This window comes from Chlamydotis macqueenii, chromosome 26 (assembly GCF_036417535.1).
Source record: "Chlamydotis macqueenii isolate bChlMac1 chromosome 26, bChlMac1.mat, whole genome shotgun sequence".
In the NCBI taxonomy this organism is placed as follows: Eukaryota; Metazoa; Chordata; class Aves; order Otidiformes; family Otididae; genus Chlamydotis; species Chlamydotis macqueenii.
The window spans coordinates 489,351-753,083 of NC_141581.1; the positions used below are offsets into that span (position 1 = coordinate 489,351).

The following is a 263,733-nucleotide window of genomic DNA, read 5'->3' on the forward strand; positions in this document are numbered from 1 at the left end:
GTTTATAGCCTGCCATCCCTGGCACGTGAAGAAACTGGAGAACTGCTTGTTTTTCTTTTTTTTATTTTTATTTTTTTATTTTTATTTTTCTCTCCAAACAGGTACTGTAGTACTTGATACAATCATTCCATAAGAGCCTGGGTTTTGGCATGCTTGCCAGCTGCCGTCGAACAAACGCATTTTGGGCTGCAAACTTTGGAGGAGACTTGAAGAGGCTCCACCTCAGAGGGAGCGCGTTCGGAAAGTTCTGAAATTGCTATTCCATGTTCTCGGCTGATCCTTTGAGTTAACAGAGAGCAAAACCAGTGGCTTTAAAAAAAAAAAAAAAAGACCATCACCACGCATGCGGAGCTTCCCACTGCGCTGTCGGCGGCAGGCTGGTTGCTCTGGAGCCTTCCTGAGGACGGGCACGGGAGAGGTGTCTGAGAAACAAAGCTCACGTGGATCTGGTGTCTGGGGGCGAGCGCGGCCTCTTTGGCTGGAAACGCCGCGTCTCGGCGAGGGGTGGGGGTTCTTCTCTAAAGCAAGGAAGAAGTGTTGCTTTTTTATCTCCAAGTCAAAGCCAGGGACCTGCTGGTGGAATTTTTTTGTTTGGTTTTTGGTTGGTTTTTTTGTTTTTTTAAGTTGTATGGGAAGAGAGTGCCTGCTTGTGTGTTTGGGGCCTGCGTGCTGTGCTGTGGGACGTGACGTGCAGCGCCGGTGTGTTTGCGTGGCTTTTAATTTAAAGAGGAGCTGTTACGCTTGCAGCAGCCTGTTCCTGTCTTACTCTGTACACGTGCCAACGCTCTCCCTGCCGCGCACCCAGCTCCTGCCTGCCTCGCGCCCTCTCCAGCGCGCTGGGACGCGGTGCCGATTCCTGTTCCTGTTTGGATTTTCCTGGTTGTGTATATAGACCTTGACCTCTTCTCTGTAGAGTGCATAGGAAATCCTTTCCTCTCTCTTTTTTTTTTTTTTCCCCCTTTCCCTGAAGCCAGACTGCAGGGTTGGTGGTAGGAGTGCGATTGTGTCTTCCCCAGTGCCACTGGTATCCTTTGGGGGGAGCGTTGAGGTGTGGGAAGGCTGGCACGGAGAAGGGCGGCGCGGTGCCGTTGTGTTCCCCGCAGCCTTGACCGCCGGTGCCGTTACAGCAGCACCTGGGCCAGGCTGCGGGCGCTCCTCTGCACGTTGCAGGCGCTGGGAGGCCCTCGGGAGAAGCGCGTGTGCTGGGAGCTCGCCTGTCCTTGTGCTGGCAGCATCGCGCCTCCAAAGCGCACGTCGGCGGCCACGCCGTCGCCTCGCAGCGTCACGTGCCTCCGAAGTGTGGTTTGGATGTAATTCCTGAAATGCAGTTTCGGCACAGCCACTTCGTCGCAGCTCTTGCTGCGGGAGTGCCAGGCTCCGTTCAAAAACCGCATGATGGCCTTGCAGCCCCTCTCGTTACGCTCGCTGGCGCTGCTGAGCTTGTTGTGGGGAAGGATCACTGCAGAGCACGGCGGGGCTGCTGAAACGCGGATCTCTAAGCTGGCGAGCAGGGACGTGAAGGCCACCTGCAGCAGGCCGGGGTCTGTCACAGGTCCTGTCCCGGGTCACGCTGCCTGCGGGGCGGCTGCACTGGGTGGAGGGGCTGGGCGTTTTCTTGCCTGTTGTGGGGTTGTCTCCTGCCTAAATCCTGACGGGCAGACCCCCAGGAGAAGAAATGGGTGGCGGGGGTGGGGGCAGACGCGTGGCCTTGGCCCGCGGGTGGTTTCACGCCGGTTTGTGCCCGTTCTGGAGCAGAGCAGGGGGCTGGAGCGCGGGGCGAGCGGGGTGCTGCCGGGACTCCCCGCAGGGGTGCCTGTGGAGGGGTGGGTTTGCCCCCTGTCCTGGGACCAGAGGGGTCCCAGGAGGAGCTGGGCGGCGGGCACAGGTGCCGCCTCTGCTGCTGGGCGCTGCGCCCCAGGGCGCTGCGGAGGGGGCACAGCCCCTCGTGGCTCCGTGCCCACGTCGCGCTCCTCTCGCCAGGGGCTCTCACAAACCGCATCTCACTCTTCTCGCTCTGCGGCGGCCTTGGAGCAGGTTGGCTCGTGACCGCTCGTCGTGCTCGGCAGGGCGGGCTGGTGATTTCCTGGGACACAGCCCTCGCTGCCGCGGCAGGCGTGGAATTCCCACGAGCGTGGAGCACGCGTGTCAGTGGGTGCGCCTGTGTCCGGCTGGCGCGGGCCAGCGCTGCGCCGCTGGCCGGGGTGTGCTGCGGGGCACGCCGAATGCGGGGAGGGGGGGAAGCAAAGCCAATGTAAGCGTGTGTTTTTGGTGTGTGACCCCTGAGCGCTGAACAGGGGGCAGGCTGAGCAAAGGGTCCTCTGGGGTTTGTGTGATTGAGTCTGCGACCTCGTGGCATTGTATAGAAGGCGTCGTGTGCTGGGGAAAAAAAATAGAGAGAGCATTGTGACTTCCGTGTAAAGCAACCTAACTGGCATTAAACAAGTTGTGAATTTACGTCTCTTGGGCTGGGTGGCCCTGTTTTGCTTTTCCACAGCGAGGTGAGGGGCACAGTGAGACCCTGGGCGCTCCGGAGCTCCCCTGACGGGTGCCAAGGCCCCGGGGTCCCTTGCAGCAGCCACCCCGGCACGGGAGGTGCCAGCTTCCTCGGCGCAGGCCCTGCCTGCTCCTGTTCGCCTTTGCTGCTGGAAGGGCAGGGGGGTGCAGCCCCTTCCCCTCTGCGGGGCAGGAAGGCACCGAAAGTGGCCCTGCCCTGTGCAGCTCATGTTGAGCTCGTCCACCAGCCCCCCCCAAGTCCCTCTCCTCAGGGCTGCTCTCGATCCATTCCCCCTCAGCCTGGATTTGTGCCTGGGATTGCCCCGACCCACGTGCAGGTGCTTGCCCTTGGCCTGGTTGAACTCCATGATGTTGGCACGGGCCCACCTCTCCAGCCTGTCAAGGTCCCTCTGGATGGATCCCTTCCCTCCAGCACATCGACGGCACCACACAGCTCGGTGTCATTGGCGAACTCAGGGAGGAGACCAGGATGGGGCTGAGCTCAAGGGCTTTGGGCTGGGAGGACTGTGCTGTGGCCCTCCTGACCCCCCCAGCTGTGCTCCCCACACCCAGCGCCTGCGGGAAGTCACCTCGGGGAACCCCGCTGCCAACCTGGGCCCCTGCGCCCCCTTCCTCTAGCGGGAGGGACCCCTGGGGGAGGAGTAGGTAAGAGCTGGGGGGCCCTAGCTGTACCCCTTCCCACCCCGAGGCCCCAGTGCATCCCCCCCGCTCTCCTCCTGCTGCCACCCGGGACATCGGCACCTCTCCAGCACCAGTAATGCCACTGGTCCTGCTGCTGTCCCGGCCCCTTCCTGGGGAGGAGGGAGGGGGTGCAGAGTTGGGGGAAGGGTCGGTGCTCATCCTGGGGCACCCCAGCCCCCCACACCCTGCCCGCGGTCAGGGAGCACTCAGCCTCTCTCCGCTCGTCCTGAGGAATGAGGCAGCTGTGCCTCCTGCGCCCCCAGCACCGCTGGGGTGGGGGGGTCACAGCTTTATTCAGAAAATAGCTCCGTCCCTTCGTCCCGTCCTTGCCTGGAAGCAGGCTTCCCTCTGCCTGCCACCGCCGTGGTGGGGGGCTGGGGGTGGGTGCCTGACCCCAGGTCCCCTGTGTGCTTCCTTGTGCCCCCTGGGAACTGCCCGGCTTCCTCCGGTGCTGGGAAGACGTGGGGGGAGCGGGACAGAGCCCCACGGCCCGCACGGGCTCCCCAGGCTGGGCGCAGCCCCTGGGCCTGGTGCCCCATCCACAGCTGGGTCCTTGCTGGCCTCAAGGCGCCTTGTACCTGGGGGGAGAGGCAGGGTGAGGGGGGGTCCCCCTGGGACAGAGGGGCCCTAGCCCCTGCCACTCACTGGTGCGACAGGTTGAGGTCCAGCCAAGCCCCCGCCGCTGCCAGCTGCTGCTCCAGCTCCAGGATGCGCAGACCGATGTACCCTGAGGACAGCAGCAGGGCCACCGCCCTGGGGGACAGGCCAGCGTCAGGCGCGGGGTCACAGCCGGGGGGGGGGACAGGGCAGGCACGGTGCTGCGGCCGGGCCCGAGGGGGGACGGGGGGTGTCCCGGGGACTCACAGCAGCAGGTAGATGAGGATGACAGCGTTGAGGGGGCTCAGCTGTGCCACGGCCTGGGGTCCCCCTGCCAGGATGAGACAGGGTCAGCGCCGGGGCTGCTGAGAGCCCCAGCCTGGCCCCCGTAGTCGGCTCTGCCCGGCGCTGAGGGCCAGCCCCAGCAGCAGCCCCCTCCCCACGGCCCCCTGACCCACCCCAGCACCTGTGTGGCTTTGCCAAGGGCACCCGCTCACCGCTGCTCGGAGCCAGCACCGCCGTATCTTCATCCTCCTCCTCCTCCTCCTCCTCCTCCTCCTCCGCTTGCCTCGGCGTTGGGCTCGGCCCAGCTGTGTGTGTGAGAGGGACGGTGGATGAGCGCCCCAGGACCAGGGAGGGGACCCACACGGCCACGAGGTGCTGACCCTGCGCTCCCCGGCAGTGGGGCAGAAATGCGGGCAAGGACGCGTGCGCGAGCACAAGCAGGGCCGCGAGCACGCAAGGGGGGCGCGGGCTGCGGGCGGCTGCTCACCCGGCAGCTCCCGGGGGCTGTCGGGCTCCAGGGTGCTCTGCTCCAGGTCCGACTGGCTCGAGGTCTGGAAGAGGACAGGCCCCGGTCGCGGCGCGTGTCCCCACGGCACGGGGACACAAGTGGGACTCAAGGGGGCTCGCGCCAGCCCTGAGGGTCCTGGGGTCTGCGCCGCCCCGGGCTGGGGCTTTTCAACTCCACGTTTCCCCCCCAAAGGCCTTCCTGTGAGGCAGGCACCCACGCAGCATGGGGGGCTGCCACCGCATCTGTCCCAGCCCAAGGGGCCAGGGCTGCCCCGCGATGTTCGGAAATCCTCCTGCCAACTGCTTCCCAGCCTTACCAGAGGCTTCCGAAGGATTTCTGCGGCGCTCGGAGAGGACAGAGGGCTCCAGCTGTTGTCCTGGACAAGGAGAGACAAAGCGGGGTGCCGGGGGGGGGGGCTGCCATCCCCTTGGCCCTGCAGTGCTGGGGGACAGACCCCTGGTGCCCGGCCCCCCGCTCCGGCGCAGCGCGTACCTGCAGGTGCTTGCAGAGCGACTTGAGAAGCTGGTACGTGGCCTCTCGCCGGCGCAGCGACACGAAGAGGAACTGCCGGGCAGCAGGAAGAGCGTTTGTGCCAGAGCTGCTCCCTCGGCCGCGACCCAGAGCTGGCCGGCTGTGGGGCCCAGGACACCCCAAAGGGCCAGGGGCCCCCCAGCACCGTCCCTGTCCCCGCCGTCACCTTCTCTCCTGTGACCGTGCGGATGCTGAGCGCGTTGGGCACCAGGAGCACCGTGTTGGTCTTCTTGAGGGCCGAGATGGAGGCAATGGGGACCACCACCTGTGCCGGGGGGCCAGGCAGCGTCACCGCCTCGCCGGCTGCTGCCCGTGCCCCTCCGGAGCCGCCGGCCATGCGCCCCCCGTGCCCAGCCCACCTTGATGTCCTTCAGCAGGAGGCTGGAGTGGAAGCAGAGGTGGCGGGAGGAGATGTAGAGGCGGCCGTGGTAGGGCACCTCTCTCTGCCAGGCGCAGGAGAAGCAGGCCAGCAGCGCGTCCCGCTCGGCGAGCTCCCCGAAGGCTTTGCGGTAGCCGGCCGTGCGCTTGCTCAGCTGCGGGGGAGGCTGGGGCGTGGGGGCTGGCGTGGCACCACGGGCACCCTGCAGCCCCGTCCCCGCTCCGCTGCCGCCTCTGCCGCAAAACCAGGATGGGCCCGCTCTCGGCACCCGCCGGGACCCCGGGGCTGGGGTCCCCCAGACTCACCGACGGGGACCGGTGTCCCTGCCCGCCCGCCGCAGCCTCCTCGGCCTCGTAGAAAGAGGGGTCGCAGGTTTTGGATCTGGCGGGAAGCGGCGGGCAGGCGTGAGCTGCAGGGTGGCCCCCAGACCCGGCTGCGCTCACCCCCGGGGGGGCACGGCCACGCAGGACGGGCGGAGGCGGGGGCGAGGTGCAGCACACACCTGGCGAGCATGGGGTGCCCCAGCTGGGCACCCGCGCTGCCCCGCTCCTCCAGGCTCTGCCAGCGCTTCTCCAGCACCCCCCTCCCGCTCCTCCTCAGCTTCCCCGGCATGAAGGACGGGTCCCGGGCACAGCTGGGGGAGAGGGGCAGGTGAGGGGGGACAACGCTCCCCATCCCCGCAGACGGGCAGTGTCACCAGCCCGTCCCTTCCCGGGGCGGCGGGCGCGAGGGCGGGGTTCAGTCCCTGCTGGGACCACGAGAGCAAAGCCCACCCGGTCGCAGGGGCACTTCTCCCACCCCACGCGCTCCCCTGCGGCACGCGGCTCCCCTCGTCCGGCTGCTCAGCAGCCCCCCCGGTGCCCCCCGCCAGCTCTCGGGGCTCACGTGGGGCGCAGAGCCCCCCACCTCTGCAGGGCGAGGCAGCGAGCCGGGGGCACCACCAGGCCCTCCCTGCCCCCGTGACTCAGTTTCCCCAGCAGCACAGCCCTGCCCAGCCGCGGGAGAGCCTGCCAGCCGGCGGCGGGGCCGTGGTTTGTCTGCGGCGCGATTACCGTCACGCCAACCAGCTCCGGAAAACGCCGCACCCCTGTCGCCACGGCCTCCCCGGCGCACGGGCCCCACACCCGCACCCTGTCCCCGCACCCTGCCCTCCTCAGAGGGCCGGCGCATGCCGGGGCGGACGCCTGCTTCCCCACTGGGGCCAGGCCCGCTCCGCTGCCCGCTCGCGGGGGCGGCTGGTGGGTGACGGCCCTGGGTCCCTCGCAGCGCTCAGAGTGAGGGCGTGCGGCTCTGCTGCCGGATCCACGTGCGGGCAGCAGAGCCCCCCGGCCGGGGCAGCCCCTGCCCGCCCCACGCGGTACCTGATGGTGGGCACGGTCCAGCCCTCCCGTCCCACCTGCGCCGCAGCCCCACTCGTGTCCCGCTCCCACTCGCGCTCCTTCCAGAGCCGCGCCAGGCCCGCAGCTGCCTCCTCCTCCTCCGGCTGGCGAGGAAGGGCGAGCAGGCGGGGCCGGGACCGGCCACAGCAGGTTTGCAGGGAGGCGTCGGGGCAAATACCAGCCCGGGGTTGGCCGGGTGGCAGCCCTGCACTGCCGAGCCCAGGGCACCTGGGGGGCTGCAAAGGGGCGAGCGGGTGTCACCGATGCAGCCGTGGCGAGGGCCGCGCCCCCCGGCTCCCGGTGGGATGCGGAAAGCTGCCCGGCCACCGTGCCCACCTCATGGAGCCCACGGGCTGAGGGGCTTCTGCGCGGGGAGTCCTGGGGTGTGCCAAGGGCCAGCGGGGTGACGCTGCCACCGGCCCACGTGTCCCCCGGCAGTGGGGTGACAGTGCCACCGGCCCACGTGTCCCCCGGCAGCGGGGTGATGCTGCCACCGGCCCACGTGTCCCCCGGCAGCGGGGTGACAGTGCCACCGGCCCACGTGTCCCCCGGCAGCGGGGCAACGCTGCCACCGGCCCACGTGTCCCCCGGCAGCAGGGTGACAGTGCCACCGGCCCACGTGTCCCCCGGCAGCGGGGCAACGCTGCCACCGGCCCACGTGTCCCCCGGCAGCAGGGTGACAGTGCCACCGGCCCACGTGTCCCCCGGCAGCGGGGCAACGCTGCCACCGGCCCACGTGTCCCCCGGCAGCGGGGTGACAGTGCCACCGGCCCACGTGTCCCCCGGCAGCAGGGTGACAGTGCCACCGGCCCACGTGTCCCCTGGCAGCGGGGTGATGCTGCCACCGGCCCATGTGTCCCCCGGCAGCAGGGTGACAGTGCCACCGGCCCACGTGTCCCCTGGCAGCGGGGTGATGCTGCCACCGGCCCATGTGTCCCCCGGCAGCAGGGTGACAGTGCCACCGGCCCACGTGTCCCCTGGCAGCGGGAGCCCCGTGGGGCAGCCCGAGGGGCGGAAAGGGGCACGGGGAAGCACGCTGACCCCGCAGCCGCAGACCTGTGCACCCGGGGGCTGCATCCCCCGGCGCAGCGCGGTGCGGGGCCCAGGCCGGGGAGGGGCTCGAACCCCCTGGTGCGGCCAGCGAAGGGCGGGCGGCAGGCGGGCGCAGGGAGGGACAGAGGCGAGGCCGCGCGGGGCGCCGGGGCGGGTGACAGCCGGCTGCCGCGGGGGCTCCCGGTTCCACTGCGGCGCGGCCGGGGGGTCCCGGTACCGGACGCCCCGTCTGGGCCCAGAGGGCGGGAGCGCCCCCGCTGAGGCAAGGAGAGCCGCCATTGGTCGCCCTCGCCCCGGGAGGCGGGATACCCGCACAGGAACCAATCACCAGGCTCCAGCGTCGTTGCGCGGCAGCCATTTTGTTTGCGGGCGCGGCCGCCATGGTTGTTGAGGGCGGCCATGTCGCGGGCCTGTCCCCCTCCCCGCCGCCCCCGGCCCCCCCCGCTGCCCCGGGCCGTTCCTCTTCCTCTCCGTGGGGGATGAAGCGGGGAGGGGGCGCGCCGCTATGCCAAAACCCGCGGGAGCGCTCCTTGTGCACACCGTGCTGCCCCCCCGCCCCAGGAGCAGAGACCCCCCCCCAAACCGCCCCCAGAAAGCAGGGCCGGTTATCACGGTTAGAGGTGCTTCGTTGTGTTTTGTTGTGTTTTTTCTCCTTTTTCTTCTCCTTTAAAAAGAACCGTTTGTACATACTGACCTTACAAATGCAGGTTAAAACGCAGGGCCAGGTGCCGTCCCGCTCTGGGACAGGCCCCGCAGCCCGGCCCGGGGCCGTCTAGTGTTACAGGTGTGCAGGGCGATGCCCGCCGCGCTCCCCGCGGGGCGCAGGGGGACACAGTCCAGTGCAAGGAGACGGGAAGAGGGGGCCGGGCCCCCCCGAACCCTGCGCCCCGTCGCAGGGCCGCCCCCACTGCGGGGGTCCCTCCGGGTGGAGCTGGGCGGCGTGGGCACCGCGGCGGCCGGGACAGGGTCCCGCTCAGTTGACGGTGCTGCTCCGGGCCCTCTCCGCCGCGCTCTCCGTCGCGCCGTAGGGCGTCCCCGTGCCGTGCAGGCCCTGCACGCAGACGGCGTCTGCGGGATGGAGGGAAGGGACGGGTTAGGAGCCGCTGCAGCTGCGGGAGTGACCCGCCGTGTGCTGGCCTCTCTCGCCACCGGCGCGGGGGACCCTGCCCAGGGCGGCGCAGGAGGGGGGCATCCTCTCCCCCCACCCCAGAGCAAGACGCAGGCACGCAGCCGGGCAGAGGCAGCTGCAGAGCTGGCACGGAGCACGGGTGCCTGGGTCCCCACGCGGCAAGGGGCACCCCATCCCCAGCCCCTGCCCCTACGTTCGGCTACCAGCACGCAGAGCAGCCCCTGCCCCCCCTCAGTGGGCCAGCATGGCCATCGTGGGGCCGGGACGGGGTGGCTCCCGCCCTCCAGGAAGGCACAGCAAGCAGGTGCAACCCCCCGGCTCCGGGGCCAGGAGCGAGACGGTGGCCCTGCCCCATGTGCCTACCATGAGGGTCCCCCCGCGGGCAGGGCCGCAAGCGTCCCGGCAGTCTGCCCTGCCACGGCACCTCCCGCTGGGACGGGGCTCCCACCGCCTCCCCGCAAGCTGCGGGGTGTGTCTGGAAAGACACTTTGGCTTTAGCCCAGGGTGGCGTGGGTCACGGGGCTCCCTGTGCCCCCAGCCCCACGCCCTGGTGCCCCCAGCCCCACTCACTGTAGCGGATGCGGATGGGCCAGACCATGATGCAGCACAGAGCGGCGATGGCGGCGATGGCGATGCCTCCGGTGACCAGCACCATCACCCAGTGGTAGAAGCTGATGCAGGCAGGGCAGCAGAGCTCTGTCCTGCGGGGAGAGGGCAGGGACATGGCTGCGTGGCCGGGACTGGGACCGGACCCCCACGTGCCCTGGGGCTGCCGACAGCCGTGCCAGGTCCTCGGTGTCGGGACTGGTTCAACTGGGACGCGAGGGAAAGGTTCAGGGCAAGGAGAGAGGGCAGCCCCCTGGACACCGAGACCCCCAGCCCCCTCGTGTGTCCCAGCGATGCAGTCCTTGTCTAGGGCCGGAAGAGAAGTCGAGGATTTAAGACAAATCGGAGCTGGTTCCAGCCATGCCTCTCGCTCCGAACCAGGGACGTTTGCTGCCCGGCCCCAGGCGCTGTGGCTGTGCCGCGGGGAGGGTGCCCACCCCGCAGGGACGCTTACGGGCACGGGTGCAGGTTCTGGATCGCCATCACAGCCAGGCCGTTGGCCATCTTGTCCGTGAAGCTCATGGCGCCGTAGACGAACGCGCCGCTGTGCTGTGAGGGAAGAGGAAACCTCATCGGCCGCTGCACCAAGGCCAGCCCGCCGGCTGCGAGAGCCTTGTGCCCTCTCATGGGCAGAGCCCACATTACAGCAGAGCCCCCTCACGGGTGTCTCCGTTCCCCTCCCCGACCCCGCGGCAACGCCCCGCTGCGACGCCCCGCGCCCATCTCCGCCGTACCGTGTTGGTGCCGATGAGGTCTGCCGTCATGGAGAGCGAGGTGACCAGGATGGTGGCGGAGCCGGCCCCCAGCAGCACGGCCACCCCGTAGATCTCCGCTCCCATCTGCCTGGCCAGCGTCACCCAGGAGGCGAAGGCCAGGATCACCAGGATGCCCACGAAGTACGTCAGCTGCTCCGGGCCAGGCCGGGCGAGAGGGCAGAGCTCAGAGCCCGGCTCGGCTGGCACCCAGCAAGGCAGGGGCGAGCGCGGAGGGCGCAGGGGCCAGCTGCTGCCCGGGACCGCACGGGACCCCCGTCTCTCTCCCAGCCGATTTTCTGGAGCCCCAGACTGCAAGGGCGTTGCAGCGGTCCAGGCTGGTTTACGGTGCTGGCCGTGGCGGAAGAGCCGAGCGCCCATTTCGGGTGTAGGCAGGGGGTCTGTGTGGGGCGTGGGGACAGCAGTGGGGTACTGGGGAAGGGTGCTTGCTGCAGGGCAGAGGGGACCACTGGAGGGGCAGCCCCCTCCCGCCGGCTGTGCAGACCCCCGTGCCCGCCCGCGCCGGCTCAGCCAGGCCCTCTGCGTCTCACGGGGCTCCCCCAGGACAGGCTGACCCCGGAGCAGCACGGCTTTCCCCAACCTCAGAGGTGTGCAGGACAGCCCCACGCCCCTTGCCCTGCCCACCCCTCGCACTGTCCCGGGGGGTCCCAGCTCTCCAGCCAGGCTCAGACATGCCGAGCGCCCTGCTCATCGTGCCGTCAGGATCCGGCCCCTGGGCCTCGCCCCAGCTCTACCTCAAACCCCACCAGGCCCCTGGGACTCACGTTTCGACCGATCCACTTGTTCACAGGCTTCATGAGGAAGGAGGAGAGGAAGCCACTGATGTACATCACCAGGGGGATGGTGGCGATGTACTTCTGCGAGAGACCAGGACAGGGAGGAGCTGAGCTCCGGGCCGTCGGCACAGGACCCCTGCCCACGCGACCACCAGACGCGGGCAGGACCTGCCCGGCGCCCACCTTGGGCAGCAGCAGCGAGTTGGTCAGGTACATGGTGATGTAGGTCTGGGAGAGGTTGACGATGAGCCGGGTGGACATGTAGAGCACCGCCACCTGTAAGGGGACAGAGGCAGGGCAGCACGGCTCAGCCCGCACAGACGGGAGCTGGGGAACGCCGACACCCTCCATGCCCAGCCCTGCCACGGCACAGACCCCCGCGCAGACGGGGACACCCCCCGCGCCCTGGCAGGTGGGTGCCCGGTACAGCCCACCCCTCCATCCCCACCCGCAGCAGGGGCACGGCCCACGGCTGGAGGGCGCCCACAGCCCCCGGGGCGGGCAGCAGCCCGGGGCGGGCGCCGGCGGCCCTGCCCGCGGCCGTACCTGGTAGAAGGCAGGCTCCAGCAGCCAGTCTTTCCAGATCAGCAGCGGGCGCGGGGGGCTCGTGGGCTCCTTCTGCAGCAGGGGCGCGCTCTCCTCCAGCTGCGGCAGCGAGCCCGGCGGGTACGGCTTCTCTTTGGTGCCCAGGTGGAAGACGAGGGAGAACATGGCCCCCAGCCCCACCACAATGAGGGACAGGTTCTGGGAGAGGAGAGGGGGTGAGCATAGCGGGGGTGCCCTTTGCCTGCCGACCATCCGCCCCCCAGCAGTCTGGCGAATAAAGAGGGGTCCCCAAAAACCCAGGGAGGGCTGGGTGCACACCTCCCGTGTGGCAGGTGAGACGTCAGGACGCTGCTGCTTTGCTCCCTCCAGCACCTCCCCAGCTGAGCCAGGTCCCACCCAGGGAACAGAAGACCCCAGGGCCCCCCCTGCCGCTTACCCGAAATATGGGGACATCCTGGATGCCCAGGTGCTCTGTGCGGTCAGGCTGGTCCACCTGGAAGTTCAGCAGGAGCCAGGCCAGGCCGTACACGGTGATATTGGCCATGACGGTGAAGGCATACCTGAGGGGAGACGGCACCTCAGGGTGACGCAGACGGGTGAGCTCCGGGCACGGCGGGCACACCTCGCCCCACGGCCGCCCTCCCAGCCAGGCGTGCTACAGCCAGCTTTGCACCCAGCGTCACTGCCAAGGCGACGCCAGCGAGACCGCGCAGCATCTGCCCAGGCATTCGCCTTTCTGGTGCACCTCCCGGCGTGCCCAATCCAAACCTCGGGGCATGACAGGGAGGAAAGCAAGGTCCCTCCAGGCCCACCCTCCGGCCACAGCTCACCTCTGCCCCAAGGACGTGCAGAGCTGCCCGACCCAGCGCCCCCAGAGCCGGAGCCCTCGGCCCCGGGGTTACCCCAGCACCGCCCCACATCCTCCCCAAGCTGCGCTGCGGTCCCCGCTCGCCGGCTGGCAGGTGAACTTCCTCCCTCTGGGCAGATAACGGAGCCCTGCTCCATCTGATAAACCCTCCTTCCCACTGCCCGATGCGGCCAGATAAGCGGCGCTGAGCTGGGCTCCGCGCACGGAGCTGCACGCGCTGCCCAGCCTCGGGTGTGCCACGGACGAGGGGACTCCAGCCCCGCGGCACCCGGGGGACCTCTTGTCACGCAAGCAATGGGGCTGGTGCAGGCAGGGCCGCTCCCCCGCGTTCGGGGACACCCGGGTCCAGCCGCGTTCACCTGAACGCCGTGAGCTCCACCTTCTCATGGTCACTGGTCACCAGCTCGGGGATGAGGGACAAGTGGGACACCTGTGTGGCCGCCCAGCCGAACTGGAAGATGACGATGAAGGGGAGGTAGTAGACGAAGGCTGCCCACTGCGGCGTGTTCTCCTTGCAGCCCAGGCAGGGGTTGAAGATGAAGGGGAAGGACACGAGGACGCAGGTGGTGCCTGGGGAGCGAGCACAGCGGTGAGGGGCTGCGAGTTGCCCTGGGACCCCAACAGCGCCGGCGGCTCACAGACGGACGGACCCAGCCTGCACCCTGCTAGGACAGGTCCTGCCCTGCAGGGCTGGGGAGGCGGGTGGGCCCCTGCCCCCCACCCGGTGACACACACGGAGCCCCAGGACCCCCTCACCCTCTCCTGCACAGGGTGACGTCCTTCCCTCTCGCACCCAGCGGCGGCACAGACAGACAGACGGACGCTTGTCAGCAGGCTTTTCCCAAGTTCCCCCCACAAAACGCCGTCTCGCACCCGCTCTGTCGCCCTCAAAACACCAGCAGACAGGCCCTCACGCCATCAGGACACGCAGCCACCGAGGGCTGCTCTCCGCGTCTCCAGCGCACAGATAACCAGCCCCAAGGGCACGCGCCGCCGTGCCGCCTGCCCGAGGGCGATAAGGGCCCCGGGGCTGGGGGGGCTCCGCGCTGTCCCGCGGGCGCAGCGCCAGCCTGTCCGTCCCCTTGTCCCTTCTCCCGTGGGGCAGAGGAGCACGCTCCCGCCACGCTCGCCGAAGTCACCGGCGGCGCGATGGCCAGGGACACACCAGTGCAACGAGGCGGGACGGGAGTGGATCTGCCCCCACGCCAAGCTCTGAGCCGCGGGAAGGTCCCGGCTGAGTCAGGGACAGCAGAGCCAGGCTCCTCCCCGGGCCGCAGCGTGACGGCGTGGGGACGCTTGCGTGGAGCTGGCAGGGACGGGCCGGCTTCTCCCTTTCACAAGGTCACGGAACAAATCTGCCGGGATGCTCCGCTGCCCCCGAGGCCTCGGCAGCGACACGGAGACGGCCGCGTGCCCTGTCCTGCGCGTCCCCAGCTTCACTGGGCGCTGCCAAAGAGCTGCAGGAACCTGTTCCCTTGGCTGAGAGGAACCTCGCCAGGTCCCCTCGGTCCCCTCTCTGGAGGACCTTGCAGGATCCTCCTCCTCAGGAGCCATTTCTCCTCTCCTCATCCATGAACAGCAACTCCTCCTCCTCACCGCTTCCACGTGGCACCCCAGGGGTGCCAAGCGGTTCTCCCTGTGCGGGCAGCGACAATCCCGGCTGGGCTTGGATCCGTCCCGAGCAGGGACCCCGGCGGGGTGCTGGGGGCTGCCGGCTCGCAGCCTGCTCTGCTGCTCCAGGAGCTCCCTGTGGGCCAGGGGATTTGGGCACAGTGCTGTGCTTCCACCCCAGACAAGCCACGGGACGGGAAGGGTCCGAGAAGGCTCGAACCAGACCAGACCTCCTTTGCTCCCCGTTACAGGGATGCTGTTTTTAACGTCTGGGGGCTGGGGGAGGCTCTGCCCCCTCCCCAGTGCTCTCGGCCCCCAGGGACAGGCAGTGCCCCCCACCGTGCCACCCCCACGGAGCCATGCTGCCCCGGCACCCCGATACCTGCAGGTCCCCGGCTCTGCTCAAGCGAACGTGGCTTCACTGTGAGCCAGAGGGGCCCTGGGGACCCCCGCTCTCCCAGACCACCCTGCCCCTCTCTGCAGCACCCACGGGGCAGGGGGCAGAGATCCAGGCTCTCATCTCCTGAGGGGGTCGGATCATGGGAATGCCAGGCCGCACGGCACAGGCGCCCCAGGCAGGGAATTTGGGACGGCGCTGCCGAACTGGCTCAGACAGGCAGCAAGGAGCTGCTCGTCCTCCCCAGCCCGCTGCGGCAGGGAGCTGCCCCCCAAAAACGCCAGCGAGCAGGCAGGCCAGCGTGTGGGGCGAGCTGCCCCAGACCACGGGCACTGGCGCGGCGGGGAAATGCCAGCGATAGCAACTCGTGGTATCCCCCCGGCGCTGCCTGGGGCTGCGGTTTCACAACGTTTCCTCTGATCTGAGCACGGGTTGCCACCAGATGAGCCGCCCCGCGTCGCGTGGGCGAAGCATGTCGCTGCAGCGTGACCCAGGGAGCCCAGAGCGGTACCGGCACAGCCGGTTCCAACGGGTTTGCCGGCTCCGCTCGGTCGCACCGCGGTCAGCCGAGGTGGGCAGCCCCCACCTTCTAGGAACAACCCACGCTGCAGCCGGGGAGACGCGGCCTCCGCCGTGCCCGCAGCCCCCGCTTGCGCTGCCGAAGGGGGCTCGGGGCTCTGCTCCCCGCAGTGGGGCCGGCCGGGGCGACTGAGCCCCCGCACAAGGCCCAGTTCAGGATTTCCCCTCGGGTGCACGCGAGGCAGCACCCAGCTGGAGTGGGCCTGCCCAGGGAGGGGGGGAAGCACAGCTCTGGCCACTTCCCTAAATCTAGGGCGCAGCTCTAGCTGATGCCGCGGCGGGGGGTGAAGCTGCACCCCCCCGACATCCTCCCTGACTCGCCAAGCAAAACTCTGGGGAGATCAGCCGCCATATCAGGCTGTCCTTTGGTTGCACGAAGCGGTTGGCCGAGATAAATTTGGGACAAAGATAAGAGCACCCACGCTACAACTGTCCCGTCCCCGCGCGGCTCACTCCGGGCAAGCGGCGCTCGGGCGTTACCGTTCCGTTACCCGGAGGAAGCACCAAGGGGTCTTTATCTCTGGCTGTCGAGGACATTTCTTCACGCTAACTGCCCCGCCACCCACCGCCAGCGCAGCCGGGACAGGGAAGGCTCCTGCCCGGTCACGGCACCGAGGACCCTTCTCCGGATCGCGCTGTCCCCTCAGCGAGGGACCCCGACACAGGAGTCCCCTCCCGCCCCTGCACTCGCTGCACTTTTTGACCCCAGGGCACGACGCAAGACGCGCACCTGTTAATAATTCACGCTGCCTCCTCCGCATCCTCACGGGGCCCTTACTCACCCGGCGCCCGCTGCCTTCCGTCAAGGGCCCCGCGCCCCAGGGCCACCCGCGGGGACGGCCGAGAGCTGTCTGGCCACAGGCAAGTTCCCGGGAAAGCCCGGGGCTCCCGGGAAAGCCCAGATTTTACTGTTGGTCTAGTTTTTGCTGTAGCACCGACCGGCTCAGCACACAGCGCTCACCCTGATTCGACGCAGGGGGACGTGGGGACACCCCGCAGTCCCCCGCCGCCACGCAGGTACAGCCCGAGGGACAGCGGGGAGCCCTGGGCTGCGAGCGCCCAAAGCAGCACCCGCTGCAGCGTCATGGGCCACTGGGACGGGGGCAGTGGCCAGGCAGGATGGGGACGCTGCAGTGCCCCTTCCCCACCCAGGTTCAGCCAGCCACGCCTGGGGGACCCTGGAGCACCCCGCTGTCCCCACCGCACTGCCACGGGGGCTGTTCCCCCCTCCAGGAAAGCTTCCCTGGGGCTGAGCCCCCACTCCAGAAAGGCACCCTAGGGCCGCCCATCTCCACCCGGGACACCCCAGAGAGGCACCCTCGCTCCCCCCAGACAGGACACCGCAGAGAGGCACCCCTGGGGCTGACCCCTCTCACCCAGAGCACCCCAGAAACATACCCAGGCCATCCCTCTCCACCCAGGGTACCCTGAAAAGGCACCCTCGGTTCTCCCTGCCTAGGGCATCCCAGAACAACACCCTGGGGCCACCCATTTTCACCCAGGACATCCCAGAAAGGCTCCCTTGGGGCCATCACTCGCCACCCAGGACATCTCAGAGAGGCACCCCTGGGGCTGATCCTGCACCCCAGAAAGGCACTCTGGGGCCACCCATCTCCACCCAGGACACCCAGGAGAGGGACCCTTGGTCCCCCTGCCCAGGACATCCCAGAGAGGCACCCCTGGTCCCCCTGCCCCAGCAAGGCTCCCCTGGGGGCTTATTCTGCACCCCAAAGAGGCACCCTGGGGCCACCCATCTCCACCCAGAACACCCAGGAGAGGGATCGATCCTTGGTCCCCCCACTCCAGACACCCCAGAGAGGCACCCCAAGTCCCCCTGCCCAGGACATCCCAGAGAGGCACCCCGAGTCCCCCTGCCCCAGAGAGGCACCCTGAGTCCCCCTGCCCAGGGCATCCCATAGCAGCACCCTGGGTCACCCACCTCCACCCCAGACACCCCAGAGACCCTCTCCGAGGGCTGATCCTTCACCCTAGAGAGGCACCCCTGTCCCCCCGCCCCAGAGAGGCACCCCGAGTCCCCCTGCCCCAGAGAGGCACCCTGAGGCCCCCTGCCCAGGACATCCCAGAGAGGCACCCCGAGTCCCCCTGCCCCAGAGAGGCGCCCCGATTCCCCCTGCCCAGGACATCCCAGAGAGGCACCCCGAGTCCCCCTGCCCCAGAGAGGCACCCCGAGTCCCCCTGCCCCAGAGAGGCGCCCCGATTCCCCCTGCCCAGGACATCCCAGAGAGGCACCCAGAGTCCCCCCGCCCCAGAGAGGCACCCCAAGTCCCCCTGCCCCAGAGACGCACCCCAGGTCCCCCTGCCCAGGACATCCCGTAGCGGCACCCTGGGTCACCCACCTCCACCCCGGACACCCCAGAGCGGCACCCCCGGCGGGGCTGATCCCCCTCACTCGCAGCACCCCAGAGAGGCTCCCCCGCCCCCCCCGCCCCGCACCCACCGGCCAGGTGCCAGGACTTCCTCCGCCCGTAGCGGCCGCAGCCGGCGGAGCGGTCGGCCTCGTAGCCCAGCAGCGGCGTGCAGAGCCCGTCGGCCGCCTGTCCCGCCAGCAGCAGGGCGCCGGCCAGGCGGTGGCCGTAGCGCAGCACGGCCTGCAGGTACAGCAGCAGGTAGGTGAACCACAGCGATGCGCACAGGTCGTTCAGGAAGTGCCCGGCCGCGAAGCTCAGCCGCGCCCGCAGCCCCAGCCCCGCGCCGCCGGGCTCCGCCATGCCGCCCCGCACCGCCCCGCACCGCGCACCGCCACCGGACCCGGCGGGACAGGGGCGGGGCTGCGGCGCTGCTCGGCCCCGGCCCGGTGCTGGCCCCCCCCGCACCCGCCCCGTCGGGGGTGGGGGGTTGGGGGGGGATGCTCGAAGCGGTACCCGCGGACGGGGGGGGGGGGGGGGCGGGACCGAGGGGCGGGGCGGGGGGACCGCCCGGGTTCCTGGGGCTGGGCGCTGGAGCCAGTGCGGGGGGCGTACTGGGGTGACGGGGACAGTGGAGTGACCACTCGCGTCCTAAGGACCCCGCTTCTGGGGGGTACTGGGGTGACTGGGATGATGCGGTGACCACCTGGGTCCTAGGGACCCCCCCCCCCTTCTGGGGGGTACTGGGGTCACTGGGAACAGTGCGGGGGACGTACTGGGGTGACGGGGACAATGGAGTGACCACTCGGGTGATGGGGACCCCGCCTCTAGGGGGTACTGGGGTCACTGGGAGCAGTGCGGAGGGCGTACTGGGGTGATGGGGATGATGCGGTGACCACGTGGGTCCTAGGGACCCCCCCCTTCTGGGGGGTACTGGGGTCACTGGGAGCAGCGCGGGGGGCGTACTGGGGTGACGGGGACAATGGAGTGACCACTCGGGTGATGGGGACCCCGCCTCTGGGGGGTACTGGGGTCACTGGGAGCAGTGTGGAGGGCGTACTGGGGTGACGGGGATGATGCGGTGACCACGTGGGTCCTAGGGACCCCCCCCTTCTGGGGGGTACTGGGGTCACTGGGAGCAGCGCGGGGGGCGTACTGGGGTGACGGGGACAATGGAGTGACCACTCTCGTGATGGGGACCTCGCTTCTGGGGGGTACTGGGGTCACTGGGAGCAGAGCGGGGGTACTGGGGCGGCTGGGAACAGTGTGGGGGGCGTACTGGGGTGACTGGGACGATGCGGTGACCACGGGGGTCCTAGGGACCCCCCCCTTCTGGGGGGTACTGGGGTGACTGGGACGATGCGGTGACCACGGGGGTTCTAGGGACCCCCCCTTCTGCTGGGTACTGGGGTCACTGGGAACAGTGAAGGGGTACTGGGGCGACTGTGAGCAGAGTAGCGGGAGTACTGGTGTGACCGGGATGGTGGGGTCACCACTGGGGTAATGGGGACTCCCATTCTGGGGGGTACTGGGGTAACTGGGAACAGTGTGAGGGTACGGGGGTGACTGGAACCGTTATGGGCAGTACTGGAGTCACTGGGACTCTGGGCTGACCTCCCCTTAGGTGGGCACCGGGGTCACTGGGAGCAGTGGGGGGGTTCATGGCCATTGGGACCCCAAGGGTGGGCGCTGGCATTACTGAGAGCGACGGGAGGATACTGGGATCACTGGGAGTGGGGGCGCCGGGGCCCTGTGCCGGAGTGGGAGCGAGGGGCCGCCCGCGGTGGGCCCCCTTCCCCCCTCCCCCCTCCCTTACATGTTGTTGCCCCTTTAAGGCGCTGCCGTCCCCACAACACTTCCCCGTCCCCATGCCGATTGCTGATTGGCGGGCAGCCTGCCGCGCGCGCCGGACGCGCACGCGCACGCGCCGGCCTGCCCCGCCCCTTGGCCTCGCCCCGCCCAGTCTCCTCCTCTGACCTCTGACGTAAGCCAATCCGCGCTGGCCTGCGCCGTCCGCCGCCCGGCGCCAGGGGCCAATCGGAAGCGCCGAGGCGGGCTTCTGCGTTGCAGAGGGGCGTGGCCAGGGAGCGGAAGTGCGGCGGAGCGGCCCCGGCGGCGCCAGGGGAGTCGGGGCGGGGGGCGGCGGTGTCCGGGCGGGGGGGGGGCTCGGCCGTGTCCCCGGGGGAGCCCCGCCCCGCGGCGCGGTGCCAGCGCTGTCTGTGTCCCCGCAGGGCCCCGAGCCGCGCGGAGCGACCCCCCGCCCCGCCGCCCCCCCCGCCCCGCCATGGCGCACGGCGCCCGGCAGCTGCCCGCCGCCATGCTGTGAGTACCGGCCCCGCGCCTTTGTCCCCCGGCGTCTCCCGCCGGGTTTCGGGGAGCCCCGGCCGCTGCGGCGGGGCTGGGCGCTGCGCCGCTTCCCCCCCCACCCCCCCAGGCGCTGGGAGGCCGGGCTCCCCCCGCGCGGCGGGGTGGGCGAACGGGGGATCCCGGGGGTGACCCCGCTTCTCAGAGCGCCCCGGGGCGGGGGGGGCGGGCACCCGGCGTCACCGGGGGGTGTTTGTGACGGAGAGAGCCCGGCCGTGCCCGCGGGGAGCCGCAGGGATTTATTCCTTGCAGGGGCACAGGGGCTCCAGGGCTGGTAGTGGGTTTGGGGGCTGTTTGGGTGGGCGAGAGCCGGGGGGTCCGGCGAGCGCGAGGCCGTGCTGCCGGGGGCTGCGTCACCGCCCCAGCGGTTTCCCGGCCCTTTCTGACGTGCGCTCTCTGGCTGCAGACATGCCACGAGCAAAGCTCAGCACGGAAACTTCCTGGTGGCCGTCAAGCAGGAGAAGGGAGAGTCGACACGGACGAGCAGCGAGAAGCCGCACGGCGAGGAGGAGGTGAGCTCCAGTGCCCGCGTCCCTCCCCGCGTGGTCCCCGGGAGCAGGGTCTGTGTCGCCCAGCCTGGGGCTGTCCCTCCGCTCGCCCTTCAGCCACCCAGGCGCAGCTGGGCGAGGCTGCGGCCGTGGCCTGAGGAAAGGACCGGACCTTCCCTTGAGGGACGGGAGGTCCAGGCGGGCTCTGCCAGCGCGGTGGCATTGTGCGCTCTGATCCGTGCCGGGTTGTCTCTTTCCCTTCGTTTGGTGCCAGCCGGTGAAGAAGAGGGGCTGGCCCAAGGGCAAGAAGAGGAAGAAGATCCTTCCCAACGGCCCCAAAGCCCCAGTGACGGGCTACGTGCGTTTCCTGAACGAGCGGCGCGAGCAGATCCGCACGCAGCATCCTGACCTGCCCTTCCCGGAGATCACCAAGATGCTGGGGGCTGAGTGGAGCAAGCTGCAGCTTTCGGAGAAGCAGGTACTGGCCCCCAGGGGAGACTCCCCCACCCAGGGCTGGGCAGCACGCTGCCCCCAAACCCTGGCTGCGGCTCCGCACAGGGAGCTTGTCCCAGTACTGGCGGGCTGGTGAGCAGGAGCTCGGCCTCGAGTAGTGGGGAGGGGGCAGCGGCCCCCCGGGAGCCCTGGGCTGAGGGCCCTCTGTGACCGCAGCGGTACCTGGATGAAGCGGAGCGGGAGAAGCAGCAGTACATGAAGGAGCTACGGGAATACCAGCAGTCAGAGGCCTACAAGATGTGCTCGGAGAAGATCCAGGAGAAGAAGATCAAAAAAGGTGAGCTGTGGGCGCAGCGGCCGGGGTCGCTGCCAGAGCCTCGCGGGGGCGCTGGGCCGGCTCTGGGAGTAACCTGCTCCCCCCTTTCCAGAGGACGCAGGCTCTGCGGCCGTGAACACCCTGCTGAATGGGCACCTGCACAAGGTAAGGCCCCGGGACGTGGCGCCGCTGGGTTTGGCCCACGGGAACTGGGCTGGCTGCAGGTTTGGGCAGAGGGAGACTCACGGGTTGCGCTTCAAGGCGCCAACTCCCTGCTGACGCAGAGCCTGGAGCAGCAAGAGGCTGAGCTGTCCTCTGCCCAGGCAGGGCCCGCCCCGCCCTGTCCCTGCACCTCCTGTCTGCGCAGCCCCGAGGAGACGGGGTCCCCCGCAGAAGGCTCAGCCCTGCCTGATCCGTCCCCTCCCGTCCCCCAGGCCGGCGAGTGCAGCGACACCTTCTCCACCTTCGACGTCCCCATCTTCACGGAGGAGTTCTTGGACCAAAACAAAGGTGAGGGGTGGGCTGCGGGGTGGACGCGGCGGTGTCTTGCGTGGGGGGCGGCTGCAGCGAGCAATGCCCTGCCGGAGCCGCCTGCGTCCCACGGGGCAGGACTGCGGCCGGCGCTGGCTGCGAGGTCCGGGCTGCATGAGGTCCCTGGTGAGGTTGGGAGGAGGGACCGGATCCCGGCTGGAGCCACGGGGTTGGTGAGGCTGAGCGTCCTGAAGTCACGGCTGGGGAAGGGATTGGGTTTGGGATCGGGGAGAGCGTCGGAGGGGCCGCCCCTGCTGACGTCGCGCGGTCCCGGCAGCCCGGGAGGCCGAGCTGCGGCGCCTGCGGAAGATGAACACAGAGTTTGAGGAGCAGAACGCCATCCTGCAGAAGCACACGGAGAGCATGAACTGTGCCAAGGAGAAGCTGGAGCAGGAGCTGGCCCAGGAGGAGAGGCAGACCCTGGCCCTGCAGCAGCAGCTCCAGTCCGTGCGGCAGGCCCTCACCGCCAGCTTCGCCTCCCTCCCCATCCCCGGTGAGTTCAGGGCGGCCGTGGGGACCAGCCTGTGCCAGAGGGGCGCCGCTGGGGCTCCGTGCGTGGTACGAGCGCGGGCAGTGGGATGGAGATGAATGCCCGTTCGCTGGTGGGGCAGCGTCCTGGAGCAGTTCGAGGGGCTCTCTGAGGGGCGCGACGGCCCTGCGACGGGGCCGCAGCTGCGCCTGCGAGGCAGGTTGTCCTGGATGCTTTTGTCCCTGGGTTTGTGCCGGTGCAGGCGCTCTCCTGCTGCGGGGAGACGGCACCTGGCGTTCAGGGTCCCTTCCCCCGTCACCAGCGCGATGCAGGGGCTGGCCGGGGGCTTGCGGCCCTGCTGACGGCGCTGGCCGCCTCGCAGGCACCGGGGAGACCCCCACGCTGAGCACTCTGGACTTCTACATGGCCAAGCTGCACAGCACCATCGAGAGCAACCCGCTGCAGCACGAGAAGCTGGTGGTGCGCATCAAGGAGATCCTGTCCCGCATTGCCAGGTGAGCTGGCAGGGCCGCCGGAGCTGCGCCGGCCCTCGTGGCCCTGCGAGCGCTGCGTCAGCCCGCGGCGGGACCTGGGCGAGGAAGGTGCGGGCAGAGAGGGGCTGCGAGCTGCTGCGGGCCGCTGGGGGAGAGGAGCCAGCCCCTGTAATTTGGCCTTGCTTTCCTCCCTCTTAGCGAGCACTTGTGAAGAGGACCAGTCCCTCCCGCAGCCCGGGGCCGGCCGGACCACGGCCCTGTCCCTTGGAGCTCGTGCAAGGGATGGTCTCTGCTGGTGGTCCGGCTGCTTCCCCCCCTCCACCCTGCGCACCTTGCTGGAAAAGTGGCCCGGGACAAGCCCCCAGCCCCGCTGTGGCTGGGACTCGTGGCTGCACCATCTCTGAGGACTTCGCGCTTCTGGGGACCAAACGGTGACAGGGCTGAGAGGCCCCAGTCTGCCCGGGGCCAGGCGAGGTGGTGGGCGTGAGCGTCCCCCCGCTCTCCTGTTGGGTGCCCAGCTCCTGCAGCTCTGCCTCGCTGGACCGGAGACTCCCAAAAGGCCATCCGGTGGGACGGGGTGCCTGCGGGTTGCTGACCTGGAGTGGATCTGCCTCTCCCGGGGGGCCCAGGGGCTGCCCCTCACCAGCCCGTGACGGGAGGGAGGCGGCCGGGAGCCCCTGGGCCTCGGCGCTGCCCCCCGCCCTGCCATCGGCCCGGGGAGCCTGGTGGTTCCCTGTCCCGCAGCAAGCGAGGTGGCAGGCTTCCTTCCCCCCACCTCTCGCTTTATTTAATCTCCCCCTCTCTCCCCGCTGAGTGCCTTCGAATCCCGCCCCTCACCCTGCCCTCGCCTCCTTCCCCTGCGCCTCTGGGACCAGGCAGGGCAGCGCCTGCCCTCTGCAGCCGTGAAGGCAAAAAAAAAAAAAAAATCCTCAAATCCTTGCCGGAGAGGGAGCCGGGACCACCCCTGTCCTCCCCGTGCGGGGAGCCCCTGGGACGGGCACGGGCTTTGGGCTCCTGCCTCCCTGCCCGAGCCTGTCCTGCAGCGTGGGACCACCGTGGCGGCAGCCGTGCGGCGCTGGGGCCAGCTGGCCGCGGGGCTGCCTGTCGCTAATCGCAGACTGTAATTAGAGAGTCTCTTATTTTCTTACTGGCACGGTGCTGTGCTGGCCCGGGGTTTAACCTGGGGCCGGCGCGCGACCACCCGTCTCTTGCCCGTGAGGTCCATGCTCTGGAGATGATCTCCTGGTTGCCATCTCCTGGTGGCTGCTTGGCTCGGGATGGAGATGGGAGCGAATAAATGTGAGGAATAACCACGCAGGCTCCGCGTCTTCCTGCTCGGAGGGGGCTCGGAGCCGCTCCCGGCCCCCATCCCAGGTCTCTGGGCGTGTGGCGGGGGCCACGGCCCCGAGCTCGCGGCTGCAGCCCCCAGCCCCAGCAGGACGGTGCGATGGCCAGGGGTCTGTGCCGTCTCTCCCGTCTCGTCCGGGCCCCCCCTGCGCAGCAGAGCTCACCCGATCCCGGGGGGTGACCTGCGCCGCTGGATCGGGTTCCCCGCCGCGGCGATCACCTTACGGCAGATCCGGCGCCCATCTATAATTCAGCGGGATGCAGCAGGCGGGCAGGCGCGGCAGGCGGGCCCAGGAGGGTAGCCCCATGGAGAACGGCGTGGAGCAGGAGCCAGGGACCCCCGAGCTGTCCGCCACCGAGGCCGTCCCGGCCCCCCGCACCCCCCGCGCCCGACCCCGGCTGGTGTTCCACACGCAGCTGGCCCACGGCAGCCCCACGGGGCGCATCGAGGGCTTCACCAACGTCAAGGAGCTCTACGCCAAAATCGCCGAGGTCTTTGGCATCTCGCCCACTGAGGTGAGGGGGCTGGCAGCTGCTGCGGCGTGGGGAGGGGGCTTCGCGCCTGAAGCGGGGAAGGCCGGCCCCACGGCACCGTCTGCGGCCACCCTCCCGTGGGTCCCCAGCTGTTCCGGGAGCGCAGCCCCCTAGAATGACCCAGAAATGAGCGTTGTTAACCTCGGGGTGGTCTCATCCTCTCTGGGGAGCGGCGGGGTGGCTCCGTGCCTCAGTTTCCCACCTCGGCAGGCGGGCAGGGAGCGGGGGCTGCCCGTTCCCCGCGGTTCCCCGGCTGATGCCAGCTGCTGCCCTGGAGCCAGGGAAGGGAGCAGGGGGATGGTGCAACGCTGGGTCCCCGGGCAGGTGGGGGGTCCCCAGACCCCTCTGGCTGGCAGCCCCAGACCTGGCCGCGTTCACCCGTCGGCCGGCTCCTGCCCTGGCACGGCCAATGCCCCCCACAGTGCCGCAGGGGCGTCCCCAGCCCCCGGTGACGGGGTGCCCTGGGGCAGATCCTCTTTTGCACGCTCAACACGCACAAAGTGGACATGCAGAAGCTGCTGGGGGGCCAGATCGGCCTGGAGGACTTCATCTTCGCCCACGTGCGGGGCGAGACGAAGGAGGTGGAGGTGACCAAGACGGAGGATGCGCTCGGCCTCACCATCACGGACAACGGGGCCGGCTATGCCTTCATCAAGGTGAACCCCCGCCCCACGGGGCAGCCCTGGGCGCTGTGGCAACATCTGCTGCCGGCACCGCGTCCCTGAAGAAGAGCTCCCTCCCTGACCGCCCCCAACCCCATCAGTGCCCCTTCTGGATCCCCCCGGCCCTGGGGGCCCCCCTACCATGGTGCCAAAGGCCACGGGACCGCGGAGGTGTTTTTTGGGCGGGACGGGGTGGCTGTGTCTGTCCTTCCCGAGGTGCCACCTTCTCGTCGTGTGTCCCACACCCCGTCCCCCTTCGCGGTCCCCAGAGAATCAAGGAGGGGAGCATCATCAACCGCCTGCAGACGGTGTGCGTGGGCGACAGCATCGAGGCCATCAACGACCACACCATCGTGGGCTGCCGGCACTACGAGGTGGCGCGGATGCTGCGGGAGCTGCCGCGGGCTCAGCCCTTCACCCTCCGCCTGGTGCAGCCCAAAAAGGCCTTCGGTGAGCTGGGGGTCCCGCTGCCCTCGCCGGGGCACCCGCCCACACCCCGCACCCGTGTGCGTCCCCACCCCGCACCCACGGGTGTCCCTTGTGCCCACGCTGCCCGTGAGCACCCCCTCCCCGTGCATGGCTCGGTGCCCCCATGTGCTGGGACGTGGGTGGGTGGCGAGGGGCTGGAGGTGCCAGGCCCTGCCCGCGCCCTCATCCCCCTCGCCCCCCCACCCTGGGGTGCAGACATGATTGGACAGAGGACGCGGAGCGGCAAGGCCCCGGGCGAGGGCAGCATGGCCAGCGGGAAGGAAACGCTGCGGCTGCGGGCACAGGGCCCCGCCACGCTGGAGGAGGGGGTAAGACCCCCGCCCTGAGCCCACGGACACTCACCCCACGCCCGGGGCAGGGGATGAGCGTCCCCACGTCCCTGCATGAACCCTGCGTGCGGCGCCCACGGGCACAGCTCCGAGGGCATGGGGTGTGGGAGGGGGGGTCCATGGGCTGTGCCCCCAACCCCAGCGGCACCCCCTTGGCCCTCTTGCCCCCCAGCCCAGCCCCTCGGAGGAGGAAGCCGCGTGCCGGGTGGACGATCTCCTGGAGAGCTACATGGGCATCCGCGACGGCGAGCTGGGTGAGCAGGCGGGGGGCGGTGGGGGCCCACCGCAGCCCCCCGTCCGCCGCTCACCCTGCCTCTCCTTCTCTCCAGCCTCCACCATGGTGGCGGCGGCGAAGGCGAGCCCCGGCGCGGCCCAGCTTGCCCGCGGCCTGGACTCAGTGCTGGGCGAGTTCGCATTCCCCCAGGAGTTCGTGGCCGAGGTGTGGGCGGCCGTCTGCCACCCCGGGGGGGGGCAGGAGTAGCTGGAGGGGGGGCGGCGCTGCCCCTCGCCCGCCTCCCTGCCCCACCTGGGGTTGGCGGTGTTGGTGGGGGTCCCCATCCTCCCCCTCCCCACCCTCCTGAGCTGCCCCTGGGTGTGTCCCCTGGATTGGGGGGGGCAGGAGGGCACTCAGACCCCCCCCCCCACAAGGGTCCCCCCTTCCACACCCCCAGACCCTGGCTCATTAAAGCAGAGACTGGAGAAGGGCTGTGGCTGTGGCCGGTAACGGGGCCGGGGACCCCCAGGGACCCCCGAGCGCTCACCCCAGCAGGCGCGGCGAGCTGCACAAGCTGTGTTTTATTGGGGGGGGGGGGAGGGTCGCTCGGATGGGGAGGGGCAAGCAGCTCTGTGCCCCTTGCCCACCCCCCGTGGGTACCAGGCTCAGGGCGGGGGTGAGGAGACCCCCACGGATGCAGGCGGTGGGGACGACGATTTAACCGGGGCGGGGGGGATGGGGTGGAGGGGGGCCTGTCCCCCCCAGCTCGGCGCCTGTCCCTGCGGCTGATACCGCAGGACGGAGTCGGCGGTGAACTTGCGGCGCAGGGAGGGGTTGAGGGTGGGGTAGGGGGAGAGGACGGAGGCGCGGGGGCGCAGGCCGGGGTGGATGCGCTGCAGCACGGCGCGGCGGAACAGGATGTAGACCCAGGGGTCCAGGATCTGGTTCCAGGTGACCATGCGGATGTAGATGAGCAGCATCTTCTGCGTCTGCGTGGGCAGCAGCTGCATCTGGCCGCGGGCTGGCAGCTGCTGCAGCGCCGTCTGCACGATGAAGATCTGCGCGGGGGGAAGGGGCGAGGCGTCAGCGGGGTGGGCAGGGGGCCGCGCAGAGGCCACGAGAGGCAGGAGATGACGAGGGGCCAGGCCGGGCGCCGAGGCGTCCCAGGCGGGTTTGGAGCCCCTGCTCTGCCCGCGAGCGCCGCTGAGCCCCAGAGCCCATCGCTCGGGTGCCAACCCAGGGTGCGGAGCGGTGGCGGGGGGACCCCGAGGCCTCACCACGAGGGACGTGAGAGGGGGGACGTAGCGAGACCTCATGGGGAGGGATGTGAAGGGGGGACGCACCGAGACCTCACCGCGAGGGACGTGGAGGGGACACCAAGACCCGGGGCCTCACCAGGAGGGGCATCCAGCAGATGGTGGCGATGATCATGATGCCCACGAGCTGCACCATCATCTCCACCTCGCTGTCCCGACGCCGCTGCACCGACTCCCGGTCGTGGTAGACACGGCAAAGCGTCACCACGCTGACTGTGTTCAAGACGAAGGAGAGCAGCACCGAGAAGATGCCCAGCAAGGCGAAGAGCAGGCAGAAGACGATGTCGCCGGTGTCGGGCAGGAGGGTGAGGAAGCACCAGGAGCCGGGGTACTGCAGCGTGTACCGCCCCAGCCCCAGCACCGGCAGCAGCCCCAGCAGGCAGGAGAAGCCCCACACCAGCCCCACGATGGACCAGGCGCGGCGCTTGGAGATGCTGGTGGAGCGGGAGAAGGGGCGGTTGATGCCGAAGAACCTCTCACCGGCCATGGTGGCCCCCAGCAGCAGCGGGCACTGCCCGAAGAAGACCATGGAGAAGCCGAGGAAGTTGCAGAGGTGGCAGCTGGGGTCCACCTCGGCCCAGGTGAACTTGATGAAGTGGTAGGGGATGATGACCGAGGCCGTCACCAGCAGCCCTGTGAAGTCCGTGACCACCAGCCCGCAGAGGAAGACGAGGAAGGACGAGCGGGACCGGCTGGAGAGCTTGCGAGAGGAGCTGAGCAGGACACAGAGGGCGAAGAGGTTGGAGCAGAGGCCGATGAGGCCGAAGGCAGTGGAGAACCAGGGCGAGGTGATGCTGGTCTGCGTGGTGTTGTGGCCCTTGCTGGCGTTGAACACGCCGAAGCACGTGTCCGACCGGCTGGCCACGCTGCTGTTGAGAGGCTCCATGTCCCCCCACCCCATCCTGCTCCTTCCGGCGGCTTCAGGCACCCTCCTGGCTCGGATCCATGGCGCGTGCCCCCCGCGTCGCTGCCCGCACCAATCCTGCCTTGGCCTGCGGGGGCGAGGAGGGGGTTTTAGCGCCAGTTCTCCCGTGGCCGAGCCCACCCCTTACCCCCGCTAAGCAGGGGCACCCCAGGCCACGCGTAGGGGGACGCCATGCCAGGACGGCCGCGCGCGGAGCTGGCACGGCTCTCGGCAGCGGGTGTGGGGGGCCCCAGCCCCACAGCTGGCTGGGATTAACTGTCCCCAGGCGCCAGCCGCATGGGGCCGTGGCCGCGAGGCTGCAATCCGGCTGCAATCCGGCGCGGTGGGTGTTCGGAGACGCGCGGCACTGGCAGCTCGGCTCTGACGGCACCGGCTCGCTCCTGCCCCAGGGGAGGGGGATGTGATCAGGCACCCGCGGGATGTCTGCCCTGGGCTGCGGTGGGTGCACCCCCCCCCACCCCACCCCACCCCACCCCCCAAGGCTGGGGTGTGCGTGCAGACACAGGGAGCCGCACCACGGGCTGATCCTGACACCCTCCACCCATTGCACCTTCTCTGCTCTCGCAGCTCAAGGGGGAGAGGCCCCGTTCCCACAGCGCCGTGGGGAAACTGAGGCATGGGATGGGCTGTCCGTGCCTGGAGCTGTGTGCCGCCCCCCCGCCCCCTCGTGCTGGCACCAGAGCCGACCCACAGCCGTGGGACGCAGCCGGCTTCCACGCGTGACAGCCCTGTTCTTCCTCGCTCCGGCCCCACCGCAGCTGCAGCCAAGGGTTTGCCGGAGGACGTTGGCCCAGTGGCTGTGGCAGGGACAGCCCGGTCGATGCCACACGGGCTTGCTGGGCGGTGACCTGGGGGCCGGGAAAACATCCGGCATCTGGGAAGCCCAGGGCTGCTGTCTCTGCCGCTAATTAGTCCAGGCTGCATCAGGGTGGTGTGGGATGGGACCCTGGGAGCAGCCCCCTCCCGGCACCCATTTCTCCAGGCTGTGGGTGTCTGTGCCACCCTGGCCGCCCTGGCCCCTGGCTGACACTGTCCCTGTCCCGGTGGCTCCCAGGGGCTCCCAGACGTATCCCGACCTCTACAAAGACCCCGCTGCGGTGACCCCGGCCACGGGGGTCCCGGCACCCCTGCCTCCCCCTCGCGCAGAGTGGCACTGCCACCTGTCTTCTGTCCCCATGTCAAACCTCAAGCCAGCCCCGATCGGCACCAAACCCGGTGGCTGGTCCTGCATCCGGCCCCGCTCTACGTCCCCAGGCGAGCCTTGCGCTGCGTCCCGCAGCCTGGCACCCCCCCCATTTGACACCCCCTTTCTGGGCCCCGGCGCAGGGGTGGCCGCAGGCTGGGAGCCACCACGCACACCCGAGGCACGCGCCGATCCCACAGCCCGGCCCTGGGATGGGGCCAGGCGTTGCAACATCCTCCTCCGAGGCCGCATGCAGGCGGGCTCAGGGCTGAGGGTGCTGGCACCCATCCGGCACAGCAGCATCCCCGTCCTCACCGCTGTCGCCGGCTGCACCGTCGGCCCTGCAGCTTCTGGAGAGTGGGGAAGGGGGTGGTGGGGCCATGTCCCCATCCCGTCCCCAACCCTGTCCTGGCGCAGGCGGCTGGCAAACCGTGGTGGTGATTCACTGCTGCAGTGCAAGGATGGCCCTGGCTTTTTCCATGAGACAAGAGCAAAAACTTGCTGCTGTTTGTTTTCTCCAGTCCCCGAGGGACGGCAGTGGCAGCCCCAAAGGCGTCGGGGCCCTTGAGACATGTGGTCAGGCCTTGGCTTGCCGGTTCGGGGTCCCCAAGGAGCCACCAGCACTTCCCACGTCCCCTGGCAGGTGGCAAATTCCTCCCCTGGCCCACAGTGATGCCATGTGCGTGCCACGGCTTGGGGGGGTCCCACTCTCCCTTGCCATGTGCCTGCCCACACTCTCGGGGTGCATGTGCCCCCACCGCCCGCCCCAGGGTGTTCCCTGCACAGGGGATCAGGCGCCCATGGGGCAATGCCGCCCCCATCGCCCGGGGACTCCCAGCTGTGGGGTGCACTTGGCTGCTGACCAGCTCGGCGTGGCAGGACCTGACCCCTCTTCCCAGTATCCGGAGCGGGGGGATCTCCCCACGGTGGCACCGTGGCCGGGCAAGGATGCATCAGCACCAGCAGCTCCACGCCGCATACCCCAAAGGCTGCCGTCCCCCATGTCCCCTCCCTGTCCTCCCCAGTGCAACCACGACCTGGACCCTCACCTGCCAGGGACACGGGGAGGCTCTGCCCCAGGACCAGCAGCAGCACTTAGAGGGAATCAAATATTAAAGAGGAGCCATCCAGCACCGGCACAGCTGGGAGCGAGCTGAACCCCGCAAACCAGAGCCACTTACGGGAAGGGGTTCACGTGGGGGCCGGGGGGGGTTGGGGGTCCTCACTCTCCGTCACTCCCCATCACCAGCAGCCGTCGCGGGCAGATGCGCTTGGGGACAACAGGTCCTGCAGAGGAGAGACCCTGAGTCTGGTGCCTGCGCCGCACTCGGGCTGGGGGTTACCGGGGCCAGCAAAACTGTCCCGGGAGATCCCACGGGAGGGAGGGTGTGGCCGTGGGTAAAGGCAAAGGGTGCTGGGGTGACACCCCAGCGGAGAGGAGCGAGGGGCGCTGGTGGCAGCAGCGGAGGCCGCGCTGGCTGCCCTGTCCCCGCTTCCTGCCCCGGCCACATCCGAGGTCGGCGAGGGAAAGGCGGGGGGCGCGGGGGGCTGCTCCTTATCAGCGCAGCCCCGGCTCCAGCCCCGGGCTTCCCCGGGCAGGGCTGGCACGGTGCTGGCGGGACCGGGCCGGGGGGGGGGCGGGGAAGGGAGCTTTGCTGGGCAGCGGGGCACCGCACACCCGCAACGGGACCCCAAACCGGGCAGCAGTGACTCCCCCCCCCCCCCCGCGCGCCCCCTCGGCCCGGGCTCTGCCCCCCCCGGGACGTGGTGCGGGGCGGCCGCGCGGAAGGTGCTGCGGGACGTTCGCGTTTGTCCCTCGTGTGCCCAGCCCCTCCCCTCCGGGGACGGCCCCGTCCCACCTTGTCCTGCCGGGACAGGGACTTTCTCGGCTCTGTCCCCTCTGCCGCTGCAGCCTGACGCGGTCCCACGGGGACGGACGCGGTCCCGCTGCCAACCGCCCCCAGGCTGGGGGTCTCTGGGCAGCTGGGACCGGCAGGGCCCCCGTGCCGCGTCCCTCCCCGGACCCACAGCCATCAGAAACCCGCACTGAGGGGGGCTGGCCCCGCCTGGAGCAGGACACCCAGGGACACCTGGGACAGGGGACGAGCGTGGGAAGCAGGGACACCCCGGCCGGACGGTCCCCGCCCGTCCCTGTCGCGGCCCGTGGCCCGCTCAGTCCCCGGGCTCAGCCCCTGCCCGTCCCGTCCCAGCCGCAGGGCAGGCGGCGGCGGACGGGGGGTCGCCGGACCTGGGTGGGGGCGGCGGGACCCCCCCGGCCTCGGCACCGCGGCGTCCCCGGGGCTTCGCGGATGCCGCTGGGCCGCCGTTCCCGGCCGTTCCCGGCCCCCTCCCGGCCCCCTCCCGGCCTTTCCCAGAGCCGGCGCACGGGCGGGGCAGGATCCGCCCCGGCGGGAGCCCCGAAAGCAAAATCCCGGTGCCGGGGACGCGCCAGCCCCGGGCGGAGCCAGCCCCAGCCCCCAGCCCCGGCCCCGGCCCCCAGCCCCAGCCCGGCCGCCCCCCGCCCCGCTCCGCCCGCCCGTCCCAGCCCTGGGGGCTCTTTGTGCTTCTCGGCCCCTCCGGCCGCTGCCCCCGCCCCGGCCGCGCAGCCCCCGCCCCCTCCATCAGTTCCCCCCTCACCCCCGGGGACCCCAGCCCTACCTCGCTGCCGGTGGGACCCCGCCCGGCCCGGCCCGGCCCGGGTCGGCTCAGCCCGGCTCTGTTCCACCCGGCTCAGCTCAGCTCAGCTCGGCTGAGCCCGGCCCCGCGGGAGGGCCGGGGGGAAGGGCCGAGCTGGCAGCGCCCCCGGCCCCGCCCCGCGCCCCTCGGATCAGGGTCCGGATCGGGCCCCCCCTGCCCCGCTGCCCGGGTTGGGGGTTGCGCTCCCCGACCCTCACTCATCGCCCCCCTCCTCAGCCCGGGTTGCGCCCCCAAACCCCGCAGCATCCCCAGCGCCGAGCCCCCCGTGCCGGCACCCGGAGCCTCGCGCGGCCGAGGGGGCCTGGGGGGCGCAGCACCCAGGGGTGGGACGGAGGCCGCGTCCCCCGGCCTCACCTGTCCGTGCTGGGCTGTGGGAGCGCGCTGGGCTCGGACACCCCGACCCCGCGCCGTCCCGGCTATATTTAGCGGGGCCGGCTCTTATCCGGGTTACTCATTTGTTTACCCGCGCCTGATTCCTGCGTCCGCAGGGGGGGTCAGGCCTGCCACACCGCCACCGCCCCAGCGGGACCCACATCGCACGGCTCCGTCAGGCGGGCACCGCAGCGGGGCCTCGTCCTCCAGCCCGGGAGGGAGACATCCCCAGTGTCACCCACAGCCGCCCCGAGACCCGGAAACGGGGACACAGAGGCTCCCGGAAGGAGGGGGGACGAGGACGCGGGCGCCAGGCGGACAGGAGCCCCCTGCAGCCCCAGCCCCCCGTACCCCGGGGGATGCGGCTGAATGCAGCCCCGGGGGCTCCCACACCGGGGGTTTTCTCAGCCCTGAGCTCGCCCAGCGCCGCGGCCAGCCAGGGTGCCACAGCCCCCGGCACTGGCCCTGCTGACCCGTGGGAGCCGCAGGAGGGGACGCCACGGCCTCTGCTGCCGCTCTTCGTGCTCCACCGAGGAGCACAGAGCCTGGCACTGGCACCTCCGTCCAGCTCCGAAGCACCGGGCGCGCCTGAGCCCACGGGCGATGTGGGAACCATCCCATCGGGGTGATGGTGATGGAACCGGGTGATGCCTGGAGGCCGGAGCAGGAGGTTCTCCCGCCACTGCCTCGGCACTGTGGGGCTGGAGACCCCATCCCTCCACCCCTGGGTGCGGGGCAGCCTGGCACAGCGAAATCCCAGGAGGAGGACGACGGTTGGAGCCGGAGGGACAGCCCGCGGAGCTGGGAGCAGGAGGGGCCCCGCCACAAGCAGAACCCGGCTCAGCAGCCCGTTGCCCCATCCGGATGCCGCCCGGGTGTGCCGGGCCTCCCGCCATCCTGGGCCGGGGTGCAGCTGCGCTCTCAGAGGATGTGGGCATGGGGGTGCCGAAGGCCCGGCCCAGCCGCTGCTGCTCCCTGGGAGCGTAAAAGAGCGGCGCCTCTCGAACCCAGCCCGGCCATGCCGCGGCAAACCACGAGGCAGAGGAACAAAACCGCATCTCCCCAAAAAACACCGGGGAGAAGGGCACTGAGAGCAGCCAGGGCTGGAAAAACCACCCGGCCTTCAGCCGGATCCGGCCCCCGAGCCGGCCGCGGTGGCGCCCGCCTGCTCCCGTGCCCAGCAGCGGCTCCATCCCGGGCTCACAGTCAGGGCCACGGGGAAAAGGCAGCGCCTGGCAGGGGACGAGCCGTGCCCAGGCTGGGGATGCAGTGGGATGTTTTTGGGGGAGTCTCCCCCTGTGTGTGTGTGCCCAGGAGGGAGAGGGGCTGTGGGCAGGGGGGCTCTGCCAGGCAGTTGAGCGTGGGGGGCACCCAGCCCCCGGCTTTGGCGTTTGGGCTTTTTTCCCCCGTTTTCCCCAAAGCCACCCCCGGCCGGGCCTTCGCCAGCTTCCTGCCTCGAACCCCCCCCAAGCCACGCAGCCGCTCCACGGCTTTAAATAACCCACAGGAAGGAGAGGCCGGGGGGCGCGCCCCAGCGGGGCCGCCAGCCCAGGGACGCGCAGCAGGACGCGCAGGGGGCACCCGTGCGCGAGGCGAGGGGCTGGGGTCTCCCCCGTCTCCGGGCGGTGCGGGAGCCTCCGGAGCAGCGGGGCCGGATCCTGCCAGCGGCGCTGAGAGCAGCGGGACGGGGCGACCCTCCCAAGCCATGGGGGAAAATGACGGCTGTGGGGCAGCCCCACGGCCAGGGAGACCCCCACAGCAGGGTCCCAAGTCTCCGCCCCAGCGCTTGGGGACCTGGGCAGCCCCCAAGCCCCTCTGCTGTGGGGCTGCACCGGGGGGGCAGGATGCAGAGGGCCGTAGGGAGGAAACGACCTTGCTGCAGCGGCTGACGGCCAAGATGGAGGTTTCCCAGAGGCCGCGCTGCCGGGGATGACTCAGGCACCGCCATCCCCTCCTGCCCGCTGCGGCGCAGAGCGGAGACAGGGAGCTGGCGGGGCCGGGGCCACGCGGGGTGATGCCAGAGGCGCGGGGCTGTGCCCCCCGGCCAGCACCCAGGGGGACGGACGGCAGGACATCCCAGCTCAGCCCCCAAGTGCTCCCGAGGGCGCCCCAAACCCGCCGAGCGCCGCTCCAGGCCCCGGGGACCCTCTCAGCTCAGCCACAGGGGTGTGCGGAGCGTGGCCGCCCCAAGCCGCTGAGGCGCGGCGTGGGAGGGAGCGCAGGCCACGGAAACCGGATTTTTCCCTGTAAGGAGATGTCCCGTCCAGCACCCCGCTCCTCCCCGCCCCAGGCAGGCGCCTCGCAGCCACGGAAGGCCTCTCACCCCCCAGCCCGGGTCGAGGGAGGCGGCGGCGCTCCCAGGCCGGGGAGGCTGAACCCCGGGGGGGAACGCGCCAGAAAAGCGGCTGGGAGGGCGTTTGGCCCAGCCAGGGCTGCGGCAGCGAGAGCACGGGGGCAGGGCTGCGCGGCAGAGCAAAGGGCGCCAGCTGGGGAGGGGCGGCGCTGGACAGGCCTGGCAGCGGCCACGGGAGCCCGTGGGGCTGGGCGGGGGCCGGTGCGGGCAGCGGGAGTGCGCAGGGCCGGCGGGGACAGGGTGACGAAGCGCAGAGGCACGGGGGCGAGGACACCGCAGGCCCCAAAGGCGCAGGGAGCACCCAGGCGCCGGTGACGACGCGCAGGAGAGCCGCACAGCGCCGAGCAGCGCAGGGTGCCGACACACGCAACCCCACGGCTTAAACAACCTCTATTTATTTGTACCGAAGTCTCGGGGTCCCTCAGGACCTTATCTCAGGATAAAAGCAAGGACAAGGAAAACCTCGGGAACGAGCCCTGTGCCAGGCCAGGCCCTGGGGAAGTCCGCGGGACGGCGTCTGTGGCGCTGGGTGAGAGGGCCCCTGCCCGCTCCCCGTAGCGGGGGTCCAGCGCAGAGTAGAGCCGCCCCTCACCTGCGGTAACGGTAACGCTTGAAGTGGAACCAGAGCTGGAAGATCCCATTGGCAAACTGGCAGCGGAAGCCGTGGCGGTGGGAATACTCCCACTCCCGGTTGACGATCTTGAAGGCGATGTCCTCATAGGGCGGCCCGGCGTGGAAGCGCAGGATGGCGAAGTCCTTGTTGTCCTGGCAGGCCTCCAGGAAGTACTCGGGCGTCGAGCGCTTGTCGATGAGGTCGGGGTAGAAGATGTTGAACTTGTAGCCCTGCACAATCTTGGGCGGGGGGTTGTCGAAGTCGTAGTGGGTCTGGTTGTACTTGTTCCACTCGAAACCCGTGTGCACGCGGTTGAAGAAGCGGGGCTTGCGGGGCCGGTACTTGTCAGCCCACAGGTAGGCCTTGCCCGTGAGGGGCATCTCCACGCTGAACTGGGCCTCGTCCGCGCCCATGCCCTCCTTGGCCTTACGGAAGAAGATGTCATCGGCGCTCTCGGTGGCATCACCTGCGGGGAGGAGAGGGGGTCCGGTCCCGCGGTGCCAGCCAGGCCCAGGCTGCGGGGACGCCGCTCCCGGGCACGCAGCGGGAGGAGCGGCAGACGCCGGGCAGGGGACGCAGAGCTGGATGCGGAGATGCGCACGCTGCCCGGCGGACTCCGGGTGGGCACCAGGCTGAGCTGCGCCGGGAAACTCGTCCGAAACATTCTTCCCAACTGTCCGCAGCCCAGGCAGCCCGGCGGCGCGGCTGGGAGCAGGGAAGGGCGCGATGCGGGCGCCACAGGGAACGTTGGCGTGAGCCCCGTCTCCCCGCTCCTGTCCTGGCCGCAGCGCCCTTCGCTGCCTGGGGGCACCGCTCTGCCCGGCCAGCTCTGGACGCGCGCTCCAGCCCCAGCTCCCGTTCGCCCTGCTCCAGCCCCGCGCCCCAGAGCGCACTCGCCCTCCGCGCCAGGCAGCGAGGCCGGCGGGTGCAGGCTCTGCCCATAGAGCTCCTACCTGTGACCTGGAGCTGCTGCCGCAGAAGCAGCAACCGGTGCGCGTCCTCCTCAGCCTCCAGCACGTGGGCATCGAAGGGCAGCTCGTTGGCGCCCAGCAGCCGGGGGCTGTACTTCCCTGCGTCGTAGTCATCCAGGCTCTGCTGGATCAGGTCCTCCTCCATCAGCACAGCTTCCCCCTCCGCCTCTCCTTTGGCCTCCGCGTCCGGCTCGGCCTCTGGCTCCGAGGACGGCCCCGGCTGTACCACAACGCTCTCCTCCGGATCCAGCCTGCAGGGAAGAGAGAAGAGGGAACTGGGACGGGGATGGTACCCTTGTTCTCTGCCCACCTGAGCTCTCTCTGTGGGAGGACGGCAGCACGAGGCTGCACTTTCCGTCCTGGACGGCTGCGTTCCTCAAGGAAAGGGCTGCGTACCTGTCACTGGGGGAGGCCGGCTCCCGCTTGATGATGGGGAAGAGAGGTTCGCTCTCCACACCCTGCTCCTGCTTCAGCTTGTACAGCTTCTGGCGCAGCACATCCTGGTGCCGCTCCCGCAGCCTGCGAGGGGATGAGCCGTAAGGTCCCACCCAGGAGAACCACCTCACGCCCGCGCTGCCCAGAGCTGTGACACCCACCGCTTCGGGCAGAAATCTGCCGGGTTTTACACAGCTTTGGGTCGAATAACCCTCCAGTTTGGTTCCCTCCTGGAGACCTCACTGTAAACACCACTGCTGGAGAAGGAACCGAGCGTACCGCCCTTCTCCCCACCTTGGAAAAGGTACAAAACCTCTCCACCAACAATTCTGGGTTTGTGCCTCCCTAACTCCGCTTGCGGCGGGGCCTGCGCTGCCCCTTTCCAGGGCCCTGGCAGGGGGACAGTCCTTGCTCTCACCTGGCGCGAGCCATGTAAGCCTTCAGCTGCTGCAGGAGGCTCTCCCAGTACCCAACGTCGAGGTTGGGTCCTCCTGCCCGGATCTTGCTCTCGATGCCCTGGTACAGCACTTGCAGCTGGTTGTACGTCTTCCCCTTGAACACGGACTGCACGTCGGAGCTGACGGAGGCGTTGACGCCATCCCGGCGCTCCCCTGCGCAGACAAGGGCAGCCGGTCGCGTCCCCGAGCACCCGGCCCGCCTTCACTCAGGCCCTCCTGTGCTGCGCCCGACAGCGGAAGGGTGGAGCCCAGCAGGGGACGGCCGCCAGACGCACAGCCTCCATCCAGCAGATCCCAGAGAACCCCCAGCAGACCGAGCGCACGCAGCAGACCCTGCACCACCACCGCTCACGTTCCCCTTGACACAAGGCTCTGCCCCCCCGCTCACCTGGTCCTCCTTTCCCAGAGGCCTCCAGCTTGCGGAGCTTGGCTATCTCGTCCTCTGTGATGATAGTCATGTCTCTCCAGAAATCCACGTTCTTCCCTTGCTCCAGCTCCATGTAAACCTGCGGGCAGGAGACAAGCAGGACATCAGGCGCCTCCTCCGCGCCGCGGGCAAGGAAGCGCAGCCGAGGGGGGGAGGCCTTGCGCTGCGGCCCCTCAGCCAGCTGCGGCACAGGGGCGGCAGAGCCGGCACCTGTATGTCCTCCACCAGATCCTCCATGTCAGAGACGGTCAGGCCGTTCAGGAAGGTGTAGGGCTCGTGCATCTCCACGGCCAGGTCGTCGTCCTCTGCGCTGATGTACTTGGCCAGAAGGTCGATGGGTTTCGCCCTCCCATCCCGAATCCGGATCTTAGACCTGGGCAAGAGGAGAGGGGCAGCGAGCGGCGCATGCCGTCCTCTGCTCCCCGGCGAGCTCATCCCCGCGCCGCCGCACACCTACCGCAGCTTGGCCTGCTGCAGGTGGAAGTTGTCCTCCTGCTCCTCCCAGGTTTTGAAGTGCTCTGCCTCTTTCTCCCGCTGCAGCATCTCCAGCTCCTGCTCGCGCATCGCCTTCTCCCGCTCCCGCTCCAGGCGCAGCTGCTTCACCTGCCCAGAGCAGAGCGAGACGTCAGGCCACCCCCCCACAGGACATCCACTTGAGGACGCAGCCGTAACGCTGCTCGCTGAGCCGCCGAGCTCCCGCGATCGGCCAGAGGCTCCCGGGGAGCCCGGAGCCACACGGAAGGAGGCCAGTGCGGGGCAGGGGGCTGAGCTGCTCGCTGCCAGCCCTTTGGGGGACACGGGCACAACCGAGTGCCTCAGTGCCATCACCTGGCACTTGTCCTCCTCAGCACCCCCCGAGCCAGACTCAGCCCCAGCAGAAGAGCCGTCTCCCCCTGGACTAGCACCAGTCGGAATAGCGCGGCCACCTCCCGTCCCGCAGCCTCTGGACCCCCAGTGAAAACAAGGGGATTTCCAGGTGAGTGACTGGGAGAACTGGGCTGTCCACAAGGTGGGAGGGAGGGGACATCTGATCCCACCTTCTGCAGCTCCAGGCGATTGTCCTCCTGGATTCGCTTGTTCCTCTCCTTCAAGTCCTTCTCATCCAGGTGGCTGATCCCTTTCTTTTCCAGTGCCTGAAACAGAGGGGCCAAGAGGAGCCATGAAATCCAGCAGCCTCTGCAGCCCCTCACTGGCCAGCAAATGCCACCACATCCACCCGCTTCTGCTGCTCCAGCGAGCTCTGATCCTGTGGAAGGTCCCCAAATCCCCGAAACCCTACTCCTGAAGTGCCTCAGTGAAACACGGGCTCCGCCCAGGGAGGCCACCTGCCCTGGCGAGCACTGACACACCAGTAAACACCCAGCGCTCGGCTCCCAGCCGGTCTGGTTTCCTCTCCTGCACCCAGGCCCACCTCCTCATCCCACATCCCCGGCTAGAGGCCTTCAGGAGAAAGGGGGGGGAAACCCCACTGAGCTTCTCAGAAACACCCAGCTGCTGCCCTAGACGAGCACTTTGCTCTCACGAGGCTACTTTTAGCACTACAGAGGCTCCCACCCCGAGCCAAGGTCCCCCCCGATGCCCCACTGCTCCTCCGCCCTGTTCCATGGCGGCCGCAGGGGTGCGATCCCCTTCCAGCAGCCCCCCACCACACCCAGGCGCAGAGGAGCACTCACCTTGCTCCAGATGAAGGTGCCCAGCAGGTTGTTGTCCCCAAAGGGGTTGTCGGTGTTGGTGTAACCCATGTACTCCTCTCCCCACCCCATCTTCTCCCGCTTCTTCCTCTCTTTGGCCTCCTTCTTGGCCAGCCGGCGAGCTCGTTTCTCCTCGGGCGTCTCCAGGGCTTTCATGAGCGCGGCTTGTTTCTTCTTCTCCTCCTTCAGCCTCAGCCGCTCCTGGAGGCTCAGCTGCTGCCCCGTCTCCTCCCTGCCCCGGGAGCGCGGCGGGGAGGGAGAGCTGATGGAGGACACGGAAGATTTGGAGCCATCTCTCCTCCTCCGCCGCTCTCTGCTCCGGGCTCTCCTCTTGTCCCGCTCGCGCTCCGAGCTCGAGCCGGAGGAGCGACCCTGGGACCGCGAGCGGCGTTTCTTCTGGCTTTTATGGTGCTGGTCCCTGCTTTTGCTTTTCTTCTTCCGTTTCTGCCTCTCATCGCCAGAGTCGGAGCTGAGTAGGAGGGGGGGAAGTCGTGTTTGAGCTGGGAGACGGTTACAGGCTCGGTGCTCCGGGGCGGGGGGCGCGTTTAGCTGCTGCGGACGCGGTGAGGCCCAGGCCCGGAGCGAGCAAGCCCCGCGGTGTTTTCCTGGCGGGGCCCGCGCCCCCCGCACATCCCCGCACGGGCGGGCTGCGTGTCGCGGTCACCACCCCACCCCCGGCCCGGCCGCGTTCCAGGCCCCCCGGGCTCCCCCGGCGCCTCCACCCCCAGCCGGGCACCGAGCCCCCCGCCCCGCCGCGGCCCGCTCCCCGCCTCGGACGAGGCCCAGCCGCTCCAGGCCCGGTCCCCGCTCACCCCGAGCTGGGCTCCCGGCGCCGCTCCCCGCTCCGGCTCCGCCGCCGCCGCCTCTCCCGGCTGCCGGAGCGCTCCCGGCCCCGCTCCCGCCGCGGCGAGCGGCTCCCCCTCCCCGCCCCCCGCCGCCGGGCCGGGCTGCGCGACCCCGCGCCCATGGAGCTGCGGCCCGGCCCCGCCCCGGGGGCCTCCGGCAGCGCCCGCCGCCGCCCCGCGCCCGCCGGCGCCCCGGCCCGCTCCGCGCAGCAGGCGGCGAGCGGGGCAGCCCCGCGCGAGGACCCCGGCGGCCCCGCCCCCTTTTTCCCCGTTTTTTCACCCCAAAAACGAGAGGCGGGCGCGCGCACGAGAGAGCAGGCGGAGGCGGCAGTGAGCACAGCACAGAGTACAGAACGCTTTATCACAGGGCCGGGGGCACACAGCGTCCGCGGACAGTTCTCCGGGAAAAGGCCTCCCCGGGCTGGGGGAACCCAAACCTCAAAGCAGCCGCGAGAGAGGGAAAGCGCTCGACTTGACCCCAAAAAATGAGAGAAACATGGCAACGCCCGCGGGCCGGCATCCGCGCCCCGCTTACAGACACGCGTTACGCGGCGCGCGGACCGCGGGAACACGAACGTCCCACGGAACACAGGGGTGTAACGCAGACAGAAACACAAATCCCACGGGCCGCCGTACGCCCGAGCCGAGGCTTTCCCCTCGGCCTTTTCGGAAAGAGCCGGAGCGCGATGGAGGCCGAGAATGAGATGGGGAACGCCGGGCTGTGGGAGCCCTGCGAGGAACCGGGGCCACGGAGCCCACACAGACGCCGCTCTGCCTGGAAAACTTCCCAAAGCGTGATTTCGGCACGCGCGGCCGGGCCGCTCACCGCAGCGGCCCACAGCTGGATCCCCCGCGTGAGCATTCCGGGCTCCCTACACCCGCTCCTCGGTTTGCCCTGTGCCTGCGAAGGGCAGAGCCGTCCCAGCGGCGGGATGGCGAGCACGGAGCGGGACGCGCCACGTTCCTCTCACCAAATCCCTACCTGGTGGGCAGCAGCCGCCTGCAGTTTGGCAAAAGCCCCGAGCCAAAAGCTCGCCAGCAGCCTGCGCGCCAGGCGACGTCCCGCAGAGCGGAGGGCCCGGCGGGGACGATGGGGGGTGAAGGAGAGCGGTGGCAAACAGCAACGCGTCCCACAGGGCTGCTCTGACCTCGGAGTGAAAGAAACATGGTGCTGCCTTCGGCGATGGAGAGCGGGGCTTACGGCAGGGACAGCACGTGCCTGCGGGCGGGGAAAGCCCTGACGGAGAACGTGCAGGCAGCTTCTGTCCCGGAGGAGCGGGAGGGACATCCAGACCAAGGGCGGGTGCTGGTTCTCTTCCCCAAAAAAGGGCCGACGCTCTTCCCCGTGGGTGAGACCTAGCCCTGCGCCCCTCTGACTGCGCATCCTGCCCAGGCAGCACTGACAGCACCCGGGAAAGGCTCCGGCTCTCCTGCTGCAGCGCAGCGGCGCGGTACGAGCGAGCTTTGAACTCCAGGTCCGCGCAGCCTCCATGGGAAGAGGCGGCCGAGCAGTTCTGCAGCACAAGCGAACAGCACGCAGCGCGGAGCACCTGCCAGCCTGGAAGGGGGAGGTTCTGCCCCAGGCCAGCATCTCCCTGAAGGAAGGTCGCTCCTGTCCCCTCACGCTGATCAAGTTGCTCTCAGCCCTCTGCGCGGCCTCTCTCGGGACCGCCCCTCCGCAACCAGCCCTGTTCACGGCAGAAGGTTCGCCGTTACAGCACCGCACAAGGATTGGCTCAAAAAGCCCACAAAGGCTTGAGGAAAGATGCTGGGAATGAACGTGCTGCAGAAGGTCTGGGTTTTCCCCACATCTCCTGGGACCAAGCGCAGCTCCAGCTTGCAAAGTTCATTCACCGAGACACTCCAGGACAGTGGGGCTCAGACGCTCCCTGCGCAGAGGCTAAGCAGCTCTAGAGCTCCCCAAAATGAGGGGAAAAAAATAAAGCCTCCATCAGTGATGCTTAAACCGTCTTAAACAAGATGTTTGATTTGTCGGTGCAAAGGCCCGGCAAGGCTAAGCCCCCGAGCAGCGGGTACCAGGGCAACCAGGCCTCGGGGGGGACAGCGCGAGCCGGGCCTCGGGGGGGGGACAGTGCGAGCCCGGCCTCGGGCTCCTCCGCAGAGCTGCCTCCCTCCAGCGCAGCCCCCGAGAGCAAGCGCTGAAGAGGCAGAAGGGATGCAGCTCCCTCTGGCCTCTCTATGCATGGTATGATGCTTCTGCAGGGGGGGAAAAAAAAAAAAAAAAAAAAAGGCTGAATTTTTAGCGTTTTGAAGCCTCTTGCTTTCAGCCTGGCTGTAGGTATTGCACTCTTCCCGTCCTCCCTCCACCAAACTACCGAGCCCCTCGCAGTGCTGCCTGCGGAGCCGGGCGGGACTGGCCCGAGCAGATGGGGTGGGTTAGGAGAGCTTCTTGAAAGACTTTTGAGAGATTATTTGGTAAATACATGAACACGTCTAATGGCAGCAGCCTGCAAGATCCCCAGCCTGTGCTCTTGAGAGCGGCACACCTCACAGCCGTCAGCATCTGCAGGGAAGAGGGAGAAGTCCGGGTCCTGTACTTCCAGGCAAGACGACGTCATCTCCTGAAGATCCTCACCACGTTCAGCACAGTGCAGAGGGAAGAGCTTCCCACCCTGAGCGCTGCTGTGCAGACTGGGGGGACCGGGCCCCGAGAGGAGGGCCCCACTTCCCCACTCCTGTCCCAGGAAGCCCAAGGACGGTCTGAAGATTGTAACGAGAGTGAAGAGGTGCTGACCCTCCTTCCAAAGGGAGGCTCGTGAAGGATATTACCAAGACCTGGTTTCTTCTGCTCTAAATGATTTCCTTTCTTCTCCAGGAGATGAGGAGGGGATTGCTGGAGTTCAAGACGATGCTATGGTGTCCTGCTGACAGATGGAGGAGCCTGGTCTGGACCCTACCCCGTGACACCAAATCCTCTCGCCTTAAGCCTGCAGCCCTCAAAAAGCAAGCCATCTCAGACATCCGAAGCAGCGATTTCCAGCAGCAGACGTTACCACGGGCAACATCCCAGCCACCCAGATTTTGTCCAACAGAGTCGGTGAACACAACACTGCCTGGCCCAACCAGGTGACAGAGTCGGTGCGTGCAGCCGTGCACGTGCCTCCCTGGCTGCCCCGCGGTGCGGACGATACGTGTGAACCTAACGGTGGTGACCCCCGAGAACTGGGCGGTGGGATACACCCGTGAGCATGCAAAGTGCTAAGCGGCTCCAGCAGGATACGGTGTCCGGATGAGCCACGCCTGGGGCCGGGCACAGCGGGGAACTTGCACTCCAGCGCAGCCGGTCCCCGGAGGTGCGCAGTTCTCACCCGTCAGTGCCCGCGTGTCCGGAGTGGGTGGTGCAGCAGCCGGTAAGACAAAGCGTGGGCTCCAAAGCACGGAGGGACGGGGTGAGGCAGCAGTGCAGTGCATGGTGAAGGCAGGACTCGTCGCGACGTCTGGAGGAGAGCCGAGGTGATCACGTCGCTGTCGCCGGGAATCGATTGTTTCCCCCGCACAGTGTTACAGATCAAGAGAAGTCACTAGCGATTTTTGAATCCAAGAAAATTGGCATGGCTATGTCGGACTGCTGTAACGTGGGAGCAACTCTACTCGATGGCCTTTAATACACTGCATTTACATAGCACCTGTCATCCCGGGGTTTAAGTGCTCTAACGGAAGTGGGTACTGCACACCCATTAGCATGGGGGAAACCGAGGCACAGAGTGGTTCAGGGACTTGCCGTGGGTCACTCGGCAAAACCGTGGCAGAGCCTGGACAGCCTGGAACCTCCCGACTCCATCAGCTGGTTAGACCACGCTGCTGCCTGCCGGGAAGCCACTCCGGCCCCTGCCCTCCCCAGCAGTGTGCTCCTACCAATTCTCCAGTGAGGTCTCACACTCCTTTCTGATGCACAAATATATGACAACAAAAAAAAAAAAAAAAAAGTGCAGTAAACTAAATGTTTAAAAAAGCACATTTGTGCTGTCTCTGTGCAAAGATAAAAGAAATAAATACATGGTTAAAAAATTAAAAAGGTTCACAGTATCACACATGGATAGGTAGCTACGGTAGTGCACGTCTGGAAAACACTGTGTTACTACCCAGGATTCTCTACACCCAGCTGGACGTCTTTGTCGGGAGCTGCGGGTGAGCGGGTGGTTTCTCTGCTGCCCACATCTGGGATAAGTAGAAATACACGGTTAAAGTTTTGCTCCGTTCTGAAACGCAGTGCCCGGGATCCTGCAGCGCAGCAGTACTGGTGTCAGCAAGCTCTTCCCCATCCCACTGGAACGGCTGCATCAACGAAAAGGGAACACATCGACCTGCAGAGGGAATCGCCGCTCTCTGGGGCTTCTGTGTCTGCATAGAGATTACTGCAAGAGGCGGAGAAAAGAGAGTCAGCACCCAAGTGTCCGCCCCGCACCCGGTTAGGTCTCAGCCTAGCCAGTTCCCCAGAATCAAAACAAGCGTGACTGGAGACCTTCGGCTCCCCCAAGCCTTCGCTGCACCAAACGATCCGGAACAGCCACAACCCTTGCTGAGCAGCCCAGGTCTCTGCCAAGGCAGGAGATCTCGCCTGCTGCCACAGAACCGATCTGAGACGCGGCAGGGCTCTGGCCGCAGCCATGCAAGAGCCCCGTGCTGCGCGGCGGCTCCCTCTGCAAGCTGACCTTGCCCACGGAGCGGCAGCTCCAACCTCAACCCACGTTCCTTGTACACTTACTGTATCGCTCTCCTCATCGGAGACAGAGTGGAGCTGAGCGCTATAGTGGAGCGGGGAGTAAACCCAACTCCTCTCGTCTGTCGGCTGCAAGTGGCCAGAGACGGCGGGGAGAATGCAAGGAGAGCAGCAGCAGAGCAGGGAGCAAAGGAGAGAAGAGGAAAAAATAAAAAGGAGAAAATAAAAAGAGCAGGAAACAATACAGTAAGAACAGCTGTTCACCTGGAGGGAGAGAACCAAGCTCAGTGCCAGCTCTCAGAGGAGCCTTCCTCATCCTCGGGACACACCTGCTCCCTGCCCGTGGGGACAGCCCACCAGCAGCTGACCCTGGAGCCTGCTCCAGCTGCAGTGGGGATGGCAGCACCTCTCCTCTCGCAGGGACAGATTTTTAGAGCTTTTGAGATGCCAGGGAAACCTCAGCTCCTTGCCGTAGGATCACCCAGCTCCAGAGAAAGCGGGAGACACAGGAAGTGACAGAGCGCTGTTCCTGCTACCCCCTCCCAGCTCCCAGCCTCCCATTCCCTGAGCCCTGGGCACGCTAAAGCTGGCATCTCTGGCGTCCAGGAGGGCTCTCACAGTGAAACTTGGTCTGGTTTACTGTGCCTTCCCCCTTCCCTGCAGGCCAGGCCAGGCCAGGCAGCAGATGATGGGTTAAACCATGGTGGATGGTGGCCACAGAAAGGAAACTGTTATCGCCGAGAGTCTTGGAGACAGTGGAGTGATGGGAAGAAGTACAACACAGGAGGCAAACCACAACGGGATCTTGGAAAGAATGAGGGGGCAGAGGACGTGCGCCAAGGGAGCCGTTTATCGCAGCACTGGTGTGACAAAACACGTTTCTGCCGCTGACACGGCACAGAGAAGCCCAGGCAGATTCGAGGGCTGTGTCTGCTTCCAGTGTTCCCAGGGGGACCAAGGTCTGCTGCAGCCGGGCTCCTTTGGCTCCAGAGCTGCTCCCAGAGAGAGGGAACTGCCCCTTCGACTCAGCCTGGGCTTTGCGAAGGAACAGAAATGGAAGTGGGTACCTGGAAGGAGCCTGGGGCGTTCCCAGCCCAGAACCAAGTGTAACTGTACCACACGCAGGAAACTACAAGAAGCCAGAGGAGCTTTGAAGCACTGGGCTCTGCATGCTGAACCCTTCAATAATTGTGGCCACATCAGCAGAGACCGCTGGGCGGAGGGAGGGAAGAGAAACCCTTGCCTGAAGCTTCTCACGGGGCTCTGCTAGAGGTGCGAGAAAGCTCAACGCTGCCTGCCCCACATCTTGTTTTTCATCCATCCGGACTGAACCGCGTGCTCCGGGCCTCTCAGGAGCTCGAATGCATGCAGGGAGCTGCAGGTGCAGCAGGAGATAACGCAGCATCCAGTGCCGTGGCAGCTGAACCCAGCCGAGGGGGCAGGAGGGGCTGCCGGGAGGGGCTGCCTGTTTCCTCACGCGGGTGCAGCACTTTCCTCGTGCCATCAGCCAAGGCCGGGAGCATGTTCCTGCCCCTGCTTCCCCACACAGCCCGCCTGATGCCCTCTCCGCTGTTCTCTTGCCAGGTACCCAAAAGACAGGTGCAGGGAGGACCGTGCTTGTGCCGAGGCTCTGACAGCACTGCCATTACCCTCCAAGGACATCAGCTCTCCTAAAGCCTGAGAAGGAAAACGCTAAAACCCAAAGCAGTCTGAGCTCTGGATTCAGCCTCTAAATGCTCAACTGCCTCCCTGCATCTTTTGGAAAGGAAAGGAAAATCCTCACCGTTCACAGAAAACCTGCAGTGAGGACGGAGCACGCTGGTGACGTTGAGAAGGGCTGGCGAGCAGAAACCAGCCCTAACCCAGCAACAACTCCCAACTCCCTCGGCTTTACAAGCTGCTCATCATCCCAGCCACAAGCCTAAAGGGTTTTATTTGCAACTGGATTCTTAGCAGCTTCAAAGCATCTTAATGGTCTCTTTGGAACCCTATCTGGCTTCCTGGGCCAAGGGAGCTGAGCCTAACGTCACCCACAAAGGCTCAGCTGCCTCTCTGGCCACGTCTGGTGGAGACGTTTGCGTTTTGATATGCTTCCCCAGCTTCTGCCAGGCTGGTTCCCAACGGCCACACCCTACGGAGCTCCAGCGTCCAGGGGGATGGAGTGCTGGCGCCAGTGTTTCAAAGCTGCAGCTCTGCTCCCCTACAGGCTAGCACGTTCACTTACAATCCCAGAGGAAAGCGAGGTGGTTCGGAGTCTGCGCTGGCGGGGAGAGTAAATCCAGTACCTCCCATCCGTGAACTGGATGGCCCCAGGGCAAGTGAAGTGAGAAAGGAAATAGAGGAAAAAAAGGATGATGTGAAAGAGAGGATGAGAAAGAAAGCACAAAACAAGGGGTTGGGCAACTCCAGGCCTGAACGGATTAGCGGGCAGGAAAGCTGTGCGTGGGAAGAGCGGCATGCGTGCCCTGCCACAGCCTCTGCACTTTGATTCCCCTGTCAGCGAACAGGAGGATAAAATGCTCTGTCAGGAGCAGACCTACAGAACTCAGATCATGGTCCCCTGGGGCTTGACAGATCATCCCCCGCACACAGCATCCTTTCACCCGTCGCCCCTGGAGCACTCCTCCAGGAGAGCAGCTGTGGTCCAAGCCCCGCTGCTCCAGCTCAAGTGGTTTTCCAAGGAAAGCACCCGTGGCAACCCGAATCAGCTTTTCCCTTCATCCCAGCGGTGACAAACACTCCACAGCACACGACACACGTTTAATGCAAACCTTGAGGACTCAGATGATGAAATGCTGATGAGCAGTCAGTCACGCTCTGTGAGCGCACACTGCACACAGATGGTTTCCTCCAGATAGAGGTGTGCCCCTCAAGTTGGGGGAAGTCCATGTGCCCAGGGACAGGGAGGAAGAGGAGCTGACCCTTGCCAGAAGGCACTTGCCAGTGGAGCAGGCAGTATCTGCAGGCGGCTTGCACACAGCTGCCATCCACAGGCAAATAAAGAGCAGCCGGTGTTAGAGGGAGCTGTTTGCGTTTTGAACAGCATGCAGAAAAACCCAAACAGACAAGCGTTTAACATGGAGCCGATTCCTTCCGCAGCTCCCGCGAGCCTCAGACTGACTCGGCAATGAGCGAGCAGCTCTGCAGCAGTCACGCAAGCACAGGGAAAGGCAAACGTTGCCATTTTTAGGTTAGCCCAAAGGAGCTCATCACCAGGGCTCAGCTCATCTCCACGAGCAATGAGTCGCAGCAGAGAGGAGCTGGGCACTTCTGTTATGAGAAGGTTCCAGTGCCCGGGCACGGGGGAGAGCTCATGGGTCACAGCCTCTGGGAATCCACGGGGCAGGTACATGCTGCTAAAAACTCCTCTCTGGTCTGCAGAAGCTGCTCAGGCATTGCGAGAGCTGGCTGAGGAACACAGCGCCAGGCTCCACGGCACTCTGCTGCCAACCAGCAACCACCTCACTTACTCCCTGTCTCAGCACTAGATTTCCACCGCACCACCTAACGCATCTGCCTGCAGGGAAAGGAAAAGCCAGAGTTCACCAGAGCCCCAGGTCAGCCCCACCGCAGCCCCCTCCCTTCCGGCTCTCAGCCACTACGCACGCTTGTTTTTAGGAAAGCAGCCGGGCTGGCTGGCTGAGGAAAGAAGAACCTCTCAGTTGCACCTACATGCACCTTGGCTTGCCCAGGAGTGAACAGGCTGCCCCAGATAAGCCTTTCAGCACTTAAGAGCTTGAGGTGCTCAACACGAAGACGGCATGGGGCAGACGCGGCCCGGCACCCGACTGCCTGAAATTGAGACTGCTAGAGCCTCATTCAACCCTGTCCCACCACACCCCTAACAGGCCGCGCGGAGGTGTCTTACAAAGTATATGTCTGTGACTGGCACGTCATCTTCATCTGAGGCCTGGCTGGCTGGTTCGGAGGCCTGGCTGGCCGTCTCCACCTCTATTGTAGCCGTGGATGTCACAATGGCACAGGCTGAAGAAGCCGCCTCTCTGGAGGGGGAAGAAACGACAGAGTCTAGTCACTGCGACCAGAAAAGGAGCAAGCAAGAGTGTATGATTTATTACGGAGGAGCTGAAGGTGCTCCGCTGTCACATCCTGACAGATCAGGTCAGAAGGACCGGTGCTCAGCTTCGCTGAACTGGCTGGGGGAGCACTCATCTCTCCAGGAAAGCTGCTGCCCTCCAAAGCCAGCCTCCAGCACGAGCTGCCACAGATCACACAACAGCGGGCAGGGCTCTGCAAAGCTGCCCAACGCTCCGGAAGACTCACTCTTTGTCATCTTCTTCGGGAGCGACGATCTCAACGTCACACTTGGGCTCCAGCTCGACACTGATCTGCTGAAGCTCCTCCTCAACCCGCACCTCCTCGTGCGACCTGGAAACCGGAGAGAGACAGGCCCAAAGGCGCAGTTGGGCACTAGCTACGCACAGTCCTCAATTTTAGGTCAGCCCGAGCCAGTCCTGAGTCAGCCCAGCCTCTTGCATCGCAGCCTCCCACAGGAGCGAGCTGTGCTGGTCTGCCCCGGCACGAGGCTGCCTGCTGCCGGCCACTCACGGCACCAACTTCTCAGCACAGACCGAGAGCGATTTCGGCTCAGAGAGAGCCATCAGACCTTCCAGGACTGAGGATTTGGAAAACCAGAACTCCCAGGTAAGAGTCAGCCTCGTCAGATTGCAGTGCTCACAACTGATGATGTGGGAAAAGAGGACAAGAGGAAAGGGATTAATCAGCCAGCGCTGCAGAAGGCAGGCAGGGTCAAATGCAGTATGGGAGGGAAGAGGAAAATTGGCCTCCGGGGAAAACCTGTGCCCAGAGTTAGCCTGGCATTATCTATCAAGCGCACAAGGGCCAAAGCCTCCAACCTCTCTAAGACTCCCAGCGCACCAAAGCTGCTCCGGTGCGCTCCAGGGTTAACATCAGATTTATCTGCACACTCAGCAGCTGTTTGTGACGGTCTTCAAACCTCACGCTATTAAAGCGATTGCTCATGCTAGCAGCGCTGGCTCCACAGCCCTCACGGGAAGGAGGAACGGGTGCTTGCCAAGCCGAGGACAGTTTTGGGGAAGGGACGAGCTCCGGGTTCACCGGCAGCATTGTCCTGCTCTGCGCTGTTCCTGGCTGGGAGCTGGAGCCTGTCCAGCTCGGTGTGGGGAACTCGCTCCGCTTCTCCTCGCAGGGGTGGGTCTCAGAAACCCGTAGGGAATAATCAGAGGTGTGACACGTTCTTGAACAAATTGGATAAGGTCTTTTTCAGTTCAGCTCAGGAATGTAAATTCATGCTTTAATAGCTTTGTTCTTGCACGGGCTTTCACAGGAGGATCCCAGAGTGCTCTACAAACACACAGATCCCTGCTCCCTGGAAGGGCACACTGAGGCACCAGCACCAGAAACGGGGAACTAGACAAAAACAGCAGAGGAGGGCACACTTGTGTTGTAACTCTGGCAAACCTGTGACAGACAGATCTACTTCTGACCCAGCCCCTAAGCTCCTTGTGTGCTCCAGGAACAGTCTGATTCACCTGACCTATTTTGGATGAGCAGTCACCTCCCACAGCAGCTCCCTCCGTAAGGTACAAGAAAGTCCAGAGTGACCCGGGTGAAGTCCCTGCACTTTGCCAGATGGGTCCCACCACTTAAGCCTCCGATTTTCAGCAGTTTCAGCCAACGGATTCTGCAGGAGGCAAGGAGCCTCGCAGGTCCCTAACATTTCAGCAGGTGCAGCAAGTAGGTCCTCATCTTCCAGGGACAGGAATTTACCAACGTTTCAGTAAGAAATACCACAGAAAGGGATTTTTTCACCGTGTGTGTGGTCTGAAGCTCAACAAATCCCTAAAAGCTAGGAACCTCGGTGCAAACCCTCATCTTCCAAAGTCCTCGCCTTCCTCTGAAGCACCAAACACTGACTGCAGGGAGAGAGGACGCCAGCCTCTCCAGCAGCTCCTCTGGCTATGGCGAATCCCAAGACTGAGTCTCTGACATGCATTTCAAAGTCTGCACCTACAACACTTACAAGATGTCCTGGAAAGCTAGGGCAGAGTCAGCAGCAAATACAAGGTCCTCACGCAGATCCCGCTGACACAGGCAACAGGGTCATTTCTACTGGTGCAAAAATACGCAAGATAATTATATGATATGACCTCTAAATGCAGACATCCCTATGCAGTAGGGGATTTTTGTCCTACCTTGCCCTTGGCTCTGAGCCACCTATCACCACAGGAGGGGAAAAAAAAACCAAAACCCTCCAAGTACCAAGTTTCTGAAAACTCTGGAAGCTACTTCTCTGGGGACTAAGGGTGCTCAGTGCCTCACAAAGTCAAAGCCCTCTCCCACATTCACACCCACCGCACCCAGCCAGGGACATAAACGACATTCCTTCATGCTGGTGCTGGTTGGGTGGGTAAATGTGGACACCTCAGTGTCCCCTTTCCTGTCAAATAACAGGGGTAATATTTAAGATTCCCTGTAAAGCACAGAGATTTGCTTGTAAGGAAAATTCTGTGTAAGAAATGGGGATCATTTGATTACTGAAAGAAGCTCATAATTCCAGAGGACCACGCTAAAATCTTGGGGCTGCCAAGATTCACATTCAGCCCTCCAAGAGACCTTTGCACAGGCACAGACGTGAGGCCTCTGCGCAGCACTGAAAGAGAAGACACTTGTCCTCACCTGCCATCCTGCCCTGAGGAGTGTGTACGCCTCCTGCGGAAAGAAACCAGAATAGTAGAGTTTGAGGAGCGATGAGAGACAGAAATCCTACACTGCCCCCAAATCTAACTCCCCACCCCATGAGGGAGATGTTCTACTTAACAGCTGACACTTCTCCCAGCAATAATTAATCCCATCAAAGCTGTGTCTGCTTGCTCCCAGGAGAGATTTAATTAAAATCGGTCATTAGCATTCCAGAGCATAGGGCAGCCTGCCGAGATCTGCAGCACGAAGCGGAACGGCAGCCACTCGATGCTAGCAGAAGCTGGGGACAAGTGCTGTCCTCACCTGTACCTGGGCTGCTCAGAGGTCTCGGAAGGGGATCGCTCGGGAACAGAGAGAGATGTCGAAGAGAGTGTCGTGGCTATGGAGGCCGTGGTAGCTTCTTCAAAGGAAGGAGGCGTGCAGGGTAGCAGGTCTGGCCTGCCTGCTGGCCCAGAGAGCAGGGGGAGAGGTGCAGGAAGAAAAACATGAGCAGGTCAAACACCAGCACCTTAGCTACACCAGCCCTGGGTGAGGCTGTCCCACCATGAACCTGCACACCCTCACTGGGACTGGTCACTTAAACCCAGAAACAGGCCGGAAGCTTAGCTGGATTCACGAATGCAACGGCTTCTCCCAAGGCATCCTCTAGAGAGAGCCAGTAAGCACCGTTTCCAGCACGACAGACACAGGAAACGACGCCAATGAAGACATCTCACTGGTAACCAAAGCTGGATTAAAGGCTTGGATCACCAACGATAAATATCCAAGTGAATTAAGAGATGAATTGAGTGCTCACTGCCTTGCACGGGCAGAAATCTAACACCTACGCACTCGAGGGGCCTATTCTTCACCACTCGGGTAAATCCAGCCCAGACGGAAGCAATGAAAAGGCAGCACAGAACCAGGCTGTCTTTTTTCCAATGGCAAGGTCTTGTCCAGTATAACTGTCCAAACACTGTCATTAGAATTCCGCAGTCCCCAGTCTCCCTGTGCTATCCACCTCCCCGCTTTGTTTTTTTTTTTAAAGAGCGGAGAATTCAACTTTCTGATCGCTTCTGGGCTACGATTGCTGGCGCCAGTTGGCAGTGGCTGCCTTGCAGCAGTGACGCAAGCACCCATTTTTACTGCAGAACCATACAGTGCTGCAAAGAAGGGATTCGGTCTTCTTCAGCGCAGAGGTGTTGCTTCCCCAGTCAGCTAACTGCTGGTGCTGCGACAAAACAATGTATGCTTACCTTCTCCCCTGTCCTGGTTAAGTTTAGCACCCGCAAAGCACAGCAAGGCATGAAGAGCTATCCACCAAGGAAGATGTGGTCGGTGCACAGTGGGGGACTTGAGGAGAACAGGGGAGGACCCTAAGGAACTGCTAGGAAAGAGGGCAATCACACGGCCACAGCCACCAAACGAGACCACTACCTTCATCGTCAAGCGTGGGGTAGCTCCTGGCTGCACGAAGATCGTACTGTGTTTCGTCCTTTTCAGAGGGAAGCTGGCTGGCTGAGAACGCCGCAGTTGGACCAGCTGTTTTGACAGCTAGCAAGGCACTACGCCCTTTCTTTGAGGGAGACGACTTCAGAGCTGGACGAGAAGAGGGAAAGGAAAGGAAAGATGGAATTACCAGCAACTACTGTCACACCAAAGGCACTTCTCCCTTTGCAGGGGGGGCCTCTGCCCTCCCCCACACACAGACGTGCTCTGCAAGCACCATCTCCAAAGGACTGACTTGGAGCCAGGCTGCAGGGTGGGAGGCTGAGCAGACCAACGCAAGCCGAGGGCTCTGTGGTTGCCCAGCTTCGCTCTGTGTGACAGTGGAAAAGCCTGCTCAGGCTCCGGCCCAGAAGCAGCAAGACTGAGATACGGCTTGCCTCGCATCACAAGGGCGACAGCTCTTGGACAAGGTACTTACAGGAATTCTTTCGAAACACTGTGTTGGTCATGAATTTGAAGAATCTCTCTGCATAAAAGCTGGGTCTGTGTACTGACACCGTGTCCTACAAAGGCAAGAAGCAATTGCTTAGTTTTAAAATTATCCCTCCAGGCAGGATTTCTATAACAACCGATGCAGTCTTCTTTATTCCAACATTTAGCGCTGACAGAGCCTTAAAATGGAAAGGCTTAACTGAAATGATCTGATTAATGCTATAAATAAACCTGAAGCATTGCCTTTGATTTGATTGCATTTGATTATATTCTTGCTGTAATTTTATAATGGATTTTGGTGGCTTTATTCCTTTGTAGACTTCCTGGACTTTTCAAGTATTGGCCTGATTACATATACATGGAATTTCTTTTGGCTTTGCCAGCTGACATTCAAAGTACAGCTGGGTACCTTTGCATGTGACACAGACACCAAAATTCAGCCAGGGGTCTCCACACATTTCAGATGTTTCGCACTTTTGTTTAAAATAGCAAAACTGAAGCTGATTCTGCTTCTGATGTTCGACTGTGCTACTATGCCTTGCCATCTACACATTTCCTCTGCCTTATTATTTAAGGGAAGCCAGGATATGCAATGCTGAAAAATAGTTTCTAAATATGAGGTCGCGCTTTCGTAAATGTGCAACCTGGCTGCTGCAGGAGACAAGAGAGCAGGGAGAGACTGGAAGGGATTTATTAACAGATAGCTTACTGAAGTGGAAAGAGTCAATCACCAAAGAGGGCAGACGCAGGGCTCCGATGCACACACCAATGCACGCGCCTTGTCTGTGCAGCCCCTGGTACCACGGGGAGGTGGAAAGTGACAGATGGGAGCAGGGGAGGAAAGCTGGTAGCACGACAGCTAAACATCTAGGAGGTGGAGTGAGCAAGAAAACCTGATTGGGAATAAGTGGCACTACACTGCTGTGGAGGTATAAGAGGCAAGAACTGTTCCTTTCATCAGCTCCAGCTGTGCCAGTTCAAGCACTAGAAATAGCACGGTAATCGGCACCAGGTAGCACAAACGAAGCCAAGGCAGGTAACCCTGCTGCGGCCTGGACAACTCCAGCCTCGGTACAGGCACTCACCCCGTCATGGACAAGGGCCTTCCAGGTATGTTCCAGCTTCTTGATGAACCTAATTCCAGAGAAGTGGAGAGAAAGAGACAAATTCAGGCACGTACTCTATATTTAAGCCACCTTTCATACTGCACACAGGAGAAATCACTGAGCTGCTAACGACTCCTCCTTCATCCAGCGTGCAGCTCTCCTCCTGCCAAGAGAGGCTGGCTGAGCACACCGGCATCTCTGCCGTCAGTCAGCACTGCCTGGGAAGCCTACGGGTAAGGAGGAGCCGGTCTGGAACAGCGGCAGAAAATCACCCTCATCCCTGGAGATACGCTACCCATCCTAGGCACAGCGCAGGAAATGTCTTTATGAGCAACTCTATCTGAGAGAAATGGCTGTGCCACCAGCTGTCGTGAGGACAGGATGACAATCCACAGCGACAGACTGCTTTAGGCAGCCTGCCTACTCGTTATCAGGCTCTTCAGGAGAGGAAAATCTTCCTGCTTTCATTCAGTATTAAAACAGACATTAACACACTTAAAGGACAGACAAGCGCAAAGTTACCTACCTGTATGACTGCAGGATATCAATTATTCCGACATGGAGCAGGAGACGCTCTCCTTTGCCATTCACTGCTGGGATTCCTCCCATCCTGCAGGTGAAACAAACCCTCAGCGAGCGCAGCCGCAGAGAGCGCGGCTGTAACACCCCCGGCGCCTGCAGAAAGGGGGACGGCGGCGCCGAACAGAGGGCTCTGATGCGGTGGTCAGACACAGCGCAAAACCTGCCGTCACTTCGTGCACAGCCACGGAAGTCACCTACCGACCCCGGCCACCCCACTCACGGTGTCCCTGGGGTACTGGCTGTCTGGATCACCAGACACCAACCATCAGGACAGGACCGTGTCGTGTGGCAACAGCTCTGCCTGGGCCAAAAAATACCACACCATTTTTTCTTAGCTACAGGACATTTTCTTCTGGGGATCAGGTTATTTATCAGGTCAGCGTGAGCTGCCTGCCTATTAGGGCAAACTTTTAATGAGGAGGGTATTTCCAGTCCTACCCACACCAATACCAGTCCTGCCAAAGGTGCAGCAATCACTAGCACCAGCACACAACAAAAGCATGCAGGTATCAGGCAAGCCACTGCAATTGATGATGCTAATTGAAAGAATGGGAATACCAAAGTATTATCGTGGCTCCACCATGACTGATCCTCCATCCAAACTGGAGCAACTGGTTTCAGACAACAACAAACAGCAAACTCCACCATTTGTTAGCAAGCTTGGTCCACAGAGCCAGGGAGACAGCCACAAGAGCCACCTGCAGCCCACGAACCACAGATGGGCGCAGCACAGGACAGGTTTTGGGCAACCATCGCAACCCTCAGCTCCACCAGTTACTCCAGCACCCGGCCACACTGCTGTTTGCTAACCGCACTGGGATGGCCTCAAGGGCCATCAGGGATTCTAAAGACAGAGCAATGGAGAACAAACTCCAGGCTCCTAGGGAGAGGCTGATCCCTACTGCCACTCTGGTACTTGGATGCTGGGCTAGGACGGAGCTAGTTTCTCCTCCCCAGAGCACGGGTGGGTGTTTAGAGGCTGTTATGGGAGCTGACAACCTACAGACTGGCCCAAGAAGAGAGGCTGCCGTGAGGCTGGAGTCTTACAGAAACACTCCTCCCCAGGAGAGGCTCACTCTGACGGGTCCCTGGGCCTCCCTAGGGATCTGCTGGTCCAGCCTCCACCTCCGCCCCTCCCAGCAGCACGAGTGAAGCAGGCTTTCACCTACGTGTCGTCTGTGTCTATGGGCTCCCCCCGGGCAGCCCCACCCTGGATGGACTCCATGGCCGTGGAGTAAAGCGCCTTCTGCCCCACGGGACGCTTCTCATCCGACGTGCTGTGGGCTCCCTCAGACTGCCGCTCCCGTTCTTGCTGGTCTATGTTATGAACCCCGAGCAGGAGGCTGTAGTCCATGATTTTAAAACTTTCCAACACCTACAGGTTAGTATTGAGTTCAAGAACAAAGACAAAATATCAGGCCAGCAGCTCAAATCCAGCACAGATCCCAAAGCACGGAACAGCCTGTCCACGTTCCCACTAACAAATCCTTTGCCAGAGCTTGAACGTTTCTAAACTAATAGGCATCTCTGGTCTGGATGCATAGCATTGGCCATGCCACAACCAACCCAAAGGGCTGAAGGCTTGCAAACAACACTTGTACCACGTCCCCGCGGCACACTGTACAGGAAAAGCGTATTTGGTCCCAACCGCCCAGCTATAAGGGGAGCGGGCTGCCACGGTTTGGTGCAGCAGGCAGAGGAATACAGCCTTAGTCCTCAGAGGCTGTCAGGAGACCCAGCTCCTCTGCTTTGCCTTCAGGGGAAAGGGCAGAAGGGATTTATCCTGCTTTGGGGTCAGCAGATTAGCAAGGTTCAATCGTTTGCTCTTTGTTATGCTCAGGAGCCACAGAACTTCCTTACCACGCTCCCGAGGCCGCCCAATCCTTACCAGGCAGTCTCGTTGCAACGTTTTCACCAACGCGCTGAAGGTGTCTGCATCCAACATCAGGCCCTCGGGCATGTCTTGTATGAAGTCTAGATCCTTGTACGTAGGGCTGGACTTTTCTTTTTCCTTCTTGGATGCCCGGCGTTTATAGGTCGAGCCTTTCAGGTCAAATTTCAGGTGCATTTTCACCACACGAGGCAGGATGTTGTTCATCACCACCACCCGGATGTTTTTGCCCCCTGACTGCACACAGTACAGTCCATAAAACTTCGGCAGCAGCGTCCGTGGGTTCTGGTTCAGATTCTGCAGCAGAGTTGGAAAAATAATGGGGAAAGGTCATTTTGGCAGAAGGCTCCTGCTGTGTCCCACACCAGGCATGTTAACAGCTATTGGAGCAGTCATACAAGGAGTTCTTCACCCAGAGATTTCCTGAACTTTACATGAGCGCTCACCGCACACATCTGACAAACTCACGCATTTCAGTGGCTTTAGGACCTGAAAACACCACTGGGCTTTGAATACAGGGAATGAGATGTTCAGCACTCTCTGGGCAAATAACCAAGTCCGGAAATTCCCCACTTCCCGCACCAACAGCGGCTAAAAAAGGGAAACCAAACTGGAAGAGAAATAAACACAGTAAGTGGGAACTTCAAATTTAAAAATAACAATCTTCATCTCCTCACAAGTGTCAGAAATCAAGAGCTGTTCTCTGACCCAGAATAAACCAGGGACAGGCTTTTTTTAAACAAAACAACACACACTCTCTCCTCCTTCTGCAGAGTTACTTTATAAAACACAGTTGGCCAGGGAGCACGGACATCCTGCTCTGCTCTCGTGTTTTTTTAAGCAGCGGTATTATTAGGAATGACATGACAGGCATGATTTGCTTGCTCAGCTTTGGGAAAGTTTGAAAAGGAAACAGAACATCTCTGCATGCTACGAAAGAAATGACAGACCTGACAGATTCTCTGGCAGACAGCAGAAGCGTGACCGTATTAAAATTTCATGGCCCTCCTCATCTCACCTAACCGGGCAGGCGAGCGAGCCCTCTTTGTGAGCGTGCTGTTCAACGTAACGCAAGCAAAAAGCAATGGAGGCAGGCGAGGCTGAATGCAAACAGCACTCGCCCAGCTTTAAAGTAACTTGGGACGAAACCGCTCTTCTTCCTCTCCACCAACTCCTTCTACACTGGACGAGTTTCCCAAGAGCAGCAGGGAGATCGGGTGTTAGACCACAGCATCCCACAAACGCTGCGATGCTACGAGCAGCACACGACTGCACCAGACGGGCGAGTTCAGTTCAACCAGTTACACCGACTGCCAGCCAGGACAACTGCAGAATTCCGGACAACAGCGCAACTCCATTCCCATTCAAAATCCTCCACTCGATCTACCACATACGTTACGCAACAGACAAAGCTCATCCTGCCCAGGAACTTGCTGTCACTTGCAAAAGCCAGCGCGCGGCTGTCAGTTGTACACAGACACCCAGACCCTGTCCCACTTGTAAACATCAAGTGAGGCAAGTATTTCATAAAAACAGCGTAGGATCACATAAATCAAATCCACTGCAACCTGCACGCAGATGGGGCAGCGTTAACATCGCCTGCCATCACCTCCTCGGCATCGCCACAGCAAGCGAATCCCTGGGTGGTTTTAACTGAGCTTGGGTGCCCTCATCCATAGAGCCGGACCCTTCACCACAGTTACGCAGGCAGACGGCTCTCGGTTCATGCGCCAAAGCACTCGGTTTGGTTCCGCTTCACCACTTGTCACCACCTGCAAGTCCTCTGGGTCCCAACACATTGCCTTGCTAGCCCTAGATTTAGCAACAATGACCCGCAGCAGACTGGCTGCGCAAAGCCGGCTGGTTCCACAGGAACCTTTGGCGTGGTACTGCAGCCCGTGGGAGCCAGGACAACCAGCAACGACTAGACATGGAAGATAACCAGGGAGAGCAGCGGTTTCCACACAAAATCAAGGCAGCTGTGTCATTGCACAGTCATCCTCAGAGCCAGGCTGTGGCAGATGCGTGGGGCCAAGTGAAGAAGAATTGAACTAGTGCTGGGAAAGGGACACCCAGAAACACGCATCTGGGAAGCCATTTTCAGGACAGAACATGCCTACAAGCTATGGCACAATTATCTGCCTCAAGTTTACCCATGGAGTTTGCAAATAATCGGCAGAATTTGTGCTTCTGGGACTGGTTTTGTGACACACTGTTAACATCGTCCCCGGCACAGGGCAGGCAGGCTACAAGAAACCCAGGTGGAGGACACGCCCTGCGCGATGCTTCGGGCACAAAAGCTGCCACGACAAACCCAAGTCCAAGGTGCTGGGTGATACGCACCATGTAGTAGCCAGGAAGGAGCTTCTGCAGGAATTCAGCTTCCTTGTGCATCACAGTTTTTATGATGAATTCATCGTCGCTGGTGACATAGAAGAGGGAGCCGCTGGCGCCAGGGTTTGACAGCTCTATCAGAGGCTCATTACATAATGAATACTAGGGAGGAAAAGAGAAAAAGATGATGTTTTCAGCCCCCACTCATCGCACATTGAGTTCTACGCCCTCGAGGGCTTTCCCCAGCATGCTGTCTCCCTGTGAGATCGAGGGGTAGCAAAGCTCAAGTGAGAAATATTTTCATTATAGGTTAGGTCTAAGCAGCAAAGCCGACGGACAATTTACAATTAGAGACCAAGATTACAGTTCAGAGCATCCCAACTGCTCCAAATCAAGCTAATCATCTGCTTTCAGTAACATCCAGGCTTTGTAATGACATCTTATCTTCTCCCACGTGTGTGTATGCACATGTCACGCTCAGGCTCCTTTCAGCACAGCACCACAAGCGCAGATGGAAGGACAGGATTTTAAGAGACACGACAGTCTGCTCAGGGTACCACGGATCACCGTGCTGGAGGGAACACAGCGCGCCGGCTGTTCTCAGCAGCCTCCTCTGGCCTTGCGCTCCCATTACAGAGGATTTTTACAGCCACATCTCACCCCCTCAATCCTGCTAGAAACACAGGAAAAGTATTACACCGGGCATCCAGACAAGAAGAGGGGTCAGCGCTGTGTACGCGCAGCAAGGGGCACTGCGTCGGGAACTGAGCGGGGAGGACATCTCTGGAAATCAGGCTGCAAACAGCAGGTCCTCAAATGAGGACATGCCTAGCAGCAGGAAAAAAGAAAAAAAAGAAAGTGCAAGCACACACACACACTTTGCAAGGAGGTACCAACCCCCGGTAACTGCGCGGGTCGAGCCGGGTCAGGGCAGCATCACGGCAGAGCTGCCACAGCGAGAGGCAAGATGGGGAGAGGGAGGCAAGCAAGGTATGTCAGGGACAATCAGAGCAAAATCAAATGCTCATCATTATGTACTAAAAACAGCTCTCAGTCCTGCATGGATTGATGGTCCAAGACTTTATCAAGTTAATTATCTCATGCATAATTAAAAGCATTTGCTGCTGTGGCAGGCAAGAGAGAATCAGGGGAAGCAAAAGCAACAAATCAGAGCCGCGACCTTTGCGGCTGACGCAGGCTCTTTGCCTCACCCAAGTTCTGAGCCACTCATCAAATCAGCCAGCATTATCTTGGATGGCACAGATGGGGACCGCTGTTACTGTCAGACCACGCAGTGGCATGAATTTGTTTCTACAGGGAGGTGTTCAGCTACAATTACCCCTGTCTACAGCGGGAGCCAGAAAAAAAAGGGCTGTTAAAAAAGGGGGGAGGGCACACGCTCATTTGGATGTGTTCCTTTCCCTGGCCAAAAAAAAGGCCTTTTCTAAAGAGCAGGCCACACGTGCAAGGGACCAAATTCAACCCCAGGGTACTCCAAGCCCCAACAGGCTTAAAAACAGCCTTTCCAGCTCTGAGGAGCTTTCTGAGCACAAGAACAAGCTGTGTTTTATTCTCTTCTTGTAAGATGATTAAAATAACCACACTCGCGTAGCTCTCGAGTGAGTACACAAAGAAAAATTCCCACCTTTGTCCTCAGAGCCCCAGGGGACATTACAGAGTTGCACCCAGCAGAACACAGCTCCTTTTGCTTGTAAACACAGTCGGTCATTGTCACCACAAGCAACAGAGCGGGAACTCCATCGCACAGCTTACGCAGCGCACACCGTACGCAGATCGCTTCCTTCCCCTCCAGCGTCAGCTAGCAGCCGCCTCTTAGCAAACAAAGCCTTGGGCTGAGCGGTGGTGCTCTTGCTGCGACCATCACGGGATCTCCTCCGAAATAGCTCCTCAATCCACAGCCTGTTCCCACTCCTTGCTGGGATCAGAACAGCTCCTCAACTCTCTTCTGTCGCTTTTAGGCAAGAACTGCTGACAGCCTACAGACTTCTCGTATTACTCTAGGCCATCTCAAGTACAGGAGGAAAGACAGAAAAATCCAAAAAACATCCATACCAAATAATCATCCGGACGAATCCCAAAGAGCTCTCGGAAGTACCGAAACGCCACTGGTGCGTAGGTCTTGAACCTGAAGTCAGCATAGTGGTGAGCCGGGGTGAGATTACTTCCTTCGCTGCGTGGAACAGACATTACGTGAGCAGGGCTCCGTATCACCGTTCACCAGACACATACAGTCACATCAAGGCTGCTGTACACCCGAGACGAATTGGGGCTTGCAAAAAAGACATCTTAGGAACAATAACAATAAAAAGTTCTCTCTCTTCTGTGGCAAGACAATGGGAAAATAGATTTTGGCAGGTAATTTAAAATCTGTTTCCAAAGAGTGCTAGGAACAGCCACTTGCCAAGCAGAATATATTTACACAGAGAATACAGCTTTTACAAGATTTGTTTATTCAGAGTTAAAGAGTTCCCAGAATGAGTTTCTCCCATCTCAAACACAGTATGATTTCGTGGAAGAAATTCTAGACAGACAGGTAGAAAGAAAAGCACTTGGGAAGGCGGACAAACTCACGTACATAGTACTGCATCTTACATCGCGCTTCCTTGCAAGTCAGCATACTGCAGAATCTAACACTTCCCGCCCTTACGTTTGCATGCAGCGGGGGCATGTTTAAAACATCCAGAGCATCCAACTCTGGTCTAAAGACAGATGGAAGCTCTTTTGAAAAATTAGTGAGAGGAAAAGAAATAACTCATTTGTTCATTTTGCTTCCCCGTCTCCTTTACCTTGGGAAAAAAATGCTCTCCACCACGTAGAAGTCCTGCATCAGGACATCTCGCTCCGGCTTGGAGCTCAGGTTGCCCACAGTATACCCGATCCCCAGCTGGATGGCCCCCTTCAGAGTGGATGAGGTGGTCTGGCAGAACGAAAAGAGCAGCCAGTGAGCATTTCACAGCAGATTATCACAATAACATCCTCTGTGTTACAACACAGTCACATCTATGACTTCTGTGGGGTCACCTGGGCACTACACACTGCTGAACAAGTTCAAGCAGCTGCTGAAGAGATGCATTACGGCTTCCAGGTTTGCCGTTTGCAAGATTACGCAGTACAAGGGTGCGGCACAGAAATCTAAGTCGGATTGGCCGCTATTGGGCCCAAGCTTCTCTTCATGTACACCAAGCTGCCACTCCCCGCTTCACAAAACCAAACCTTTTTGTAGGTGGTTTCACCAGAAGCATCAACGCCTCGATGACCTATCTTCTTTCCTTGGCCAGGCTGTCCCGGTAGCGATGGTCCCTGCAACGAAAGAGCGCGGCTGTAAGCCTGGAACAGACGCCGACCCGGCGACCAGAACAAGCCAAGCAGCCCAGGCACAACCACGCTGCCAGGGCTGGAAATGACAGAGGGATCGCTCCCTACCGCTGGAGAAAAATCTGCGGAGGACAAACAGGTGCAACTGGCACCGGCAAGCTTTAAACAAGGCAGGCTGGATTATACACCCATTCCTCAAGAGAAGAGGAGTTAGAATACCCACCCACTCCAACCAACGCTCCCAGTACTAACTGGGCAGAGCCCTCGGCAAAGACGCTGAGCTCGGGAAAGATCCGCTTGCTTCCCAGCTGCCAGGATTCCCCTCCTGCCCGCCTGCAGTTTCTCACCGATTTAAAATAGTGATGTATTAAATCAAACAGGGACTGCAGTTTATTCTTAAAAATCCCGTGCCCCTGGGTGTCATACTAATACCTCGCGCAGCACTGGAGAGATGGGAGACAGGCAACGGGGACAACACAGCCCCACTCCTGTGTTCCCGGGGAGGTGTCGGCGAGATCTCGTTTGTGGACAGCTCAGGGTGAACTGCAAGAGCAGCTCTGCCTGGAGTTTTGCAGAGAGTTCACAGAAACACTATCGGACTGCCAACTTCTGAGTGAGAACCAACCTACTCCTACCCCATTTTTGTCCTCTTCCCCCTCTGAGCCTGCCTGCGCCTGTTTTACTGGCCCAGGAGGAGCGGATTGCGGCTGCACCCATTAACAAGCCGGTGCAACCCCGTTTGTGAAGCTCGATACAGCCCCCTTTGCAACCCCAGGCGCAGGGTCTCTACTCTGCCACGGGGCGACACGTCACCCGCTCCCCAGCTCCCCTGCCACCCCAGCGGACTGCGGAGCCCCGCAGACTGCCGGAGGGCCACCACTGACGCTGCGGGGTTTGGCACGTTAAAGAACGGCCAGGCTTTGGGTGTTCCTTTAAGCAGCGTGCAGAGAGACCCAAGGTCATTTCCCCAGTGACAACGTTATATCGCTGTCTCTCCCGAGTGCCGCACAGACCCGTCTCTCAGAACCCATGTCCACAGCAGATAATGTACAATTTTGTTCAGACTACAGAAGTTCTTTGTGTTTCAGCTTTTAATCAAGAGCTTGCAGCTATTTCTGACCAAACTGCTTGTACTTCTGGTACTAAGGGGCAGTCTGATTTCTCCTTCAAAAATCCTATTTCCTACTCAGTTTTAAACACCCAGCACAGCCACGCTTGCTTCCCAGCACTCCTTCTCCAAGCAGCTGCGATTAGCAGTACAGCTTATCCACTCCTTGCGGCTTCCAACCACTGACTGCGATCCCACCGCACGCACACTTGAGCTGTATTGTCCTGCCTCGCCACGTGGCTCGGCATCATCCTGTAAAAGCGATTAACAGAGACAGGTCTTGGCTAAGATTGCCACCACAGGAAACGCAGTAACTAAAGTTCTCCCACAGCCTCTTGCTCTACCCGTGGCTGTGTCGTAGTTCAGCCCTGATCAGGACCAGACTACGCAGTGTGTTTCCAGGGCCAGAAAAAGTGGGGCTGTTTGTGCACTGAACAAAGCAATCAGCTTTCACAGAAGTTGAGCTTCCTACCACGCACATTTCTGAGCAGACAAAAAAGAATCCAGTGTCACAGTCCTGGCAGTTTTATGGGAAGGTTTTGCTGTTCATGTATACAAATGCTCAGCATCCCAGGTGAGTAACGGAAAGGGGTATGTCAGAAAATTAGATAAAAAAAAAAACCTCATTTGAACACAATGCCCTAAACCAGGAGCGTGGGCATCAGGGAGCAGCTCTCAGACACAGATCTTCCTGCTGGATTCCCTGCCACCAGCTGTGAAGAGCTCTGCTCCAGGAGGTAACAGCGATTCAGCAACCTGCGACCTGGATTATGTGCGAGAGATCATCAGCCCCTTGAGATGTTCCCCTGTTTTACGGCTTCACAAATTACAGCCTCCTTGACTCACCCCCGGGAGCGGGTGAGACCCAGCACAGAGCCCTGGAGACGCCCCGTGCACAGATTCTGCACTCACCACCTTCAGGCTCTGGTGCGGAAGAGGTGCCCTCAGCCCCTTACGGCCATCACGGATCACGCAGCTCAACTGGCCACGGTGGGCACAGCCCCTTCACGTCCCCTCTGTGGACGCGGGGATGCCAACACAGGGACTCCAGAGACCTGCCGCTCATTTTCTTTCTCCCAAATAACAGATATCAAATTTTCAGAGATCTTAAACGTATTTTGAAACCCAGCTTTGCTCAAAAAAGGGCAGAAGTGTTTTCTAGAGCTCTGTGTTCTCATTTCTCAACACAGGATTTTCAAGGCCAGCTTTACACATCTCACCTCGGTGACGGCTGCCTTCTTTGGTGCCAGACCTGCGGAGAGAAGGGAAGAGCATCAGTAAAAGTAGGGACATAAAAAAAAAAACAAAAAAAACAAAACCAAAACGCACCTCAAGAAAACAGCCTAACTCTTTGCTCTTTCAAGCAAGCTGGAAAGCCTTTAAAGCGGCTGGTTTTGCTCTGTTTTCAGTTTCACTGGTGCAGGAGTCTGAAGCGACAGGGGTCACCCGAACAATTTCATACTCAGGAGCACAAAGACGCACAACTTTTCCGAGCAGTAATTTTTCCTAGAGGCTTCAGGAGAGAGAGCTCCTGTAAACCCCCGTTGTACCGCGACGCCGAAGAGCCTGTTACACACAGGAGCCCAGAGACGCCTGGGAAGCTGCCTTCCAGCCACTCAGAAGGCACTTGCCAAACCACATTGATAATTGACTCTATTTATAGATGCCGATGTCCAAATATATCCCAGAAATGACTGCATCACTTATCTCTACCGCTGCCTTTGGGAGAAGCCGCCATCACTCCCTTACAGTGAACGGTGAGAAATGAGGATTTTGCCCGAAGCGCTCAGACACATAATCAGAGCTGGAAACACAGCCCCACGCCCTCCTCTAACGCGAGGCCACCTTTCCATTTCCTGGCACACCACGTTTGCAAGGAGCGACAGTGAGAACGGGCTCAGCTGCCACTGGCCCCACGAGGTGCGCGCTGACCGGCCGAGAGCCTGGCTTTTAACTGGGGTGACCGCTCCACCTCCTCAAATACAGCAGTGATGTTTCAGGGCTCGTTGCAAAAGGAACAAGAAGTTGGGCACAAGGGCAGCACGATGCTCTGCAGACGATAAAGCACTAGGAGAGCATCCAAAATATCTCAGGAAATACTCTAGACACCGGGAAGTAAAAAATTACAAACCCAACAAAACACCCTTGGAGGTCACAGGGGAGGTGGAACTGCTCTCGATCAGGAGCACTGAGGTTCTCTCACTGTCCGGTCACGGCAAACTGGGGATCCCCCAGTACACAACAGGTCTCCTCAGCGTGGTATTTTGAACTGAAAATGTGTCGTAAAGACAACACAACTTTATGATAGTTCAACAAAAAGCACTGCAACCAGGGGAGCAGGAGATATGGCACTGAGTGAGCACTTGGCTAACGAGCTTCCAGGGCAGGAGCTGGAGCAGCAGCTCAGGACCACAGAGGAACCCAAAGGGGCAACTGCTGCTCCAGGGTGAATGCTGGGAATCAGCGGGAACACAAGGCGGCCAAGAGGAACCCGGGCCACGGAGGCCACGCTCTCCCTGCCGCAGCCGCGACGGCTCTCCCGCTGCACTAATCTCGTTCCTGCACTTTGTCACAATTCCAGAGCAGGAGATTATCTTTAATTTTGTGATAATTACCACAAGCTGCTTTCATTCCCCGCTTCTAAGTGTCTGCTGCTGTACACGTACCAAATGTGGAATCAACACCAGCCACTTGCGCAAGGGAAAAGCACCGGAGGCGAGGAACTGGATCTCCAGGAGAAGTGGTGCTTTAGGTGGAGAAGGGCATCACCAGCAAACTCCCCACCTCCTCCCAAATCTGCTTTATAAAATCAACGTGTCTAGGCAGAAAATGAAAAAATCTTCCACTGGCTACTCGGTGCGCGGCTCTTGGCTGTGCTCATCTCAAACAAGCTGACAGATGGCCTTGCAAAAACTGATTTAACTCCAGCTTCGGGGGCTACCCAGCCACGAGACAGCGCTTGGTTTGCGGGGAACACGAGCTCTGCTGCGGGAGTTTCCAACACTTCACAAGCTAACTGGAATGATTCTTACCCGATGTGGTGCAGCTTAGGGAGGCTGCACTCAGAAATGTGACGGGCAGCTCTGGAAGGGGAGCTGGGATGAATTCCCAGCTTCCTGCCCTGCCTCCAGCTCGTGCCTGGGCTTTGCCGTGTGTTCCACGCACGCTTGACCTGCTGCCTTCAGTTCCTCTTCTCATCTGCGCGTGGCTTTGAGTCAACCCTACCCCGACGCTCCAGCTCCTCTGGAGCACACGGAGAGGCAGATTTTTTTCATAAGCCTCTACTCACAGCCACAGCCAGCCCCGTCCATCCCCGTTGCGATGCCGACGGCCCGCAGGACAGGGATGAGTTTACCCCTGGAAGCCCTCTGCACACGCAGTGTCCGACACAGAAAGGACTCGAGGTTTGGCTCCGCCGTGCCAGAGCAGCATAAGCCTGCACAAGATGAGATAACCGGTTCCTCCTCTTACACGATACACCGCGCCGGCAAACGGCTCTTCAGACCCTTTCAGGCCCTGCGCTCCCCGTTCACACACGCGCGATTGCTGCTCCCAGACAGCACAGCCCAACATGAGAATAAATTTTAAACACAAATAAAGGGGAAAAAAAAAACCTCACTCTGATCTCTTAAAGCCAGCTAAGGCAAGACGACAAGCAAACTCTCTTCGTTATAAACCCAGAGAGCCACGAGAGGCCTCTATCCACTGGAAAGGAATTTCTGAAAGTTTGCAAACATCCAGCAGAAATCTCATTTAAGATCTAATAAAGAAGTCTTCTTTATAAGGCATGTGTACACGCACACATATATATTTACAAATTATAGGTATTGGATGCTTTATGATGCTCTAGAGAAGTCAAAGCAAACGTGAGTAGCTGGTAGATTTGTCTGGACTCCTTTCTCTGAGCAGAGATGGTGCTGCACCCTCAACAGAAGCTGCACTTCACCGAAGTTGTTACAAGGAGCCAGGCAACGTGGCTGCGGCTAAAAACACGCGAGAGCACAACCACCACATCAGCTCCTCAGCCGGAGGCCGTGCCAGCACAACCCCTCCAAAAACACAACACGAGAGGCTTGCAGTTCGCCACTCGCTCTCGATCGGGGCGGCAGCAAGCGCAGTCAAACCCGGCTGGTTTTCAAAGGACAGCTCTCCAGAATCGCTGGAGCGGCAGGTCACATTTGTTGTTGTTGGGTGTTTTTATTTGCTCTTTGTTTTTAAGCTACCAAGCTGACAGCACAGCTGACATTGAGTACTAACCCAGCGTGACCTGCTCGCGAGCTGTGAAATCCTGACAGCTCACACGCCCGCCCGAAGGAGGCCTGGACCTAATTTTACACTTATTTGATTGAGAACAAGACAACGTGACACACCTGAGCAACCCACTTAGATGGTAAGAGGAGGTGAAGACTGCAGCCAGGATGCTATTATTTCTTGTCCGATCGGACCGCTCCAAACGCGGCCTCGCCTGGTCGGGTCGCTGCGCGGTGTGCAAACGCACGAAGAACCAGAGCACTGGGACACGAGCTTCGAAAGCCAAAGGCTAGACACGTGTAGCAGACGTGTCGCAGGTGAAACAGAGACAGGCTGGGAATGAAACGCATCCATCAGAAGAGCTGTTACGTCCTGTAAGGGACTGCTGATAAAATAAATTAAAATTACGGGGTAAGTGGGGAAGGCAGTTCAGAGAAGATGCCAGAAAACACATCTTGGCCAAGAAGCAGCAGCTGAACCAGCGCAGGCAGCCAGCCGGGGCTTCCCACAGAGCCAGTGCCAGGCCCTATCCGAAGGGAAAAGCAGAGAGCAACCTCTGAATTTCTTCTCGCACTTGGAACGTGCGGCTTCAGCTCCCAGCAGGCAGCACGCGGGATCAGGCGGCCCAGGGCAGCCAGAGGGGAGACAACGGAGCAGGAGCCGGACGCTCCGCAGCCTCCTGGAGAAGGCAGTTGTTTGCAAACGGCCCTTCCCAGGCATCCAGCATGACCTGCTTCTGATCAGCAAACACACCTTCTTCCCACAAAACACCACCATTTGTTTAGGATGAGGAACACCAAGTAAGCCGCAACACTAAATAAAAAGTTTGAGGTTTTTCCCCCTGTTAAATGCAGCACGTCTCTGCTGACCGCTCTGCGCCCTCCCTCTGCCACCGGAGAGCCTGTAGGAATAACAAGGACATTCTTGTAATATAATAATAAGAAAAGCAATCTGAGATAGATTCTGCTTGTTATATAGACTCTACGTACAGCTTTCACACCAAAAAATGCCTCAATCCTCCCTTGGAGCACTTGCTGGCGGAAAGAACGATTTCTGGGATCATCTATGCAAAGCTTGTGCCGGTTGAACGCAGCCGAAACTCTCCCTCCGTCGGCCCGTCCTGTCCAGCCCAGCACTCGGGCGAAGGCTCGCCCCATCCCGACAGGCGAGCACGGCAAAGGGGGGGACAGCCCCTGCAGCGCAGGCGGCTCCGTGCTCCTCGGGACAGTTCAGTCACCACCCAAAGGCCAGCAGTGAACTGCAGACAGACAGAAATGCTGGCAGCGCCGGTCAGAATTCAAACCGGACTGCCAGGGCAGCCAGAGGGAAGTAATCCCACTTAATCCCACCTTGGCCGCCCCGTCCCCTGCCCGCGCTGGCTGCCCACACCAGCTCCGCGGCCCATCCCGCCGCTTCAAGCACGCGGGAACCACCTCCGCTCCTGGAGGGAGGACGACATTTACAAACCACGATGCCCCACGCCAACTCTACGTGCCGTGCTCTTCCCCACGCCCTTTGGCTCGTTGATTTGAGCATAAACTCGTTAAAGAGAGGAACAGCTTGTACAGATTAAGGGAACAACCTTACTGTACCGGGGGCCTCGGGGCACCGCCGTGACACCGACTCCGCAGCAGTGGCACAGCTCGCTCCCTCCTTTCCGCTCGGGGCAGCTTCTGCCTACGAGCTCTTCAATTAACGGGGGACAGGCGGGTGGCAGGAAGCCTCCCAGCTCGCCCTGAGCCCCACAGCCCGTCCTGCCCCAGCCACCTCCTCCAGGTTTCTGCTGGAGGGTTTTGAACCCCAAACCCCAGAAGCACTGTCGCCGCTCCCTGCCAGCGCCCGGCAAGGACCAAGCGGTTTCAGCCCTGGGCTGCCCAAAGCACAGCACCCAGCTGCTGGGGCACCACCACTGCGAGGGACTCCCTCGACAGGACGAGGGGTGATGGCTTTAATCGAGAAGGAGGCAGATTCACACCTGATGTAAGGAAGACAATTTTACACTGAGGGTGGTAGCCCACTGGCCCAGGTTGCCCAGAGAGGTGGTGAAGGTCCCTTCCCACTCAAACCCCCCTGAGATTCTGTGAAAAGGATGATTTGCCAGTAAAGGCATCTAGCAGCCTATTTTATTTTTGTGTTTATGCAGAAGCTCTTTCTGCCTCAGCAACAAATCTCTTTATCCCAGCTCAGGAGCCGAAGATGCAGGCAGGGAGTTAACGCGTTCCTCCCTCCGCTGCAGGCATGGGACCGCATCCCGGGTGCGGCGCTCCTCGGGGAGCCACGCTGCTGAGCCAGGACACACCACGCTAACACGTCTCCCTGACAACTCACTAGAAAAGCGCTTACGGCACGGAAGCCCGACTACAGCGAGGAAGCAGCAGGACAAGACCAGGGAAATTAAATTTAAAAAGAGCTGATTTGTTTTCTTGTCTTGGATCAGCTGCATATAAAAAAAGACAATTTCAGAGTGCCTACCCCGAACTGTGTGACACAGCTGACAAAAAAGCAAAACAAAAATCTCATCAAGAGGAGCGCACAATAGCTGACACCCAGCAGCGGAAAAGGCTGCAGCCACTCGGCTCCGCATCCAGCTCTGTAATTATGCAATCCGGTGGGATGCGCAGGCGAACATCTGCTAGACGGGAAAGGTGCAGCCTTATCCGAACACAGCGTTCCCGCTCCCTTCCACGCCGCTGGTCACAGGAGGGCTGTGGAGCGGAACAACACGCCCTCCCCGGCACGTCCAGAGCAGGCGAGCGCGCTGCCTGCATGGGCGGTGGAGGCGGAATGGTGAGACGCTCCCAAGGCCAGGCACCCCGGCTACGGCGTTAGGGATGCCGGCCTCTTCCCAGCCTCTGGCTTCTCTCTTTATTACAATCTTCGAGTCCAAATCTGTCTATCAGAGTTCACAGCAAAGCTTGATTAGGATTAATTAGAGACAGCAAACGCTACAGCAGGACGTGCAACCTCTGCGGGACAGAGCCAGCTCTCTGCGCCTGCGATGACGTCCAGCCATAGTGGCACCACACTAAAACCACGACGCCGAACCAGAGCGAAGCCACACAGGGCTGAAGGACCTTGAAGTCACGTTCCTCACAATCATCCAGAAGACCCAGGGCAACATCCCGCTTCCCCCTTGGGTTGGCTCAGGGGTACAATAAGCTTTGCATCCCCTACCAGCAGGTCCCAGCCCACCCACCCCGCTCGCTGGCGCGTCTCCTGGCTGCTGGGAGAGCTGTAGCTCAGCAGCGAGCAGACGGAGAACCTCCTCTTGCCTTTCTAGTCGCCCTGCAGAAACACCAGGGACCCGAACGCAGTGCGTGACCCCAGGCAGCCCCTGGGACCCTCTGTGTGCGCTCAGATGGAATTTTCAGCTGCCACAAGGTCCCACAGAGCCATTTCCAAGCCCCAGGTCAGAGAAGCACAGACAGCTTTGCAAAAGCTTGCTCCAGAATTCACTTCCCTCCTTTGTTTTCCAAGCGTCACTGTCTCCTCGCCCGCAGGCTCCTCTCCAGAAGGATTCAGCACTCGGAACATGCGCGGTGTCCGTGCCGCCGTGCAGGGAAAGGATGCTTGTCCCCCGCTATGCTGCTCTCCAGGTGCCACTGAGAAAGGGGCAGAAGCGCGAGCTGGCTAATCCCAGGTCACGCACCGCTTGCCAGAGCCAGGGCAGCTGTCCTGCCCCAATTACACCGCGTTTGCAGCGCGGCGTGGCTCGGTGCTTTAGCTGCACGAGGCTTCATGTCAGACCGCAGCACCTCCCGGCCAGGCAGGGGCGAGCGCTGCTGAAGGTTCTCGCCCACCACCCGCCCTTCGCAGGCTCCCTTCGCAACACGCCGTCCCTGCCAGTGTACGCGCAATGCCGGTACTGGGCACGGGACAGGAACTGGTGGCAGGAAATAGGATAATTTCACTGTAGCCAATCCCTAAACTTCTTAAGCTGATAAACAGCACAGGCTATCACTACTGAGAGGGTAAAGTCCCCTCACCTGGAGAGCAGGAGGCCTTTGCACAACATCAGCCTGCTCACTTTACAGGGCCCTTTCTCCGGGCACCACTCCGAAGGACCTCGGCCTGTCTTGGGAGAGCCCTCGCAAGTCGAAAAATCACTCAAGCTGCTCACAGGAGCAGCGCAGCGGACTGTAAGCGACACGAGACAGCAACAAACTCTCCCCCCATCTTCGCTCTCACAGAGGGTTCCGCAGCCAACAGCCGGCACCTCCGATCCAGGATGGGTCAGGTTGTTTATCGCGTCCTCCGTTTACAAGTGTCTTCCTACAGACCTTACTTGACAGAGGGCTCACTCCCCTGCTCATTCACCACCAAGAATTATTCTCAGACTAAGTTACACTAAAATAGAAGAACACAACTCAAGACAGACATCTGCCTCCCCAAATTTTCCATTTTCTGACCTTCTAAGAGATGTTTTGAAGTCCAGTTACTACAGCCACAGCAGGTGAAGAAATCTACCTGAAGTTTCACAGCACTGCCTACCACAGCGCAAGGATACGGTTACCGCACCAAGCGCGGCTTAAAAACGGGGGGAGCTCCGCATCCCAACCAAGAGCAAACCAAAGCAGTTGTTTTGTCAGCAGGCCACCCTTCGCAGCTCATCCTGAAGATGCACCTGGACTGTTAGTGAGCGAGGTATTTCCTGCTTTACTCCGCAGCCAAAGCAGCTCGGCTAAATCCTCCAAGATTTAATTCCGCTCTTGCTAATGTCGCTTGACAGAGATTTTCCGGGGGTGCTCAAACACTGAAAGGGGATTTCAGAACGGGGTCGTGTACAGCATGCGTCACCGGATATAAAGTCCTTTTGCCAGGCTGCTCGCATCAGGCTGAGCAAGCTCTCCTTCACAGAACACTCCCAGGTTGCCAGGAGCGCTGCTGACAACGCTGCAGCAGGTCGGCATCGCGACGCTGAGGACGAGGTCTGGGTGGGAGAGGAGGTGGGGGACATCTGACTGCAAGCTGTGTCAAAACCAGACGTCAAGGTAAAAGCACCAGGCTGGATTTCTGGACCTGGTTTTCGAGCACGGGTTGTGACACGGCCCCTCAAAGAGCACGCCATCTACACAGTTCAGATGTAGTTTTCAAGTTGACCGGGTCCCACTAAAAGCACGCAGTCAAGAAGTCACGACAGGAAAAGCGGGCTAGTGACACATCTTTGTTTACGATGATCTACGAAATAAACCTGAGCTTCTGCTGCTGTACCAACTAGGAATTCAAGCTCCCAGCTGCACGCATGTCTCATCCGAGCTTGTACGGCTCCAAGCTATCAGATTTCTTGGCCTCATTCAAATTGATGACCCTGACTCACACGTGGCAGAAGGCCAGCTCTGGCTGGGGTTTTCCTGTGTCCCATCAGCGTGTCCTCTGCCCTCGTCCCTGCCACCCGCGCTGCCTGCGCCCTCTTCCTGCACCAGCACCACAGATCTCACGCAACCCATCCAAACCCTACGGCAAGCCACAGCGAAGGCTCGCCAGCTCTTCAGGAGCAGGCTCTGCTTAATCCACCCCAGCTTCTGCAAACCCTTTCCTCCAGATGGATCCTACCCCTCCCTGGACAGGCCAACACCTCCTCTCTCCCCCAGACCGAGAGGGCTGGTACCCAGGAGGGGTACCAAGCCTCCAGTGCTCCTCGCCTCCATCTTGCTCTGTGAGCAAATATCCCACGGAGACAGACCACAGACCTGCGCCGAGAGAGCGAAGGAAGACTTCTAGGGCAAAAGCTACCACTGCAAGGCACGGGGGGGCTGCAGGTTAAGAATAAATTTAAATTATCTCTCACCACTATGTTCTTTTCCCACCAGCCTTGCTAAGGCCGCGGCTGCTCTGTGTGGCTAGAACATTTCGGTTGAGTGCTCCTGCTCTGCTCTGACAAAGGCACCTGAACAGATGGAACAAAACAAGCCACAGCAGAACAAGCTCGAAAGATGAAGCGTGCTGCCAAAAACCGTAACTCAAAGTTTCAGCAAGTAGTGTCTCCTCTCCCTGGGATCCTGGCTGTAGCACGGCAGCTAGTGACTCAGCCATCAGCTGAAGATAACTTACCTAAAAAATAATGACATTTTAAAAACACTTCTAGAGCTCTTAGTAGGAAATACAAACAGGTGTGACACGAAGAGACAACTTGGTGTCTGTGCTGGGCTACAAGGGTGTTTCAGTTGCGTTGCAGCGAGGCCCACGGACAGCCTGCTCCAAACCAGGCTGAAGGACCGGCTCCTCCCGGCACTGACCTGCAGCCTGCCCAAAAGCTGGGCCAGTAAAGCAGCTTCCCCAGCCCGGCCCGGAGGATTCGCACTTGGAGGACGAGCCAGGCGTTTATTACTTCTGTTTAACCCAGGGCAGCTATGTCCATTTATTTACTTACTGGGGAATAAGCTCTGCTCCAGCCTCTCTCCAGGTTCGCGTCCCAGCTAAAGACGCAAAAGAACAGAGAGTAAAACCCAAAAGAGCACTTAGGTTCCCAGGGCGCTGCGCAGGCAGAACTGAGCCACGGGCTGTCCCCAGACACTCCAGATTTCCAGCACCATGTTCCTCGCGCACGTTCGCACCCCATTCAGCTACAAGCCCCTCTGCAGGCAGCAGCACTGGCTGGGCTTCAGAAGAACGCAGACCACGGTCATCGCTGAGCTGTGCGCCAGCAAGGGCTGCCCTCACCCTTTGCATCCTGCGCTTTTACCACTGGCACGGGATACAGGAGCGATCGAGTCTTTCTGCAGTGATTTGTGGTTTCTAGGACATGTTTGACAGCAGGCTGTTACTAGGGGAAAGAAACCAAGCTACTGTGGAGCTGAGGCACAGCCAGATGGGTCAGCTCCTTACACAGCTTTCGGAGCCCCCAGCTCTTGAGCTGGGGGTTTCAGAGCAGCCCCGCTCCAATGAGAGGCATTCATTAAGCATCTCTGGGAGGACGGCCGAGCCTCTCGCTCAAGTTTCTCCTCCCAACTCAGCTGGTAGCTCCGTTTCATGATGGTGGTACACTTTGTGGGGTGGGAGGAGCAGAGACAGAAGCGTGCGGTAACGCACGCCCAGCAGCTCTGTAACAGCCCTCGACGGGGAATGTAAGATACGCAGGGCTGACACGGGAAGTCCCATGGCGTAAACTCGACGTGTCCTGGCTCCCAACCCAATAATCTTCTCCCAGACCAGATGGCTCGAGCCTACAGATCCGTGCCCACCAAGCAGCAGGGCTCCTCCAGCCTCACCAGTGGGAGATGTTAACGGGTGAGTTATTTTTGCAAATCACAGCAAAACGGTAACTTCCAGGCTTAGAGCAGTCAGGTTCTGACGGCGTTCCATGGGAAGAGAGGAGCAGAACCACCTCGTAGACACTGCGTGCCATTTACGGACGGACCTGCCCACGCTCTGAAGCTGTGGATCTGGCAACGCTTCTGGGCTTCCTCTTCACCAAGACGGGTGCGTTGGTTCTACCAGAACTCAAAGGCCACCCCTAAGGCAAAGGACGTTTGCAGACCATTATCTTGGCAAGTCAAACAACCAAAGCAGGAGGTCCCATGGAAAACATGAAGAACAGGTGGCACTTGCCATTCTCCCTGCCATATTTTCCTTTTGCCTTTAGGTGAGCAGCTGCCATTCAGGCACATCTCATCCCTCCCTCCCGCAGCCCTTGGATTAAGTCATTTCTCACCTCACCCTTACAGATTAAGTTGTTTTTCACCCCCCTCACAGGAAAACTTGCATTTAAATTTCGTTTTTTTTTCAGATACTGTAAGCACCCACCTCGTTCCTATAGCTTACGGTTTGCTTGTCACTTCCAGCCTTCTTGCTCTCCTAGTTTTCAATTTAGAAAAAAAGGTTCAAAATAAACCCAATCTTTGTGTTTTAAAACCTGGGAACTGGGGACGCCACAGCATCTCTCCAAGATCAGTTACCAGCCTTCAATCTCAGCACCTCGTGGAAGTTCCTTGCCACCCTGCCAATACGAACCCAGAGCTCACACGCGTTAAATGAAGTTCCTCCCAAATGACCACGTTCGCTGCAGTGAGGGAGCCCTGACAAGCACTGCACGACCAGCTCTCTGTCTCAGGAGGGTCTTCAACTTCATACCAGCCTACATCGGCCAGCTCTGCCAACACAGACGGGCAATCCAGGTTATTACACCGAAGTGAAACCGGTAATCGCTGTCTGTAACTGAAATATAACCATCTCGTCTGACAGAGCGCCCACACCTTTTGCTCTAAGGACAGACCCACGTTTACCAGGACTTTGAGGCTCTCTGCAAGGGAGCTGCAGTGGAGATTGCAATTATAGAGAGGAGACGCATGGGGCCGGCCCGTGATGGAGCTGCAGGAGCAATTAGCAGTTTCAGGATGTTTGCTCCTTCAGCTTCTCATTTTCTTTAATAAGCATTTTCTGGCATTACCAGCCTAGAAGCCTCCTTCTCAAAAGAGCGTCCTAGATAGTTAATCCACCAGTGACTCCTGCTTAATACCAAAATGAAGACAAACATCCAGCCCTCTGAGACAAAGGTGGAAAAAGATTACGTCATCATTTCTTTTCCACCCAAATTAATTTAAGCTCGAAGAGATGTTGGGTTGAGAGGAAGCATCCTGGAATTAAAAAAACCCAGCCAACCAAAACAGTACGCATCCCAAAAGCTACAAAATGCAGCACAATACGCAGCCCCTAGGAAAACACAATTATCCTGTAACGTAAGTTAGCATTAGAGGAAAAAAAAGTAGTAAATTAAGCAAAGGCAATTGTTAGCTTTCCAGATTTCAGCTCTGATCACTGAACAAACAGTCCTTACCAACACAAAAATTACCCTAACATGTGCTATTGAAACCCATAAATCATCACCACCTGTTAGGCCAAACTGGAAAACTCTGCCCGATTTCGAGATGCCACCTAGGCACAGGTTTGCTCTGTAACCGAAGAGCACGCCATTTAGTGTTGACAAGCACAGCTTCAAGCTGCTGTAATTTTCTGCTGTCTTTCTTCCAGCTTTGAAGTCGGGGACTGTTTTACATCTCTATCATTCACATTTCTGCCAGGAAATTCTGTGCCGTTTTGTACGCTGCCCCCATCAACACGCATCCAGACAGATGGCGAGAGCGGCGCCGAATACATAGAGAGGAAAACTGTCAGTGTAAAGACAACACCCGTTTACAAGTGACATTTAAAGAGAAGACGAGCAGTGTCAGGTATTACATCTGCCCTCTCGGCGGCGCGTAGGCCTTCTGATCACGTCACCCCTTCCTCTTGGTGCGGGGCTGCGCACGCTGCAGAACCGGCTGCGCGGGCAGAAACTGCGAAATCAAGAAATCTGAGAGAACCAAGTCCCACATCAGCATCTAAATGGAGCGGCTGCCTGCGTGAAGTGCCGTCAGGCACGCGTTCAGGGAAGGAGCACTCAGCCGGATGATGATTTTAGCCAGCTGCCTCCCTTTGAAAAATGCAGCGATGGACAATTTTGCCTTGAAAAATCCACAAAATTTAGCCCATCAGATGTGCAGAGAGGCTATAGATGTGCAGCAGCTTTGTCATCAGCTTCCGCACCCTGCCCATACGAGAGGCTCCGGTGATATTTCGCTTGTGCCGAGGTCACAGAGAGCACTAAGGCACAGGCAGGTTTCCCTCCCTCTTTAGAGCAGTTAGCAGAGCACCATCGCTTCTGCCCCACGTTAGTCCTCCCTCCCCACACATTAACTAGCACGCTAAACACCAGCGTTGCAAAGCCAGAATGAAGTTTGGTTCCCAACCCCATGCGTAGAAGGGAGGCGGGCATCACGCAGGAAGGAACCAGGCCACCCGGCCGGCGGCAGTGGGACACTCCACCTAATGGCCTTCGTTTTGCTCTGTAAAACTGAAACTTGTGTTTCTAGGCCTTACGCCACGCCTGAAGGTTTGTCTTCAGTCCCTCAGATCTTCAAGCCTTTAGGTAAAACCAACGGATATCAGACGACGCTTAGGCCAAGCTGGGCTGCAGGTTCTGGGTGGCCAGAAGCGGACCCACTCTGGACAGAGTCGTAACAAAGCCAGGCAGGCTCCAAGAGCAGAAAACAGGCATGTCTCACCCCAGCTGCCGTAACCCGCCCTCGTCCACACAGAAGCAAGCGGCACGTGCTGCTCTCGGTGTTTCCATCACCAACGTGCACGGTGACAAGATCAGCTGGTCTAAAGTACAGCAGCCCGCCACGAGCCTTGCCACGTGTCTTGAGCTTCGGAAAGATTTCACAAAAGTCTCCCAGAACTTGCCAATTACACAAAAATCTTGTTCAAGTGCTCGGAACCCTTTGTGAGCTGTACCGATGTGCCAACCAAAATGGCTCTCAGTGCTCAGGTTGCTCAAATCGGTGTAAAGTGCCCTTAATTACCTGGGCTGTACAGCCCTGAACGAGAAATGAAAATCCATACGCAGCCCTTCTAAACTCAGCTCTAATCACTGGAGGGCTGAAGGGACTGGCATCAGAAAGGTGTTCACACAGGTATTTACAAAATCACCGGAGGAAAACCAAGCAAACAGCCAAGAGCTCAGGAGGGTGCTGTTAACTTGCCCTTTAAATGAATGCCCTTTAAATGAAATCAGAAATTCCACCCTAAAAAATAACTGGCAACACCCTGAAGCCTTTCATTTCACACACAGAAAAACACTATTCTGCTCTACGGTTGGACAGATTTTTTTTTTTTTTAGTAAGTAATAAACGAGCAGAAAAGCCCACAAAGACCACAAACGCTCTGAAGGCAGAAAGCACGGCAAAGGCTGTCCCACCTCACTGACGCCCTGCCGCGCACGCGCCTGGGACCCTCCCACCCCGCAGAAACGGGAGGAGAGCAGCGGAAGATGACCTGCATCACTCTTGTTTTAAATATCAGGCAGCATCACTTTCATTCCACCTCCCTCAATCTCCCCCGCCGTTCCTGCCCCACGCAGGAGGAGTGGATCCAGCCTTAACCGGGGGGGCAGGAAGGGACACAGGCTTCACGCACAGACTCGCACGGGACTGCCTTTGCAAACGATGCTCTTGGACTGGAGATTACGTGCAGTTTTCGTGTCAACTCCATCAGGTTGTGCAGCGGCTGAGAACAGCAAACTCCAAGGGGAAGAGAAGTATAACCGGCAATTTAAACATCATCCTGCCAGGCTGCAAATGAAAAGGCAAAATAATCTCAACTAATTCTGCTTTTGCAGAGTGACAACCTGGTCACTCGTGCGGTCTGACACGTTCAAGACCATTTTGATGGGCAGCATCCCATCATGTCCCGAGTCTGAATGACATTAAGGACAGCCTTCCACCAGCAGCCCTGCCAAACGACCACGTGAACTCAGCCACCCCATCTCAAAAGCAGCAGATCTCTTTGCCTCCTACAGAAAAACACGTGAAACAGCTGGGGAACTACTCTGAGTTACTAAATTCAGTGAAAGAGTAGGGACCCAACTGGCTCCCAGCCCAGCACGCCCCTTCCTCTGCTGATGAGCTGCCTTTCCTCCGGCAGCTCAGAGCTGGCTGAGGTCGAAGCACTCCCAGATCTTCTGGAGAAGAAATTAGGAGGCATCTACCACGGTAGAGGAACCTAGAGAACTTGAATTTAAAGAGTCAGTAGTTTGACAGAGCTTCATCAGAGAAGGGACCACCAAGTTCAAACAGAGTTTTTAACTACCCTGGCTACACGGACCCTCAAAGCACAGAGAGCTCATTTCGGAGGAGCCGCCAAGCCCCGTGCGAGAGCACCACTCAGCAAGCGCCCAGCCACCGCAGGCACCAGCGGGACCGCTGCAAACCCAGAAGCGGTAAAGTCTTAACAGCAGCAGCAGGAGCACAAGGCAGAAGCTGAATTAAACACCATTCCCCTGGGCTGGGACAGATTTAACGTTGTGCAGCAAAACGAAATGCAGTGTTTGAGCTACTTGGAGTTTGACCGGTACCAGGCTCCCCACCAGCGCCGTCCCAACAGCACGCTGCTGTGTTTTCATGACTGCAACCAAGGCAAAGCTGCCCTCCTCTTATGATCCACTAATTCCTGGGAGTTCAGGAGACTGAGCTGCTTCACACAGAACACAGACACGAGCCGGTTGCATGTGGCATTCCCACGCTCAGCTAATCTCCAGCCCCGTTCAGCAGCAGCAGCGGATCTGCCCAGGGCAGCCTCGTGACAAACCCCGAGCCGCGACCCCACTCCCTCTGCCGGACCAGCGAGCGCCGCGTGCAGCAGGAGCAGCTACGGGTGTGCTACCACAACGTGGGCCCCGCTTTCCAAACGCTACTCCCGCAACGGGCAGCTCTGCCACGCTGCAAGCGCCAGAGAAGCAAACAGGCCTTTTCCAGCTTCTCTTTTTTTTTCCCAGGACGCCTTTCCCAGCCTCTCCAACAGCAATTTCTACCGGAACGTGCGGATTCTGCTAATTACAGAGGAGATGAGGACTGTGCCCCCTCAGTGAGGCTGCGAAGTGTTTTACACTCCTCACACCAAAGACAAACTGTACAGGCAGCGAGGGGACACCGCAAAGTTCGTTTTCTGCAACTCCAGATCCAGCGGCACGGAGCCGCGCGGTATCCAGAGGGACAGCTCTTCTGACGCTCCTGTGCCAGAGGTGCAGCTCTACGGAACACGCAGCCTCGACGCTCCAAAATAACGCTGCTGTTCTCCACACGTTGTAGTAAACACTGACTCTCTAGTCGTACGCATTTGTATTTTTTTTAAAACAGAATTAGGGAAGAGCAGTGGTTTTGGTGTGCTCAAAGACAGCTGGAACAGGAGCAAGGACGCTAACTCACACGGTGAAACACTTGCAGCCTCTCCCCAGAGCCACCAAATGATGAAACAAGTCACGGCCAACAGCGACCAGTGGCACCGGAGGGGCCACGAGCATCAGGGCAACCGAGCACAGTGAAGCCTCCAGATTTCCTGGCCGCTGCAGTGCTACCCTGACTCAGCCTGGGTTATTCACCGCAAGCCAGCGCAAAACCCACACGTAAGCTGGGGAAGCCACAAGAACACATGATGGAAGAAGACAACGCTTAATTAGGGGTTGACAGCATCTTCTGCTTAAATATGTGGGTGAGAAGAGACGAAGCGACAGAAAACCTGCTTCCATCACTTTTAGCTTTTTAATTACAGAAAACGTTTCCCAGAAAGTCCTGAGGTTAACTCAGCTACTGGCACCACTGAAAGACTCCAGCAAACAAGGCCAGGCTGCCTAGGAACAGATCATTTCTAGGGCCCAGCTAAAGAAGGAAAAGCCCCAGCATTACCTTGTTGTCCTTGGCTCCTGTAGGGCTGTCGGGAGAGGCCAGGCTCCCTCCCAGGGACGCAGCCTGCGTTATCCGGAGAGGAGGGGGAGAGCCTGGGAAAGCCAGCAATGCTTTTCCTTTCGGCAGCTCCCCGGGCGGTAGGTGAGCGACGCCAGGCTGCTCTGCTGAGAAGGATCTAGCCAAAGCTCACTTCACGCAGGCCACCAGCTTGTTTTTTTTTCACACGACCTTCCTCCTTCTTGCACTTTTGTTGTTTCATTTCAGCATTGAGCGGCCTTTCCTTTCCAGTCCCTCGCGGGGCCTCGATTTACCTTCCTGCTGCGCTGCTGCTGGTTCAGCGCCACGGAAGGGACGGGAAGCGCGGGGCTGCGCATGGCGCGCGTTCCCATCGCAGTGAAACGCAAGGAGCCGCACTCGCTTACTGGATGAACACAGAGGTAGCAAACACGGAGAGGGTGCTTGTGCCAGGAACTCTGCTTCGCCAAAGACTTACAGGAAAGTGAGAATATTTCGCTCCTTTCAGTTTCACCAGCCACAGACGGGTTTAGAAATGGCCAAACACCACGCAGGCATCGCCTCACTAGCAGCTAGGGCTTGGCACCTGCACAACGCTGTAAAAACAGCTTCTGCCCGGCCCCTCGGACACGGTCACAGACATCCGGCCTGGCGCGACCAAGGAATTTTGTTCTTGGGCACATTCACAAGGCGACCCAGCTCGCAGGCCTAGAAGGCGACACCTCGGGAGGTAGCTGGAGGGAAGCGACGCTGTCAGCTGCGTCACTGAACAAACTGAATTTAAAAAGGACTACCAGAAATTTTGGTTACAGACCAGGAAAGGCTTAATGAGAAAAAACAAACATACCTAGGCCTCCTACAGCTCTGCTGCTGCTTCTGAGCTTAAGCGTACCGTCACCCCTCTCCCCACACACACATCTGGAGACCAAGGCCCCCGCTTTACACTTCCCGAGGCCTAGAGAGCACGCCTCAAAACCGGCAGCCCGCTCCAACAGCTGCTGCTCCCGCCAGCTCTCCCGGCACCACAGGCTCCGTGCAGCACCAGGGTGGGCGCACCCATGGGATCAGACCACCTGGGCGGGGCAGGACCTGCCTTGGCTCCCGCTTTCCTGCGGCCCAGCTGCACCAGGGAGCACCTCCCACGAGCGACACAACCAGCAGCTCTGTCCCCGCGCTGCTGGCAGGAGCAGAGCGTGCGAACCGGCCCGCTGAGGGTCGCTCCCACCTGAACGCCGCCAAACCCTTCCTGCGCTGGGAGCCAGCAAACATTTCACCTGCCGGGCGTCTGTAGAGTAATCCTGGCCTACAGGAATACGCTTTGTAGCCCAAAAGGGTGAGCGAGAATAATCAAACGTGACAGGGTGTAAGCCGCACGCGATGAGGAGCGCTCTCCAAACCCGTGTCAGGGTATCGCACGGCCGTGGCAGACCTATTTCTGGATTTGAGCGGCTGCGATTGAACGACATGCTCATGAAGAAAAGCGAGCGCTGGAATTCCTGCTGCTGCTTTCCAGGCTGCAGCCACCTTGTATGGGAAAACCATATTTAATAAGATTATGCATCTGGCAAGAGCCCACAAAGGTCATGTCAGTGAACCACTTCAGCAACTGCTCCCAAGCGATGCGCTGCTCACACCAAACCCGCTCAGGTCGCTCCCCGAGGAGCCCTCCCGGAGACGCCCCGTGAGCTGCCCAGGCGGATCCAGCAGCGCTGTCGCGGGCTGTTGTATGCAGGTCGCTGCCAAATGCGAGTTAATGAAAATGAGATTAATCATCCTCCATCCCCGGTTCCCAGGGGTGCGCTCTCCAGCCCTGACACCCACACAGACCGGCTCAGCACCCGTCCGGGCAGCGCCCAGCTCCCCCTGCCCTGCACAGCAAACAGGCCCCAGCCTTCCAGCTTCTCCCTTTTTTCCCCAGCCGATTCACATCTTAAAGGACAATTAATTTGCCAGAGCAGCCCAAGTTCTATTTTCATTGCCTTCCTCCTTCCCTGCAGCGGAGCTGTGACTTATTGACTGTGAAGTAACTGCGGGGTCTTTAGAAGTTCAGGGCGCTGGGTGTTTTTCTGCCTGTTCTTGCCGAGCTGACTCCCTCCGTCATCATCTTCGCTAGCAGCGTTTCACAGGAGAGAGGCATGTGACACCCAACTAAGCTGTGAACTATAATCATGCCGGGGATGATGTTTACATTTGATTTTTCCTCAAGCTGATAAGCTCTCTCCAATTTCCCTCTCCGTCACATTGGTATGGATTGAACTGCTTGCGCCCCGCGGGGCGGAATTCTTCTCTTATCTCTAATCTGCTCGCTGGAAAAATTGCTTCCAGCAACCCTTCGAAAGTCACTTCAAAGTTATCACAGCAAGGAGGGAAGAGCCGCCATACCACTCTTCGTCCGTCGCAATCGCCTCTCTCCCAGCGCGCCTGGCAGACGGCCTTACAGGTGCCGCCAGCACCCGGCACGCCCAGCGCCGCGGGCCGGGGCCAGGGTCTCTGCTTGGTGAACCCCAGCTCCGGAGGCGGCGAGACAACTGGAGAACAAGAGCATAAACGCTCGTTAAACCCTTTCAGCTCCCTAAAGCAGAGAAACTAAACCCTGACAAACGTGTTGGAAGCTGCTGCCTGGGCTCGCAGCCGTAAATGGTGGGCAGACCGACCCACGTAAAAGGAGACGTGAGAAGTGGAAGTAAGCGGGCTGAGAATTCCCACCGTCGCAAGGAGATGGCAGAGCCCAGCTTTGCCATCGGTTCCGTACCAACGGCTCCCCTGGCCAAAACCATGTCCCCAGACCTTCCGTCTCCAGGCTGTGCCCAGGCAGAGGGATGCTGATGCGCCTGCTCCTCAGCCGGCTGTTTCTGGGGTCGGGGCAGCACAGCCGGAATGACGACGGTGTCACCCGTCACTCTGCACGCACACTGCCTTCGCGCCTGCCGCCAGCTCCGCTACCCGCACCAAAACCGGCACACAGCCCCTCGCGCTCCCCGCAGCCCCCATCCAGGGCAGGAGGGCGCGGATTCGGGGGAGAGGCACAGCAGCCATATACACGCAGCAGATTATGAAATTCCCTTTCCAACCATAGCGGTTACAAAACTTTTAAAAAACCTCAACGCTGGGTTCTCGGAAAGGGCCAAATTTGTGCTCGTGCACAAGCCCAGCTGCCGGCACTAGGCAAGGTTTTCCCCCTCAAAGCATTTCACGAGACGGCCAAAAGCTCCCTTCGGAAGACTCTCCGTGCCTTAGGTCAGCCTGCTGTCAAGGCTTCCCTAACTGTCAGCCCCTCTCCTCCACCCTGTTTTACTCCTGCGCCAGACCGACGGGTTCCCCTCTCCATATTTACCGAGCGCTTGGGGAAGGTCTTTGCTGACCCAGCCCTCGGTCTGGATTAACCCCGCCACACTCGCTCAGCGCGAGCGCAGCACGCAGCCGGCCTCGCTCTCCGACAAAGAGCCGAGGAGCAGATTGTGACTGCGCAGGGAATCCTTCACCACCGGCACAAGCGCCGAGGTGAACGGCACAAAGCGCCTGGACGGGCGCGTCACGAGCAGCTCACCCTCTCCGCTGCCGCTCCAGAGAGCGGCAAAGGCATCAGTGCTGCAGGCGCTGCACTGGATTTGTCACCGTCAGCTTTGAGACGGTCAACAAAACAGGACAGCGTTCCACACAAACCCCTTCTGCTCCCGGGCACATCGCTCTGGCGTATGGCATTCCATCTGCCGCAACGAGGGCCACAGAACGCGTCGGCCGGCAGCCCCGACTCCGGACCCGCAGCACAGCCCGCCCCGCGTGCCAGTACAGCCGTGCCTTCGCGCACGGCCCACCGAGGGCCACCTCCGCCCCCCAGGTTTTGTTCTCTCCCAGAAAATACTTGTTAGCCATCACACGCCTTGTCCCCAGCCCTCCCGCGAGCTCCAGCTGCAAGCACGGCTCAGGCCGAGTGACACAATTTGGACGCCACCCAAGTAAGGAGTAAGCAACCTGACTGGAAAAATCAAAGCATCGGTGAGATTACTGGCTCCGTTTCATCTCTTTTCCTAGCAGTGTAAGATGAGACAGCCTACAGCTTTGTAAATTCAGATTCACTTGAAAGGGGAAGAAAACCACACATTCCCCGCTTAAACCCCTCCTGAGCAACAGTTTCACAGCCACTTTGTCTAGTCCCGAGCCACAACCCTTTACCCCCCCCAAAAACCAGGAGGGTGACAGAGAAATCAGAAGGATAAACAATATTTTAATTGTTCACCGGCAAGAAGCTCTCCCTTTCGCTCCCTCAGCATCACGAGCCGGAAGCCCACCAGCCGCACCACGCCGCGCGGGGAGCACGCTCCTGAAAAAAGTGGTCGGAGCAGCGGGCGGGGAGCGGGCAAGTCACGCTGCATGCGACCGGCCCCTCCATTTTCCCTGCAGCACCGAGGAAGCGAAGCAGAACGGCCGGGCACGGCTCGCCACTTACCGACCTCTCAGCACCTTCCCAAAAATCCACACGGTACATCCAGCCCGCCCGGCGACGCCTCTGAAGCGGCCACAGCTCCCGCTGCGGTCCGTTGGTTTTCAGAAGATCCAACGGTCCCGGTTTACCGGCCCGGAGCCGCGGAGATCGCCGTCACACGCCGGCCACAACCCGCGCGCCTTGGAGCGGGCTCCGATCGGACTCCGGGCTCCGGCGGGCGCTGGGGAGCCCGCGAAGGAACGCGTGAACCCCCACAGCCCAGCGGGGCCCCCCGTCAGGCGCAGAGCTCGGGCGAGCGGTTTCCAGGCTGTTAATGAGCTATTAATTATCAGGCGGCAAAAGCGGCGGTGGGCGCAGCCCCACAAACCCGCCCCTGCCAGCCGAGGAGCCCCGCGCCCCCGGTTCAGGCTGCCCGCGGCGCTCTCGGGCCTGGGCCTGGGCCCGCTCCCGGGCAAACCCCCCACCCCGGCCGGCCTAGGCCCCGCACCCTGCCCCGGTGCGTCCCGGGCCCGGGGGGCGGAACCACTGCGGGCCGCCGCGGGGGGGGGCCTGGACTGAACCACTTCGACCCCCCTCCCCCCGGACCCCCCCGGGGGATACAAGGCACACAGGGGAGGCCCGGCCGGGCGGTACCACTCAGACTCGCCCCGGGGAGGTGCAGCCGGGCTAAACCACTCTGGGCCCGAGGGGGAACGGGGCACGGGGACACGCACTCCGGGGGGAGCTCGGCCGGGAGCGGCCCCGCGGGGACACGGCGACCCGCGGGGGAACACGCCGGGGAGCCCGGCCGAGGGTGCGCGCAGCCCGTTACCTCCTGCCGCGTCCGGTCCCCCCACACCGGCCTCCGGGGTGATGGCACCGGCACCCGCCACGGCCGAGCCTTCCGCCTCCTCGGGCACCTCCAGCTCCATGGCCGCCGCGGAGCGGGGCAGGGCAGCCCCGGGGCAGGGCAGGCCCGCGCCCGCCGCCGCCGCGCTCCTCCCGGCTCCGGCCGCCGCCGCCGCTGAGGAGACTGGGAACGGCGGGGACCATAGAGCGCGGGAGGCGCCGCGGCTAGACACGCCCCAGCGGAAGGGGCGGTGGCCAGCGCCGGAAGTGGAGCCGTCCCGTTCCGCCGGAGTTAATCGCGACGCGGGGGCTGGCTGTCGCGATAGTCCGCGGGCTGCGGGACCGGGACCGGGACCGGCTGGAAGGCGCAGGGAGAGGGGCGGGGAGAGGGGCGGTGCCCAGCCCACCACAGAGGGGCGGTGCTCCCGCCGCGGGGGGGGCGGGGTCTACCGGTCGCCATGGCAGCGGGGGCGGGGCTCCGGCGGGGCGGGGCGGGCAGGTGTGCGGGCGCGGCTCGGCCCCTAGCCCCGGATCCCCGAGACCGCGGCACCCCGAGACCCCGACCCCCACCGCCCCCGGCGCCCCTCTCTCTGGCTCCGGCGGGACCGGAACGCGCCCGGTGCCGAGCGCCGCGACAGCCGCCAGCCCCGGCCCCGACTGTCCCCGGGGCCGCCCCGACCCCGTTCAGCGCCGCCGCCGCTCCCTCGGCACCGTCTCGTAGCACCGCGCCGCCCGGCCCGGGGATGGGGCGGCCCCGGGGCGCGGGTCAGCCCGGGCCGGCCCCGCCGGTTCTCCCGGGCCGGTCCCTTCAGGCCAGCGTGCCCCGGCCCCGGGGGACAAACGCGTCGGGAAACCGGCTCGGCCTGAGCACCCGGCCCGCGGCGCGGCCGGGGAAGGCGCCGGCGGCCCAAATGCGGCTGCTCGACGGCGTCCCCGTCCCCGTTCCCCCGCCCGAGGGGCTCCCGGCCGCGTCCCCGCGGATGGGGAAGGCGGCGGCCGGGGCGGGAGCTGCTCCGTCCGGTCCTGGGGGCTTCGGCCGGGAGGAGCCAGGCGGTGCCGATCTGACGGGAGAGCGGCGGCTCCATGGCTCCGGCCCCGGGCTGGCGGCTGGCGGCCGGGGGGTTCCGGAGGAGCTGGGCCCCCCGCGACGCCCCGCCGCGGGGCTGCGACCTCCTGCGGTGTCACTACCGGCCCCGGCGGGGAGCGGCGGCCTGCACCGGGAGCCGAGGCGCGGAGCCGCTTTCGGTCACTGCGGGAAAGCGACCCGGCGGAAAGAGGAATGACGGGGGGCTGGTCCCCAGGTGGGGGCACAGGGAAGGGAACGGGGAGGAACGGGGACTGCGGCCATCAGCGGGGTCACCCCTACCCCCCCCCCCCCCCGGCCTGGGAGCCGCAGGCTGGACACCGTCCCTGTCCCCTCTTGGGGCGCCGGGTGAAGCCGGTTGGTCTCCCCGGGGACCCCAGGGCTGCTGGGTTTGGGGGCCCGGGGCAGAACCCCACGCCTCCCTGGAGAGGGCCAGGCTGGGGGGGGGAAAAGGACCCCCATCCCCAGGCACCGCCACCCCCAGCGTCCCGTCAGCCTCTTCCAGCCCGGGGCTGGCGACGGGCGAGTTGAGGCGGCTGAGCCACCAGCCCCGCGCAGGACAGGGGGGAGAGCCCCCCCGTGACCCGTGCTGGGCGCGGGATGCTCCCCGGGGACCCCCATCCGCCCCCTTCCCTCCTGCAGGCAGCGTCTGGCCCACAAAGGGTTACGCCAGGCACCCTACAGTGACACCACTGCCACCAGCCCGGGAGCTCCGCTCCTTCCTGGTCGGACCCGAGCCCCGGTGAGTGCCTCACCCTGTCCCCCGGGATCTGCCGGCCTCGCTGCCCGGCTGGGCACCGGGACCCCGCCGCGCTTTGTCTGTCTCTGGGTGGCTCCGGGACCGCTGACCCCCCCGGAGTGCTGGCCCCGCTGGCAGGGAGACACCCGGGGACCCCGCCGTCACAGCTCCGCGCCCCGGGAGCGGGAGGGGTTGCCTCCATCCTGCTGATTTGCACCTCACGAAGGTGTGACTCTCCCAGAGACCCCTTACCCCAGCGCGGGGTGTCAGGATCAGGTCATCGCAGTCTGGGTGGGCTGGGGTTCGAGGAGCTTCCGGGGGGGTCGGGGACCCCGGGCCCGCGTGGGCTGGGAGCAGGCGAGGGATGGGTGGGTTTGCAGCGCTGGCCGAGACCGGGGTCCTCGCTCATCCCGGGGAGGCTTCGGGGTCCCGGCCCGAGGACCCCCGTTGGGGGGGGGGGTGGCAAACAGGTTCTGGGTGGTGGGGGTGGCCGTAGCGCAGGGTTGGGGTGGGCGGGGTGCGTCGCCCTCCGCGAAATGACCCCCCCCCACCCGGCGCTGTCCCACGGGGGGCATTGCTGGCGGTGCCACCCGGGGCCGGGCGCAGCCCCGAATCGGGGGGCTCCGCGGTGGGTCGAGCGGCCTCGGCGCAGCCCAGGCTTCGCTTGGCGTTAAAAACCGCGGGGGCTGCCGGCCGCGGGGCTCCCCGTGCTGCCGGTGTCCGGTGCGGGACCGCGGGCAGCTCTGCTCGGATACCGCCGCTCCCGGCGGGGACGGGGCCATTTCGGGCGCGGCCTGGTTTCTGTCGGAAACCGGCTAAGCCGGCTCCTCCGGCTGCCAGGTCCCCGGCTCGGGGCCGGCCCTGCGCCAGCTCCCCGCGGGGAGCCCGGGACCGGGACCGGGGCTGGGCGGCTCCGCACGGCGGGTGAGACGGGGGCTGTCCCCCGCGCCCCGGGAGCCACGGGCGGCAGCGGGACGGAGGCCACAAATCGGCCGTCCCCACCGCCGTGCTGGGTCTGCTGTTCGTTACCGGTCTCACAAGCACCGGGACAGGACGGCGGGTGCCACCACACCGGGGTCCCGCCCAGCCCCGGACACCCCCGGGGTGTCCCCGCGTGTCGAGCACCGGGTGGGGGCCCGGGCTGGTTTCGTGACGCGGAGCGGAAACCCGGACTCTGCCCTCCGGGCTCGCCGCGGCCCGGGTGAATGATTACCCCGTCCCTCCCCGGGGCTGGGTCTCATTTTGGGGGCCCAACCGGCTGCTTTGGTGCGGCTCCGGCTGGGGGCTGGCCACGGAAAGCCCCCGTGCTGGGGCTGAGCCGCCGCGCTTGTCCCGGGAAGGGCAAGAGGGCCCCCGAGCACCGTCCCCAGCAGCGCCCCGGGGTCTGCCGGCTCCCGGGACCACGAGGGCGGTGTGGGCAGGTGGTCCCAGGTGGTCCCGGCATGGAGACGGGTCCTGACCTGCGTCTGCTTTCCGTGGCAGCCCGGAGCGGGATCGAGGAAGGGGCCAGCGGCCCGCAGCCGATCTGCGCCCCCGGCCGCTGGGCAGGGGCAGGCGAGCCGGCCGGCCGCTGCGGGGACCCTCCCTCGAGTGTTTTGGAGGGTGGCCGCCATGGAGGAGATGGTGATCTGGGAGCAGCACACGGTGACGCTGAGCAAGGTGAGCGTGGCCCGAGGTGGCCCTGGGATGGGGCAGGGTGTGTGAGGCTGGCTCTGCCTGACCCCACACCCCGTCCCTGCTAGGACCCCCACCGCGGCTTTGGCTTCGCTGTCTCCGGGGGCCGGGACCGTCCCAACAGGACGACGGGGGACACAGCGGTAGTCGTTTCGGATGTGGTGGCGGGGGGACCGGCGGTGGGCCGGCTCCAGTGAGTGTGCGGGGACGTGGGGACACGAGAGGTGCTCGCTGGGGGACAGGAAGGGCAGCGAATCGCTCCTGCTGGGACAGGGCCAGCACCCCTGCCTGGCTGGGACAGGGTCTCCTTGGGGCGATGGGTGCAGCTCCGCCGGCTGGGGGCTGCGCCGGGGGCAGAGCCACGGCTGTGTTTTCCCTCGCAGGAGGAAGGATCACATTGTGATGGTGAACGGCCTTTCCATGGAGAACGTCTTGTCCTCCTTTGCCATCCAGACACTTAAAAACTGCAGCAAGGTCGCCAACATCGTGAGTGTGCCGTGTGACAGGACGGGGGCTGGCATTGTGCATGGGACTGCTCCGTGCGTGTCCCCGTCCCGGCTCCCCGGTCCCACACACCCCAGGGTTCCCATTCCGGACACGGAAGTTGCTGTAGAAACATCTGGCAGAGATGGCTGCACCCTCTATCCTCTCCTCGTTTTCCACCTGCAGACGCTGAAAAGACAGAGGAAAATCCACCTCCCCGTGAGCAAGAGCAGCCCGGCTTCCCCCGCCACGGCCCGGCGCTATGACTCGGACGAGGACTTCGGGTCGCACAGCGCAGATCCAGCCCTGCACCGCTCCCGGGATGACCTGGACCACAGCCGGGGCTACGACGGGGACTCGTCTAGCGAGAGGAGCTCTGGCCACCACGGGGATGACCGCCGCCACCACAAGCCGGTGTCCCGGAGCCGGAGGCGAAGCCAGGACAGCAGCCACTGGCGGCAGAGCCCTGGCAGCGGCTCGGATCGGGGGGGCTACAGCCAGCGGCGTTCCGCCAATGGCTTTGCCCGTGAGCGGGACACCAACGGGCTGGCCCTGGTTTCGGGCTTCAAGCGGCTGCCGCGCCGGGACGTGCCGACGAAGCCCATCACATCGGTCCTGGTGAAGCAGAAGCAGGACGAAGGTGAGGCCCTCCTGCTCCCTCGGTCCCTGGATCTCCTCACCTGATGTGCGGCCCCGCGTCCCCCTGGGGAGGCGGTGGTGGCAGGGTTGGCACCAGGCTCTGGCGTGCGATGAGGGGGGTGCATGCAGTGCTGGGCGCACCAAACCCGCCTGGCCTCAGCCCAGGGTCGTGGAGCACAGCTCTGGGGCTTGCTGGTGCTCTGAGGGAGCTGGGGTGGGCTTGTGGGGATGTGGCGACGGGGGACCTGGAGGGGTCCTGCACCTGCCTGGCTCCAGCGCTGTGCTGGGCTCTCTCTGGCGCAGAGTACGGGCTGAAGCTGGGCAGTCAGCTCTTCATCAAGCACATAGTGGAGAGCGGGCTGGCGGCGAAGGGCAGCTCCTTGCAGAAGGGAGACCTCATCCTGAAGGTACGGGGCTGGGGGGGCACGCAGCACTTGGGGATTTCATCTCCCCCTCTCCGGGGGGCTCCTCCCTGGCTAGTGTCACCACAGGGGCAGGGCAAGAGCGTGGCTCTTCCGGGTGCCCGCAAAGGACGGCAGCTTGGCTGGAGCAGCTCCGTCTGGTGCCCGCACCCTGCCCCGGCTGCCCAGCCGTCACCAGGGACCCCGCCTGGGCTCTCGGGAACCACCTCCCCGCAACGTCGAGCCTGGCTGCTTGAGGCAGCCCCGTGGCGTTCAACCAGGGATGGTGGCTTGTCCTGCTGCCACAGCGGGATGGTGTCCACCCCGCCGTCCCCACAGCGCTGGGTCTTGTGCCGCATGCATGTGTCCCTGCCAGGGAGTGGTTGGCATGAGAAGATGGAGTGTTTGGGCTACATCAGGTGAAACGATGCTTAAAGTATTTGGGGAGGAGACTGAGGGAGGGAGATGCTTCATTGGCGCACGTGGGCCAGGCAGACCCGTGGCTGCTGGGAACTGGGGCCAATGCAACTCTGGGGCAAATGGGAGGGATTTCATCCCAGCAATCCGGTGGAAAAAGCTGCTGCACCCCAGGGAGACCGCAGCCCCATGGTCTGCTTGGGGCCTGACCCCCCGGCACCAGCCCGGGGCGTGGAAGGACGGCGCTGGGCCAAGGTCAGAGTAAACGGAGCTTCAGGCAGCGCTGGAGCGGGGTCTCTGCGGGTCCTGCCTCTGCAGGGCCCCACAACCGTTAATTAGCCTCACTAATTTGTGTCCTCTGTGCAGGACGAGGCCCCACTGGGAGGCAGCAGAAATGGGGACGCGGGCCAGGATGGGCGCAGCTGTGGGAGCTGGGACCGGGCTGGAGGGGCTGGGAAGGCACCGGGAAAGCAGCAGAGCATCCCCTCGGAGAGGGGCTTTCCTGGGGGCGGCTTTCCGGGAGCGAGCGCCCTCAGGCCTCCTGCTCTGCCCCCTCCAGATCAACGGGGTGGCCAGCCAGGACCTGTCCCTGGCTGACACCCAGCAGCTCATCGAGCAGACGGAGGGGACCCTGACCCTGCTCGTCCTTCGGGACCACCGGCAGTTCCTGGTCAACATCCCCGACGCAGAGGACAGCCAGAGCGACAGCTCCCGCATGGACGGTGAGGGGACGTGGTGACAGAGCCGGGGGCCAGATACACGGCACAGGGACTGGCTGGTCACTGCTGCGTCTTCTCTCCTGCTGCTGCAGACATCTCCGACATCGACTCTGAGCTGTCCCGTCCCCCGTCCCCCGAGTCCTCCCCGCCGCCTCCGGCTGCTGCCAGGACGAGTTCCCCGCCGTAAGCCCCGCGCTGTCCCCGCGAGCCCCCTCTCCCCCGTCAGATCCCCTGTGTTCTCTGCCTGTCCGGAGGGGCTGGTTCTCTCCATCCCGGAGCCAGTTCGCCCCAAAGGGGGGACTGCGGTTTAGTCCCCAGCTTGCTCCACTGTCCCTGCTGCCCACCTGGCGCTGCCTGCCCCTGCCCATCCAGAACCTCCCTCCGTGCCTAAACCCTGCCCCAACTTTCTTCCAGGGAGAGGAGACGGTCGAACAGGGACCCTGCAGCCGACACGGTCGTGGATGACGCTCGGGGCCCTGGTGAGCGAGCTCGGCTCAGTTTGGGGGAGCGAAGGGCTCTGAGCGGGCTGCGGGCGCCTGGTTTCTCTGCTGTCCGAGCCCCCGGCAGAGCCGCGCTGGGTCTCCCCTGCCTCTGCTGCCCCAGCAGCGGCGCAGCCACCGCCGCCTCCTGCAACAGCCCTCCTTCCCTGCAGACCTGCTGGAAGCTGTGGAGGGGGACGGCTCCCACGGCCCCCACGCCAGCACCGCTGCCCGGGCTGCCCACAGGGACGGGTACGTCTGCGAGGGGTGGTGGGGAAGGGCTGGGAGAGACGGGGAGCTGCTCTGGTGCAGGGTGGGGTGACAGGGCCGGTGGCCCTATGCTGTCCCTGGCACGTCACCGCCGGGCTGGCTGCGGCTTCCCCACGGCAGGTACAGTGCCGACGCCAGGGTCGTCCGCTTCGTGAAGGCCAAAAGCGTTGGGCTGCGGCTGGCCGGTGGGAACGACGTGGGCATCTTCGTGGCAGGCGTGCAGGAGGGGAGCCCAGCCGACAGCCAGGGCATCCGGGAAGGGGACCAGATCCTGCAGGTACCCAGGGCTGGGAGCGGCTCTGAACGCGTCTGCACCTGGGCTGCCCCATCCTCCTGGGTGCGAAACCCCCTGGGCTCTGGGTTGCTCCCACTGGGCTTCGCTTTGTGTGGGTGCCGGTGCCCACGGCCTGGAGCCCTTGGGCTGGGGGGGGTGTCCTGTCCTGTCTCCAGCACCGTGCCAACGCCCAGCAGGGTCCAGGCCCCCACCTCAGCCGGGCCAGAGGCCCCCCCAGCATTACTGGGGGCTGCGGCAGCACCTGGGCACCAGTCACCTCTCCCACTGCCCTGGGCACTGCCGTCCCTGGGACCCCCGCTGGTACCCGCGCTCTCTGTCTCATGCGGGGCCGCGTCCGAGTGCTTTTCCGTGGCAGGTGAATGACACCAGTTTCCAGAACCTGACCCGCGAGGAGGCGGTGGAGCATCTCATGAGCCTGCCGCCGGGCGAGGATGTCACGCTGTGGACGCAGAGCAAGCAGGACAGTGAGTGATTGGACGCGTCCTGGGCTCGTGCCTCTCTGTCCTCTGTGCCTTCTGAGCGAGCGTCAGAGCTGCTGGACTTGCCACGGCCCCTCCTGCCCCTGCAGGGTGGTCCTTCCTCCCCACACCCTCTTCCTCCTCCTCCAGAGAGGTGATGGGGAGGGAACCAAACCGGCCCAGCCCCGTTTGTGCCTCGGCATCCTGGAGCTCAGGGGCTTTCTGGCGCCGTGGCTCATCCCGGAGAGGCCAGGGTGTGCTGGGTGTCAGGGCAGTTCCCAGCGCGCCTGGGGGCGCCGTGGGCAGAAAAGGTGTCGCCAGCACCCTCCGTAGCAGCACGGGCTCCTGTGGAGGCTGCCGGCCAGCCCGGCTCCTTCCCAAATCCCTCCAGCATCTTTCTCTCCAGCATCTTCCTCTCCAGCCACCTCTTCCCCTGATGGTCCCTCTCACCCTGGGCTCCAGTTTACAGGAGGATCATCTCATCCAACGTGGGCGACTCGTTCTACATCCGGACGCACTTTGACTTCGAGAAGGACACGCCGTCGGGGCTCAGCTTTGTCCGCGGGGACGTCTTCCACGTGCTGGACACCATGTACCGCGGCAGGCTGGGGAGCTGGCTGGCTGTGCGCATGGGCAGGGACCTGCAGGAGCAGGACAAAGGCATCATCCCCAACCAGAGCAGGTAGGGACGGAGCCCGGAACGGCCCCGAGACAGGCAGAGCTGGGGGGTGGCTCCCCAGTGAGGTGAGGATATGGATGGTGGGCCCAGTAAGAGGCAGGGCAGGGGCTGGGGGAGCAGCAGCGGGAAGCGTGAGCCAGTGAAATCCCTTCTCAGGGTGATGGGGCGGTTGATGCTCTGGTTCTCCAAGGTCCTGGAGGGAAGAGGCTACCATGGCCTCAACTGGCCATGCCACCGAGCAGGGATACCGGCTTCTCCTGCCCCACTCCTTGGAGCCGGCGGAGACAGAGCGAGGTGTAAATCCGTAAATCCTGAGGCTCCAGGTCCTGAGCCCGTTCCCCTCCCAGGGCCGAGCAGATTGCCAGCCTGGAGTCTGTGCTGAAAGCCACGTCCAGTGCCAACCCCTCCGGGGCGCGGGCCGAGTTTTGGAAGCTGCGAGGCCTGCGGGGAGCCAAGAAGATGCTGCGGAAGAGCCGGGAGGACCTGTCTGCCCTCACGAAGCAGGGCCACTACCCGCCCTATGAGAGGGTGGTCCTGAAGGAAGGTGAGCACCAGGGCTGTGTCGCCATGGCCCAGACCCGCCCAGGAGACGCCGGCCCCGGGGCTGCCCCGCTGTGGGTGCTGGTGGGCTCTGCTCTCCCGGGAAGAGCAGGGAGGGTCCCTGGCCCACGAGGAGCAGGGCTGGATGCCGGGGTGCCATGAGCCCTGCCCTCGCCCCCGGCCTCCCCGAGCCACTCTGTCTTCTCCGACCAGCCAGCTTCAAGCGGCCGGTGGTGATCCTGGGCCCCATCGCAGACATCGCCATGCAGAAGCTGAGCACGGAGCTGCCCGAGCTGTTCGAGATCGCCCGTAAGTGAGATGGTGTCCAGCAGCGTCCCGGGCCTGTGGGAGCTCATTACCTGCGCCTCTGTCCTGATCCTGCCTCGCTGCTCCCTCCCCGTGACACCCCAACACCCTTCTGGACTCGTTCACCCTCTCCCCGTGCATTGCGATACCGGGCAGGCCCCAGACGCGTCCCCCCTGCCCCTGAGGGACACATCCCTGGGGCCGGGCACGGCCAGACCTGGCCTGGGGCCGTGGGAGGTGCCACGTCTCCCCCAACCCCTCTCCCACCACGTCTCCCCGTCCTGCAGCGAGCGTGCCCCGAGACGGGGCATCGTCCAAGGTCATCAAGTTGGACTCGGTGCGGCAGATCGCAGAAAAGGTGAGACCTTGCCTGTGTCCTTGGAGCCAGGTGGGCCAGGGCCTGTGGGCAGCCCGCAGCGTCCACCCCGTCCCCGGCGCGGCTGATGGCCGGGCCCTGCCCCAGGACAAGCATGCCCTGTTGGACATCACGCCCTCAGCCGTGGAGCGCCTCAACTACGTGCAGTACTACCCTGTGGTGGTGTTCTGCGAGCCCGAGAGCCGGCAGGGCATCAAGGCCATGCGCCAGTGGCTGGCGCCCGACTCCAGGAAGAGCTCCCGGCGCCTCTACGCCCAGGCCAGCAAGATGAAGAAGCACTGCGGCCACCTCTTCACGGCCACCGTCAGCCTCAGCGGCAGCGGCAACGCCTGGTACGAGGCGCTCAAGGCCATCATCAGGACGCAGCAGAGCCAGCCCATTTGGACAGCGCTGGAGCAGGTGCGGGGCAGCAGGTCCCTGTGGCAAGGCTCAGCCGGCTGGGACCGCAGCCAGGCAGGGGACGGGGCTGCGCGCCGGTCGCCCCCACGCTGGGGTCCCAGGTCCCTGTCACCCACCGCCCTGCAGGCAGACGTGGCGCTGGAGGGCAGCCTGGACCTGCTGAACCCGCCCAGCGCGGCCGCCTCCGGCTACCTGACCTGCGACAGCCACGCCAACAGCGACTACGAGGACACGGACGGCGAGGCAGGCGCCTACACTGACGGCGAGGGGGACGATGCCTACGACCAGCCCGGGCTGGCCCGCTCCTCTGAGCCAGCGCAGACGGCCCCGGGCCACGGCCCCAGCGAGGTGGGGTTCCCCGTACGGGCACGAGGGGCTGGCGGGGCGGAGGGGAGGTGGCACGGGGCCCGTTCCTACTCCTGCAGCATGCGCGGGCTGTCACCTCTCGCTGCCGCGGGGTGCAGCTGCGCAGCCATGCCCAGCTCCGGTTCCCACGGGGGACGCAGCCCAGCCCCTGCCCCTGCCCCCACCCCATCTCTCTGGTCCTTCACAGGCAACAGAGCAGCAGTGGCAGGGCCAGCGGCAGGGCCAGCGGCACGACAGCATCAGGTACACTGTGTGGCGGGGGCACCGGGGGTCACAGCAGCCCCCGCGCTGGGGACGGGGCTGCCGCGCTCGGGGCACTGCGCCCATCCTCTCTGCCGCCCGCCCTGAGCGGGGGCAGAGCCACCACCGCGGCTTCTCCTCCCGCTCCCGCAGGGAATATGAGTACAACGCCGTGAGGAAGAGGTTCACGCGGGCCAGGGATGACTCGGACGAGGACGAAGGCTACGAGTGGGGCCCAGCTACAGACGTGTAGTCGCACCCTTGGCCCCGTCCCCCCACGGGCCAGCCCTGCCGCAGCCCCGAGCCCCAACATCAGCAGGCAGTGCCACGCAGCACCCGCGGGCCGGCGGGGTTGGGCCTCACCCTCCTGTAACCCCCACCACCCGGTGCCTCCTTCCCCGCGGCCTCCGCTGCTGGAATAAAAGGGATGTTTTGCGCAGGACGGGCCGTTTCTGTGCCGCAGGGTGGCCCTGCTGGGACCCGGCCTGTCTGCGGCCACGCGCCCCGCGAGGCAGTGGCGCAGGAACGGGGCTTGGGCCGTGCCGGTGCCTGGCACTGCAGCGGGCTCAGGGTGGCACCGCAGAGCTGAGCACCTGCCACGCAGCCTCCCACGTTCTCCCAAACTTTTATTTTTACATCCTCAAGCACACACAGGCAGAGCCAGGCCAGCGCTACCTCGGCTGGGGGGGGCCCAGCGACCCCTCAGGAAAAGGGGCAGCACCAGGGGCTGACGGCCCCAGGCTCTCGCGCGGGGGGAGCGGGGCAGTGCCGAGGGACAGCCCCAAGGGCTGCAACACAGCAGGCTGCACGCGCAGGGCAGCTGAAGGCAGCACCAGAGAAAAGCGGAGGTAGCGTCCCAGCTTGGCGCAACACAGTTCGTTTGCACCCTCGGCGGGCTCCCACCCTGGAGCAGGAGCTGGGGGTGCTGCAGCGCTGAGGGCTGGGAGCTGCCGGCTCGCCCTCGGGGTGCCGGCGCACACCCCCACCTTGTGCAGGGCACCCCCACCCTGTGCAGGGTCTGCGCAGGGCAGCCCTGGCGCTGTGGTTTCTGCACCATCCCCAGCGGGGAAAGGCACTGTCGGTGAGTGTAAAAGCACTGTCTATGGTGAGTGGGTGGGGGGACCTTTCACGCGGGGTCCCCTCTCCTCCTGCCAGTGCCAGGCCGCGGCGGGGGACCCCGTGAAGCAGTGGGACAGGCACCACGCAGGCACTGTGAGGCAGGGAGGGGTGAGGGGAAGGGAGAGAAGTGCCCAAACCGCAGCACTGCAGGCCCTGACACGGCTCAGGCTGGGCATCGGGCCCCCAGAGTCTCCCCTCGCATCCTGAGTGAAACCGAAGAGGTGCAGGATCAGGCCCTGCTGGGGCCCAGGGCGCTCCACTGCGGGGGCAGGAGGCAGAGCCTGTCCCACCCTCACGGGCCCGGCCTGGCTCCTGCCCAGCCCCAGGCTCGTGAGGCGACGGCTGGGCACGGCCAGCGGCTCAGAGGAAGAGGGGCTGCTCCTGCCCGGTCAGCAAGCGGTAGGTGGAGGCCGGCATGGTCTTGATGTGGACCTGGGCAGAGACGCGCAGCTCAGCCAGAGGGTCCCAAACCCCGGTGGGGGGGTGCCAAACCCCGGCGGGGGGGCGCTGGTGCAGAGCCCCGAGCCGAGCCCGCTCCATCTGTGGGGCCCAGGCCGCAGCCAGCCCAGCCCCGCTCACCTCGCTGACCGCCTGCGTGAGCAGCTGGATGATCTTCTCGTGCGGCGTTGCCACCACGCTCTGCCCATTGATCTCGATGATGCGGTGCCCCACGCGGATGCCGCCCCTCTCGGCAATGCCCCCACGCATCAGGCTGCAGATCTGAGGCGCAGGGAGGAAAGGTCAGAGCTGCGCCCGCGGCCCAGGCCATGCGCAACCCCCGCCCCAACCCTCTCGTCCCTGCGGGCTCCCAGCGAGAGCTCCGGCCTTGGGTGCTGTCCCCTCCGGCCCGCGGGCGTGCAGCGAGGGCAGGGATGTCCCTCTGCGCCGCTGCCACCGCGGCGAGGCGCTGGGCCGGCTGGCGGAGAGCTCAGCTCGCCCCGTTCACCCAAACCCTCGCACTCCCACCACGCCCGGGCTGCAGAGCCAGAGCTTCTCCCTAGGGCGGCAGCTCCCGTGGGGTAAGCGCGTCTCGGACACCAGTGGGAGCAGGGGGCGGCGCGCAGCCCCGCCGTGGCACCCCCTCCGCGCTCGCTCCTCCTGGGCACGCTCCTCTCTGCCCTTCAGACGCGGAGCCAGAGCGGGGAGCGGCCAGGGCACTGGGGACAGCAGCAAGTGTCGCTAAGGTCACGACCAGAAACCGCCACCCCGAAAGCAAACAGCTGCGGCGCGCCAGGGAGGCACAGCCAAGCGCCGGCGCTGCAGGAGAGCTGCAAGAAGCCTTTGGCCGCGGCACGGCAGAGCCCTGCGAGACCTCGGCCCCCGGCCGGCACGAGAAGTGCTGGAGCCACGCGCTCGCCTGCGCAGAGCCTGGCCCCGCTCCTGTCCCCGCGGGCACTCACCACACCGTTCTCGACGCAGAAGCCCAGCTGGTACTTGGAGTCGGGGCGCCGGATGACAGCTGTAGTGACAGGGGGACAGCGCACGATGTTCAGCGTCACCTCTGTCTGCTGCTTCAGCTCCTGCAGGGTGGGACGGGGCTCTGTCAGGCTCTGCAGAGCTGTTTGCCACGGCTGAGCGGGGCCACATGGCTCACAGGAGGGCTGAAGATGAGCAACCTGTTTTCAGGGGGGAAACCGAGGCGCACAGAGGGCTACTGCCACGCTCGCATCCAGGGAGAACTCATAAATCCAGCCCGAGCTGTCCCACTCTGCCCCGAGGCTACGCTACCCTGGCTTCCAGCTCCTTCCTGCCCAGGAGGCAGGAGACGCAGCAGGTTCCCTCCAGGACAGGCGCTGCCTCCTCTCCTACCTTCCTCCTCGGGCACCCCGCGGCAGCCAGTTCAGTCCCCGGCTCTGTCCCCGCCCTGTCGCGCCTCCTCCAGCCACGCACTCAGAGCGGGGACCGCGGCAGCGCACAGGACAGGTACGGCCCCCCACGCTCCCGCCCCGCCCGCTCCCCGAGCCGGGAGGGTCCCCGCGCAGCCCCCGCTCACCCGGATGATGCCCTGGCAGGTGGCGAGGGGCAGCCCCACCAGGCTGGTGCCGTTGATGGACACGAGGCGGTCCCCGATGCTCAGCGCGCCCGACCGCTCCGCGGGGCCCCCGTGCATCAGGTTGGCGATGACCACGGTGGGCAGGATGGAGCCCCAGCCCGACTCCACGACGGCGATGCCCAGGATCTCCCCCTTCTGCTTGCGGATGCAGACCTGTGCAGGGGACAAGGATGGGTTACAGCCACCGCAGTCACGGGGCACGTGTCCCGGCCCCGGCCCGGCATCCGGAGCTCCCAGCCAGCTGGGATGGGGCCTGGCTCTGTAGGGGCACCCCGGTGGCTCAGGGACCACGGGGGTGACGCCGCAGAGGCGCCAGCAGGTACCCCACGCTGCCCCCACCCCTCCAGAGCAGCCCTTACGTCCTTGCAGTTCTCCCGCCGGGAGAAGTGGCTCAGCTCCGCGTTGTGCTGCTCCTGCTCCTCGAGGGCACGGCCGTACTGGCGGGGGCTCAGCTCGCTGGGGTCGATGCTGTTGGCCTCCAGGAAACGCTGGTAAGCCACGCCGAATGCCTGCCCGATGGCCTGAGCGATGACCTGCGCCTGGGGACAGAGGGGCTGCTTGCGCCCGCCGCTCAGGGCTGACGGTCTCACGGCTACACTGCAGCCAGCGCCGGCCAGCACCCTGCAACGCCCAGGGCATCCTGGCTCCTTCCCCCCCGACCGGGCCCCTTTACGGTGCCAGTCCTCCCCCCTTTTCGCACCGGGCCCCTCTGTGTCACAGAGCTGCTCGGGCTGGGCTCCTTCCCCCTCCGCGTGCTCGTTGAGAGCCCCCAGCGCCCCACAGCACCCGCTCCCTGCAGCAGGATTGGGCCGGGACCCCAACGCCGCCCTGCCTGCGTGTCGCCTCACGTCGGCCGAGTGGAAGACGTGGCAGATCATCTTGTACAGCCGCTTCTCCTCCGCCTCCTCCGACCGCCGCGGCAGCTTCCGGCGCGCCATGAGCACCACGAGGGAGCCGATGTCGGCGATGTAGGAGATGGTCTGGAGGGAGTGATCCATCATGGCCTCCTGGCAAGGGGGACACGCGCATAGATGTTCAGCCCTCCCCAGGCCCGCGGCCAGCCCGCGAGCCAGCCCGGCACCGCCGCGAGCGGGAAGGGTTTGGATTCCGACACCGTCGTGCCAGGACGCGGCTCAGATCCCGGCACACGCTGCGCAGAAACCGCGTCGACGCTAAAAGGACCCATCTGTGTGCTGCCTGGGGACAAGCCAACTCTTCCCTCTCACTACAAAGCAGAGACCAGTCCTGAGGCAGAGCTCCAGGGCTGAAGCCTGGGTTCCCTGGAGCTCGCTCCGGGACCCCAGCAGCTCCTGCGAGGTGCGGCCAGCATGAGAAGCCTCGGCAGAGCGCCGAGCGGCACGACCCGCCCGCGTGTCCGGCTGCGGGGCGACACGCCTCCTCCCACACGTGCGTCCTCGCCCATGGGCCGTCCCTGGGCACGACCGCACCGGCGCGGGCGCAAAGCAGAGACCCCAAGGCCGAAGCGGAAGGTTTCGGCAGCTCCCGCTCTCCGCTCACCTGCGTGTCAGCCGTGAGCACCTTGATCCTCTGCGTGGAGACGAACAGGTCCACCTCGGTCATGGGCTGTGACTCCCCCTCCGGCGCCTGCAGAACGGAGCGTCCCGCAGAGGTCACCGCCGCTGCCCGGGCTCCCCTGGGACCCTGCCCCACAGCCGGGAGGTCCCCGCGTGCCCCAGCAGCGCTGCCCCAGGCCCGCGAGGGGCCGGGCCGCCAGCGGTCACGGCCCCCTACCCTCCTGCACCTTGATCCTGTCCACCGCCTCCTGCGCCTGCGCCATGCGGACGCTGGTTGGGGGGTTCCTCTCCGAAACCAGCTGCGTGGAGCCCAGGTACTTTGCCCCAAAAATCACACCGTCCAGCAGATCCTCGGGGTCGCAGGGGCCTGGGACTGAGGCAGCGGGAAGGACTGAGCAGAGGCTGGTCCCCCTGCCTCTGAAAACCGGGGGTGCCAATTCCTACTGCCCGTTAGCCGTGTTCCCACATGTCACAGAGCAGCCCAGCGCTTGGGACACGTTCCTGGCATCAGTGGGGGACCAGCTCTGCCCCCAGCGCTGCCTCCCCTGCCCCCCGGGCACGCCCCAGCATCCCTCCTTCTCCCCTCCCGAGCCTGAGCATCCCCCTTCTCGATCCCCCCATTCACCCAGCGAAGGGCGAGCTGGGATCGACTGGGCTGCTCCCAGTCCGCAGCCACGTTCCCACGCAGCACGGGCACAAAGCCAGTTCCCTCCCCAGCCGGGACTCCCACCCGCCCCACGTTGGGGGTTAGCGCAGGAGGCAGCGGCGCAGGACTCCTGGGCGCTTTGGCTGCTCGAGCACCGGCACGACTCACCCTCTTTGAAGGCCGGGCAGGAGGCCGGGGGGTCCCTGCTCTGCAAAGCAATGAGAGAGCAGGTGAGGCACCGGGTGGGATCCCAGGGATTCAGCCTGCCCGCCCCGCGGCCAGGCCCAGGGCGTCCTGGGGCTGGGGGGCTGTTCAGACCCACCAGCCTCCTCCCCGGGGCACGCACGGATGGGCGAGCCATGCCAGCATCCCCCCGCGTGCAGGGCAGCAGGAGCCAGAGCCAGCACCAAGGGTCTCGTCTGGGCGCCCCAGCGGCAGGAGGCCCTGTAAGACCCAAGGAAAAGACAGCCCCGGCTCCCCTCTGCCCCCACCCAAAACCCCGCAGGGGAGCAGGGCCAAGGCGCTCCCGGCCCACCGCTGCAGCCCGCGCGCGATGCACTCACGGTCACGGCGCCTCGGGGGGGCTGTTCTGCCTCGGGGGTGGGGGGCAGGGCCACCCAGGCGGGCTCCGGGGAACTGTCCCGATCGCCCTCGCAGGGGGAGTCGTCCTGGCAGAGCCCCTCTCCGTAACACCAGCCGCCGGCAGGTCCTTCCTCCGAGCTGTCCAGCCTCCCCAGCCCCTCGGGCTTCTCCGCAGAGCCCAGCTCCTCCCGAGCCTGCAGCATCTCCAGGCTGGTCCCAGCCAGGACTTCGGAGCGGGCCAAGGGCGTCTCGGCGCTGGCCTCGGGCAGCCCCCCCTCGTAGCACAGGAGGCTCAGCAAGTCCTCGCGGTCGGCCTCGGCGAAGAGCAGCCCGTGGCAGGGCCGGGAGCAGGCGGAGCGCCGAGCGCAGCAGGGCCGGGTGTCCAGGCCGCGGCCCGTGGCCACGTGCAGCGGGCACGGCCGGCACTCGCCCCGGCACTCCCGGGAACGCCGCTGGGCCCGCTCGCCCGCCGCGGGGGCTACGCCAGCCGTCGAGGGGGGCAGCGGGCCCCGCCCCGAGGCGGGGGAGCGGTCGCAGAGGTTGGGGTCCAGGGTCTCGAGCTGGGCTAGCAGGCCCTGGATCTCCGAGGGTTCGTCCTCCGCACGCTCAGACCTGCCCGGGCGGGCGGGGGCCTCGTCCAGCTCCATGCTCGTCGGGTCGCCGCTGCTGGGGGCTCGGGGGTGCCCCGCGTCCCGAGGGGGGCTCCCGGCGCCGGGTTTCCAGTCGGCTGAGCCCCGCGGCCCCGCGCTCACAGTCTCCTCTTCCATGTCTCTCCCCGAGCCCCGGCAAAGCTCAGCGTGCCCGCCCCCGCCTGCTCCCAGGCCCGGGGCAGAGGCAGCCCCCGCGCCGGGCCCCAGGCCCCTCCGCCGGCCCTCGGGGACGGGCAGACCCGGCCCGGAGAGGGGGGTGGCGAAGGGGGGCCGCTCCGGCTGCCCGCCACCCCCGCGAGGCTCCGGGGCGCCAGGCCGCTGCGCGGGCCCTTCCTCCGTGTCCATGGCCGGCGGCTCCGTGGCCTCGCCGCTGCCGTTACCGGGGGCGGCGGCCGCAGCCGCCTGGAAATCCATGCGGCTCTCCATGGCGCCGGGCCGACCGCGGAGGGGGGGGTACCGGGAGGGTACCGGGGGGGCCCGGGCCGGCCGCTCCGGCGCGGTTCCCCCTCCGGCTGCGAACGGGACCGGGCCGGGCCGGACGGTGCCGGTGCCGGTGCCGGTGCCGCTACCGCCGCTTCCGGGCGCCGCCGCCTCCGCCGCGCATGCGTGGCCCCGCCCCGCGCCCTCCCGGCGTGCCGCGCGCTGCGCCGCCATGGCCGCGCGGGTGCTGCTGCGGGCGGCGTGCGCGGCACTGCCCGGCCCGGCCCGGCCCTGCCCGGCCCGCGGCTACGCCAAGAAACCGGGTGAGTCCCGGTCCTGCCCCCGGGCCCGGCCCCTCCCCCGGCCCCTCCCCCGGCCCCGCGCCCCCGGGCCGCCCCGCCCCGCTGTGGGCCGCGCCCGCTCGCCCCTCGCCCCCTCCTCACGCCCTGCGCCGCCCCCGGGCCCGGCGCGGCCGCGTTCCCCTCCCGGTGCTGTCCGCTGCCCCCCCCGCCCTGACCGTGCCCTTGTCCCCGCAGCTGCCAAGTCCAAGGGCAAGAACGTGCCGAGGGAGGCGGTGATCGGCCCGGAGGTGTGCACGGACCCCGTCGTGCTCGCCACCCACGCCGTGGGCGTCAATTACTTCAAGGAGGGCCCGGAGGTGGCCCTGAAGCCCGAGTCCGAGTACCCCGACTGGTAGGTGGAGCCAGGCCCCCGCGGGGGTGCCCGGCCCTGCAGAGCTGCCGCCCCGGGGGCACGGACGGGGCGTAGGAGAGACGCAGAACTGTTCTGGGAGGGGAAAAGCTGCCGCTCCGCAGCCCAGAGCGCTTCCCCGAGGGCCGCGGGCTGCGCGGCGGGTGCGGTGGTGAGGGATCCACGCGCCTCTTCCAGCGCCCCGTCCCGCGCTGGCCCCGTCGCCCCCCCGGCCGCAGCCTCGCACCCTCTGCCTTCCCCCTCCAGGCTCTTCAAGATCCACCTCGGGCCCCCCAAGAAGCTGGAGGAGCTGGACCCCGACTCGATTGAGTACTGGAGGCGCCTGCGGAAGTACAACACGTGGCAGCGCAACAGGCTGAAGAAGGGCAAGAGGCTGTAGGCGCTGCAGAGCTTGGGGCGCGGGGGCCGCCCTGCGTCCCGGCGCTGCAGCCGGCTCCCGCTCTGCGTCTCCTTGCTGTCAATGTGTAATAAATGTGGTCCCCCCTCACGCTGTGGGCCGGCGAGGGGCCGAGGCTGCACACGACACAAAGTCTCGGTGTATTTCCTAAAGCAGAAGCACATTTTTTCGCTCGTAGCGGGAGCCTGCGCCGCCAAATGGGTCCTGCTCCCTGCTCTGTCCCGGTTGCCGCTGCAACGGCCGGGCCTGAGGGCCCCGCAGGGCAGTTTGGGGTGGGGATGGCCCCGCTGGCGTCGCCGTGTTCCCTGGGGGGGCTCTGGGGGCCAAGCAGCCTGCGCTGCAGGGCAGGAGGACGGGGCCAGGTGCTGGTGGTGCTGCAGGGGCTGTGGGCGAGGTGAGGGGGGGACACGGCGACCCCGTGCCCTTGCGCCGTGCCACCCCTGTGCCCCTGCGCCACCCCCATGCCCCTGTGCCATACCACCCCTGCGCCCCTGCGCCGTGCCACCCCCGCGCTGTGCTCTCGCTTCCTCCTGCAGCCGCAGGGCGACGGCAGTGCTGGGGTCCCGGCTTGGCTGGGCTGTGCAGTGGGGGCAGAGCCCTCCCCGCAGCGCGGGGGTCTCGCTGCCCCCCGTCCCCGCGTGTTCCGAGCGGCTGCAGCCTGGCAGAGCCCAGCGGCGTCCCCTGCCCCTCGGTGCTGCCCCACGCCCTGCGGCTGGGGGGGGACCGTGCCCGCTCCCGGGGGGCTGCGGGGGTCAGGCTGGCAGCTGCGGCGCCGCAGCGCAGGAAGCGACGGAGGAAAGCAGAAGTGCCGTGCCGTGGCGCGGGGGGGGGGCTGGGGCAGATTTTGGGCTGAACCCTCATTTCCTCTGTGCGAGGCTCGGCGCGCTGTTGCAGCGGCGGGCGCAGGCCGGGCCGTCCCAGCGGTGAGTGCACGTCCCTGCCGCGCCCACCCTGCAGCTTGCTCTCCCCTCGCCACCCCAAATATGTCCAGGCCCCCAAATCCAGCAGCAGGGGGGGGCAGAGGTGGCACCCGAGACCCTGCTCCCCGCCTTGGAGCCCCCCTGCTCGGGCGGGTGTCACCCAGCCGCTGCGGGTGGCTGGTGCTGGAGACAAGCACCCGCCTGGGGTGGGTTGGGGGGCCGGGACCCCGGGAGGAGGAAGGAGCCCGTCCCTGGGCGCTGCCCCGTCCCGGGTGGTTTGTGCCACGCTCTGCTCGCGGCGAAGCCTTGACCCCAGGATCCCAGGACCCCCGTGTCCCCTCCCCTGACTCCCCCGCGGGCTCCTGCTGGCTTCCGAGCCGTGGGGCGGGGGCCCGGTGACGGTGAGGGGCCTGCTGCCGACCCACCGGGGTCTCTGCCAGGAGAAGGGTCTCCGGGCTCGGCTCTCCGTGATGGGCCCCATTCTCCGCGTCCCCCCAGAGGGATGGGGAAGGGGACAGGGGACACCCGCTCTTTCCGGTTTGTCGGTCCCTGTCCTGGGGCCAGCCCGCACGGAGCGGGGTGAGTGGGGTCCCCTGTGCCGCTGTCACGGCTCTCGTCCCCTGGGCGCGGTGGGGAACTTGTGGCGCTCCTGGCTGGCTGCCCGCGACCGGATCCAGCAGCGCTGCCCGGCCAGCTCCCGGCACCTCCTGGGGAGGCCGAACCGCCCCGGGGTCCCGTGGGAACTGACCCAACGCCAGCGAACTCCCGCTGGTGCTGTTCCCCCCGTGGCACCCGGTACCCGGCAGGAGCAGCGCCCGGCGGTGTCCCGTGGGGTGCAGGCACCTGTCACCCCGTCGCCCAGTGCCGACGCGTCCCCTCCGCATCCCCAGGCAGGCGTGGGACGGGATGGGGGACTGGAGCATGCCCATCAGCTCGCTGGCTGAGGAGGTGGTGGCCCGGCTCTGCGAGCTCCTGGATAACACCGGCCGCGGCTGGCGCAGGCTGGCCGAGGTGGCCGGCGTGGAGAAACGCTTCAAGTGCAGGTAGGGACGGGGGAGCATCGGTGGGGGCCCGTGCCCCACCGGATGACAAAAAGCCCGTGGGCACAGCCCTGCCGTGGGCTGAGTGAGGGGCGCGTGGGTCCCCGTCCTCCCCGGGTGGGAGTTGGGCTGTGGTGCTGAGCGCCGCGGGCGCCTTGCAGCGCGGAGGAGCTGGAGATGTGCTCGCTGAAGGTGCTGGAGCCCCGCGGCAGCCCCACGCAGTGCCTCCTGCAGCTCCTGGCTGAGCGCGACTGCACCCTCAAGTACCTGCTGGGCTGCCTGGAGAGGATGGGGCACGCGCAGGCCTGCCAGGTCCTCGTCGGCGCCGGTAGGGACGGGCAGCGAGGTCCCAGAGAGGGGCACTGGGGGACAGCCTCAGCAGAATGAAAGCGGGGGGAGACGAGGAGCAGCTCTTCCTGGTGGTCTTGCTGTGGGATGGGATGGGATGGGATGGGACGGGATGGGACGGGACGGGACGGGACGGGATGTGATGGGATGGGACGGGACGGACGCAGTAGGGTGAGATAGGATGGGTTGTGGTGTGATGGCATGGTGGGGGTAGGCAATGGGATGTGGTGGGACAGGCTGTGATGGGACCAGGTGGGATGGGGTGGGGCAGGATTGGATGGGTTTTAGTGGGAAAAGAAGAGATGGAACAGGGTGGGGTGGGTCAGGTGGGATGGGGGTGAGGTAAGTGGGACAGCACTGAATGGGACAAGGTAGGATGAGACAGTTGGGACAGGACGGGGTGGGATGGGAGATGACAGGCTGCTGTGTGCAGACGTGGACAGGGTACGATGGTGGGACGGGATGGACTGGGTGTGGTGGACAGGGGCCTCAGCCAGCCCAGGCTGGTTTCTCCACTCCCGCAGTCCAGGACATGATCTACATCACCGTGCAGCCGGAATCGCAGGTGGTGCCAGAGGGGACGCGGGTGACCCTGTCCTGCTGGGCGGCCGGCCCGCCGGGGCTGGTGTACCAGTGGTTCTGCGGGAGGCAGGAGGTGAGGGCCCGCATGCTGCCCCGAGATGGACCCTGGGCTCCGTCTCCGTCGCGGCGAGGGAGCCCCCGACGCCTTGGCCCTCTCCTGCCTCGCAGGTGCCCGGCGCCACGGCCCCGGAGCTGGAGGTCGACACGGCCGCCCCACCGGGCCAGGCCCAGTGGTACATCTGCCGGGTGAACTGCGGGGCCACCTTCGCCTTCTCCAGGTGGGCCCACGTCCGCGTGGAGAGGGCCAGCAGCCCCAGCTCAGGTGGGCCCCGAGATCGGCGTCCCGGGCTGTGGGGGGCTCACCCCGTCGGGGCTGGGGCGGCTCCTGCGAGGGCGTCGCCCGCCGGGTCGCGCCCTGGCTCAGCTGCCAGCGTCCCTGGGCTCGCTGGGGCGACGGCACGCGTGGAGGAGCCGAGCGCCCCGTGCGCCCACTGGCTTGTGGCGCCGAGGGTGAGGGACTGCGGAGCCCTGCCGCGGCCGGGTGCCGGATCTGTCGCCCTGTCCCCTCCCCAGCCGGCGGTTACTGCCCGGCCATGGCAGGGCTGCAGATCCTGCGGCAGCCACAGCCGTGCCGCCTGGCCGAGGGGGACACGCTGGCGCTGGAGTGCAGGGCCGTCGGCAATCCCCCACCCCAGTACCAGTGGTTCAGGAACCGGCGCCCCGTGGAGGGTGCGCAAGCGCCACAGCTCCAGGTATGGCGGGACCCTTGGTGCGGCACAGTGTGGCACAGCACTGCCCGGCACAGCGTGGCACGGCGCGGCCTGGCACGGCCCAGCATGGCGCCCCAGCCGCCTGCTCCGTCCTGCCGGCAGGTGAAACTTGCGACGACGGCCGAGCGGGGCAGCTACTCCTGCCGTGTGTTCAACCTGTTCCATGAGCTGTGGAGCCGGGAGGTGGACGTGGAGATCGGTGAGGGCCCCTCACCCTATGTGGGGCTCTGCCCTGTCCCCCATAAAGCCGTCCCATGGCTGCCGCACGGTTTCGGGGGGCTCCAGCCCGTGCTGGGGGTGCTGCCGCGCACAGGGCTCCCTGACTCCCCCTTTGCCGCAGGCCCCCGGCTCTTTGCCTCCGGAGGCTCCTGGCCGGAGGGGGATGGCGGTAGGTGTGGGCAGCGTGAGCAGGTCCCCCGGCTCTGCCCGGCATGCTCCACAGGCACCGCGGTGCGCTGGCACGGCGTTTCTCCCTTTGCAGGCTCCCCGGAGCACGGCGGCCCTGGCCAGCTGTACGGTAAGAGCCTGCCCGGGAGGGGCTGGTGGCCCCGTGGGGCTGTGGCTCTCTCCAGTGTCACCAGTGTCACCCCGCAAGGCCCCGCTGGGGGTGCAGCACGCTGGGGAGAGCGGAGCGGCGAGGCGGGGACGCCGCTGGGCACCCCAGCACCCCGGGAACGGTGACAGCGGCCACAACAGTGTGTCACCTCCGCGGGCTGAAGGCAGCGGGGACAGCGGGAGCGTCCCGCGTCCCGCTCCGTCCCCAGCGCCTGTCCCTCCCATCCCGGCAGCTACCGACAAAGTGGCCCTGCTGATCGGCAACATGCACTACCTGCACCACAAGCAGCTGAAGGCGCCCATGGTGGACGTGCATGCCCTCGCCGCGCTCCTCCGCCAGCTCGACTTCAAGGTGGTGTCGCTGCTGGACCTGCGCAGGGACGAGATGCAGATGGCAGTCAATGAGTTCCTCCTCCTCCTCGACAAGGGCGTCTACGGTGCGGCGGGGGGGGAGCCGTGTGGTTTTGTGCCGGCGGGGTCCTGGGGAGAGGCCGGGCAAGAAGCGGGCCCCAGCAGGCCAAGGGACGTCACCCGCTCTGCCTGTCTCTGACAGGTTTGCTCTACTATGCCGGGCACGGCTACGAAAATTTTGGCAACAGCTTCATGGTGCCCATTGATGCTCCCAGCTCCTACACCTCGGCGCACTGCCTGTGCGTGCAGCGCGTGCTGCGGAGCATGCAGCAGCGCCACACCGGCCTCAACATCTTCCTGCTCGACATGTGCCGCAAGAGGTGACCTGGCCCCGGCCACCAGCCTGGGGACAGGCTGCCACGCCGGGACGTCCCGGCGCAGGGATGCCGGGGGTGCCGGTTTCCAGGGGAGCGCAGCGCGGCGTCCTGGGGGTCCCATGCAAACCCTTTGGCTTTGTCTGGGTGCCCCAGAGCATGACCGCCCCGACTGAGCTGGCGAGCGCCACGATGGGTGGGCAGAGGGGCCCGGGGCAGGCCCTGGGGTGCCTTGGGGTGGGTTTGGGGGGGGGCAGCAGGTCCCGCTCTGCCCAGCGACTCTTCTCTCGCAGGAACCTCAACGACGACGTCATCCCGCAGGTGGGCACGCTGCAGGTCACGGCCAACATCGTCTTCGGCTACGCCACGTGGGTCCCCTCCCCACCACCCAGCAGCGGGGCCGAGCGTCCCTCCCTGGCATGGGGCGGGACAGGGGCTTGGCCCCGTTTGCACCGCGTGTTCCCCCCCCCGGTATCGGCAGCGTCGCTCCCTCCGGTCGATGCTGGAGGCGGCGGGCGAGCAGCGGCACCCAGGGCAGGGAGACGCCCACGGCGCTGCTGGGCTTCGGGCGCCTGAGGGGATGAACCCCCAGGCTCTCCCGGGGGACAGGGATTTGGGATGGCAATGTTTTATGCATCCAGGGCCCGGCACAGTGGCTGGGAGCAGGCAGAGCCGTGGGTGCCCGGCTCTGGCTTCCCCAGGGCTGTCACCCCAGCGGGGCCGATTCCCAGGGGAGTGACGCAGCCCACCACGCAGCCCACCACGCAGCCCACTGCTGCCCCGTCCCCGCAGGTGCGCGGATGCCGAAGCCTACGAGCTGAGCCAGGGTGAGCTCTCCAACGGCGTCTTCGTCACCTTCCTCAAGCGCTGGCTGCTGGAGGACGAGAAGATCACGGTGCTGCTAGACAAGGTGGCCGAGGGTGAGTGGGGAGCAGCGGGGGGCGGCGACCCCCCCCACCGGCCCCCGCCGACCCCCTCCGCGCCCCACAGACATGGGCACGCTGGAGATCACGCGGGGCCGGCAGGCGCTGGAGCTGCACAGCAACCTGTCGGAGAGACGCGCCCTGACGGACCCCATCCGCCCCCCGGGCCACGACGAGTCCTCCGCCAGGAACCTGCAGTGGGCCAAGGCTCACGGTGAGGGTCCCGGCCGCACGGTCTGGAGCCGCCCCCGGCGGAGGGGTCGGCCCTGAGCCACGGGGAGAGGTAGTGGGCAGCACCTGCCAGGTTTCTCCCACCGTGGAGGAGAGAAATGGCCGGCACAGAGCTGCTGGCCATGGCAGGAATGTTGTGTCGGTGACCCCAGCGGTCACCCCACCCACGGGTGCAGCCCCGGCCCCAAGCGCCCGTAGGTCCCAGCCCCGCGCCCGCTGTCCCCCCGCTCAGTCCTGCCGGAGAGCCGGCACCTCCGCTTCGACTGCGGCGTCACCGTCCAGCTGGGCTTCGCCGCCGAGTTCTCCAACATCATGATCATCTACACCCGCGTGGTGGCCGCCCCCGCGGATGTCGCCAGCTGTGAGGCCAAGCTCACCGACATACCCGAGGTGGGGGCGCGTTGGCGACACCCGCGCCGGGGCGATGCCGGGGAACGGGCTGGGGGGAGCCGCGGCAGCTCTCACGGCTGGGCGCCGTGCGTGGCAGGAGCTGGACGTGGACCTCAAGTGCACCAACAAGCAGAGCCCGGAGGAGGTGGGCAGCCCGCTGGCGCCCGCCTGGAGCCCTGGCTGCCCCTCCTGCTGCCTCTACAGCCGGCTCTGCGGCTTGCAGAAACTGCGGGTAAGAGCGGCGGCGGGCGGGGGGCCGGGCGGGCGGCCGCGGCCCGGGACGCATGCCCACGCTGCCGGTGCCCTCGCAGCAGGAGCTGGCGTTCACCGTCTGCCTGCAGTACCGCTACCGCGGCATGGACGACTTCGTGGAGGAGCGGCGTGCCGTCAGCGTGGGGAAGCCGCTCATCGCCAAGCTCAACCTGCGGCTGGCGGCCTCCCCCTCGCCGCCCAGCAGCCCCCTCTCCGCGTCCCCCCCCGGCAGCTGGGGGGCGACGGGAAGCTCCTGGGTCAACAGCCCCGAGGAGAACCTGAGCCCTGAGCTCCCTGGCTCCCATGCCCTGTAGAGGGGTAGTGCGGCCACCCCCGTGTCACCGCGGACCCCGGCGCCACGTCTGTCCTGCTGGGGGGCTGGGGGATGGCGTGGGTGGGAGCGGGCAGGGCGTGAGCCCCGTTCTGGCCCGTGGCAGGGGGTGCGGGACGCGCTGCGCGGCACGGCTGGGACCCCTGGCACGGGGGCCTGCAGCTCAGCGCTGCCCCACGTCCCCTGGCACGGCAGCAGCAGCCCCATGTCCCGGGACAGTGCCAGCCCCAGGCGCTGGGACACGGCTGGAGCGCGGGGGGCCGGGTGCCCAGAGCCCCCGGCTCAGCTGGCGCGAGGCGTCGCGCCGGGGCAGCGCTGGGCTTGTTCAGGCCTGGGAGAAATAGAAATAAGCAGATTAGGGGGCAAATCCCGCGGGAGGGGATTAGAGGGAGTGGGAGCGGGAGGGCTCCTGCTCTGCCGTGAGGGGCTGGGAGAGCCTCCCAGTGCTCCCAGTAGCACCCAGTTCTGTGCTGGCCCTGTCCAGGCAGCGATTGGGATCCAGGTGGGGGGCAATGCTTTGTTGCTGGGGTTGTTCCCAACCGTGGCTCCGCGTGCCGGTGCCCGCAGTGCCATGGGGCGCGCTCCGCTGGCTCTCGCGCGCGGAAGCAGCAATAAAGCGGGAAGGGCAGGCGGCTCGAGGCTCCTGCGGTGCTCCCGCGTTTGCGCGGCGTGGGTTTGGGCCGGAACACTGCCCGTCCCCGCGCTACGTGACCGACCCCTCCTCAAGGGTGCCCTGACACCCCCGTCGCGGTGCCCTGGGGCGCTCCGGTATCCAAATTAGCTCATTTGGATAATTTGCATAACGCCCCAACCGCAGGGAGACGCAGCCTCATCCCGGCGCCTCCCCGTGCCCTCGCTTTTGGGTGGCGGTTGCAAGATTGGGGGGGGGGGGTGGGGGAGCATCCTCGCCCCAATTAGGCTCCGATCAAACGGGCCGGGGGGGGTGCCGCGCCCCCCGCTCTCCGCGCCAGCCGGCTTTTGTTGGCACTTGGGAGGCCGAGGGGTGCCCCGCGCTGGCGCCAGCCTTGGCCATTATGTCATGCGAACGGCGCAGCCCCCATTGAGCGCGTCCCAGCCCCCGGATCAAACCCCATTACTTCCGCGGCCGTTGCTTCATTATCTCCCCGGCCGAGCAGGCCTCTGCCGGGGCCTCTGCGCCGCGGCCTCGCCCCATTAGCCGGGCTGGGGAGCCGGGGGAGCATCGATTATGCGTTTAATGGTTTGTTAGAGGTTTAATTGTCACTAACGAAGCAGATGAGCAGCAGCAGCCGGGAGACCGGGGACAAGGAGAAGGGTCTCGCCGGGGTCAGCGCCTCGCCTGGCCCAGTGGCATCTCGGCCGATCCCGCCTGACCCCGGGGCCGGGGGGACCTCCGAGTCTGGCCCTGGGCTGTTGGATTGGGGTGAGACTCCCCCAGGGTGGGGGGGCTGCAGCCGGGCTGGCACTGAGGGGGTCCGGCCCGTGCGGGGACACGGGGACACGGTGGGGACGGGTTGTGGCTGTCGTCGGGTCGGAAGCAGGAAAATTTTCTGGGGAAACATCTCATTTTGGTGGGGGGAAGGTCAGTGCCTGCCTCGCTTCCCCAGGGACCAGCAGCACCCCAGGACACCCCAGGACACCCCCGGGGCACCCGCTGGCCGAGGACTGAGCCCTCGTCCCGCGCTGTCGGGGCTGTGCTCCAGCACCCCAAACCCACCGCGGGCTCAGCCGTCTCTGCCGGGGCCGCGCAGGCCTCGCCGCCATCATAAGGGTGCCAGAGACGCTGGCCATGCCCCGAGCCCCGCGGGTGGGCAGGCTGGGTCCCCCCTGGGCCGCAGAGCTGTGCCAGTGACGGCAGGGACACGGCACCCTGCTCCCGCCTGGCAGGGACCGCAGATGGGGTCAACCAGCCCTGCGGCACCCCGCTGTCCCCCGCTGCGGGGATCCCCCTCCTCCTGCCAGCGCCGGCCGGGGGCCGCGGGGGTCTCGCTGCCGCCCGCCCTCCCGCCGGCGCGGTGACGGCAGCTTTGGGCCACCAACATGTGGCCGGGCGGGCACCGCTGGGGAGCAATTAGGGCAGGTGGGCAGCAGGCGCAGCCCCCGAGCGACGCCGAGCAGATGCCCCCTGACAGGCCACCAAGGACGAGGACGAGGCTGTGGCGCGGCACAAAGCCGGTCCTAGGCTGCAGCCGGGGCGGATTCGGTCACCCGTGCCCGGATCCGGCCCCAGCCCTGCCTGACGGAGCAGGGCAGGAGGGATCCCTGGGACCGATGCTCCTGCAGTCCCCGGGAAGCCCCTTCCCGGCGGAGGGTTCACGGGCGGCACCGCTAACGAGGAGCACGAGGGGCAGGGCCCCCGTGGCGCCCGACTTCACACGCGGCAGCCGTTCGGCTCATCTCTTTACTCACGATACAACCATCTGCTCAGCGCCGATGCACCCACCGGCACAACCGGCATCGCGCCCCGCCGCGGCTAAAAGCATCCCCCCAAGTACTCCCTGCGAAACTAGAGCTTTCCTGTCCGGTTTTGTTAAGTCTGCAGCATTAAAAAAAAAAATTAATAATAATGGGAAGGGGAAGGGGCACAGGGAGAGGAGGTGTCCCCAGGGCCGGTGGGTGCCCCGCTGGCGTGGTCCGATGCCTGGGCCTCGGGCACCCGGGCCGGCGCCTCGGCAAGGCAGAGGGGCCGCGGGCGGCTGCCGGGGTGCTCTCCCACAGCGGGGTCTCGCTGGCGCCCCGGCTCGCACCCCTGCCACCGACGGTGCCGGCTCAGCGAGGGGCAGGGTTCGGTCCCGCTGAGCATCCCACCGTCGCCCCCTCGCCCGCCCCGGGGCCCAGCCGACACCGAGGTGGGGCAGGAGCCCGGGCCGGCGCAGCCATAGGGGAGCGTTCATCAAATGGGCTGCCAGGTCTTGTCGATGGTCTGGATGTGCTCCTTGGCTTTCATGCGGAGCGAGGCGATGCTGGAGCTCCGCTGGTCCACCTCCTCCAGCGGGAACTTGTCCACAAAGGTGGTGCCGCACTGGTAGGGCGCGGGGGCCATGGGCTGCATGCCCTGCGCCATGGGTGGGGGAGCGTTGAGGAAGGAGTGCCCGCCGTAGGGGGGCTGCAGGGCCTGGGGGGCTCCCATGAAGCCGGGGATGCTGTGGACCGTGGTGGCGCTGGAAATGGGGGACGTCAGCCACGGGTCGAGCGGGAGGGAGTTGCTCATGGGCCCCACACTGGGGGTCATGGGGGGCCGGTTGAAGGAGAGCACGGGGGTGTCGTGGAGCTTCATAGAGCTGGCCTCCATCTTCTCCTGCCGCCGCCACTTGGCCCGTCGGTTCTGGAACCAGACCTGCGAGGTGAGAGCCGGGGTGAGCCCCGCCGCACCCGGCCGGTCTCTCGCAGCGTGCCCCGTGCAGGGTGCCCCCCACGAGGTGGATGTCCCGTTTGGGGTACCCCATCCCGCGCAGGGTGCCCCACGGGGCTCCAGCAATCCCCAGCACCCCACGCACGCCTCTCCCGCAAACCCCAGAGACCGAGGGCATCTCCAAGGTGCGGAAGGTGAGAGGTCACCGCGCAGCCCCGGCCCTCGCTGCTCCACGGGAACGCGCACCCCAGCACCGCAAACCCCCCTATGGCCCCCGGCATCATCTTGTTTGGCCTTCAAAAGCCCCTCTGCAGAAGCTTTTGGAAGCAAAACTGCCATGGTCGCAACCAAAACCCAGCAGGAGAGAGAGGGACCAGCGAGCCCAGGCCAGCGGCAACGTCTTGCCCCACACGAGCCACCCGTTGGAGCGCGGGTCCCTGTGTCCCCAGAGGCCACCGCAGCACGGGGCACAGGCCATCTGTGCGCGATGCGAGGGGGAGCAAAGGGGGACTGCTGGGCTGGGATGGGAACCACTCCCGGGGCTGCTGTGGGACATGGGGCCGTGCTGGTGCAAACTTCACAGCCGGAGAAGGGCAGCGGAGCTGGGGAGGGGTCTGCTGCACCAGTCCCGTGAGGAGCGGCTGAGGGAACTGGGGCTGTTCAGTCTGGAGAAGAGGAGGCTGAGGGGAGCCCTCATCGCTCTCCACAGCTGCCTGAGAGGAGGCTGGAGGGAGGTGGGGGTCGGTCTCTCTTCCCAAGTGACGAGTGAGGGGATGAGAGGAAATGGCCTCAAGCTGTGTCAGGGGAGGTTTAGGTTGGATATCAGGAAAAATTTCTTCACTGAAAGGGTTGTAAAGCGCTGGAACAGGCTGCCCAGGGGAGCGGTGGGGTCCCCATCCCCGGAGGTGTTCAAAAGAGCTGTGGGTGTGGAGCTCAGGGCATGGATTAGTGGTGGACCTGGCAGCGTTAGGTTAACGGTTGGGCTTGGTCTTAAAGGTCTCTCCCAACCGAAGCGATTCATGAGCCCACGGCTCTGGCCGTTGCTCAGAGCTCGGCAGTGTCCCCACAGGCTGGGCCGCTGCAGGAAAAGGCTGCGTTGTCTTGGACAGGGGCTGAACTGGGACCTCCCGGGGTAACTAAATCTCCTCTCTAGTTTTGGCAGAAGCAGCCGGCTCTGCGGAGGTGCCCCCCCTGCCTCGAGCAGAGGGGAAACTGAGGTACGGGGTGAGGCGGCGGAGCTGGGAGCAGAGCAAAGCTCTCCAGCGCCGGGGGGGGGGGTCCCTTTGCCACTGCCCGGGGGACGGGTCCGGGGTGCTGGGGCGCCCTCCCTACCTGCACGCGGACCTCCGGCAGGTTGACCTTCATGGCCAGCTCCTCGCGGCTGTAGACGTCGGGGTAGTGCGACTTCTCAAAGGCGCGCTCCAGCTCGTGCAGCTGGTAGGTGGTGAAGGTGGTGCGGTTCCGCCGGTGCTTCTTCTTGGGCTGCTCCTCCTCGGCGGCGGCCGGCGGGGTGCCCTCGCCGTCCCCCGGCTTCCGCAGCTCGCCCAGCTCCCCCTCGCACTTATTCAGGAACATGGCGGCTCCTGCGGGGGGGGAGAGTGGGTCAGCCGGGGTGTGGGGACGCCGGGCCCCCCACGCGACCGCGGGCCGGGGGCGGACGGATGAGTGGATGGATGGACAGAGTGATCCTGGGAATGGGGTACCCTCCCTCCCGCCGCAGTGTTATCCTGGCGTGGGGGGCGTCGCCGCAGGCGCCCCGCGCTCGGCTCCACTCCGGGATGGGACCAGGCCAAGGCGCCCGCCCAGAGCTCAAAGCCAAATTTCACCTGCGCCGCTGCTGAGACCCGATCCGACCCCCACTCCGCCCTGGCACAGAGGGGCCTGAGGGGCTCCCCTCTCTTCCCCACGGGCCGAGGGTCCGGCCCTGAGCCGCTGCAGGACCCCATGCCAGCCTCCACGTGCAGCCGGAGCGACTCCATGCCGTCCCCAGCTAATAACTTTTTTCCCCCCACTCTTCTAAGCATTTTCAACCCTTGCAACGTTTCATCTTTAAGCTTTTCATCCCGTGTCTGAAATCTTCCCGCAGAATTTTCCGGGGATTAAGGGTCCCTTTCTGCCGCGGGGATGCGGGCAAACGTGGCAGCGGGGCAGCGAGCCGCCATCCGGGGGCACAACTGCCAGAGAGAATGCGCTGCGTCGCCCGGGCCACCGGCGAAAATTCCCCAAAATTGGGAGCGGGAAGCAGGGGGGCAGAGGGAAGCTGATTTGGGGAGTGTGGGTGCACTGCACGGTGCCCCGGGCGCAGCGTCCGTGTGCCGCGTGTGCCACGCACGCAACGCCATGCTTGCGTCTGCAGCGTGCAGGGCGCGGCACCTGTGTGCAGTACGTGCGGTGCGTGTGCGGTACGTGCAGTGCGTGTGCAGTGCGCGCAGCTCAGCACGCATGCAAGGAGTGCGGGGCGTGCAGCGTGTGCGGGGCGTGCACAACGTGGAGGCACAGCGTGAATCCGTGCACGGTATCCGGGGACGCGGGGCGTGCAGCACGTGTGCAGTGTCTGCGCGGTGCGTACGGTGCCTTTGCGTGCCATGCACGCCGCGTGTGCAGGTGTGCAGTGTCTCTGTAGAGCATATGCAGTGTGCCCAACACGTGTGGGGTGTGCCCAACATGCGTGAGGTGTGCCCAACACGTGTAGGGTGTGCCCAACACGCGTGAGGTGTGCCCAACACGTGTGGGGTGTGCCCAACATGCGTGAGGTGTGCCCAACACGCGTGGGCTGTGCCTGGTATCTGTCGGTGCCGGCCCCGGCGCCCCTGCACCGCTCTCAGAGCACGCGCTCCGGGTGTGCGGTGCACGCAGCGCACGGGCCGCAGCACGTGTAATGTGGGCTGTGTGTGCGGCGTGTGCAGCGTGTGGTGCTTGCTGTGTGCGTGGCAGGCGCTGCGTGCGCGGTGCGTGCCCAGGCCCCGCGTGCCCTACGTGTGCAGCGCTGTGCGTGCGGCGCGTGCAGCGCGCGAGGCTTTGGGAGCTGCCGGCCCCCCCCAGGACGCCCCACGGCCCCTCACGGGGTGACTCGTAGCCCCCGGGGGCTCCGGCCAGCCCCACTGCTGCAGGGGGGCCGCAGTCTCGAGGGGCAGGGGTGCTGGGTGCTGCGCCCCGGGGCGCCCCGGGGCGGCAGTGAGCGGGTGCTGGGGGCAGCGGGGGCCCCGCTGTCACCATGCGAGCGTCGTGGCGTGTCCTGGGGCTGGGGACGCGGCGAGGAGACGGGGTCCCCCCCACCATCGGCTCTCACTCACCCGCTTCTCATTTGCGCAGCTCCGCACCTGCGAGGAGAGGGGAGAGGGGGTGAGCGCCCAGAGCCCCCGCAGCGCCCGCCTGGCACGCGGACCCCTCGGGGACCCCGCACCACACCAGGGCCCGGCCACGTCCCGCGGCCCCGCAGGGCGAAGGGGCGGGAGCTGGGGCAATGGGGCGGAATTAGGGGGCGCCGGGGCAATGGGGGGGTGAGCTGGGCACTGGAAGGGGGGTGGGATGAGACAGGGCACTGGGGAGGGCTGGAGACAAGATGGGGCAAGCGGGAGCGGAGACGAGGCAGGGGACAGGGAGACAGCGCGGTGACGGAGGTCACGGCCAGGGCAGCCCCCATCGCCCCCACGCTGACGGCAAAGGCACCCAAACCCCCCGGGAAGCGGAGCAGACCCTGGCGTGGGAGCGGAAACTAGGGGAAGAATGGCGAAATAACCAAGGGGAGCGACCCGGCAGCAGGGCGGCAGCACCGGACCCCGTGGGGCGGGGTGGGGTGGGGTGGGGGGTGCGAGGGCTGGGCCGTCCCACGCCCCCCACCCCGCTGCGCCTCAGCCCGGCCGGGTCCGTGGGCGGCCCTGGGCGCGGAAGAGGGGACCCCGGCTGGGCTGGGCTGGGCTGGGGGACATCGGCACCGGCCACCCCGTGGTCCTCGCCCCCCAGGGCCTGGCCCCGCAGCCCCGAGCCCTCGCCGCCGGCGTTTTGGGAATCCTGCCTGAAAGCAGGCAGCGCTGAGCGGGTGCGGCGGGGAGACATTTTCCTGCTGCTGCCGTCATCCCGGCTGCAGTTTTGGGGTTTAAGCCCTTAAGTTTCAAAACCGTGCTGGGAACCCCAGGGGACCCGAAGCCTCGGGAGGGGTTTTTCCCCCAGTTTTCCCCGCGGTTTTCCTGTGGGGGCTGCCGGCTGGGGGCAGGGGGTGCCTGCTGTCAAAGACACCGCAACGGCAGCAGGAACGGCGTTGAGCCGTGGTAGGAGCGGGTAACAAACCGCTTCCCTGGTGCCAGAAAGCAGCAGAGCATCAGCGAGGACCAGCGGCCTCCCGGCAGCAGGGACACAGATGGGATGGCCCTGCTTTCCATGGGGGCCAGTTTTTTGCCTTCGAGAACCCGGCCTGGTGCCAGGATGTGGGTGCCCGGGCTCGGGCCGCTCAGGGTGGGCTGCGTGCAGCCACCGGCATGGATGGGGCGCGGGGCTGCCTCCTGCCCTCAGCCCCGGGCGTAAGTCGGCGCCAGCGACGCTGTGGGCACCCGCTCCCGAGCCCCCAGGGAAGGATGCCAGCCCCCGCCCCGGCCCCCGGCCGCAGCCTGGGACACCCGCTCCCCTCACCAGCGCCTTCCGCCCGCGCTCCCTCCCAACCCGGACCGGGACGGCGTTACCTGCTGGGCCCGCTCGGCTCTTCCAGGAGTATTTAACTTGGCCGTCCCGCCTGGGAACCAAACAAGCGGCTCAACCGCGCCAATCTCGCAGCTTTGGCCGCCAAAGTTGCCTCTAGTCTTCTTATTTGTCACAGAACCGCCGCGCTAAGGCCCGGGAGAATCTTTATTTAGTGTTGCAGATGTCACCGAGGCCCCGCAGATTGGAAATGAGTCCAAAGGATTAGGACGAGGTTATTAATTGGAGGCCTTCCCCTTTAAGAATGATTGACAGTTACTTTCTGGACAAGTAATTGCTCTAAATGTCCCCCCAGCGCGGGCCGGGGGGGCGGACAAAGCCCCGCTGCCTTCCCCACTCGGATTGTCTCCCCACAAAGGCGTCCTGCTGGAGTTTGCCGTGTAATCCCCTCATTACGGGCCAGCACGGAGAATTAGGAGCGGGGCGCGGTGCAGAGGGGCCGGGGCGATGGGGGGGGGGTTGCCTTGGCGGGGGCTCTGGGATGGGGATGGGGTCTGGGCGGGTGCCCCGGCCTCGGCGGGGTGGGGGGGCATCGCCCCAATCGAGTCCTGGGGGTGGCTGTGGTGACGGCGCGCGTGCGGCCCCCACGGGCTCCCGGCCTGGGACAGGTGTGACCGCCGGCCACGGGACGGCCTGGGGGGACTGGGACCGGGCACGGGGCCCTGCGTGAGGGCTGAGTGTGGGGACCTGCTGCGGGCTCCGGGGCTGGGGTCCAGGCGCGGGGACCGGGCGTAGGGAGCGGGCTACGCACCCCGAGCCTGGGGGTCCAGCCGTGGGGACCATCCCCGGGGGCTGCCCACAGCCGTGGGGGAGTGGGGCAGACGCATCTGGGCCGGGGGGCAGAAGCCCTCTCCTCCCCGCTCCAGCTGCCCCCCTGGAGACCCTGGCCCAGAGGACAACGGACCGTCACACCGGGGGTCCTGGGCGCTGCGGGTGGGGGTGCTCGGTGCAGCGCGGACACCCCCGTCCCGCCGGGTGGGTCTCGCCCTGTTCTCTCTCCGCTCACTTTTACTTTCTCCCAAAAGCCTCTTCCTGCCACCTGCGAACGCTGCCGCCCCCGGCCGCGTCTCGGCTTCCTCCCACTCCCTTCCTCTCCGCGCTGCGGTTCCCCTTTCGGATGGCAAATGTCAGCGCGGAGTTTTGGACCCCCACCCCCAACCCCGTGCCGGGTGGCTGCTGGACCCGTGCACGTCCGTGTCCTCCCCACCGGAGCCGCCGCCGGCGGGACCCCACAGGTGGCCCCGCTTTGGGCACCAATGCCGTCGCCGTGTCCCTCCCGGCTGGGCCGCGCGGCTTCGCCTGCCCCGTCTGACACCGCTCTGGGGACGGTGTGACGCTGTTTGGGGGACAGCGTGCCACCGCCCCGGGGACAGGCTGCCCCCACACCGGGGATGGTGTGACATGTCCCGGGGGGGGACACACACCACACAGCGCTGCCGGGGGGGGTTTTTTGGGGACACCCCTGGGCGCAGGGATGCAAACGGGCGCCTGGGCCTGCCACCTCCACACGCCCAGCGCCTGTGCCCATGCCAGCCACCGCGGCGGGGGGCAGCAGCCGTGTCCCCCACTCCGGGCGCAGGAAGGTGCTGCCACGCTGGGACCCCCGGTCCCAGGGGCGCTGGGGTGGATTTAGGAGCGGGGGTGCCCGGCTGCCTGAGTTCGGCATCGCCCGCGCGGCGCTGGCCCTGCCACCCGCCTCAAGGTGTTGGCTCGCAGGGGGGAGGCCGGCGGCTTATTTGCCAAATGATTATAATTGCCTTTTAGGAGCAGATAGCAAATTGATTTGCTTCCTTGTCCAAGGCTCGTAATCGCTTCATCACTTTAAAATATTAATGCTATACTTCTTTGCTAGTTTCCCAATTACCCTAATTGAAGGCAAATTGGTTAAGAAGGTGCAATGCAGAGTATCAGGGGGTTTAGTTCACTCAAATGACAGTTTTAAACCCCCCTAATCCTATTAGCGGGCAAAGCCGCTAACGCTTAGAGACGCTGCGTCAGCTTACCGGGGCGGTGGGGCCGGAGGCGGGGGTCGGGGCGGGGGGCGGCCGGGGGCCACCGGCCTCACGTGACCAGCTCGGCCGGGGATTTATCACTTTTTTAGTCCATTAAGAGGCCTTGGGCAGGCGGGGAGGCAGCAGGGGTGACCCAAAAGGGTGCTGAGCGGGAGGCAGGTGGCAGCGTGGGGAGAGCGGGGGGGGGGGGCAGGACGATTAGCCAAGGAGACCTGGCGGAGGGTCCTGACCCGAATCCTGGCCGGCGCTGGGAGCCTCCGCGCAGCCCCACTGGGAGCACTGGGAGCACTGGGAGCCTGGCTGCTTGTTGAGGGGGGCCCCAGTGTGGAGCAGGGACAGAGGAGCCTGCTGTGACGGGGCGCGCTGGGGACCTCGGTGCCACCGTCCCAGCAGCCGGCACCCAGCATCGAGCCCCAGCCCTGGGTCAGCGGGGACGCGGGACGGGATGGCTCGCTGGGTGCCACGGCTGCTGCCGCTCCATCGGGGACCCGGCCGGGGACGGGAATGGCCCCATCCCGTGCACCGCGGGTGGATTTTTGTGCCTGAACGGGCGATTTTGCCAGTTCTGCAGAAAGGCTGGAGAGCGGGGAGGGGAGCGGTGACGAGGATGGGAGGGACGGTGGGATGGCAGGGCCGGCAGGGCGGCAGGGCCAGTGGGGCTGCCAAACACAAGAAGGCTCCCGAGCGTCACACCCCGCCGTGTCTGCCTGTCGTGGGGAGCTCCTGCAGCCACCAGCGCCTTGCCCGGGACCTGAGGGGTGGGTGCCGGGGTGGGGGACAGCACCTCGTGCACCCGGGGGGCTCCTCAGTGGAGCTCCCGCAGCTCTGCCTGCGCCAGCCGGGGGGGGCTGAGACCTGCAGCTCTTGTGACAGCGATGAGCTCCGTGGCCCAGCTCCCACCCCACCTGCGCTGGAGTCGGCCGCCCCTTCCCAGCCCCGCGGCCGCGGGCAGCCCGGGGCAGGGCCGTCCCCACAGGCCTTTCCGGAGCAGATGGCCCCAGCGTGGGGAGGACGGAGGGGGCTCAGCGCGTCCTTTCTTTCATGCAGACACAGCGTGACTCCCCCAGCGGCTCCTGCTCCGGCGGGGCGCTGCGGCGGGGGCCGGTGCGTTTTGCAAGGGTTCAGCTAGCTTAGTCCCCGGGGACAGGCGACTCAGGCAGATTAGGCCTCGCTAAAATAGGCAGGTATTAGCCATCTCGGCGGCCCCCAGCCTTCCGGTGCGGCTGCATTTAAGCCAGCGCCGCTGCGAGCGCCCGGGAGCGGGGAGCGAGTCTCCGAAGGGGCAAGGAGCAGCTGGGCACCCTGGTCCCGGCCGAAGGGTCCCCCTCGCTGCCCGCGCTGTCAGGGGAAGGCTGGAGGTGGGGGTCCCAAGGGATGTCCCGGGGGGGACACCGGGTCCCGCTGTGGTCGGCCGTGCCGAGGGGCTGCGCAGGAGCGGGGACGGATCCGGCGGCCGAGCGTAAGGGGCTGGGTGGTGGCCCGGGGGCACCCCCCGCCCAGGACAGGGTTCACACGGATAAGGGGTACAGCCGGCAGAACAGGCTGGCGCCAGCAAACACTGCATTTATTGAGCCAAACGGTGTGCAAGGGCCCAGCGCTGGTTCCCGGGAGCGATGGAGCATTGGGGACCACCCCCCGCCCCGGCCGGGGGCTCACACCAGCGGCACTGCCGGGGGGGCTGGGCCAGCATGGCTGGAGGGGACCCAGGTGTCCTGTATTCCAGCACCCACCCACGGCACCCCAGAAAAGCAACAGGGAATGGTTTTGGGGAGGAAAACCCACCCACAGCGGGTGTACTGGGACCTCCACCCAGGTCACAGCACCGGGAGCACCCGCATCCCATTGCTCCCGGGGGGCAGCGGGGGGAGGGCAGGGGCCGAGCCCCAACGTGGCCAGTGTCCCGCACCGGCAGCAACGCTACATCAGGGCGCACTTTCCCTTCACCTCGTCTGCGGCACCCAGCGCGCGCTCCCGCAGCGCCGGCAGGTCCACGTCCCGCAGCTTGGTCAGGAAGGCGAAGGCCCCGGCGCCGCCATCCTTCTCCTCCTCCTCGTCCTCGTCGCGCACCATGGCTGCCAGCTCCTGCGGCAGCTCCACCGCGCCGCCCGCCACGTGCACCTGAGCGTCGTCCCGCTCGTCCTGCGAGGGTGGGAGTGGGCGTGGGGTGGTGGGAAGGGGCGTCGGGGCGGTGGGAGCGGGCGTGGGGCGGTGGGGGAGGGCGTGGGGCGGTGGGAGCGGGCGTGGGGCCGTGGGAAGGGGCGTGGGGCGGTGGGAGCGGGCGTGGGGCCGTGGGAAGGGGCGTGGGGCGGTGGGAGCGGGCGTGGGGCGGTGGGGGAGGGCGTGGGGCGGTGGGAGCGGGCGTGGGGCGGTGGGCAGCGCCGGGCGCCCGGCAGCCGCGGGGCGGGCTGAGCGGTGGCCGGGGGCGGTGCGGGGCGCTGGCGATGCGGGGAGCGCCCGGCCCGTGCGGTGCCGGGTCCGGGCGGACGCGCGGGGCGGAAGGCAGCCGTTTGCTGCCCTCTTCAGGAATCGCCTCCCGCCCGGGGGAGGGCCGGCGGCCGCGGCCTGGGGCTGGCCCGGGGCTGGGGGCTCCGGGAAAGACCCCCGAGGTCCCACCGCGGCCGGGCCTTACCTGGGCCAGGCGGTACTTGTCCCGCAGGTGCATCCGCACGGTGGCCCGTCCCGCCTTCCGCTGCGCAAAGGCCTTGTCCCGCTCGATCCTGCGGCAGCAGGCGCCGCGCTGTCACCCCCGCCTCGCCAAGCCCCCTGCCAGAACCCCACCCCCGCATCGCCCTGGTCCCCCCCAGCATCGCCTTGGTCCCCCCACATTGCCTTGGTCCCCCCCCAGCATCGCCCTCATCCTCCCACAGCACCCTGGTCCCCCCCAGCATCACCTTGGTCCCCCCACATCGCCCTGGTCCTCCCAGCACCGCCCTGGTCCCCCCCAGCATCACCTTGGTCCCCCCACATTGCCCTGGTCCCCCCCAGCAGCGCCCTGGTCCCCCCACATCGCCCTGGTCCCCCCCAGCATCACCCTCGTCCTCCCAGCATTGCCCTGGTCCCCCCCAGCATCACCTTGGTCCCCCCACATTGCCCTGGTCCCCCCCAGCACCGCCCTGGTCCCCCCCAGCATCACCTTGGTCCCCCCACATTGCCCTGGTCCCCCCCAGCACCGCCCTGGTCCCCCCCAGCAGCAGCGTGGCTGGAGGAGAAGAGGACACGGAGGTCTGCAGGAGGGTTGCAGCGGGGATGCGGGGCCAGGGGCCACATCCTGCCCCTCCAGGCCAGCACCCAGCAGAGAGGTGCTCACTGGAGGGACTGGCTCCTCCTGCGGCCCCTCAGCTTCCGGATGCTGGGCCACTGGGTCCCCGCAGCGCCCGGGCCTGCGGAGGGGGGGCCTTAGCGCAATCCCACGCTGGCCCCTGGAGCTCCACGGGTGCTCGGCTGGCACCAGACCCCCACTGCCCCAGGGCACTGACACCCTTGTCCCTTGTCACACGCGGTGCGCTGAGCTGCTGTCCCAGCCCCGCACCAGCACCCACGGGGACCTCCCGTGCTGCCGCAGGGCACCCGCTCTGCCTCTGTGCCTCGCCCCGGCTGCAGCCCGCAGCCCACGGGGGACCCCGGTGACCCCCAGCCGCAGCGAAGCCTTACTTCTCCTCCAGCAGCTGCTGCTGGTACTCCTCGAACTCCTCGCGGGCCATGCCGTTGGGCAGCGTGGCCGCCTTGCCATCCTTGGGGGGCCCTTTGGGCGGCTCCTCCTCGCCCCCCCGGAAGCTCTTCAGGGCGGCGGTGAAGAAGGCAGCCATGGGTGGGCAGCTGCGGCAGCGCGTGCCCCACGGTGTCCGGAGCCACCGGATCCTCGCCGGGGGCCAGCGCCTGCAAGGTCAGCAGGACCGGCTGCCCCAGGGGCGCGGGGGATCAGGGGCGGATTAAGGCATTAGGAGGGGAAGCCACCGCCACCGAGGTGCAAAGACCTTCCAGCGCCGCTCGCTGCACCCAAGGGTGCTTGGGAGGGGGACGGCGGTGCACGGAGACAGCGGGGTGCTGCCCCCCGGGGCGCTGGGGAGGCGGAAGGAGCCGTTGAGCCCCAGCACACCCTGGATGAGGCGGAAAGACCCCCCCATTGCGCCCGCGGGGCCGCATCCTGGCGGGGGGAGCCCTGCACCGTGGGCACCCAGCGCCACCTGCACCGGCACGAGGGGGCGGAGGTGCAAGAGGCTGGTGCCGAGGAGACGCAGGGGGATCAGCTGAAAAAACCCAACGGAGGGTCCAAGGACTGGATGGACGGCAAGGCGGCGGGCGGACGCATGCGCACAAACACGCACACGTGCGCGCGGCCCTGTGCCCCCGTTAATCTGGGCTCTGCCGAGACGTCGAGATTGCTTGGGAGCCGGGGGCTTCCCGCTGCCCAAGGCCGCACCCCGCTCCCGTAATCTACACCGAGCAATTCCCATACAGCCTCTGATTAAAGAGTAATCCCCAGCTGCACCGAGCGCGAGGGGAGCGGGGCAGGGCTGGCGCGGGGGGCTCCGGGCCTCCCCCACGCCTTTCCCCGAGCTTCGCCAGGCTGCAGGCGAGGGATAGGCCTAATTTGAGCCCCGAGGCTTACAGACGCCGCTGAACTCATCTCTTTGGTTTAATCAAAACGTCCAAATCCGTGCGGTTCAGCTGGCGGCGCCCAGCGTCCCCAGGCAGGGCCGGGGGGCTGCAGCGGGGCCGTGGCGGGCGGGGGTTTCATCCTCCGGCGAGCGGAGATGTCCCGTCCTGTCCCCTGTCACCGGGGCAGCTCGAAGGGACCCCACACGCAGCACCCACCATGGGACGCGCGGGGCACGGCCCCCCTCGGGCCTGCTCTCCCGTGGGAGCCGTCTCTGGGCCGAGCGGTGGGATGGAGGGAAGCCGTTGCCTCCTTTTCGGGCGCGCTGGGGAAAGGGAGACCCCCCCCAGCTGCTGCCCCGTCTCACGGGGGCCACCCCGCTGCCCGGCCGCCCCTCGCCACACCGCTCCCAACCGTGGTGGGTCCGAGCGGGGCTGGCCGTGGGTCCTGGGTGCGGGACGGGGGTTAAACGTCCCCCAGGTGCTTCAGCTCCTTCTGCAGCTTCTCGGTGAGTTTCTTGAAGGACGGGCGCTTGCCTGGCTCCAGCTCCCAGCAGCTCCTCATCAGGGTGTAGACGGCAGGCGGGCAGCTCTCGGGGGGCTCCATGCGGTACCCCTGCTCCAGCAGCTCCGTCACCTCCTTCAGGCTCTGCCAGGATGGAGAAGCCATTTGGGATCCCCGTGGGGCCGGGGGCTCGCCCTGGCCAGGGGACAGCGGGATGTCCCCATCCAGCGGGCTGTGACCGTGGCATCCCCCGGCACAGCGCTCACCAGCTTGGGGTAGGGCGCTCGTCCGAAGGAGAAGACTTCCCACAGGAGGATCCCGTAGCTCCACACATCCGACTTGGAGGAGAATTTCTGTAACAGGGGGAGGAGCGGAGGCTGAAGCCGGGTGGGGGTCGCGCTGGGCCCCTGTCCCCCCCACCCCCAGCTCCCCAGCGCCCCCTTCCCTCCCACCACCCTCGTGGCCCTGGGTCCCTCCTGCCGCATCCCGCCGGAGCTGCCCCAATTCCCACCACACGCCACGGCCAGGGCCGCTCAGGACAGAGCCCGAATTTCAAGAGATGCAGGGCTGGATGTGCCAGAAGCCTCGCGGGGCAGGGACGGGTTGGCGAGAGGGGGGACGAGCAGGGGGGACCCAAGGGAGTGAGTTGGTTCGGGAGGCCCCCATTACGCCCCCCAGTCCGCCATGGCTCACGTTGTGTTTCAGGGCCTCGGGGGCCGTCCACTTCACCGGCAGCAGAGTGCCGTCCTTGCCCTTGGGGTTGACACGGGCCAAGCCGAAGTCACTCACTTTGGCCACGTTCTCCTCGGAGATGAGGATGTTGCGGGCAGCCAGGTCCCTGTGCACCAGCTTCTTGGACTCCAGGTAGTCCATGCCCTGGGCCACGTCCCTGCCGCCGCCGAGCGAGGCAGAGTGCAGAGTCACCGCGCGTCCCATGTGGGATGCAGAGCACCGGTCCCCAGCCCGGAGGGAGGGAGGTGAACTTACAGAGCAAACAGGAGGAGCTGCTGGGTCGAGACAAGCGCTCGGCCCCGCGTGCGCAAGAAGTTCACCAGGTTGCCCTGACCGAGAAGGAGGAAGGCATGAGGACCAACAGGATCCCCTCCCACGGGGGCTGCAGCGCCCGGCACCCATCCAACTCGGCCCCCAGCCAGGGATTTTGTTCCTGCATCTGAGCGGCGATGGGTCCGGTGGCCAAGGAGCGGCCAGGCGCTCTCACCTTGCTCATGAACTCCATGACGATGTAGAGGCCATTGTGCAGGATCACGCCCAGCAGACAGACCAGGTTTTTGTGCCGCACCTTCCTGAAATGGAGGGCACCGGGGTCAGGGGTGCCTGCTCGTCCCCGGGCCACGGGGCAGGGGTGGGCTGCACGCCCCGACAGGGCACTCACGTCATGGCAGCCGTTTCTGCCAGGAAGGCCTGGGCAGTCACGTCGCACTTGATGTTCTTCACGGCTACCTTCTGCCCCATGTACTCACCCTGCAGAACGTCTGGGAGGGGACACGGGGGTCAGGCTCAGCCCCACACCCAGCCCCCCACACCACAGGCTGAGCCCCCCCACACCACGGGATGGGGAGCAGACGTCAGGGGGTGCCTTTTGGGGAGGCCAGGGAACCTCCAGCTCGGTCTCCTCACCTACCTCCGAACTCGCCCTGCCCGATGCGGTCTCCCAGCGCGAGGTGCTGCAGGTTCAGCAGCCAGCCGGCTGGGCACGGGCACAAGGCAGGTTAGCAGGGGCCTTCTTCCCGAAACCCGGACCACAACCCTCTCCCCCCACCCCCGTACCTTTGGCCAACTCCTCCTCAGCCGACTTCATCCCGCTTTTCGGTTTGGGCTTCACCAGCTTGGTGCAGATGGCTCCCTGCTCCTTCATGTAGTGCTGCCGAGGGACGGACAGACGGAGCCGATGCGGCAGTGCCGCCTCCCACCCCGGGCTCGGGGCGTGGAGCTGGGAATGGCTGCGGGATGCTGCATGGGACCCCACCACCATCGCCACCCTGGTGACGCCCAGAGCTCCTTTGGCTTGGGCAGCACGAAACGTTGCATTTCCCCCCGCGCTGCCACCCACAGCCCGGGTGGGGCCTTGCTACCCTCCGGCCACAGCCGGGGAACCCCGCGACAGACCACGGGCGATACGGGATGCTCTCGGTGGGCTGGACGGCAGCTGGTGGGGTTCACGGCCCTGGCGAGCGCTGCCGCAGCTGTGGGCGTTTTGCAGAGGGGACACCGAGGGGACAGGGAGCGGAAGTGCCAGGGCAGCTGTCGGGGTTACAGAGCGGGGCCCGGGCAGCCGAAAGGGGAAAGGGCCCGTCCAAAAGCAGAAGTTGTGTCTAAATGAGGAAAATATATCGGAGCGCACCCCCCAGCAGCGGCAGGCGGGGCGAAGGGCTGTGAGGAAGAGCTCGCTGGAAGAGCGAGAGCAAATGGAGCGGCCTGGGAGCCCCAGGGTCAGCGGGACAGAGGGGGCTCGGAGGGGAGCGAAACGCAGCAGAACGCCCCAAAGCTTCAGCAGCCCTCGGGCTTCCTCCAGGGTCTGGGGGGGCAGAGGCTGCCGGGATCTTTGTTTTCCAAAATGCCCCAAACCCCACTGCTGCGTGAAGCATCAGAGGAGCAGGGACTGGGGAAACGTGGGCAGGGCCGCGGGGCCGCTGCCGGCACGGCCGGTTCACGGCAGAGGACGTCCCTGGGGCGTCCCGCACCCGCCGCGCCCCAAACTGAGCCTTTGGGAGGGATGGAGAACTGCAGCGGGTAATGAAATCCAGGGAAAACCACGGGAGAAGGGGACAGGGGCCTGCCACTGCCCTGTGACCCCGCAGGGCCCTCGCCCCCCACCCAGCGCTGTGGGGCGCGTGGCCCGGGGAGGGGGCGGCTCACCTCGATCATGTCGATGAGGTTGGAGAAGTACTGCTGGCTGTCGATGCTGAGTGTGTGCTCCTCGTGCAGCACACGGTAGTGGATCACCTCCCTGCCGAAGCTCACGCACAGCACGTAGTCGCCGGGGTGCCGCACGGACTCGCGCACCAGGAACAGCCCGTCCTCGGGGGGCTGCAGCTCCTGCACCGCCTCCACCCCCGAGATCTTCCCGTGGAACCAGCTGCAAGAGGGACGTGCCAGCGGGCTCCCTCCCCGCCAGCAGCAGGATGGGCAGCGCAGAGCCCCCGCCGAAGCCTTGTAGACCCCATCGCATAAAACCCCTCCCCCAGAGGTCCACCCAAGCCGCGTGGGCACAACTGGGGGTCTTGAAAGCCAGGTGCTGGCCCCAGCAAAGCCTCCACCGTCAGGGTACAGCCGCTCTGCCCCCAGCTGCCCACCCAAATGGGGGGAAACATGCCAGACCCATCTGCTGCCGCAGCTCCTGGGGGCTCAGCCGTGCCGCTGGTCCCCCCGCGTCCCCCGCAGCTGTACTCACGGCATGAGGCTGAGCTTGGGGTCGATGCGGATGGCGCCGCGCTCCTGCAGCGCGCTGGCCGCCAGCAGCCCCTCCTGCCCTGTCTCGTTGTGCCTGGCGCGGTACCAGCCCTTGCCCTAGGGACGAGGTGGTCTGAGAGCACGGGGAGAAGGGGGGGAGTGGGGGGCCTGCCTCCGCTGATGGCACTGGGGTCCCGTCCCCCAGCACCCCCGGGCTCACCTCCACGGCCTCGATGACGGTGACCATGTCGCCCTTGCGGAAAGCCAGCTCCTGAGCCTTGGGCTTGGTGTGGTCGTGCTTGGTGACGCACTGTGTCCCAGGGAGCCAGCGTTTCTGCGGGGGACAGTGAGAGCTGCCCCCTCTGCCTCCCACAGCCACCGGGGCCAGCCCCACGGACCCTCTGAAGCCCACATTGGGGACAAGGGGCACTGGGCACGGCTCTCCCTGCACCCCACCGTGGCCCTGGAGGGACGCGTCACCCCGATGCTGGCAGCGCCGGCATCCCCGCTCACCCCGGACATGGTTGGCCGTCAGCGCATCAGGGACTCCCTGTCCTCTGCCGCCTGCGAGAAGAAACCAGAGGGGTCAGTGGAGGGATGGGGCTGAGCCGGCCCGTCCCAGGCCGCCGCTGCCGTCCTCACAGGCTCCTCTGGCCAGCGCAGCTCCATCACCTGGGGCAGCCCTGCACCACGGGACGGAGAAAAAGGCTCAGAGCAGGTGACAAACCCTGCCCGTGCCGCTGCACCCCAGGGACACTCCTGTCCCAAACCCAGGCGGGAGCAGGACCCACTGTCCTGGCCCCCGCCCCGTCTCCCTGCTTCCCAGAGGGTTCCATCACTCGTTCCTTCAGCGGCCGAAGTGGTGACTCCGCGGGCAAATCCTGCCCAATGGGCACCGGGGCTGGAGAGCAGTGGGCACCAGGTCTGCGTCCCCGTACCACGGCATCACCCCCAAACCCACCGCACTCTCAAAACTCAAGTCACGGCTTCCAGAAGTTCTGTTTGGATTTCAGCACCCTGCCTCCAGATCCGTGCTGCAGCTGAAACGTCTCTGCCCCGGCACGGCAGGCGTTTTTCCCTGTTCCAAGGGAAGGTGGGATTTCTCAGAGCCGTTCAGCTTTGCCGAAGACGCCGCCCAAAGAGGCCCACGTCCCACGTCGGCAAAGCTGCTTCCTCCCAGAGAACCAGGTGGTGTGACGCTATCCAACAGCTCGGTGCTCCTCTCTGCTTCCGAGACCTCGAAACAGCCAGGGAAGCTCCAGCTTCAGAAGACCAGAAATGTCTGAGGAGCGGCAAGGCGGTTTCATTCCTGCACTGGTTTTCTCAGTGCTCAGTGAACGGGAGAGCCGGGCCCAGGCAACGCGGGGCTCCCAGGAAACCCCGCTGACGGCCTCCGGAAACTTCCAGCCAGAGCAAGACGACATCTCGGTGACTGTGCCGGGCGGGGGGGTGTGGGGGCTCAGCAGTGCCGTGAGCAGAGATGACAGCCTTTGCTCTATTCCTCTTTCGGAGGTGAGTCACGGTCACTCCTCTGCGTCGCCGGCGGTGAACCCAGCCCGTCCCCACGACAGCGAGCGCCATCCGCCAGCCCCCACCCAGAGCAACAACCGGAGCAGGGCCGACTGCAGCTGTTCGGGGTTCACCTCAGCAGGCAGCGGCGCTGTCTGTCCCAGGAGCCGTCTCTAGCCTCGTCCCGCGGCCCGGCTGTGCCACCCCGTTGTCCTGCTGGACTTTCAGGTGCAAGCCGGCCGCTCCGTGCCCGTTCCCCAGCGGGCACAGCCAAAGTGTGACACGACCGGGTGCGTCTCGGCTCACTTCCAGCACAGCCGAGGGCCTCACGGCGCAGGGCTGAAGGACAGGCTCTGCTCCGCGCCCCTTGCCGCGGGACAAGGAGGGACTTGCTGACGGAGTCGGAAAGGACGACAGTGGCTCCAGCAGTTGGTCCTTCATCTTCTGCTGCTCCAGGACAGCAATTTCCGGTGAAAAGCAGCCACTGTGTGGTCAGTCCTGCCCCGGTGCTCGGAAGGGATGGATCCTCCATTCCGAGTGCCCACGGGCCTGGCTTCTCTCCTGCCCTGTGGGACCAGGAGTGCCGGACATGCATCCCCACGTGGACGCCTGCTGCTGGCAGAGCTGGAGACTGGCCAGTGCCTCCACCCAGCCGCCAGCGAACCACCCTCCGCCTGGTGACACTCACGCCTTGTCCTAAAGCAGCAGTTGGTTCTGGGAGAGGCTTGGTCCACACGGTTCCCATCACCAGAGGGAACGCTCCCACGAGAAGGACGTGCGGGCAGAAAGCCTGGGAGGAGATATTCGCCCCCTCTTTGTTTTGGAGCTGTTCTACACTTTTAAAAAATCAGTTTGCAGTGAGGGTGAGAAGCACAGAGACACGGTGGGGTTTGCTGGAGCAGTCCCAGCCCTGAACTGGAGGGCTCAGGCGCATTTCCAGTGTGCGGCCACCACAGCCGAGGAGCTGCCAGGACCCAGCGGCGCAGCAGCAGAAGACGGGATGCGCACGGCAGCAGATTGCACCTCGGCACTACAATCGGAGCCGGATGCGTTGCACACGCACCTTTCAAACACAACTTGGAGAATTTTATTTTTTTTTTTTTTACAAGCAGCCAGTTGCACCAAGGGTCACTTGGACAGATGGCAAGCGCAGCTCTTGCTGGAAACCAGGTGGCACCTGGCCGTCTTCCTCACACAACGCGCTCAATGCCTCGTCCATCCCTCCCCAGTCACGGAACGGGCACCACAACGCGTCCCCTGCGCCCAGCAGCTCTGCCAGTCCCTGGCACTCACCTCTCAGCAGCGCCCACGCGGGGCCTGGGGACAGCGACGTCCAGCTGGCTCACACCTGAGCCTGGGCTCAGATTCCTGAGTTCCTGGAGAGCAAATTCTCTTTTACGCGGAGCAGTGAAGCTTCATTTTCAAAGGCATGCTCCCAGAAAGAGCTACTGCGCTATTTCCTGATTTCGCTGCCGGTGAGGGTGGCAGACGCGGCGTCCCGGAGGTCCTAGCGCCAGCCGCCCGCACGGTCACACATTAATCAGAGCTGACTCATTATTTGACAACACTTAAACCAGCTCCTACCCTCCGAGGGCACAAGTACACGCCCTGCCTAGAAATGGAGGCCATCAGACCCCGTGTCCTGCAGCGCTGTGCGGCACTCACAGAAAATTAAAGGATCCATGGTGCAAAGAGGGGGATTTGTTGTTACTGCCTCGATGGCCGTGACCGGAGCGGCGACGCGCGGAGCGGGTGCCCGCAGCGGCAGCAGCTCTGCAGGGAGATGGGGCTCAGGAGAGGACGCAGTGGGACCAGCAATCCCCAAATCTGATCCCATCTCAGCACCGACTTCTGTGAGACCTAGGGGAGGGCAATCCAAGCGCACGGCCGCGCCTCGCTGTTCTGCAGAGGATGGAGACACAGACACATCGCGGGCTGGAACAGACAACTGCAGAGAGACCTTTACGCGAGCACCCCTGTCAAACGGCAGCGGCTTATCTGCACCCTCCAGCATCCGCAGCACTGGGAGGGAATAACCGCTGCCGCGGCCCATCAGCCCAGCCAGAAAACGGGGGGCCAGTTTTGCACTGATGTTCAACACTTCCAATATTCTGGGTAAAGTGGTGAAAAAGAAGAAAACGCAGTTTCAGGCAAACAGCTCGGGATGGGCTGTGTCGGTCACTGGGACATAGGGTGGTGAGAAATTGCGCGCTGTTCATTTGGTGTATTTTAGTATCCTTATATTCTGTTATTGTTGTCATTTCCCTTTGCTATTTTAGTAAACTGTCTTCATCTCAACCCACGAGTTTTCAGTTCTTCCCAATTCTCTCCCCTATCCTGTTGGGGAGGGGAAGGGTGAGTGAGCAACTGCGTGGTGATCAGGGCTAAACCCCGACAGGCGTGCTCAGGGGCCGAGCGGACAATACACTGCCACGGCTGGCCACCTCGGTTCGTCACACCCAGGCTCCGCTTACCTGGACGCATTGGGCCTTCACTGCAGCGCCCGTGCTCGTGTGTCACGAGTGTTTTGGGGAGTGACACACAGCGCTTGGAGGCATGTTCCACATCTGGGTTCTCGCTCTGCACAGGCCTCTGCGTCACTCTCCCCGGACGGTGACTGCTATGCCAGTTACCCGCTTCGGGACTTGGTGTCGTAACTCGGCTTTCATTGCTGGCAGCACTTCGGCAGTGTCCGACGGTTTTACTTCCTAATTTCTAACGAGGGAAGCTTTCTGGAGTGGATGCACCACTTCATCCTCTTTTGATCTGACAGAGGCTAGGAATTGCTCACAGTATTTCAACGCTTCTCAATTTTTTGGATTTAAGAGAAGCAGAGGATAACTGTACGGCAGAAGGAAGGTCGGAGTCAAGGCTTCAGGGTGAGGCCGTGGTAACACTAACCGGTTAAACACAACAACGCAGCTATTAAAAAAAAAAATCTCTAGAAGTGCTGAAATGCACCCCTCTTCAAATAGATATTTTTGTACTGATTATACCTCTTAACCCAGAATATTTAAACAGAACCTGCTCTGTACCCTCCAAAAATGTACTTAAAGAAGAAACAGCTTTATCTGACAATAAACAATACAGAAATAACGTTTTTCAGTAAGTTCTAAAAAGCTGCTGTTCAAAATACTCCAAGAAGTCCTAAGGAACATGAGGAGTGACTTGAAACCGAAGTTTAAACGAAGAACTTATGGATGAAGCCAAAGCTGTTGACCATCTGCTTGCTAACTGAACATCACACAGAACAGCATCCAGCTCTGTTTTTTCCTCCACCGTACTTTTTTTCCAGGTGCCGTTATGACAACACTAAACCCACACCACAGCCTGTCCTTCACACATTTTCTGGGCCAGCTTTTGCCAAAGCCCCCAGCGAGGCGCTAGGTGAGCAGCGATGCATCTCTGTACGACCTCGCACATCCCTACAGCGACCCCCACAGCGCAGGATCCCTGCCCAGAACAGCTGGGCAAAAACCCCAAACCCACGTAACGAAACCCGGCCGGGGCAGCCACTTCAGGCCCGGCTAGAAACGGCCTCCAGTTTGAGGGCAGAAATCCAAGGTAACAAAGAGACCGTATACAGAACACGCACAACACCAGAGGTAGGTATTTTGGTTTGGTGTGGGTTTTTTTTTTCCGCCCTTTGCTAGTATCTGACTGCCTACCTGTTCTGCTGCGGGAAGAGTTTCTGCTAGAGTGAGGAAGTGGGAGGGGAAGGTGACATAACAGAAGGAAAGGAACTGTTGCCACAGGCAACTTCGCTCTTACACAACGGTGCAGTTTCTGTAGAACCATTTAAAACTACCCACAGTTCTATTTCAAGGAAAAGCTGTTAAGAATGTAAGATATCAGACTAAGCCTCTTCACATACAAAAACTGGAATCATATGAACATTATTTTGCACACAAAGTACCATCATTAGGCAGCATCTTCCCTTCTGCCCTTTTCCCCACCTCCTTCACCCTCTGCTTTTCCAGCCATCTCTCTTCTCATTGCAAACACTCACCTAAAGCTACGGGAGCCAGCTACTCTGAAAATGAGAAATTAAGAATTTGGTGTCCAAGCTGAAGTCTTCTTAATCAAACTCCTGTGCTGAGCTGCAGAGGTTTCGGGCAAGACTGGCTACAGCAATTTTCATTTCATCTCATATCTGATTCCCTTTCATCATATTTAACATGAGGAAATGTAGGATTTCAATGTTTACTTACTCAAGTCAAGAAAGTCAATGCCTTCACTGCAAAGAAACAGCACAGTCAGGCACATCCTAAGTGTCAACGAAAAAGAAGTAATTACACGTAAATGACCTTTCCTACCGCACACCAAACTGAGAACAACTAATCAAACAGAACGGAAGGTGGCTCGAGTCACGCCCAGTAGGATTTTATGTGCTGCAATGGGCGCTGTGGCTTTCCACATAGGCAATAAAAGTGTGAGAGAGGAGTCAAGGGCAGATAGAAAAATGTAAAACAAGCAGACAACTGGACTCACTTGAAGTATTAACTCACTTTGATGATCTCTTTATTGAAAAGTGAGCTCATCAACACAATTTCTGGTGTTACTAGTGATAGAAACACAATAATAGACAAAATGCAGACCACATCTCTCAGCAGTTCAAGAGCGTTAACTGCAGGGAGGGGCTCGCGTAGACCCCTGCAGGACCATTTACCAGAGTGCCCCGCAGCTGTTGCTAACTGCTCTCCTCTACCCCTGCACGGGCTACGGCACCTTCTCGCTCCTGACAGCTCGCGGCCTCCAAAGCATCCAACTCACCCTTCTAACAGGGATCCTGCAGCCCAGGTTCATCTGACAACGCATACGAGAAAGAAAACACAGCACAAAAATAAATACATGGCAGTCAGCTTTCTAACAGCAAAACTCAACAGGGAAAGAACTAAAAGCAAAGTTTGAAAACTGTTTAAATAGTTCTGGAATTTTGCTTTACCTCAAGTGAGAAAACGTGACAGACTGATCAAGCTTATGTTCTCTGGAATGAGCACGCGGTTCTAACATTCGAGATTGCCCTTCAAAGCTTTTCTATAAATAATGGCTGCAAGCGTTCAGAAAAGCAACACGAGCTTTGCAAAAGCCAAGCGTGAGTGCCTGGGGGCTTGAAATGCACCTCTGACAAATTCAGATATTAGTCCTTCCTTATGAGCCAGAAGACAGACAGGTCTCTCCTGCCTGGAGAGATTATTTTAGCAGAGCAACTGAGCAGCGCAGAGGAGTCAAAACACCACGCTTGGCACACTTGCAGAAGAGAACAGCTAAGAGGTGGCAGAATGGAGGAACAGCACTCACGGCACAAGCAGCTGTGCCAGAGGTTCCGGCGAGGTTCCCAGGCACCACGGTGGTACCCGCCTGCCAACGGTAAACTGCTGTCGAGAACACGTTGCCCGCCTCTGCTGGCGTTTAACGGCCTTGGTGCCCTGCTTAACGCCTTTTCTGCAGAAGGTCCCATTGGCTATGGAGAGGATAAAAGCGACATGCTAGAAACAAAAAGCAAACAAACATGCTTTCCCTTTAACCAAACCTCGCTGCTTCTCTAGATGTGCTTATCCTCGGGACTCTGCCTTGGTTTTTTAGCACTTTGAAATTAGTTTCTGGATTGCCTTGTCACAGGCTGGAAAATATCACCAGGAACGTATCAAATTCTGTGGTAATTTTTATCACATAAATAGCCAAATAGCAAGAAATTACTCCCTCCCCAAACAACCGCACACAAAACAATCTGTTGACCCGCGCTTGACAATAAACACAGCTTCCTAGGGACGCGTGTCAAGCGAATGAAGAGCTCGGTTCAGAATTTCTTTCTAAAAACGTTAAAGGTCTGGGACAGCTGAGTGCGTGCAGGATATTGCAGCTGCCTGATAATCTTCTGAACTGCAGTAAGCATACAATAAATTCTCCCTCAAAAGCACCCAGGACAGCACAACACATCACATTTAGACCAAGGCTTTGGGGCTCTCCGTGGACATTTCTGTTATTTACTGGCATTTTCCCATCACTCACCTACTGCAGTTTTATGGGCCCATGCAGCAGTAGAACTTTTTTCCCCACCTCCCTTCAGGTTGTTTTTTTTTTTGGTGGTACGATTCTAGCGCTGCTCTCTGAATGCTCAATACAAAACCATTGAAACCGCACTCCGAGCTTACAATGAAGTCGGATGATTTTCCTTCATCGTTTCCACTCTGTGGCACGAAGCATGCTCAGGATAACTACCTGTGACAGTAACATCTGGCTTGCACGTCAGCATTTCTCACCAGAACACACTTTTCACAAGACGCACGCACTCATTCCTTACGGCAGCTTTGCCAGCCCACTGAGTAACGCACAACAGCTACTTTAAAAGCTCACAGCGATGTGACACGGCTATTTAAGACCGGAAGGAAACGCAAGATCCATGTAAGCGGCAAAGGGCTGTAGAAGACGCAGCTGAAACCCGCAGACGGATTTAACCAGAACGCGATCCGTCCGCGCACAGTGACAAGACAGTGTTCGCCATCACGATGGCTATGGCTTCATTTTAAAGCTCATACGAAATAGCAGTCGTCTTCTAGCAAGGAATTTCTGAGAGCAGTTTTTTTGAGACCATAGTGCACCCAGGTATGTTCCCTCAAAGATCTTCCCTGCTTCCTGCACCACTCATCTACCCACCGGTATTCAGTCGGCCACCTGCCTGGGGCACCGTGGGCTTTTTCTAGGCATGAACAATTCTTACACTTGAGCTTCTTTTTTTTTTTCTTTTTATCTGCTTTTGCTTATAGTGAGAATGGGAAGAACAAAAACTGATCTCACTGGAAATGCTATACCTGGAGATTTAATTTAGATCTCAAATCTTAATGTACAATTTCATAACTAAAAGCAAAGTAACATTTTCAGGAATTCATGAAATAATAACAATGGAAACAATCTAAAAACCTGGCACAGCATCAAAACCAGTATTTATCCACAGAAAAAAAGCCCAACTAATACAAAGCCTTGCGTGTGAGCCCCTAAATGTGTATTTGAAAAATCAGAGTAAGGTAATTATGCATGAAATAAAACAGCATGGGATAAGTTCAACAGTTAGGTCAAATATTGCTGAAAAAAAAAAACTTTGCAAATATGCTACAAATCATTATTAGTTATGTCTGAAATCAAAAGCCTCAGGTAGCAATTTATCTTGTGAGGAAAGATGCTAACCTCTTCCGCATGGTGACATAAAACAGGTTGTACAGCCAGCAGCCTGCAGGTGTATTTCCAGAGGCAGCTGTAGCTCTGCTCCTGGCTTCATCAGTTGCTTGTTCCCTGTATTTTTATTAGTCCGTGAATGAAGAAAACTGGATTAGTAGGTCAATTATTTACTATTTAGGAAGACATCCTTAACAGCACTCAAGTTAAAAATCCTTCATTCTATTGTCAGTTTTTTGTCACCATAAAAGCTTCCCCAATTTGTTCCAGTCATTATAGCAATTATTACAGCAGCTGACAGCAGTGATTGAATTTATTTCTGAGATTTGCACCTCTACTGCAAGACAGAACCAATGCCTACGCCAAAAGTTTTGCTTTGGTAAGTGGAAGCTTTCGCCTGAGTCACCGTCTCGCATTCAGACTGCCGCAGTGTCCAAGGGGTAACATTACACAGTCGCTCTGCAAAGACAGGATCTCTGCGGAGATACGGACGCTCTTCCAACGGTAAGCAGTCCTTCAAAAGAAAAGGCAATCTGAGGCTCTCCTAGAACCTTTGTGCTCTGCAAACACAAGTTTAACTCTAAACAAAACTGTAGTCAGGCCTGAAAAGTTTTAAGCTTTTTATCACAACTGACATGAACATCTGTATGACGCTACATACCAGACAGCGGTGCCTTCAGTATTCCAGAACGCTTCTGAACAGGCTGTGGCTCACACCACCTCCTCCTCTTCATCCTCAGCATCCCTTCTCTGTGAGTAGCTCTCTGAAGTCAGCTGCCTCTAAACTTCTACTCACACAGCAGTTCCTAGATAAATAAACTGCGAAGAGCAGTGCAGACCATCTTCAGATGCACAGCTGATCTCACAGACAAACCGACTTGTCTCAGGTTCTGTAAGAGTGAGGAGTAAATACCTAAATTTACCTGTAAATACCAGTAACTTTACCCTGCTGTAAATACTCCGGTATAAAAGTGGACATTAGAAAAGAGCCCCAGTGAAGAAAACTCTGAATGGCCACACAAGAATCTCTTAGAGGTACACCATCTTCTTCTCAGGCCAAACAAAAAACATGACAAGTCTTGTGCTCAGATATTTCCAAAGCCATAACCTGGACAAGACTTAAAGGACTATGTCCAAAGATGACTGAACACTTGGAACAAAAGGGTTTTAGTGGTATTGGCTTGAACAGTCGAAAGCAAGCTCAATTGTGGCCTAATTTTCAGGAATATTTCAAGAAATACACTTGAGATTTGATCCTGCCATGCTCAGGCTGTCAGGTTTTTGGAGCGATGAAGTTATTTCCCTAACTGTAACATCACTTCAACACGAGTTTAGAGAACAATGTCAGAGCAAACATTGTTTAAAATGGTTGGGTTTCTCAGCACAGATTACAATTTTAGGGGAGGGACATTTGGCAAAGCTGAGCACAACACACGCTCAGATCACACCTGATTATCCCAAGAGTTTGCTCACTGCAGAGAACTTGTTGAAGACTAACTCTGAAACTTCGCTAACGTTAATTGAGTCAAGATGTTCTTTGTGTATGATAAGCTGACAAGTAGAGGACAATTAATCATCTCTAATTAAAAGAACAAACATTCGGTATCCTTTAACCAAGGACATCTGAGCAATTAGACCTTGAGGAAGACATTTAATCACGATGGTTCGAGGTCACTTTGTGTACGTTGCTAGGGGAAAGGTAATTCTGGCGGGGGTCACCAGGACCACCGACACACAGACCCTCTGCCCAAACCGCACCACGGGCGTAACAGGACTGAGAACACGCGCTAATTCACATGCTAGGCAAGGAGACTCTGACCCATCATTCAACAGAATAACAATGCCTGCATATTAGAAAGTTGATCATGTTACTATTTTATGTATAAACACATTGTAGAGCGTCCTGCTTGGTTTGCGGGAAACCACCGAGCACCCAGGCTTGCGCAAACCTGAAATAAAGGAGCAACGTCTCTCCTGACTGGGTGATTATTGACTCATCGCATGCCGGGCGACAAATCATTCTTTTTCGGACAACAAACTGACTTACAGCATATATTTCTATCACAATTATTCTTTCAGAAACGTTTCTGACAGTTCACTTGCCGTACACACACCCAGGACACAGGCAAGCTAGGTCATGTTCATAACTCCACAAACCTCTCCCACCTCCGATGTCTCTCCGGATCTGTGCGGCATACGCACCTGCTCCTGCAAGAGACATCACAGAGCCCACATTGAAGCTGGTTTTGAATCCTGCGGGGGCTTCTGTTTCCTTGGTTTCCTGTCTTCTGAACAACGTCTTTCTTTCTGTGCTTTTGCCGTTCTAAGTGCTCCCGGTAAGTCTGCAGTCAAACAGGGCGACATATTCATTTCCCTTTCAATGACCACACTGTTTTTCTCCTAGAACACTAAATGTCCTCTGAAAATGAATGGAAAATTTCCTGAAACACTCAGATTAAAAACAGAAAAAACACTCCCTTTGGAGTCACATTCAACGTATAAAAAGCTTGCAAGCACTAACAGTTTTACGAATTTCCCTTTACCGCAGGCACTCACACACAACCCGTTCGTTTCAGGTGTCTCAATACAGCCAGTCCAGCCTTAGCTGCAGGACCTGCACGTGGCCAAACGTACCCACGCGGTGGGCCCTGTGCTGGCGGTGCAGCACTCCTACCGTAGCTGGTTTACACACAGGTGACGATACTGTGGGCATATGCAGTCGGCTAGATGCACGTCATCTCACAGAACAGGAAGAACCAAGGACCCTTTTGCCCCGGCCTGGTTGCTGTTTTCAGTTTTCAGCAAGGCACTGACCAAGAATCGCAGCTAACGCAGACAGGAGTTCAAAGAGGCCAGGCAGCCACAGGCACGTCACACGCTCGCTTCTGAAAAACACGTGTAGGAGTTTTAGACGTGGTACCTTCTTGGCTGTTAAGCATACTCCGGTAAGACATTACAGCTCTCTGGAAACATCACTTTAAGTAACTGATCACTTTTCTCTTCCACCACAAAAAGTGAGCTGTCGTTATTCAGGTAGCAAACTGAAAAGTAATCCAGGCAAAGGGGAAAACCCCCTCTCGAGTTCTGTTTCTCACAGTGGAATCCACAGCTGGGTTGGCCCCACACACTCCTCCACGGGGCAGCCGGCCGCGATGCCAGGCATTAACGGACACACGAATAACCCGCTGCAGGACAGAAGGCATCCCACAAGATGTAGGAAAGATGTTCAGCACATCAATTTAAATTTCTTCTTAGAACAGAACGAGGTTATCTAACAAAAATCATAAGAATGCAGGGGAAGAAATACAAAGCTAAAAGTCTGAAACAGCACATATTCATTCCAGTAGGCAGAGAAAATTGCATTTATCATAAAAATATGTACATTTTATTTGGAGAAGAAAGTTTTTTTCTCATAACCAAAATAAGCATCAGAAGAAAATAATACAGGTTAACAAAATGTGAGTCAGTTTTTAGCACTTCTTGCTTCCTCAGCAAGACAAGCTTATCCAAAAATCTTAGTTACAAATATACTACTCACTGTCCTATGTTTTTCAACATATACACATGTCCAGGAGGTTGAGGAGCGTATTTTTTAGAGTCTCTCGAACAGTGTACCTACTTGAGCCTTCTCCCCCCGCCTCAGTCAATGGTGGAGTAAGCTACTCTACATCACCCACTAAAAGACTGAAATGCTAATTCTGTAACACTTTCATTTCAGATTTCTCAAATTCAGTGCTACAGAAATATCACTTTTTCTAGCATAGTTTCTAGGAATTAAGAATATTTATAACCCACAGTTCACATCATCATATTCTCTCAACAAATAGCTACGGAAAAATATTGCTCATGGATTCAAGTCACTTCACATCCTGCGCGGAGACATGATTCTGAAGTATAGTGTTACATCTTCTAGTTGAAAAGACACAAAAGAAAGAAGTGAAAAATCATTTACCCCATCTCTTATTTCCAGTCTCAAAACATGCCTTCAATACAACCTACTGATCAGAACTGAACGACTGACAGGAGACAGGTACGTGAGCAAGAAGGTACAATTCACAGCAGTCATTTCATACTGAGAAAACTCTTCTTCCTCTTAGTAGAGAGAGAAGCTTCTCCTGCAAGACTCTGAGCATGAAGCTCATCTCGTTCCATGACTACAGGAAGCAGTGGCCTTAGTTTTTTTGAAGTGTCTTATTTGAAACCCAACCACCTGCGCTGCAAGAGCTTTAGAAGAAAACATCTACGTACAGAGGACAGAGCCGCTGGATGCCAGCAGCCCTCACGTGGCGGGCAGTACGAATCCCAGCAGCGTGCTGCAGCGGAGGCTGGTGGTACGGCTCGCTCTCAGAGCGCCTGCAGATGGTTGTTGGTCATAACCGGAACTATCCTGTACACAGAATTCCAACAGAAACACAAAACAATTAATAAGACAGACTGCGGTAAAAAATGGTTGGTTTTAATTGACCGATGCGGCAGACGGCAGACAATTCACAGATTTAATTTCCTGATGTCTGCCTCAGACAGCAGATAACGAGATTGTTTATAGAACAAATACCCAATGACATCTTCGAGGGAGTGGCAGGGAACGGCCTGGCAGCAGGAAGCAGGCTGAAACGGAGCTCAGCTGGAGGCGCAGTGGAATCAGCAGGAATCATTGACAGTTCCTCTGGACAAGAAGGCAGTTTTAATTCCTTCCCATGAAAGGTCTCATTCCAGTTCCAAATGGTGCTCAGCTTGACTCACCCCCAAATTAGGGTATATTGCAAATTTCTACAGCAAGATGCAATACCTCATTAAAACATACAAGATCCAATGTTCTCACTAGCGTGACAGATACTGATTCAAAATAGAATCACAGACTAGATAAGATTGGAAGGGACCTGTAAAGCCCACCCAGCCCAACCCCCCTGCCAGGAGCAGGGACATCTCCAACCAGATCAGGTTGCTCACAGCCCCGGCCAACCCGGCCTTGAACGTTTCCAGGGATGGGGCATCCACCGCCTCTCTGGGCAACCTGGGACAGTGCTCCACCACCCGCAGTGTAAAAGATTTCTTCCTAATGTCAAATCTAAATCTGCCTCCCTTTATTTTAAAAGCATTACCCATAGGTATTCTTGCAGCGCAGGAAAAGAAAAAAAAAAAAGGTTAAGATTTGTTTGTTTTGACTCTCTAGAAATACCTAGATCTGGAACACTGTTAAACACAAAACACATCTTACCCTTCAAAAGAAGCAGGTAACACGCTGAAATTCACTAGAAAGTCCAAGCTGATTCATTAGCAGCAACACCCAGAGACAGTTCCAAAGACTGAAACACACTGTATCAGGGGAAAAGCACATCCCTCAGGAGACGAGGGTCTCGGGTCAGTCCAATACGCAGCAACTTCTCTACTCAGCAGTCACTCTGCCAGCCGCCCCGGGGCTGCAGGCTCCCCACCAGCGGGATGGAGCCAACGCCCTGGCACTGCGGATGGCTGCTGGCCACCAGCCAGAGGACAGCAGGAAAACCCCTCCGTTCTCAGCGGTTAGAGAGCGAGAGGCATCTGAACGGCGCTCATCCTGGCTATGGCTCTCTGCTGCCTACAGAGGGAGGCTGGCCCAGCTCGCACGGAGCGCAGGGACAACTGCCGCAGCATGGAGCCCACACAGAGAAGAAAATCGCGCAACAGTGATAAGGCAGCTGTGCGAGGTCTATCAAAAAGGCACCACCTGGCAACAAGCACACTCAGGACTGTCCGGCGCGGTATCCTGGCTCCAACGGTGCCTCCAGGCAAACACTGAGTGAAGAGCCCGTACAGAACACTCCCTTGCCAATACCTCTGCTTCAACTGTCAGCCTCACGAACACCCCAAGCCTGACATAATTTGTCTTTTGGTAACTCTCAAAATATTTCTTAAATACATGCTTGGCCTCCTTTTTTTTTACCCTCTAGCTTCCTGTGGCCGCAGCATCCTTGAGCAAGACTCCCATGGTTGTTCTGCTCATTGCATCGCCACCTCCTCCGGCTCCCTTCGGAGCTAGCTCCTCAGAGCTGCACTGGCAAACGGGCTCATTTAGTGCTGGAAGAGACAGTGAACAGACAGTTCCTTCCAGCTACTCCTTGCCACTTCAGATCCTGTAAACATCCAGTATCTCCTTTAACTCAGCTGTCCCAGGCTGAGGAGTCCCAGCCCGTGCAGTCATTCCTGCCACGGAAGCCATGCTCTGCTTTTGATCATCTATCACCAGGCTCAGGCCCCTTCAGGGTCCTGCCATGCCCTCTCCAAGACGAGAGGCTGAGACCAAGCACAGGCAAGCCGCTGTTGTTATACAAAACAGCAGCACAATGTTTTCTGTCCCCTATTCTTGTCCTTAATGTCTAAGACTTGATAAACTCCTGCTCAGCACTATCATAAACTCCAAAATTGTGTTCCCGAGAAGAGATAGCCAGCACAGCTCCTTATCCTGTGAAAAAGCTAGGAGAGTTTTCCCCCAAGTTTTACTTTTGCACATTAACTGTTCAGTCATGCACAAAGCCTTCCTATAATTCCTCGTATTCTGCCCCACATAGCATTATATTACATCACCTCACCCCTCATCTTTTTCTGACCATTAATATACTGATGTCAGGCTGCAAAGTTTAAAAACACACTGCATGACTCCTGTCATGCTGCATCGCCAGTATAACCTTGCAGAAAACATCTCCTCACTCAAGAGAGGCACGTCAACGTACAACCAACCAGAAAAACCCCACATCTCTTCATCTCAAACCGATTCGATCCAAAGTTAAATGCAGCTCTTACCTACTCTAACGCACAGAGCCAGTTGTGCACTGGATCCCCGCACCTCCTACAGCCAGGAATTCAGATTCTGTTGTTATCATACTGAGTACAGAACTTTAAGTGATACAGGTATTCTAAGAAAAAAAAAACAACATAAAATTCTGTTTCCCTTTTGGTCCATGAAAGCTACGGGAGCTGCACAGCCTTCAGCAGCAGACGGGATTTCTCTGTACCAACCACGCAGTATTTTCCAAGAGCTAATCTGGTGGGCCTCGTAACTCCCACCCTCGTCTGTACTGCAGCAGGCACGTGCAGCATTTCAGAGAACTAAAAGCCATAACTTTTCTAGCTTAAAAAGCTTCCTGACAACCTTGGTTTGGAGTAAGAATTTTAAAAGGCAGGTTTTTCAGGTCATCAGGTCTACAGACTTGCTTGTATTAAACACGGACCAGCAAAAGAGTTGCTGCTCTGGGCAAGCAGGGCTTACAATGGAGAAACCTGTTTATTACGGGAGGTGCAGAACGGTCCTGTTCTCCCTTTGTCCTCTGCAGAACGGCTTGCCGCGTCTGTTACCGTGGAGCGTTCAGCAAGGATGATCAGTATTTTCCGCTCAAGCACAAGTGTCCACATTTGACTCGAGCTCCGCAGCAGCTCACCGGACCGCTTCCTTGTTCAAACATCCTGTCCTGCACTTGGCAGCAATTTGGGACGCGCCCCTACAAACCCATCCTTTGGGTTAGGACAAATGCCTAAACTGTATTTTCCTTTTATTTTACTTCTTGTTACAACTCCATCTTGTCTTCTTCAAGACAAAAGATGAACTAGGTCACAGATAAGCACATCAAATGTTAATGGCAGAATGGGTTGGAGATGTTACTGCAGTTTCTATTGATGGTCAGTTTGGACAGTTTTCTACACTCCCAAAAGTTTCACAAGTTGACATTTTTTCTTCAAGATGTCAGATCTGCTCCTTTATTAGAGCTACCAGTCTGCACCCAGCGCAGACAAGCCTCACTTTTTCAGTAGCAGAATGACACACTGACATACCCGTATAGACTAAAAGGTGCGGATGAATCTATTTATCCTTGACGCCAAAGCCGGATACCTATAAAAAGAAATAACCAAAAAGCTCCCATGAGCTCCATCGTCTGCCGAAGTGTTCTCAGTACATAGATTAAAAAAATAAATCAAAGCAACTCCCTAGTTAAGCAAACTCCCAACTAGCCTGCTAGTTCAAAGCCACAAGTCTGAACAAAAGATCTGCTTCCCGCCCCCCACCTCGGAAAGCATTAGCGATGTATGTTTATAACAAATCACATGAGATATAGAGACAATGACTCACTTCATTATCTTTAAAGCATGAGAACCGAACACTCTACTGAGACAAAAGTCCCTAGGAAACGCTGATATCAGCTGCACTTTGCTCTCTGGTAACAGTCTCAGCAAGCAAGGAAGAATAAAACGACTCTGAAAAACTGCTGCAGAAACTGTACCGCAGAGATTATATTATTTTAGTCTGAATTTCTGTGTTACACGTGCTCATTTTAGTTACAAAAAAAAAGCTCCCTTTAAGGAGCAGGCCTGCATATTCAACCTAAAGACTCAAAATTAAATAAGGTGCAAAGTCAAGGAGCAAATACACCAGCAAAAGGAGTTCTGACAGCCAGAGAGAAGGACCCTCTCGGGACGTGGCAATCGTTTCTGTTGATAAATCAGTGGTTAGTCCAACACATTCCAAACCTGGCACTTCTACTGTGAGTAATAAAAATCTGCAAAATCTTCATAACTTGATACTGTGCCAAACCAGGAAATTGCTAATTTAATTCACCCGGAGCCCTCACTGCCTGCAAGCCACGTCCCTTTTCTCCTGACACAGCCCGAGTCCTTACGGCACGCGGGTCTGTTTTATCTGCTCTATCAGACAGACTGTCAGCCACAAATTTCTCCTAAAACGATCAAAAATCCTGACTCTAGTCCAGGAAATAAACATCACTGATGAAAGTTCAGAAACATAACCAAGATTCCGTATGCACACGTGCCACGCAGCCAGTGCCTGAGACGCAGTGCTGCTGGCAAGGCGCTCTGTCAGAAGTCCCAGAGAATTACTTGCCTTAGCCTAAACCAAAAGCTCAGACTTCTTAGTCCTGATGCACTGCCTGTTACTTCCAGAGTTATCTGAGGAGGAATATTCAGCAGTAAAATGTAAGTTCTGTTAAACTGCTGTGTGGCAGAGGAAGCTCCAGAACTGGCTTTTCTTTTCACTATCCCATCATCCAAAATCCACATCTGAATGCCTAAATGAACTGCGAAGGCACAAAGAAAACTGAAGGTGAGTCTTCAGCTAAAGATTAGACACACAGATGATAGAGTCTTAATCATTATTGTCTTGACTGCGCAATTAGCATAAAGAAATACCATCAATACAGGCTGACAACTAAAACGTCCCCAGTTATTAATCCACGGCCCCTTCCTGAAAGTTTGGTGTTAGGGCAGGCTGGGGAAGCGCCGACAGGCACGACCGCAGCCCTGCCCCAGCCGCGTCGGACTCGGTCCAGAGGTGACACTTCAACCGGTCTGACAGCCCGCGCTGTGGGAGACGGCAACGCGGGAGTCTGCTCCGTGGTACAGCGCGCTCCACCGATGGGTTGTGCTTAAACTGTAGATGGTTGAGTACTTTAAAAAAAAAAAAGAAGCAAGTATGAAAATTTTGATTTAACAGACCCAGCTTCCACACACAGAATGTGCCGATACCACATTTTCATATCACCGAGGAGGACAGGCAGCTTATGAAGAACAACTAACGCAGTTCAAGTCCACGATGTAAAAATAAGGTCATGACTGATTAGACACGGAACTAAGATAAAGTCACACAAACAAGCCTGAAAATGCCAATCAACAAACAAATAGCTGTTGACTTCCTAGTGATTGAGGATTAGCGTTACTTAAAATTGCTAAAGGGCTTCTGCCCCGTGTGCCAAGCCCAACACCGTTCTTATTAGTACGCTAGAAGCTAATGATTAAATGCTGGATATCTGTAGGTATTATTTCAATCACAAAAAAAACCCCTGCTCTCTGGTCTACGTGGACAAACCAGCTCAGGCCCCATGAGTTACGCTAGTCAACCTGAGCTCTCCTGAAAGGAATATGACCCTTCGATTTCTATCTTGCAAGTTTTATTGCGGATCTGATTCAGAAAGAGAATAAATTCTCTTTTCATATGTCCTTAAGTCATCAGCTTACAACCCAATTTGTGCATTCAGAAGTTCTAGTCTGCTGCTAGATTCAAATTAATGCATGAGCTGTACCATGCAGATTAGCTATTTTATTGCCGTGCGGAGGCTTGGGCCATAGAGATCCAGAACTGAAAGGAGAAAAAATACTGAAGTTCATTAGTTGTAGCAGGATCCCTAAAATGACATTTTTCAATTGCATGAAGAAAATTGACTTTAGAACTTGCTCCAGAAGTCGTTACCAGCTCATACACTTCCCTTACCACGGGAGGCAGAAAGCTATGAGAGCGTTCCTCCTCCCGCTGTACCTCCGCTGCTTGTGCATATGCTACCCTGCGGCCACGGTTCACCTCGACAGCCAAATAACAGAGCTTTCATTTTAAAAAAGCCAACACGAGCAAAGATTTATTTTTAATAGTTTACAACGCTACTTGTTTCCACGCTTAGTTATTTAACTGCATAGGCGGAGTTACGGTAACGAAGTCACTTTTTCCAACTTCAGAAACAATTAAAATGGGAAGTCACTGGCAATAGCTTACATTTAAACTGAAACATCTTAAAATTCTATACTAGTATTATTTTAATAATTAGTTCCCATTCAGTGAGAAGAGCCTTGAAGAAACAAGAATCGTCGTGCCTTGTGAAGAGACTTCAAAAGACACTGAAGAATTCGTACGCTCAACAGCTCAAATTCAAAAGCATCGTGCCATGAGTCTTAAAAACTTAACAGCTTCCCATCCTCCCCAGAAGCTGGATTTTGTCATTCAAAAAGAAAGCCGAATCTACACCATGGCCTTGACTTAAGTTTATAATCAGATTTAGCTCTTCAGATAAACCAAAACCTTGAAGTGCACGCAGCTCCTAGAGAGCAGGTGAAAACTTAAAAAAAAAAAAAAAAAGTAATGCATAAGCGAACACCTTGTAACTCTTATCAAAGAGAAATTATTTAAGTCACGTTGGCTTTTTTTTTAACACAGTACTGTTCTTAGAGGATGTGTTAGAGTATTACCTTAGAGCAGTCAACTAGCAAACATAAAAAGCACTGAGTGCACAAGCTTAACCCATAAAGTAGGGAAAAAAAATATTCTTTATTGCTATCAGGTGGATCCTAAAGCCTGAAGCATCACGATTTCACAGGAGAGACACTTTCTTCAGAAGCTGACTGCTCATCCAATTCAGACTGCACCGAGTCTTTTCCCACACCGCGTCACACGGGCAGTAGGAGGAACACCTGCATCTGCTGAACTTTGGTTAAAACATGAGAGGCCGGGTTGGAACGCAGCAGACCCTCGTTACAGAACAACTGATTACCAAGTCAGGTAAGACAAATGAAACGTACACACGCTACAGCAAACTCCGCAGGGCTAGGCGGGGCAGGACAGGAAGAGACCTTTCCGTACCTGTACTGGGATGTAACGGTACCGTCTGAAGGCCACGCTCGGTATGCCTGGAGCCATTCTGAGCCGGCTGCAGTCACACCTGCCTGGGCGCTCGCACATGGCCACGATGGCCGATACGCCAGAGCCTAGACTGAGTACGAATTTTCCTCAGGCCAGTTTTGACTCCAGTGCTTCTTGGCATCTCTAAGCTGTCCTCAGGAGAGATTTTTGAAAGACAGGGCTTGAGTTGTTGTTACTATGCTGATGATACGTATCTCCTGACAGTTCTGACATCCAAGATACTGGAATTTCTGAAGTTAAGCCCTTTAAAAGGTACAGACAATGTGGATCTGTGTGAGCAGACATCCTTAGACATCTCATCCATTCAGAAAAGCGTTCAGCATGTAAACATATCCAAAGCGCAATGTTGGAAACAGGGCGGAGGGGGAATCAAACAAAAAGCTGTCAGATGTACTGCTGGATAGCCACACATCAGCCAGCGCTTTGAGCAGCTCGCTGGCACACAGTCCCTGAAGACAGATCGTGCACGTCGTTGTGCAGTGTGATAAGCCAAAGGATTACCTAAAGCACTTACCTTGAAAAGGCGAAGTCTACACATTTGGGGATAAAACCAGATCAAGACTGCATGTTGCTTCACTATTTGCTGCAACCTGGTATGCTTAGCACAATAATTACATTACCTTTCTCACTAGGATTCTGATCTAATTTGATGCTCAAGCTTTCTTCAAACTTTGGTGCCCTGTACAGGCTCACGTTTCTACAACACAAGACTCAACAGGGGTTCGATGTTTCAAACTTTCTAATTTTTTTAGGTTTAGTCATGCCTTTCTGCACAAAGCCCCGCTGCGCGGAATTATTTTTATTGATGTAAGTGGTTTGTGAAGATTGTGCGATGGATGTGTGTCTTAATGACAGTGAGACTGTACAAAGTCTCTCTTAGAATTCTGAAATACATCCTCGAGTATGAAGACACTCAAAGTTTGGTAACAGAGTAATTCTGCAGCACTTTATTGCTTCCATGGTGGCGATAAGAGACACTTAAGGCTTCTGTAAGTGCCATAAATGTTCAAACCAACTAATTACTTCATAAAGTCCGTGAGATTCCTTAGGCATTTTGGTGTTCATATCACCACATTTTCCGTATTTAAGGCCATCAAGAATATATGCTCTGGAAATCACAAACCTCTGGCAACGAAAGCAAACCATTCACATCCAACGTACTAAAAACGCAGAGCACTATCTAATTGTTGTTGGTGCTTGTCCAAACGATCTCGGTGCCAAGTTATCAATGGACTTACCATTGCTGATGCATGCAAACTAAACTGGTGGCATCAGGAAGGCAGCTCCGTCGCCGTACGCACCTGAGCCATACAAGAACAGGTCAGTAAATAGAATCATAGAATCATAGAACGGTTAGGGTTGGAAGGGACCTTCAAAGGTCATCTAGTCCAACCCCCCTGCAAGGAGCAGGGACATCCCTGACTAGGTCAGGTTGCTCAGAGCCTCATCCAGCCTGGCCTTGAACGATTCCAGGGATGGGGCCTCCACCACCTCTCTCGGCAACTTGTTCCAGTGTTCTATAACTCGCATCGTAAAAATTTTTTTCCTAATTTCTAATCTAAATCTACCCCCCTCTATTTTAAAACCATTACCCCTCGTCCTATCGCAACAGGCCCTACTAAACAGCCTTTCCCCATCTTTCTTGTAGGCCCCCTTGAGGTACTGGAAGACCGCTCTCAGGTCTCCCCGGAGCCTCCTCTTCTCCAGGCTGAACAGCCCCAGCTCTCTCAGCCTGGCCTCATAAGAGAGGTGCTCCAGCCCTTTTATCATCTTTGTGGCCCTCCTTTGGACCTTCTCCAACTGGTCCATGTCCTTCTTGTGCTGGGGGCTCCAGAACTGGACACAGTACTCCAGGTGGGGTCTCACCAGGGCAGAGTAGAGGGGCAGAATCACCTCCCTCGACCTGCTGGCCACGCTCCTCTTGATGCAGCCCAGGGTGCGGTTGGCCTTCTGGGCCGCAAGGGCGCATTGCCCACTCATGTTGAACCTCTCGTCCACCAGCACTCCCAAGTCCTTCTCCTCAGGGCTGCTCTCAATCCATTCCCCGCCCAGCCTGTATTTGTGCCTGGGATTGCCATGACCCAGGTGCAGGACCTTGCACTTGGCCTGGTTGAACTTCATGAGGTTGGCATGGGCCCACCTCTCCAGCCTGTCAAGGTCCCTCTGGATGGCATCCCTCCCTTCCAGCGAGTCGACGGCACCACACAACTTGGTGTCGTCGGCGAACTTGCTGAGGGTGCACTCTATCCCACTGTCCATGTCGCCGACAAAGATGTTGAACAGGGCCGGGCCCAACACGGACCCCTGAGGGACACCACTCGCGACCGGTCTCCACATGGACATTGAGCCGTTGACCACCACTCTCTGAGTGCGGCCATCCAGCCAACTCCTTATCCACCGAGTGGTCCGTCCATCAAACCCATGTCTCTCTAGTTTAGAGAGAAGGATGTCGTGCGGGACAGTGTCAAAAGCTTTGCACAAGTCCAGGTAGATGATGTCAGTTGCTCGTCCCTCGTCCACCGATGCCGTCACCCCGTCATAGAAGGCCACCAAAACAGTCAGGCACGATCTGCCCTTGGTGAAGCCACGTTGGCTGTCACCAACCACCTCCTTGCTCTCCATGTGCCTTAGCATGGTTTCCAGGAGAATCTGCTCCATGACCTTGCCAGGCACAGAGGTGGGGCTGACCGGCCTGGAGTTACCTGGGTCTTCCTTATTCCCCTTTTTAAAAATCTATCTCCGTGTATTTGTTTTTGTGGCAATAAATACTTGATCTCAAGACTAACAAGCCGCTCTCAAAGAACCGTTCTTAAAACGCACACCAGGCTCTTCGTATCTCCCTACTACTAGCTCACACGAGGACGCCTCCGTGGTGGGTTTTGGCAAACATTACAAAATACTGAAAAAACAGGTGCTTTCCCCAGGTCTTTGGGGAGACAAGAAACGCAATTCAAACAGTGTATTTATTATGCATTTTACTGCTGCTTAACATCATCTTGAAACTTCAAGGACTGAAAGATGATGAGTGTTCTGGTTTTGTTAGTGAGGGGGGGCCTAGGGTGGTAGCTTCTGTAGGAAACTGCTAGAAGTCGCTCCCCTTTGTTCAGTGGACTCGGCCGGGCCTAGGGCGGACCTGCTGCTGGCCAAGGCCAAGCCAATTGGTAGCAGAATGTCCCGTGATAACACCTCTGCGATAACGTATTTAAGAAGGGGAAAACAGAAAAAAAAGAGAGAAGAGAAGATGTGAAGAAGCTGAGCGGGGGGCAGAGAGGGGGAAGCGCGAGCCTCATGGGCCTTGCAGGCCTCACCCTCTGGCCTCCCGCCGGGCAGCTGACTGGGCCCAACTCGGCCCGGCCTGGCTGCAAGAAGTGGAAAGGAGATGAGAAGTGAATAAGATGCAAAAAAGATCCTGAGAGATGTCTGCCAGCCTGTTGTGAGGAACGGCTGCAGACGCCAAGGTCAGTTCAGAAGGAGGGGGAGGAGTAATGCGGCTCCTGGCCAAGATTCCTCTGCAACTCGTGGTGACGACCATGGTGGAGCAGGTTGTCCCCCTGCAGCCCATGGAGGTCCACGGAGGGGCAGAGATCCACCTGCAGCCCGTGAAGGACCCCACGCCGGAGCAGGTGGAGGCCTGAAGGAGGCTGTGGCCCGTGGAGGGCCCGCTGGGACAGCTGTTCTAGAGGGACTGCACCCCGTGGAAGAGATGACCCACGCCGGAGCAGTTTCACGGAGGACTGTGGCCCGTGGGAGGGACCCCACGCTGGAGCAGAGGAGGAATGCGAGGAGTTCTTCCCCTGACGATGATACAGCGGCGTAAAACAACGCGTGATGAACTGACCGTGACCCCCATTCCCTTTTCCCGCCCCGTGCCGCTTGGGAGGGGAAGGTAGGAGAGATAATGTTAAGCCCGGGAAGAGGGAGGGGTGGGGGGAGGTTATCTTGTTCCCTGTCTCATTCTCCTGCTAACTTTAGAAATAAATGAATAGTTTTCCCCAAGTCGAGTCTGTTTTGCCCGTGACGGTAACTTTAAGGATTTCTTCCCGTCCTTATCTCAAACCTCGAGCCGTTTTTCTTATATCATCTCCTCCTATTCTCTCGGAGTGTGGGGGGAGTGAGAGAGAGACTGTGTAGTCTGGTCCTGATCGGGCTGAACTACGACAATGAGAAATGTAATTAATATTGTCTTACTGACAGCTGGACAAAGTATTTTTCACACCAAAATGAGACTACGAAATGCAGTCAGTCAGTAAGCTTAGCCTGTATTTCTAGGCTAAACAAGGTCACAGAACACACAAAGGTCTCGTGCCCAGGCCAGAACTAGCAAGCAATATGCAGAACTAGTGATTTATGCTACTACAGAGAAAAAACGTATTCCTTACATACTGTATTACGTATACACCAGAGAGATGACCAAATGAAAGCACGCTACCAGCAGCGACTGCCGGTTATTACGAGTTAAGACAGGATCTGAAGTGCCAAAACTTAAATGCATAATCAGATTTGCCACAAAATATTCCAAACACTTCCCAGCCGCCGTTTGTTTCTCTGTTTAGTCTGAGATACGCAGCAACATTGGAGATTATAAAAATGGTTATCAAAACTTGCAGATTTTAATTGCAATAGAAAATTAACAGCTCACCACACAACTAGAATTGTGCTACAAATAACCACTACATCAAGTTAAACACTTGACACAGACACCATTCACAACTGGTGTAAAACCACACACCACCACCAGATTCATCAGTTATGAGCTTGGGAGAAAGATGACTACTGGTAACCAGAAAAGCTTCCATTTTGTTGTTTTACTGTGCAGGTATTTTACCCACTACTAAATTTTAAAGGAGCTGATTTCAGAAAATAGATAGTGTGACTGCTGCACAACAAATACGAGGGTGAACACTTACAAAGGCTATTAACAGGTAAAGGAAAAGGGAAATCAAAGAAAAGGTAAGAGAAAAATCAGCTTCAATAATGACTTATAATAACTACAAATTTAAATTGAATTAAAACTTATCCACAAATGATTAAATGTGGCTGGTTTAATTAGAGAAGCTTGATGCTGAGAAACCCGAACCAACGTGTTCGCCAGCCAACATGCCCAGCAGTGACTGAAGAGGCTCGCTCCACCTCAGAGCCAGCACTGTGATTTCCTCCGTTTTCTGCATTGACCTGAAAAAGGCCAGCGGTCTCCTATGATTCACTGAAAATGTAAAAGGAGGTGATCTTACTGCAATGCAAGGAGAGACAAACATGCCCCAGGTGACACAATTCACCTCACGAAAGGACAGCACGGGCAGAACGAAGAAGAGCGGTTACAACTAACCACAACGAAGGGGACTCCCATGGGAGTGAAATCCCCAGTACCGCTCCATCCTCCTGCAAACGAGCAGGAGAAGGCGCTTCTGAAGAGGACAAACCGCTCCAAGCAAGTGGGTATATCAGACCAGATCCCTGGGGAGGAAATCACCCTCAAGTACAAACGCACCAAGGATGGACTACTAGAAAGAGCGAGGAGAGCACAGGGAAACGTGAAGAAAAGGAAAACCAGAAAGTGTTATCCAGCAGGACGCTGGCAGAGGAGCAATGCAAGTCTGGCTAACGAGATCAGGGTAGGGAGCCGCAAAGCAAAGGCAAGCGAACAGGCACACTAGGTAAGGAAAACCTCGGAGCAAGGCCAGCGTGTTCTGCTGAAAGAGGCGGGGGGGCCCAGGAGAGAATGGCAGTCAGGGGCTGAGACCCTCAGGAGAGAAAGCCACCGGAGAGAGCGGAGAAGGTGGCAAGGAGAAATCCGAGAGCAGCGTGGAACCCTAAAGGAGGGAAAGAAATAAAGCCGCGGAGGAGGCCAGGCAGGGAAGGCTGTACAAGCGGCAGGAGACCTTTCGGGAAGGAGGTGCCTAACGAGGGTGGAAAACCGGGAAGGGGGAGCTCCCAGGACGGCCCAGCACCTGCAGAACGGAAGGGGAAGGGGGCCCAGTGCAGGGCGGCACGGCAGCCCCTCAGGGACGGGGCCGCTACGGCAGCTCCGGGGGCAGCGCTCCGCAGCTACGCCAAACCTCCCCCGGCCGCCATCTTACCCGCCCCGCGGCGGGGGGGAACAGCCGGGCGGGGCGGGAACGCCCGGGGGCGGTGCGGGGAGCAGCCCCGCCCCGCCGCCACCTGCCCCGCGGCGCCGGGAGCCCGGCCGCCATTTTAGGCGAGCCCCGAGTGGATGGGGCGGTTGTGTCCGGAGGCCCCAATAAAGATATCCCGGTGTTATGAAAGCAGCGCGTTTTGATAACAGTGGAAACAACATAAAAATAGGGAAACTAACTGACAGAGCAGCTGTCCGGAGGCTCGCGGCAGAGCCTGTCGGAGCCCGGAGCCAGCTGGCGGGGAGGAGGCCTGGCACGGCCGCGGCGTCAGGGTGCCCGGCGGGCAGCTGCTGCTGCTCTGCCGGCTCCCTCCCGCTGCTCGCTGTTTGTGAAGCAGGATAGCGTACCTGCCTTCCGATGGGCTCCTGAGGCCTTCCCCCCGTCTGCGCTGTTGGAAAGCCGTGCAGCAATCTCCCTCCCTTTGTAACCTGAAGTTCCTGGCTGGAGTTCACTTGTGGCTGGTTACAACCATTTGCAGTAATTCACACTGTTCATTTTCCTGCCATGCAAGAACCACACTGACAAACGGCTTCCAGCATTACGCTGTTTGCAGTGAGCTTTTCTCAACACACCTCAAGAACTAGCATGGCTCGACATACCTGTGAGGAGCCCGATGTCCTTCACGTTGCATCATTGTAAGATGATTTCACCAGGAGACCTAGTTCCACATTTCTAAAATTCCACATTATCATGAAACCATCAGACTGATGCGTTTTCATATGGAACTGAAACACTGCCACAGACAGTGAATATATTTCAGCAAAATGAGACCGTTCCTTCATGTGACATGCAGTTTAATAGGATAATACCTTCTAATTGACATCACAGTTTTAAATAACATAGTGTTTATGGTGATAAATGAAATTATGAGATGGCAAGTGTCTTGTTACAAGACAAAGGCATCAAAGCTCTGTGGAGTGTTGTCTTGTGCCCATGGCCTCAATTTTTGGAGACCTGAGACCCATCTTAGGTCCAGGAATATGATTTCTTAATTAAAACCTGAATGATACAAGGAAAATACAAAATTAGCAGTAACAGAAAGCTGCTATTGATGTGAATGACAAAATTGTGGTATTGTGGCTAGCATACATAGCAGCACGAGCAAATAACAGATGCACAAACATCTTTAATGTTTTAGGAGGCCTTGAAGGATATTTCCAGGCCTGTCAGGCGTGGAGTTTACATATGAGGATTCCCCATCTGGCACTGAAAGCTATGATAAAGAAAAAAAGAAGCTGGCAACTTTTTTAACATCTCTCTTTACCATTAACCTCCTCCTCTGTTAATTATTTTTTACCATTACATTTTTTTTAGATGCTGTGCCCTTTGGATTATGGCAGAGACTGGGCTGTTCCTGGTTATAACGTATAGAAGATTAGGAGCCCGTACGTAATGGCCCAGTATAACAGGACCGCTTGAAGACATTTCCGAAATGGGTTCCTGGGCAGATAAATCAGGTATCAAAGTGCAACAGTGTTGGGAATTCACTGTACAAGGCCTTGCCAGAGGCCACACCAAGATAGGAGGAGGAAAGATATTTGCATGTTCACTGTGTGATTTTCCATGTGTTCCAGTGTAGTGATTGGTAGGTACAGAGGATTTCCACACACGTGTGCAAGGAAGTGGCAAAGAACGCTTACTCCGATACGTGGTTTTGCTGCGATACTGCAAGTTCCTGCCAGTGAGAACAGTGAGATCTCACTGTTCTTCTAGAGAAAGGTGCACTAATTTCATTTTAGTTATGATACTCAACTAAGTAAAACTCAAATTATAAGCGGTCTGTGAATGAAAAATAATCTCTCACGTTTTAATGCAGCAATATTCTGAGGTTTTGTCTGAAGCTGAGTACCTTGACTGGTATACAGGATTTATAGACTTGCAAGCTTACGTTGCACACTAAACGTACAGCTTCGAACCACGGGTGTTGTTGCAGAATATTGTGTTAATGACAAAAAGACATTTGTTACCTGCAGAAGAGTGGAACGTGACATTCACAGGCTCCTCCTGGGCACTGCTAATAGGTTCAGATATAAAGGGATGCACTCGGCTACCGAAAAATGGCTGGCAGTGGCCAGAGAAAACTCCTGACCAGCAGGTCCCTTAGGGTCACTGCAGAAAGAACACTGACCACCACAGCTTCTCCTGCAGATCACCGCTTGCATCTCACTCACACAGGTACAATTTAATCCTAACCAGCCACAAGCACTCCGCTCCGTTGCTGCTGAGGGAGGCTGAGCTACACCCGGCACCGCGCACCCCCGGGACGAGGAGACCGGCTACCGGGGAGGCGCTGACCACAGACACCCCGCAGCTGGCGCTGTCCGGCCGCATCTGCTGCAGGGAAAAACGCGCCCTTCGCCAGGAGCGGCACGGGAGGACCGGCGCGCAGGGACCCGCGTTCTCCCCCTCGCTCCCTCCCAGCGCTCCGGCAGCCCGCGGCCGCTGCCGAGGCCCCGAGCCGTGCCGCCGGGGATCGCCCGCTCACGCCGCTCCCCTCGGGCCGCTGCAGGCCCCGCTCCCGCGCGGAGGCTGCCGGGAGCCGCGGCCTCGCTGCCGTGGCCGGGCCTGAGGCGGCGCTGCCGCGCGCGCGCCCGGGCGGAAGCCGCGTAGCCGAGGCAGCGCGCGCGCGCGCGCGCGCGGGGCCCCCGCTCCCCGCGCCAGGCCGCCGGCGCCGCACGCGCAGCGCCCCTCCCGCCGGCGCCTGACGGACGGGCCGGCGGGCCAACGGGGCGCGGGACACGTGCGCGCGGCAGCCAACCGGGCTCGGCGGGCGGGGCGGGGGCGTGGCCGGCGGCGCTGCGAGCGGCTTGTTGTGCGCGCTGCGGAGCCGTTACCGTCCCGCTGCCCAGGCCCTGCTGAGCCGGCGACAGGTGAGGCCGTGCCGCCGCGGGATGCGAAGCGGTGCCCGCGGAGCCCCCGGCGGCTCCGGTGAGGCCGGCGCGGGTGGGAGCGGGCGGCGAGGGCTGCGCCGGCGAGGCCGCGGCCTAGGCCTGCAGGGACGAGCTGGGGCCTGCGGGGGGAGGGGCCAGCCGCAGGGGCCGCGCGGGCCCGGGGCGGCCGGGCGGGGAGCCGGGGCCGCGGCCTGCGGGCTGCCGGGGTCTGCGTGAGCTGGATGGGGTGGAGGCGGGGCCCGGGGCCGCCGCGCTGGTGGGCGAGCAGGCCGTGGGTCTCGCTGCTTGCGGCCGCGGCGGAGGGGGCCGGCCCTGCGTGGCAGATCCGCTGCCCGGGGCCGCGCCGTGCCTTGGAGCCTTTATTCCTCTGCTAATGTCGTTGTCTTTCGTTTTTATTTTGCCTGTGTCTGCACGGACGCAGCTTTTAAATCTCCCACCTTCTTTAAGAGTGGTGCATCTTTACTGACTGGCAGTATCTGAGGGTGGGCTTCCCGCTGTGGACAGTACGCGTTCATATTAACGCTGATTTGGGCTGGCTAGGAGCAGGGCTGAGTAATGCCGTGCTGAGTGCTTTTGGCCGGAAGAAATCACGACTGAAGTAGCAGCCCGCTATTGTTAGTACTCGTGGGAGGCTTTCAAAGTAGAGTGCTTACCCTTTTTCAGTGATCGGAAGAGGGAAGAATGTATTAGGGGGCCGTGGAGAGGAGCGTGTGTGGAGATAGCCCAGAGAAAGGGCCACCGAGCTGTGGTGGAAGAGTTGTGTGGAAGTGTGTGCTGGCTACTCTATTCTGTTGGGCTGGGCAGCAGAGTGGCGTTATCTTTTGGGCAGAGGCTTATATCAGAGACTCGCTGGGAAGGGAGGTGTGTTGTTGCACGAAGGATTCGCACTGGGATCCTGTGATCCACTTAATGAGGCATCTGTGGAAAATAAAGGAGGAAAGAAATGGGAAGGGTGGAGATTAATTCCCTTTATTAATGCTTCTTGTTGACATGTGATGACTTTTTGTGGTCTCTGTATTTCTGTTCCTTTTTGTGCCCTGAACGTGGATGTTGGCTGCTCGTATCGCTCAGCTCTCGCCTCTTTACCAGCCTGCCGTTCCCCACTACTTGTGTTTTAACCGCTTTTCTTTCTCGATCTGTGCGAACAAAGTTCTCCGACTTGTGTATCTCTTTAAAACCGGGACAGTGTTTGTGTTCTGTATGTTTTATCAAGCCAATATGGTTCATACAATTCCTTAGATTTCTGTGACTCTTGGGTTATGTCTGTGTTGTATAATAGATAACAAAGTCTAGATTTCTGAGCTTGTAAGTCTGTGCAGTGTGATGCGTTGCTCTGTGACTGCCCTAGTTTTTGTTCTAAAGCAGTGTAACTGTATTTGTATAATGATGCAGATGAGCCTGTGGTTTCATGGTTCAAAGCAGTCCCGGGTTACAGAACTACAACCTGTGCTTGCAGCAGGCTCTCACCTTGGTTTGACTGGGATGTGAACAGAAATGTCGTAAGCTGCCGTTGTTAAATACACCGCGTGGTGCGTTTATAGCCTTGGTTATTCGGCCCCGATGTGGGTGGTTCCGCAGGACCAGGTAAGTGTGGCTGTACGGCTTCCCTGAGCGAGATGTCACGCAGCGCCAGGTTTGTGGGAGCACCAGCAGTAGTACCCACAGTCTAAATGGAGAGGTGACCATTACGTGTAGCATCTTAACTTCATTGTGTCTGTGAACGTGGCCGGTGTTTAGTGCTGGGGTAGCTTACGGTGAAGAGTGCTCTGTGCTCCTAATTAAAGCACTCTATGTGCTGGGTCCTGCATGTTGTCGCTTTTTTTTTTTCCTGAGAAAAACCCTCCTTGTCTTGACCTGTCAGAGACATGTCGTCTTACGTTCAGGATCTATTTCTTTAAGCTGTTGTGTCAGCCTGCTTTCTTTCCTGAAGCTTTGGTCTCTGTCTCATTTCTTGCTTATTTGCTCCAAGCCCCCCGTGAATCGAGTACAGTAAAATGCTATTAGATCTTGCACTGGCTACGTGTCCTGTGGATCAGCTACCTGCAAAAGTGGTAGACTTTTAGTAACAGACAGCTCAAGCTTGCTGTATTTGCAGACCTCAAAAAGGTGTTTAGAGAAGTGGCTCTTTCTGCACTTCCAAGTACATCAGAAGAGGCATGGAAGGCAGCTGCAGGAGATTCCCACCAATTTAAGCATTTAGGATGCGACAGTTCAGCAAATGAAAAGTGTTAAGTGTTGCCTTCTATTGGAAGTTGATCAGGCAGTTCTTCTTCTTGATGGGTGGTTCTGTGATCTAGGCACCTGCGAGCTTCAAACTGCTGCCCTGAATGATCCGTTTGATTATACAACCTTATTATATGTAGCTGACGTATACAAAAACAGATTTTAAGCTTCTTTTGGCTTTTTTAGGGGGTGGGGTGGAAATAAGGTGTGCTGAGAAGGCAGAGATATTCTTCACGTGTGTGGTTGTACAACTTTTTTTTTTTTTTTTAACTATCAGTAGCAGTGGCATAGTAAGTATAAAGTAGTTTTCCTCTTGCCTACTGCTTCCATGGCCTCCTTGTAGGAGTGCAGCAGCAAGTTGCGGTGTCCCATCGAGCCTTCAGGGGTAGATTTCCAGCTACCTGTTTTGTGGTGGTGAATGTGTTGGATGCTGGCTCCTCCTCCCGTTACTTCACCTGCCTTCCTGTCCTGTCAAAGTGAAGGTGCCAGCTGCTGATCCAGGAATGGATCAATGTGTGGGGCAGCTGTTGTCGGAATGTGTCTGGAACCTGTAGCTTTTATGTTCACCTCTTCTCACCTTCGGCAAGCGCATAGGAAGGAACTTGTTCCCTCAAAGCACAGTTCTTTGTCTCCAGATGTTTTTTTTGTAGGTGAAAAAAATTGCCAGAGGGACTTGCTGGACAATCTGACACTGTCTAGAACAAGGAAGATAACTTCTTTTTTTCTTTTTTTATATCTGTTTATTGTAAACTTGTCCTTTTTAAAATAGCAGTGCAGAAGGTGAGATAGTCGCAGCTGCAGAAAGTTGTCCCGCCATCTCCTCTCTGCTCAAGAACGCCGTTAGGTTAACTGTCACAGCCTCCTTGACCCAGGGACAAAACAGCTGTGGGAGCTGTTACCGTGGAGCTCCGAGCAGAGCTCTGTAGCCTATGCTCTCTGTCAAGACAAACTATTAACCTCGAGAGAAGGGGAATTCTCAGCTAGCTGCAGATGTTGAGTGTCTCGGCTGCCTGGTTTCCAGTTGCCCTCGTTCACGCAGGTGAAGCAGCGATGCTGTTGGGAGGCCCTGCTCCTCCCCTGCGTGTTAAAGCAGCAGTGGATGGTAATTATGGCCGGTCTGTGTCTGATTTCTGGAAGCATCCTAACTATGATTAATTTTGTTCCTGTGAATTGAAAATAGTCTGTCAGACTGACGATAAAATTAGGTCATTCCTCTGAAGAATGCAGCTTATTTTTTGGCCCCAAATACTCTTGTCTCTGAGTGGCAATTTAAGCATTGACAAAACCCTCTGCTTTGATGATGTCATTCCATGGATGTGAATGACAGGGACATGGACAACTGAGAGAAATACTTAAAAGCTTTTTAGACAAATCTGGTTGTTAAAGCATATGTACAATTACTTTGTTAAAATATTAAAGTTGTGACAGTTGAGATTTATTAAACTGGTAATATGCTTAACACTAAGTTTATGCCCAGTGATGTAAAACAAAACAAAACTGAGCTTAAACTCTGTTGTACTAGAAATCAGTAATTTAGCATATGGAAATAAAGGTTGTTGAAATGCAGTAGTAGATGTCCACAATAGCCACCTCTGGGGCAGAGATATTTTTGTTGCCAGAACTGACAAAAATGTTGGAGTCTTAAATTTAGTCAAGCTAAGGAGAAAAAGGGCAATGTCTTCATTCCAGGTTTGCAAAGGGGGAGGGGGATCGGTAAAAAGATGAGATCTATTAACTCTGAAAAATCTGAAGGACTGGCAAGCTGAGAGGATCTGTTTAGTTGCCGGACTTACAAACAGAACTTGCACATTACTGTGGAAGGAGCACAAGCACGTGGACAAGTTAAGCAACTTACGTGGCTTAGCATGTGGAGTTCCAGTGTGAAAGGATCTTCCTGTCTAAGACAAACGTGTTTTCAGGTGACCTTCATTAGCATGTTTCAGTAGCCTGAGTTGGTTTTGTTCTTGGTGGCGGGAAAGTACAAATGCCAAATGAATCAGATTGAATATTGAATTTACATTTCTCCTGTTTGCTGATTTAAAATATTGCAGCTGCAGGGGAGAAGAGTTCAGATGAGGCAGCTACGTAGGACAGCATACAGACCTTACTGGTCACTGTGGGACAATAACAAGAGAAATGGGGTAACAATACCGGTTGGGGTTAGGCTTGCAGTAGGCTGTGTAAGTGCTTGATGAAGGATTGGAAGAAAGGAGCATCTTCTTTATCAGCGCTCTGAAGACCCGGGGAGCTACAGGCCGGTCAGCCCCACCTCTGTACCTGTCAAGCTCATGGAGCAGGTTCTCCTGGAAACCATGCTAAGGCACATGGAGAGCAAGGAGGTGGGTGGTGACAGCCAACATGGCTTCACCAAGGGCAGATCGTGCCTGACCAATTTGGTGGCCTTCTATGATGGGGTGACAGCATCGGTGGACAGGGGACGAGCAGCGGATTTCATCTACCTGGACTTGTGCAAGGCATTTGTCACTGTCCCGCATGACATCCTTCTCTCTAAACTAGAGAGACATGGGTTTGATGGACGGATAAGGAATTGGCTGGACGGCCGCACTCGGAGAGCGCTACTCTAGTTGTACTGTCTGGCTTCCGCACTCATCACCGTACTGCTGCGTGTGCTTGTAGGGCTGAATTTTGTACAGAACAAGGCAGCAAAGTTACCTTCCCTTAAAACAGTTTTGAAAATGTCGAAGTCATCTGTTTTTATAGCTCAGATATGTTGAAGAAAGAAGTTTCAGCTTTTTGAGTGTCTTTTAGTAGAACAGGAAACTTTCCTGAGGTTGTGCTCAGACGGTTCGGACAGAGCTGGAAGGGAATGTGTATTTAATGACATGGCAGCTTAAAACCATCCGATGGGGAGTCTCTTCTCCTTGCAGCTTTGCAGTTTCTCCTCTTGCTCTCCTATCCTCTGGCATTAGCCTGGTGCTTATCTTGCTGCGAGGAAAGCAGATTAGAACTACTGACACAGTAAAAAGTGCTCCTGCCTGGTGTAGTTCTCCGTTGCTTTCGTGGTACGAATTGGTTATTCTGTGGGCAGAGGGGGCTGAGGCTTGCTTGTGCTGGAACCTGAAACACAGGAGTGGGGGGCAGAAGGCTCATAGTAGTTGAGGGGAGGAAGACCTCTCCTATAAGCTGCCAGCTGTTAATGCTTCAACACATTTTTTATTTTTTTTTTTTTTTAAAAAGGATTCAGTTTAAATCTATACTGTACTAAATCTCAAATTAGCGAAGTCTAGTCATGCTTTATTCTAAAATGGTGTACTGTGTTATTGCCATTCAAAAAATCTGACCTTTGCAAGAAGAAAGTATGAAATAAATCACAGAAGGGTTTGGGTTGGAAGGGACCTGTAAAGCCCACCCAGGCCAAGCCTCTGCCAGGAGCAGGGACATCTCCAACCAGATCAGGCTGCTCAGAGCCCCGGCCAACCTGGCCTGGAACGTTTCCAGGGATGGGGCTTCCACTGCCTCTCTGGGCAACCTGGGACAGTGCTCTATGACCCTCAGTGTAAAAATTTTTTCCTTCTATCCAGTCTGAATCTGCCTCCTCCTGTTTTAAACCCATCACCCCTTGTCCTGTCACAGCAGGCCCTGCTGAAGAGTCTCTCCCCACCTTTCCTGCAGCCCCCTTTAGGCACTGGGAGCCGCTCTCAGGTCTCCCCGGAGCCTCCTCTTCTCCAGGCTGAACAGCCCCAGCTCTCTCAGCCTGGCCTCACAGCAGAGCTGCTCCAGCCCTCTCATCATCTGCGTGGCCTCCTCTGGACCCTCTCCAACAGCTCCACGTCCTTCTGATGTTGGGGGCTCCAGAGCTGGACGCAGTGCTGCAGGGGGTGGGGGGGCGTGTGTGTGTCTCACGAGAGCGGAGCAGAGGGGCAGAATCGCCTCCCTTGACCTGCTTTAACAATAGCTACTGGCCAGGGGACTGAAAGTCCCTTCCTGCAGATAGCATTCCCTTTCTAGCCCTAGCATTTCTAGTCGCTGTTAGCGACTTCCTCCATTATTCACCTTGTAGCTGTCAGTGCAGTGTGGTCCCTGAAAAGGCTCATCCTTTGCAGATCCTGGTCTGTAAAATAAAGCCTGTGCCATTGCTGCTCAGACCCGTAGCATAGAGGGCAGTGGTGTCTGTAGTTTCACAAAAACTTGTAAGCTGGTGCTACGTAGTTGTCTTGTGGTATTAATGTTTGTAACTCAACATCACCTTATTTGAGAAGCATATGTGGTCATAGGGATGCTTCTGACCCATCTTCATGCAAAAACAAGCTGGGGAGTGTAGGCAGAATTAACTGCACGGTACTGCAGGGCTTGCTGGCAAACTCTGTGCTGAGATGATCCGGAAGCTTTTGCATCCTCTCAGCACCTGACCTGATGTTTTATTGGTGGCTGAGAAGCAGTAAGATCTCACTGTTACAGTTCGGCCCGGATTGGTTATCCCCTCAGGCAAGGTTAGCGCTGTGCCAGTGTGTCGTGGTTTTGTTTAGTAGGGGGGGGGGGCTACTGTGCTGCTGGGGAGGGGAAGGTGGTAGAGATAATGTTAAGCTTGGGAAGAGGGAATGGGGGTTGCAGTCAGTTCATCACATGTTGTTTCATGCCGCTGCTTCATGGTTGGGGGAGGAGCTCCTCACATTCCTCGCCTGCTCTGTTGTGGGGTCCCACCCGTACGCCACAGTCCTTCCTGAAACTGCTCCGGCGTGGGTCATCTCTTCCACGGGTGCAGTCCCTCTAGAACAGCTGTCCCAGCGGGCCCTCCATGGGCCACAGCCTCCTTCAGGCCTCCACCTGCTCCGGCGTGGGGTCCTTCACGGGCTCCAAGTGGATCTCTGCCCCTCCGTGGACCTCCATGGGCTGCAGGGGGACAACCTGCTCCACCATGGTCGTCACCACGAGTTGCAGAGGAATCTTGGCCAGGAGCCGCATTACTCCTCCCCCTCCTTCACTGACCTTGGCGTCTGCAGCCGTTCCTCACAACAGGCTGGTAGATGTCTCGCAGGATCTTTTTTTACATCTTATTCACTTCTCATCTCCTCTCCACTTCTTGCAGCCAGGCCGGGCCGAGTTGGGCCCAGTCGGCTGCCTGGCGAGAGGCCAGAGGGTGAGGCCTGCAAGGCCCATGAGGCCTGCGCCTCCCCCTCTGTGCCTCTGCCCCCACTCAGCTTCTTCACATCTTCTCTCCTCTCTCTTTTTTTTCTGTTTTCCCTTTCTTAAATACGTTATCGCAGAGGCGATATCACGGGATATTCTGCTACCAATTGGCTCGGCCTTGGCCAGCAGCAGGTCCGCCCTAGGCCTGGCCGAGTCCACTGAACAAAGGGGAGCGACTTCTAGCAGTTTCCTACAGAAGCTACCACCTTAGGCCCCCCCCCACTAACAAAACCACGACACTGTGATCCCTGCTTCAGATGGTGTGCTCAGTTCGCAGGCCAGCTGCAGCCAGCGGAATTCTAATAGTAGTTTCCTATGTACACAATCTTGTGTTCTTCTTTGGCCAGATTAGCGTATTGGCCAAAAATTCTATTAAAGTAAACACAAAGCTCGTCTTTGAGCCTGTGGTAATTAGTTCTTCTGTCACGGCACTGAGAGATTTCATATTGAACTTGGAAGGTTTACACTAAACTTTCAGAAGGGAGTTGGAGTTGCAAGTCTTCCTTAATTTAGTCAAAAAAGAAAAGTATTTGATCTTATGCTCCTTGCTGGTGGAGTCTGAATTGGAAACGCATTCATACTGAAACATTTTTGCAACTTTATGGTGTAAATGGACATGTCTGCGTGCTGCTGATAGGCCGAAGCGTTCGGTTTCTGTGGTAAAATGCAGAAATAACGATGACTTAGGAGGAGGACTGCTGAACTGAGTATCAGGAGGCTGTGAATTAACTTCAGAGTTTTAGCAGCTTCTCTATTAATTCTGTGTGCCTCGCAGCTGTTTTTTAAGAGCTGTTAAACAAAACTATGTTGTTTTGGAGCTAGAGATGTGGAGTGCTGTCGCACTGGGAGGGTGAACAAATCTGCAACAGCGAAATTGAGAACCAGAGTCTGAAACCACACAAGAAAGGAGCTTCCAGTGGTGGTGTTTTCCAGAAGGAAAATCCCAGTCCGGGCTTCCTGCAACAGGAGAAAAATGAGGGCTAGCAGATTCAGGAAGCCCTTAGAAATAAATGTCACCAGGTGAAGTACTGAACCAGGGCCGGTAGATCTGGCGGCTACTCTTCTTTGTCTTCTAAGAGTTCTGGGCGTCAGGTTGGAATTGAGGTGGCAGTTTTGCTTATGGCTACTTGAGCGCTTGGACACGGGGAACCTGATTTTTAACTCTGCTGTTGGGAATGCTTTGGTGTTTACAGGAACATGAGCAAAATCTGTCTTGATGCTTTTTATTAATGTGAAAAAAAACAAAAACAAAAACAACCCAAACCTTTAAGAGCTCCTTAGTGGTACATAGTTTTGTAAAATGCCATGCTTGTTAGTTTGAAAGAATGAATTGTTCTGGAATTTTAAACAAATATTGTCTTGTTTTGTGAGTTGAAGAAATGCGTAGTTGAAACAGTTGCTTGTTCTCAGTTTTTTAAAATAAATATTCAGACTTATTCAGGTGGAGAAAGTTTTGCTTATTGAAAAGCCAAGACCTAAAACTTATTTGGGATTTTTCTCTTTGCAGATATATTATAAAATGTCTAATGGTTATGAAGATCACATGGCTGAAGATTGCAGAGATGATATTGGCAGAACAAACTTAATTGTGAACTACCTCCCTCAGAACATGACGCAAGATGAGTTACGGAGTCTATTCAGCAGCATTGGCGAAGTCGAATCTGCAAAACTCATTCGGGACAAAGTTGCAGGTATAATCCAGAAACTTTTACTTTGTGGTGGGCCGCTGAAGCAAATACTTAATTGAATGCAATTAAATGTAGAAATATTAAATATTTGTGTGTAATCAAACTGCTGACAAGTATGCATATAACTAGAGTAATGCTAAGGTTGGATATTGAGTATTAGGAAGATAAAATGCTTAAGGCTAAATTAATTAGTATTTTGTATATGGTTAAGAATTCCAAGAAGTACGGTTCCGAAATTTGAGCATCAATGGGCATGTCTAAAACTGGTTTGAATTTGATCCCCAACTTATTTAGTCTTCCTACAGTCTGAGCATTTTTTTACTCTCCCAGAACTCTGAATGTGCCAGCAAACCTTTTGATCTGATTTCGATCAGTAAAATAAAGGTGTGGCGTGCGTCTGAAATGGTTGTAGGCCTCATTACTCTTCAGGAATTTAACTTATAAGTTCTTTAACAAGGATTGTTTGTAGTGGCTTTAAAAAATGACAGGAATGAGTGAAACTTCATGTTTCCTTGGAAACAACCCAAATGCTGTTAGAGCAAGTGGTTCCATAACCCATGTGTGTTTAGTTACAGGGGCTTTTTGTCTGCACTGTGAATGTGTTTTCATCTTTGTGCAGTTAAAAAATCTTCATTTACAAATTCTGGTTATTCAGAAATGATGGAGTCTTGGAGGTAGTGGGAGAGCATGGTTGTTCCTGTAAATAAAGTGATTGCGCTGTTAGCTGGCTGTGCATGCCTGTTCTGAGCCTGCGGACAGTCGCGTGTGGAGTTACCCGCTGCACGTGCGCAGTCTTGCGTTGCAGAATCCAGCAATACTGACTTAGACCGTTCTGTAATCCATAACAAACCAGCTCTGAAACCGCCTCACTGGCTGTAGAGACTGCAGGAAAGCTGATGAGAGTTCTTTGTGTGTTATCCGTACTTATGGCATTATGTGTGTATGTAAAATACATGTATGTAAATATAATATACATATTATCTAGATGTAAAAATATGTGCAAAATCATCATGAAGTAGTTGCATAAAATACTTATTTCATTGAATATTTTGCTGTCTGAGTGTTCACCCTAGATGTTGTCATACAGTTTGGGATGCTTAGCGGCAGAGGCTTGCTGTGGAGGCTGCTTTTGCAAGGCAGTAAGATCACTTGCTTAACGGTAGCAAACCATGCATCAAGCGTCATGGCTGAGCCACACCGTAGGCTTTCAAATAAGCACAGGATGGTCTGCACGGGAGGTAAGGAAGTTTTAAATGGGAAGCAAGACATGTTGTTACCTGAAGTTTGAGTCCACTTCACACCGTTCCCTCTAGCGTTGAGTACTCTGGTAAAGACTGGTTAGCTTTAACTTGGCACTTAACAGTGCTGGGTAGTTTAAAGTCCAAAACATGCTTATGTGCTTCAGACTTCTCTGAACAACTCTTTGAAGAATCACCAGTAAAATTCCCGTGAGGATTGCACAGAGTCGTTGGGTGCCTGTGGACAAAATGCTCGCTTTTCTTTAGAGTGATTGCACGTGTTTAATTCTGCATGGCTGCGTTGGTCAGACCACTTTAAGTTTGTTCCTAACAATTTTTTCATTCACTTGCCTCGCTGTTAGGAGCAATTCCCAGTCTTCTCCATGCTCACTGGTAGTTTCTGAATATCAGTAACTAAGAATGGGCTTCTTCAGCAACCTTCAGAGTACGAGTTTTTTTCCTTCCTTTTCCTTTTGTTTCCCCTCGTTCGCGTTTGCGTTAAGATTTCTGTATTTTGAAACTCCACTCTAAGCAGGTCTGATGTTTGGCTGCCCCAGAAGAACAGTCTTGTGGCAGAGTTCTGCTTTCCCTGTGCCGCCACTTGCGTTTTTCTGACCCCGTGGCAGACTAGCAGGAAACTGGAGCTGCAGAAAAACCTGTTTAGCTCTCTGACCTTGGTTTCTGTGAGGTCAGATAAGTCATAATATCGGTATGTAAGATATAGTGGGGTTGGGTGGCCTGGGCAGGAGGGAGGGAACCTCTCCTTTGCTGGAGTTAGGCTTTTTAGATCAGTTTAGTTCTTTTCAATGAAATCATGGCTTTGGTGCCCCCATGACACTCTGTTAAATCAGAGCATTTTGTCTTTGGAATTGCCTTTATTAACTTTATTTGCAGAGTTGCATCAATGTTTGTTTGATAATGCTTATTTTTCATAAAACAATTGCTGTTATGTTTTTTTTTTTTAATTCTCTATTAATGACACATGTAGGACAGAGTGTCTTCTGCCTGGAGTGCGGTTTTTAATGACTTGTTAAACTAGCCTTAGCTTTCTGGAGACGGATTACTTTGATTCAAGAGTCAATTTGAAAGAAAAAGTTTTGTTTTGTTTGAGCAAAATATTTCATTATGTTCAAAGTATATATATTGCTGAGTTTCATTTCAAATACAGCATGGTGCTGAACAATCTCAGGTTCCATGTGTTAGAGTGTGTTTATAAAATTTAGAGAAACTCTTTGAAACCACTAGACTACACAGCACAGTCTAACATTCCTTACGATGAGTTTTCTGCTTTGTTTACACAGGGATTATAGCAGTTGGCAAAAGCATGGCTGTGCATTTGTTTTGTTGTTTGAGACGTGGTAACGTCTCTTTCCGTTTTTGCAGTAACTGTAAAGAGCAGCTTGTGCACAGCAGGTGAACTTTGGACAGGGTGCAGTGCTCTTTCAGCTCTTCTTGATGGTACTGGGTGCTGGTCTCTTCCTTCTGTGTATTACATTCCTAAGCACTTCCAGACATGGCTTTGCTTAACTTGTGAGGGGTGAATCAGTTCTCAGGGTCAGTGGGCAAGTACTGGACTGTTGCTCTGTTGCGCGCTGTACTTGTATTCGCGATGAGTATGTCTTGGACATCAGGGTTTTCATGAGAGAACTGTAGGACTTGTACTGGATGTTCTTTCTGTCAGGTCTGAAGACCAGCTCTAGCCATACCTCGGGCCTTTGAGCCCTGGGGAAACATTAGAAGGTCGCTTCCCAATGTAGTACGGCACAGCGTCAAGTCTGAGATGTAACTTTTCGCTGTTGCACCTCCCGGCCTTTTGTGGTGATTGCCGAGGCTTGTGAGAAGCCATTGAGCCAGTTCGGTGGATGGAATCCTCCCGTCCTGTGGCTCTGGCTGATGAGCCAGAGCAAGAAAGAGTGCTAGGGTTTGTCTGATTAGGCTGTAGCCCTCTAGCACTGACTTCAGGCACAGCGGTTCCAAACTTGTGCTCTGTACTGACTTCCTGCCCAGGAAAGTGTGTAGTGTTGAATGTCCTCTTTCTTGGAGCCACTGCCTCCCACCGTAGATGATTCAGCAGAAGAAATGTGTCCTGTACTGTATTTTGCACTGGGGTACGTGACTTTGCTGGGACACACAGGTCCTGAGGGCTGGGTTTCCAGCCAGTCCACTCTGCTGGACTTCTCTTACAGGTGAACATTTTGAGAGGATTTCCCCCCTTCGGTACGTGTTAGTGCAGAAATCCAGGCCTTTGTGCCGCTCCAGTCTTGCTGAATTTCTTGCAGCACAGATGCTGGTGGCTTGCTGTGTCACGGTGTCTGATTGTGCACAACGTGGATGCTTCTCATCGATAGCTGTAGATTTTTGAGAGGAGCTGGTCGTCTTTACCCTGCTGTTCGCACAGGTGTACATAGACTTCTAGTCCTTCTGGACCAAAGGCTAAAGCTGAAAGTTAGTCTGCCGTGAGTGTAAGTTGTATTTACTTCCTCTGTCTTCCCCTTGCCCTGCTGAAGGGTTGGTACTTTCAAACCTGACTGTCCTAAAGCTCTGAAAAGGCTGGGTTAAGCTTTTCCTGTGTGTTTAGGGTCTCGTACCGCTGTCTGACACCCATAGCCCTGCTCTGAGTATGTGGTGACAGGTTTGCTGTGTGCAGCTCTCTGTCAAGGTGTTCTGTCTGATGGCAGTTGGTTTTGTTAGGGAGGCATCCCGCTTCCTGAGGGTTCTTGTTCCCTCCCTCGCACCTTCTGTACTGCTTGAGCAGGGAACAAGATATCCCTGTGATACACATGATGGAATACTCATGGCTTTCTGCTCTGGAAAATCTAGAATGTGATCCTTTAGGCTGCCAAAGGCTCTGTCTGTACCTGTCAGCTGCCAGAATACGGCCACCTCTTAGGCAGACACTGCAGCGGGCCTCCTCTCAGCTGTCTGCTTGTGCTGACCGAAGTCTGAGCTCTGGAGCCTGCTGACGTTGGACGTAGCTCCCTCTTAAAGGCAGGGCTGGCGTAATGCAGGATGATTTCCTGTTGTTTTAGGGCTGTGGGCATCCTCTTACTCTGTCTGGAGACGTTGGGAAGGTTAAATGTATTCGTGCTTGGTATCCTCCTTTGTGATACGTAGGCACATAAGGTCAAAAAGGCCGACACAGTTGTACTGGCTGTTGCGTGAAGTACTCTGCTTTACAAAAGCTGACATCTTCATTTTGTTTGCCTTTCTTTTCCCTCCTGGAGCTGTGAAAGTGAGCCATATAGCAAAACCTTCAGTTGTACTCTTTCTCAACATATTCTTAGCGAGAGTTACTGTTCCACATCGTCTCAGCATGTTTTCACTCTCTTCCAGTGGAGAAGCAGCGTGTTTCTGCAGTACAACGGTTTAGTTCAGCTTAACCCGTGACAGTGTGACTCTGAACGCTTGTGGAGGTTTTGCATTGCAATGTTTGCAGCTAAAAAGTGTCATCATTTGAAAGGTGAGGTGTCTTCCTGAGGAGATGGGGGAGTGAATAGTCAAGCTTCTGTCCTAAAGTTTAAAGAAATGAGATCTTTAAGTGGTCAAGGCATTTTCCTCCCAGAAACTTCCTCAAGAAATCAGCCTGTGGTATTCATGCACAGTTTTGGGCCTGGTGCTTTCTGTGTTCGCTTTACAAATCCCTTTTACTTCACAGCATCTAGTATGCTGGCAGTTCATCTGGAAAAAGAGCCCTGGAGCAACTTAAATGAAATCTCCATAGAAAAATGTTCTGGAAATGAGAGAAAGGAAAAAATATAGCGAACATGGGCTTTGTTAAATGAAATTAATTACTAAAAATACTAAATCTTTTGTTTTGAGGATTTAAAGCTGTCACTCTTACTGCATATGGTTGAATTTTTTAAATATTGTGGAGATGGTGAGATCCTTGGAAGCTGTCTGTTTGAGCTGGAGTAAAGAATGGACTTCTGTCAAGTTGCTTTGTAGCGTGTGACTTTTTTCTGAAGAAGCGTCTGTCTGAATTGCTTGTTGTCATCTTTGTGTCAGGACAAATGCCATTTTGCTAATGGAGGAGAGGCTGCTGTGTTTGTAATTCGTAATGTTTTCCTGAGTTGTTTGAAGATCAGAGATCTTCGTCCACTGGCCCTTCTTGAACTCTTCCCCAGGTACAGAGGCCTGTTAGACTTCGGTGAAGAGGGAGGCAGAGAAGGTGTCGTGTACCCCTCTCACCGAACCACACAGCCTTGCGCTGCCGAGACAGCAGTGGCAACTCTTCTGTTACCCTTGATAGGATTTGATATTATTTTTTTGTTTGCGTCCTGTTCAAGTCTCAACTGCAGCTGAGCTCTGGCTTTCCTGAGATTGACTGGACAGTGTTTCTGAATTCCTCCTTTTGTGGTCTGTCCCTTCCTCCCTCTCCTGCATGCTGCCTGTTTGCGCTGGAGCTCTGCCACGAGCTCCCTGCTTAGCCAGGCTGCTCCGCTGGCACATCTGCTCGTTTTCCTGGGCGATAGGATGTTGGGAAACAGAAGATGCTGTATGCACAGTGTTGACTCATCTCGGGGGGGTTAAAATGTTGCTCTGCCAGTCCTACCTTGCTGCACTTCTGCATTGGCATAACGCTTTTTTTTTAAGTTTGCACTTTTTGTAAAGCCAAATAAACAAAAAAAACTAAACCCAGCTCTCAAGATGCCACATCGCCCTGTGAGTGATGTTTGGGGAGATCTGTTCCATCCATTTTTTTTATTTAATCTCAAAAAACTGTTTCCCAGTTTAGAAAATAAATTCTAGACTAAAATGCCTTCCTGCTGAGGTGCTCTGACATAACCGAAATTTAAACCTGGCTCCTGTTTTCTTAAGAAGGATAGGATGGGGGGAATCTGTCAGCTGCTTTCAGGGGGCCAGCTGGTCTGTAGTGGAGTAGAAGATAAGTGCTAGTTCTGGTCTTGTGTTGGCTGCCCAGTGAAACTGGAGTTGTCAGTCAGCAGCAGGAGGGGAATAAGAAATGAGCTGGTAACTGAGGCGGTGTGTCTCGGGAAGCTGGGGAAGGAAGCAAGGACATGGTCAGAAAACCAAGCCATGCACAGGAAGAAAATGAGTGCCCTCTTTCATGAAAGGGCTTTTTATCGTGGGAACAAAACTAGATTCTTTCTGCTGAAGGACTGGAGCAGTTTGCTTAAAACTCGGTTTTACGGTCACTTTGTTAATTATTCATCCAGATAAGGACCTGCTTGTTTCTTTTGCTTAATCTTTGTCTCTCAAGTGCATTTGCACTTATGTATATGCAAACTTAAAAAAGTTTTAAAAGATTTTTTTAATTACTATCCACTGAAATAGTTTGAAAACTGTTACAGTACTGCCTTCTTTTGCACGAGAGGTTTCTGGCAGGCTTTTAATGTCATGGTAGAGTAAATAGATTGTCTCCTTGCCCGAGATAAACGCTTGGCATAAATCATAGTGCTGTGTAACTGCCGATTCCCTATCTATTTTTTTACATACTCTAGGAGGAAGGTGGTTTGTGCTGTTTAGGAGGAGGGAATACAGAGTAAAATTGTGAAGCAGAAAACATTCCTGAAGAGCGATCTGTCGGGGAACAGTGGGACATGCCTCTTGCGGTGACAAGACTGTTATGTGTTAGACATATGAGCCTGTTTAGAGATAAACACTAGTAACTGAATGGCAGGAGAGGAGACTGCTGGTATTCAGTATTTAAAGCAAGAGAAGTTAATATGTTGTCAGTTCTGCTTGAGTTGGCTTTTTTTAGCACTTGAGGACTGTAAAGTCATGTTACACTGGTGTAATTTAAAGGTGGTAGGTTTGAGAGGGAAGATCTCTATTCTAGTTTTTTTTTGTAGGGAAAGACAAGTGATTGACAATTTTTATCTAGTGGTAGGTAAAATTTAACAGGACTGTCATTTCTGGGTTTTAGTATGAACTTACTGTCAAATGCCTGCGTCAAATATGAGAAAATCTGGTAACTGTTGCAATCCTGCCACTTTGTTAGCTGTGCGTGTTTCTGTCAACCCCGCTACATCCCTGCTGGCTTTTCCCAGGGCTTTCCCACTCTTTGATAAGTGATAGTCATCGAGCAGCCTGTATAGAATTGGAAGTGGGGAAGGTGCGGAATTTTGCTCAGACAAGAACAGTAAAGAAGGCCAAGGGGATGTGGTCACTGCTTCTGTGCGCTTTGGGGAGCGTACCTAAAGGAGCTTTTCCTGCTGCCCTTGATGTCCCTGGAGAGATTTAATTCCGTCAGGGTTTTAGCTTTCCTTACCTCATCCCTGGCTGCTCGGACAGTCTCTCTGTGCTCCTCCTAGGCTACCTGTCCTCGCTTCCACCCTCTCTGGGTTTCCTTCTTTTGTTTGAGCTTCTCCAGGAGCTTCTTGCTCATCTATGCAGGCCTCCTGGTGTTTTTGCCCGGCTTGCTCTTTGTGGTCGTGTGGTCCCTTTTGGTCTTGTCTCTGAGCGCTGTTACTGACATACAGATAAAACCAAAACTAAGTAGCTTAATCTTCCTCGTCACTGGTCTCGGACAGTGCGTGAACACGTAACCTGGCTGACGCTTTGCGGGACAGCTGCTGGGTGAGTAATGGCTGCCTGCGTTCTCTGGAAACTTCTGCAAGAAAATGGGGAGGGATGCTCACTTGCCCTGGTCATAGGCTGAGCCCCTGGTCCCCATCACTCGGACAGCTGGAGACAGCGTAATCAGTTTATACAGTGTGTGATCCTCTCCTGCCAGGAGAGCCTAGTCACCCCCTCCCCAGCGCAGCATCCACCTGGGAGCGACGGCCCCGGCTGCAGGGCTCAGCGGCGCAGACTCGGAGGGATTAGTGTTGCTGAGGTCTGGTTCCCTGGTCTTTGAGGGTCCGTCTCCATAAACTTTATTTGAACCTGGTTATATTCAGTAGTTTGCTGGAATATTGATGTTTGTGTGGCGTTCAGGACAGACTGAATGTGTCTGCAAAGCAGCTGGTACTCTGAGCCTTCAGGGCGAGTGCTGGTGTGCCGTACCTGTGAGGGGTGTCGGACTCTTCCCGCCTCCTCCAGTTGTTGCCTGCTGTCTGTGTGATACTCCGTCCCTCTTAAACCCATCTTTGCTTTCTTTAATCAGAGGAAAAGAATCTTGGTAGGTGAGTGATTGTGGACTAATCAGATTGATCTAAATCATTGACCATCTCTGACTAATAAAATACAAAATAAATGTTATAAAGAAATGGGGAAAACTTGTGCTGTAGGTATATGTAAGATGTGTCTGCAAAATCCCGACCAACATTATCTGTAGATCTTGAAAGGTTAAAGGTGAGAAGCTGGTGTCTAAGATCTTGCTTTTATTGCATGTATTTGTTTTGGAAGCAGAGGTGAATCCCTGTTTGGTGTTGGCTATCAAAGAGCAATTTTCCCTTGCGGTTGTGCAGAAGCCTCTGGCATCGTGAGAATGCGATGTGTGCTGGTGGCGCTGCTCTGACATCGGGTCTGTGAGACAGCAGGATGCTGTTCCTGGGGGGGTTCGACAAGAAGGACAGCTGGCTTCTTGAGGAGCTTCAGCAGACAGTAAAAATTAACTGGGACTATTTATACAAGGAGTGTGTTAGGAAACAGGCCCTGACATTATTGAGGTTTCGATGAGTTACTGCTCTGCTACGATTCACAACAAAGCAGATGGACGCTGTGTTGGTGCAGTTCTGCAGTCCGTCTCTCGTGGGTGCGGTTAGTGACAGTACTGGGACAGTCTGGAGCTCCCATCTGTGTCCCCCCCACCAAAGGCTTGCAGTCTCCTTGGCAGACTGGGTGAGCGCTTTTCTTCAGGTTGTTTGGTTTTTGGTTTTTTTTTTTTCGGGTTTATATTTGTTTGGAAAGCATGAGAAAACTTTGTTGCCAGCGAAGACTATTGCGGAGCGGTGGGATGTGATTAGAAAATGGCTGCGTTTCAGAGGGGAGTCCTCTCCTGTAATGATTAGCTGCGTCTTCTACTGTTCTCAAGCCTAGCAATGGAGCTTAATAATAATTTACAAATAGTGTATTGTTAAAGTAAAATAGCATGTTCTCCTATTCATGCTTACAATTTTCTTTAGAAAATCCCGTAGATCTGCCTGAGACAAGGAGGAACTGTCTGAAGAAGGTGTATCTCTTTGAATGGGAGTTGGTTTGTTGCACTGAGACAGTCTTTAAGTATTTTAGTTACTTTTAGGTCTACAGTGGTAAGAGCCTCAAATTATTGGGAAGCTGCAGCCCAAAATGATCTTAATGTGTAGCGCTATAATTGATAGTAGCATTTGTGGAGATTGGAGATAGGAGAACAAATAAATATGGAAATAAATATCCTTAGTCTTAAATGTTTTACAGATTTGTATTATTCTCAAGTTCTTTTTGTAAGAGTTTACTCTTAAAGTTACATAAAATAATAGTACATGAATTGTCTGCTTTAAAGAGACTTTTTCACTCTTCAGTTTCATATGTGATGGGAGACTTACTGCTTGTTAGCTATGAAGGATTGAAAACACCTCTTTCCCTCTTGTCTCCAGGAGTGAAGGCTGGAATAGCTGCACAGAAATGAGTAGCCTGAGGGTTTCTTACCCAGCAGTTCATCCCTTGATATTTTCTCACTTTGTGCTCTTTATCTACAAGAGTTTGTAGTTAAGAACAGTGTTAAATTTTTGCCTTTGTTCCACACCCATTAATTTTACAAGACTGTTCGGAGTCGGTATTTTAGTCTTGCATTTCTTCCTGTTGATGGATCACCTGCGACTGTCTGATACGCACTGTCCTTGGAGACAGGGGGATGTCTGAGGCGGCACCTGAGAGCTTTGTGTTACTTCAGATGAGGTGTGCCAGCCTCGAGAAACTTCTTTGGCTTATTATCCACACAGCAAATATTTAAATGATTACATTGAGTTCACTTTCTCGTTTGCATTTTGTTTAATTTTGATGGTGATAACTTTCTTTTGTTAGGATTAATTTTAAAAATGTTCTCCCATGTAGGACACAGCTTAGGCTATGGCTTTGTGAACTACGTTACTGCAAAAGATGCTGAAAGAGCAATAAACACACTGAATGGCCTCAGACTTCAGTCAAAAACTATCAAGGTAGGAGGTGTAGATTTTTTTCTGTCTTCTATGAAAATGACATTCTAATAAACTTCATTGTGGCGGTCAGGCTGGTGTGCTCTCCAGCTCCCGGACAGGTAGAACCTGGGGGAAGGGTAGTAAAGTGAGCCGTTATGCTCCTCGGGTTTTGTAACAGCTCTATATTCAAAGATTCCTTTTTTTCATTCCTGCTGTTTTTACAGCAGTAGCTGGGATCCTTCCAAGTTGCTGCCATGTATACTGACAGCACAAATCACTGGTGTGATTCGTGGTTACTGGCAGGTTCAGTACCTGAGTGAGAACTTCAAATGGGAATTCCTGAACATAGCAAATTGGAATCATCGGTATCAGTCTGCTGCTCTTTGTCGCAATGCCACTATACTCTTCATCTGTTGGGTAATCCCCAGGTGAATGGAGTTATATAGGGACATGATTTTTCTCTTTTTGTTCTGGCAGTTTTCCCCAACCTTTTCCCTGTTTGGCTTTTTTTTTTTTTTTTAACTCCAGTTAAAAATGCCTGCGTTGTTTAGTGGGGAATAAATGAAAGTGACTCAAGACAAAATATATTGCTCTTTCCTGTTTATGCCCTGAACATAGTTTTGTTTTGTTTTGTTTTGTTTTTTAAGGTTTCCTATGCTCGTCCCAGTTCTGAAGTTATCAAGGATGCTAATTTATATATAAGTGGCCTGCCAAGGTCAATGACACAAAAAGATGTAGAAGATATGTTTTCACGTTTTGGACGCATCATCAACTCGCGTGTGCTTGTGGATCAAACTACAGGTGAGTTCTGTCACACTGGCTTTGTAAAACTGTATTGTGTAGCACGTTTGACACTTTGCAAAGACTAATAGTTCCTCAATCAGACTTTCCCAAACTAACCATGACATCTGGTGTCGACTACTGAAATAATTTCAATGTGAGATCCTTTTCCAGTGATTTTTTTTAAAGCGCAGAATGACTCATGCTGCCTCCTTTGCTAGTTTACAGTATCGTATTTTATGCTGTGATCAGTTTTATCAGGCTGAGCTGCTGAGTGCCAAACCTCCTCTCTTGCCATGACACTTGATGTTACTGTAACGCAGTGTTTGTCATCTGGAGTGCTAACATCACCTTTCCTTTACACAAATGCAGCTGTTATTCACAGGTAAATTCCAGGCCGTAGTTATATATTAGAAAGCAAAACAATAATGTGTTTTGTCTTTTATCCCGGCTTGGAACTCACTCACACGATTTCCTCCTATTTTAAAACATGGGAGCTCTTGTAGTGCTCTGTGGTTACTGGTGACCAAAACAGTGAACTTAATACACTGAGTACTACAGTCTTGAATTTTCTGAATGCATTTTGTTTATTAAAAGTAAAGGAAAGGAAAAGTTGCTTAGTTAAGCACTCGGCTCAGGAGAGACCAAAGTTAAGGATTTCCTTTATAATGTTAATTCTTACTCACTGTTACAATGTGTTTTCAGAGTTTTGGTTTCTCACCTAATTATTTCAGACTGTACCTGAAGAGTGTGGCTTATCCTGTAACCTTGGGTGTTCTGTCTTTTCCAGTAGCCCATATGTCATGTATGAATTTGGAGAGAACTTCTACAAATACACTTTTTCATGCTGTATTAGAATAGAAGAGAATCTAACTCTAGCAATTGTAGGTTTAATATTTGTGTACATTAGTATGTACATTTATACACAGTGGTTAAGCAGCAATGTTCATGCTCTGAGGAGTCTCCTGGGATTTAGAGTGGGCCATGAGCAGCTTTTGGTGGGGTTAATCTGACTGAAGGCCAAAGTCTGCAGTGCTCAGTATCTCCATCAGAGCCAGCTCCTTCTGCAGCGTTCTCCTTTTCAGTTTTGGATTTGGTCAGACTGCGCTGTAGATGCAGGTGTGTGTGAAAGAGATCTGAGGTGACTAGGTGAGGTCTGGGTACATTGCAGATGCTCCCGTGTTGAGCGAGGAGAATCCCATCCCTCCGTTCCTAGAGAGAAGGGTTCATTTGCCCAGCTTTGAGACGTGCACGGCTCTGTCTCTAGAGCCAGTTGTCTCGGTGGCAGCTGTGGGTAGAAGCAAGAAAAAGACTTCTAGAGCACAGCAGGCTTACCAATACAAGTGTCCAGAGTGGTCATCCTTCTCTGGCTGCCAGCGAAGCCTAGATAGCTAGCATCTGTCTTTGGCAGAGCTGCAAAATGAGCTGGCAGAAGTCATACAGTTAACATCTCTCCAGGAATAAGATCGTTTCCACTGAGTGTGCTGAGGCATGGTGCTGTGTAATTCAGCGTCAGCTCAGAGTACACAGATTGCTTTCAAGTAACCTTCACAATGTATTGTTTGGAGAATGTGTTCTGTTTACATTGTGAAGTTTAATGCATGCATAGCCTAGGTTTCTTTTCCCTTCAGGAATGTTACCACACTCTGGCTTCAAAACCTGTGTTTCATGTCTTGATCTAGTCCCAGTTAGGACGTGCTCTTAGACGAACCTTCTCACAGAGGTTGTTGAGAATGAATCTGTTTAAAAATATGCTTTCTACGGTATTTCTGTCTTTAAATGAACACCATGTTAGATCAAGTGAGGAGCGCTAGGATGAGCAGCGTGGAAGTGGAAAACAAGTAACAGCAGGATGCTGGGCGCTGGGATAGCCCTTGCTGACTTCTGGGCAGTGCTGCTGTTCCGTGCCTTCCCAGGGCAGGGGATACGCTTCCTCCCAGCACGGAACGGCTGATCTCAGTGGTGCTAGAGTGCCATCAGCTCTGATTTGCTGAGCTGTTTTGGAGGTAACCAGCAAGAAGTCGAAAAATTGCAATAACTTCTTCACAGGTTGACTCCTTTCCAGCGCACTCTGGAAACCCCAGCTGCACAGTGCCAGGCACCTCCTGCCGTTGTGCTGCGGTTCTTTTCTTCAAAAAGCGCAGCGATTAGGGAATAGGCTTTCTCTGTGCGACTCTGCATACCTAACAACATGTTATCTATGGAAGTTCTCCCATGCCTCAAATGAAAATCCACCTTTCTGGCCATTCCGTGGGTTGTTGCAGGGGTTGGTTTCCCTGTTGCTTGCTTGCTGCATGCCCAGGGTTTCCTCATGTTGTATTTCCTCCTGTGAAATGTAGGAAATAATGTTCAGTTGTTATGAAAGTTCTGATTTGTGAGAAACTTAAAACAACTGTTTGGACATTGCCCTATGTGAGTGTAGAGTGGAGACATCGTGAAAGTGTTGAACGTTACAACCTTTCTGAAACAGGGCTAGTGAAGTCCTAGAAATAGCCTGGCCCTAATATGTGCTTTGGACCGAAATTTAAAATGTACCCTCTTACCTTCGCTGTGATCAACAGCATTTCCAGACTGTAAAGCCACGGATGGGAAGTGAGGGGGAGAGATCTCAAAGTGTAACTTTAACCTCAGTCGGAAGGGTGACGGCGTCCGGTGGCTGGGGTGTGGGACGAGAGAAAAGAGATGCAGATGTTTAACAGCAGGGTAACTGTTTCAGTACCGTTACCAAGAGGTAATGCGTAATCACTTATAATGAATTAAAAATTAGGTATGCGACAGCAAGAAATGATGTCCGGGGTACAGATGACACTGTGATCCCTTCGTGATGGAAGGTTAAACTGCTTTATCAGAGTTACACCTTCATGCCCTCACCTACAAACAGTGTGATTTCACTGTGGAAAACTGAAAACACTGGAGAAAATCAGTGTCAATTGTGGGTTTGCAGATGCTTTTTAGTGATCAAGTAATCAAAGCTAAGGGGTTTGGGTTTGGTTTTAACCTATTGGAATTAATGCTCTTTTTTTTTTTTTGTGGAATTAATTTAAAATGTTGTGAGATTTATTTATTTATTTATTTGTTTGTTAATAGGAATGTCAGTTGGTGATGGATTTCATGGAATTGTGCCACATTGGATTTTTTTGAATTACATGTTTTAGTCACTGTGGTTGTTACAGCTGAAATGAATGTGTTAATTTGTCTTTTGTTTCTTAATTTTGTACTTTATCCTGTAGCTGCTGGAGAAACATCAGTAAATGTGGAGAATTTGAAAGCTGTGACCATAGAAATATTTAACTTTTCTTTTTTTGCTTTCAAAGTTATTTTGAGTTTATCCTGAAGTTCATTTTTTTTAATTTTTTTTTTTTTTTTTATTGGTTTGGTTGAAAGGTTTGTCCAGAGGGGTCGCATTTATCCGGTTTGACAAAAGGTCAGAAGCAGAAGAGGCAATTACAAATTTCAATGGTCACAAACCCCCAGGTTCCTCCGAACCCATTACAGTGAAGTTTGCAGCCAACCCTAACCAGAACAAAAATGTGGCACTGTTGTCGCAGCTGTGTCATTCACCAGCTAGACGGTTTGGAGGGCCGGTGCATCACCAGGCGCAAAGATTCAGGTAGGTTAGGAGGAACGCCGCGTTTAAGGCTGTACTGCTGTTCCCCTGTCTGTCTGGGAAACCACTCTGGCAGCTGTGCAGAAACTTCTTCATTGCAGCATGTGTGGATGAATACATAGTGCACTCTGTGTCCTGCAGTGTTATGTAAATAAATTGTTGAATTAAAAGATGATTAAAGTGAAATCTTACTTGTAAAATGTATACTGAAGTCAATTATGTGAAGGTATGTACATGACGATGACTCATGCAGCTGAGCCTATAGCGAGGTGACAGAAAGAGCAGATGCCAGCTGGGTGTTGGTAGATGCCTGTCTCAACAGATCCCCATTCTGCCGTCCGTATCTCTGAATGCAGATATAATTTGTCCTCTTAATTAAAGCTCTGAATTGGTTCCAGCAGGGAGGTGTAGTAACGTAGGGAACCCTGGTTTCTGTTTAAGACTCTGTGGGATTTCTTCCTGCATCCTGGGCTGTGCAGCCTTCTGCCTTTGCTGGAGGCAGGTCAGTGAGATTCCGGAGGAGTCGCAGCCTACTGCCTGCTCCCAGAGCTGCGGGAGATAATCTGTGTTTTGAGGTTTTATTGAGAATTGCCTTAGTTGCTTTGGGTACGAATTGCTTGGATCAAATTGCCTTAGGTGCTTAAGGTTGGTGGTTGGACTGTGCTCTGGAAGATGTGTTGTTTCCCCTGTCTGGCAGATAAGTGATTGCCTTTGTTATGTGATACAGTTGTGAGAGTTTGAGAGTAGTGTTTCCCTGCTGAGAATTTTTTTTCTTTTTCTTCTCCAAGATAGCCAATTAGCACATCAAAATTGGACTAAAAAAGCCAACAGCTTTTTGCAGTGCTACTGCTCCAGTATTGCTGTGACCTTTTCATAATGTTTTGGTTCAGCGTTTAAGATCAGCTAAGTGTAATGTGTCTCCAGTGAGAATCAGTGCTTTATAGTCATCTGTTCTGCGCTGAGGGTGATGGAACGGGTTGCCCAAAGAGACTGTGGAGCGTTCATCCTTGGAGATGCTCAAACCCTGGCTGGAATGGGCCTGAGCAACCTGCTGTAGGTGCCCCCTGCTTTGCTGGAGGATTTGCAGAGGTCCTTACCAGCCTCGGGCATCCTCTGATTCTCTTCAGCTGTAGCCCAGGCGAGTTTGATCCAGGCAACTCCTCAAACAAGATTTCATTTCCCTGAAGCGCTCATCCAGACCTCTGCACCCAAACCTGCTAAGTCACACCAGGGAGTAAAATTCTCTGTGGTTGATAGTGAGGTGGGCTATTAATAAACTTCAGTGTGTCTTGATCCTAGTAAAATCTTGAGGCTTATGTCTCATTTTCATTCTTAATGTAATTGGGCATTTTCATCATTGTTCTTCCCCTTAAAATCCCACAGCCCTTCTTATTTTTCTTCCCACCTTTGGTGTTGTCTGCAGGTTTTTCTAGTAAGTCTTCCTTAAAGGATGCCAGACTTAATGAGTTGTAATTATTTATACTGTGGAAAAGTTTAGGAACCTTAGCTCAGACCAAGTCTTGTTGGTTTTGTGCAGTGAACAAAACATGATGAAAGGATAAGCTGCTTCCGAAGAGCTCCCAGTCTGTATAAATTACAGTTGTGATCTCTGCTGTGTGGAGGTTGAATACTTAAACTGACATTTTGATTACACGCCATCTCATTCCATCATATCCCTGTAAATCCAGGATTAAGTCCTTAGTATCTCTAATTTGTAATTATTAATTTCCTACCTACATCTCTCAGACCCTTTGTTTAACGGTCTGTTAATCCTTTGTAGTTCCTGTGGTGTTTGTGGCTCACATCAGGAACTGGTCCTAATGCCTTGTCCCAACTGGGACAGGCCTGCTAATTCTGCGACGTGGTCCAAGGCCTGCTCCGTTTTGATCCAGAAGGAATGACACTGCAGCATGGGATTGTGTTTGTAGGATATGTAGAACATCTAGGGCAGGGGTTTCTTCCGAGTGCAACATTTGTTTACTTAGACAGAATACCAGATCGCTAGGTGTTGAACTCTGATGAAATTAAGGAATTCAGCTCCTAAAGCTTGAGAAGGCTGGCCAAAGTCCCTAGAATCATAGAATGGTTTGGATTAGAAGGGACCTTAACGATCATCCCCCTACCCTGGGCAGGGACGCTTTCCACTGGATCAGGTTGCTCAAAGCCCCCTCTGACCTGGTCTTGAGCACTGCCAGGGATGAGGCATCCACAGCTTCTCTGGGCAACCTGTTTCAGGGCCTCACCACCCTCACAGGGAAGAACTTCTTTCTCATATCTAGCCCAAATCTACCTTCTTTCAGTGTAAAGCCATTACTCCTTGTCAAAAGTCCCTCCCTGGTTTTCTTCTAGGCCCCCTTTAGGCACTGGAAGCTGCTCTCAGGTCTCCCCGGAGCCTCCTCTTCCCCAGGCTGAACAGCCCCAGCTCTCCCAGCCTGGCCTCACAGCAGAGCTGCTCCAGCCCTCTCATCATCTGCGTGGCCTCCTCTGGACTCGCAGAATGTAAAAAGATGCCACGCTCCTGTGCAAGGGCAGCACAGGCTGATATTGAAACTAATGATACTGCTTGTTGGTGCGATGCAAGCTGTGGGGTTGCTCCACCTGCGATGCTGTACACAGCTGTTCTCAAATTGCAGTGAAAATCATTCTGCGAAAAGAATTTACAGGACTTTCATGGAACTAAAAATAAATTGTTTTCGTTTAGGAGTGTCACTTCTGAGACTGTCCTCTAGTGCGTTAAAATAATCCCAGAATGGGTTAAATGAAGCAGTCTGTCTTGTAACAATAGAGCAAAAGGTCATTCCTATACATGAGAAGGTTATAGAGTGAAAAAGATTACAATTAAAAAAATACGTAACCTCTCTTGATACTTAATGTCAGAAGTTGTTGGAGTTTTGAGGTTAGCATGACTTAAAAGAACCAGCTGCAGAAAGCATCATCTGCCAGTGCTTGGGGAGGAAGTACGATGAGATTGAGATTTTTTAAAATTTCAGCATTATTGTCATTTGAACAATTTTCTTTAAAGCATCTTGGATCTCTGTGGGATTCAGTATTGTTTGCCCAAATGAGACAGTCTTTTAAACACCCTTAGTAAATATAACTGCCTAACAATCATCTTAAATGTAAGTGGCCAGAAAAATTCCTGCAGGACAGCAGCGCTGTGCCTGGCCATGTGCAGCTGCTGTCCCAGGCTAACAGGAGATCGTGTGTCCATGGGCAGCCTTGGGTCCAGCGTGAGTGCAGAGAGTGATGGGGCCAGCTGAGCTGCAGAGCCAGCCCGCTCTCCTCCTCGTGCCAGTGCCCTCTCTGGTGCCAGGTGGCCCGTGTGGTGCCTCCAGGTGGATGCAAATCTTGAACATAAATTTAGCGTAGCTCTGATCCCCTGCCACCTGTTGCTTTTGCAGATTTCTTTTTTTCACGGTTGCTTTTTAACCAGCCAGAAACTTTTGTGAAAGGTTTCTTTTTCAGGTGAACTAAAAAAGTATCAGTTTAGAGTCGTGTTAGATCTGGGTAAGCGTGATATGTGTGAGGGGATATTTCCTATGGTTGCTTTTTTGAAATTACTTTCCAAGACTTTTAGGGGTGTTTTTACCCTGCTGTGGGTTGTGGTTGTTGTTTTTTTTAAAAAAACCAACCAAACCTGTAATATTTTTGTGAGTCGAAGCAGGAAGAGAGGAGAATCTGTTTGAAAACTAGTGTATCCAAAGAACAAAGGTACTTGCTGTTTTAAATTATTTTGCCTGTACTGTGCACTTAGAGCTGTTGTGTGCCTGTGTTCAACCTCCAGCTGCTCTTCTGCAGGTTTTCCCAGTCTTTGAGGGCCTGTTGGTCTGGGGTCTATAGCAGGCAGGTTCAGAGCCACACTGACTGCTGGAACCAACGTCATGCAATCCTGAGCCTTGTGGTTTTCTGCTCCCCGTACTCGTGAGCAGGAGTCCAAGACTGGTGATCTGTTGAGATGAAAACTTTCTATTACTAAGATAATACATCCTACTAGATCATTTCTGCATGGAAAGAAGCTATAGAGCTGAAGGTGTCTGTCAGAAAAAGTAAGTGTATAAAGCACACAAACACAGGAACATTTTTATATAAAAGCAAAATAAATAACAGATCTGTCACATAATCATCAAATCACACAGATCAGTGTGTCTCCTTCACATTCTGATACTCTTAACTGCTTTTTCAGTTTTACTGTAGTACAAGGATTCCCAAACTTGGATTTGCTTGCGGCTGGCCAGCAGTGGCAGCGGCAGGGAGTACGTGCGGCGTAAGCTCAGGTGTGTCCGCACTGCGCCCCAGCAACACCAGCGGCAGGGAGCCAGCTGGGCCGCGGCCTGGCTGGGCCACGGCAGCTCCGGCTGGCTCCGGGCAGGCAGCAGCAGCCAGGGGGTGATGGAGGGGCCGGGGCCTGTACCACCAAGACTCGCCCTGCGCTGGGAGCAGGAGGGGTCTTGCAGCTCAGGTGTCCAGGGAGGTGAGCTCTGAGCCCCGGGGAGCCTGGGGTGGGGGAGATGGGGACCGAGTGGTTCTCGTGCATGAGTGCACACCCAAGTGCCGCACTGAGGCTGGGCCGACTTCCCTGCACGTACGTGTGCGCTGCTGAGCTCTGCGCCCCTTCCTCCTGGTACGCGTTGCCTTGAGCCCTCGCTGCTGGGTAAAGACAGCTCCTGTGTTTCTGCAGGGCAGGAAAAAGTCTGTGTGGAAGCGTTTGGCACTTAATGCAGCCTTCACTGCCCAGACGTGTTCCCCATTCTCCAGGGCAGCAGAGAACCAGGAGCTGCCAGCACCATGTCCTTGGCAGAGAGCAGCACGTGTACCGCTTTTAGCTGGTTTGCATGTCGCAGTGGTACGCCACAGTTTGGGAGCCCCTGCTACAGTTTGATCATATTCCTGCAATCACGTGACCTCATGATTTTAGATAATACATAAGCACAAGGGATCAAACTGAGTTACTGACCTGAACTTTCACATTTCCTGATCTTTGAGTGCTTAGCTGTGCAACTGTAATATTGCATTAAAATATTCTAAAGCTTTGGATTTCTAGGATGGAGACCAGAAGTAGGATAAAGGGGAATTGGAGATGTGGGTTATTGGAGAAAAGAACACAAAGCAAGACATCAAAATGAGAGGTTTTTGCTTTTTGTTATGCATAAATACTGCTGGGGTACTATGCAGGAGGCAGGGTTTAGGAAGAGTGGGTAGGAGACTTTAAAAAAATCCACTAAAGTCAAATAAGTTTTCCTGGTATTAAGTTCATGTAAAATTATTGAGAAGAAAACCATACATGCGTACTGAAGCTGTAAACCTGTGTGCTTCAGTGTGACTTGCTGGTTTGGTGTTCGAAAGCTACTGCAGTTCGAATATCTGCATAAGCACTGTTAAGGAATAAAACCCTGAGATTTAAATTCTGTAGCCAGAAGTGGGGGGCATCGCAGCTGCTGAGAACGGAGTGGGGAAGCACTGAAATTTCCTGAACGGCCTGATAGCTGGGAGTATGCAGGACCGTGGCTCGCTTAGCAGCCTGCTGGTGGTGGGAGCATTTGCCTCGCCTGCTGCCTTATGGTGGGAAGGGGTTTGTTCTGTTCCACAAAAAAAAGAAATTTTGAGTCATACACAAAACCTCTGTTCTTAAAAACACCATCACCCCCACCCCCTCCCGCAAAACCCAAAGGAGCCCTTTGACTTGGGAGTTCCCAACGTGCCGTTCTAGAGGCGAGAACAGCAGGACATGGGAGTGAAACCCCTTAAGCAGGGGGTGGCTTAAAGGGAGCTGGGGCCTCTGAGAGGCGTTGCCTTTCTCTGCAGTCGAGCAGTCCTGCGCTGGTGCCACGGAGCGCACTCAGCACCCTAACCCTCAGTTTCAGAGGTCCATCCAGATCCCCTGTGAAGGTGATCGCGTAATCTTGCCTTGCAACTCCTCTGTTGCCTACCTCTTTTTAACCATAGTTCCCTATTGATAAAGCAGTTGGAATATTTAACTTTTTTTTTTCCTGGCAGCTGTCAATTTGATTGTCAATTTGAATGGGGAAACATTTATTTCTGGTGGTTTTTGATGTCCGTGTAGAAACTATTCATTCTCAGTTGCTTCCCGTTCAAATTAATTTGCTTAATTGAATTGAACTTTTACATGAAATATTGTGCTTTTTATTTGCTAGGTTCTCTCCTATGGGTGTAGATCACATGAGTGGGCTTTCTGGTGTAAATGTTCCAGGAAACGCATCTTCTGGCTGGTGTATCTTCATCTACAACCTTGGTCAAGATGCTGATGAGGGAATCCTCTGGCAGATGTTTGGCCCCTTTGGCGCGGTTACCAATGTGAAAGTTATTCGAGATTTCAACACCAACAAGTGCAAAGGTTTTGGTTTTGTGACCATGACAAACTATGAAGAAGCTGCAATGGCCATAGCAAGTCTTAATGGCTACCGCCTGGGGGACAAAATCTTACAGGTTTCCTTCAAAACCAACAAGTCCCACAAATAACTTGCTCGTGCTTTTTGTATGGAATAGATAATTGAGTGACAGAAGTTGAAACTTTTTTGTTAGTGTAAAACTCATTTTGCGCCAATTTTCACAAGTGTTTGTCTTAGTCTAAATGAGAAGTGAAAAAGGTTTTATATTCTGGGATGCAACTGACATGTTCAAATGTTTGAAATCCCACAATGTTAGACCAATTTTAAGTTTCTTTAAGTTATTTCATTGAAAACATGTTAAAAATCCCCTGAAATCTTAAGTAGATTGCATTAACTAGACCCTCTGGATGGTGGTAAAATTGAAGCATGCTTTCACTTATGAGACTAACATTTGTTCCATTGAATGTTGTCTGCAAAAACTGGAATTTTCTGAAAAATATCAGGCTGAATTCAGTAATTTCCTTGGTTTTTTTTTATGTTGTTGTTTTCCTACCCATTCCCCTGACCTTCTCTACCCCAGACTTGGTCGTATGGAAGAAGAGTTGAGAAATACTAATGTTTTAGTTGCCAGTAAATTGTTTGCTCAATTAATATTCATTACTACATATATAGTCGAGGATTAGGCTTTGTAAAGTCAAGGTCTTGTAAGTAGTAGCATGCCAGCATAACTTTAACACCATTGATGAGGTAAGTTGCACAGAGCAGTGGCCAAGTTGTAAATTCAAAGGTTTTAGAAACGTTACTTTTAAAGCCCACTTCTAATAGGAATGGACCAAAGAGTTTCGAAGAAACTCCGGGAAGATTTCAGAGTCAAAATGAAACTCCAAAAAGAGAGCGTGAATATGTGTTGCTACTTTATGAGACTGAATCTCTTCTGTCCAAATATTTAATGCATGGTGCACTACTTACTGGTACATTGTAACGCAGCAAGATACCTACTCATTTTCAAAGATCATTGTAGTTTCAATTCCTTTGGTAGTTCTGTGTTGTAAAGAAAAAAAAACAGTTAAAAACATTTGAGCATTGTATTTCTCGCATCCCTTCTAATGAGTGCTAGATTTTCTATTTTAATAGGATTTTGTTTTGACAACTAGCTTTACTTATTGAACACTCAGCAGAAAAGTACTTACTACTTGCAAGTTAGATATTAACAAAAAAAACCCTTTGATTTGTAGATTTAAAGATTAATCCCCCAAGTTTTCTGCAGACTTGCCTTGAAACTTTGAGTTGTTCTGTTTCTGTTAATTTTCTTTTGCTTTTTTGTGTTTTTTGTTTGTTTTTACTTTTGCATTTAAGAACATTAAATTTGATTTTGTTTTGCTCAAATTTTGTTTTGTTTTTTATTTTCTGTTATTTTTTTGCTAAGTATTGCACAAAATGTCCAGCTTTCAAAGAGTATTGTTTTCAAGAACCCTAGGTCCTCCTTAAGAGTTGTAAGTTACTCCTTTGACAGATGCGTAGAAGAAAAAGGGCTGTGAAACAAGAGCACCACAGTAAATCTGTCCTGTAGAAACGCCGTGCCACAGACCGCGGTCAGCCTGCAGGTGGTCTTTGCTCGGAGGCCTGGAAGGGGTTGCTCCATCGGGTCATAGCTGCGTGAGGGCCCTGCACGGCCAGGGACCTGGCCTGGGCAGCTTTCAGTCTCGTGTTTAGGTGCAGTTGCCAGAAGGTGTAGCAAAGGCAAAAATGGGGAGAGTGGCAGGTTTGTGGCAGTGTCTCCTTTTTTGATGTGAACCTCTACCAGCACCAGAGCTTGCTTTCCAACTCCAGAGGCCGTTCCGAGCAGCCTGTTTGTATCGCTCTCCCTGGCTGGCCCTCCCTGGCGTTCACAGGAGTTTCTCCTCTTCCCACAGTAGGGTCTGCGGTCTTGCACAGCCAGACGGAGCCTGCGTCAGCATCTCTGCACGCTGCCGCTGCAGAGCAGTTGAACTGGCTGCCCAGCTCCGCTAGCTCCCCTCAGCGCTGTCTAGGAGATGCTGGTATTTCTGGAACTGCCTGTGCCGTACTTAAAGCTGTACAGATGGGCCTTGGCGCCACGAGCAGCCTCCTGCTGTTTCCGAGCTTGTGTGCGGTGAAAGTAAGTGGGATTCCTGCTATCAGTACGTTCAGCCCTGCCTTTCCTGCCAGACCTGTTCATCTGCCGTCTTTTAAAAAGCATGATGGTCTGTAAAGCGGTGACTGTGACAAAGCAACCAACCGACTCCACACCCCAAAGTGTGCTTTCCAGCTGTCTATTCCAGTGTCAATTCTGGATGTTTCCACCAATTTATCACTATTCATTTATCACTTCAACGAATACTTCTTTTCTGTGTACAAGGAGAGATTCAGAAGCCTTCAGGGGATTTCTCCCAAGTTAAGACAGTGTAGTGTAGAGAAGTCCTCTTACTGTGCCCCGTCACTTCTTAACCTCGCGCTACCCTGTTCCACGGGAGTGGGTCTGCGGTTGGTTCCAGTTTCCTGTCATTCTCTCTTGCCTTGTTTCATGTAAGATTAATTTTCAAACTAAGTGGGAGTTGCTGTTTTATCACAGCATTCACATGGGGGTTCAGACTTCCAATGACTTTTCATCAGTAATCATGACAGGCGTGCTGGCCGTTGCGGCCACGTCAGCAGCGCACTGCTGTGAGCTCACTACTGTCACTTCAAAAAAAACTTGGAGACGTTGGTATCGCTGTCACCTGACTGCTTTCCTATTTTTCCCTTCTCGCATTCTTTACTAAATGAGAAGGAAATGCGGGGCATTTTTTCAGTAGTGGTATGAAAACATCTCTTTTAGGAAACATCTGATCCCAGCTTCCTTTGGTAGTTGCCCTGAAAATAGTTACAGGCAATTCATGTGAGCAGAGCGCTGCTGCTTGAGTCAGGAAAAAAAATCCTGCTAAAATATCAGCAGTGTGTGGTCTCACCATTCCAACAGTCAGTAAATACTTGGCATAAATAGCTCAAGTCAAGAAAAAATGATATGTGTATTCTCGATGCTTTTGGTCCTAAGCAATAGCCCGTGCACCCTACTAGTAAAGACCAAAAGGAGACTTCTGGACGTGGAAGCTAAGTTCTAACAACAGGTAATCTGCCAGCAGCTTTTCTACCCGAAAGGTACGAGCAGCTGGTTCCCTCACGATGTCATCCAGCGTCCCCTCTTTTGGAGTTCTTCCTTGAACGTAACCTGTTTGAAGAGAGGTTTTGACCTCTTAGTCCTCAGGGAGTTCAGAAAAACCGCAGATACATCATGCTTTTTCATCTTCTAATTTGATGAAATACAGGTGTTTTTCAGGTGACAATTTTGTGCTTGCCAGATCTTTGTGAAACCAAAGGCCTGTCTCAAACCAGAGATTTCTTACGTTTCTCAGGAGGTGCAGTCGGCTCAGTACACTAGAAAGTCTTGGTTGCTGGATTAGGACTTGATGATCAGATTTTAGAGACCTGCGTTTGACGGTCCCTGCTGGAGATGTGCTACAGGGAACGGCTGTGGTGGGAATGTTCCGGAGTCCGTTAGAGTAGGGTGGAAGTTTCGCAGTGCGCCTCCAGGTACCTGCTTCTGAAGGATCAGGTGTAACTCCTGGTAAGAACACGTAGTGATGGCCACGCTGCTGTTGCAGGGTCTGTCTGGAGATGTCGGAGAGCTGCAATGTCTCAGGGCACAGGCCGTGGGTTTTGTGCCAGTGTTTCTGAAGGGCTTTCATGAACCTGCAGTCTGGATGACGCCGTTTCCTTTTTACACTTCTTTGGTCAGAGAGAAGATCTTTTTTAAAAAGAGAGAGAGAGAGAAGGCTCTTTCCTTGCTCTCCTGTGGCCAGGGAGCTAGCTGAAGATCTGCTGGTGGGGAATGCAGATGGCGAGACCAGCTGGGCTGTTTTCAAACGGACCTGGTAGCAAGGGAGTTTTGGGGCGAAGGCGTGCACAAAGAGAGACCTTCTTTGTGCGTGAGCGCTTTGCACTCCGGCAGAAACTGCCCTGTGCTTCTGTAACTTTTTCTGGCGGTGGTCGCCCCGGGTTCTCGCCTCCCTGGCTGTGAGCCGTCTCCGTTGGAAAGCAGCCTGCCAGTCGGTCACCTCTGCGCCCCGGCTGCTGTGGCGACACAAAGGCTTGCTGCGCCAGAGCAGGATCGTACCTCGGGCCTCGGGCAGCCTGCAGGACTTGGAATGTTAACCCAGTTATCTTCTTCAGGAAACTTGACCAGCTGCTGAATGTCTCGTGTTATTTTAATTATTGCTTTGTCACTTTTAAGTTTAGAATTGCTTTATCTTGGTATTTCTTTTGAAAGGAAAGCTCTGCTGCCCTTGGTACCTCTTCTTTTCTCCACTTTTTTCAAATACTTGTTGGATCTGGCACTCCAAGAAGGCTCTTACCAGGCCAGGGCATGGCTGCCAGACACGTTTGTTACGGGGCTGCTGCCAAAATTGCACGCGAGCCGTCTTCGTTCTTTGCAAGACTGTGGAGTTTCACTCTAAAAATGAGACAATGCCTAGTTAAGAGCAAAACTGTCCTCATTGTGGTTGAAGACCACCTCCAGACTTCTCTGAAGATGTTCTGGGCTTTACTGTGTACTACAGAATTAAAAAAAAACAACAAAAAAACAACAAAAAAAAAAACCCAAAAAACAAAACAACCCAAACAAACAAACAAAAACAAACAAAAAAACCCCAGCAACAACAAAAAACCCATGAATTGCGTTTTCTTAGTATGTAAAAAAAAATTGAGTTTTGTCAAAATTAGAATTCCTTAAAGGCTTTATTCAGACTTGGTCTCTTGCAGTCTGATTTATTAGTAAGTTTTTATTTCTGCTCAGTCACTTACAGTTGCTTCCGAGATTTCTCCGATGAATGGAGTTCCCCCCTGTTCAGAAAGCTAGCCACAGTCCTCAGCACAGTTGAAACCTTCTGTTAGCCGCTGGCAGGTAGGGAAGTGTCACAGTAAACGCAGAAAGGACGCTCTAACGTTGCTGTGTGCTTTATGTGAGCTGGCAGGGGCAGGTACAGCTCCTTCAGGTGAGATCACAGCGTCAGCGCAGCTGTAGCCATGAGCAGAAGCGAGACAGCTCAGCGCGGTTGGTTCTCTTGTGGTTCCATTTGAGATGGTGTCTGCGTACGTCAGTGTTGAACTTGTTTTGCTCTTCAAGCTATGTCATCATGAAGTTTGCTTTACTTGAGATGCTGCCCTCCACTCTTCCGTGTAGAGGGAGGGGACCCAGCTGATGCAGATAACGTGTCCTCCTGTGCCAAGCTTGTGCCAATCCCCCCGCTGCTGCTCTGCTCTGGTACTGAGGAGACTTGAGGATCCGTCTTGTAGGGTGGAAGGAGAGGTCAGGAAACTCAGTGTCCAGGACAGCGTCCCCGTAGCGGTGTGTGTCCACCCATCTTTTGCCGTCCCTTTGGTTGGTTATGTTTTTTCGGTACATCTGTATCATAATAGCATGAAACCACTGCAAATCGGAGCTGCAGACGTCGCTAACGTAGATCAATCTCTCACTGCAGCGAGTGCGAGTTGGCCAGTTTACGGTCACTTGGTTTGTCCAGATGACCCAGGGGTGTCGGTATGGAGGGGCCACCTCTTTCTGTAAGGCATTGAACGTTGTAGTCATGTTGTTTATACAAAGCAATGGAAAGTCTTTTAAAAAAGAAATTGGCATAGCTACATTTATAGAAAGAATGTTTAGATAAAACAGAAAAGATGAAATAACTGTAAAGGTGATCCACTATTTTGAATGTTAAGTTTTGGAAATGAGTAGTCCCTGAGATCCTTGAACACTTATTATCATTTTATGTTGCTTTAATGTTCTGGGTAAGGTCAATAAAGTAGAGATTCTTCAAATATTTCAGGAGAGATTTTTTTTTTTTTTTTTTTTTTCCCAGTGTATCCTGAACTGTGGTAACTGAAGTTATTTTTTGGATAGTTTATAGTTGCCTATTGCTTTAAAAACAAAACCAACAGCCTGCAGAGCATCCCCACACTTACTTTTTTAACAAAATAAACAGATCTTATAATAAACTACTTGTTGAGAGTAGGTCCTCTGATCGATCTGCTTGCAAAGTGTTCGGGTTTGTGGGAGGTTTTTTAACGTGCAGCTCGTTGTGAGCTGCTGGTGATCCCACGGTTCAGTCCCAAGGGTCAGGCACAGGGCAGTTTGTCCTGGTGCTACCTCTGTCGTAAGGTTGCTGGGGTTTTGACTTCCACAGTGAGAACTTTGTCCGTTGTAACGCGGCCAGTGAAGCACCTTATTGTGGCGGCTCTGCTTCTCAGAACAGCTTTAGAGCGAGGGGACCAAATTCACCTTCAGCAGGAGAAAGCACGGCGCCCTTAGCGGAGCTGCCCTTGGGGTTGGGGTTGGGGTTGGTTGCCAGTGCCCTGCCCCCAGAACTGGATCTGTCACCCCGGGCACTTTAACCTCTGTGCTGGGCAGCAGAGCAGTCTGTGCCGCGGGCGCGCTCCTCCCGTGCAGCCCTGCGCTTCTCCCTGTTGGGTGCTCGGGGTGGATGCGGAGATCGAAAGGCTAGCATTTATTTTCTGTGTTGACTGCACCTTGCTGCTTTTCTGCTTCTCCACTTTAAATCCAAAAGCGGCGTTGCTGACGAGGGGCGGTTTCCTCGCTTTTGCTCGTAAGAGGCGGCGCCTGCGTGTTGCGCGACGTCTCCGTGAGCGGATGCAGAGCTGAGACCTGCAGCTGGTTTGTGAAGGGTCTGCTCTGGCTGAGCCAGGTACTGCAGCCTTTGTCATCGCTCTGTTGTAGCAGTCTTGTCTGGTAAAACTGAACAAAACTGCGAGCGTTGCTTTCTCTTCCGCACCGTTTCAAAGCCGCCTGGAGCCTTTGAGGTCTCTAAAGCAAAGCACGACGCTCAGCGATCAGGTTTGACTTTAAATCCTGTGATTGTTTTCCGCAGTCTCGCTGCGATTGTTTGGTATAGACCACACCAGGTAAAACATTGACAGAGTTTGAACTAGGAATATTTTTCTGTTGAGTGGAATTTTCAGCACTTACATTCTTTTTTGTTGATAATAATGGAAAATCAGTAACAGAACTGCCACCTGAAACCTTGCCAAACTGCGGCCGTGTTCACGTTTCGGAGCCTTTGTGCTCGTACTGCCGTTCCTTGGTTTTAAACGTTTCTGAGCAGCTTCTCGGTGGTACGGCTGAACTTTTTCACTTGGTCATTCAGAAGAAAAGGACATGAGACACTTGACGCCTAGGTTGGGATAAACCTTTATTTGACCAGTAATTTTGAATAATCCTGTACTGCTAGTCTTCTTATGGATTTCGTTTCCCTTAACTTATGTAATCTTTTGTTTATGAATTAATCTGTTTGTGGGACAGAAGGTTTTATCGATTGTTTTCCATACTGTACAGTATATGGTTAAACATTTTGTATATTTAGTGTGTTTTTAAGTTATTGCTTTGTTTTATATCAAATAATTTATTTTTCAGGTACCATTTTCATTTAAACTTTGTTTTTACATGGGTTTATTTTAAATAAAGTATGACACTGCTTTCCAAATGTCTAAAATGAAGTTGAATCCCATTGTGTTATTTTGAGACCACTTATGTAAATGAACTTATTTTAGAAATGACTGCAAAAATATACCAGTTCATACTTTGGTTGTGCTTCAGTTCAAGTGCTTGGAAATTTTCTGCGATGATTTTTAAGCAATTTGAAAAATGGGAATTTTCATATTGAAACAGTTCGAAGATTTGTAGAGTGAAGCAGCAGCTTTGTAGAATCCTGTGGATGGAATTACGAGCATTGTTTTCTATATGGTATTTTCAAAATTAAATGAATCGACGCCGAGATAATTTGTGCTACTGTTAATACTTAAATGCGGTCATCTGCCCATAGTGCAGAGGAGATAGTACTTCTGCCACATGTTCTTTGCCGGTTTTGTTGAATGCTTGTTTGGAATGTACTCATGATGTTTTTCAATGATCCGTGATGAGAGTTGATGTACTTCAAAATAGAATTAGGTTTTTACTTAATTGTTCATATTTTGTCTTTTTTCTCCTACAGGAGTTGGATTATTATTGTGCAGTTTGGAATTTGTCAGTTTTTTCAGAAGGATCTGAGCTGTGTTTTTGAGTAGGCTGGTCAGACTGAATCCACTCGAGACTTTGGTACTTGTAGCCTTGTTAGAAAGATGGAGTTAAAAGGCTGCACACTATTTCCTTCTTATTTTTCAGGAAAAAAACGTTGCTTTCTCCGTCTTTTGGTGTTCATCCTGATTAAACCAAAACCAGAGCCCAGCTACACCATTGCTCGGAAGTGTATATTGAAAGTTTTGAAGAAGAAGAAATGTGTCAGTGTTCAGGTCAGGCAGGGCGCCGGGGTTCTCCTCTCCGGCTGGAGCTCGGGGCTGGCCGGGTGCCCGGCTAGCGGCCGCAGGGGCGGCTGTGGAGGTGACCTTTCTGAGAAGTGCTCGTGAACCCGTGTGCTGCTGTTGGCTCTGCACAGGCTGTAGTCAAGCGTTATTCCCTTTTTCACCAACACAAATTTCCCAAGTTCTGATAAATTGATGTCTGCTCCTGCTGAGTTTCAGCAGGTGCCTTGCTTCTGCCTTTAGTCAGAGAAATTATCCCTCTCGTTAGCCGAAAAGTGTGATAATTGTCATACTTCTGAGGCACTGGTTCTGATTTTTCTTTTGTCTTAATGACTTACCTGTGATAAGGGATGTAAAATAAGAAGAAAATAGTGTCTTATGTACGATAAAGCAGAACGGATGGCGATGCTGTGCCAGCTCAGGCCTCTCCATGCGGTGGAAAATGAGATTTCTGGGTATTTTGCCTTGCTGTGGGAACTGCTCAGTCCAGCACGGCTCGCCACATTGAAATTATTCTTCATGCTAAGGTGGTAAAGACCACAAATGAGCATTTTCCGTTACTACCAGTATAACAACGGATCACTGAATGGGCAGCATCCGGTGTAATCTGGAATGCTGAATTGCCAGGGCTGGATTTTAGACCTTTCCTGGGTTTCCCTTTGGATGGAGCTGGGCAACCTCTGCATTCTTACTCCCGCCAGATGTCAGTCCCGCGTGATTCACAGAATGAACGTGGGCTCATTCTGACCACCGTTGTATTTTCCAGGTTTTTCTTCTATGAAAAATCCCGAGGGAAAACATGTATTAAATACCGAAAAGCTTACTAACAGAATATGGCCATGCGACGAATACGGGCCCCTTTCAGAAATGGGTGTTTTTTTCTGAAGCAAAACAAAAAAAAATTAGTGTAGAACCATTAACCCCCAGGTGGAGAGCGTGGTTTTGCAGAATTCAGAACAGACTCCCTGGCCTGAGACGCTTCCCGCACTGGCACTGCTGTGGGGGCTGTTGGGACGTCCTGCTGCTAAATGTCACTCCTTCATTTCCAGAATAGCAGGGGAAAAAAGAGATAAAAGACAAAAAGTGTTAAACTGCCCTGATTTCCATCGTCAGTACATCAGGAAACAAGCGGTAAAACATTTTGCACTGGTTTTGTATTTTTTTCTGTATCTCCTATCTTTAAAAAAAAAAAAAAAAAAAAAAAGGAAAGCTCCCATAGCGTAAGGAGCGTCCTGGGCGCTGCTAGCGGTGTGTGCAGCTCGGGGTTTTGTCTCCAGCCGTGGCAGTGAGAGAAGCCGTTTGAGGAGAGCACATCCAGCCTGGCCGCCGTCCCCTCTTCGTTCCCCCAGGTTCCCTGGCACGCGTGGTGGCTGGGTGCCGGGGGCCCTGCCGGTTCCTGTCAGACCGCCTCTCCTTTTGCTGCTTCGGTTCGGAAGGCACCGGTCTGCCTGAGACTGCCCTCTGCTTTCGTCGCTTGCTGCCCGCAGGAGGCTGGAAGGAAGAGTGGAAGGTTTGGGGTAACTCACGCGTGTGTGTGTGTTACCCGTGTGAGTGAGCGAAGGTGAATAAATGACAGGATTTCACTCTCTGCACTGTGACATACTTTATTTTATTTTTTTTAAAGTGCGTGTAGAAGCAGTGAATTCAGTAAAATGGGAATCTGGATCTTGTTTGTCAGAACATAACTTCTGCTGACGTCTCCTTGGCAAGTATTTTTTTTTCTTTGCAACAAAATTAATTTAAACAAAATTTGCCACAGTTAAAGTACAGATTTAGTTTGAGCGGTAAGTACAGTATGTAGTGTTTTAAATGCTGAACTTTTCAAAGTGGTTTGACTTCTCTCTGCAGAGCTGTAGCTGGAGGGCTTATTAAAGAGCACGTTCCCAACTTGCACTAGAACCTACGAGGAACCTCACGGAGTGTAATAAAAATGAATTTGGGGCTTCCTGTGTTCTTTGGGTATCAGTGAACCCTTAAATCTCACTTTAACTGGAATTCTGTTTGAATGTGTTGAAACAGATTTGCCCCCAAGTCCAGCCCGTGCATGCTACAAAGAGAGGTAGCAGAGGAGAGCAGAGCGGGAGCTGCTGGGCTTAGGAGCAGTGTTGTGTTGGTAGAGACAGTGCTGAGCTGCTTCCTTCTCCTAGGCTTCAGTAGGCTCCAGCTCGGGTGCCGTGGATGGAGCGCACGCGTGCGCTTTCCGGATTTCAGGGCTGTTGCAGCCTGCGGATGGCTGAGGTAAGTGAGCTTGGGTGCTGCTCCGGAGTCGTGCCGCAAACGGGCTCGGTCTCAGTCCAGCCACGCTTGCAGAATTTGGGATGAAACATTTTTGTGGCCGTGTGTGCTACTTCACCTTTCTGTCCCAGGTCGTTCCTTCTGCTTTGCATCTTTTCAGAGACACACTGTACATGTACGTTCATACGTGTGTGTGTCTCGCAACGTGTGTACACTGTGTTTATAGTTTATTTACCATACATACACGTGTCTGTGGACGGTCTGTATTAGTGCGTGTATGTGCACACACACGCCATTCCACGTGCACACAGCATAGCTGTCACTCATACAAAGATGTGTATCCTTAGGAGTCCAGGTTCTTATGAAACATTACAGCTGGAAGGTATTGTTAACAGCAGTGCAGTGACGTGAGCAAGCTGTGGAAGTTTAAGAACATTAATCTCCAGCTTGAGAAAAGTTTTGATGGTAAATTTTTACCCATTTTCTCTTGAAATAACTCCATTAAAAGCCACATCTGTGTATTTGATCTTGGTGTTTCTCAGCAGTGGTCCTGTAATGCCCAGTATCACTGCTGCTCAGCAAGCACCTCCCGTTCATTTCTCCCTGTGGGACAAAAGGCTGTCACTCCTTTGAGAGTCAGCGACTTCTGAAATTATTTTCATTTTGTTTTAAGCCACCTTTACTACATTTTCCCCCTTTCCGTTTTTACCGTATTTCGTGGACCTTAACGTTTCAATCCTTTCTTACTGCAGGAATGGAGGAAGGAAGACGCTCCAGCTTCCAGGAGGCCGGTGATTCCAGTGAGACAGCAGCGACTGACGGCGTGTGCCGCGGCACGCAGCACCATTGCTGGGGTGGCCGCCGGGCCCGGCTCCCCCCACCCCTCTCGCTGGATTCCGGGATGGACATCCTGGCTGCTCCCGCTAGCTTAGATAAAACATACCGAAGCCTTGCCTAAGTGTCTGAGGTGCTTCTGGAGGCAGTCCAGTTCTGAGGTGTGATGCGCTGTGGTGTCTTTGCCTCCTTCCATCGCTCCGCTGGCTCGCAAGGACTCGCACCAAGCGTTGGTTCGTGGGCAGCCGTTTCTCCAGCGTGGTGGTAGTTCCCAGGGAGCGTTCTGGCTGTCCTGATTTGCATCCCATGTTAGTTAGAGACGGGAATTCTCAAAGGCAGCGCAAGATGGAGCCTTGGTTGGAAGCTTTGTGCTTTCCTCCCAGTCTCGGTGTGCAGCACGCTCAGCTGGGCAGGTTTGAGCCTCGCGTGCTGTGGCCTTGGTGAAGGAATGTTTGCGCTGAAGTTGGCCTCTCCGTGCTCGTACCACGTGTACCTTACTGGGTGGAATCCCAGTTCCTGCGTCGATAGTTGTTCTGGGTTTGGCTGAGGGAAAAACGCGAGCTGGTCATGTCCAAAAAAGAGTAAAAAGGAAAAAGGACAGAGTTTTTGTTGAATTGATGAGATTAAGGCAGCCTGGCAGAATTTGTGAAACACTCCTGCAGAGAATGACTCGGCGACAGTCTGGTAGCTGCTGGGCGCTAAAGGCAGTGGAGTGCGAGTGTCTGTAGGAGCGGTGGCTGCAGCGCTCTGCGGCTGTGGAGTCATTTGAACGGGGGAGCTGAGCCGCGGCACCCCTTCGCTCAGGGAGGAAGGTGAGCTTCGTCCAGTCCTGAGCAAACTTCCTGTTGCGCAAAGGGAAGGAGGAGAAGAGGTGCGACACCCTTGTCTGAACAAGGACAAAGTGTGTTTGCTCAGGAACGTTTTAGTCTTTTGTAGTGCCTGTGGTAGAGCGGGCTCATCTCGCCTGTGGGCACGTACTGCAGCTGGAGCTGTGCCGTAAGCCAAGGCCTGTTCACCTCCTGCTCCTCACCGCAGCTAGCTGCGGGAGAGCTCCACCGCGGCCGCACTTTCGCGCTGTTGGCACTGGCATCTGTGCGAAAGCTGCCTGGGTTACTAAAGTGACGTGATGTGATACGGCTTCAAAAATGTTCTTGTATTACGAGAGGACTTTAAGTATTCGGATCCTAAAAAAAAAATCCAGTGTCACTGTAGGCATAAATAAGACTGTAAAGATGATTTCTGGATATGGTTTTAGGTGATGGTGTAAATGCTCCTGTCTCCAGCACCTTACACCAGCCCTCCACCATCATCCTATTTGTGCTGATATTGGTAGGACTTACCTGAATGAAAGGTAAGGCTCAGCAGCGGTTACTTTAAGCCTGGATCCGTTCTCGGGTCTGTTTCTCTGTCATCGCACAGGGATATAGGTGCCAGCGCTGCTGCAGGGGCAGCTGGCGGCATCGAACGGCTGAGCCTGGGGCTGCCTGAAGTGACAGGGCCGTCGAAGATGCACTCGAACGTGCTTTGAGCGCTTCGTGTCCGCAGAGCGCCCTCGTGAAACTGGAGGGGCTGTTCGGGGAAACCAGCTGGGCTGCGAGGGGGGCTGTGGGGATGGAAAGGACGTTTGGGGTTGCTGCTTAGCCAAAATTGCTGGAATGATCTTCAGTCTGCGCTCCTGGCAAAAGCCAAAAAAGCTGCGCTGGAGGAATACGAGCCCAGATATGAAAGGAAAGTAAGAGTCTGTGGCGGTGGGAGAGGGCTGCGTGGCAACAAAGGTGTGTGTAAAGGATCGGGAAGCGAAGGAGTTCACGATGCTGGGAGGTGGGATAGAGACGGCGCTGTCAGCTAAGTGGGAGCGTGAGGTATTTGGCAAAAGAAAGATGGCTGATAGGAGCAAGTGTACCTGCTCGGGGCTACGAAACGCGAGGCGCTAACGTGGTCTGAGGTGTACGGGCATTGTTAGCACTGCAGTTCTGGCAGTCCATACACCAACTTGTCAGTCAGGCGTTGTCTGACGAGGGGAAAACGACAAATAACGGGCAAATGTGCGCTAAGGGAGCGTGGATCGGGCAGGTACAGCCCCCTAACCTGAGCTCTGTACTCCGTGGTGTGTTCGATAGATGGGACGCTTGTCCCTGGGAAATGAGCCCAGATAAAGCCTAAAAACTGACCTAAAGCTGTGCACTTGAGATACTGAATATCAGATTTCAAGATACAGGGGAGAATTCAATGGTTCAAATACATTTTTGTCACAGATAGTCACGGATTTTATCACAGAATCATTAATTTGGTGGGTTTCTTTGGTAAGTTCTTTATAAATAAATAAATGTAATAAATGTATAAAACGCAGTAACTTTCATTTACCTGGAGTTTTGTGAAGCGTTTGATACAGTACTGATAATGCTGGACAAACGTGGCTGCTTACAAGTACAGGAGATCCAAGGTGGAGTTGCTGTAAAGAAAGGTGGCAGCAGGGAGGGCTAAGCAGCAGGTTTTCGGCTGGGGGACGCTGCGTTCCTCCCGCTCTTTGGGCTGCGTTTTCAGCGTTTACTTACACTGAAATATCGCTGATGTGCTGTGAAGTCCTCAGCTGGAGATCACGTCCCAACGCTGAGACGTGACCTGGCTCCCGCTCGCCAAGTGGCTGCTTCGCCGCGTCGTGGGCTGAGGGGGGAAGGGGAGGTTTGCGCTGGCAGGCTCAGAAGGCGAAGTTACCCGAGTCCATAGGTGGTCAGCCGTTCTTAGTGACCGGGGTTTTTGTGCCCGGCTGGAAAAGCGAGGCTGTGAGTGAGTACAGAGATTTCTGCTTTTGTGTCTCGAGTTAAGAGCAAGTGAGTAGCTGTTGCTTGCAAAGGATCTGTATGGATGTTTTATTCCTGCTGAAGCCTTCATGTGTAGGGAATGCACATTGCTGCTCGAGTTGGAAATCATGATGTTGAAGAGCAGCTAATGACTCCGGATAATAGATGGGTGGATGCAGGTGTCCTCTCAGGAAGAATCGTTAATATGTGAGCAGCAGAGGCTGACAGTCTGGGGGCAGGGTTGGCGTTTTATTGGCGTTAAGAGGAGAACTGCGAGGAATTTAGCCTGGCTGGAGCTGTGAAATGGGCAGCAGATGTCTGCGGGGCTGGAAGTGCAGAGCCCTCCTTCTGTCTGTCGGAGCGAATGCCTGTTCGGGATTTGGCATCTGGGGGGCAAACAAAACGGCAGTGAGATGGAGTTCAGGTGTGTGCAGACAAGTCAATACTGGGGGTCATGATGCTGCTGTTGTTAATTCCTGCGCGCTGGAATGTGGTTTGAGGTGATGCTTTGCAGATGGTTGACGACTTCAGAACATTGAAAGGGAAGTGAGGAGAATGGCCAAATACCCGTTTTGTTGTGGTTCAGTGAGCAGAGGGTCTCTGGGGTGAGATGGCCAGGTAAGTGGAGCAGCAGGTTTTGGGTTGGGTGCAATATTTCAACCCTGTCGTTCTGTCCTGCGTGTGTCGAGCTGTGGTTTGGGTGGCCTGTGTCTCAAAATCAAAGCCAAATTCTGCTCTTGCAGAGTCTGGAGGCTCAGCATTCTACAGACAAAGATCTCTGCTCAGATGTGTCGTTTAGAGTGGGGTTCATCCACTGACTGAGGCGATTACAGATCTTGGCGCTCAGCCCAAGCCCGTCAGTGGGAGACTTCAGCAGACGGTTCGTTTGCTCCTAAAATACGAGGGATCTGCTCGTGCCGGTGCCTGTCTCACTGCTGACTACAGGGGATTTCATTTGTGCGGTGCAATGGGATGTGTGGCGCCCAGGCAGCAAAGGTCAGCGTACGGTGCACACCTCTAGCAGGTTCCCAGCTTGGATTTTGGAGCCCTTACCCAGGGAGATTCCAGCTCCCTTCCCACGCTGGAAACCTGGGAACTTTGCCAATGGAGAATGTGGAACACGGCGGGCCGCGGCACGGTGCAGTCACCTGGGCTTGCCGAGCTGCAGGCTCACGGGTGCGTATGGCGCCCTGCGCTGCGCCTGGTGCTTAGCTGAGAACTGGCGCGTGCGTTACACTGCAGCTGCACAACACCGCAGAGAGAATCCAGATCTGAACGTCTGCTGTGGGACCGTTGGAAAATGACGCTGTGAGCGCAGGCGCTGCCGTGCCGCTCCGTCTTCAGTGCAGTCTGTCGGATTAATTCCGGGGAGGGTAGCGATGGGTGCGTGGTGAGGAGCGACTGCTGTAGGGACTGAAACGATTGATTCGGGTTGTCTAGAGAGTTCTGGTATCACAAAATGAGGAATTCCTTAAGGAAATAAATATGTACAGTGGATCAGAAGGGAAAAGGCGAAGGCAGACCACTCCCAGCGCATTTACTTCTTGGAGGAGTGTTTCGTGTGGGTTACGTGGTGATAATTAAAAAAAAAAAAAAAAGGATGCAGTAGATAAGCCATGTGTGTTGCTTAGAGCTGCTGTGGCAATTGGTTTTACAGAGGAACCTGGTGTTCACTGGATTTAAATAAAGACTTTCAAAACGTCGTGTGGAATGGAATTTTCAGAAAGTTATTCTGGAAAACTTGCACAGAGTAATTTTGAAACTAATACTATTTTAAATTTAAAACCGGGAGGTTGGGGCTGCCTTTCACATCTGTTGCTTTCGTTTTATTGTGCCACGTGCCACACACGGAGTTATTTTGTTCTTTTTTTCCCTGTCAGTAAAACACAAAGCAAGGGGTGTCTGGACCTGAACGAGCGAGCAGTAGCAGCGCTCGCTGCCGAGTTCAGATGGCACCGCGCCGCTGCTGTGGCCACTCTGTAAATCCTAGAAACGTGTAAAAATCACGTGGAAGTGAAAGTCCCTGACCCAAACTCGTCGCTCTCACCAAAACCCAGGTGTGTAAAGAGAACTCGTGCTCTGAAGACGCCGAGTAGCACAGGAGGGAACCTGTAGTGGTGGGTGGTAGAGACGAGCCACTGTCTCGTGCAGAGCTTAGGCTGGGGCTGGAGGCTGGGTTTGGTGCCAGGGCGTTTGAGCTGAGCTTTGTGGTGAATCACATCCTCAGATCCGCTGGTGAAGTGTCCCTGAGCCCAGCTGGCCTGGCCAAGCAGGTGGGTTCTGCCGTGCAGCCACAGGCTGCTGCTGCTTCTCCTTCTGTTTAATAGCCGCAGAACCTGGAGATATCTCTCCCGGAGGTTTTAGTTTACGGAGGCAGCTTTCTGGGATTTTTTTTTTTCTCTGTGGAAATGCTTGTGTAACAACGACGTTCCTTTCTGCAGTTGCTCTCCAGCATCACTGCAGTGTTACGCACAGGAGCCGAAATCTGGGGAACGTCCCAACGACACCTGAGATTTTGTATCTGGGAGGAGAACAAGGATTTCCGGGGAAGAAACGTGGGTCTGGAGCCTGCGCTCTTTCTGTGCACCAGGTTTTGTCTGTTCGGTGTCTGCGCCCTGCGCGGTCTGCGGCGGCATGGAGATACGACGCAAGCAGATTTGTGTCCTCGGTGCCAGAATGGAGAGCGGTGTCTTTGTTCTCACAGGTGCCTGGGAAAACAGACTGAAATCCTGTGACGGTGCAGCGCGTTGGTAGCAGTTAGCGCTGTTTGACGGCTTTCATTACTCTGTCTGCATGAAGTGCTGATGTTTGGGGTCGAGTGGGTGCCTGCCTGCTCCAGTCCCGGCAAATCCCCGTGAGGCGGCTGTTCCCTGTGAGCAGCAGACACAAACTGGGGCGAGTGTTCCCCGGCAGCAGGTCACTGGAGATACGGGGGAGGCCGGGGTGCTGCCATCCCGAGGACATCGTCTGGGGCAGGGGACCTTAAGTGGCCTCTTACCTTGGGCGTTCCCTGAATCTGCTGCTGGTTTTTGTGCAAAAGCTGGTTTATGATATTTAATAATTTCTTAAATTCTTAATAACTTCATAATTTATGATCTTTAATTCTGATATTTAATAAATTCTGCTTTCCATTTGGCAAAAGGGGAATTAATGTTTCTTCTAAATTAGAGAATGTTTTAAAGCCCCTGACTCCAGCATGAAGGATTATGCCCAGGGGATTTTTTCGTGATGTGCGACCGGAGAACAGCGAAGCGACCTTACTGGGAGCGCAGGCTGCGTGCACGGGTCTGAACACTGCGGGAGTACAGACAGAGCAAGAGGGAGAAAGGGGATGAGATGGCATTTGGAGAGAGAAATTAGTTCAGCAACGGGAAGCCTTGGTGTGAAAGGCTTCTGCGGAGAGGCTGCCCCGGGAAGCCTGGATTTTGAGGCTGAAACTGGAATTGGAAGCGAGGGACGTGTCCTTAGCTGGGGAAATCCATGCGGTTGCAGTTTGGCCCGGCCAGTTGGTTTCCCTGCAGCCGGTAAAAGCACGCGTACGGCTGGTCCCCCCACCCCGCGCTGCAATGATCTCGCTGGCCCGGCCGGGTGAAACCCTGCGACAGCTGTCCTGCCGTCCTGTGACTGGAAATCCAGTTACGTCCAGCCTGGATTCCGAGCTCTAGACAAACACTCACTTAATCTTTGGTTTTAGATGAGAACCTAGTAATAAAAAAACCCAAACCAATGATTTTTAAAAATATATAATAAAGAAAAAAACATACAGAGTGCAGCCTGGCTAGCGGGCACGGGCTGCTGGCCTCGGGTCTCGGGTCTTTGTCCCGTCTCCGCTGCGCTCTCACCTAGCCCAGCTTCAGTGTTCTCACGCCTGCTGAGCTCCCTGACCTTGGAAAGGCCTGGGCCCAGTGCAACGTGAGCCGTCAAACCCTCAAATCCCGGCTGCTTCGGCCAGCCGGGGCGGCAGGCTCCCAGCTGCGTCCGCGCTCGCGAGGAGGAATTGGTTCCCGTCCCCCTGCGGCTGAGCCGCGCTGTTGGGGGGCCTGCTGGAAACTCCCGCGGCCGTCAAAGGACAGAGAGGATTTTTCCACTTTTTGTACCAAGTAAGGCCTTTCTGTTGCAGAGCGTCCATACGTGACGTTCGCGAGGTCAGTGTTTAGCACCACGATCCCGTTCCCGGGCGCAGGAATGCTGTGATCTACACCTGGCAGATGTTGTAGTGAACTCCTGTCTGGTCGAACAAAGTTTCTTCAATCATTTCAATGATGTTATCTTTGGGATGCAGGTGTGAGGTCTCTACGGAAGGAAACTTCTCTGTGTTGCTTGCTGGATCCTGCTGCAGAAAGAAAAACCACAATTTTAATTCTGTAAGCGAGCCCATGCGCGGTGTCTGTGCAGTCGTCATATCGCCCGCGTTCCCTGCGCTCCCCGAGAACCGTACATACCGTGGGGTGCTTTGGGGCAAAGTCTTTCTCGCAGACGTGCGCTATGATGCCAGCAGCCAGAGCATCGCCAAGGACGTTGGTCATTGTCCGAAACCGATCCCTGGAGGAGAGAGAGCTGTGAGGGTGCGGTTGGTGGCACAGCCAACGTGCCCAGGGGCTTTTATGGCTTTGAACTACGTCCATCCCCATCCCTACTGTTGCTGCCACTGGTTTTGCTGCTGGCGGGTTGAGACAAGTGTGGTGTGGCCCTTGCAGGTACGGAGGGGCCACGGTACATGCGGTGTCTGTGTGAGCCCGGTGCCGTGACGGCGACAGGGCTGCTCTTGTCTCGTGTTTGCCCTTTCCGTGCGCAGGCTGCCTGTGCCGCTTCCCAAAATGATGCAGCGTCAGCGTAGGGGCGAGCTGCCTCAGTGAGCCGTGAAACTGGAGAGCCCTCTCGGGGAGAAGGTCTTGTTTCTGCGGCCGCAGCACCTCTCTGTGGCCCAGCAGCTCTTGCGGCAGTGGAAGGTGCCAGCTGGTGGTGCTGGGCGCCCTGCGATGCTGCGAGATGACTGTGTTCCAGTTGTACAAGCTTCACCTGGAAAGTTAAACTTCCCTGTATGTGAAAGAAAGAGAAGAGCAGCCAGGGTGCTCGGTGCTGTTCCCACTCTGTCCCGGGTGGCTGCGGGGGACAAACCAGCAGCCCCCATGTCGGTTGTACAGAAGTCAGCGCCTGTGCCGTGGCTTTTCACCCAGCCTGGATCGTTTCACCCTCAGGAGTGTGCAGTGGCACGTTTCACAAACCGTGTGTGACTTCTCTTTGTCTGGGACAAGTGTAATCAGGGATCAGTTCTTGTCTCAAGGTCAGTCTGGTCTCCATCCCGGTGAAGACGGGCTCGTTGGAAGGCAGGCTTCCTCGGTGCTGAATGCCGTCCTTTGCGAATGGCGTCCTTCCATTTTGAGACCTCAGTGCTGGTTTAGTTCGTGTGACGTGGGTTGGAGAGAGAAGTCGCTTACGAAATGCAGGAGGGAGTCCTGCTACGTCTGTTTGAGAGCTGACTGTCTTATTTTCTACTACGATTTGCTGCACGACCAGCTCATACTTTGCCTTCTCTCTCCTTTCTGCTTTGTCGTTGTGAAAATGCCCACGTTTGATCTTTTAAACACGTGACTGCAAGCGTGTTTCAGAAACAGACACAGCAAGCTGGCTGAGCGCATCTTGTATGTAATGACCAGTGCTTTGTGTTGTATTATTTGTTTCTCTGATTTTTTTTTTCCTAAACAATTGCATGTTTCCACCCTTTTTGTCGCTCTCTTGTTAGCATCTTTCTGGCCAATTTTAATTTCTCCTCGTAGGAAGCCAGGTACCTTTCACCCTGCTGCACCAACCTTGTTCCTCTTCAGGGATCACAGTCCACCCAAACAAACGCGGCATCGTGCACCGCTCCGCTTTGGCTCTGCGCTGTCCAGAGCGGACAGCGTGGGGACGCCTGGGACCCCAGGTGTTTGCAGGGAACGTGCTGGCGAGCAGCCCTACGCAGTAATGCTTTGTGAAGAGAGTGCCCTCACCTTCCTCATCCTTTTGATCTTTTAAAGGTGTGAATGTGTCTGTGTTTCAGAAACACAGCTCTTGTTGCTTCTTTGAGACCTCCAACAAAGGTGTGTTGTGCAGTCGGTAGGGATTTGGATGGAAGATGAGGACAAGCTGGTGTTCCAGGCTGGGGAGCATAGGTGAGAGCGTGGCTGAAGACCACCACCCCTTCTCCCACCTCCAGTCCTTACTGAGGCACCGGGCAGTGACGGGTGCCTCGGGAGAGGAACGCCTCCGCTCAAACACTCCCTTAGGAGGCTGTTTGCCCACGGCGATCCTGGGCTGTTTAAAAAAAATGATCAGAAAATGAAGGAGCTCACGCTGGGCTCCTGGCCTTGTTCTGTGATCCCTTGGCCCCCGTTTGCCCCCGTGAGAGCTGCTTCGCAGTGAAGTGGCACCCAGCACCCGCCCGCGACGTCGCGCCTGGCGATTACTCACAGAGCCCAGTCGACCGCGATGATGAGCGTGATGTCGTCGGTCGGCAGCCCGACAGAAGTCAGCACGATGACCATGGTGACGAGCCCGGACTGGGGGATCCCAGCCGCCCCTATGCTCGCTGCCGTCGCCGTTATGCTGCAAGGAGAAGGCGGCGGTGCATTAGCGTGATTGCGTGGCCGAGTAGGTTATTCCCGTATGGAAGGATTGGACTGGAGCTGGCTTCCTCCGCCTTCCTGCTCCCTGACGCTGTGCCGAAGCCCTGCCTGCACGCGTCACGGCGAGGGCTTGTGGCTTTGTGCTTACGCAGCGCCCCGCTGCCTTCCAGGGTAGGTAGCCCCTGCGTGAAATTGCTAAATATTTGCAACCGTACTTACTTATTTTTATCGAGATGGGTGCTTTATTTCCCTGCTTATAAAATGAAGATATTCCGTTCCTGAAGGGGAGTAAATCACAGACCCTTCTGTGCTGAGCTCACCAGGTGCTGCCTGCTCTGGCCGTGCCGTTCGTTTGCCATCTGGCTTTTACCTACGGGCAAACTGATTCTGCAGAAAATTCTGTGGGTGCAGAGCCCGAGCTCCCCCTGCGCACGGGGCCGGTCTGCGCTGCGCCCTTCCCTGCTCCCCAGCTTTCCAGCAGAGTTCACTCCGGGCAGCGGCAAACGGAAGTGTGAGGGATTGCTGTGGTGTCCGCGACTGCAAACAGAGAGAAATAACCCAGCTGCTGCCGGGAAACCTTCACCTTATTGTTATAATTTGTCCCAGGTCCAGGTCGTACTCGTTGACCTGGGCAATGAAGATGGCAGCGACCGCTTCGTAGAGCGCCGTGCCGTCCATGTTGATGGTGGCGCCGACCGGGAGGACGAAGCGTGCCACGCGTCTGTCTATCCCGTTGTTTTCCAGGAGACACTTCAGGGTGATGGGCAGGGTTGCAGAGCTGCAGGGTGAGAAATTATCATTAATTCCATCGTTTGCGTTGGGGTTTGTAAATGGGAATCAGTGTCAGGGTACAGAAATACAGGTCCTGAGGGCAAGCGCAGCAGCGATATCATACAAATTGCTGTAGCAACGGGAGTTTCTTCCGTTTGCCCGGCCTGGGCACTGCGTATACGGAGCCAGGCATCGGTCCATCGCTGGCTGCAGGCCGAGCCACTCCCTGCGAGCAGCTCTGTGTGACGGGTACAGCTGTGTGGTGCACCCCTGCTCCCCACAGTCACCCGGCTGCGCCGCGAGCGTTGCTACGGGGCGGCATTGCCGGCCGTGCGGGTCCAGCCTGACCCCGCTGCTTCTCCTTCGTCTCCGTGCGCGGAGCGGCCGCCTCAGCGCTCGCAGCCTCCCGACCTCCCTCTCTCGTTTCTGCCTAGCACAGAGCCGAGAGCTGTCACGCAGAGTCGGGACAGGACATGGAGGAAGAGCACTGAATGGAAGAAAGGAAACAAGCGTGGAAAATTATTGGGATTGTGGGAAGCAGCGACATGAGGGAGGCCAGCAAACCCTTTACCTACTCATATGTTTTCTTAGAAAATGTTTTAATTTGCGTGTCTTCCAGAAAGGACGGTCATTTCTAATGTAAAGTTTCTTCATTGCTATAAAGAATGTCTTTCAGTGAAAATAGGTAAAAATAATCTAAATCTAAAATGATAAAATCTTAGCGAAGTAGACAAGGCTCTTCTTTGGAGGAGCTTGGGATACCCGGGAGTTGGTTTAGGATTCTCATACAGCGTTCAGAAGAGCTTTGGCTGTTTTCAGTTAACACCCGGTGTGGTAACCCCACACTGCTTTAGCACCTCCGACACTCCTGTTCCGAGTTCTTTGAAAGAAAACTGACTGCAGCAATCAAAAGAAGCTCACGCGCGCAAACGTCGCTGCTTTGCTCCAGGAAGACCCCAGAGGGCGAGCAGAAGAGAAGACGCGCGGAGGCTCTTCCCGCTGCGGACCAGGGCAGCGCCCAGCATCCCGCTTCCTACGGAGACTGGAAGCGATCTCATCTCTCAGACGTTTTCTTTTTTCCTTTGTCTGAATTACACGGTTCTCCCGCAGCTTGCCCGGCCGCGCACACAGCCGCGTCTCCCTCGACCAGACCGGCTGCTTTCTCGGCTCTGCCAGCCTGTTCCAGCCACACGTTCCTACCTGGAAGATGTCGCCAAGGCGATGAGCAGGGCTTGCAGTATCCCCTGGATGAAAGCGAAGGGGTTTTTCTTGGTGATGAGCACAAAAAGCAGAGGTAAGAGAACGAGCCCGTGGATGACGAGCCCTGACACCACCGTAATGGCGTAGAGGCCCAGCTTCTGTCCAATAACCGACGGGTCCTCCATCTCCAGGATCTTCCCAGCGATGAGAAATACAATGCCAAAGGGGAAGTACCTGCAACAAACGAGCACAAAAAATGATTTGTGAGGGTGCGGCAGTCAGCGAGGCACGGCGTGACAGCCACTACAGTGCTTGGTACCGTGCGGTACGATCACGCGGAAATAAATCCGGTGCTCACAGTAGATACTGTATGTGTGACCAGCATTGCCATTAGATAGAGGGTAAGAAAATCAATCAGTCGGTCAAAACAGACTTACCAAACTGCCATCGAGACAATTTTCATAACGGCTTCATTCAGGCACTGGCAGACGTTGACCAGCGGAGCTCCTCGCTCGCCCATTTTTCCCAGGAGAAGCCCTGCAACCAAGCACGCGGGTTTGCGTTACGTGGCGGTACCTGGGAGCAGCGTGTCCTGCCCAGTGCGTGAGGGTCTGCTGGCCACAGAACGGGTTTCGCTGGCCGAGCTCGCAGGAGGTCAGACAGCACCGCACAAGAGCCATGCGCCGCGTCCACCGCTCGGGTGAATGTCGGTGCTGGGGTTCGGCTGACCCCTGCGGGCGGCGGGTCCAGTTCCCTCGTGGGACGGGCTGTGCTGGTTCCTGACCCGCTACTGCACGCAGATGGCTTTGCGGGTGGCTCACGGGTGGTGCCGCAGGGGTGGCCGCACGTGCAGCTGTACGGTAACGCTTCAGGAGGGACCCAGCTGCGTGGCTCACGTATGGTCACTGAGCCTCCTGCCTTAATTCTGGTTTTTCTTTTGATGTGGTTGTGTTACCCCAGTTCCAGTGTGATTTTCTGTGCAAGGAACACGAGAGCGGGAGTACACGAATGGTTAGAGGGGTGATGGTGCTTCCTGGTCTGCCAGCCCAAAACTGGCCAGGGCTGAATCCCGTGGCTCTGGCAGCGAGGAGGTCTCCCCACTGGCAAAGGGAAAACGAGCCTTTGCGTGTTTGCCCGCCTGGTTTCCAGGCCGGTGCGTATACTTTGTGTCCCGTTAGCTGAAACGGCTTCTGAAGCACTGCAAGTGTCTGCTTCAGCTTGGAGAAGAAGGATGTGGCCAGGATCTTGTCCCCCTCATCCCTCTTCGTTCTGCAGGGCTGAGAACTCCTGGAGACCCGTGGTGGGGAGTTGGATCTTTGGCTTGCTCAGAGATGAGATGAGGTAGGGTCATCTTTGTCAGGGCTCTCAGAAATGACACAAGGCTTGGCGTACCGCAGTCTCAGCTCTGGATGTTCATCCAGCGTTTGGTGGCCATAACCACTGGTTTGATAGAAATCCATTTCTCTTCAGCTCCTACGGACACCTCCCCCAGCAGAGGGACAGCTCGCTTCAAGGAACTTTAAGTCTTGGCTTTTCTCTGGGTCTCAGAAGCGGTGGAGTTGGCTGGAGATGCTGGGTGTGGGTGCAGAGGTTGCTGGAGCTGTGGTGGCTCTGTGGGGTGACCACCACGGCAAAGCCAGCGCGTAGGCAGCGGGGATGCCTTGGCCCCATCCCACACCTGTCCAGTGTTGGCTTTGGACACAAACGCCCTTTGCCGAGATGCCAGCCAGCTCCCACCTGGTCTCCCTGGCCTGGCTGCGAGGGGGAGCCGGTCCCCGTTTCCCACGGCACCGGGCCGTGCTGCCTGCCCTTCCCGGCCCTTGCCCGCTTTCTGCCACGCAAACGCTGTGAACCCAGCCTCTCCTCATGGGCAGAGCTTCCCGCGGGGGTACAGATGCCCTTTTCCAAGCTGCTGGTCCGTGGCTTCGCGGCGCTCTAATCCGTGCTGTGCCAAACCCGGGGAGCGTGGCTGGGCGGCCGGGGTGGCTCAGGCGATCTCCTGCTGCGTCCTAGCCCGGTGCTGATCCTCCCTCCCACGCCGGCGGGGTGCTGGGGTGGTAATCCCAGAAGAGAAAAGCGGCTTCTTTGGCTGGGCTTGGAGGTGGGCACGTGTCCTGGGAGCAGGGGCTTGGATTCCCTCGGCGTCCGCGGTCTGCAGACGGCGTTGGGCTGGGGCAGGGTCTGCTGCGGACATCTCTTGTCTGTAGGGATCTTCAGGTGTGTCTGTCTCTGCCCAGTCTCGCTGTGGCCATCTCCAGGCGCTCGCTGCATCGTGGCCGTTAGAACTGGCCCCTCTTCCCTGCGGCGGGCTGGTGTCCCCAGGGCCGTGCTGGCCAGGCTGCCCCCACCCCTCAAATCTCCTCACTGGCTTTTTGGTTCCTTAGACACCAAGTTCGAGGTCCTTGCCTTCGCTTCTTAATCTGCACCTAATCCTGCCCTGGGCTCAGCTCATCGCCTCCTACTCCTTTCCCTCCTGATTCGCCTCTTCCTCTCCTCCTCGCCCAGCCTTGCACCCGCTGCCCTTCTGTCAGTGCCGAGTTCCTCCTTCCCGCGGCTTTCTCCCCTGTAAACCTCCTTCCTCCCCGTCCCGTGCGCACGTTCTCTCCGCCCAACCTCTGCTCTTCTCCCCGAGGTCGCTGCCGGGTGCTGTGCGCAGACGGGGTTGTGAGCTGCTCAACGCGGGAAGCTCTCTCGCCTCCGGAAAGCCCCGTTACAAATTCCCGTATGCGTGCGAGGGGCGCCGAGCCTGACCCAGCTCCGGGGTTTGGGTGCTGCCTGCACGAGGGGCTGAGGCTGTGGAGCTGTGTCCCTGCAGCCTCTGCAGAAGTGACAGCTCGCTTCGGTAGGGTTCAGAAGGACCCTGCAGCTTACGGGACGGTTTGAACACCCTCGGGACCCCAGCTTGGGCTGTGAAGGCTCATATGGGAAATTTGGGGAGAACACAGCCGCCGTGGTGCCCGACACCTTTTGCGAGCTCGGTACGGACAGAGGGGCCTGCGCGAGCTCCCCGCCGTGCCCGTTCCCCAGGGAATGGAGCAGTTGAGCTACAACAACCTCGTCCCCCCGAGCATCCCTCCCTCGGCTCACGGCGCAGCGGCCACAGCCGTTACCGCCCCAGGCAGCCGCCGCCGCAGAGCAGCCCTGGAGCCGGGCTGGGAGCTGCCGGGCGCCCCGCTCTCCGCTGAGCTTGTACCTATTGTCGCTGAGAAGATGACGATTCCCAGGACGTTCATCTCGTTGCTGGTCCCGGGCAGGGTCCTGTAGGTCATCTCTGGGGATGGCGTCAGCTCCAGGACCACCGGCCAGTGGATTTCAGGGTTTGTGTCATCGGGTGCGAAGTAAATAAAACTGAGAGATTTCCCCGGGACCTTTGGAAAGCCGGGAGACTTCACCACCGGGACGAGGACAGTTCGGTACTGGAACACAAGCAGAGCGGTGAGGTTAGTGTCCCGCTGGCTCTGAACACAGTGGCAGAGCCGTCAGTGGGCCAGGCGCTCCTGGACGTTCAGAGTTTGTTTTTCAGGCACGAAAAGGCCGGTGAAAAGAAGAGAATCAAGAAACAGGTCGGGGAACGGCGGTCGATCCCTGCGGAGCTCAGCACAGCCACCCCGGAGCAAGGCCTCCATTCTCTGGGCAGGTGCCTGGCGTTTGGGACAGGTCCCCGCAGGGTCCTGGTGCGGCACTGGTCTTCACGGAGAGGCCTTCACCCCCCATCCCCCTCCTCCCTGTGAGTCCGTGCCCCCGCCAGCACCATCCCGCCTCGGGATGCCCACCAGATGGGGCGAGCAGCCCAGTTTGGAGCTGGGCACCGTCCCGGCTGCTGCGGCAGTGGTGAACTCACCTGCTGGAACGAAGCTTCGATGAGATTGGAAGGAAACATGTTTCTGCAAGAGAGCGACAGCACAGAGGTTGGAGAATGTGGTGGGAACACCGGGAATGACCTGGTAAGCGCCTCCGGCAGGCACGAGGCCGAGAGGAGCCCTACAGCCTGCACCGACTGGGTACCCTCCGTGCGAGCCGGGGGCGAGGACGGGCTGGAGTGGGAGCGGAGAGCAGGGTTCCGAACCACACGTAAACCTGGCTTAAAGCCAGAGGCTGGGATGGGCATCTGCCATCTCCAGCCCCCTGCTCAGAGCAGGGCTGCCGGCAAAGCCGGAGCAGGGGGCTCAGAGCCTCCTCCAGTCCAGAAATGGAAACTCCCCCAGCCCCTGGGTCCGTGCTGCGCCCCTCCCCAGTTAACCCCCGCCCGCCGCTTCAACCCAGCGCTGGGCCAGCTCCTGCTCGTTTGTACCTGGCAAAGCTGCGGAGCCTGGCCCGCCGCCGAGCCTGGCCTGCCGCAGCCAGGGTGCAGAGGGAGTTAAATCCCCCCGTTCCCGGCTGCTGCACCCCTCTTTGCTGGTGGCTCTGGGAGGAGAGCAGCAGGGTGACAGAGCGGCCGGCGGGACACACATGGGGAAAAATGAGCCCTGCGTCGCTGGGCTCGGAGGCACCGGTGCCCAGTCAGCGTGGCCAACGGTTCCCCCATTTCCCCTGAGATCTCAGTGTCTCCAGAGAACTCGGTGCCTCGCGAGAAGGTCTTGTGTGCGAAACGCCATCTTGAACTCGGCTGCTCCTGAACCGCGGCGGCGTACCTGATTAAATCCAGTAACGCGTCGGCAGAGCTGAGCACCACCTTCCCCACGGAGTAGTCGTCCTTCTGGGCGGCTGCGCCGGGGTGGATGCTGACCACGAGGATGATCCCCACAGTCACTGCCATGAAGGTGGTCCAGAGGTAGTAGGTGATGGTGATCACCCCCATCTTCCCGCAGGCCTTGGAGTCCATGGTGGCCAGCCCGGACATGAGGCTGCGGCAGAAAAGACCGTGGTCAGCACCTGCTCCCGAAACTGCGCAGGGTGCATCTGGTGGGAAGGTCTCCAAGGCGGGAGAAGCGTCTGCAGATAAATTTTTAAGCAATGCGTAAGGGCATCACCTAGCTCTCGCACGCTCGTGTGCCTGTGCCCGCGGGACCTCGCACCCAGGAGCGGCTGCGGCAGCCCAGGCTGAGCTGCGAAGGGCGGGAGACGCGGCTCCGAGTCCCTTTTCGGGGTCTGGCTGTGTTTGCTGTTTTCTCCAAGGGACAAGAAGTAAATATTCTTGGTGTATTTTGGTGGTGAATAACCAACGCTGCCTTTTTTTTTTTTTTTTTTTTTTTTTTTTGTGGTCTGTTAAACCTCTGCCGCCCTGCGCTGCCGTGTGTCCCTGTGAACAGTGGAGGAGGCATTAGCGAGGTTCATAAAATCCCACTGGGGACGGCCCCCAGCCCCCAAGGAGTGAGCTGCTGCCTCAGCCTTCATGGACACGTCAGCTTTCCCAAGGAGCAGCCCGTAAGCTACTTTTCAACAAAACTGGACTAAAAATAGAGAGAGCATCACAGGCTGCGCAGCGGGGAGAGCTGGCCAGCAGTGGGGCTGGCACGGGGGGGAAACGGGAGCGACTGGGGCCTGCAGCGTGCCCCACACGCATGCAGGCCCACGCCCAGCTCTGGCTGCTGGCTTTCCCAGCTCCGGGGCCGCGGCCGGCGGTGTTTGGCCACGGGACACAGTGGAGACGGGGGCGAATGCCACCCTTGGGGACACACAAGGGACAGGTGGGTTGAGGTGGTGGCCAGCCCAGATCCCCTCCAGCAGCCACAAAAGACCCCGAGGAGCTCCAGAGCGGCCACCAAAGTGGCGTGGAGTGGGGTGGGAGCACCCCAAGAGCAACGGGAACGCCAGGCGGTGCCGCGGGGAGGGGGTGGGAAATGCCGAGGGGAAAAGACAGCGGCTGTGCAGGGGCTGATACCTGCACGTGTGACCACCCTGCTCCCCAAAATAAACCAAAGGCAAACGAGACAGCGAGCAAACCCTGAGTAACAGTAGAGAAGCGACACGTCCGCAGGGGAACAAAGAGCTAATTGCCTGGGTATTTCTAACGAGCCTGCGCCAGCAATTGTTTAAAATGTGCAAATCCTCGCCCGCTTTTACAGACCCGGCTTACCCTGGTGTGGTTCTGTCAGCCCCGTTTCCTATTTCAAGGTCTGGGCAGGCTGATAAGAGCAGGATTTGCAAACACGGACACAACTTTGTGGGATGCTGGGGGTTTCTACCTGAACTTCCCCAAAACCTTGTAAATAAGGAGATCTGCTTTGAGACTGAACAGCTGCCCATCGTCAGCCGTCCACGGATGGTCCCGGCGTTCCCAGCTGGCCGGGCACAGGAAGAAGGGAAAAACCCCAGGTGGTGCAGGTATCTGAGTGGGGTGCGGGTGTCAACCAAATCCAGGTAAGGATTTGTCCCAGACCACTCCTGGGAAGTCATGGGGTTTGATGGACACCACGCCAGGGATGCTGCTTGGTTCCTGGCTGCTTGGGGCTGGGTTGTTCCCACCCCAGGCAGTTTTGGGGCGATCTCCTCCACACGATGGAGAGATGGTACTTCCAAAGATGGTGTCTTACCTGGAGGTGATCAAGGGCAGGATCAGCATCTTCAGCATCCTCATGAGGAGCTCTCCAGGAAAGGAAAAGTACTGCTTCTCCTGCACAGAGAGCGGAGCCGCTGGGTCAGGTGGGAGCTGAGACGTGGATGCTGATCGCGGGTGAAGGGCTCAAACCTGGTGAATTTGCCCTTTTCCCAGCCAGGCCCCGCTCTGAGCTTGGTTCCCTGCCTGCAGCCACTCCTTGCGGCAGTCGGACGCTGTTTCCTTGGCTGTCCCTCACCAGGAGCTGGGTCAGGGATGGGAAACCCGGCTGTGAACCAGAGAGGGGTGCGCGGGGCTGGTCCCCACCAAAACATCCTTGGGTCCATCGCTGTCTAGCGAACGGTCCCCACAGCCCTTGCTGGCTCCCCAATGTCCTTGCACGTGTTACTGGGGAGCACGACTGTGTGTGTGAAAGCGCCCCGAGGCCTTCGGCTGCAGCCTGGTGCCAGGACCGGAACACAAAGACGCCCTGTGCCTGCACGTGGCAAAGCCGAGCTCAGGGAGGGCCCGGGTGTGGGGCTGCCTCACAGTGCACCGGGGGAGGTTTCTGTCTGTCCACCACCTACGCTCCTCACGCGAACATGGGGAAGGGCTGCCTGGAGAGAGACCCCCCCACCCAAAACCCAGGTCCCACAGCCGTGCCCAAGGGAAGAGCGAGGGGTCTGCTAGCCGCCTGGCTAGCATCCCTTTCTCGTCGCAAGGAGGAAAGCAAGGACCAGCTGCTTCTCCAGCCGCGTGGATTCTGGGGCAATACTCTCTAATGGGGAGGAGTGGCTGCTGGGCACCAGGTGTGGGGGCAGAGGATGGATAAACTCGGTGCATGGCAGGACGAGGGGCTGGAGCCTCCAGGCTCCGCCAGCCTCAAGCCCGCTGCAGGAGGCTGCTGGGCTGGCGTGGGCGCAGGGAGGTTACGCTCAGCTCCAGTTAAGTAACGAGATCATCCCTGCGGTGGTGGTGATGCCGAAGGGCGTAATTGAAGTGACAAGACTTTGCTAAATCCCTGTCGGCACAGCCACGTGGCTTTTACTGCAGTGACGTTTGACAGCGCGCTGCTCCTAGAAAGCGCTCTGCAAACGCAAGGTTTGGGTGCGTGTTCTCCTCTGTGTTTGTCTCTGAGGGTCCTCAGAGGAAGGAGACCCCTGGGAGCCCCCCAAGCTCCCCACCAACCCCATTCGTGTGCTGGGCCATCTCCGGGGAGTGGAAATGTGCTTTGGTTCAGCATCTGCGCAGCCAGGGAGTCACAGGAGGGGCTCATCCCTCGGGCTCCAACACTGCTGCTGGTGCTGGAGGGACCGGTTACTGAGATGCAGCACCCGAGCATCCCTTCGCCCCCTTGTCCCATCCCCACCCCACCCGGAGGCTCCCACAGCCGCCGGAGCCCCTCACTCCGGTGGAGGGAGGCAGGATTTGTCCTGCAGCTTTGGCATTTGTTGGCAGCGTTTTGGTCAGGGGAAAAAAAAGAGAAAAGCCACAGGGAGAAACCTGCCTGGGGGGGTGGTTTTCTTGGGCAGGAACCTTTGCTCTGGGGCTGTGCCCATCCGGGGTCCCCAGTGGTGATGGCACCAAGGCCGGTTGGCCCGGCTGCTCGGCTCCATTCCCCTCGCTCCCATCCCAGTCCCCATCCCCGTCCCAGCCAGGCTTACCAGCTCTGTCAGCTCCAGCGCCCGCAGCAGGAACCCCAGGAGGCAGCCGGCGGCCACCGACAGCATGGACAGGGTCAGGAGGCCATTTTTGCCCCAGAATGCCCGTACCCAGTGCCAGCCACGCAGGAAGACCCTGGACAGCGGGCTCAGCAGAGCTCTCCTGACCCGCTCCCACATGGTGGTCCTCAGCCGCCCAGGCGATGCCCCTCGGCACAGCTCCCGGCCCCGGTCATCGCTGCGCCCCCGGAGCCCTGCCCTTTGCTGGGAGCCGAGCGCGCTGGTGGCTCACCCATGGAGCAAAGCTCCGGGGCTCTCTGGGAGCCCTTCCCCGTAATGGAAAGTGACATCTTCAACCAGTTAATCTGGGCTTGGCATCCTGCCGGACCCTCCCAGGTTAACCCTGCAGCCCCGGGAGCAGGGCCACGCGCTGCCGGCCAGGAGCAGGGATTCAGCTCCAGAATTCCCTTCGCATCGCTGTTCCCAATCCAAAAGGATCTGGGTGCTGCCACAGGATTTGTGCTCCCCCCGGCACTGTTCCCAGGCTGAGGATGCGCTGGGAACGGAGAAATAGTAAAACCTCTCTGAATTAAATCCTCTCTGCCCTGCATTTTAAACCCTGCACCCCCAAATAAGACCCGGAGACCCTCCCAGATCATTGCTGTATTTCACACAGACAAAACAAAGCCACGGAGAAGGCTCGACTCGAGGGTCCCCTTGAACCCGCTGCCCCCACGGGACAGGACCCGCAGCCCTGCAGCGCACTGACCGGCCTGGCTGCCGTTCCGGCAGGGACACGGTGGCTTTTGCAGGCTGGCCCGGAGGAAGCGGAGCTCCTTCCAAAGCAGGAGCACGGCACGTGGTGCTCTGCATGTTTCGGCCCCTGGGGAGTCTCTGCTGGTGCTGCCTCGTGCCTTTGGCTTTGGCACGGCCCGCTCAGCCTGCCAGGCAGAATTGGAGAACAGGTTTGCTCGTGGGCACAGCTCAGATACAGCTGTCTCTACCAGCTCCATCCTCAGAGCCGCCTGCGAGCCAGGGGATGGAGTTTGCACGCCGGGAGCGAGCAACTGCTTGGGAAAAGTCATCCCAAGTCGTCTGGGAGGTCAGGGATGTGACAAAGGACATCGAGGGTCCCTGGGACTAGCAGTGAAAGGAGCAAGCTGAGAAGGGGAAGGCTGCGAGAAAGTCCAAATACTCGGGAACAGAGGAACACGAGGGCCTGCGGGGAGCTGGGAGAAAGGAAGGCCTGTCCTAGAGAGAGGAACCACAGAGAGCGAGGAGAGAGCGGGAAGGTGAGGGACCAGCAAGGGGGCTGCAGTGGAGCCGCTGGTGCTGGCGTGGGGATCGCTGCAGCCCACCCGAGCCAGGAAGCAGCACCCAGCGCTTGGTGAAAGGGCTACGGCAGCACCTACCGTAAATCTCAACGTCGTCGTAGATGTCAGTGTCGCTGCGAGGAAAAGGACGGGGTGCTGTGAGCAGCCTGGACGCCGTGTCCCCACCGCCTCCCAGCGCTGAGGCAAGGGCCAGCTCCTGCTGCCATCTGTCCCATCTCTCCTAACATCTACAGGCTCTGCCGTCCCCGACACGGCCCCGTTCACCTCCTCCCAGCCTCGCGCTCTCACAGAGGCAGAATCCTCTGCCATGGGTGAGCACGGCTCTGGCATTGCGCATGAGTGGTGGCCCTGTCCCAGGCTGCCAGGAGCCGCAGCCCTGGCCGCATGCAGGGCAGTGCTGGCCCATTGCACCATGCCACACCTGGGCAGCGTCTGGGCAGGTCCCACATGAGGGACCGCAGCCTGGGGATGGCTGCCCGTGCCAGAACCTCTCCTGACACCAGAAATGGCCGATTCCACCCGCAGGGTAACTAACTGGGGTTATGGTCATGGTCGTTGCCTGGGTTGGGTGGCTTGGAGTTGGCACTCAAAGGCCAGGGCTGGCCTGGTGCTGGGCAATGGCTCCAGCCTGGGGAGCGGGGAGGAAGGGGCTGGGGAGAGGCACTGTACTCACAGGTGTAGCATCATGGCCCGGGGCACGTAGCCGTCTGCAACAGAGAGAGGAGAAGCATGTCAGGTCGTGCTGGGAGCAGGGGTCTCACCCCAGCACCCGCCCCTGCCCAGCACAGTAGGGTTTAGCAGCGTCCTGCGTCCCCAGGGAGAGCTGGGGGCGAGGAGGAGCCCAGCTCTGGGACGCTGAGCTGGGCCCTTGGGAGAAACCGGCCCGGGGCAGCGCAGGGCATGAGCCTGCCAGGCTGGGGGGCAGCGAGCTGGGAAGAGCTCGATCCCCAGCTTGCTGCCTGGGGAACCTGCAGCCCCTTGCACCTGAGCGTCCTTTGGTCCCAACACGGCTTGCGCAGTCCGTGCCTACGGCAAAGCCCAGAGTGCCGGGCTGGCGGCCGGGAGGCTCTGGGAACTGCGAAGGTTTTTAGCAGAGGGGACAAGCCCAGCTGAGAGCAGAAATGCTGGAGGACGAGCAGGATGTTTGTGCAAAGAGAAGTGGGAATGTTTGAGGCCCGGGGTACGCGTCGGGTCTGTCTAACAGCAAGTGGAGGTCTCCCGCTGTCTGCCGGGGGGTGTGTGCGTGAGGAAACTTGTTCCCAAAACTTTGCGTGCTGTGGCCCTTGCTGCGGGCAAAGCCTCAGCCCCCGCAGACTTACACCTCCTCTGGCTGTTGCGGCAGAGGATTTGCTCCTCACTCGTGAACTGAATGACATCAAGAACTTCTCCTCGTCTCAGCGGCAGGTTCTTCCCTCCACCCCTCTTCTCCATCGCTGCAGGGTCAACCATCATCTGAGTCAGGACGCTGATGCTGCCTTCGAACTGAAACGCAGACAGCAGCGCTCAGCTCGGCCACCACACCAGGGCAGCGTGAGCCGGGCAGCTCCAGCTGCTCCCCCTTCTCGGAACGAGCAGGTCCCTCTCCAGCCGGACGGTCTGCGGGACCGAGCCGAGCTGGGGACGGCAGTGGGGAACGGGCGGGTCTGGCCGGGGTATTGGTATCTGTCCGGGTCTGTCCGGTATTGCCCGGTCTCTGGGGAGCACAGCTGCTCTCTGTGTTGTGCCCTTTCTGGGGTCAGGAGGAGCTTAGAGAGATAAGCAACCGCTTGTGCTGCTCACCTTGAATTTCTTCTGAAACTCCCTGTCTGCCTTCTCTTCCTTCTTGCATTCCTTGAGTGTCATTGGCTTCGTCTTCTGGGAGACCTGGGTTTGTCTGCAGAGTCGTTGTGAGTCACCGGAACGCTCAGGTGACCCCACGCTCTGCTCCCTCCCTTCCCCTTCTCACAGCCCGGCTGCTGCCCCATCGCATTTCGCTGCGCGGCCTCTCACCCAGCGCCCGAAGGTGCCTCCCTCCTGCGCTGCTGGGTCTCCCAGGCCAGGTTACACCTCCTGCCTGTGCTGCTTACCACGGACATTTCTATCGTGAGCCCAGCAGAGACCGTTAAACCACGGGTTTTGTCAAAGCAGCAAGGAGCCCCAGCCGTTTTGGGACAGAAAGAGCACAAACCCCTGTTACCTCTGTGCAGCTGCCAGCAAGGCCACCCTGTCAGAGGCTCGACCAGCATCTCCACCTGGAAAACCAAACCCCCAGAGCGGTGCTGCCGTGAGGCTGCCACACAGTGCAGACAGCCGCTGAGGCAGGACACAAGACAAACAGCACCACGAGCTTTCTCCTCCTGGGAGCGGACCTTGAGCCTGCCCACTGAGCGCCGGGGGCATCAAGGTTTCCTGTGCCCTCTTACAAGGCAGCAGAGAAACCCATCGCCCTCCCGTGCGTGGGGGCAGCAGGCTGGGCTCCCCTGCTGCCCGTGGCTCCTCGCGGCCTGAGGCACGCTGAGCTGCAGCGCTTACCCTCCCAGCACCCCAGCCCCTCCGGTACCTACCTCCTTGGCGCTGGGGACGCGCCGGCGGCTGGGACACGGTGGGCAGCGGAAAGCCTTGGCCTCTCCCGAGCAGCCCAACGGGCTCTACGTCGTCATAGACCTCACCTTCATCCCTGCGAGGAGGCAGACGGCGATTAGGAAGCTGTTGCAGCGACAGCACTGGGGGCCAAGGGCAGGATGGAGACTGCCAGGAGGAGGGTGGGCAACGGGCAGAGGGGCTGCCCACGGGCTGGCCGCCGGCAGAGCGGGACAAAGCTCCGCACCACGTGCCAGCAGCTCCTCACAAGGCTCCGCAAAGGAGCCTGGGGTGCAAGAGATGGGCAGTGGGGTGCAACGGCCGCAGCAGACCAGTGTGGTAACGCAGCCCAGGAAGGACGGCGCTTTGCGCAGCGGGAGCGGCCTGCACAAGGGGCTGTCCCACGCTGGGCTGCCGGAGCAACCGGAAATCCCAAGGACCCTCTTGCTGTTCCCGCTCTTGCCCTTCCCACCGAGTCAAGGCAGCCTGGAAGCCACCTAGAACAGGAGTGCTGCCTCACTCCTTACCCCGATACAGGCAAAGAGTCCCGCGGTGGGAACTGTGCCGGAGCTGACGCCATGCAGCCTGGTTTCAGGTAACCTGTGGTAAAAAGAGGAATGGAAGGGAGCAGCGAGGCATTATTTCACATTTTCTCCTTAACCTCAACCATCCCCCCAGCGGGTCAGACCTGCCCTGGGCTAGATTTAGTGCAGGGGGATGCAGGGAGATGAAGCTGACTGCACATCTGGAGCCAGCAAGGCGATTTTACTCCATGGCCCGTCTGCGGATTTTCTTTTTTCCCAGCACACTGGGACACACCTCACTGGAGGGCCCAATGGGGCTTGAATATACATTTTCCCGTTCTTATGCCCCTAATGTTACTTCCTCCCTGGACCAGTGATGAAAGGGGAGGAGAAGAGGCCAAAACAGATATTTTGAATGTGCAAAAACCCGAAACTCCAGGTCTGTACCCAAGTCAGGGCCAGCCCTGGATACCTCCATGTGCTCAGGAGTATCATCAGCCAGAACGTGCTGCCGCGCCCTGTGCAATCGCCAGCACGCCTACATCCCTGCTAAAATCTCCTTATTTTTATCACCAGCCTGGCCAACCAGACCAACCAACACCCGGCACGGAGATCTGCGGTACAGAGTCACCGCTCCGCTGGGTTACTGTACCAAGTAACGCGCAATCGTACACCAGGCTCTAAAAATGGTCAGGTTGCCCTGAAAATTAACAAAAATCATAGAATCATAGAATCATAGAATCATAGAATGGTTAGGGTTGGAAGGGACCTTCAAAGGTCATCTAGTCCAACCCCCCTGCAAGGAGCAGGGACATCCCTGACTAGGTCGGGGCAGGGGTGTAATTCGAGGTGTTCAAGCTTGCCTCAGTCCCCGTGAGACTTGACAACGGCTGGTTTGTAGGACTTGCGGAGAGCAGCTCACTCCCTCCCCGGGTTGGGAAGGACCTTTGGAGCGTCACCCCACCTCCTGCTCGGGGCAGGGCTGGCCTCAGGGACAGAGCAGGTGGTCTAGGGCCTCATCCAGGTGACAACGGAGCATCTCCAAGGACAGAGACACCCACCTCCCTGCAGAACTGCACCACGCTCGCAGGAAAGAGCCTTCTCCTAACATCTAACTGAATTTCCCCTGCTGCAGCTCATGCCTGTTGCTGGGTCCTGCTCCCGGGCACCTCCGGGAAGAGCCTGGCTCCATTTCCTCCTCCCGTTGGGCAGCTGTGGGCGGTGAGAGGATCTCCCCTTCACTCCTCCCAGCCAAACAAGCCTGGGGCTCAGCCTCTCTTCCCCCGCATGCTCCAGCCCCCAGCCGTCTTACTGGGCTCGCTCCAGTCTGTCAGCATCCCTCACGTTACTCACAGCTGGGTGTCCCAGGATGTGCAGCCGCACCGAACTTCTCCAGATCCACTACCGGAGGGCGCTGGGGCTTGGCCGGCCTTGCTCCCAGCGCCTTGACGTGTGGCAAAGGCTTCCTCCGAGGAAGAGCCGGCTGCCCTGTCCCGCGGGCAGGAACCACTGGAGCACCCTTGTCTTTGGCACGTGGCCGTGACTGCAGGGCTGGGCTTCTCTGGGGAGGATGGGAGGTGGCTCCCACCTCCCTGTTGACTGCATCTCCTCCTGGTTTTGCGGGGACTGGGGGGAAGCTGGTGTCTGGAGCGATCCCCTTCTTCAGTCGCACCATCCGTCCCGGGGGCTCAGGGACGGGATGAGGAGGTGAATGCTGGCCCACGCTCTGACCTTTACTGTGAGATGGAGAAACCCTGCTGAAGCCCACCCTCCTCGTCTGGTGGGGCTCAGGAGGCGGCTCGCCCTTGGAGCCCGGTGAGGGGGTCTGTCCATCCGCCGCAGCACGACTCCCCGGCCAGCCGCCTGCTTCGGGAGGGTCTTTCCTATTCCCCTGGAGCTTTGCCCGTAGGTGCCTCACCACGGCCTCTTTCGCCTCCAGATGTGTCTGCGACCATCAAGAAAAACTCTAGTTAAAACACCACGGAGCAAAACGAGTCAGAGCCCCCCAGGAATGCAGTATTTCCTCAACATGGCCTGACACTAAGACTCCCCCATGAAATGTGGTCCTGGAGCGTGCCTGAGAAAACAACACTGTGCTGCACCAGATGGGGAACAGGTCCCACCTCCGTGAGGGCACCCAGGAGGCGTTTCATGGAGGCTTTGGGTCTGATCCACCCTTCGTCCCCTACCAGGGACCATCAAAAGAGAGGGATGGGGCGGGGGATCACATCCTGCTAGTAGCAAACCTCCGGAGGGCAGAATTGGAGACGCAGAGATCGCTCAGGGCTCAGCTGGGAGCAGCCTGCCTCGCCCTGCTCCTGGTTCCCAGGTCCGTGGTAAACCACGGAGTTGGTGGGGGAGACCACACAGAGCCACCGGTGTCCCTCCCCAGAGGACAACCCAGGACAGTGCTGCTGAAACTCATCTTGCCAAAGCCTGTGTGCACAAAAAAAAAAAAAAAAAGGCCAAGATGCAGCAGATCTGCCCTACTTTTGTGACCAGGGGGTTTCCTGTGCTGCTCATACCATGCGCGTGTGAACTGGGACACGCTGGCCGCAGCGCAGAGCTGCCCCTGGCTTCCTGAATGACCAAAAAAGCACCTTTTCAGGCCTCCAGAGAAAGGCTGCCAGGAGGTGTCCGGGTGACTTTTGGAAGCAGAGTGCCGGGTTCCAGGTATGGCACAAAACTCAGGTGGCGGGGGGTTACCTTTTCCCTAAGCTCCTCAGATGGACCTTACAGGAGGGACCACCTTGCCCCCCCCATCTTCCTCCCACCCCTCGTCGCCGGACCACAGTGTCCCCTTGCTGCGGAGCCGGCTGCTCCGCGTGCCCTGGGCCAGCCGTAGGCTCTGATTTTGAAGTTCTCCTTCCTCTGGGATGTCAGTTTGGCTTTGTGCTTGCGTAACTTTTGTCTTTCACAACAGGAGGGCTGGTATGCAAAGAAGCTAGCACAATATTGTTAGACGTAAGTGCTCAAATGGATGCACACCTAAAAAAGTGCAAGTTCCCCTCGCACCCCCAGGCAGTCACCCCGATCTCCCTGGTACACGCTGCAAACAGCGCACTCTGAGCTTAGCCCATGGGAAGGCAGCGCAGGTTCGCTGTTTCCTGCACCCCAGGCAGCGGGGCTTTCACCCAAACTAGTGAAAACAAGCTACTTTGCCCAGATTCTCTGACGTGCCGCTGGGATTTTCGGCACCTAAACAACTCAGAGGTTTGTAACCACCGATTCTGGAGCTGTTCCATGGGCTGGGACCCACACGGAGCCCTCAGGCGTACCTGTGGGACGCAGCACCACTGTCACCAGGATCAACCCCAACTTTTCCAACACACTGTGCGCTGGCAGGAGCTCTCCTGGACGCTGGCAGAGTGCGGCCTCCTCCCCTTCCACAGATTCCGTAACGTCACCCAGCGAATCCCGCACTGAGACCGGGAACTGGGCAGGGACCTTGGAAGCTCCAACCAGCTCAGAGATGTGCCTCTGAGGAGGACTTTGTCCTCCAGGAGCAACAAGGGTCTCGGCGGGATCCAGCCCCGCGCAAGGACACCGCCAAAGCCTTGCCAAGCAGCAGGCATGGCCCCACTCCCCGTGCCCCGTCCTCAGGTCCAGTGCAGACCAGGTCCAGTTCTTACTCACCATTTCCCATCAGCGGACGCTTTCCTGTGTGCTCACCTCCTTTCTAAAGGCCACTGGAGGCATCCAGGCAGGGGGACTGGTGCAAGGCAAGGCCCTCTGAGGTCCCCCTCCCCTGAAACCAGAAGTTCTTTCCTAACGGTTGGTGAGAAGCTGCGTGCAACGTCAGGAAGTCGCTGTAGCCTGAACGTGAAACTGCATGAGGAGGAGGAGGAGGTGGAAGAGGAGGAGGAGCAGCTCTTGGTGCACCGCTAGCTTGGACTTTGGAAGCTGAGCCCTTATGGAGTCTCTTCCAGAAAAGAGCCTGGGGTTCAGGGTGCGACTCCGGGATGCAGGTTCCGTTCTTGCCACGGAGGCCGATGTGACCTGCTGCAGGTCAGGTCTTCAGAGCCCCATGGGGACGGCAAAGGGAGGAGGCAACTCGTGGGGGTTGCTTGGCAAAACCAGCACAGCCGAGCTCTGCAGGAGCGCAGGACGGCTGGGGACGGGGGCTCCCGGCGTGTCTGAAACCCGGCGACATTTGCTGTCTTGAAGAGCCAAGCTCCACCGGAACGCAGAGGAAGCGTTCTGCGCGGCGTTGGCACCGAGTTAGGCCATCTTTGTGTTGAAACGTCCTGGTTTCACTGTTTATTACCTCAGAGGCAGGAAAGGTCTGAGAGGTTGAGTCAAGCCCCACGGCCAGCTGTGAGCAGGCGCTGATGTCCCTGCCCCGAGGCGGCGTGTCCCGCCAGCCCTTCGGAAGATGTCCCACCAGCAGAGCCCGCGGCGGCTCCTGCCCGCGGTTGGTTTTAGGGATAAGGCAGTGAGTTGAGGACGTGGGGAAGGCTGAGATGGGCACGTGTTGGCCAAGGGTGATGGTCCTGGGGGTCCTGCCGAGGGCGGTGGGTGCCCAAGGTGAGCGCTGGAGGGTCTGATCCCACCAGCCAGAGGTTGGATGGAGAGCGGGATGTCGGGACTTCCCACACAGACCCGCCGTGAGCCGAAATGGGGACCCAGGGTGGGCGGCCGGTGGCGACGGTCACCTCTTCGGGGAGGTGGGTCCCCATCACCGCCTGCCCCGCTGCAGGGCCCTGTTTGGGGGGGGGGCAGAGCCCCGTCTGGGGGCGAAGGGCTGGCAGGGAGCCCACCTTGGGCGGGACAGGGATGACGGGGAGCTCAGAGCCCGTGCTGGGGCGGGCGGTGAGGAGGCAGCAGGGCTGCGTTTCCGGGGGGACGAGGGTGAGGGGCAGCTCAGGGCCCCCCCGTGGGGGTGAGGGGGCGCTCAGGGCCCAGCCGAGGGTCGCGGCGGGCGGCGGCTCTGCGACCAGCCCCGCTCCCGGCCCCGCAACCGCACGCGCGGCCCGGCCCCTCCCCGCGGCGGCCCCGCGCAGGCGCGGCCCTGGGGCGCGGGATGGCGGCGGCGGCGGCCGTACCGGTACCGGTGGCAGCGGCGGCGGCGGCGGAGGCGGCGGGGCCGGGCGAGGAGGTGGCGGGCGCGGGGCCGCCCGGCCCGGCCCGCCTGGCGCGGCTGCCGCTGGCGCGGGTGAAGGCGCTGGTGAAGGCGGACCCGGACGTCAGCCTGGCCAGCCAGGAGGCCGTGTTCGTCCTGGCGCGGGCCACGGTGAGCACGGGGGCCCGGCGGCGGTTGGGAGGCCGCCGCTGCCGGGCCGGGGCCGGGGCCGGGGCCGCGGGTGGAGGGAGCCGGCTGAGCCGCGCCGGGCCCTGCGAGCCACAGCCCCCGACGCTGTGCTCTGTGGAGCTGCTCGCTTGGCTTTTTCAAAGAGTTTTTTCCTTTTTTTTTTTTTTTTTTAGGAGGGTTTGAGGGGGGTCCTCGCCTTGCCCGGTCAGCAGGCAGAGCGGGCGCAGGGGTAGCCGGGCACCCGTCCCGAGGTGTCGAGGCGTGGAGCGGGACGGCAGCCCCGGCCCTCACCCGGCCGTCCGCCTGGAAGCCAGCGCGTGCCGGGTTTGGTTTTTGCGGCGATGGGCGTGTGTTGGGTTCAGTACCCCGAGGGACGTCACGGGCGGAAAGCTGGCGAAGCCGTGGGAGAAGCGGCAACGCGCCCGCCTTCGGCAGGGGTCCCGCCGAAGCCTGCCTGGCGGCGGGAAGAAACGCCCGGAGCTGGCCGCTGTCTCCGTGGTGTGAACGTGGCTGCGGGAAGCTGCTCTCAGGGGCCCTGTGCCCGCTCGGGCGGATTTCTAGCTTGCCCCGATTGCGCGTTGAGGGTCTGTGCCGTGCCAAGCAGAGCAGTGAGGGGTTTTTCCTCCCTTAGAAGGAGTCTCTGGTTGCACAGGCGAGGTGTGTTTGGTGGCACGGCTTTGGTGTCGTGCGAGAGCAGCACCCGTGTGCAGACCCTGCTCTCTCCCTTGCGGTGTCTCCCCGCGGTAGCTCCTAGGCCTGCTGCCGGCTTCCCGCAGCTGCGGTGTCTGCTGGGCGGCACACGGGGACGGTCGTGCTCCAGCCGCTTCATCCGCTGAGCGCCGGTCGCCTTTCCTCCTTCAGAAGGTGCTCTGGGAGCAGTTGCATGTGGCTCGTCTCCCAGACCCGTTCAGAGAAACTGTCGCCGTCCAGTACGCTCTCGGCCTCCTCTCCTTCCTTGTTACTTCTCGTCTCCATCCCTGCCCAACAACTTCATTTGCTGTTTTCAGCTGTTCATTGGAAAGGGGACACGTTAAGATGGAGATTCTGGTTTCTTCCTGAAGTCTTGTAGGCTGTTCCCTCAGGATATTCTCTCTCCCCCGTCTCGTCCCCTGTGTGAAACTGTCTTGTTTTCGCTTTGCAGGAGCTGTTTGTTGAAACCATAGCCAAAGATGCGTATGTTTACGCCCAGCAAGGGAAGAGGAAAACTCTGCAGAGAAAAGACCTGGGTATGCCAGCGTGCTCTGTGCTGTCCGGGGCAGAGGGCCGCTGGCGTGGGGGTTTTTCTGCTTGTCCCAGTGTGATGAAGCCATCACAGGCGCTTGTTTTTCTTTCTCTGAAGACAGGAGAGAAAAACCTCTCTTCTACTAAATATTATGCTAATGATTTCACACACCAGCTCCAAACCAAGTAACCCTCATTGGAGCTGGTCACTGCACTGTGCTGAATTTCAAATGCTGCTGTTTGAAGCAGATGCAGGTCTGGAGTCGGGTATGTGTGTTAATTGTTTTCAATTTGCTTTGCAGATAACGCCATTGAAGCTATTGATGAATTTGCTTTTCTGGAAGGTGAGTTTCTACTCGTTTTCACTTGGTTGCAGTGTTTTGTGTAATCTCCTTGGGAGAGAAAGAGCTTAATTATTTGCAGAGCCCTCTGTTTCCACATCTTTAATAATTAATAGTGTAACAAGTTATGCCCCTCTTGGAGAGGTGAAAGACAAATCAACCCTGAGACCCGTGCAATACTTTTTAGCTAGATTTGGTTTTACTCGTGTGTCATTTGCTTAAACTTTTAAAAGTTACTGCATATTCCTATGGCAGCTTGTAAACAAGTTCTATTTGTTCCTATAACTGCGTTTCTGATTCCTGAAATTTTATTTTTTTTTTCATTTTTAGGTACTTTGGACTGAGCTGGACAGAGACGGAGCTCTCCTGGAGAAAGAGACTGCGGAGATGGGCGTGGGGTAGAAAACAGGACGTTGAGAGTTCGAGAATAGTTCCTAGAATGGAGACACTGAAATGGCAACCGTGATATTTTGTATAAAGTTGAAGTTGTTGTAAGTTCTTTATTTAAAATGCATATTTTTTCATACACATTTTGTATGTCACTTCACTGTGCCCTGTGGCCGCAGTGCAGACTGCTCTCCGGCTTTGGCCAGGTCACGCGGCCGTTGCTGGGAGGGGTGGTCCCAGCCTCCCCGGGTACTCCAGCACCGCGAAGCCGTGCGTGGAGAGGGGCTTGGCTCAGATGCCCGGGCATGGTGAATTTTTTTTTTTAATGGAAATGTATTTTTCTTTGTATATGTTTGTTTCTTGGCTGAACACAATTAAATATTTTGTTGTTGTTGTTGAGCAGCTGTCTGTATTTCCCCTCTGTGCTGCTGGGACAAAGGCGGTGGTGTTCCTCTAGCCCTGTGGTGAACGGCGTGGTTTGGAACGGGTGCCTTCCAACAGCATTCTGCTTTTGCGAATTATTTCCTCAAGGCATCTGTCCCAGCGAAGCCCCGTGTCCTCCAGGAACTATGTGTGAGCTCCAGGGAGACTTGGCTTGTTCCTAGGGGTGTACAGCTTCCATAAATTTCTGTGATTGCTGCACCCGTAAGTCGCTATAGCCAAAAAAACCCACCCAAACCCCCCAAACCCTATTTTGAATGCCAGACTGGTGTAAGATGTGTTATGCTGCCATCACTGTTCTCTTGTGTGCTCTCATTCCTGTATCTGGCAAAAAAAAATTTCTCTGGGAATGTGACCTTGTCCCTGCTATGTGCGCTTGGCCAAGTCGGTGCAGAGATCCCGAGTTTGTAATTAAGAGCCACGTGCAGCAAGTGTTCAGGACACACTGCCGCCCTCGACCAGCGTGCCTGCGCGAGCCCCTTACAGCACTCAGGCACTCTGTGCCTCTGCTGTTTCCAGGACTCGGAGATTAGTGCTTCCCTACGTGTATTTAAGCAGCTAGAGAGAAACGTGCCTCCTCTCGGCTGCTGGGCTCCGTTGCACGGAAAAGAGGCGAAACCAGAGCTGCAGGCCTCTCTGTGCAGTTGTGAGGAGCGTGCTGTCACCGTTGATGTGGCTGCGTTGCCCCGCATTGCCATTTTTGTCAAAGAGCCAGCTTTGTCTGCGTGTTGGCGCTGCAGAGCGGTAAGAGAGTTGTCCCTGGATAAAAGGCCGTTGAATGCGATGAGCGAGGACGAAGGATGCGTGTTCCTTTCAAACGAGGGGACTTGAAAGTGACTCTGAGTCACCACAAACGGAATTAGTTTGAAAGTGATGGTAAGAACAAAGATCCCCCCGAGGGAGCTTCCCCAGGCTGGGAGCCAACCCGCTTGCTCTCGAGAAACGCTTTGGCGTTTGCTGGAAGCCCGATCGCTCACGCAGACACGGGAGAGACGCCATCGCCGCCCAGGCTGCGGGGTGTCGGTTCAGATCACAATCTGGGGACATTTGGTGGCGATACGCAAACCCGTCTGTCTCTGAGCCATGCACCTCTACTGCTAAGAGGGGCCCAGTATAAGTACTGGGGATACTGGGGGCCTTTCTGTGCTCCCTCGGGTGCAGCATGCGGGACCCAGTAGCTGTAGTCGTCTTCGCAGGGCTCGTGCATGCTCCCCTCTTTGCTGGGAAGTTCCTTTTCCTTCCCGTTGTCTTTGGCACGGCTTTGGCCTCTTGCACAGGAGTGAAAAGGGCTCGTGCGTGCGTGGTGTGAGGCTGTGTGCGGGCTTCGTTCGCATCTGATGCTTCTGCGTGGGCACAGCGCGTGATTTCGGTGGCGCTTCACTCTGAGCAGCGCGGGGGATTGTCTGCTCTCAGCAAACAATTTGGGGTTTGTCTCAGAGAAAGCTGCCGTGCAGAAAGCTTCGGGGATTTTGGTGCTGTGTGAGATTGCTCCTCTCACTCTTACAGAGCTTGCACTGCAGTAAACTGGAAGTAGCCGAGAGCAGGGGACTGATGTCCTAAGGTGAAATAACTGCTAAACGCAGCCTCGTCTTGGCGTAATTAATCGGGGAGGGTGTTCAGCCCAGCCAGCCAAGTCTGAGCGGTCAGATGGGTCACGTCTGTTCCTACTCTGAATCTCCTCCTGTGCTGGAGCCGTGAGGTTCAAGACAGGAGGTGGCTGCAGATTTGTGCTCGGTGCTTTGTTCCTCCTCCCAGCTCAGGCAGGAAAGGCGGTGAATTACAACTGGGGTGATGTGACCGCACGTGCTGGAGCCCTCGGCAGAGAGGACGAGCAAGGAAACCTGTTTGCAGCTTGTGCAATCCGACTGCAAGACACAGCAAGCGGGGAAGGAAATTAGGCAGTGTGAAGGGCTTTTTTTTTCCAGAGGTGGGAGAATCAGCATTTACTTCCCAGACGTGTGACTGGAAGGTGCTCGCGATGCTAATGGGCAGCGGCTCATTCGGTGACGATGGCCCGGGGCTGGGAAATGTGGACTGGCCCTTGTGTCACCTCCGCCCTCGGGCAGGTCTCCGCACTTTCCTTCTGGCGTTTCCCCCTGAAGTCAGGCTGACACTTGCAGTGTCATGTTAAAGACTGGCAACCCCGGAGAAGCAGGGGGGCTGGAGGAGGATGTTAAATCTCACCTGGGAATGCTGCCTTCCAGAAATTGGTTCTCGTCTTGTGGCCACTCTTCAGACATCCCAGATTTACTTTCAGAAATAACACAGCCCCGTCCCGGAATAAAGAAATCTCCTCCAGCAGCTGATGAGGTAGCTGGGGCGGGGGGGGGGGGGGGGGGGGGGGCAGGAAATCTCAGGACTGTTTTAAAGCCAGGAACCAGACACAAACCCTGGAGCACCTGCACCCCCAGGCTGGCACAGGGAGAGACGAGCGCCGGTTCAGAGCCAGGACACAAGCCTGGCTCAGCTGTCCGCTCACCGTCCTGCTGCCCTCAGCTCTGGCAACGGGGATTTTAATCCTGATGTAGTCGGTGAGCGAGAGACGAGCTGGGAGGTTTAGCGGATAGACTGGTTCTTTCTGTGCAGAACACTCAAACGCAGCCCGGGCACAGTCTGTGCCCGTTCTTCCAACGGGACATGAGTTGTTGCTGGAGGAGCCTCTGTGTTTTTCCCCGGAGCCGCTGAGCCCCTGCCCGGGCCGGGACATGCCACGGAGGTGACACGTGTCCTGGCGTGGAGGTGACATGGCAGCGAAGACGTCAGCTTTTGGGGTGCCCACCCAAAGCCCTGCCTTGCCCTGCTCTCTGCGTAGCTTCCTTGACAGGCTAGGTATGGCGAATCTGAACGTAACTTCTTTTTTTTTTTTTTGGCCCTGGGAGTTTTTTATCTAGTTAAAGCTGGAATAGGGAATGGAAAGGCACAGCAGGACGTGGTCCTGTTCCCCCAGAGCTGAGGGGCACCCTGGGCCAGCGCTCCACCACCCTCAGTGTAAGAAACGCCGAATGGGTAAGCGATAAATACCGCTGCCCAGCTGGCGGGTGTGAAAGCATGTCTCTGGGAAAGTGCTGCCATGAATATCTTCTGTTCAAAGGTCTTTTTTCTCAAAGATAACGTGTAATAGTTCAGGCTGTCTCCCCAGAGACGGGACTTTCATGGGATTCACAATTTGCACCCAGAAAAGCCTCTCCTTGCCCTGCGGTCTGAACCCGAGGTGGAGGAGCAAACCCTGCCGCCCAGGCCCTGCGCCGGTGACAGAACGAGCCCCGAACTCTCAGCCGGGGCGCAGAAAACAGCTCCTTCCCCACCCGGTGCTGGACGCCAGAGCCTGGTGCTGCATCCGTGCCGCCCGGCAGATGCTGCAGCCGCCATGGCCTCCAATGCAGCCCCCGAATTCGATGTCTTCCTTGTTTCCTTGCAGAGGGGCTTTTCTGCGTGCCCACAACGTTCAACGCTGCTCTTGTCAAGACCCCACGAGGCGGGGAGGTGGCTCAGACGCTGGAGAACTGCAAAGTGAAAGAGAAATGCTGTCGCGTCGCCCAGGCGGGGTATTACTACGAAACCGTGCGCGGCTCTGCTGGACGCAGGGAGGAACGGCTGGAGGTTGGTTTCGCGCAGCTTGGTGGGGTTTGAGCGGGGGGGTGGGTGCTCTGAGATGGGCGAGCACGCTCTGGGCACAAACTAGAGCAGTAAAAAATCTCACATTTGTATTACGGGATGCTATTAAAGTGCTTTAGTGCTGCTCATTTCTGGGTCCATCAGTGTCACGAAGTAACAAACGCCCTTTTCTTTGGGGTGAGGAGTTCTTTAAAACATCATTAAGGGAGCAGCGAGATATTTATTTAAACAATATTTAATCGTTAAGTATGTCTTCAGCTCAGTTCAATGGAGACTCCTCTACTTCAGTGCAGCTTTTGTGCACAGGGACTTCTAACACAAAAACCACTGCTGTGCCCCCAAAATACTCCTCCTTACGGGCTCTGCCTCGCCGCAGCCCTGTCTCGGGGTGCAGATGGAGGGCGGGTGGCCGATCCCCCGGGGTGTCCCCAGGGAAGGGGCTGCGGGGGGATTTCCATGCCTTTGTTTTGCAAATCTTTGCAGGAAATTGGTGTGGGAAGGTGCTTGGGCAGCTGCTCCTCGGGGGATCCCTGCTTGCTTAGGTAAGCACAGCTGCCAGGATGCGGCCGCGCTCGTTCCGGGCACATCTGCGGGCACATCTGCACGCATTCCGGGGCAGATCGGAGCCGATCCCCTTCCTCTCACGTCACCCATCTGCTGCTCCCGGGCCGGGCCTGGGCCAGCAGGATAGGAGGGGACCTGGGTCAGGCCACGCTGGGCCCAAAGCGAAGCGGAGCAGCGTACGCCGCACCCTGCTCCATCGCTTCAAGGGATGAAGGCTCACGTGCCACAGCCGATGCCAAATTCGGCCCCTCGGGCAGCTGTCACAGAGCCTGGGGTCCCCCCCGACAGATGGGAAGAGGTTCCTGGCCTTCCCCAGCCTGGGCTGTGCCATTCCTGCCCCGGCCTGCCGGCAATGCCGCAGGGATGGAGGAGGAAGAGGAGGAGGAGGAGGAAGGGGATGCTCTGGGGCAGAATGGGAAGGAAATCAAACCACAAAGAAAGAAATAATCCCAGGCAGAGAGGGAAGACGGTTCACTGAGGTACCCCAGGGAACAGGTCCCGCTGGGAGAAAGCTGCCTCCCTCCTCGCCCACCCCGGTCCGGGACACCAGCCCCGTTTCCGGGCGATGGAGCGCGGGGGCCGGGGCGCACTGGGTCTGTCTCCAACTGCAGGGAGTCATGAGGAGAGAAGTGTCTAGTTTGGGCAGAAGCCGCCTCCAGCTGCTGCGCCCCTCACCGCTGCGAGGTCCACAGGTTCAGGAGCCGCTGAGACCGCATCTGCACCATCGTCGCCGTCCGGCAGTGCAAGTGCAGGGGGTAGCGGGGCGTGGGGGCTGTGGGCGGGGGTCCCACAAGACCATGCCAGACGGTCTGTGGTAGATGTAAATGAGAGAGGCTATTTTATGAAGAAAAGCTGTTTTAAACAGTGCTGGTATAAATGAACCCTCCATTTTTCCATTTCTGTCACATGGCATTAAAACAAACGGCAAATGTGAAGAGTCCCAGTGCACTGTGCTAGCACGCGCAACGTTCTGCCAGGGCCTGTAGCGACAGGACAAGGGGTGATGGTTTACACTAAAGAGGGCCGATTCAGACCTGATATAAGGAAGAAATTTTTTTACGCTGAGGGTGGTGGAGCACTGTCCCAGGTTGTCCAGAGAGGTGCTGGATGCCCCATCCCTGGAAATGTTCCAGGCCAGGTTGGCCGGGGCTCTGAGCAGCCTGATCCGGTTGGAGATGTCCCTGCTTCTTGCAGTGGGGTTGGACTGGGTGGGCTTTACAGGTCCCTTCCCACCCAAACCTGTCTGTGATTCTGTGATTCCAGATCCACCTTCACCAGCCTGGTTTCTCTCTGGTTGGGGAATGACAGCAAAACCATTGCCCTTCATCCCATCCTTCAGAGTCCGTAGGGTTCTCGTGATGTTTCATTAATACTGAGCATTCAGAGGTCAGCACCAAAGGCCTTTAAATGCCCAGGAAGCCAAGTGGCTATTTAATAAAATTTAAAAAAACCCCACAAACCAAAACCAAACCTGATTTCGGTTTGGTTCCTCCTGCTGCTGAGTTACTGCCGCAGCCCTGGGCCGGCAGCACGGTGGGAGGAAGCTGCAGCCCCAGGGCCACCCGTTCTCCGCTGGAAACCCGCTCTGCTCCATGGGCTGGGCTTGCCGGGCCTCTTCGGGCGGGTGAGGAGCTCAACAGGGACATGGGACGGGGACAGCGGTGTGACATTGAGCGCCCGTTGCTCCTCGCCGCAACGCGGGGCAGTACGGGCTGCAGCGGGACAGGGGTGCGGAGGGGATGCTCGCCCGCTCCCTGGGCTCGGGAGGAGCCGCATTCCGCTGCACAAAGCTCCTCCTGTTTGTCCCATTAGTGCCATCATTAAAAACCAGTTAGTCTCCCACTGAGAGCAAACGCAGCCCAGCCAGGGCCTCGCGGAGACCCCTGGTCCCCCTGCCAGCCCCGGGGAGCACTGGGGTGGCCGTCCTCCAGTCCCACTTGTGTACTGGGGTAATTGGTGCAGGGCGCCCAGCTTCGCACCTTGTTAGCATGGCAATTAGCTCTCTTTGCCCTCCTGATGGCCCGTGTGCATATTTGACTCCCGTCCATCTTTCCAGCAAGTTATAAACGCAGCGGCGGGGAGGCAGGGGAGTGCAGCTGCGGCAGGGACAGCAGAGCCATGCTGGGGACCGTCCTGCTGCTGCTGGCCCTGGCCAGGCCGGCGTGCCCGAGCCCAGCCGGCGCGGCGAGCCGACGGGCTGAGGCGCTGAAGAGGCTCCTGGAAGTTTTTGGCATGGAAGACCCTCCACCCCCCCCGGCTCACTTCAAGCAGCCGCCCCAGTACATGGTGGATCTGTTCAACACCGTCGCCAACGCCGACGGCGTCACCAAGAACCCCGACATCCTGGAGGGCAACACGGTCCGCAGCTTCCTGGACAAAAGTAAGGGCGGGGGTTCCCCACGGTGCTGGGGACAGGGCTGCGGGAAGGGGCCAGGTGTGGCTGGCATAGGTGCTGCCCCCAGTTTGGCTCCACTTTCAACCCGTCCTCCCCCGCAGCTCACAGCGAGAAGATGCGGTTCCTCTTCGTCCTCTCCAGCGTGGCCAAGAGCGAGAAGATCCTGACGGCAGAGCTGCACCTCTTCCGCCTCTGGCCGAGGGCCACCGAGGGGCCCAGAAGGCACCACTTCTGCCAAGTGAGGAGGGGGACGGGATGGGGATGGGGATGGGGAGAGGGAGGTGTCCCAGCCTGGCCCCGGGGCTGCCACCAGGACGCTGCGGTCACTCGCCTGCAGTCGGAGCACGGCCCAGCTCCGTGAAATTCATAGGACCAAACGTTGCATGGAGAATCACGATGGATTCTTAACTGTCATTCTGGTTTGTGCACGCAGCAGCCGAGGCAGCTGCCAGTTGTGACACCTCCTCCATCTCCCACCTTTTTATTTTCCCCTGCGTCCGGGGTCTTTCCCCGCAGGCAGGACAGCTGGCGGTAACCACGCTTTGCTGCCTTCCCCAGGTAAGCGTCTACCAGGTGCTGGAGAAGACGGAGCCGGACGCACCAGGGGGGAGGAAGCTGCTGGCGGCCAGGCTGGTCCCGCTGCAGGGCTCGGGCTGGGAGGTCTTCGCCATCACACAGGCCGTGAGTTGTTGTTCCCCTGCTTCGGGTTCCCAGATGGCATTCCGGTGGGTCGTCTGCCGGAGCATCGTTAGCCCCCTTTCAAGCCTTGCTCGCTCCATCGCAGCTGCCTGTCCACTCCCTGCAGCGACGTGGGCGGGGGGGGAGTACAGCCTTTGGGGAGGGGGTAAGGGCCCTGCCAAGAGCCCCAGGGGCGGCTCCATCCTGCCCCAGCCCCGTCCCACTGCTCCGCAGGAAACGTCGGTGCTGGCTCCAGCCACCATGTCCCCCGCACCGCAGCCCCAGAGCAGCACAGCCCCTTCCCACAGCTGCCGGGGCAGCGCCTGCGGCTGGGGGACGGAGCGTGGCCGCAGGGGTCCCGGCTCACGCTGCCCCGCCGCTGTCAGGGTCTGCTGGCCTGGCACCTGTCGCGGGGCCACCGGCGCGGTGCCCGTCCCAGCCCACCGCCGTGCGGTGACACCGGTTCGGTTCCCCAGGTTCGCGACTGGACCAAAGATGAAAGCAGCAACCAGGGTCTGCTGGTGATGGTCCAGGGGCTGGGCGGGAGCCCGCTGGAGCCCCCGCCGCTGCAGTTCGCGTCCAGCAGGGACCACCACGAGAGCAAGAAGCCCATGTTGGTCCTGTTCACGGATGATGGGCGCCGGGGAGCATCCCTGCCCACAGCCGGCTTCCCAGGTGGGTCCCACACGCCGCGGCACGGCTCCCTCAGTGCCGGCGTCCCCTGGCCCGTGGGGCACCGCTGTGCTCCCCACGCCCAGGTTCCTTCCAACCCAAAACTCCTTCTCCAGCCAGAGGGAGAGGCTGTCTCCTTCCTGGCTTCATCTGCACACGGGTGCAGGCTCACAGATGTAAATCTGGATTTCGCTCACCCTGGTGAGCGCGAAGGGCTCGCTGCACCAGACGGCTGCTGACAACGCCTGTCGGGGGGGTGGCCGGGGAGGGGGCTGCCCTGCTTTCTCCCTCCTCCCCGGCCTGTGCGATGGCTGACGGCGTCGCGTGCTCCTCTCTGGCAGGTTTACAGTCCCGGGCTCCCGTTCTCCCCGCCAAGATGCCGGTGCCCAAGCTGGCCGGGCTGCGCAGCACACGCTCGCTGGACCGCCTCCAGCCCTGCCAGAGGCATCCCTTGTCCGTGGATTTCGAGGAGATCGGCTGGTCCGGCTGGATCATTTCGCCGCGAGGGTACAACGCCTACCACTGCAAGGGCTCCTGCCCCTTCCCGCTGGGCGAGAACATGCGGCCGACAAACCACGCCACCGTGCAGTCCATCATCAACGCCCTCAAGCTGAGTGAGGGCGTCAGCAGCCCCTGCTGCGTGCCCGACAAGCTCTACTCCATCAACCTCCTCTACTTCGACGACGACGAGAACGTGGTCCTCAAGCAGTACGATGACATGGTGGCTGGGAGCTGCGGCTGCCACTGAGGCTGGAGGAGCCGGAAGGTGGGAACGCCGCTGCAGCGGGGGCTGCTCCCTGCGGAGCGTTTCTGCAGGGTCTCTGTCCTGCAACCCCCTCTTCCCAAAAAAGACCAGGGGGAGCAAAGCAAGGGGTGCCCAGCTCTGCGCGGGGCAGCATCACCCCCGGTAGTGCCTGGGCAGGCTCAGGGCTGAAATCGGATCGAATTGACCCAAACGAGCCCGTGTGACTGGGCAGCCCCGCGGCGCCAGCTCCATTCCGGGGTGCACTGCGCAGGGGCGCGGCGTCCCCGCCCGCGGCTGTACTATATGTATATAGCCAGAGCACTAATATATGTCAGAAACCGCTGCCCGGGGCCTGTAAATGTCTGTACATTTCTGCATCATTGTGTCTTATAAACCGAATTCGGAGGAATTACCAACCGTGTCGTTCTGCGAGGGGCCGCGTGTGGGACCGCTGCCCAGGCTGAGGGCGAGCAAACTCCCCGCGGGTGTAGGGAGGTGACGCAGCCGCAGCGCGGTGTCTGGGGCAGGGGGCAGAGTTCGGCGGCTGAGCCCGTTCCTTGGGAGCCAAACGATCTCCGGTCTGTCAGCTGGCCCGCAACGGCGGGGGGATCCCCGAGCAGTGACGGGGTCTGGGGGTGATGCTGCTGGGGCGGGTGGGTGGCGGGGAAGGACGGCTCCGGGTGAAGGTGGCCAGAGAAGGCTGGGCCGTGCCCAGAGGGAAAATTCCTCATGGAAAAAAAATGGAGTGGAAAACAGAACTGACCAAGGCTGTGGGGTCGGGTGGGTGCTGATACGGGTGCTGGGGGTCAGGGCAGGGGTCCCCGTCTCGCACCCCCTGGCACAGACCCCTGTCCCCTGCAGTCCAGGACTGGGTGGCAGTGTGGCTGTCCCTGCCGGAGGGCTCGGCCCCTCCAAGCCCCTTCCCAACCGCAGCGGCTTAACCAAGGTCCCAGGCTGACGCCAGGACCCCCCAGCAGCTCCTCATCCCCCACCCCGCGGGCAGGTGACCAGATCCTACCCCGGCCTGGTGGGCACCGGTTTCCCCCCACCCGAAAGCAGCACTGCAGCTGTGGGCCCTTCCCCACCGCTGCCCGCCCTGCAGCCCGGGGTCCCTGTCCCCATCCGGCCCAGGGGAGGGGTGAATCCCCCCAGGAGCCCATGGACAGATACAGCCCCACATCGGGGGGCAAATCCTTCCCCTGTGCCCCACAGACACGTCCCCCACCGCCCTCCTCCGCCCCTGGGACGCGCACATGGCAGAGCCAGCCCGTGCGTCCCGACACACACAGAGGTCCCAGCTCCTCTTCCAGCGCAGCCAGGGCCAGGCACCTCATCCCAAAACCTGCACCCACGGGCAGGAGAGGTGCTTGTGAGGCCTGGGGAGGAGTCCCCTCCTCGCCCCCAAGTCAAAAGCGTGACACAAGGTGGCTGGCCAGGACAAGGGATGGGTTTGGCCGGTTTATTGAACCCCTGTTCCTGGGGATGCTCTGGCTGCCAGCTCTGCGCCCTCGGGGCACCGGCGGTTCCCAGCCGCAGCAGCATCCCGAGCCAGGACGGTGCCCCATGGAAGGACACACGGCTGCGATCGTCTCTGTGGGCCCTCACCCAAATCCCCACGCTGAGCTCAGCCTGGGCCCAACGCCTGCTCAGCTGGGACGGGGCCCTGGGGTCCAGGCCCACTGCCCCGTGGGGGGAGCCCACGTGTCCCACTCAAGTCATAGAATCACAGAATCTTTAAATTTGGAAAAGACCTCCAAGTCCGCTAGTATTCCCTTCACGGGGGATGAAGGGCCGGCGGTCAGCGGTGGCCGCGGGGCTCGGCTCTGCAGCACTCCAACAGCTTCCGCACGACTCGCTCCTTCAAGCGGAGCCTCCTGGAGAGCTTGAGCGAGTGGCCGGTCTCGTTCTCGTGGGCCTTCAGCTTGGCATAGTAGTCAGAAAACTTGTTGTAGAGGATGGAGATGGGCATGCCGTTGAGGATGATGCCAAAGGAGATGCAGCCAAAGGCCACCATCCTGCCCAGCACCGTGTCGGGCACTGTGTCTCCGTAGCCAACGGTGGAGAGGCTGACCTGGGGGAGGGAGGGAAAGGATGAAACCCTGCATGAGGAGCACCAGCAGACCCGGCTGTAAGCCACCCCATCCCGCAGGAATGCAGCTTCCCGGACCTTCCCTCCCAGGGAAGCAGAGGCAGTGCCCGGGAAAGGACCCAGAGGAACCGCGTTTGGCTGACAAGGGACGGGGTGGGAGTTGAGGCAGAGAGCTTTGGGCTTTGGTGGAGCCCCGCTGTCTGGGGACAGGGTCAGCCCGTGACCTTTAAATACCCAAACCTGGCGACGCTGCTGGGTGATTTTTGCCCTTCCCAGGAGGGGCGGATTTGAAGCAGGCAGGCTGTGGGGGGCCAAGGGGATTACAGGAGCAGAAGTGAGCTGTGGATCATTTCATCCGTAAATCAAAATGCCCTCATAACCCCTGGCTCTCAAGTGCTTTAGCTGCTCCTCATCTTGGAGATAATCCCAGGTTTATCGTGGCGCTCGGATCAGTGGAGCCGCCAGCTCCCGGCACGAGCAGGGCGGCAAAAGGCCCCTGTCCCAGCTGCCGCACAGCCCAGCCTGTGTCCCCTCTCGGGACGGGGGCTGAGGCACGGTGCCACCACGTTTCCTTGGCTCCCGCACTCAGGGCTGTGTCCCCCGGCTCAGCCCCATGAGCCCTGACCCCTCCGCGCCTCCCGAGCCCAGCCGGGCGGCACTGCTGCACAAGCCCCAGGCTGTGCCGGGCGACTGTCCCCGTGCCTGGGGACCATGTCCACCAACACTTGTGTCCCCCCACAGACAAAGCCCGGCTGTCACCTCCCCCTCATCAGTAGCCCAGGCCTGGAGGACCCCAGGACACCACCTCTGTGCCACTGTCCCACCCCAGCACTGGCTTTTGAGCCCCTGAGTTTGGTCCAAGCCTCTCATTTCTTTTCTCAGAGCGCTCAGGGCTCTGGGTTTCCCACCATGACTGAGCTGGTGGGATGACTGGGCCCTTTTCTGCCTCCTGGCCAGGCAGGGGTGAACCCCTGGAGCACCAGGGCCGCCCCCACCCACGCAGCCCCTCCGCACCCCTCGCTGGACGAAAGCGCTCAGACCTTACCGCTGCCCACCACCATGCGTAGGGGATACTGGTGAAGTTGGTCCCTGGGACATCATGTTCCACTGAGTGCATGAGGGCAGAGAAGGTGAAGACCCCCATGGCGATGAAGAGGAGGAGGCAGCAAACCTGCTGGTAGCACTGGCGCATAGTGAAGCCGAAGGCCCGAAGGCCGGTGGAGTGGCGGGCCAGCTTGAGGATGCGGAAGATCCTCATGAGCTTGATGAGCTTGAGGACTTTGCCCAGCTTGCTCACGCTCTCCACCTTGTGCAGTTCCTCGTGGTAGAGCATGTCGCCTTCATCCATATTTTCAAAGAGGATCTGGATGTAGAAGGGCAGGATGGCCACCAGGTCCACAGCGCTAAATGCTGCCCTCAAAAAGTTCTTGAAGCTGGAGGAGGAGATGAGCCGCATGAGGTATTCAGAGGTGAAGAAGATGGCACAGATCATCTCCAGCTGCTCCATCCACATCTTCCCTGTCTTGTGTTTCATCTCCTCCACTGTGCTCAGCGTCATGCCCACGATGGAGATAAGCACGAAGAAGCTCGACATGACAGCAATGATCTTGGCTGGGACAGAGGAGTACGGGTTCTCAATGAGGTTCCAGATCACCTTCCGAAACCGACCCAGAAATTTGCCCTCAAACTGCTCCGCTGAGTCCAGGGGCTCCAGTTCTGCCTCCAGCTCCTTCTGTATTTTTAGGTACTCGTTGAGTTCGTCTTGCTTTTCCTCAAACAGGATCCGGCAGCAGCGCTGGGAGTATTTCAGATGGATGCCCCAGTACTCAATTTCCTCCACAAAGTTACTGGGGCACATCTCATCCATTATCCACAGGACCCCGCTGCGGTAGAAGTGGAAGATGTAGAGGAAAATGGAAGGATCTCTGTCGAAGAAGTACTCGTTGCTCTGCACTGAGTAGTCGTCGCAGAGCTGCAGCTTCTTCATGGGGTCAGTGTAAAGGGCCAGCTTCCCGAGCCTGGTGATGGGATACCGCGCCACCACCCTGTGAGCTATCTGGAACGACTTCCCACCCACGTTAATGTTGAGCAAGTACTTGCTCCTTCGCATGGGAGTCACGCGCTTCTCCTCGTTTCCGTCCGCCACGTTCTGCATGGAGCTCCATTGCTTCACCAGGCTGTCCTGCGCAAATGGGATGTGGGCTTCCTCTTCCTCCGCTGTCCGGCGGCGGCCCCGGCGATCCCCTATCTTCAGGCTGGCAGAGAGACTCACGCGCCTCGTCTGCGGCCGCCTCATCGTGCCCGACCCTCCGAAGCAGCGATTCCCGTCATGGGCCGCGGGACAGCAGCTCCGGCTTCATGGGAATGCTCCCGCTGGGCGCACGCTGCCGGGGACACAGGCGGTGAGCTCGGAGGAGCAGCGGCCAGGTCACGGCGCTGTGTGGCACCTGCCAGGTTCCCAAAGCCGATTGCGGTTTGCGTCGGAAGAGTCGGAGGCAGCTAAGTGTCCGCTCCTTAAGACACTAACGAGATTGGAGCACCAGCCCTTTATGTAAGGAGCTATTTCCAGCCCGGCGCTCCTCTTCTTCCTCGTTCTGCTCTTATTAGCTGGTTGCGTTTGTCACACGCTCCCATTTCCAAGGGGGGCGTCCGCGATAGCAAGTTGAAGACAGAGCACGAACGTGCCCCGATTTAACCCAGAAAGTCCTCCCGTGCCAGGCACAGACACGCAGGGCTTGTGTCGGCTTCGCACGCCCACCCCAGACGCTGCTCCTGGCGCCGGCACGCGGGCGCTGGTGCGGGCGTCCCTGCGCCATCGGCTGTCGCAGCGCAGAGAAGGGAAGCGGTTGTTACGTCCCAGCTCATCCCTCGAAGTCCCCACGCGACAGGTTGCTCCCACGCCACTGCCCTGCGCCGCCGGCTCGTCACAGCAGCCTTCAGCCCCGTTACGGCCGCCGAGCAGGGCAGGAACATGGGGTGGGACACTGGAGATGCAAGTATGCGGATAAAGTTCCCCTGAACCGCAGGAACCAAAGAAGGGGAAATAAACCTTTGGATTTGCAGGTGAAAGGGGAGTCAAAATTAAACGGGCGGATCTTTGGTGCCTTACCTTGGAACACAGCTCCTCCCCAGCACGCGAACACCACCTCCATTTCCACGAACTGGTTAATTAAACGCAGAGACTGGAGCGCAAAGCTGCTCCGAGGCTGGAAAGCGGCTCAGGCTGCGCTACAATCGGAGTCTCTGAGCCCGGGGATTAGGGCAACGAAAACGCTCCTGGCACCAGGCAGAGGCAGGGAAACCGCTGTCACAAACACAGCCCCACGTTTGGGCACAGGACCCACCAAAACGTGTTTCTTCCAACCCTGGAACACCCAGCTCGGGGAGCAGGAAGCAAAACCCGCATGACCATGCAGCGGGAAGAGGCTGCGACGGCCCAGCTTACCCAGTGGCTCGCCCCCCATCCCGCAGAGCGAGGGGCTCTGCCCGCGCCCCCGAACCGCAGCCTCGGCTCCGCAGCTCGAGCCAGGGGGATGGCGTGGGGCAGGCCGGTGACCTCCGCAGCTCGGGATGGCACGGGGCAGGCTGGTGACAGCTGTCCTCCGCCACACGGCCCTGGCGGCACGAGCACCGCCATCAGCCCCAGCTCAGCCCCGACCGCCACCAGCCCCAGCTCAGCCCCGTGCTGCCAGGATTTCTGCTGGGCACCCCGCTTGCTCTCACAGAGGAAGGAGCTCACGCAGCCTGAAGTGCCTCACCTTGTTCTCGGCTGAGCTGCCCACCTGCCATCTCTCCCGCAGCAGCAGCCCCCGTACCACTGCCAGCCGCTGCTCTTGTCTCCACCCGCTCCGCTCTCTGCGCCCTGTGTTTCCTTTTTTCTCTTACAGCCGACGTGCGCTGGACTCGCTTCAGTCCCAGCCACTTCTCCTTCCCCACACAAGCTGCCCGTGCCAGCCCGCCCACCACGAGTCCCCTCTCCCAGGCTGTGACAACCCAAAGGTGGTGTAGAAACCCAAACAAATCCAGAACTCGTTCGTTCCAAGTTCTTTATTCTCCCGTGTCAGTCACCAGCAGCTGTCTCCACTGCGGAAAGCGAGGCTGCGTGCACCCTCACAAATGACTCCCTGGTACCAAAACCAGCGGCAGGGGGACAACCACACGCCACACACAGAAGTTTCTCCCGTGGGGTGCAGCAGCACACGCGCTCCAGCCAGAAGCGGAAGACCCCTGCTCTAAGGCTGATGAGCAGTGTCTGCCTGGCGAGCCAAGTTCTCACCTCTAAGGCACAGAGACCAGCAGCCAAGGCAGCAGCTTTGGGGTTTTGTGCACCTAGTGAACACTTGTGCAAGAAGTACGTGGTCAACACTGAACTGGAGGCACTGAGACCTTAAAGATCATCTCGTTCCAACCCCCCTGCCCTGGGCAGGGCCGCTTTCTGCTGGACCAGGTCACTCAGAGCCCCGTCCAACCTGACCTTGAACGTTTCCAGGGACGGGGCATCCACCGCCTCTCTGGGCAACCTGGGCCAGTGCTCCACCACCCTCACAGTGAAGAATTTCTTCCTTGTGTCTAATCCCAGCCTACCCTCTTCCAATCTAAAGCCGTTACCCCCAGAGCTCAGCACTGGGTGGGAAGGGCGGTTCTGCAAAGGCCGGAGATCCCCGTGGGAGCGAGCGTATGGAGGAGCCGCGTGCCCCACGCTGGCTCGGGCTGGCAGCGCAGCCAAGCCAGAGCGGACAGGAAGCTTTTCAGCTTTCGGGGCTGTGGTTGTCAGTAAAAGCTTCCTGTACATCCTGAGCGGCATCACAACCCCAGCGCAGGCACGGAGCATACGTCTGATCTGCAGGGAGCCAGCGAGCTCGCACCGAAACAGAGGGGAAAGCTTGTGTTCCCTGACAAAACGAGGGGGGAGAAGGGGGCAGGTGAAGAAAGGTCTCTCGGCCGGAAATGGAAGAAAACAGTTGAATAGCACCTGTCGTTTCATGGAGAATTAAACCTCTGCGTCCAAGGCCACACCGGTGAGAATCAGCATTAAGAAGCCCTGGAGCCAAGAACAATGAAGAAATTTCTAGCACCTTTGTGAGGGGTGGTTTCACAGCACCAGGGAGGGTCCCGTGCCATTTCCAGTGCCAGAGCAGTCCCACGATCCACGACCCGTTTCCAAGCGGAGCATCCTCCTGTCAGTGCAGTGTAACTACCTAGATTTGAGAGCTTATGTCCAATTCCGTCAGCCTCTGTGGTGAGCAGGAGGGAGACCAGGCCAGTCCCACCTTATCACCTCCTGGCAGGGATCCCTGTTACAAGAACAGCAAAAAAAAAAAAAAAATCTGGTTATTAACAGTCCTTGGGGCAAAAAAAATTGGTTTGACTCCAGCTTGTGCAACACGGAGGAAAAGCAGCCATGCCAGAAGATTAGGATCTTAGCTCGAGTGCCCGGTGTCCTCGGCAGCAGAGGCAGGATGGAGACCAGCACATCGCCGCCCAAAGAAGGCGGCAGCTCCTCGGACTGGGCTGTGCAGCCGTCCCTGCAGTCAGGCAAGAGCCTTCACGCCCGACTGCGAGGAAGGAAAGGGAAGGGAGACTTCTGCTGCTCCAGGGCAGGCTGAAAGCCCAGGCACACGGCTGGCCAGCAGCACAGCAGCTGGGAAAAGCCAGGCCCAGAGGGGGAATCCCTAGAGGCAGGAGGGCACCTCTCCCTCACGCACACAGAGCGCGCGGGGTGCAAGGAACTTACTGGTCAGGGCAGTGAGCCTGCCTGGCTCTTGTCAGGCACCAGCTGCTCCCGGGATGCTTTTTCAAGACTGAAGATGTCAGATCCTTTTTTTGCTTTGGCCAGGCCCCACGCAGCGATAGCACCCACAGCTACCAGGACGCTCAGGAGCGCTGGAGAGAAGAGCGCACGGGCGGAGAACCCCTGAGCACCCAGCCTGGACATCGGCACCCGGCTCTGCCGCTCAGCAGCGTCAGCCAACAGCTTCCCTCGGGGACAAGGGACAGAGCGGGAGGAACCAAGTTAGTGCCAGATGGCACGGAATGGCCTTTCCAGGGGCACGGTGTCAGCAGAACAATTAAGGCCTCCCCTCACCCACCCAGCCCAGCGAAAGCAGCTACTGGTACAGGTCTGGAATTAACTGTGTCAGGATACTCAGTTTATAGCCCAAGCTGGGACCAAGACCGCGTGCAGCACTCCGAGTCCCACATACGTGCAACAATCAAGATCCAGAGGCAGCCGCGACTCCTTGATGGCACAGAGCTCCCGGGCAGAGGCGCAGCTGAAGTCTCTGTGAGGAAAGAGCAAGAAGTTCACCAGGCTTCCAGCTCACCCGACAGTCAGCACCCAAAGCCGCCTCCAATCTAAACCTGGCCAAGTTCCCGGTTCACCTCAAGCGTGCCGGCAGGCCCTTTTCGATTCAAGCAAAACCTTATCTGCCGTGATCGTGATTAGCCCACATCAGAGGGAAAAAAGTCCTACTGGAAAAGCTTAATAGGGAAAGTTGCAAGATTTCCCAGCTGGAGCTGCAGCACCCTAACCTCTCCTCGTGGCACAGGCGTAACCGACACGCAGCGCTTCTCCCCACCCACCACCTGAAGGGGTGCGGGCATCAAACCCAAACGCAGCCTGCAGTAACCCCCCTCCCCTCCCCTCCGGGGCTTCAGCTCGCAGAGCCACAGAGAGCCCGGGGCAAGGGAAGCCGGAGCAGCGCTGCCAGGTACCCGGGCCAGCGCGGGTCTGTGCCCGAGGCAGCCCCGGGGCACAGAGCGGCGGCCGGGCCGGCCCCGGGGATGCGGGGACCCGTCAGGCGGCCCGGTGCCGTGGCTCCGATCCCGCCCCCATCCTTGTCCCTTCGGCCCGCCCGTGCCCCAGAGAGCAGGGGGGCTCGGAAGGGCGGGCGGAGACTCCGGCGTCGCTGCCTCGCTGGGAGGAAGGCGCCGGCACGGCGAGTTCTGGAAGCCGCCACTTGAAAGGCGCTTCCCGAGGGAGCCCGGGGGGTCCCGACGCGTCTCCCCCGGCGGAAGCCCGGCGCCAGCTGCGACGAACGCAACGGCCTCGGAGAGCCCGAACGCCACGGGGACCGGGGGCCGCGGCCTGGCGCTCCCCACCCCCCACCCCACCCCCCGCCGCCCCCCGCACCCCCCCCCGTACCTGCGCTGGCGGCGGGCGGCACCGCCGGGCTCCGGGGGGGAGTCAGCCAGGCGCCGTCGGGGCTCGGCTCCGCCGTCCCGCAGCCCCGCTCGTCCCCCGCGTCCTCGCAGTCGGGGTGGCCGTCGCAGCGCCACTCGCGGGGGAAGCACGCGGCGCCGGGCTCGCACTGGAACCGGTCCGGGGGGCACCGGGACAGGGAGGCTGCGGGGGGCGGAGGGAAGAGGGGAGGGGGGGGTGCGGTGAAGGGAGCGCGGGGATCCCGCACCCCTCGCAGAGGGGAGCCCGCGCGCGGAGCGCCAGCCAATGAGAGCGAAGGGCGTGCGCGGGGAGCCAATGGGCACAGCGGAGACGCGGCGCGCCCGCCCGCGCGCCCCCGGCCCCGCCCTCCCGGCTCACCGTTCCCGTTCCCGTTCCCCTTCCCGGGCGGCGGCAGCGGCGGCAGCAGCGCCGGGAGCAGCAGCAGCGGGAGCAGCGACGCCATGCCGTGACCCCCGCACGTGCCCCCGCCACCCTATAAAGCCGGCTGCACGCCGGCAGGGCGCATGCGCAACGGCGGTGACCGCCACCAATGGGGTGCCCTTGAGGAGGCCCCGCCCTCCCCGCCGCTGCGGGCGTCGCCGCCGTCCCGCCCCGCGGGGACCGTGTCTCGCAGCCACCCCCCGCCCCCCGCCGAGGCTCAGCTCACGGGACCGGCAGCTCCTCCGGCGTCCGCCCAGCACCGGGACGGGGGCACGGGCCACGCACCCAGAAACCGCCGGGCTGGACCCCAGCGCCCGCAGAGCGCGTGGCCAAGCCGGTACCGCGCGGCTGGGAAGCGCCACGGGCCACCCAGCTCAGTCTTGTACCGCAAAATCAGAGCATCAGAGACTTTTTGGCCAGGGTGCTCCTCGGCTCTGCCCCGAAGTGGTCTCAGGTGTGGTTCTGTGACTCGCCTACCAATCCCCGGAGCCTGGCCCAAATGCGGCACTGTGCTCGTGCTCCTGTAGGAAAACTGCATCCAAAACACGGCCACGCAGATGATGAGGGGCTGGAGCAGCTCTGCTGTGAGGCCAGGCTGAGAGAGCTGGGGCTGCTCAGCCTGGAGAAGAGGAGGCTCCGGGGAGACCTGAGAGCGGCTCCCAGTGCCTAAAGGGGGCTGCAGGAAAGGTGGGGAGAGACTCTTCAGCAGGGCCTGGTGTGACAGGACGAGGGGTGATGGTTTCAAAATAGAGGGAGGCAGATTCAGACTGGATAGAAGGAAAGTATTTTCTACACCGAGGGTGGTGGCACACTGTCCCAGGTTGCCCAGAGAGGCGGTGGATGCCCCATCCCTGGAAACGTTCCAGGCCAGGTTGGCCGGGGCTCTGAGCAACCTGATCTGGTTGGGGATGTCCCTGCTCCTGGCAGGGGGGTTGGGCTGGGTGGGCCATTAACACTCCCTTCCCACCAAACCCTCCTGTGATTCTGTGAAAACCATATTAAGAAGGAGTAATTTGAATAACGTAAACAGGACAGACAAAAGTGGGGGGATAATCACAGCTTTAAATACATTTATTAGTCATACATCAGCAGCACTAGGACGAGTTCCATGCAGCGTTGCTGTACCCAAATCCACCGCAGCGCTCCCCGTTAAGAGTGCTGCTTTGTAACGAACTCTGACCTGCCCCTCCAGCCTCATCATATCCGTTTCTCACAAATAGGGCTGGTCTTTTGAAATTTCCCACTTCCTAAGGGGTGGTCCTGGTGTCACTGGTTTTTTCTCAGCTGTTGTCACTGCAGAGCCTGAACTGGGGCTGAGGAAGGAAGAGAGAGAAGAGGCGGCTTTAATAGCACCATAAAAACCAGGGTCGGATTTGATCAGTACCGGTTTTATTACAGAGTCATAGACTTAAAGGAAAAGACCTTTAAGATCACCGAGTCCAACCGTAACCTAACGCTGCCAGGTCCACCACTAATCCATGCCCTGAGCTCCACACCCACAGCTCTTTTGAACACCTCCGGGGATGGGGACCCCACCGCTCCCCTGGGCGGCCTGTCCCAGTGCTTTACAACCCTTTCAGCAAATAAATTTTTCCTGATATCCAACCTAAACCTCCCCTGACACAGCTTGAGGCCATTTCCTCTCGTCCCATCACTCGTCACTTGGGAAGAGAGACCGACCCCCACCTCCCTCCAGCCTCCTCTCAGGCAGCTGTGGAGAGCGATGAGGGCTCCCCTCAGCCTCCTCTTCTCCAGACTGAACAGCCCCAGTTCCCTCAGCCGCTCCTCACGGGACTGGTGCTGCAGACCCCTCCCCAGCTCCGCTGCCCGTCTCCGGCCGCGCTGCAGCTCGCGGGGTTTGTCCGGCCACCTCGCTCGTTCCAGAGGAGACACGGACACAAAGAACCGGTGCGGCACTCCCACCAGCCGTGACATCCGCTCACGGGCAAAGCGCTGCGGTTTTGGGGTAACCCCGCGCCCGGCTCACACCCACCTGCCAGCCGGAGCCCCCGCAGCCAACGTTTTCCGCCCCGCCGCCACCACGACGGGCGGCAGCGACTCCCGGCGCCCGTCCCGGCCGCAGTAGTAGTTACCGGCGAGCTTGTGGCTGGGACCCACCGGCAGCCGCGGCGGCGGCTGGCTCCTGCACAAAGAACGGTCCCGGGCGGGTCAGGAGCGGCCGGCTCGCCCCGCCGAGCCCGCACCCCCGCTCCCGCTCCCGCCGGTACCTCCCGGAGATCTCGGTGTAGCGCAGCGGCAGCTTGGCCTGCAGGTCCCGCTGCAAGGCAAGGCGAGAGAGCGGCTCAGCCCGCACCCGCCGGCCCCGCGCAGCCGGCGGCGCGGCTCAGCGCCCCGCGGGGCCCCCGCCGCCCCAGGGCCGCCCTTACCCCCGCCAGGAAGTTGCGGATGCGCTGCACCAGGCGGGTGGCCGTCGCCATCTTGGCCGCGGTGAAGGGCGCGGGGGGGGGGGGTGCGGAGTGTGGTGCGGGACCGGCTGGGTCTCGCGAGAGCTGGCGCTATGTAAGGCGGTGCGGGGGACAGGGCCGCCCCTTTCCTGCGCCGCGGAGCCGCCATGGACACCAGCCGCGTGCAGCCCATCAAACTGGCCAGGGTGCGGGGGCCGCGGGAAGGGGGACGCGGGGCTGGGACTGCGGCTGGGATCGCGCGCTCACCCCCGCTCTGTCCCCGCAGGTGACCAAGGTGCTGGGCCGGACCGGCTCCCAGGGGCAGTGCACGCAGGTAAGCCCGGGCCGGGGCCGGGGCCCGGCGGGTGCGGTGCCGCCGGCCCGGGCTGACACCGCCTCGCCCCGCAGGTGCGCGTGGAGTTCATGGACGACACGAGCCGCTCCATCATCCGCAACGTGAAGGGGCCGGTGCGGGAGGGAGACGTCCTCACCCTGCTGGAGTCGGAGCGGGAGGCCCGGCGGCTGCGCTGAGCCGGTGAGTGCGGGGCCCCTTCCCGCATTGCTAGGCCTGGGCCCGGGCCCCTTCCCGCATCGCTGGGCCTGGGCCTGGACCGCAGCACTGTGGCCTCTCCCGCTCTCTTGCAGGTGGCGAGGCCTCACGGCGCCGGCCGCGCGCGCGGGCTGATGGCGAGCGAAGGATGGAGAGCAGCGGGGCGGCCGTGCCCCTGCAATAAAGGGTTTTTCCAGTAGCCGCCTGCCTGCGTCTTGTCATTGAGCGCCTGGGCGCTCTGGTTTGTCGCAGCCCTCCTGCCCCTCAGCAGAGCGACGGAAGCACGCCCTGTTTGCTACCGGGGCTGCACATAACGCCTTCGTCGCGATCGCGCTGTGCTCCTCTGCTTGTGCCACAAAAATAACTCTGCTTTGATTGCGGCAATCTTAATCCCAGCCTTTCTGTTGAGTGTTTTTCTGCGTGTAACCGGTAGAGCGGCACTGCTGAACTTACTGGGCTTCTGCAGAATTTAACAAGTTGAGAGTCAAGCTTTGTACCAGCTGGCAGAGCAACAGCCTGCTGCTTCTGTCCTTCTGCCCTCGGGAAGCCACGCTGTAAACGCCGCTATAAATACACCTACGTGCTGTCTTTCCTGGCAGTTGCCCGCAGAGCGCGAGCGCTTGTCCCTCTCCCCTTAGAGCAGGTAGTAAATCAGTCTCCCTTATGTTCTTCCTCAGCTTTCCCTTCTACCACGCGGTCAGCTAGAAAGACTGACTGGTCTCGGCTATTGCACAAAGTAAAAGAAAGGCTGAAAGGGTGAAGAATGAGCCTGACAACTGTCCCAGTTCAAGGGCTGGTTTTTAAGTGCTGGTATTTTCCACCTGGTAGCAGAGTGACACTGGTTTGTGCTGCGTGTGAGCTGAGTTGGGTCTGCGGCTCCCGATGCTGCGGTCTCTGGTGGGAGCGTAGTCGTGGTGCTCCAGGGCACGGTTTGGTGGGCACGGTGGTGTTGGGTTGACAGTTGCACCTGATGATCTTGGAGGTCTTTTCCAACCTTAAAGATTCTATGATTCTGGAATAGGTGTTCAAATCACTGACCGTAGGCAGACGGCGAGGATTGCCATTAGGGTGGGTGTTGAAAAAGCATGCATGTGTGGGGGTTTTTTCCCTGCTGTGTGTTAGCTGTGCCCCGATCAGCTCACGGGCGGCCTGACGTGGATTTTAGGCTCTAGAGACAGGCCTCGTCAGTATGTGCTTGTGCTGGTGCTTGATCTAGTTCTTGGTTCTTCGGTGGCATTTTGGATTCAGAGCATGGGGTGGGCCCGCGCTCCCCCGATGCGTGTGGTGCAGCAGAGCTCTGGGGAGCTAGCCCTGAGGGCAAGAAGCCCGCTCGGAGTTCGCTCCACTGGCCGCTGTTTGCTCCCTGCACAGCTCTAGCAGTGAGTGCAGAGCGCGGGGCCCGAGTCTGGTTCCCGGCTGGGACAGTTCGCTGGAAGAAAACCAGGCTGAGGGGTGAAGCCAGCTCATCAGCTTGCGCAGAACGAACCGGCACGGGCGGGCAGCTGCTTGGGACCAGGCTGTCCCCCCGGCTGACGCTGTCCTGGGGGTTTTAACGTGAGCCAGAGAAGGAGGCAGGAAACTGCTGATGATCACTGAAATATTTCAAAATAATTTTCCTTTAAATTTTATTTATATCTTAAAAATAAACATCAGTATTAAAATATCAGCAAACAAACCTGTGAATCCAAAGCAGTGGGTACGGAATACACACAGAGCAGCATATAAAGAGTGGCTGTGAGCACGGCACGGTAACAGCGCAAAGCTGAAGCGGGCGCGCTGCGGGTGCAGCAGCGCGCTGCCCAGAACCAGTTTCCTGGGGAGTGTTTCCCAGCTTGTGGTGTGGCTCGGGTCTGCGGGGCAAGGAGCAGCGGCGGGGGCTGTGACGGGTGTTGCCTTTGGGAAGCACTCGGAGAGCAGGGCCAGCGTCGCATGCAAAAGCCTCCTCTTCCTCCCGGTCCTTGGTCCTTACCTTGTGTGTCCCACCCTGCCTGGTGCACACGCACTCACACAGACGCACGCATGTCCTCCAACCTACACGCCCATCTCCGCGGGCCCTAGGCGCTCTCTGAGCTCTTCTCGCTCCTCTTTTCTTCCTGGAGCTCTCCTCAGCCGCTCTGCTCCCTTTCGGGAGGGAAAGTGGGCAGAAGGCACTCGGTTACGGGCTCGATTGCCTTTGCAGTTGGTGGCCATGAGACTGTTTAAATGGGAGATGTTTAGGAGGTGACTGCTCTCTCCCTCGGTCCTTGCTCCCTGCGTGGGGTGTGGGCTGGGCAGTTCCAGGCCCTAAATGCGTTCATGGCTCCTGACCCCCTCCTGTCAGCCCAGCTGCACCCCGAGCGCCCCGGTTTCACTTCCGTTGAGCAAATCAAATCACCGCGTGATTTCATTTGAACTCCATCCTTTGAAGAAGCAATATAAGTTTTTGGCTTTGTGTGCATGTGCTAGAAAAAAATTCAGATTTCAGCCAAGAGAGGAAATGCCAGGAAAGAAGGGCAGTATTTCCGTCTGGGAGTGCTCCCCACCCCGTCCAAGGCAGCGTGAACCAGCGGGTTTGTGTCCCCTCTACCATCGCTGCATGGGACTCGCCTACCGAGCGCTGCCTGCCCCCGGTGCCGCACAGCACAGTGGGGTCCGGGGGCCGGTGCTTGCCCTCCCGCAGCCCTGCTCCCCGTCACTGATTGTGCTGCTGTCCTGGAGCTGCTGGGAGAGCAGAAACCAGGGCTCTTTCTGCTGGGTTCGCTCCCTGCTGTTCCACTGCTTGCAGCGGTGGCGGTGGGGAGCAGCGCGGATGGGGGCCGGTTCTGCTCGCTGCGTCTCCTGCCCCAGGGTCACTTGGCGCTCGGCTCCTCTGTCACTTGGTGGAGCGAGGTGGCCGCGCGTGGGCCGCTTCCAGCAGCGGAGACGGGTGAGCGAGGCCCGGGGACGGTGCCTGCTCACGGGACAGGAGGAGGAAAGCATCTGCAGCCGCAGAGTGATTCAGCACACGGGGGGTGGCGGGAGAGGGGACGTAAGGTACAGCCTCGCGCCGATGGCGGCCGGCTGGCCCCTGGCTGGATCCCAAGGTCGCTAATTTGATTTCTTTGGGCTCCCAGGGCTCTTCGTGGCCATTGGTGATGTCCCCTGCTGCAGAGAGAGCAGAGTCACAAAATGTCACCAGAAACCCCTGCGGTGACTCCTGGTTCCCTGCTACGGAGAATGCGGCACCTGGGATGCTCTGCTCTCGCCCCTGCAGCCTCTTCCCAGGGAGTGTCGTCTGTGTCGCAGCCCCGTCCCCTCCCACGGGGCCACCCTGCAGCTGAGCCGGTGGTGCGGTGCCCCCTTTGTGGCCCTTGCGTGGGACAGGGCAGGTGGCGGGGGGCCGCTGCGGTACTCACGGGCAGCGGCGCCTTTGTGCTGTTGAGGTGGGCGTAGAGGAGCACAGCGATGTTGCTGTGGCCGGCCTCCAGCGCGATGGCGACGGCGTTGTTGCCATCCTGGAAAGGAAGGGAGAGCGGTTGGGAAGAGGCCCTGGGCCGGGACACGGGGCAGGCGAGCGCGCTCGGGCCCCGGCGACAGAGGCTTACGCTGTCCACGATGGAGATGTTGCAGGAGGGCTGCGCCAGCAGCAGCTTCACCGTCTCCACGCGGCCGTGCTCGCAGGCGCACATCAGCGCGGTCGAGCCCTCCTCGTCCTGCAGGTTCACGTCGGCTCCGCAGGCGAGCAGGGCTTCCACCATCTCCTGCCGACCGTGGCTGACGGCCAGCATCAGCGCCGTCTGGCCAGCCTGTGGGCGAGGGATGCTGCCAGGCTGCTCCCGCCCGGCTGTGCCGCCCGCTCTCCCCGCTGCCCCGCGGAGGGACCACCGCTGTCCCCAGCGCCCACTTGGTCTCTGCACCCCCCTGGCTGGAGGAGAGGTGTGGGTGACACTGGGCAGAAGGAGCTCCTAATGCGATGCCCTCCCCCTGTGCTGGCCCCTCCGGGTTTTGGAGCCCCAGTCCTGCCCGTAGAGGAGCCCAGTGCCACCCTGGCAGCTGCTTGGTGGGAGGGGAGAGGGTCAGGCCGCGGTGGCCTCCCGGCCCACACCAACCTGGCTGGCCTTGGCATTGACGTTGCCCATGCTGAAGAGCCTCCTGACCACGTTCATGTCCTCCTCCTGCTCCACGGCTGCCAGAGCTGCCAGCATCAGAGCCGTGTAGCCGGCTTTGTTCTGGTGGTCCACGTTACAGACCCCTGCGCGGACGGGCAGAACGGGGGGCTCAGGGTGCTGCCGGGGGGCTTGGATGGAGCCACGGGTGCCGCGAGGCGTCCCGCAGCCCCACGGGCACAGATTGGCCACTGGGTCCCCCCCATCAGGATGTTTTGGGGGCAGGGGGCACTGACCTGTGTCCAGCAGCAGCCGCACAATGTGGAAGTTGGAGTGGGAGACGCTGTAGTGCAAGGCCGTGTTGCCGTTGCCGTCTGCCAGGTTCACCACGTGGGCCAGGAGAGCTGGCGAGAGCTCGGCAAAGGCCAGGAGGTGGTTGGCCACCGTGTCTGGGACGGACGACTTCTGGCTGGACAGACGGAACCACTCCTGCAGGACCAGGCTGCTGCTGGTGAGCTGCGGGCGGCGAGTGGCGCTGAGCCGGGGGCCATGGCTCCCCCCAAACCTCTACCTGGCCCCGCACCCCCCCATACGCCACCCTGCACCCACCCTGCACCCACCGCCTCACAGGGGTTTTTGGGGTGTCTGGGACAAAGCCTGGAGCGAAGGGCTGTGTTTTGGGGGAAGGTGCTGAGCCGGGCTTTGCTCGCCCATCTTTGGGGAGGCCCAGCCCGAGGGGGACTCCAGCCAGGGCCTCGCAAGCCGTCCCACCCGCAGCACCCCACTCACCACCTCCTTGCTCTTGCTGGCAGCGGGGTGGCCCAGGTGGGTCTTGACGATGAGGCAGGCCTCCCGCATCCTGGGGCTCAGCTCGAACCTGGAGAGAGCAGGAGGGCGGCTGCGGTGCTGCGTCCCCCCGCCAAAACCCCGCCGCCAAGGGGCACCCTGCGTCCCCCTGACGAGGTTTTGCCCCGCTCCCCGCTGCCTGCGAGCCCCCGCGAGCGCCCTGCCGTGCAACGTCCCGCATGGTGCTTGCACCCCGGCAGCCTCAGCCTCCGCAAACCCCGCTGAACCCAGCCTTATACGGACGTGCTCGGGCACAAGTTACCCATTTTCAGGCCAATTTTTTCCCTTTTGTTGAAAAAATGCCATTAAGGCTGTTGGTTTTTTTCTGTCCCACTTCAAACCACCTTCTCCAGCAGAGGCATCTGGGGCCTCGGTCCCATCCTCTCCTTAGCCGCCCCAAGAAGCTGGAAGGATTTTATTTTCCCTGCTGAATGACTTCTGCAGGAGCCCAGTGTGTTTTTCCCATCGGCTGCACCAAAACCAGGGCAGACGCCCCGAGTCGGCAGGGCCGGTGCCGGCCCGCGGCACGGGGCGAAGGAGCCTTCCCCGTTGACACTTACTTCTCCTTCACCTCGGGGGGCTCCGGCAGGGCCACGCCGGCCCCCTCGCGCTCCCGTCCTGGCTCACGCTCGCCTTCCCCGGCCTCCTCCTCCGAGGTTTCGGTGTCGCCCTGCTCCTCGCTGTCGGAGCTGTCGGCTGAAGCCTTCTCGGAGGAGCTGTCTCCTTCCTCCCCCTCCTCCTCCTCCTCCTCCTCACTGGACGTGCTCTCATACCTGCACAGAGGGAGGATGCTCAGTGGCAGCGCGGCGCCCAGCTGGTCCCCCCTGGCCCCATTGCCACCGCCCCCAGCCCAGAGCGGGGGTGCCGGGGGCCAGGGCTGGCCCGGAGGGGTGCCGGGGGGCTGCTCAGCACGTACTCCCCGTTCAGCACGCCCACAAACTGCAGGCTCTTCTTGCTGCCCTCGGCCTCGCTCCGGGGGGGACCGTCCCGCTTCTTCATGATGGACTTCAGGGCTCCTGGGGGCAGAAGGACGGGTGTCAGCGGCCAGCGCGCAGGAACCTCCCCAATCACCCCAAATCTGCCCAGACCCCAGGGTGGACACGGGCAGAACGCAGGCGGCTGCTGTGACGCGGGCAGCGTTGGCCCCGCAGGCGCTGTTCCCAGCAGGGCCACCCTCTCCTTCCCGCAGGAACATCCCAACCCAAACGCTGGTGTCATCCCCGGCGCCGACTCACCGGCCGTGGGGCTCAGGGCAGCTCCGCCATCCCGCGCCAGGGACGGGTCCCGGCCGCTGTGCGTCGTCTCCAGTGCGGCTGCCCCGGGGGCTGGGCCACTCTGCTGCATCCCCCCCGTTGCTCCCGTGCCACGTGCCGAGGGGCTGCTCGGGACATCGCCCACACCGGGCTGCATCTCCTCGCCCGCCAGGACAGGGCTGCTCACCTCTGTCTGGCTGCCCTTGTCTTCGCATTTGGCGGCCGAATCGGGGCCCACCGCCACGTCCCGCCCGTCGGGGCGGCAGCCCACCCCGACGCAGGTGGTTGGCGGGCAGCACCCCACGCCTGCCTCTGCCGTCTCCGGGGGGTCGCCCGCTGCCCGGCTCTGCGTCGCCACCGCCGCCTCCACCAGCGCCTCGGCCATCTGCGGTTTGGCCGTCACCTCCTTGTCCGCCCGCCCGCGGGGCCGGCGGGCGCACACCTCCAGCCGCAGCTCCTCCAGCTCGCGCGTGGCCTCGCACAGGTGCCCCTCCATCAGCGCGATCACCTCCTTCTGGTGCCCCACCGTCTGCTGCAGCAGCTCCAGCTCCCGCTCCGCCTCGCTGGACAGCCCCAGCGAGGACTCCAGCACCCAGACGGCCGCGTCCCTGCGCTCCCTCGCCCTGCCATCCACCACGTCGCCGCTCTCCTGCTGCGACCGGTAGTAGAAGACGGCATCAGTCATGGCCCGGTCCTCGCCCACTGCCACGGAGCGACACGGCCTCTCGACAGCCCTGGGGCTCCTGCCTGGCCAAGCCCTGCCACCCCGCTCCGGCACCGCCAGCTTCTCCGTCAGCTTCCTCAGCTCCGTGATCTTGCTCGCTCGCCCCTTGGCCGGCTCCGCTTCGCTCCCTGGCCCCGCTTCGCTCCCCGGCCCCGCTCCAGGTGGCTCCTCGCTCGCCGCCGCGGCCTCAGAGGCAGGGAGGTGGCCGAAAGCCTCACCAGGCTCCGCCGACAGCTTCTCCATCAGCTTCGCCTTCTCCCTCTTCAGCTCGCAGATCTGCGTCTCCAGGAGGGGGATGGTTTTCACCTGCTCCTCCAGGTCCCGCAGCTGCCGCAGGGCCGCGGCCATCTGCTCCCGCACGTGCTGCAGCGGGGCAGCGCTCAGCCCTGCCGCCGGCGTGCTGCGCCCCGAGCTGCCGGGGCTCGTCCGTCCCCAGCCCTCCGTGCCCTCCGTGCCCCCCGGCACCCAGGGGGGCGGCTGACTCGGGCCACCTGGCAAGGCGCCGCGGGAGGGACCACCGCCATCCTGCAAGTGGCCTTGCTCCTGCTCCAGCCTCCTGCTCGTCTCCAGCAAGGTCTTCTCCACCCGTGGGTTTCGCACCAGCCGCTTGCAGGTGGGTGGTGGGAGCAGCCGCACTGGCGGCGGCAGCGAGACAGGGTGGGAGGTGGGCTTGCTGGGGGGCTCCAGGGGCGGCCGGCCGCGTGGGGACAGCAGCAGCGCGGCCCTGCCCTCCTCGCTGGCCGTGGAGGCGAGGGACTCGGTGGAGGTCCAGGCGCTGGCGTGGCTGCTGGGGCTGCGCAGGGCACTGGGCGGCTGCCGGGCCCCTTTCGCCCTGCGAGGCAGCGGCGCTTTCTTCAGCGTTTGGCCGCTTTCGATGTCGTCAACATATTTCAGGAAATCCAGGTCCAGGAGGAAGCCGTAGGGGGTTTCCAGTGAATAGGAGCTCTTCTCCCCATCGTCCTGGTCCCGGTACAGGAACGGGCCCCCGAGATCTGCAGGAGGAGCAGGGACGGTGAGGCAGGGAGCTGGGCTTTCCAACTGGGCTATGCTGGGACCCGCAGCCCCCCTCCCCGCCGTGACGCTGCTGGCAGCGCACAGCCCGTCCCCCGCGCCCTGGGTACCATCGTGTGTCCCGGGGCACCTGCTCTGCGTGGGGGGCAGCGCTGGGGCGAGGAAACCCATCAGGACGGGACAGGACCCGAGCCCTTCGTCCGCTGCGGCTGCCCGCAGAGGACCCTGGCCCCGTTACCTGGGAGGTTCTGGTTGAGGGGCGCAGGCTGAGCCATCTTCTCCCCGGGACGCGGCTGAGCAGGGGAACATCAACCTGCAACAACAACGGGGCCACGTCCGCTGACGCCCTGCAAGCCGGGGCCCGCCGAGCCCCCCGCAGCCGCAAACCGCTGCCCCCCACCCGGGGAGCACCCCCCGCGCCCCGCTCCGGCCCCGGCGCCATGGGGCTGGAGCGCGAGCCGGCTGCTGGCGCTGCCGGCGGGGCCGGGGATGGTTTGTACATTTAAGGAATGCTTCGCAGCCCAGGCTGGGACGGCCACGGCGGCCGCGCTGCCAGCTGCGAGGGTGCAGAGCCATGAGTCAGAGCTCGGCCGCACCGGGAGCATGGGCTGGGAGAGAAAAAAAAAAGGAAAAAAAAAAAAAAAAAGCTGCAGCTGTCACGGGTGCGATTCTCAGTGGAGAAGTTTGCGCTGGAGAAAGGGAACCAACGCTTCTGCAGCCGCCAGCACGTGCGGGGCGGTGGGTGCGATGTCGGTCCCGCTCAGCAGGGTGCCCTGCGCTGCACACCTCTGCTTCGAGGGTGCTCCTGGGGCTGGTGACCCCCCCGAGGGACCCGACTGCTCTCCCCTCTCCATAACACAGGGAATTAAATGAAACGAAACGAAACAGAACGGGAGCCCGGTTTTCCCAGGAGCCCGGCACGGGCGTGCTGGAGGAGCGGCAGCGGGATGCAGCAGCGCCCCAGGGGTGCGCGGGGGGGGCCGCCAGCTGTGAGTGTTCGGCCGGGACCTGCTGCAACATCTGGCAGCATCTGGGTGCCGGGGCCCGG

General features: G+C 59.0%; 24 protein-coding genes across 39 annotated transcripts in view; 9 read left to right on the forward strand and 15 right to left on the reverse strand.

Annotated features, from left to right (window-relative positions):
• Window positions 1–3,542: 3,542 nt before the first annotated feature.
• LOC147597476 (uncharacterized) lies at window positions 3,543–6,257 on the reverse strand. Of its 4 annotated transcripts, XM_086767418.1 has the most exons (11): window positions 5,998–6,257; window positions 5,801–5,876; window positions 5,476–5,661; window positions 5,283–5,381; window positions 5,078–5,149; window positions 4,902–4,961; window positions 4,565–4,628; window positions 4,251–4,382; window positions 4,060–4,123; window positions 3,841–3,948; window positions 3,543–3,773 (listed from the first exon to the last, which is right to left on the reverse strand). In XM_086767418.1, the coding sequence occupies exons 1-11, from the start codon at window positions 6,168–6,170 to the stop codon at window positions 3,758–3,760; spliced, it is 1,050 nt and encodes a 349-aa protein (XP_086623544.1). In that variant the 5' UTR covers window positions 6,171–6,257; the 3' UTR covers window positions 3,543–3,757. The 4 variants fall into 4 exon arrangements, with proteins under 4 accessions (XP_086623544.1, XP_086623543.1, XP_086623541.1 ...); XM_086767417.1 differs by lacking the exon at window positions 3,543–3,773 and having other exon boundaries at window positions 3,846–3,948; window positions 4,251–4,628; window positions 5,476–5,649; XM_086767415.1 differs by lacking the exon at window positions 3,543–3,773 and having other exon boundaries at window positions 3,846–3,948; window positions 4,251–4,628.
• Window positions 6,258–8,541: 2,284 nt separating this feature from the next.
• MFSD12 (major facilitator superfamily domain containing 12) lies at window positions 8,542–17,960 on the reverse strand. Its single transcript, XM_086767590.1, has 10 exons — window positions 17,671–17,960; window positions 12,985–13,195; window positions 12,194–12,317; window positions 11,758–11,955; window positions 11,395–11,487; window positions 11,200–11,292; window positions 10,397–10,567; window positions 10,117–10,211; window positions 9,627–9,757; window positions 8,542–8,995 (listed from the first exon to the last, which is right to left on the reverse strand). Exons 1-10 carry the CDS (start codon window positions 17,939–17,941, stop codon window positions 8,901–8,903), a joined length of 1,482 nt encoding a protein of 493 aa, XP_086623716.1. The 5' UTR covers window positions 17,942–17,960; the 3' UTR covers window positions 8,542–8,900.
• A 1,776-nt stretch (window positions 17,961–19,736) lies between these two features.
• On the forward strand, window positions 19,737–24,006 carry HMG20B (high mobility group 20B). 2 transcript variants are annotated; one of them, XM_086767518.1, is made up of 9 exons: window positions 19,738–19,900; window positions 20,349–20,454; window positions 20,705–20,908; window positions 21,100–21,220; window positions 21,312–21,364; window positions 21,634–21,709; window positions 22,008–22,223; window positions 22,582–22,714; window positions 22,892–24,006. In XM_086767518.1, exons 1-9 carry the CDS (start codon window positions 19,863–19,865, stop codon window positions 22,902–22,904), a joined length of 960 nt encoding a protein of 319 aa, XP_086623644.1. In that variant the 5' UTR covers window positions 19,738–19,862; the 3' UTR covers window positions 22,905–24,006. The 2 variants fall into 2 exon arrangements, with proteins under 2 accessions (XP_086623645.1, XP_086623644.1); XM_086767519.1 differs by lacking the exon at window positions 22,892–24,006 and having other exon boundaries at window positions 19,737–19,900; window positions 22,582–22,718.
• Window positions 24,007–24,298: 292 nt separating this feature from the next.
• GIPC3 (GIPC PDZ domain containing family member 3) lies at window positions 24,299–26,535 on the forward strand. Its single transcript, XM_086767376.1, has 6 exons — window positions 24,299–24,556; window positions 25,045–25,230; window positions 25,506–25,686; window positions 25,921–26,033; window positions 26,227–26,308; window positions 26,384–26,535. Exons 1-6 carry the CDS (start codon window positions 24,299–24,301, stop codon window positions 26,533–26,535), a joined length of 972 nt encoding a protein of 323 aa, XP_086623502.1.
• Window positions 26,536–26,861: 326 nt separating this feature from the next.
• TBXA2R (thromboxane A2 receptor) lies at window positions 26,862–28,579 on the reverse strand. Its single transcript, XM_086767364.1, has 2 exons — window positions 27,664–28,579; window positions 26,862–27,326 (listed from the first exon to the last, which is right to left on the reverse strand). Exons 1-2 carry the CDS (start codon window positions 28,483–28,485, stop codon window positions 26,934–26,936), a joined length of 1,215 nt encoding a protein of 404 aa, XP_086623490.1. The 5' UTR covers window positions 28,486–28,579; the 3' UTR covers window positions 26,862–26,933.
• A 6,974-nt stretch (window positions 28,580–35,553) lies between these two features.
• CACTIN (cactin, spliceosome C complex subunit) lies at window positions 35,554–40,684 on the reverse strand. Of its 2 annotated transcripts, none has more exons than XM_086767495.1 (10): window positions 40,522–40,684; window positions 39,692–40,178; window positions 39,056–39,151; window positions 38,476–38,621; window positions 38,229–38,391; window positions 37,980–38,097; window positions 37,552–37,744; window positions 37,095–37,217; window positions 36,681–36,949; window positions 35,554–36,193 (listed from the first exon to the last, which is right to left on the reverse strand). In XM_086767495.1, exons 1-10 carry the CDS (start codon window positions 40,674–40,676, stop codon window positions 35,703–35,705), a joined length of 2,241 nt encoding a protein of 746 aa, XP_086623621.1. In that variant the 5' UTR covers window positions 40,677–40,684; the 3' UTR covers window positions 35,554–35,702. The 2 variants fall into 2 exon arrangements, with proteins under 2 accessions (XP_086623621.1, XP_086623619.1); XM_086767493.1 differs by having other exon boundaries at window positions 36,681–36,973.
• A 3,457-nt stretch (window positions 40,685–44,141) lies between these two features.
• On the reverse strand, window positions 44,142–87,189 carry PIP5K1C (phosphatidylinositol-4-phosphate 5-kinase type 1 gamma). 5 transcript variants are annotated; one of them, XR_015261134.1, is made up of 19 exons: window positions 86,953–87,189; window positions 65,435–65,466; window positions 63,005–63,091; window positions 62,578–62,708; window positions 61,844–61,961; window positions 59,780–59,932; window positions 57,434–57,733; window positions 56,715–56,920; window positions 55,490–55,573; window positions 54,943–54,991; window positions 53,844–53,928; window positions 53,354–53,515; window positions 52,241–52,379; window positions 51,914–51,946; window positions 49,517–49,621; window positions 49,104–49,236; window positions 48,706–48,752; window positions 45,281–45,364; window positions 44,142–44,930 (listed from the first exon to the last, which is right to left on the reverse strand). XR_015261134.1 is itself a non-coding variant. In XM_086767116.1 (18 exons), the coding sequence occupies exons 1-18, from the start codon at window positions 87,050–87,052 to the stop codon at window positions 44,928–44,930; spliced, it is 2,004 nt and encodes a 667-aa protein (XP_086623242.1). In that variant the 5' UTR covers window positions 87,053–87,189; the 3' UTR covers window positions 44,142–44,927. The 5 variants fall into 5 exon arrangements, 4 of the variants coding, with proteins under 4 accessions (XP_086623242.1, XP_086623245.1, XP_086623243.1 ...); XM_086767116.1 differs by lacking the exon at window positions 48,706–48,752; XM_086767117.1 differs by lacking the exons at window positions 44,142–44,930; window positions 45,281–45,364 and adding an exon at window positions 47,407–47,534.
• Window positions 87,190–88,052: 863 nt separating this feature from the next.
• On the forward strand, window positions 88,053–97,975 carry TJP3 (tight junction protein 3). Of its 2 annotated transcripts, XM_086767107.1 has the most exons (21): window positions 88,053–88,270; window positions 88,696–88,795; window positions 90,275–90,451; window positions 90,535–90,659; window positions 90,850–90,952; window positions 91,136–91,589; window positions 91,892–91,995; window positions 92,966–93,128; window positions 93,218–93,308; window positions 93,540–93,604; window positions 93,778–93,856; window positions 93,995–94,151; window positions 94,525–94,633; window positions 95,090–95,309; window positions 95,654–95,850; window positions 96,060–96,155; window positions 96,440–96,510; window positions 96,616–96,927; window positions 97,054–97,275; window positions 97,481–97,536; window positions 97,687–97,975. In XM_086767107.1, the coding sequence occupies exons 1-21, from the start codon at window positions 88,053–88,055 to the stop codon at window positions 97,784–97,786; spliced, it is 3,219 nt and encodes a 1,072-aa protein (XP_086623233.1). In that variant the 3' UTR covers window positions 97,787–97,975. The 2 variants fall into 2 exon arrangements, with proteins under 2 accessions (XP_086623233.1, XP_086623232.1); XM_086767106.1 differs by lacking the exons at window positions 88,053–88,270; window positions 88,696–88,795.
• Window positions 97,976–98,535: 560 nt separating this feature from the next.
• On the reverse strand, window positions 98,536–104,635 carry APBA3 (amyloid beta precursor protein binding family A member 3). 2 transcript variants are annotated; one of them, XM_086767108.1, is made up of 10 exons: window positions 103,450–104,635; window positions 103,055–103,094; window positions 102,468–102,613; window positions 102,224–102,310; window positions 101,554–101,712; window positions 101,065–101,244; window positions 100,646–100,858; window positions 100,053–100,172; window positions 99,232–99,372; window positions 98,536–99,084 (listed from the first exon to the last, which is right to left on the reverse strand). In XM_086767108.1, exons 1-10 carry the CDS (start codon window positions 104,542–104,544, stop codon window positions 99,013–99,015), a joined length of 2,253 nt encoding a protein of 750 aa, XP_086623234.1. In that variant the 5' UTR covers window positions 104,545–104,635; the 3' UTR covers window positions 98,536–99,012. The 2 variants fall into 2 exon arrangements, with proteins under 2 accessions (XP_086623234.1, XP_086623235.1); XM_086767109.1 differs by lacking the exons at window positions 102,468–102,613; window positions 103,055–103,094 and having other exon boundaries at window positions 103,450–104,634.
• Window positions 104,636–104,738: 103 nt separating this feature from the next.
• MRPL54 (mitochondrial ribosomal protein L54) lies at window positions 104,739–105,778 on the forward strand. The gene is made up of 3 exons (XM_086767384.1): window positions 104,739–104,861; window positions 105,075–105,231; window positions 105,496–105,778. The coding sequence occupies exons 1-3, from the start codon at window positions 104,771–104,773 to the stop codon at window positions 105,626–105,628; spliced, it is 381 nt and encodes a 126-aa protein (XP_086623510.1). The 5' UTR covers window positions 104,739–104,770; the 3' UTR covers window positions 105,629–105,778.
• A 775-nt stretch (window positions 105,779–106,553) lies between these two features.
• On the forward strand, window positions 106,554–113,347 carry LOC147597483 (mucosa-associated lymphoid tissue lymphoma translocation protein 1-like). The gene is made up of 17 exons (XM_086767338.1): window positions 106,554–106,569; window positions 107,457–107,609; window positions 107,768–107,934; window positions 108,479–108,609; window positions 108,705–108,858; window positions 109,110–109,288; window positions 109,409–109,505; window positions 109,647–109,694; window positions 109,788–109,823; window positions 110,095–110,298; window positions 110,415–110,592; window positions 110,880–110,954; window positions 111,379–111,506; window positions 111,577–111,723; window positions 111,973–112,130; window positions 112,228–112,362; window positions 112,442–113,347. The coding sequence occupies exons 2-17, from the start codon at window positions 107,473–107,475 to the stop codon at window positions 112,694–112,696; spliced, it is 2,229 nt and encodes a 742-aa protein (XP_086623464.1). The 5' UTR covers window positions 106,554–106,569; window positions 107,457–107,472; the 3' UTR covers window positions 112,697–113,347.
• Window positions 113,348–115,585: 2,238 nt separating this feature from the next.
• On the reverse strand, window positions 115,586–117,619 carry RAX2 (retina and anterior neural fold homeobox 2). Its single transcript, XM_086767448.1, has 2 exons — window positions 117,377–117,619; window positions 115,586–116,029 (listed from the first exon to the last, which is right to left on the reverse strand). Exons 1-2 carry the CDS (start codon window positions 117,617–117,619, stop codon window positions 115,586–115,588), a joined length of 687 nt encoding a protein of 228 aa, XP_086623574.1.
• A 7,046-nt stretch (window positions 117,620–124,665) lies between these two features.
• Window positions 124,666–126,554, reverse strand: LOC147597485 (complexin-3-like). Its single transcript, XM_086767386.1, has 3 exons — window positions 126,400–126,554; window positions 125,378–125,465; window positions 124,666–124,887 (listed from the first exon to the last, which is right to left on the reverse strand). Exons 1-3 carry the CDS (start codon window positions 126,552–126,554, stop codon window positions 124,666–124,668), a joined length of 465 nt encoding a protein of 154 aa, XP_086623512.1.
• Window positions 126,555–127,366: 812 nt separating this feature from the next.
• On the reverse strand, window positions 127,367–131,824 carry MATK (megakaryocyte-associated tyrosine kinase). Its single transcript, XM_086767164.1, has 12 exons — window positions 131,774–131,824; window positions 131,481–131,594; window positions 131,262–131,377; window positions 130,727–130,946; window positions 129,638–129,731; window positions 129,492–129,557; window positions 129,243–129,342; window positions 129,069–129,153; window positions 128,837–128,910; window positions 128,543–128,738; window positions 128,116–128,202; window positions 127,367–127,993 (listed from the first exon to the last, which is right to left on the reverse strand). Exons 1-12 carry the CDS (start codon window positions 131,780–131,782, stop codon window positions 127,811–127,813), a joined length of 1,344 nt encoding a protein of 447 aa, XP_086623290.1. The 5' UTR covers window positions 131,783–131,824; the 3' UTR covers window positions 127,367–127,810.
• A 28,450-nt stretch (window positions 131,825–160,274) lies between these two features.
• Window positions 160,275–198,030, forward strand: ELAVL1 (ELAV like RNA binding protein 1). The gene is made up of 6 exons (XM_086767110.1): window positions 160,275–160,395; window positions 169,295–169,478; window positions 179,651–179,754; window positions 180,381–180,534; window positions 183,898–184,123; window positions 190,273–198,030. Exons 2-6 carry the CDS (start codon window positions 169,307–169,309, stop codon window positions 190,595–190,597), a joined length of 981 nt encoding a protein of 326 aa, XP_086623236.1. The 5' UTR covers window positions 160,275–160,395; window positions 169,295–169,306; the 3' UTR covers window positions 190,598–198,030.
• Window positions 198,031–208,501: 10,471 nt separating this feature from the next.
• Window positions 208,502–221,610, reverse strand: LOC104479157 (excitatory amino acid transporter 5). 2 transcript variants are annotated; one of them, XM_086767111.1, is made up of 11 exons: window positions 221,417–221,610; window positions 219,751–219,830; window positions 217,909–218,121; window positions 217,119–217,161; window positions 216,471–216,693; window positions 213,715–213,814; window positions 213,278–213,511; window positions 211,890–212,084; window positions 211,152–211,286; window positions 209,144–209,243; window positions 208,502–209,034 (listed from the first exon to the last, which is right to left on the reverse strand). In XM_086767111.1, exons 1-11 carry the CDS (start codon window positions 221,591–221,593, stop codon window positions 208,897–208,899), a joined length of 1,638 nt encoding a protein of 545 aa, XP_086623237.1. In that variant the 5' UTR covers window positions 221,594–221,610; the 3' UTR covers window positions 208,502–208,896. The 2 variants fall into 2 exon arrangements, with proteins under 2 accessions (XP_086623237.1, XP_086623238.1); XM_086767112.1 differs by having other exon boundaries at window positions 209,135–209,243.
• Window positions 221,611–222,086: 476 nt separating this feature from the next.
• PRAM1 (PML-RARA regulated adaptor molecule 1) lies at window positions 222,087–230,248 on the reverse strand. Its single transcript, XM_086767113.1, has 10 exons — window positions 229,467–230,248; window positions 227,184–227,775; window positions 225,834–225,906; window positions 225,291–225,403; window positions 224,924–224,978; window positions 224,527–224,620; window positions 224,067–224,229; window positions 223,421–223,454; window positions 222,826–222,860; window positions 222,087–222,354 (listed from the first exon to the last, which is right to left on the reverse strand). The coding sequence occupies exons 1-10, from the start codon at window positions 229,467–229,469 to the stop codon at window positions 222,350–222,352; spliced, it is 1,167 nt and encodes a 388-aa protein (XP_086623239.1). The 5' UTR covers window positions 229,470–230,248; the 3' UTR covers window positions 222,087–222,349.
• Window positions 230,249–230,853: 605 nt separating this feature from the next.
• POLE4 (DNA polymerase epsilon 4, accessory subunit) lies at window positions 230,854–233,429 on the forward strand. Its single transcript, XM_086767377.1, has 4 exons — window positions 230,854–231,063; window positions 232,223–232,307; window positions 232,605–232,646; window positions 232,974–233,429. Exons 1-4 carry the CDS (start codon window positions 230,854–230,856, stop codon window positions 232,985–232,987), a joined length of 351 nt encoding a protein of 116 aa, XP_086623503.1. The 3' UTR covers window positions 232,988–233,429.
• A 6,339-nt stretch (window positions 233,430–239,768) lies between these two features.
• Window positions 239,769–242,143, forward strand: LOC147597489 (bone morphogenetic protein 2-like). The gene is made up of 5 exons (XM_086767570.1): window positions 239,769–240,030; window positions 240,147–240,283; window positions 240,604–240,726; window positions 241,200–241,398; window positions 241,737–242,143. Exons 1-5 carry the CDS (start codon window positions 239,769–239,771, stop codon window positions 242,141–242,143), a joined length of 1,128 nt encoding a protein of 375 aa, XP_086623696.1.
• A 1,795-nt stretch (window positions 242,144–243,938) lies between these two features.
• On the reverse strand, window positions 243,939–246,552 carry LOC104481469 (potassium voltage-gated channel subfamily V member 2). Its single transcript, XM_086767672.1, has 2 exons — window positions 245,275–246,552; window positions 243,939–244,211 (listed from the first exon to the last, which is right to left on the reverse strand). The coding sequence occupies exons 1-2, from the start codon at window positions 246,523–246,525 to the stop codon at window positions 243,939–243,941; spliced, it is 1,524 nt and encodes a 507-aa protein (XP_086623798.1). The 5' UTR covers window positions 246,526–246,552.
• A 1,709-nt stretch (window positions 246,553–248,261) lies between these two features.
• Window positions 248,262–251,917, reverse strand: CD320 (CD320 molecule). Its single transcript, XM_086767673.1, has 5 exons — window positions 251,903–251,917; window positions 251,374–251,788; window positions 250,433–250,510; window positions 249,964–250,112; window positions 248,262–249,523 (listed from the first exon to the last, which is right to left on the reverse strand). Exons 1-4 carry the CDS (start codon window positions 251,915–251,917, stop codon window positions 249,967–249,969), a joined length of 654 nt encoding a protein of 217 aa, XP_086623799.1. The 3' UTR covers window positions 248,262–249,523; window positions 249,964–249,966.
• Window positions 251,918–252,949: 1,032 nt separating this feature from the next.
• NDUFA7 (NADH:ubiquinone oxidoreductase subunit A7) lies at window positions 252,950–254,311 on the reverse strand. The gene is made up of 4 exons (XM_086767153.1): window positions 254,220–254,311; window positions 254,061–254,110; window positions 253,826–253,975; window positions 252,950–253,145 (listed from the first exon to the last, which is right to left on the reverse strand). Exons 1-4 carry the CDS (start codon window positions 254,268–254,270, stop codon window positions 253,043–253,045), a joined length of 354 nt encoding a protein of 117 aa, XP_086623279.1. The 5' UTR covers window positions 254,271–254,311; the 3' UTR covers window positions 252,950–253,042.
• Window positions 254,312–254,333: 22 nt separating this feature from the next.
• RPS28 (ribosomal protein S28) lies at window positions 254,334–254,986 on the forward strand. The gene is made up of 4 exons (XM_086767154.1): window positions 254,334–254,443; window positions 254,524–254,571; window positions 254,646–254,772; window positions 254,883–254,986. The coding sequence occupies exons 1-3, from the start codon at window positions 254,405–254,407 to the stop codon at window positions 254,766–254,768; spliced, it is 210 nt and encodes a 69-aa protein (XP_086623280.1). The 5' UTR covers window positions 254,334–254,404; the 3' UTR covers window positions 254,769–254,772; window positions 254,883–254,986.
• A 1,409-nt stretch (window positions 254,987–256,395) lies between these two features.
• The window catches only part of KANK3 (KN motif and ankyrin repeat domains 3), a 12,005-nt gene continuing 4,667 nt past the window's right edge, over window positions 256,396–263,733 (reverse strand). For 2 of the 4 annotated variants that reach the window (XM_086767149.1, XM_086767148.1), the window contains exons 2-11: window positions 262,924–262,998; window positions 260,933–262,666; window positions 260,614–260,713; window positions 260,258–260,470; window positions 259,641–259,728; window positions 259,148–259,367; window positions 258,855–258,997; window positions 258,351–258,551; window positions 258,162–258,260; window positions 256,396–257,910 (exon numbers count right to left, since the gene is read on the reverse strand). In XM_086767149.1, the coding sequence (XP_086623275.1) occupies window positions 257,854–257,910; window positions 258,162–258,260; window positions 258,351–258,551; window positions 258,855–258,997; window positions 259,148–259,367; window positions 259,641–259,728; window positions 260,258–260,470; window positions 260,614–260,713; window positions 260,933–262,666; window positions 262,924–262,960 (2,892 nt within the window). In that variant the 5' untranslated portion in view covers window positions 262,961–262,998 and the 3' untranslated portion in view covers window positions 256,396–257,853. Of the gene's footprint in view, window positions 257,911–258,161; window positions 258,261–258,350; window positions 258,552–258,854; window positions 258,998–259,147; window positions 259,368–259,640; window positions 259,729–260,257; window positions 260,471–260,609; window positions 260,714–260,932; window positions 262,667–262,923; window positions 262,999–263,733 lie in introns of all 4 variants that reach the window. The other 2 variants (XM_086767151.1, XM_086767150.1) reach the window with 2 other exon arrangements.

What these genes read in the sequence shown, in the direction of transcription:
- LOC147597476 (XM_086767415.1), bottom strand. Translation starts at nt 6,170, where the DNA reads ATGGGGAGCGTTGTCCCCCCTCACCTGCCCCTCTCCCCCAGCTGTGCC. An exon ending in CGCTCTGCAAGCACCTGCAG is followed by an intron (nt 4,962 to 5,077) that starts GTACGCGCTGCG and finishes CTCCTTGTCCAG; the next exon opens with GACAACAGCTGGAGCCCTCT. An exon ending in AAAGCCACACAGGTGCTGGG is followed by an intron (nt 4,124 to 4,250) that starts GTGGGTCAGGGG and finishes TCATCCTGGCAG; the next exon opens with GGGGACCCCAGGCCGTGGCA.
- MFSD12 (XM_086767590.1), bottom strand. Translation starts at nt 17,941, where the DNA reads ATGGCGGAGCCCGGCGGCGCGGGGCTGGGGCTGCGGGCGCGGCTGAGC. An exon ending in ACTCGCTGCTGCTGCCCAAG is followed by an intron (nt 11,293 to 11,394) that starts GTGGGCGCCGGG and finishes GGTCTCTCGCAG; the next exon opens with AAGTACATCGCCACCATCCC. An exon ending in ACCTCATCGGCACCAACACG is followed by an intron (nt 10,212 to 10,396) that starts GTACGGCGGAGA and finishes CTTCCCTCACAG; the next exon opens with CACAGCGGCGCGTTCGTCTA.
- HMG20B (XM_086767518.1), top strand. Translation starts at nt 19,863, where the DNA reads ATGGCGCACGGCGCCCGGCAGCTGCCCGCCGCCATGCT. An exon ending in CAGCTGCCCGCCGCCATGCT is followed by an intron (nt 19,901 to 20,348) that starts GTGAGTACCGGC and finishes CTCTGGCTGCAG; the next exon opens with ACATGCCACGAGCAAAGCTC. An exon ending in TGCAGCTTTCGGAGAAGCAG is followed by an intron (nt 20,909 to 21,099) that starts GTACTGGCCCCC and finishes CTGTGACCGCAG; the next exon opens with CGGTACCTGGATGAAGCGGA.
- GIPC3 (XM_086767376.1), top strand. Translation starts at nt 24,299, where the DNA reads ATGCAGCAGGCGGGCAGGCGCGGCAGGCGGGCCCAGGAGGGTAGCCCC. An exon ending in GCAGCCCAAAAAGGCCTTCG is followed by an intron (nt 25,687 to 25,920) that starts GTGAGCTGGGGG and finishes CCTGGGGTGCAG; the next exon opens with ACATGATTGGACAGAGGACG. An exon ending in CATCCGCGACGGCGAGCTGG is followed by an intron (nt 26,309 to 26,383) that starts GTGAGCAGGCGG and finishes CCTTCTCTCCAG; the next exon opens with CCTCCACCATGGTGGCGGCG.
- TBXA2R (XM_086767364.1), bottom strand. Translation starts at nt 28,485, where the DNA reads ATGGGGTGGGGGGACATGGAGCCTCTCAACAGCAGCGTGGCCAGCCGG. An exon ending in TCTGCTGGATGCCCCTCCTG is followed by an intron (nt 27,327 to 27,663) that starts GTGAGGCCCCGG and finishes CCCCCCGCGCAG; the next exon opens with ATCTTCATCGTGCAGACGGC.
- CACTIN (XM_086767493.1), bottom strand. Translation starts at nt 40,676, where the DNA reads ATGGGCGCGGGGTCGCGCAGCCCGGCCCGGCGGCGGGGGGCGGGGAGG. An exon ending in CGCCGGGAGCCCAGCTCGGG is followed by an intron (nt 40,179 to 40,521) that starts GTGAGCGGGGAC and finishes CCTCCTACTCAG; the next exon opens with CTCCGACTCTGGCGATGAGA. An exon ending in GCAGCAGCTCCAGGTCACAG is followed by an intron (nt 36,194 to 36,680) that starts GTAGGAGCTCTA and finishes TCCTCCCCGCAG; the next exon opens with GTGATGCCACCGAGAGCGCC.
- PIP5K1C (XM_086767116.1), bottom strand. Translation starts at nt 87,052, where the DNA reads ATGGAGCTGGAGGTGCCCGAGGAGGCGGAAGGCTCGGCCGTGGCGGGT. An exon ending in GATATCCTGCAGTCATACAG is followed by an intron (nt 54,992 to 55,489) that starts GTAGGTAACTTT and finishes CTCTGGAATTAG; the next exon opens with GTTCATCAAGAAGCTGGAAC. An exon ending in CCCGAAGAAGATGACAAAGA is followed by an intron (nt 49,237 to 49,516) that starts GTGAGTCTTCCG and finishes TTCCCCCTCCAG; the next exon opens with AGAGGCGGCTTCTTCAGCCT.
- TJP3 (XM_086767107.1), top strand. Translation starts at nt 88,053, where the DNA reads ATGGCTCCGGCCCCGGGCTGGCGGCTGGCGGCCGGGGGGTTCCGGAGG. An exon ending in AGGGAGACCTCATCCTGAAG is followed by an intron (nt 91,996 to 92,965) that starts GTACGGGGCTGG and finishes TGCCCCCTCCAG; the next exon opens with ATCAACGGGGTGGCCAGCCA. An exon ending in CGGGCTGCCCACAGGGACGG is followed by an intron (nt 93,857 to 93,994) that starts GTACGTCTGCGA and finishes TCCCCACGGCAG; the next exon opens with GTACAGTGCCGACGCCAGGG.
- APBA3 (XM_086767108.1), bottom strand. Translation starts at nt 104,544, where the DNA reads ATGGAGAGCCGCATGGATTTCCAGGCGGCTGCGGCCGCCGCCCCCGGT. An exon ending in CCCCCCGAGGCGCCGTGACC is followed by an intron (nt 103,095 to 103,449) that starts GTGAGTGCATCG and finishes ATTGCTTTGCAG; the next exon opens with AGCAGGGACCCCCCGGCCTC. An exon ending in CTGCCCGGCCTTCAAAGAGG is followed by an intron (nt 102,614 to 103,054) that starts GTGAGTCGTGCC and finishes CCGCTGCCTCAG; the next exon opens with TCCCAGGCCCCTGCGACCCC.
- MRPL54 (XM_086767384.1), top strand. Translation starts at nt 104,771, where the DNA reads ATGGCCGCGCGGGTGCTGCTGCGGGCGGCGTGCGCGGCACTGCCCGGC. An exon ending in CGGCTACGCCAAGAAACCGG is followed by an intron (nt 104,862 to 105,074) that starts GTGAGTCCCGGT and finishes TTGTCCCCGCAG; the next exon opens with CTGCCAAGTCCAAGGGCAAG. An exon ending in GAGTCCGAGTACCCCGACTG is followed by an intron (nt 105,232 to 105,495) that starts GTAGGTGGAGCC and finishes TTCCCCCTCCAG; the next exon opens with GCTCTTCAAGATCCACCTCG.
- LOC147597483 (XM_086767338.1), top strand. Translation starts at nt 107,473, where the DNA reads ATGGGGGACTGGAGCATGCCCATCAGCTCGCTGGCTGAGGAGGTGGTG. An exon ending in GGAGGTGGACGTGGAGATCG is followed by an intron (nt 109,506 to 109,646) that starts GTGAGGGCCCCT and finishes CCTTTGCCGCAG; the next exon opens with GCCCCCGGCTCTTTGCCTCC. An exon ending in CTGGCCGGAGGGGGATGGCG is followed by an intron (nt 109,695 to 109,787) that starts GTAGGTGTGGGC and finishes CTCCCTTTGCAG; the next exon opens with GCTCCCCGGAGCACGGCGGC.
- RAX2 (XM_086767448.1), bottom strand. Translation starts at nt 117,619, where the DNA reads ATGTTCCTGAATAAGTGCGAGGGGGAGCTGGGCGAGCTGCGGAAGCCG. An exon ending in TGCCGGAGGTCCGCGTGCAG is followed by an intron (nt 116,030 to 117,376) that starts GTAGGGAGGGCG and finishes CTCACCTCGCAG; the next exon opens with GTCTGGTTCCAGAACCGACG.
- LOC147597485 (XM_086767386.1), bottom strand. Translation starts at nt 126,554, where the DNA reads ATGGCTGCCTTCTTCACCGCCGCCCTGAAGAGCTTCCGGGGGGGCGAG. An exon ending in CAGCAGCTGCTGGAGGAGAA is followed by an intron (nt 125,466 to 126,399) that starts GTAAGGCTTCGC and finishes CTGCTGCCGCAG; the next exon opens with GATCGAGCGGGACAAGGCCT. An exon ending in ACAAGTACCGCCTGGCCCAG is followed by an intron (nt 124,888 to 125,377) that starts GTAAGGCCCGGC and finishes CCACCCTCGCAG; the next exon opens with GACGAGCGGGACGACGCTCA.
- MATK (XM_086767164.1), bottom strand. An exon ending in ACCTCATCGACATGATCGAG is followed by an intron (nt 129,732 to 130,726) that starts GTGAGCCGCCCC and finishes GTCCCTCGGCAG; the next exon opens with CACTACATGAAGGAGCAGGG. An exon ending in CAGCTCCTCCTGTTTGCTCT is followed by an intron (nt 128,739 to 128,836) that starts GTAAGTTCACCT and finishes CGGCGGCGGCAG; the next exon opens with GGACGTGGCCCAGGGCATGG.
- ELAVL1 (XM_086767110.1), top strand. Translation starts at nt 169,307, where the DNA reads ATGTCTAATGGTTATGAAGATCACATGGCTGAAGATTGCAGAGATGAT. An exon ending in TTCAGTCAAAAACTATCAAG is followed by an intron (nt 179,755 to 180,380) that starts GTAGGAGGTGTA and finishes TTGTTTTTTAAG; the next exon opens with GTTTCCTATGCTCGTCCCAG. An exon ending in CACCAGGCGCAAAGATTCAG is followed by an intron (nt 184,124 to 190,272) that starts GTAGGTTAGGAG and finishes TTTATTTGCTAG; the next exon opens with GTTCTCTCCTATGGGTGTAG.
- LOC104479157 (XM_086767112.1), bottom strand. Translation starts at nt 221,593, where the DNA reads ATGTGGGAGCGGGTCAGGAGAGCTCTGCTGAGCCCGCTGTCCAGGGTC. An exon ending in GCCTTGGCGACATCTTCCAG is followed by an intron (nt 212,085 to 213,277) that starts GTAGGAACGTGT and finishes CTCACCCTGCAG; the next exon opens with CTCTGCAACCCTGCCCATCA. An exon ending in ATCGCGGTCGACTGGGCTCT is followed by an intron (nt 209,244 to 211,151) that starts GTGAGTAATCGC and finishes TCTCTCCTCCAG; the next exon opens with GGATCGGTTTCGGACAATGA.
- PRAM1 (XM_086767113.1), bottom strand. An exon ending in GACTCTTTGCCTGTATCGGG is followed by an intron (nt 225,404 to 225,833) that starts GTAAGGAGTGAG and finishes GCCTCCTCGCAG; the next exon opens with GGATGAAGGTGAGGTCTATG. An exon ending in CGGGCCATGATGCTACACCT is followed by an intron (nt 222,861 to 223,420) that starts GTGAGTACAGTG and finishes TTTTCCTCGCAG; the next exon opens with CGACACTGACATCTACGACG.
- POLE4 (XM_086767377.1), top strand. Translation starts at nt 230,854, where the DNA reads ATGGCGGCGGCGGCGGCCGTACCGGTACCGGTGGCAGCGGCGGCGGCG. An exon ending in TCGTCCTGGCGCGGGCCACG is followed by an intron (nt 231,064 to 232,222) that starts GTGAGCACGGGG and finishes TTCGCTTTGCAG; the next exon opens with GAGCTGTTTGTTGAAACCAT. An exon ending in TCTGCAGAGAAAAGACCTGG is followed by an intron (nt 232,308 to 232,604) that starts GTATGCCAGCGT and finishes TTTGCTTTGCAG; the next exon opens with ATAACGCCATTGAAGCTATT.
- LOC147597489 (XM_086767570.1), top strand. Translation starts at nt 239,769, where the DNA reads ATGCTGGGGACCGTCCTGCTGCTGCTGGCCCTGGCCAGGCCGGCGTGC. An exon ending in GAAGGCACCACTTCTGCCAA is followed by an intron (nt 240,284 to 240,603) that starts GTGAGGAGGGGG and finishes TGCCTTCCCCAG; the next exon opens with GTAAGCGTCTACCAGGTGCT. An exon ending in TCTTCGCCATCACACAGGCC is followed by an intron (nt 240,727 to 241,199) that starts GTGAGTTGTTGT and finishes TCGGTTCCCCAG; the next exon opens with GTTCGCGACTGGACCAAAGA.
- LOC104481469 (XM_086767672.1), bottom strand. Translation starts at nt 246,525, where the DNA reads ATGAGGCGGCCGCAGACGAGGCGCGTGAGTCTCTCTGCCAGCCTGAAG. An exon ending in ACGCATGGTGGTGGGCAGCG is followed by an intron (nt 244,212 to 245,274) that starts GTAAGGTCTGAG and finishes TCCCTCCCCCAG; the next exon opens with GTCAGCCTCTCCACCGTTGG.
- CD320 (XM_086767673.1), bottom strand. An exon ending in GCCGCCCGCCGCCAGCGCAG is followed by an intron (nt 250,511 to 251,373) that starts GTACGGGGGGGG and finishes CTTTCCTCACAG; the next exon opens with AGACTTCAGCTGCGCCTCTG. An exon ending in CTGGATCTTGATTGTTGCAC is followed by an intron (nt 250,113 to 250,432) that starts GTATGTGGGACT and finishes TCTTCTCTCCAG; the next exon opens with CGCTCCTGAGCGTCCTGGTA.
- NDUFA7 (XM_086767153.1), bottom strand. Translation starts at nt 254,270, where the DNA reads ATGGCGACGGCCACCCGCCTGGTGCAGCGCATCCGCAACTTCCTGGCG. An exon ending in TACACCGAGATCTCCGGGAG is followed by an intron (nt 253,976 to 254,060) that starts GTACCGGCGGGA and finishes TTCTTTGTGCAG; the next exon opens with GAGCCAGCCGCCGCCGCGGC. An exon ending in GCGGGGGCTCCGGCTGGCAG is followed by an intron (nt 253,146 to 253,825) that starts GTGGGTGTGAGC and finishes TTCCTTCCTCAG; the next exon opens with CCCCAGTTCAGGCTCTGCAG.
- RPS28 (XM_086767154.1), top strand. Translation starts at nt 254,405, where the DNA reads ATGGACACCAGCCGCGTGCAGCCCATCAAACTGGCCAGG. An exon ending in AGCCCATCAAACTGGCCAGG is followed by an intron (nt 254,444 to 254,523) that starts GTGCGGGGGCCG and finishes CTGTCCCCGCAG; the next exon opens with GTGACCAAGGTGCTGGGCCG. An exon ending in CCCAGGGGCAGTGCACGCAG is followed by an intron (nt 254,572 to 254,645) that starts GTAAGCCCGGGC and finishes CTCGCCCCGCAG; the next exon opens with GTGCGCGTGGAGTTCATGGA.